The 288,358-nt window shown below is 45.0% G+C and overlaps 4 protein-coding genes and 2 pseudogenes across 5 annotated transcripts; 3 read left to right on the forward strand and 3 right to left on the reverse strand.

The window, feature by feature from the left end:
* Positions 1 to 23,920: 23,920 nt before the first annotated feature.
* On the reverse strand, positions 23,921 to 44,800 carry LOC144103460 (acetylcholinesterase-1-like; annotated as a pseudogene).
* Positions 44,801 to 49,746: 4,946 nt separating this feature from the next.
* Positions 49,747 to 101,958, forward strand: LOC144104930 (putative cytochrome P450 12a5, mitochondrial; annotated as a pseudogene). Its single transcript, XR_013308660.1, has 9 exons — positions 49,747 to 49,933; positions 56,261 to 56,501; positions 58,075 to 58,266; positions 62,785 to 62,986; positions 71,612 to 71,771; positions 94,786 to 94,943; positions 98,266 to 98,344; positions 99,107 to 99,322; positions 101,735 to 101,958. The product of XR_013308660.1 is annotated as a putative cytochrome P450 12a5, mitochondrial (transcript).
* A 6,422-nt stretch (positions 101,959 to 108,380) lies between these two features.
* LOC144103461 (uncharacterized) lies at positions 108,381 to 170,584 on the forward strand. Its single transcript, XM_077636171.1, is given in 15 exon segments — positions 108,381 to 108,920; positions 108,922 to 110,154; positions 110,276 to 110,422; positions 110,591 to 110,764; positions 110,885 to 111,073; positions 111,155 to 111,438; positions 126,091 to 126,188; positions 139,510 to 139,750; positions 141,928 to 142,118; positions 143,082 to 143,283; positions 147,561 to 147,720; positions 153,013 to 153,170; positions 156,144 to 156,222; positions 156,977 to 157,192; positions 170,432 to 170,584. Coding segments are annotated over 15 exon segments (4,065 nt in total).
* Positions 170,585 to 173,354: 2,770 nt separating this feature from the next.
* On the reverse strand, positions 173,355 to 174,077 carry LOC144103462 (uncharacterized). Its single transcript, XM_077636172.1, has one exon. The coding sequence runs from the start codon at positions 174,075 to 174,077 to the stop codon at positions 173,355 to 173,357; it is 723 nt and encodes a 240-aa protein (XP_077492298.1).
* A 28,564-nt stretch (positions 174,078 to 202,641) lies between these two features.
* On the reverse strand, positions 202,642 to 228,055 carry LOC144104931 (acetylcholinesterase-like). The gene is made up of 7 exons (XM_077638161.1): positions 227,995 to 228,055; positions 222,079 to 222,300; positions 217,722 to 218,068; positions 214,197 to 214,487; positions 212,933 to 213,200; positions 206,243 to 206,607; positions 202,642 to 203,085 (listed from the first exon to the last, which is right to left on the reverse strand). The coding sequence occupies exons 2-7, from the start codon at positions 222,277 to 222,279 to the stop codon at positions 202,944 to 202,946; spliced, it is 1,614 nt and encodes a 537-aa protein (XP_077494287.1). The 5' UTR covers positions 222,280 to 222,300; positions 227,995 to 228,055; the 3' UTR covers positions 202,642 to 202,943.
* A 10,271-nt stretch (positions 228,056 to 238,326) lies between these two features.
* LOC144103463 (uncharacterized) lies at positions 238,327 to 240,411 on the forward strand. Its single transcript, XM_077636173.1, has 2 exons — positions 238,327 to 238,391; positions 240,063 to 240,411. Exons 1-2 carry the CDS (start codon positions 238,327 to 238,329, stop codon positions 240,343 to 240,345), a joined length of 348 nt encoding a protein of 115 aa, XP_077492299.1. The 3' UTR covers positions 240,346 to 240,411.
* Positions 240,412 to 288,358: the final 47,947 nt, after the last annotated feature.

Below are 288,358 nucleotides of genomic sequence, written 5' to 3' on the forward strand. Positions count from 1 at the left end.
CAAATATTACGACATGCAGTATTAGGTAAGTAACCAGGCAAGTAATTAGTACTGGAACAACTCAGTCAGTGATCAGCAAGCATAATGTGATTGTATGTTCATGTACATTACAGATGCAGGAGAGACAACACTTGAAATTTTATTTATTGAAGTTAAAATTTCATTCTAGTTCATCATCACCACGAAGATACAGCTTTTCTGTACTCTTGATGGATACTGCTAAACTGCCATTGATGATCTGAGGCACCATGAAATATGCGCTCCACAAAATGATTATCCTTCTGATTCTTTCCCTCTCATGATCCAGATCATCCGTCACTACCTGCCTTAAGTATTCCTTTACAACTTCCAGCACCTCGCTGCCAATTGTGAATTTTTGTTTCTTTGCTCGACGGCGGAACATTAATTTGGTTTTCTGCATTTTATTATTAGACCTACCATTCTGCTCTGCCTGTCCAGCTCATTGACAATGATTTACAGTCCACCTCACGAGTGACTCAGCAAGACAATATCATCAGCTAATCGAGATTTACTTATGTATTCTCTATTAACACTTATCGCCAACTGTTCCGTATTAAGTCCTCGGAATACCTCCTGTAAACAGGCGGTCAACAGCATCGTCGAGACCGTGTTTCTTTGCCTGACGCCCTTCCTTACTCTACTTTTATTGCTGATTTTGTGGAGGACTGTGGTAGCTGTGCAGTTGCTATATATATCATCCAGTACTTTGACATATGTTCTTCTACACCAAACTTCCTCAATGCCTGTATGATTGCTGAGGTTTCCAGCGACTTCAATGTTTTCTAATAATCAAGCAAGGCTATATATTGAGGTTGGTTATATTCTGCGCACTTCTCTACCATCTGATTGATAGTGTGATAATGATCTTTTCAGGAAGATCCTTCACAAAAGCCTCCTGATCATTGGGTTAAATAAAATGTAAGGTTGCTCTGACTCTATTACCGATTACCTTAATAAATACTTTGCAGGCAACAGACACAAATCTGATCGGTCTGTAATATTTAATGTCCTTGGCGTCTCCTTTCTTATGAATTAAAATTATGTTTGCGTTCTTCCAAGCTTCTGGTATGGTCGAGGTCATATGGCATTGAGTATACAGGGCCGCTACTTTTTTAGCACAAACTTCCCTCTGTCCTTCTACAGACCTGCTGTTATCTGATGCTCACCTCCTGCTTTTCCCGTTTGCATTGCTTCTAAGGAATTCTTTACTTCCTATTTCGTTACTGGCGGAATGACAAGGTGCTGTGCGCTACTGTCCCACTCAATAACATTCAGATTACACTGGGCACTGTATATATTTGCGTATGACTCTTCAACTACTTAAACTCTTTTATCAATATTGTCAGCAAGAGGTCAATGTGATCCGGAGAGCAGAAAGACAACTAAAGTGGCGTCTAAACAAAACCATTTATTTGGGCTGACTTGCACTAACAATGGATTGAATCACTCGGCAGCTGCGTAGCAACACACGTGCTCGGCGGCCATCGAAATGAATCTGCGCTGCTCCCGGTGGTGCTTAATTTAAAGCTAATAGTGAACATTGCAGAAAAAGCGTGCAAAGTTACTGAAGCATTCATTCTGCAGCTAGGTATAATCGGTTCTGCCTGGATGCGATCAATCGAGATGCACCTGGTCGCGACTTGCATCCACAAAGTGATAAAGCCGCGTGGCGGCAGCTTTGATCAATGAACAAACACTACAGAGGTTCGCGGCATTTCTCACATGTCAAAGAAGCAGCGACCCGACGCTTTAAACATAGGGCGACTTGAAAGGAAACGGTTTGCACAAAATAAACACCAAAAGTTGAAACACAGCGTCCTTAATTCTTAGCTCGCATAATAGGACTTTAGACGGACGACACGGACACGGACAGCGTCATTGGGATGCAGTCATTTCGCCAGGGACGACTTCAGGTCTCCTTGCCGACAAATAAGCTTGTACGTTATGAAATAGCAGCTCGAAAGTTTTTCCCTCATTCCACGGGAACGAAAATGCGTCCAATCACCGAGTCTGTCTCCTGGCTTGTATTCCGCGTTGCATCTTCGTAGGTTGTAGCGTCTGGCGTCGGTCCGCTGCAGGTCACATGATCTATAATCGGGCAATTCTTCAGGCTTCTTCAGCGCATTGAAGGTAGGCGGCGACGTCGACTTTCTATTCGGTAACGTTAGGTAGCATGGCGTCTAGAGTGGTCGTGGCCTACCTGCCATTGGACGAGCTCAAAATCAGTCAATCAATCAATTTTATTTTTCCAGAAAAGAAGCTGGATGGTCTCCTGGTGTAAAAGCTGCTCAAGCAGCTTGACTGAGGCCCAAGCGGCCACTACAAGAGAGTAGACGTCAATTAGAAGGCAGAGCTATAGCATCAAAAGATAGCACCAATAATCATCAAATAATGAGCGAAAAACAATTGAAAATGTGAAATAAACATTAAGGAGCACAAAAGAAAATAACTAGAAAAAATATTGCATTACAACCTACAACAGTAAACACACGAGACAACTTAATGCGTATTATAGCTACGAAAAAAACTGATTAATATTGACCGTTATAAAATAAAAATTTGAAAATAAAATAAAGTAATTACATTACTAACAGTGAACACTGATAAGCCAACATAATGCTTCTTCAATGAAGAAGACAGTGCGCCACTTTCGACGACGGTGAAGAGGAGAGGCCGGCCTCGGCGGCCGGCTGCCGCCTGCGTTGGAGTCCTCGAGCTCGCTCTGGAAGTCCGTACTGGTGCCGCTACTACTGGGCCAGTTTGTGCAACGGTTACGCCGTCAGCCCTTTCAGCTCTACAACAAACCGCTCTTAATTTGGTGGAGGTTTGGTTCTCCGTCCTCGTGCCACCCTGGACATCCGCAACCGCACACTACCGACCCCCGTTATGCCCGCTCAGCACGAAGCCAACCACAAAGCCGTGCAGGTGGGCTCCCCCGTCATCTGCTCCGGTGCCGTCCGGCAGCGAGACCCCGTAGTTTTCAACGGGCTCTGCGATCAAGATGCTGAAAACTGGCTGGTCTCTTACGAGCGGGTGAGCCGCCATAACAACTGGTACGAGCGCATGAAACTCAACACGTCATATTTAACCTGAGTGACGTCGCCAACGTCTGGTTTCGGAACCACGAGGCTGATATTCCAACCTGGGCTAATTTCAAGACGACGTTTGCAGAAGTTTTTTGCCGTCCCGCAGTACGGAACCTTCGCTGAGCAATGTTTGCGCGTTCGGGCTGAAACTGCGGGTGATAGCTTCACCGCATACATCGATGTGGTCGATCTCTGCAAACGTGTCGACCCGTCTATGCCTGAGGCAGACAAGATCAAGCATATTATGAACGGAATTGACGACGACACTTTCCACATGCTGGTGGCGAACCAATTACCGTCGCTTTCGTATACACCTCTGCCAGGGCTGAGTTGCGCAAGCAACGCCTTGGCGCTCGTCGCTCACCCGTCGTGCCTGTCGAGTCCATATCCGGCCAGGCCTTCAAAAGTGACCTGTTGGGTCAAATCAAAGACCCTCCGGTGGCTTGTTTGGCTGTAATGCAGGATGGCTTGCGCCAGTGCCACCGTGACTGGTGTTCCGGTATCTCTGATGAGCACATCGGGGCACCCTTTCGCGGAATAAAGCAATCTGCTTAAAATTTGGCGACTTCTGCTGCTCTCCCGTTCGGTAGGGCTTTTGCCTCAGCGTAGCGCGTCAGGTAGTCGGTCGCTATGATGAGCCACTTAGGCCAAGAAAGTCCTCGCCGATCTGCTGAAACCGCTTTGAGGGGGTTCAATGGGATTCAGAAATCCTCCTGGTCGGGGTCGGGCGGGAGGGGTCTTTCGTCACCGACAATCTCGGCAGGTTTTCACATAATGTGTTACTTTTGCAGACAGTCGGGGCCATTATTACTTGTCTTGAATTCAGCGGAGCGTGCGAGAGAAACCGAGATGTCCTGCCGTCGGCTAGTCGTGTGAAGCCTGAAAAACTTCTTCGCGCAGACTTGCAGGTACAACGAGGAGGCAGCCTCGTTTGTTCGCTGCGAAGTTCGTTTTCACGAGAGCATTATTCTGTACACAAAAGGAACGCAATTCTCTCTTGAACGAAGCGGGGATGAAGAAAGCTTGCCTTCCAAGTACTCAATGAGGCGCTTTAAATCGGGATGCGAGCGTCGCTGCTGTGTAAAAGAGCTGGGGCTGATGGGTCCCAGGAATACGTCGTCATCGTCGCCCGGCAGCGGTGCAACTACAGAGGCTTGTGAAAGGGAGTCGGGGCACGAGTGCTTGCGTGTGGACTTGCAAATGACGCTAACGTCAAACTCCTGGAAGTGCACGCTCCATCGAGCGAAGCAGATTGAGGGGTCCTTCAAACTGGCTGGCCAGCACAGTGCATGGTAATCGATTACCACCTTGAATGGTCGACCATGCAGCTAGGCGAAGAATTTCGACGTTGACCAAATGATGGCAAGCCACCGCGGCGGCTGAGTGGTTATGGCGCTCAGCTGCTGGCCCCAAAGATGCGGGTTCGATCCCGGCCGCGGTGGTCGAATTTCGATGGAGGCGAAATTCTAGAGGCCTGTGTACTTTGCGATGTCAGTGCACGTTAAAGAACCCCAGGTGGTTGAAACTGCCGGAGCCCTTCACTACTGCGTCTCTCAAAGCCTGAGTCACTTTGGGACGTTAAACCCCCAAAAGCCAAGCCAAAAAATATGATGGCAAGGCACTACTTCTCAGTTCTCGAATAGTTAGCCTCGGCGTTGGACTGGGAACGGCTAGCGCATGGTATTACTTTCATGAGTCCCTGAGTTTTCTGAACGAGGACGGCACCTAGGACCCCGCTGCTTGCGTCGGTATGAAATTCAGTTTCGTCGTTTTCATGAAATTGCGCGAAGATCAGTGGGGACAGTAAATGACGATAAAGTTTATTCAAATCTTCCAGTTGTGACGCTTCCCATTTAAATGGCACGGCCTCCTTTGTGAGCTGGGTCAGAGGCTCGCCGATGCGTAAAAAGTTCTTGAAAAATCGTCGGTATTATGAGCGCTGTCATAGGAAGCTGTGCACAGCTTTCTTATCGGCCGGCGATGGAAAGTGTTCACTAGCAGCTGTTTTATGCGGCTTTACGCATACTCCTTCTTTGGTAAGTATGTTGCCTAGAAACGTCAGCTATTCATAGGCAAAATGGCACTATTCTGCTTTCAGAGTTATGCCAGACGACTTGATGACATATAGTACTGCTCGGCGCCTTTTAGGTGCTCTTCAAGGTTTGAGGCGAAGACAACGATATCATCTAAATATACCAGACAAATTTCCCCCCTCAAGCCTGCCAGCACTTTATCTATTACTCGCAAAAACGGCATTGGTGCGGAACAGAGACCAAATGGCATCACTTTGAACTTGACGAGGCAGTCCGGCGTGGTGGATGCGGTCTTCGAGCGATCTCTTTCATCGACGTCAATTTGCCGGTATCCACTCTAGGGTCCATTGATGAGAAATACTTGGCGTTGCAGAGCCGATCCAGTGTCTCATCGATGCGGGGGAAGGGGTAGACGTCGTTCTTTGTTATGTTGTTCAAGCGGCGGTGATCGACGCAGAATCGAAGTGCGCCGTCGTTCTTTCCCACTAGAAGCACTGGTGCCACCGATACCTTTCCACATGGTCCCGGATGGCCGCCGTTTTCACGGCGACACAAGGTAGGGGCTTTGGAGGACAGGACGAGCGTGCTGGTCGGTTAAAATGCGATTCTTGGCAATCGACGTTTGTCGGGCCTTCGGCGATAGCGAAAAACAGTCCCTGTAGGTTCGAAGGAGATTGCAGATCTGGTTCTTTTTTGCCCCGGGGCAAGGCTGGGCTGATGTCGAAAGGGGGAAAGTTCTCTTGGTAAGGCGAATCCTCTGTGGATGGATCGGAGAGGGTGAAGGAGTCTCGTACGTCGGATATTTCGTCGAAGAAAGCAGCGTCGTTTCTCTGTTAATGTGCTGGTTTTCTGCGCTCAAGTTAGTAGTACTGCTGCCTTGCCATTGCTGAAATGTGCGATTCCTGTTGCGATAATGATTCCTCGGTCTAGAAGCAACAATGTATTCCCCTCGACGATGGCTTCAGCGTTATTGCCTTTCGTGGCGTCTACGGTCACAGTGACGCTTGAACAGGGTGGGACGATCATTTCTTCCTCCAGAGCCCTCTGGACAACGTGGTTTTCCAGAGTTCTCCTCGAAGGAATGGCCTCGTCTGTCTAAAGCGTGATCAGCTTGCATCGCAGGCCAAGAATCGCCCTAACCTCATGAAGGAACTCCGTCCGAATATCGCCGTAGCAAAACAAAGGTCGCAGGATATGTATGTCCTTTAACTGGCACTCGCGCTGTGCGTCGTCTTGATAGTGTAATAAAGTGGCCCTGTGGGGTGCGAATTTGTGGGCCGCCCCAAGAGGTCGTGACTTTCCTCAGCTGAGAAGCGAATGTTCAATTCATAAATGAAAAATTGTGTCCTGTGTGTGCTAGGGCGATAACTTTTCAGCCGTGGATAGCCACTACTAACTCATATGTCCTGGCTCTTGCAATGCACGTCCTGGGCGTCGGGTCACAGCTTGGTCGTTTATCGGACTCGTGAGTAGGGCGTGTCGTCTAAGCCTTTCTCTGTGGCATCGTCGTTTTGAAAGTGGTTTGCGTCGTGGTCGAGGTTGTCATTTTATGCGGCGTCGGCGTGTCGGGGGCGGCGTCTTCATGCGGCATGGTCATTAAAGGATCTGCGGCGTTTCGCCCGTGAGCAACCTTAACTCCAGAGGTTGCTGTCTTTAGATTCCCGTACGTGGGCTAGGGAGACCTTCCTCGTACCACGGCTGCGTAGCTGCAGCGTGGCAATCAAAGCGCGAGGCTGGCGACGATGGTGAGCGCGAAAGGTGGTTCGGCGTGTACATCTCTCGACGCAGGTACTCGTCCATTTCCTGCGGACGTTGACCGGAACGTGGTCGTGGTGCGTTAATGGCAGATTCACGAAGACCGCTACGTCGGAAAGGCAGTGACGAATGGTATGGCCGACCTCATCGCAATGGATGAACAACGGCGGGTTGTCGGAATTCCTCCAGGTGTCGCATTTCCTGGGGCTTTATCGTCGCTCGTAGACTGGGCGGCCAAGGGCAGGAAGGCGGCGTCCTGGAACAAGTGGTTCATCTCGCAGAGGACGTAAGGACGTAGGGGGGTCGTTCGGGCTGAGGAGTGCATACTCCAGCAGCTTAGGTCATGGCCTGGGGTTCTGTGGCCTCCGGGGTGCCAAGTGCGTGTTGCATTTCTTCCCGCACCACATCCATTAAAGTAGCTGCTTGGGGCTATGTGGAGTATGACAGCAGTGGTCGTAGCTCCTCGCGGATGAGTTCGCGGATAACTTCCCGACGCTGCCACTGGTGTTGGTCATTGTGTCCGGACGAATTGAAGATACATACGCAGGGCGGCTGTACAGACGAGTCCGGACTTCGAGGGTTTCCTCAATAATGCAGGCTTCTTGCATGAATTCAGCTAGACCGTTTAAGAAAGAGTAATTCTTTGAAAATTGCACCAAGCCACACTCGGCAGAGAAAAGTGGCTGCACGCCGTAGTAGACCGGACAGAGGGCGGGGGGCTTTCCACCTGGGTCGAGGGATTTTGAACGGGAGTTCGAAGATTATACGAATTACACGCACAAGCGTGATGTCTCGCTCTAGTGCGCTAAGACTGCCACTGCGTCTGTTGTCGAAATTGGGGTCGACACACAATCGCCGGCGTGTTGAGCAATTCCCGCGACCTCGTCCGCGTGGTGATTGCCTGCTGTGCCGCTGCTTCCTGATAACCTTTGGTAGATAATATCATTCCGTTTATTAATAGCAGAGTTATGTGGTTGTCAGATATCTGCGACCAGGTACTTATGGGTTCCATGGCGAAGAGCAGCTTGTAAGCAATTGGAGAGCTGCTTTAAAAATGGTGAAAATAGACCATTGGTGAGGGCGTTGTTCACGGGATTCAAGGCGAATAGCAGCTTGTAAGCCTTTGAGAGCTGCTCTAGAATCGGTGAAGATAGTTCACTGCCGAGGGCGCTGCTGACAGATATGTTCGAAGGCGACAGGTAGAGCGTTGAGTTCTGCGCTCGTTGAAGGCTGCTCAACAACTCTAACCGTCACTCCTGCAGTCCTTGCGGGGATGACTACGGAGCCCGAAAAACGATGGGGTTCAGTGTGATGTAAGTGTAGACGTACACACGGTTTGCCTGGTGCCCCTGGAAATACCCAAGATGGATCTCTTGTAGTTCTATCGGCGAAAAATCGACGTTCTTCCTGGTGCCCGGTATTAAAAGAAGCACGCGGGATTTGTGCAGCCTCCAAAGGGGGGAAGATGATTTAGAGGCTGGTGTAAACTGGCACAGCAGAAGGACGTGATGTGCCTCAATGGTGCTTGTAAACGATGTGCGCGGCGTTGAAGTAGGAAAACTGGCAAAATGGTGAGAGGGAACCCGGGAGATATGCCGTAAATGTGTCCTCAGTGCGTCAACTGTTAGGTAGGTAGTGATTTAGTAGAGAATGACGTTGGGACAGTTGGTGTAGCGACATATTCAGGAAAACTCCGCAGGTTAACACAAGGCGGGAGGGAGAAACACGCACGCACACACGAGTGATAGAGTGCTCCTGGGCAATGAGTATGGCTGCGGCCGTATAGACTCATTTGAAGAATTTTAGGCAGGCCCGGAAAACTTGGGCTTGAACGCTTTTTACAATTCATTTGTTGGTTTTTGAATGTTTTCAAGTGCAGGAAGGCTGTACCGAAAGAATCCGTGGAATAATTCTTTGGACAACTGCATCATCGGCTCCACTACGCTGTCCATGACTTTTCCCCATGAAAGCCGAAAACATGCGCAATCGCTGTCAGTATTTTTTTCATGTAATACATGTGAGGAGTCCTCTTCTAACGGTGCTCCCAGAAACCGATGGCTCAATTTGTGGAGTATTACTGTGCCATTTATGCTTACAGTATAAGATATATTCTTGCATGTAAACTCAACAAGGGAACGCTTTCGCTTCCTCAGTCTACACAAAGAGAGATCTGTTGAATAAATAACTGCGTATCTGCAGAACACGCGAGCGCCAAATTGGGCAGCTTCCTGAGCGTTCAAAATAGCCTGGTGAGTCGCATTATCATATGCGCTTGACAATGCCGTGGCCAAGGGCTTCAAATATTTTAGTGCTCGACGAAAGACAATAGGTCTAGCACGTTGACAAATTTATTGCGCTCACGTGAAAACTCTGATAATGTAGCCGGATATATACCGCGGCGCTCTATGTACTACCCAATACATGTAAGCACCTTCATTTCCAGATCTTTACCCACGAAGCTAGCGAGTGCAATTGGGCGGTATCGTGTCAGGTCAAGAGCCGACTTGACTAGTTGCAGGAGCGGAAGTAGACGACTGGGCTTCCACTCGTAAGAATCTGCGCCGGCATTCCACGATATGTTGTAATACTCAGAAAGGACTCGCGTAGCTACTTGTCCAAGGTAGCATGTGCAGAGTATTGCAAACCCTGTAGTCCCGGTGATGATGACCGTCTGCAACAAGCCAGCGCGGCATCAAGTTTTCCAAGGAGAATAGGGGTTCATTCGTGAATCCCGAGAATCGGAAACATCGCTGCAATTCTGCGTTGCGGATGGAGTCGATGGTCCTGCTTCCCTGTCGTAGAAGTCTTCAGCTAACTTCAGCTCGCCGGTCGTTGGTAGAGTGGGAGAGACGAGTGGGTGCAGGTGTTGTGGGGATGTTTGAAGACCACGAACGACATTCCAGATGCTTGTCAAAGACTTCCGTGGACCAAGCGTTTCATAGAAGGACCTCGAAAATATTGCCGGGAGGGCTGGAATTCTGCGATAAATTTTATTTTGCACGTGCCTCGCATCTTAGAGGTCGAGGCGTGACTTTGTGCGTAGGTATCTTTGCTCAACTCTCCATAGCAGTGATCGCAGGCGCTGCAATTCCATGTCAAATTCCTCGTAATTTGTCTGTGGTGTGAAGAACCGCGCCATGTTTCTCATTGCCTCTTTAACTCTGCCTCCCAAACCATCGGCGAAGCCTTCTCTGCAAGCATCTTCCATTAGTGCTTGAAACACTGATCAGTTGTCGCGAATTGGTAGCGCGTCCCCAACTTGCCGAAGGAGAACGCTATCGCGTGCAGGTTCAAACCAGAGAACAAAGAAATCAAACAAAACTAAACGAAGCGGTATTTATAAATTAAAGGAAAATGGCCAATTAGAAACGGAAACGAAAACAAGCAAAACACACACTCAACACGCGTGCAACACTAATGAATAAATGAAAAAAGTTCACCTAATAATGAGCGTCCCACTTAAGCGGGGATGTCTTGCAAACGGACTGTACACGGGCCGATGTAATGCGATGCATCGCTGGCGATGCGCCGAACGAAGCGGCGGAAGGGAGCCAAGTGGTAGTAGGAGAGGAGAGGAACACAGAGAGACGCTGGTGGTCTTCCTTTAGCAGCCCGAAGAACTTGGCAGCAGCAGCAGAATCGTAGCCAAATCTTGTCGACGGCGGCCCGAAACGCCAGAGGCTAAAAACAGGCTATCCAAGGATGCCTTTAAACAGTGCGGACGCTCAATTCATCGGCTACATCCTCCACGCTTGAATGACCAGATCGTTGCAGCGCTGTCTTGCTTTACAACTCGATTTTCTGGCTCCTCAGCTCTCCGCTCCTCGTGCTGGCCACGCTCTTTGTCGCCGTCATCTCGCACAGACCCTTTGCACGCGCACACGCGCAAAGCTGGGCTGGAACGCGCAGCGCTCAACTGTCCGACGCACCACTGTGGACGCACTGCTTTAACAAATCGTCCGAGGACCTTTTGTGCACCTCACATCCCGTACAAGACTGTGTGGAATTTCTCAACAGCCCAGACTATCGCCAAACACTCGTGTTCAATCGCTGAGTAGCGATATTCGCGAGGTAACTACATTCGACTCTCATATGATAACAGGTGGAGTATTCTATCATGCTCCTGCAGGAGAACGGCTCCTAAGCTGACCTCGGAAGCATCCGTGCGAAGCACGAACTGCTCACTGAGAATCGAAGCTCTTAATACCAGCCTGGAAGTTAATGCGTTCTTGAGATCGTCAAAAGCGGCTTGCTGCCGTGTCCAAGAGACCAAGCTGCGTTACCTTTTGCGTGCTAACTCCGCGAGCGGTTGGACTTTGTCGGCATTTCCAGTGATGAGATCGCGATAGTATCCGCCAAGCCCTAAGAAGGAACGCACTTGATTCTTCGACTTTGAAAACGGTACTTAGAAAAGCTTCTCCACCACCTTTTGCAACGGTCGGATGGTCCCTTCTCCAAGCTGGTGTCCAAGAAAGGCGATGCTAGTGGCTCCCATTTCACTCGTCTGTGGCCTCATCGTGAGGCAGGCCTCGCGCACCCTGCTAAATAGCCTGTTAAAAGTCTAAAGATGTCCTTCCTAGGTAGAGGTCGCCACGAGAACATCGTCAATGTAATGAACGAGATTGTCTATGCTTTGTAACAGAATGCGCATCAGGCGCATAAAGATTGTCGATGCTGTCTTATTGCCGATGGGCATATAGACGAACTGATAGTGAGCGCATTGGGTAGAGAACGCTATTTTGGGTCTCGAAGCTGCCTCCAAGGGATCTTGGCAGCACCCTTTTGCACGGTCAAACTTTGAAAAGTACACCTTAAAACCTCGGTAAATATTACATTGGTTTTGAAATGGGCTTTCCGTCAGGCACAAAAACATCATTGATGCATCGAAAGTTGATGCAAGGCCTATAGGTGTTGTCTTTAATTTAGTCAGAACGAGGGGGAATTGTATAGAGCGTTTGACCGTTCAATGACCCCTAATTTGATCATCTCGTCTATCTCCCTTTCAAAGACGTCCTTATGTCAAAATGCAACGGGGACAGCGGGGTATTCAGGAGCTCAGAAGTCGAGATCCTGAGTTGACACTCCACTTGATTAGCCTTCACAGAATTCTCGGTGATGTCGGTATACGTGTCAAGTAAGCACTGAATCTTCAGCTGTTTTTCGTCATCGAGTTTGGTGGAGATCTGTACGGCTTCAATTCCTTTACCCTGGTCTGTGCTAAATGTAGGCAGTTCTTCTGAGTCACCTTCTTTGATTACGACGAAAGATGACGCCTGCACAGTCTCTTGCGGCGCGCGCTCTTCGTATCTTTTCAGTATATTGAATTGGAATAGCTTCTTAGCGTGGCCCAAGTCGATCCAATATTCCACGTCAATCTTTTTGCCAGAAACCATGAATGGATCTTTCCACTACATCAGGAGATTATTGTGGCTAGTCGGCAAAAGAATGAAGGCACGATCTCTAACCCTTAACTGCCGCTTCTTGCTGGTCCTGTCATAGTATCTGTTCTGAGACTGTTGGGCACGCAACAAATTTTGATGTGCCGATCTCACAGTTTGCTAGAGACGTTCTCTTAGATCGAGAACGTAACCACATGTCTTCTTCATGTCTTCTCCCAGCTCTTGCCTTGTCGAGAGCTCTCTGAGGACTGCGAGCGGTCTGCACACATGTCGTCCAAATGTGATCTCAAACGGCGAAAATCCCAGACTCGCCTGCGGTATCTCTCTGTAGCGAACAGAAGCTTAATAATATAATGATCCCAATTTTTGGGCTGCTCCTGATTGAGCTTGCGCAGCATCTGCTTGAGAGTGCCATTAAACTTCGTCATCTTCCAATTGCACACTGGATGTTATGTGGTCGTATTCAGATGTTTCACTGCCATGAGATCACTGAGCTCTCTCATCGTTTCGGAAGTAAAACAGGAGCCCTAGTCACAAAGGATCTCTCTCGAAAAACCTATTCACGAAAACGTCTTCACCAAACTCGCTGCCATAGTCGTTGAATCTGTTTTTGGGATAGCCACGGTGTTGGGATACCGTGTGGAAAAATTGACGAGGGTGAGAATACATCTATTCCCTTTAACCAATGTGGGCAACCGCGGACCGACAATATCGACAACGACCCGATCAAATGGAGTGTCGATAAGAGGAATGCGTCCCAATGGAGCTTTCCCTACATTGCCTTTCCCGAAAGTCCTTTGACAGGAGTCGCACGACCTGGCATACCTCTTAATCTCCTCCTGCACTCCTGGCCAGTAGAATTCTTCCACAACTCGATTTGTAGTCTTCTTAATGCCATGATGCCCCACAAACGGGCTATCGTGGGCAAGGCTTAACACCTGTGATCTAGAAGACTCTGGAAGTACTACCTGTCGAACCTCTCTGCCGGAAGTGCGATGTTAGAGGAGGTAGAGCAAACCTTTTTCAAGAGAATACGAGTGCGAAGTGCCGTGTTTGCCATCGAACACCTTTCCTACTTTCACCCAACACGCTTCCAATGATCACCGTCTCTTTCCTCTGCATATATCGTTTCCTTACTGAACCTCAATGGTACCAATGCTTGAAGCAGCCCTTTCTCACCTTCGTCCGGAAAATTCTTTTCCGGCCAATACCACTTTTGGGTCCTCGGCCTCACCATTTTCACTACCGACCTCGTCATTGATTATGACAAGACATAGCCTAGCAACACCCTTTAATTTCTTTCAATTCACACCTGGATTTGACGGCTCACGGGCCTCTGGCATATTTCCAATTGTGACATCGTGCAATAGTGTCTCCATGCACTTTACCATGGCCATGTCAGTGAAATAAGGGGTAGCGATATAGACTTCTTCTTTGGGTACTTTTTGGCTACTACCATTATCAACGAACACCGTAGATCTCGACCCGGTGAGGGCTCAGTTAGGAACTAGGACTCTGTGCACCACCACTGTATTGCTCCCCGTGTCGCGTAAAATGCATACGTGTAGGCCTCGGAGCTCGCACTCTAGTACAGGCATGTGTTTGGCGTCTGCTGGCTTTTCCGGGACAAGTTAGACCACCACCTATCCTCAGCTGGTTCACGCCTATCTGCTATTGTGAACGCAGTTTCAGGCCAGATATTCCCTTTCTTTGGCTGAACACAACAGGACGACTGCTTCTTGTTTTCGTGCTTTCTTGAGCAGGAGCTTACATCATGCCCTGGGTTTCGACAATAAATGCAATAAAGCTGTTTCGGCTTAGAGCAACAGTCGGCAGCCTTTTGTCCAGGTTGATTACAAATGAGACATCTTCCTAACGCTCAACTTGGTGGAACATCCTTTTCTGTCGGGGCGCCCACCTCGGACGATTCTTTGAACGAACACAAATTTCTTCTTGGCCGCTGGTCCTCTAGAAAGTTGTCTGCTGCCTCAGCCATTGTCCAAAGTCATGCACTCTGTTCCTCGAAGAAAAATCGCGAGAAGGCTATGACAGGTCCTCATGAACTGTTTGGCCGCCACCAAGTCACGGAGGTCATGGTATGCTGTGGCCGTTCTCGAAATTTCTACCTATCGATCAAAAAGACTGAGCAAGCGTGCTGCGTATTGCTTGCCTGTTTCTTTATCTAGCGGCTTACTTTCAAGAAATCTTTCGCGATCGCCCCCTGTTGTGAACCGAAGCTGTTGGAGGTGGGCTACTTATGCATTATCATGATCTATTGAGTATGCTGGAGACAACCGCCCAAACACAGGGAGAGCCTCACCAGTCAAAGACGTACCGAGTGCTGTAGCCCATTTTGCCTTGGACCAGCTGTGACGTTCTGCGATACGCTCAAAATGTTTATAGTATACATCTAAGTCATCCCTGCGATCGTCTAAAGGCCGGATCAATTTGTGCTAACCGCTACGGAGGGCTCCGTTGCGGGTTCTAGATTACCCCCACCAGCTTCTGCGAGCCTTGATTGGAACTGCAGTTTACGCTCTTCAGCTTCTGATAGCCACATTGCATGCTCAATTTCTGCTTGTGCTTTGCCCTCCTCCGCCTCTGCTAGCGGTTCTTCATGCTCCCGTTGAGCCGCACGTTCGGCTGCACGTGATGCGCGTTTCTTCTCTTGTTTAGCAGCCAGCAACGTGAGCAGCTCGGCGTGTGTCAATACCATGCGTTCACCCAACTCTGTCAAATCCTTTAGTGTTGCTATAGTTTCTTTTAACGAATCCTCACGAAAGGAACAAAAAAAAACAGATTTGACCTGTCCCCCGGACGCCAATTGTCGCGAATTGGTAGCGCGTCCTCCTCTTTCCAAAGGGAACGCTATCCCTTGCAGGTTCGAACACGAGAACAAAGAGATCCAACAAAACAAAACGAAGCCGTATTTAGAATTTAAAGTGAAAGGGACAATAACAAACGGAAACGAAAACAAGCAAAACTCACGCTCAACACGCCTACAACACTACATAGTAAAAAGGAAAGAGTTCATCCAAATACTGAGCGTCACAGCTAAAGCGGGGATGCTTTGCAAACAGGGTGGACGCGGTTCAATGTAGTGCAGCGTCGCTGGCGATACGCGAAGGAAGCGGAGGAAGGAAGCCAGGTGGTAGCAAGAGCGAAGAGGAACACAGGAATACGCTGGTAGCCTCGCGTTAGCAGCCAGATGAACTTGGTGGTAGAAGGAGAATCGTAGCCAGATCAAGTCGACGGCGGCGTGAAACGCCGGAGGCTTAAAACAGGCTATCCAAGGATGCCTTTAAGCAGTACGGACCATCAATCCATCGACTGCCACCTCGACGCTTCAATGCCCCGATCTCCGCTGCGCTGTGTTGCTTTGCACCTCGGTTTTCTGGCACGTTAGCTATCCGCTCCTCGTGTTCGCCACGCTCTTTGTCGCCGTCGCCTCGCACGCACCCTTTGCACGCGCACGCGAGCAACGCTGGGCTGGCACGCGCAGCGCTCCGCTTTCCGACGCACCAGTGTGGACGCACCGCGTTCAAAAATCTTCCGATGATCTTTTGTGCATCTTACACCAGTCATTGCGCTGCATACGTGGGGAAGAGGTTCGTGTAGATACGCCAGTAATTGCTAGATATGTGGGTATATGGTGACTGCCGTGGGTTTCTATAATCGAAAACCAGCGGACGTTGCTTGTAGGACATCGAAAAACGAAAGCCAAGCCAAGGCAGCTTCAGTAAGTTTCTCCTCGATTCTAGGTCGGGGAGCCGTCATTTAGCCACAGAAGGTCATGATGAGAGAGGAATGGCAGAAGCTTTCGTCCCCTAATGTAATTCTAACTCCTCCCTTTACGGTGTGGTAAGAGTTAAAGTTGCCCATAACGACCCAACTGTCGGGTGTAACCGCCATCAAGGCACTAAATTGAGCGAAGCCAAATCTACTTGATGGAGACTTATGCGCAGCCACAAGCGTAAACTGGCGGTTATGCATCTTCACTCTTAGGCAAACGTAGTGGTTTTCATTAATGGGGGCAGCTAGATAAAGCACATACTTGAGCTCACGCCAAATGTACACGATGACTTCACTTCACTTCGATGACTTCACTTCAGGGATGCAAACCCTTCGTAGCCTGACACTCACAAGGTGTTTGGTACATTAGTGCGCTATTGAAATGGATGGGGAAATGATTTAAGTAAAGATATTGCCAAATATCTGAGATTCAGGACTGTAGTCCGCATGAATTCCATCCAAAAATAGCGGCTCCCTTTAATTTCGATTCAAATGTTAATGCTAGGGGAGGTGTTTTTCAAGATAGTGTAGATCTGCGAGAACAGCAGTTAGCGGTTCCAGCACTTGTAGCGCATTCTGTGCTGCTGCCGTGCACAGGATTGCCAACGCAGTGTACATGGCGCTCAATATGGACTTTAGAAATAATACCACCTACAGTTCTTGGCCATGGTCCATATGTTGGCCTTCCTCCGCTTCGGCAGTAGGGGCGGAACTTTGGGATCCCAGTAACATTCCTGGCCAGTGGACGTGCAAAGTTTTGGTAGCAATGCACAGGCAACGTATGAAGCATCAATTCCGGCTTCACCCTCCGTCGGACTCCCTTGATTTCGTACGGCAGGTGGAGGCGGAGGACAAGATGCAGAAGGTCTCAAGGCCTACTTACCAAAAGTAACTCTTTTCTGAGATGGATTCGACGACACCAAAGACATCGTCTCCCCTTTGTAGCGCCCTCTCTTTAGGGAGAATGATCTTGCACCATTTGCTTCAGCACTCCCGTTCGTTGTTTAGGCGAGGGAGTCTTGCGAAAAGGAATCGTCAGGGCCTTGGCAGTTGGGGCATTTCAGGGCAGTCGCGCGGCAAACGTCGCCGTTATGTGCTTCGAAGCATCTAGGCAAACGTTGGTATTATAGCAGACTCTACCAACGTGCTCGACTCTCATGCTCTTTCTGCATTGAAGGGCTTGGGCACGAAAAGCCAAACCGACTTTCGAAACAGCGCAACTTACACATACGATGGTATGCCGTCGCCCTTGAAGGTCATCTCTATGCATTCCGATCTACCAAGGCTCCGAAGTTGCATTATTGAGATGCTGCTGGACGCTGGCTTGATTCGAATAAGCAAATCGGCATCAGCATCGACCTGTCGACGTTGTAAATGACTCCGGCTGTAGTGCTGCTGTCTTGGATGATATGGAAGCGTACGCTGATGTCGCCGAGTTTTTCAACGGCGGTCAAACTTTGCAGTCCAATCTGCTCCAAGGCATTAATGGCGCTTGTGTTTTTATAAGGGTTGTGTCAGTCGTCTCTAATCCCCCCAGGTAAGAGGCCTTCAAAGAACACAGGCGTGTCTTGCCTGTTCAGGTGGTCGATGTTGTCGGTTAGCGTCTCTGTCGTTAATAAGACGGTATGTGCCGGGCGACCTCGCGCCATGATGTTCGTAGACAAGCTTGACAAGGACGAGTCTTCAGATCGCCGCAGTCTTCACATGGCTTTCTTGCTGAGGACCCGACTGACCCCATCGTCGGCCGAGGAGTCATAACTGGCTGCTTAGCTCCTGGTTCCAGGGGAGGCCCATGAGCCTCCACTTCCATCGCCGTGTGCGGCACCTCCCTGATTGCGGCACAAATTACAAAAAAAAACTAGATATACGGGACGGCAGAGTTTGGTAAGAACAATTTCTTCGTTTTTCTGCCATCACTGACGGGGTACCTATCTAGTGGTTATAAGGGCGTGCCTCTTCAAGCCGCGACTTCCAGTGCATCAAAGTACGTATTGTGAGCCCTCCTTGCATCATCTTTTTTCAGATGTACATACCATCATCACCCCACGGTTCCGCCTGTGGCACGCGCCTCGGGTTCGCCATTAGAATGAACGCGTTGCTAAAGACGAAAGTGTTGCTACATACGTCTCTTCCTGCTTCCTGTGCCAACGTCGCCGACTTATGCACCCGCTAGCCTCCTACAACCCCTTCCCTCTCCCGCCACGCCGTTCGAAGTCATCGGCATCGACTTATATGGTCCCTTGCCTCTCTCTGATAGAGGTAACCATTGGGTCATCGCAGCTGTCGACCACCTTGCGCGATACGCCGAGACAGCACCCGTGCCAACTGGCTCGGGTCAAGAGGTTGTAAATGTGTTTAAAATCTATTGTATGGTAGCATGGTGCTCCCCAGGTTTATGGAGCTATAAGACGGCTTTTAAAAGTATCCTTGCCAGGAGTCTACAAGGCATAGCTTTCTTGGTCGCAACGCTGGTGATCGGTTGCACCCACAATTAAAAGAGGGGTAAACTGTAAGGACAGGTGCACGACCTTCCACTATAATTTATTCCTTGCCCGGTCATCACCATATTCAATGAACGAATCAAATTTATATTTTTTTTAATGTGACAGCGCGGCTCACTTTCATCTCATCTAGTATGAGGGTTCCATAGCACTGACCCCTTCTCGTTGCATGAATGTGCCGCTGCTAGCAAGATTGAGCTCATTAAATCAAACTCACAAGGCATACACTTGATAACTTAGTTAAACTGTGAAGAGGTAGGTAGTGCCATTGGTGCCAAACTTCCGCAATTTTTTTTAGTGTGCGTAGTAGGGTTTGAAATTCGAAGTATACATGTTCCATCAACATTGCTAATAAAAGATGCGGCAGATGATCTCATAACTTCACACCCCGACGCCGCACAGCGTCTCAAAGCGATTTACAAAAATTTATGCTTGAAATTTTGTCTCCATGTTTTAAATTCGAATCAAAATGCTGTCAAGAAGAGGGAAGAAACCACTGTCTGAGATATTGTGCTGCGAGTTAAAATTCGTGAGACATTTTAGGTCCGTTTTATAAGGAGGACGCAATGGCGTTAATGGGTCCGTTGAGCGGCATGGTGTCCTCTTTGAGCAGCACTTCCCAGGTACGATCATTGTTCTTTTTTGTTTGTCTTTATTTTGAGTTTGTATTGTTATCAGTTTCTTTCCTTTTTATTTTTATACGAGATGGCACGCAACGCCTCCCTTTAACCTGGTCGAACGAACGTCCCTCAGTGGTAGATGGGTAGCATCCGTTACGTTTTTTAAACATGGTATTATTACAGTGAAGCAATGCTCTACGTACTATCGCGATCATGAGTTTACGGTAATTAAGTGTGCAGAAAAAATATTTTTCGGCGCACTCACGTACTCTCTTCGCCCGACATTATTCCAGGTATAAGGGGTCAGGGATCCTGTATCCTCTGGGAACAATACCACAAGAATCTGTTACGACTTGGAGCTGCAATCAAGTTTGTTGAGAGAGCACCCGTCCCGTAAAATTTTAATCACGATAGCGCATGAACTATATACAAGCTATGAACAAAACAATCGCAAATGAACACAATGCATTATAAGACACACCTGAACTACCCCGGCTCACTTCTCAGGAGGCAGCGGTTCGAGTCTCACTAAGACCGTTTTTTTTCTTTTCGGCGCATAGTTTTTTCTTTTTTCACAGGCAATATGTCATTGTGAGAAGAATGTCGTCTTTACCTCGTAAACCAATAAGGCACGGTCCAGTGAACTTATCACTGTTGTAGAATGTGATCGTTGTTAGGATTTAAATTACTCGCCTGAGGTCACCTGCAGACCCGCTCGATCAATGAAAATTTTCTCGACACACCGCCGATGAGCACTGCAGCACAGTGTTCCCAGCATAACGGGGTCCTTGACACTGTCGTCTTAATGAACAGGATAATTTTATTGTCTTTAGTGTAAATAATAATGGAGAACAGCCACACAAGAGGCACATTTTCCGAGTATTCTAACGTACATCCTGGCATGAAATGACGGAGCGCCGATGCTGCCATGCAACTACGTAAATGAGAAATGATAGAGGGTAACGAAGGCACGGTAGTGAAGACAAGTGTCTGGTGTTTAATCAACTTTTTACGTTGTGGGTATTGTCGCTGCACGGAGCCAACAACATTTTCGGAAACCGCGTTTCCTCCGCATATTGTCTAAAATTTGGTCTCACTTCTGGGTCAATTTGTCTATGCACTGAAAGTGAAAACAGGAGTTCCCGGGTTCGAACCCGACCGCGGCGGCTGCGTTTTTATAAAGGAAAAACGCTAAGGCGCCCGCGTGCTCTGTGATGTCATTGCACGTTAAAGATCCCCAGGTGGTCGAAATTATTCCGGAGCCCTCCACTACGGCACCTATTCTTCCTTTCTTTCACTCCCTCTTTTATCCCTTCCCTTACGGCGCGGTTCAGGTGTCCGAATATATATGAGACAGTTACTGCGCCATTTCCTTTCCCCCCAAAACCTATTATTATTATTATTAACTGACACGCAGAAGCATAGTGCGTCAGCAGCGTCATGAGTAAGAAGACGGCAAGTAGGAAAGAAAAGAAAACTTTGCCAGGAAGCGCAGCTTCGCCTCTCTTAACAACATACCAACAATTGTGTTCCACAATGCTTATTTGCATTTAAGAGGATTTACGCACCATTGCGCTTCGTGAACACGTATAACAATCTTCAACTTTCATAACTTGAGAACATGTAGAAATATTTGTATACAGAGCTCCTGCAATTAACGCGGAAAATCAATGCCAATGTAAACCTTTTTGCTTGTTATCCACGTTGTTCTCACATAATTCTTTCTAGCTTCCAGATGGTTTCTATCAGTGACACTTTGATTACACTTGTGCATGTTGTAGTTCCTGGGGAATGACAGAGAACGCCGGCTAGTCGAGGAAACTGGTGACATGTATGCGCGGGTAATCCACCCGCAGTCCCGCTCAGGATGTTGACTGGTGTAGGTTTCACGGTACTCTAGTAACAGGGAAGGCGACACGAGCCAAAGAGCCAACGTGTTTGCGTGAGATTGTCTTTGCTCCGAAGTGTTCAAATATCCCCACAGGAGTTTGAAAGAAGCAGGCGCTTTTCACATGCGCGTATGCGGGCCACGTAGGCCCTCGATGCTTGATAGTTGAGAATCATGAACAGAGTGCCAGGAAGCAGAACGATGGTGTTATTATCTGTGGAGCTCGGTCAACTATCTGCACAAGAATAAGTGATGAAATATAGGAGTTTTCAGGATATTGGAATATCAGTGTATGAAAGGTTTACGTTCATTTTATACCACGAGAAACAGATGACGCCAGATGTAGGTCAAATAGGCATTTTATCGCACAAAGCTTTATTGATATTGTCACATGGTGATGACTCCACCGAAGATATCAGATGAGCAGGCAGAAGAGTCAGTCAAACGAATTTAGTATTGGGCTGACAATTTTCCAAACTTTCAAGATCTTCCTCCCATTGGCTGCAGCTTGCGCGGCACCCCTGCGAACTAACCCGAGCTTACGCGAGTAAGTCGATTAAGCTCCGATTAGTTCGGAGCACAAGACAAGAATCTCGCTCAGGTTTGGTACGTCCGGAATAGTGTTTTTGCATTAAAATAAACCTAATGGCGTCACGATACGTCATGCGGCCGCCCTCCGGAAGCACATCCCTCTTGGCACTGTTTAGTTTAGTCTTTCTTGGAGCACACCAAAGTAGGTCCACTTTAGGGCCATGACTTTTCAATGGCGAATAAACTACACTTTGGGCTGTCGCGCGAGGTTGACCTTCTACGCTCGCTTATAAGCTTTCTGCCTTGCGAGGTAATTGGGAGTCTTTTCCTAAGCAGCCCACTCCAGAGCTAGTTTGACGGGGCGTGAGTTAGTGTTTTTTTCTATCAGCAGACGAAACTTTGAAAGTTGCATACTCATCTCGAGGAGAGTACAGGACTTGACTTGAAATATGATGATTCTGCATGTCGACAGGCGAGGCGCAAGGATGGTCCACTACAAAATAGTGATCTCTGTCTTGAGGGCAGGTCACTACTCAACGTCGGGTTTAATTGGCAAGAGTTCATCTAAATAGACTTCTGACCCAGGTGGTGAATGGCGCACATCGATAATGCAGCGGTACACAGGACGAAAATGGGGAAAACACACAGCTTCTTAGCTGCGAATACCGGTGAACACAAAGTTCGCTTTCACGTCACATAAGTACACTCCAAAGCAGAAGATTGGACAGCCGTCGCCGTAGCTCAATAGATAGAGACCCGGACAAGAAATTAGGAGGTCGTGGGTTGGGATCCCATTGGCGGCATGTGCTAGTTTTTGTTCTGGTTTTTTAAGTCTTCTATTGATAAACCTACAGAAATAAAAAATAATAGACATCCCCTATAACCCTTGGTTTCGGTGAATGTTAGCCGTCGTCAGTTATGCCACAACGAGGACCTCTTTTCGTTACCTTTTCTGCTGAATAGCTTCAGAAAATGTAAATACCTTTTACTAGAAACATTCTTTGTATTTTTTCCCGCTATTTTGGCTTCTCACACGTGAAAACGTTTATTTTCTGCATTAAATGTGTTACAAATTTATTAATAAATAAATGTATTCAATTTTCTTATTAGATTCATTATCAGATAAAAAAGGCTTTTCTTCTCTTTCTATTACAGCATTCAGTGCATGGTTCGCCAGCTGCGTTTTTCCCACCGAAATTCCCACCGTTTTTCCCACCCTGATCTGGAGTTCTCGGGTTAGAACCCGACCGCGGCGGCTGCGTTTTTATGGAGGAAAAACGCTAAGGTGCCCGTGCGCTGTGCGATGTCAGTGCAAGTTAAAAATCCGCAGGTGGTCGAAATTATTCCGGAGCCCTCCACTACGGCATCTCTTCCTTCCATTCTGCTTTCACTCCCTCCTTTATCCCTTCCCTTACGGCGCGGTTCAGGTGTCCGACGATATACGAGACAGATACAGCGCCATTTCCTTTCCCCCAAAACCAATTATTATTATTATTTGAGGACAGGCGCGGCGCTGAGCAGCGGCGGAACACCTGTGGCTCGGTGCTACTTGTGGTGCATGCGCAGTAGTGACTAGGGAGCGAGAGAGAGAAACATGCGCGGCGAGGCGCGCGTTGTGTTGTCATGTGCCTCCTCGGAGCACCGCCAATACGAAATCGAAAGTTCGCGGCCTTCGAACCCAACCGCGGCGGCTGCGTTTTTATGGAGGAAAAACGCTAAGGCGCCCGAGTTCTGTGCGATGTCAGTGCACGTTAAAGATCCCCAGGTGGTCGAAATTATTCCGGAGCCCTCCACTACGGCACTTATTCTTCCTTTCTTTCACTCCCTCCTTTATCCCTTCCCTTACGGCGCGGTTCAGGTGTCCAAAGATATATGAGACAGATACTGCGCCATTTACTTTCCCAAAAACCAATTATTATTATTATTATTAAGTTCGCGGCCAGGAAAGCTTTCGCTTTAAAACGGCATAAACACAGACACTCGTGTTCGCGTCTTTTCATGTTACCGTTGTTCTATCCATTAAGCAGAATAAAATAAACAATTTGTTATACTATCCTCACTGGGCATTTTTTAAGCCTCACTGAGAGTGATCCATCCAGACATTGAATTCACATTTGCCTCCAGAGGAACGCGCACAGAGGGAGTTTTGTTTGTGGGCAGCAGAAAAAAGCTTTTCGCTCTCATTCTTAGGGTAGTCGTATAAAAATATTTGAGGTTTAACATATAAAGGATACCTCTAAAATATTCTTCGTGGTATCTACCCTCTTAAAGGCGTTTTTAACTGTTCAACCCATTCAATATAGCCCGAGATCTTTCAAAAGCTTGCAGCGTGTTCCAAGTTCAAAAGTTGAAGTATTCGAAACCATGCTTGTGATCTTCAGCAGGGACATGGAATCCGCAGTAAGCTTTGGCCACTCAGTTCCATCAGGTCCAGTGGGTGCTCTGAAAATTGCATATAATATCGTTTTTAATACAAGCTACAAAAATCATATGGGGGATGGAAGATGGAATAAACGGGAAAAGTTATTGTACAGCCTTTGTCAGAAGTTAAGAGCCCAGAAGCTTTTCTTCAAAGCCCTGTAGTGGGGCGCCTGTAGCACCCCACGACACTTTTCGTACTGCCCAGCCTTGTTGGCTAGGAAATACGAAAAATGATCTCTTACCTTCACGAGACCTTAACTGCTATAGCGGCATTACAAGCCACAAGGTGAGGCTCAGAAGGCAACCACTTGAGCTCTAAACTTCTGACCAAGTGTCTGAAACGCTCTATTGCTACCACGGATGCAGGCTGGATTTGTCACAGCTGTAGTAAAAGAGGCGTCACCAAGAGATGAGAAGTTGTGCACCAAAGCTTGAGCATACGCAGAATGCTAAGAAGCTTAGGACTCGATGCCACTCTTGCGAATGAGTAGAATGCAGACAGGCACTTAACGCGTTTTAGATCGGCCAATAAGAGCACGTTCACTTCATGTGTGTCAGTGAGCGCGCGTCTGTTTTTCCCTAAGATACATCGCTCAAATATTGCTCGTCGCTTAATTGCAGTTTTTAGAAGTCTCTAAGGTGTCTCAACGTGACGTGAACCAAGATCGGCTGCCAGAGTACGCAATTTATGTTGTATTGATGAGTTAAGGGGCTTTGGTCTCCTCATATCACAGTGCTGCGGTCGTATTCCATAGGCTGCCCATTTTCTGCAGTCTAATGAACGCCAATATCAAGGGCCGGCCGCCTGCTGTTGACAGAGCTCTTCAACATAGCCAGTGGTGAGATCCGCTCTCCAACCACCGAATGGTGGCGTCGTTTTACAAGGACACTTGTAATCCACGGGCCTATCTGAGCGACCAAGGACAAATGACCAAATTGACGCTAAATTCACAGCGCAAAAAGTACAACATATAGAAAGCGACCCCTGGTGTCAACATGAACCTCGGTTCCAATTCCAATGCCGAGACACAGCCGTATACACCGGGCAAGAAAAATGGTTGCTCTCACTGAACACTGTGCCAGAAACCAGATTGACATTGGCTGTCCTAATATTTTAAAACTTTGCCAATATAAGTGACTGTATACTAGTGACGGAATTCCACTACTAAAAATTAAGCGTTTAAAAATTTCTCGTTTGGCAAGCAGATTTCAGAAAGCGACAATAGTGCCAATCACAGGTGGTCTGTTTCTTAGCGTCTCGGGAGGAACCAATTAGCGATAACACAGACTGTCTCACGGACCACTAACACCTGGCAGGAAGAACACTACGTGTTTCTTTCGAAAGTACCGTGGAGCCTACACTAATAACACAACAGAGAGCTCTAATTAATACTTAAGTCAAAAAACCATTTTTACAGGCAATGGAAATTAAAATGTATTCTATCTATAACGAAAAACAAGTTTAGTTAGCTAAAGAATACAGTACACGGAAAAGTTTTTTCAGTTTCACAGCTTAAGTAAAACAGGACAAGATCTTCAAACCCTAAGTGAACTTGAGAAAACAATATAGAGGAGAAAACAAGTCACTCAGAGTTCAATCGTCACAAAATCATGTTATTAAATGATGGCAACGGCTGCTAGAGCACATCGCTGCAGCAATATGGCGTTTTCTCAAATTGGGCACTAAGAATATTGCACTTATATCTGTATTGCATATTTCGGCTGGTCGTTGGGCTCGAAGAAGCCTAATTTATCTGCGTTATTCTTTTCGACCGTGCTCACGTTATTAGATATTTTTGTACATATGCGTATCTCGCTTATTTCGTAAAGATATTTTAAAGCGCTACCCTACAACAACCTATAGGTCTGTAGTTAATATGAAAGATTCTAAAACACCCCTCACCTGCCTTTCGCAAAGTTGCTCCATATACTTATGATGTCCCTGCTGAATGGAATGTCTTCCATGCATCCGCCATGGCGGTCAAAGGCTCTTCCAAATATCAAAGGTACATCATCTCAATGGGTCATGCCAAACGAGGGCTTCCTTCTATTGCAACGCGACACATGGTTCATCTAGTACACGTGCACGCTGCGTTCAGACTTAGCTTCTGTGTTGGCACTGGCTATTTTTTTAGCGCTTTCAAAAGTCTCGAAAACTACAACGATGTCTCCATGAGCATCAACCAGAGCTTGCCTCAGTTTGCTGTAGTCGAAATCTGTTATTTCCGCCATATAGAGCTGATGAATCAGAATTAACTGCGGAAGCGGGACGCCTTTCCACAATGTTCCTAAAAAGTGAATCATTTCTGCTTTGTTGATATTTCTTGATGGCAGGACTTGGGAAAATGTATCTCTGAAAGCGTCGTAGACCATGATGCTACCTTCATTGGCAACATTTCCAATCATTACGTCTTTGTCAGAAGGAAACAAAGCGGTTCTCGGGTCAACAGGCAAAAAATGGTCTCCAAATATAGGTTTGAAGTTTCCACTGCCGGCGTCTGTAAATGTTTGTTCCACTGTCGCGATCAAAGTAGCGTTTAAGTTGCGTAGGCAGCTTATAGCGTCGTCTTTTACTTCACCGCGTTCATCGTCTTTATAGCACCCAAGAACCCGAGCAAATTCTCGCGTGCTGTTGAGCACTACACTTTTATCTTGGACACGGCCTTTGTTAATTATACCGGCGCTTTGAACGATAGCTCTGCGAAACAAATCCTTGCTTCCCGGGGACAAGAGGTGATACCCAGTGGAATAGCCGCCGGCGCTGAATCCATATAATGTGACTTCTCCTGGGTCACCGCCAAAGCCTATAATGTTTTCTTGGATTCATTTCAGGGCTAACACTTGGTCGTGAAGTCCTTGATTTCCGGGAGCTTCTTGGGTGCCGCTGTACAGAAAGCCGAACGACTGAAGTCTAATGTAAGTGTGGAAGTAGAGAGAGGGTAGGGAGAAGCAGAAGGGAAATAATTAGCTTTCGTGCGTGGACAACTCAATTTTCCAGTCAAGTGCAAGCGTTTTCGTAGATAACTGCGTTTGTGTAGACGAAAGGCAGTGGCTGCTCTCCGGGTGTACAAAACACAAGTCAACGAGTAAGTGCTATCAGGAGGATGTTTCACTTCAATGCACCTTTTTTGCAGCAGCAAAGTATAAGCGGCTGCTATAAGTCGAGACAGCTTTGTCAGAATATGTAAACAATTTGGAAAAAAACTTCGCCCAACCCACAGGATTTTTCGTCTTCTACCACAAAGGAGCGTGTTCACAGCTCCTAAGATTGGTGCCTGTTTTAAACTATAGCAAGTACCCGGAAAAACATGTTTGTTGCGCTGGTTTAGAAGTTAATGCGATTTACAAACAAAAATTTCTAATAATTACTCGATAATGCACAAATTAACTAAAGTCAGAACTTTTATAATTCACTTGTCATCTTATATGCAGGCATTCACTTGTTACTTTTCTATAAAGTAAAGATCATTGTTTACTAAATGGAAGGTTTAAATATTTTTATGATATCCATAAAATGGGCCTCTTGTTTGACACGTTCCAGACGAAGCAAGCACTATAGGGCGGTTTTAACAAAATATTTTGTTTATGCAATGTCAGCGCCAAAGTTCCAACCAAACCAAAGGAAAGCGGTGTTAATGTCGTTCAGGCATTTAAAGTCTCGAAGCAATACTTCGAAGATTACGTCCCACAATTTGAAAATACTGCTCGCCTATTCGAACAGAGGTTTTTCAAGGAGTGGAGTGCTGTCATAACTGGCCGAGGGTTCCTTTCAAGGTTATGTGGTTTCCTAGAGGTCTCTATTGTAACATACGACTGCTAATTTAGGCTAATAGCTGTAATAAAAAAAATACCAGAAATACATGACGTATGCGAAAACAGCGTCTTCCTGTGAACAATACCAGGGGATATTTCACAAATGTTTACCTCTTTGGAAGAAATATAAATGCAAGCAGACGGAAAGGAAAGGCAAACATTCGCAGTGAAACGAAAAAAACAGCGTTCAAGATTTTAATTCACATTGCATAGACCACTTTTCACATGTCGGCTTAAAGTGCACCTCATTGTTACTCTACTCCTGGATATCGATATCTCGCTACGAGCGCGAAGTATATCACTTGAAAATGTTCGAGTTTGAATACAGTCCGGCAGCACGTAAAAATAGAGCCCGCTGAACAGCAATCTTCAGAATGTTTTTACACATCGTTCCGCCTTAGCTGCTTTTGCGCATAAAAGTCAATGTGACATTGTTCTACAAGCATTGTCTAACAGAAAATGAACAAAAAGCGGCGCACAATAAGAGCGACCTTTAGTGGTCGGCTGTTAGTGGGCTTGCAGACCTTTTCTGCTTGCATTATTCAACGGCTGAAGCTTGACTCTCAGCCTCATATTATATGCTTGAGAACTATTCGCGAGTTATACAACTATGGTGTATTATCGTATGAGAAAATCAAATGCGTAGTGCTATAGAAGGGAGATTCTTTGGAACTACTTCTAGCATTCCTGTCAAAAATGCTGAGATTTGGGCGCAATTTATCTTCTCGCAAGGGATTTCAAACCATTATTAAGTTGCACGAATTTTTCAGCATGCGCACAAATAAACGAAGTCTACGTCTTCACATAGATCTTCATAGTCGCACGTAGCTACCTTCCGTCAGCACTTCATATGTTAGCTCGGTAGGAACAATCCATTTTCATTTTCATTCTTCTGTGGATGACCTTAGCCTAACCCGAAATAACTACACTAAAGGCGTTGTTTCATTGTTTAATTCAAACACTCGTAAACACAATTTAGGTAAGGTAAGGGCATTTATTCTATGCAAAACTGCTTCCCCGTAGTGTTCGTTTGTGCTGCGGCTGTGTGCTTAGTACTCTGAATGATAATGTGACAGGAATAAAAACCTCATCAAGAAAAAAACCCTGTGTTGCGGTCATCATTAACTTTATTGATTAGTCGAGCTGACGCTCTCGTCGGTTATAAAATTCACTGAGTGTTTGTGACTGTTTTTACGTGATATGCTCCCATGACGTGAGAATAGCCAAGCTGTCACCACCCTCCGCCGCCTCTCTTCTTTCAATTTATGCAGCCGAGAAAAAAACGGTGTTTAGTCTGCCATAACAGTCTCTGATTGGCCGATACATTTTTGGCGTCATCAAGTCATTTGACGTGGCACCGGTCACGCCTGCCCGCTCCCCCACCACCTCTCTACACCTTCAACGCCGCAAGCAGAAGCCTCAAATTGCAAAATAGTTGGCGTTGTGGTTTATCATTAAATTCACGTATTCGTCGAACCGGCGTAGTGTTCTGTCATAAAATTAGGTGACTGGTTTAGAGAATTACGAATTCTTCAGGTGAGCTGTAGTTTCACCTGCAGCCCGCCAACTGGAAACTTCCACACCCTACTCCCACGCCGCCCGCTGTCTCTATACAGCCCCGTGCATCATCGGAAACAGAAGCCTTATAGCGTAATAAAATCCAATGTTTCGATAGGCCATAAAATTCACTCATTTCAATGAGATCGCATTCTTAGCACGTAAATTAAATAAGCGTGCTTGTAGTTTTAAATCCAGAGTGTTAGGCACGCATATCGCAAAATACCTGACGTTGTCGGCAGCGTCCGTGTCGGCTAATTGCTCGTAAAATCACAAAATATTCCCAGAGGAGTAACCTGGGGCTACCGAGGTCACGGATCTTGTGACATAATCATAGCCTGCCCTTCGCATTATGAGGAAAGTGGCCAACGTTGCAGGTGGACGTTAATATGACTGGTCGCGGAAGTTTGCTCGAGATGAGCAACTTGGGCCTAACAAGCCCAACCGGTGGCAGAACCTGCCGTCGCAGGGCAGTGGTCCATCTCTTAATTGCTGCACCACCGCGCCATGAGTAGTACTTCAAGGCATAATAAATACTATGTTAAAATTGCAAATTCCGCAAAAAACGGCATTAACCCATGAAAGCTTTCGCGTAAGACCCCTAAAGCGGTGATTAAGCGTCCCCTCCAGATATCTTTTATAATTTTGAATCCTGCAGACTGTTTGAAACCAATATACTCTACCTGTAAGCAATGGTAACTACGACCACTTCTCCCAAAGCTGCCAAGTTGCTGCCGTCATCCAGCCTCATGGCTGCAGAACCGGTTTCAAAGGAACCTCCGTGTAACCAAGCCATAACAGGGAGCCGTGCCGAAGCTTTCAACGTTGGCGTCCATATGTTAAGGTAAAGACAATCCTCGCTTTTGGGTTGATCTGTAGCAGAGCGCAATAAAAAGACCGCAGCAAACACACCATTAAATTTTACGATATCAAATTCGCCTTCAGTAGATAACCTAAGACGTAGAAATAAATAACATCGGCCCATTGTTCAACTGTACCACCTGCCCCTCCATGCAGTTGCGGAACTGAGCTGCAAAACCTAATTTCTTCCGAGTATAATTTCGAACGCCCTTAATAGAAATTCTCAGCAGCCGAGACTACAAAATGTAGATATGTAAACGAATTTACGATTGGTTTCAATAACTTCGCAGTGTATACCATCACTACAGTTTTTGCAGTTGAAGTGTGTATACTGCAAACTTGCGTAGCTTTGCCTTTGACTACTATCCAGAATGAAGACGCACCTGCCCAAAAGAAAGACTCCTGGCCATAAATTAGAGTAAAGCAATTGGCAAAACACCTCAGAGAGATGAGCAGATTCCCTTAATAGCTGTTTTTTTAGCAGCCATCGAATAGCGCACTTCAAACTAATTGGTGAGATTCATAGAACTAGATTGGCGTATGAGTTAGAAGGAGGGTTGGGTCAATGACAATTACGGCAGTCCAGAATTCGGACATTGTGAACATTTTACTCGGTTGGTATGGTGCCATTGCTCTTTTCACCATAAAGGTTTTTATGCTGTGGCCCATGTCGGCAAGCTAAAATGAATGTTGGTTTTCACGCTCTTTTTATCCACAAGTAATCCTCGTACCTTGCAAAAACGCTCTTTGATTTTTTATAGTATGCAGGCATCGGGCTTGCAATTTTCTTCCTTATCCAGGCCAGTCAAAACAAACCATCATTATATCTCATTACTCTGCAGACCGGGAAAAAATAGTTATATCGTCGACTGGTTTTTCGCTGAAAGTGATGAAGATGTCTGTTCCGCGCTTGCTTGGTCGAAGGAAACTGCGAGTTTGCCTTCTCCACTATCACTGACCGCTTCTGAAGAATTTGCCGCTCAAGAAAATTATAGCGTTTCATTATCCCAGTCGACCTCCAAAACTTAGCTAGGATCCTGCTGAGGACTACAAGTAATCTCCCTTTCCTTTTCTTGCGCTAGCACTGAGTTTCTCACTAGAGAGAAAATAGTTATGTGTCCTAGTAAAGCCTGGTGGTGCCCTGGTGAACAAGGAAAGCCGCATTGGCGACAGCTCCAGCCATGTAAAGGGCGAAACTCGTGCAAGCTAGCAGCTCCCAGGTGGGTAGGAGGTTAACAGGTTTCGCGGCAGCTGCAGCCAAGCGCGACGGCTGAAACCACGTAACGCCATCTCCCGCTTATATTCTGTTTTTACACCGTCGTATGTAACCTGTGCGCAAGGTAATCAATAATCTATTGCGCACGTGCTTCGTATATGGTGCTATCAAATAAATCGAGGGGTAAACATTTTAACACATTTCAACTGTACATCGGGGGCCAAATTACATAACTCTCTCAATCTAAAGACAGTCTCAAAGTAATGCTCCTATTGGCTGACCTTGACCACTGTCAGGGCGTAGTCAGGGCTGACAAAAAGAGCAGATCTTTCAGACAATTTCCGGCAGTCACCAGATTAATAACTTCATACAATTTTGCTCCAGGCCGCGCTTACTAGATAATTGGCCCCGTGACTCTTATCGGCGAAGTACCTTCAAGGCGACATATGTTTTAAATTCTCAACCTTTTGCTTAGGGAGGTAGAGAACACGCGACATCTCACGCAGTATCAAGGGCCTGCTAATCCTCTTCGGCTGCCTTATTGCAGTACCGAAGCTGCAGTCTTGGTGAAAAGGTTTAATTCCAAAGGTTTTTTTCATTAAGCCGCTTAACAACAGCTATTATGGCACTATTAAAGGCCGAATGACTTTGTAATGCTAAAGAAGGTTTCTTTTTTCCTAGAGAAGTTTCCTGCCTGACTTATGTTTTGAATGATCTGCTACACGAAGCATTCTGGGAAAATTCATTGCGCGGAATCTGCACGTTGCGGCCTTACGACTTTTGACCCAAGATGTACCTGTTGACATCATGGAATTCACCCCAGAAAGTTGTCTTTTCTCCTGCTCCTCCAGGAGCTATGGCAGGCTGCTTAAAAAAATAACTGAATTGGAACTTTGGCACTCCTACCTTTATTTTCACGAAATAGTGTTTTCCTTTTTATGTGACGGATTCAAGAACCAATTTCTTTTGGCATCTACCTGCTTGAATATTTATCATAATCTCTCGTCCAAATTCGACGAGGCAGACAACTCAATTTATTCTCAAGTAATCCCATAATCTTCAGAGGAAGGTTTTTGGATTTTAGATGCTATACGGGCACCTGAATGGCATTTTGTTTTGCTCTGAGGTGAGTTCATGAAGCAGATGATTAATTTTAGTCCATTATACTGTAGCCAGCAAGAAACCACCTCTATAGCAAAAATCCTTTCTCCTGAACTCTTCGCGCTTGTTAGGCTTTGCGAAACAGTACAACGTGTGCGTTGTAAAACGATACCAATGAATTTCTCTGTTTGCCTCCACGCTTCCACGAGAGACGAAAATTTACGCACACTTGGTCACATAATCTCTTCTAGCTCAAGACTGTGGCCTCACAATGTCTGCAGTGCCATACAGCACACAGCTGGACAATACAGATGGAAAAATCCAGTATAACGATGGCAAGAACTTTTGATACGCACTACAATATTTATAACCTCTTCTTCACGAGCCCGCTTTGCAGTAGTATAGCTGCAAGCTGCAATTATAATGGCAATGACAAGCATCACTTCCTCGGCATCGTGACAGAACTATTAGAGTTCTGTACTGCACGTAGGCAAAATTGTTCGACCTTTTTCAAAGATCTTCAATCTAAAGACCAAAAAAAGTATAGTTCTACAAGCGTCTGAGACATAGGCAACGAAAAGGATAGTACTTTAGGTGACAATTTCTCGCGACAAGACTCAGTTTTTTTTAATTTACACATTCTATAAATGACTGCAGAAAACGTATTATATATATCGCGCCAGAAATTCAAACCATTTATGTGAAGTCCTTCGGGACCACATACTCGACTTCGAGATGTCAGGGAATTGCCCATTGTTTCGCTCGGTACTTGCATAAAAGCCAGGATAAAATATACTGCAGCTGCTCTGCTGACATCCGGGGCACGTGTACTGCTGCCCATCTGCGAGAAATTATGTATTTTTATATATTATAATTTTTATTCATTTAAAATAAAACCTGTATGCAAGTGCTAGAATAAAGTTTAAATTCCACTATAGCGAGCCATGGAAAGAAAAATGATAGGTGTAACGTTAAGAGATCGGAAGCGGGCAGAGTGGGTGAGGGAACAAACACGGGTTAATGACATCCTAGTCGAAATCAAGAGAAAGAAATGGGCTTGGGCAGGGCATGTAATGCGAAGGCAAGATAACCGCTGGTCTTTAAGGGTAACGGAGTGGGTTCCAAGAGAAAGTAAGCGTAGCAGGGGGCGGCAGAAGGTTAGATGGGCGGATGAGATTAAGAAGTTTGCAGGCAAAGGGTGGATGCAGCTGGCAAAGGATAGGGTTAATTGGAGAGACATGGGAGAGGCCTTTGCCCTGCAGTGGGTGTAGTAGGGCTGATGATGATGATGATGATGATGATAGCGAGAAAAAGTCATGATATATTTGATATCTGTCCCATATGCCCAATCATTTTGAGAGATACGCCAAGGAAGGCTTCCAAACGGCCAAGCAAGCGCATATCTTATTATGTGGCGATGTTTCGTAATCTTCATTTGGTTTGAAACCGAAAACAAATTGAACAAGAGGCATGCAAGGACCGTAAGTCTCCCCACAATCGCTTTGGGGAGCTTACGGAGAGTTTTGACGGAAAGAGCACCCTGGGCCTGACAATCCTCTTTGGCGGCAGCACCTGCCATAGGATTACAATGGCGCGCTGCTTAACGGCAGCACCATAGCGCCTGTAGTGGTATCAGGACTCCCAGTGATCTATCATTGTAAAGTAGATAATGGCCAATTGCGCAGAAATTTGCATTAAACCACCAATGCTTTTGTGTCACAGACTGGAGGCGAAGCTTAAGCTTCCGCTCGAATTGCAGCGCATCGGCACTAAGGCCACCACTCGCCGATTTCGCCTGTCTTTGTCTGAAGCCTGCTTGACCTTGAAACTTGAGCATCGAAACGAAACCGGAGTGAAAATAATAATGCTAGCCTACCTAATTCGCATTTCACCTAATCACGTTAAATAGGCTGTCATTTTTTTAAAAAAGACGGTTACATCGTAACTCGCAGCTGAGTATGCATCCCGCTCCCAGTAAAATATCTTGCAAGCGGAGCCGACATTCTGTCCAACAACCTTTTCTCGTCATCAGCCAGGCCAAGAACCAATCAACCCTCCTCGACGGTAAAAGGATTCAGATAATGAATTTCAAGTACGTTTTTTTTCATCGTATTATTATGTTTACCCTCAAAGCGCAACTCTGCTTGATATGCGAAACGGCTGTGTGCACTGTAATGCCAGTATATGCTAATGAACCCTAGATGGCTAAAACTAATTCAATGCCCTCCAATGTGAGCCTCTTACACTCCGTTTTTTTTTGGGGGGGGGGGGCACTGATTTTCAGAAACGAAAATGAAAAGGCGGCCCAACAGGAAAGGAAAAAAAATGCGCATAAGTTAGGCAATGGTGTGTAAGGTTCTTTGAATAAAGTGCAAAGGAAGTGTATTTGTTCGGTTTATGTAGTTTAACGTCCCAAAGCCACTCAGACTATGAGGGACGCTGCAGCAGAGGGCTGTAGATAATTTCGACCACCCGGAGTTCTTTTAACGTGTGCTGATAGCGGACAGTGCGTGGGCCTCAACCATTTTGCCCCAACCGAAATGCGACCACTGAGGCCGGGTTCGAAATCACGTCTTTCGGTTGAACAGCACAACACCATAACCACTGAGCCACCGCGGCGGCTACACGAAAGTGGATGATATAATGTGGTGCTTGAGCTGGACGTGAAGAGGTGCGACATCATGGCAATGCGCACAGAGCTTTTGCACGTGGCGATTAGATGACACACGTTGAGATGCCCTATCGTGAAGTCCCTCCTCCAGCGCTCAAAGCGTTCAAGTTGCTGTTGCACATATTTAGGCTCGAACCACAGACAGCCCCATAAAGAGCTTGAGTGCCCGAACAGACTGCCGCCAGGCAGCGCAGGTAATCGGCCCAATATTGCAAATGTATTGGCCAGTGCTTTCTGCCCTTCCCGGCCGACTCGGCAGCGCACTTGGAGGGTCTGGGCAGAGCTAAATCTTCCAGTAAAAGCTTCCGTAGCCGCTTTAGATGTTCACGTGAAGCGCAGGCTTCACCTGGCGGCGGCGATGCTCGATATGGGCGCTACGCCGATCAGTATTAAGCTGGATGCCTCGATGCTGAGCGCGCGAGGACCGACAGTCACCGCTGCTGTTTCAACTTTTTCCTCTGGCTGCAGCTGCTGCAGCTTCAACTCTGTGATGGCCATCTTCGAGAAACTATACCCCATATGAGTGCGCCTCGCTAATCCTAGGCTGATTTCGTGTGGAATGGTGGACCGCGTCCGCCGTAGTGGAAACCCGTAGCGATAATGCAGTAATAGTGGTGGAGCTATGAGTGGTTCCTTTCTGGAATGACTCCTGCAAAAGAGCTTTCGCTCTAAAAAGCCTGGAGCATCACGCCCTGTTTCTAGCACAGCTCTGCTGCAGTTCAGACGCCTCTTCCTCCGCTCTCAAATAAGAGCTTTTAAAGTTATAAAACATTTTAGCTGTTGATAAAGGCGCCTCTGATTGCAATGAATAACTGCACTGAATAAATGACCACTGTATCAGATTGTTGCAGTGATAGCACACGCACCGCTTTTTCACTTGCACTGCCTTAGTCCGGGGTACTGTCTTTAACAAGTATATAGTGCAGGTCATTAAAAACAGAAAAAAAATTTTACAGTTAATTTTTTCTCGAATATCAGCTCACTTCACATCCCGCGTCTTGGGCTTTTCTTTGTGTAAAATACCTCTCTTCATAGGAATAAAGTTGCTAATGAAATCAATTTTCTTTAAATTCTAACAGCACATGCGAGAAGATGACGCACTTGTGTCTTCCTGTTTCCTGAAAAACCGCATATGAGGGGTCTGTTGATGAAGGCAAAAAAAGCATTCTTTAAACTGAGTCTTGAGATGGCGAGGCGAGTGAGTTCAACATACAGACTGCATTCAGACCAAACAAAGGGTGTAAAATAAATAAGGGGATTAAAAATTCATTTGCGGATTCCTTTATTAGACCTAGCCATCTGAGCAGTAAAAGCGATTAGTGGTTGCGATATATTGTAACTCAGATTTTAGCCCTTAGGAATACCGTAAGCAATAAGCGTATTTGGATAGAAAACAGATGAGACCAATTAAAAAGAATACTATATAGACGATGCATCAAACGCTACAAGGGCTACTGTGATACTCACCGTATGGAACCCACAGTAAGTGTCTCGGTTGGAATACGGTGATCTGCATGCACGAAGGTGGCATCTGGGTTGCGTCGCGCCCATTGTTACCCCATGGCTTCACAGGAAGCGGCTTCTTGTAGCGCAAGTCTCCTATCGGTGGCTGGGCAAACGGGATTCCGGAGAAGATGTGGACATTGATGTCATCGGCGGCCGTAATTGTTGCGCCGCGTATCTTACCGGCAGCTACAGAAATCACGGGATCACTCTCAGCAGCGTGTTCAGCATTGCCCAGGATTTTTTGCAGGATTAAAGAAGGCAAGAAGAGTGAAGGCAGCGAGACACGAAACTAGGCCTGAAATTGCTGACATCGTTTAGAAAGAATATTGCGGTGGAACTGCTGAGGCGGAGTAAGAAGGCGAATCCAAATGTTTAAATGGGTTCAAAGCAGGAAAGACGGCACCTGCGTTAAGGGTGATTGACCAAGAAGAGTGATGTTTTACTATTGAGTTTGTTCTTTGCTCAGAATTTCCCGTTGAACTTTGTTCTGTCAAAAGCTTCATGCTTGTTTTAAAATTTACAGCGCTTTTTTTAACCACAACATGCCTGTAACAAAAGCTCCCACGCGCTCGTGACTGTGACCTTCACTGATCTGGCCTGCCAAAGAGGCCCCTGTTGTAAGCAGTCGAAAAATAAATCATATTGCTGTATTTCGTAAAGCACCAAAGGTTAAGAAAAAGGTGAACAGATGTTAAAACGAGTGAAATTTGAGTTACATATGCTCTGCAAAGAAGCTGAAAAGCTTTGTCCTGAAGACGATCAATGAATGGAGTTTACATATCTCTTACAAGCCTTCTTCTTTTTAGCTATTGTGCGGGATAAATCGAATCACGGTCTCCTCTAAACCGCTGCTGTTTATTCCGCTTAGCTGAGCTCAGTGCGCTTAGGGGCGGTGCAGCCTAATTAACGGCCGAAGTTCTCGCCCGGTTACCACCACCTACACCTCGTGAAGTAAGCCACCCGTTAGGCAGGTGAGCAGTGGCGCAGTGGCAAAAGGCAGGTGCTATGGCAGGTGTTGCCATCGGTGGCACTTGGGTTGCGACTCAGGTTGTTCTCCCCGAGCAGCCTCTCAAGATTAAATGGTCTGCAGCCTGACGCGGTGGCCAGGTTGCCCACCATCCGGTCGAAGCGTTAGCAGCCTGCCACCAAACCAGCTTCAAATAGACAGACAGACACAATGCTCCAATGCGAGGAATTGCCACTTTAAGGGCTAGCGCACTAAAACAATAGCGCGGTACCACAAAGTAGTACCTTTTCTCGTTTCCACTTTATATCTTGTGGTGCTGGTGTCTCTACGTAGTGGAAGTAATTTTCGGTAGCCGCGTTCTCCAGAATTCCAGCCCACAATTTGCTTACACTTCAGGCACGACTCGCTTAGGCACGTCAATTCAGACTTGCGCGGCAGGCGCACAAATATGGGCCGTCGACTGCGTCACGTGTAAAATACAGGTGTTAATGCAGTAGCAAAGAACCGAAAATGAAGAAAAAAAGATAAAAGTAACAACACTCGCAAAACAGTTACGTGACGAAAGGAGAAGAGAAAATTAGTCAGAGAGGAACTATAACAATTAAAGAAAAGGAAGAAGATGAGGAGCAAAAAATTGTGTGCATAAGTCTGCTTAGGTGCAGCAATGCGAAATAATTTCTCTTAGAGCGCGTCCGCAATCTGGCTTTTGAATTCTCGCCTACGCGCATGGATGGAAGGTTGGAAGGTAGGAGAGTCTCCTTTGAAACAGGGTGGTAGCATTTGCCACCGTTGTCGGCTTTCTTCTTTATATTTGTTTATCTGCGTTGTAAATTGTGTATAAAATTCGGCATTTTCTTTATATCGAGCATACGCGAGCGCCATCTGCTGGACCAGCGCCGTATATATTGAGAGGGTTTTCAGTGAGTGCCGCAACATGGCGCTAGGACTGAACCCCAAGTACGGAGGAAATTTTTGGAAAGGTACATCTGTTATATAGATGCTCATAATTGCTCGTGTACGCATTAGTACATATCTCAAAGATAATTTTTGGATACATTTGCGCCGTCACTAGACTTCATTATTTTTTATAGTTCGACCAGACACGCTTTGTCCACAACTTCCATCCACAGCGCCTTTCCACAGCGTCCGGTGACGCAAATCATTAGCCAAGAAATGCTTTCGATTCAAAATTGTAAATGATCAATGCAATTGATGGTGTACTTCATACTCTGCCATTAATACTCTCAAGACAGACCAACAGCTAATGGGATTCCGGTTTTCTAGCGGTTGGCGTGATCCAGCCCATCATTCAGCGTATGACAGGCCTACCGCCTCTTCAATGTCCCGATCTAATCCAGCGTAGCGCCTCTTCACTCTCCGCCCGCATCGACTCTGACTGGACCCGGTGGCCCTCTCGCCACCCGTCAAATCCCGCCCTGCCGTCCTTTTCTACCTCCGACTTTCTCCCTCCTCTCCGCTGAGAGTAAATGCAGATACTTCCTTTTCTTTTTTTGCCTCCTGCCAGCGGAAGTGACAAAGTCCCCGCCGCACACTTTATGCGATATTGGCGTTTTAAGGCCAACGCATTCCAGATATTTAGCAGGTACTCGCTGCACCGAAGCATCCTGATGTAAATATGTAGTGTGGAGGCAGCTTGAATGAGATTGACCACAAAAAAGAAGAATAGTTGGGTACGCTAACTCTATGCTGCACTAGTTGCTAATCTTAGAAGGGGAAATGTTAAGGGCGACTGGTTTTTATACTTAAAGCCTTTTTATTCGTCTTTTAATCGCTTACTTCAAAGGTAATGTCTATGCCTTACTAACCGTTACAAGGCATGCTATAAACACAAGAACCATTAGGAAAAAAAATCGCCTGCTTGGGACCTAGGTTCTCGCGTTTCCTCAGTTTTCCTCAGTAGAGTACAGAAGACTACAAATTTAGTGCGCACTGCAGTTCGCAAAACCTTGAATGAAAAACCTGAACAAAGAAAGCGAAGAAGTCACAGATGCTTATGGCATACCGTGGTAGGAGTTGTTAAATGCTCCAATAATACTTTGTCACCCGTGCACTAAACGCTTCAATAGCAATGCAACAGGGACATGCTATTCTTTTATCTTCATTGCCCCCTTGCTAACGATTTGAATAACTTAGAAAGGACTAAAGAAGAGAACAAAAAAATTTGCAGGTGGTTTAGATCTGGTTAACTCTGGTCGAAAGCAATAAGCTGCATCTCCCTGGCTACGTTTGTGGTCGAGCGACTGGCGTTTTCCATATATAGCTATACTGACACACACACAGTAGTATGCATTTGTTTTATTCGTTAAACATCTTGCTTTCTTAGAAACGACATTAAAGGCGCTTACACAAGATAGCATATATTTAATGTAGCCTCGATGATATTTACAATTATATTATTGCTCACTGTATGCGGAGATATTGAACCAAATCCGTTTCCAAACGCCGCGCAAACCCTGCAGGTTTTTTCAAAATGCCAAATTGAAAAAGAAAATGTTTTTTGGCGGGGAAAAGGAAATGGCGCAGAGTGAGACAGGCGTCATTTCTTTTTCTTAAAACCAACTTTCATTTTCTATCGCATAAGGCACAGTTCGGCTGTCCACCGAGATATATGAGACAGGCGTCATTTCCTTGTTTGACCTCTAGCTTCAATCAACGTCAAGCTCGCGGCCCCGCTGATGGCTCAAAAAGCTGGCCTAGTGAAGCTTTTCTTTTCAAAAAGGAAACTAGAAGCGTGCATTCGTCACCTTTTATAAGAATCCACTTCTTTTTTATGGTTTCACTATAAGTGCCAGCAATGCACACAAATTCTTTGATAGTTAATGCCAAACCGCTCTATGGAAGCACTAAATGACGAAGGTTTTATATAACACGAGGAGGCGAGACGACGAGTTTGTGAAAGAGGTATGCTGAAAAGGTTTGTAATAGATGAGGAGAAAGAGAAATACACTGCTGATCATACGATATCACGCGAGAAGTCTTCGTTAGCACTATATTGGATGCACATTTAGCATCACATTGACCACCTTCCAATTCGGCGACGCTTTTTTGTTCGGCTTTTGTGGGTGGCGGCTAGAGGATGGTGGGAATAGATGACTGTGCGGATGAAGGATGATAGTCCAGGGTGAAGGTGGATTATGTGCATGTGTACATACCGAAGGGTGTACCGAAGGGAACCTCCGTTCACACACCCACATACGTGCTCCCACACCCACACTTGCAGGCGTGCGAAGACAGACGCGTGTGCTCATGTACGCAAGAGCACACATACACGCACATTCTTGGCTTTTTCGCCGCGAGACCGCCACTCTGCTTAACTAACTAAAAATGCTTGAGACCACTTATCTGTTGCCCTGCTTAATTCCCGAACGTCCGTACATACACACTTTAGTCCTTAATGCAGCTGCAAAAATAAGGAATAATAGTGTGAATTCGTGTGCTTGAAAAGCCGAACTATTCAATAACCAGTAACATGAAGGCCATGCGTGTCATCATTATCATCAGCCTGACTACGCCCCTGCAGGGCCAAGGCCTCTCTGATGTCCCCCCTCCAATTAATCCTGTCATTTGCCAACGGTGGCCACTGTATGCCTGCAAACTTTTTAATCTCATCCGCCCATATAACTTACTGCCACCCCCTGCTTCGCCTGCCTTGTGTTGTATTAAACTCTGTTACCCTTAAGGACCAACGCTTATCTTTAACTCACATCACACGCCCTGCCCAAGCCCATTTCTCTCTGTTGATTTCGACTAGGGTGTCGTTAACCGGCGTTTGTTCCCTCAATTACTCTGCTCACTTCCGGTCCCTGATCGTTATGCCTATCATTTTTTTTACCATAGACCGGTGCCTTGTCCTTAACTTAAGCTCAACACATTTCGCTAGCCGCCGCATTTCTGCCCCGTAGGTGAGCACCAGTAAGATACGGTTGTAACTTTCCTCGTGAGGGATATTGATGAACTGCCATTCATGATCTGGGAGAACCTGCCTTATGCGCTTCACAACATTGTTATTTTTGTAGTTATTTCCCTCTCATCATCCGGATCAGCTGTCGCGACCTGCCCTAAGGAGACGTATCCTCTTACCACTTACAGCCCCTCGCTACCAATTGTGAACTGCTCTTCGCTTGCGAGACCATTGAATATTACTTTGGTGTTCTGCGTATTTATTTTCACACCCACCGTTCTGCTCTGCTAGTCTAACTGATTCATAGTGATTTGCAGTTCTTCTCCTGAGCGACTTAGAAAAATAATCTCGTCAGTGAATCGGAAATTACTTGGGTATTCTCCATTAACTCTTATCCCTAACTTTCCGCAATTTATGCCTCACTGCACCTCCGGTAACCAGGCGGTATATAGCATAGGCGACATCGTGTCTTTCTACATTAAAAACTTACTTATTTGTGTTTTATTGCTGAGTTCATGGTGGACTATAGCTGTTCTACAATAGTTATAGGTAGCTTCCAGTATGTCACGTAAGGCTTCTACAACGTGATTTTGCAATGCCTGCTTGACTCCTGATGTTTCCACTGAGTATAATGGTTTCTCGTAATAAATGAAAGCTGTATTTAGGGGTTACTTGTCTGCTAGTTTCGGTATAACCTTAGTGATAGCGTGATTGTGGTTTTATTCCAGCATCCTTTACGAAAGCCTGTCTGATTGTCAAGATATCGTGGGCGGCTGTGGTATTGGTTGGCGCCGAAGTTACAATTAATCGGGCCAACCTGCCCACCACTGCACTCTCCGAAAGTTCGGAGGGGGAAGAGCGACAAACTTCTCCACCTCGCGTGCGAAAGATTGTGATTCGACTGATGACCGGCGATAGGGGCTACGCCTGATTAGTCGTTGACTGGAGGCATGAGGCGCAGGCACGTTCCGTAGCGAATTAATTTAATTAGGCAAACAACAACCAAGTATTACAATATGCCCGACAAGGTAGCGCCGTACACTGACGTGACGCAAATAACACAAGCACCAATTGAGCACGTTAACTCAACTATTAACACAAAGAAAGAAACATCAGGGCGATTGCTATACAAAAAATGCTACGAGACGGAAATACAGTACAAAGGATTACATCGAGAAACACATAAAGCAAAAATACAGAAATAAAAGAGTTGAAGTGAGTGGTGAGAAACGATGGCTTAGCTGCGGAGTGGCAAGGTCCGGTCGCAGGGAGCGTCGGGCTGCGGTTGCTCATCGCGGGGCTGATGGGGGCTTGCGGATACGAGCGAACTTGAGCCTCGCGTCTTCGCGACCACTGTCGCCGCACTCTACGCTTCAGATCTCCGCCTAGGCTCCTTGCCGACCACTTCCCTGGCTGACCTCACTCACGACCGCACGCACCGAAATCTCCAGACCAACTGCCAGCGCGCGGCGTTCCCGTCGCCCCCTTCGCATGGCAAAGAATGAAAAAAAAAACACAGGAAAAAAAAAGACTCTTCATGAGCGACGCACAGAGGAATGCAGCTCCCAAAAAGGAAAAAGGAACACATGAAGGAATGTCGAAAGAATTCGGCACAATGCCTTAATCCCACGAGGAGTCATTGGTGCCCGCGAACAGTGCCGGGGTATTCAATCCGCTTCTGCTGTTCCCAACACGTGCAAGCGCTTGCCATCTGTATGGCAACAATGCTAGGAGGGGGGTGGGGGGGGGCAGTTTTGAGTGACCCCTCCAGCGCTATGGTGAGAATGCCGTTCCCCCGGGGTGAGGGGGAAAAAGTCGTCGACGCCGCTCCGCGACATGTTTCTGGGACACAAAGGTCAAAGCTGGAGAGGGCAGGCATGAACTTTGCGACACTGATCAACTGATCGATTTCATCCTAAGGTTCTCTTCATTCTATTAGCGATAAGCTAGCAAATACCTTGTAGGCAACGGAGAGTAAGCTTAGCGGTCTGTAATATTTCAAGTCCTTGGCATCTCCTTTCTTGTAAATAAGAAAAAGTTAGCGTTCCTCCAAGCTTCTTTTACGCTCGATTTCATAAGGCATTTTGTATACAGGACGGCTAGTTTTTCTAGCACAATCTTCCTTTTGTCCTTCAACAGATCTGCTGCTACCGAATGCTCACCAGCTGCTTTCCCCATTTGCATTGCTCCTAAGGCTTTCTTTACTTCCTATTTCGTTACTGGTGGTATGTTCCTTGTATTCGAGCTACTGGCTCTCTCATGAACTTCCCGATTGCATTGCTGCTGTATAGATTTGTGAAAAACAGTTAGGCTACTTGAACTATATTATTGATATTGCTAATGGCATTGCCCTTTTTGTCTCTTAATGCATTCGTGTCATTTTATCTATGCCTAGTTTCCTGTTCACCGCTTTTCGGCTTGATCCATTTTTTATTGCATACTAAATACTTTCTATACTGAACTCCCTAATGTCGACTACCTTGCGCTTACTTATATTCTTTCACTGCTCTGCCAGCTCTACTCTGTTCCTGGCAGAGTTCTAATCTCTCTGTAAGGTTAGGCGCGACTGCAAGCGCGTATTGCAAGAGTAATGTTCGCACGTCGCGGACGCACAGCTGATATGATCTCCCTAAAAATGCTTGTCACATTGCACGCAGATATCAACTGCTCCTGACTCAGCCGAGACAAATTCAGGGGTGGCCACAGTTGCTGGTAAAACACTGGGCAGAGACGTGTCAGCCCAGAACCATACCACATTGCTGACCACGCGCAGTAGCAGAGGCTGGTCTAAGCTGGGCAACTCTTATTGTAGCCTGATTCCTGTAATCATATATACGTCTACGGTGGTAGGTCTCCGCTTGCGAAATACTCTCTGATGTACACGCCATCACGATATTTCCTCGCCGAGACACATTCTGAAACGGTTTCAGCAGCCCCAAGGCCTGAAGTCGTTGGATGACAAGGTGCTGGACACAACCGAGACGCCGCTTCCAGAATGCGTATTAGCGCATTCTACGTATGAACACACATTTACTTGCGGTCTCATACGGCATTACAATATACTTTGCGACGTTTTGCGAGCAGGAAATTAGCCCTTCAGCACTGTGAAACCACTTACAGAAATTTGGACTTCAACCATGTTTGCTACAAGTATTAGAATCGAAACGACGACGAGAATGTGTCTGAGCAGCGCCTACTTTAATTAATTTTTTCCTTGCGGAAGGCAATGGACCTACTTTAGAATATATATATATATATATATATATATATATATATATATATATATATATATATATATATATATATATATATATATATATATATATATATATATATATATATAAGGTGCTGAGAACCAAATTTATAGGTTTATTAAGTGGGCTAACACAAGCTTAAAACACACCAAGGGTTTGCTGATGTTTTAACAGAGCACCAGTTTTCATTACAGTGCTACATGATTGTTCCAGGCCAGTGTTTATAGGGGTTGTGAAAAGGCTGTTGCATTGCTCAGTTCAACGCCGCAATGAGAGAAATCAACCTGGTACAAAAATGGCACATCCTTTTCCATGGATGTCCATGAATGTCCATGGATCCATGGATGTCTAGTGGCCGCAATCCGGGCGCAGCAAAGAAAGACCGGAACGCACAAGCGAGCCCAGAAACACATTTCATTCGAGTGGAGTTTCCAAAAAGTTCATTGGTCGCGGCACGTGATGGCTTTGTAAGGAGATGTTTTCTTGATCCGACAGAGGCTTACTTTGATGGAAGCAAGGACATGCGTCACACAGATAGGAACTCGGACCGGGAAATGTGAGTGTATTTGGCTGGTCTTTTGCCTGGGAACGAAATTTCAGTTGTGTAGCTAATTGGAAGGGGGATAGCGATCTATGAGCCTGAAGTAATTTTGGAGGCTGTTCATGAAGTTCATTTATCTCCCTTCATCTGATAATGGGTTTGAAATGATATTTTATTCCTTCCCACCATCATCATGATCACCTACGCCCCTGCACGGGAATGGCCTCTCCAATGCCTTTTCAATTAATACTGTTTCGTGCCAACTGCGGCCACCGTATACCCGCAAACGTTTTAATTTCATCCGCCTATTTTTCGGCCGCCCCCTGCTGCGCTTGCCTTCCCTCGGCAACCAATCCGTTACCCTTAAGGACCAGGTGTTGTCTTGCCTTCGCATTACATGCCCTGCCCAAGCCCATTTCTTCCTCTTGATTTCTACTAAGATGTCATTAACCCGCGTTTGTTCCCTCACCCACTTTGCCCACTTCCGGTCTCTTAATGTTAAACCAATTAATTTTCTTTCTATGGCTCGCTCTATTGTCCTTAACTTAAGCTGAATCCTTTTATTTAGCATCCGCGTTTCTGCCACGTAGGTGAGAACCGGTAATATACAGCTGTTGTACACTTTTCTCTTGAGGGATATTGCTAAACTACCATTCATCATCCGAGAGAACCTGCAATATGCGCTCCACTCTATTCTTATCCTTCTAGTTATTTCCCTCTCATAATCCGGATCAGCTGTCACTACCAGCCCTAAGGAATATTCCTTTAACGCTTCCAGCTGCTAGTTGTGAACTGCTTTTTCCTTGCTAGTCTCTTGGACATTACTTTGGTTTTCTGAATGTTAATGTCAAGTCCAACCATTCTGCACTCCCTGTCTAACTCATTGATCAAGATTTCCAGTTCGCCTCCTGAGTGACTTAGCAAGGTAATGTCATCGGCGAATCGCAGATTATTTGGGTATTCTCGTCACTGAAGTCACGGTTGGCACCGAAACTACCTGAAAGTTTAAACATGCCTTTTCCAATGCTGGAGACGTTTTAATTTAAAAGGAATATATTTTGGCTCTGCCCGGAAGAAATCGCTCAAGTTATCTGTGTTTCTCACGTACATATGCGTGTCTTCTTTCTGACTGCATCTTGCCTTGGCGGAACACTGACACATCAAAATTCTCTACCTGAAGCAAAGTTTCCTCGTATTGTTTTCTTCAACAAGAACAGGGGAAGAGAATTTTGACCTAGATAGAGGGGCGAAAAAAGATTAAGTGAAGGGAGCGATGTCAACCAGGTTAGCCTTTTTCTGAAACCTGGAGCGGCAAAATGTGGCTATCGTAAGGTGAGTCTGAACGAAGCCAGATGTCGAGTACATATCCCCCCCCTTGTCCATTACACATGCCCACACATATAAAAAACCTGAGCAGTTGTATAGCCCGCATACAGAGGCAATGACATTTTCCGAGACCGTTCCATACAGCTGAGCAACAGCTGCCCACAATTGTTGACGATCGCCGAACATCCAAACGTTAGCCGTCACTGCTCCACTTAAAAGTGCACTTTGCCTTTTTGGAGGGTTCTACTACATGACGGCGACTATTCCCTCATAAGACACCAGCTGGTATGCATGCCTTCGCTGCAAAAGAGTGAGCCAGTGCTGTTGTTTCACATCTACTGGTAAGCCTTTGACATCTCTGCACGACTGAGCCCGCTGCGGTGTTACAGTCAGATAATCAGCGGAAGAAGAATGTTCGGTGGAGCTGGGAGGGAGTTGATATAGAGCGTACAAGAGCGTACAAGTAAGCGATTTGTGAGATGGTTTTAGCATAGTGTCACTCCGATCCAATCCCACCATTGGCTTCGCAGCTAACCAGCTCCGGCCGCGAAGTGGCCTGTCTGCACCTCTCGGCGTCAGCTCATGCACAGGTAGCTCCCCACGGAAGCGAATCAGCTACGCTGAAGCTGTCTTTAATAGGGCGTCATGCAGACGCAGACTTCAGGTCGAATCCGCCGATTTTAGCAGAAGAGTTCAGACTGCTGCAGAGTGCTGCTACGGGTCGTCGACTGATGAGGAAATGGTATTTCAACAAAATGCTCGCGATCTCTATTTGCCTGTGGAATATCCTTCTGAAAGAGCAGAAAAATTGTCCTCTTCGTGCTGCCAATCTCAGATTGAAATTCACCAGTAAAAATAGAAGTGCCGAGCAGCAAAGCGACATTGTATTTTTTATTGACTATAGGCTTGCGTTACAATATTTCCCTCTCGCGAGAACGAACGGAGACAAGCCCATAATCCAGGCAGCATATTACCTTACAGAATCAAGGTTCTTGTTTATAACACCCTATTTTACTCTACACTTTATTACTGTCTGCTCGTGTGGGGTACCGCATCACGTACGAATCTAGAAAAGATACATTTACTTCAGAAAAATGTTTTGCTAGTACTATTTAACATGCCTTACAATGCCCACACATCAGACTTATTTCCGAAAGCAAATATAATACCCGTGTTTATCCTTTATCATTACAAGTTAAGTCAAGCTTTCAAACGGGAGGTAAAAGAGAATTTACAGTTCCTTCATGAGTTTTCTAATCTCACCAGGAACACACATTCTTACATCACAAGATGTACGGAACAGTGGAAGGTAGTCACTCCGCGTGCCAATTATTCTACACAAAAGATATCATACACTCTACCAACACTTTTAAATTTGTTTCTGAAATCAAGTCTTGATATTTATATAACTGATGTATGAGCTTTACGTCAACACTTTGTCACTCAATCTTTCTGAAATAATTGATGAGCGGTTTTCATGTAATTTGTGTTTTTGCGTTTATCTTTTGTGCAAATTTCACATGTGGTCAATTGCTATGTATATCTCCTGCTCAATCGCTTTTTGCCTTGTAAAGGAGGCTGCAGGCTCTAGTCAAGTCGCTTGCCTCTAAAGCGACTTTTACTCGCAGTCTCCTCCATCACTGATGGAAATAAAGTTATTATTATTATATTAGAATAATCGTGCACTAGTGGTAGTTTCGGTGGCTCTGGCCACCACTGCAATGCCCTTTGAGTCCATGTTGGGGTGATCATACAGCAGAAGTTACAGCATAGCAGTGGCGCCACATATATGTGCACATTGGAAAGCGCATTTACTACGCATGGAGTCACAAAAACCAGGCTGGTAAAGCAGAGCGCCAGAAACAGCCGCATATATCCTACGGCTAACTCGTGTGGTTAATCGTGACTGCGCCTGACGCCCTCTATATACTATGAAGGATTTAAAGAGACATCGACGAAAAAATGAATTATATCTTTAGCAGAAAATGACCATGTTAAAATGCCTAACACCAACTCCTAATTGGAGCATCGTCTTTCTGAGGTATAAAATGACCTAGAACTGAAATATAAATACAAACACTTTAACACGTTTTGACAAGGAAGCGTAGGTGGTGCCAAAAACGTCTCACAGCGTGCGGGTATTTATGTCCCAGCCTACACCACCATACGATTCAGGTAGCTTACACCGAGCCTCCTCCGGTGATGACGTCCCGTGTCTGAATCTGGTAGTACAAATGTTTCTATTTTAAATTCGATTGTCTCAGCACAAAAAAAAACTAAGTTCTTTCCCGAACAAACTACAACATATGCCGACAATCATAAAGTTGATCTTTAATACGAAGAAAAATCGTAAGAAAATGCCGTTAATGTCGCCTCAATGGATGCTGATGAAAGCACTACTCGTTTAAAAAAACGCCCCTACGATAATTTACATAAATTGGCGTACATATTTCACAGTTAAAGAACCTCTGTCTATAACTCCGAAAAACTGGCAAGTGTTTCCAGGTTAAAGGCGTTCGAAAAGAAGCTGGTGACCGCTTGTTATCCATGAGCCGCTTGGAGTACAGTCTTGCATTCGATTTTTAGTTTGCAGTTTTACTCAATATGTGTCGCGCTAGTTGCTTGACAAAAACATCTGTTTGGAACTCGCTCATCGCAGATCTCTTCTATTTTCCTTGTATGTCATTTCACGCATGGCGGAATTCATCTCGTCATTACGCTTCACAAATAAGTGCAACGTTAAAGCTTTTCAAATGTAACTGAAGGACAGGTCATCAACTTCTATTGTAGGTGTCTGATATAAAAAAAGAGAACATCAGCTTTAATCTTTGCCCTGCCTAACGAGTGGCGTACTCCACACGACAGCACGCGGACGTTTCAAAGGCATTGGTCGCATATTTCATTTGTATTACGTAGGTCACCTGGGAAACGCTGAGCGGCGGCAAAGCAGAGATGTGGCTAGACTTGAGCAGCTGCGCACTGCAGCACACAAATATGCTGCGTACGCTGAATATTCGCGCCGGACGAGTCTTAACAACCTGCAGGCTTTTGAGAGCGGAGTACGCATCATCAGCAAAGCCATTTCATGCGATTCCGAAGATTCCAGCTCTGCCTCTTATCGGAAGCTCGTGGATCTATTTCCCAATTGTAGGTGAGTAACCTGACCTTGGAGCAGGTTTATGGTAGCGCAAGAAATGAGCAAAAAGCTTATATTTTCGAATTGGGCGTCGTATGTAAAAGAAACAATTAACAGTGTTAACTTTTAAAAGTATAGAAAATAATCAAACAGTGCTGTTTACAGCGAGAGGCCTTAAAGCCCCGTTGGTGGGTTTCACAATGTCGTCGTAGTAATTGAAACAGTAACAGTGGTATGTCGTAGTCGTCGGCGTAACTACTGGTGCGTTGCCGTGAATACCACTCGGAGAGTGGTTACCTGGAATGGTGGGGGCATAGTGAGAACAAAGAAATGCATAACTGATGCGTGGTTACCACCATAGCTATCCAGGAAGTAGATGCTGTTGAAGGAAGAACGTGTAGCGAGAGCGTGGCGGTGCGCAACGGAAGGGTGGATACCACGGCAACCATCGAGGATTATTCGTGAGGAAGGAAAAAGTTATCGCGATAGCAGAAGGCGCGAGAGGAAGGTGGTTGCCAAGGAACCAGCAGCAGGCTATTTCTCTTGGAAGGGGAAGGAGCGTTATAATGGAAGGAATGTGTTTACCGTCGAGGGAAGACGAGATGGCGAGAATGCAATAATCTCCTGTCGGAGGAAGGTTGCCTTGTAAGGAGGTTATGGCGAGAGCATGGAAAGTCTTAAATGGAGGGTGGTTGCCTTAGAAGGATGAAGGTATGGCAGAAGACTAAAGCGCAAGCGGAGTATGCTCGTCACGGACACCGCCTCTAGGTTAGCTACCTGGGAAGTACGAGGAGGAGGGTTACTGTGGAAGGAACAAGGTAAGGTCAGAATATAGGAATGCGTAACCGGATTGAGGTTACCACGGAAATCATCCCAAGCGTGGTTACTTTCTAAAGAGGACGGAAGGTATGTTGAGAGAGGAGGAATATGGCACGATCTGTCTTCGCCAGCTGCTGTGAAATGCGCCATCCCAGGAAACGACCATCGGTTGCGCCGCGGGCCTACAGCGGCTGACTAAAAAGGAAAGCTAGTCGGAAAACAAGCATGCGTGGAAGCAAAAAAGAGAGCTGTGTAACTATAAAGATATTGTTACAGGTTCTATTTACAAATAATATTTACAAGGCAGGTCGAGAGGAGCCTGGTGCGCCGGCGGCAGGATCCTTGACTTCCTCTTCTACTTCCAGCCGCCGCACGTCTTCTTTATTCCTCAGAGCCCATGCGCAGCACGTGACATTTCCCCGTGCGCAGACGAAGCCCTCTGGGCCAGTCAATCAATCGGGGTCCCGAGAGTGGAGTGGCTTCAGCCGTGCGACATGCACGACCTGGGTTGTCCTTGAGCGGCGTCCTTGCGTTGATTGGGGAGAGATGACATAGTTGAGGTCATTGAGGCGAGCAACAACGATGAACGGGCCTGTGTAGTGGGATAGCAGCTTTTCTGATAAGCCACGCTTGCGTAGGGGCGTCCAAAACCATACAACGTCACCGGGCAGGTAGGAGACATCCTTGCGCCGGCGGTCATAACGCTGCTTAGAGCGATGCTGTGATGCCAAGGTGCGTATCCGGGCAATCCGACGGGCTTCTTCAGCGCGACATAGAGTGTTGGCAATAGAAGGCTCGGTGTCGAGAGAGAAAGGTAAGATGCTGTCGAGGGAGCTTCGAGGCGGACGGGCATAAAGAAGGAAGAATGGGCTGTAACCAGTTATTTCATGCCTCGACGTGTTATAGGCGTATGTAATAAAGGGAAGCACGTCGTCCCAGTTCTTATGGCGGGAATCGACATACATGGCCAGCATGGTCGTGAGTGTCCGATTGGTATGTTCAACCAGTCCATTAGTCTGTGGGTGGTACGGCGTCGAGTGGCGAAAATGGCATGAACTAAGACGCAGAAGCTCTTCCACAACGTCTGCCGTAAACTGGCGACCGCGGTCACTGATAACAACTCGAGGAGGTCCATGCCGGAGGATGACAGCACGAAGAAAGAAGAGCGAGACCTCAGCAGCGGTGGCGCAAGGTAGAGCGGCGGTCTCACAGTAACGGGTGTGGTGATCAACGCACACTATAATCCAGCGGTTACCGTTGGACGAGCGGGGAAACGGACCGAGCAGATCGAGTCCAACTTGTTCATATGGCGTGCTTGGAGGTGGCAAAGGATGCAGGCGTCCAGGCGGAGAAGTCGTGGGAAGCTTGAACCGCTGACACTGCAGGCAGGTGGCCACGTAGCGCTGAACCATGTGACGCATTTTTGGCCAGTAAAAACGTTCCTTGATGCGGTTAAGGGTCCTGGCAAACCCCAAGTGCCCAGCCGTGACGTCATCGTGCATTGCCTGCAGAACAGAGGAGTACAGAGTAGCCGGAACGACGAGGAGAAAGCGCGCACCTCCAGGCGAGTAATTCGTTCTGTAGAGTAAACCGTCGCGAACGCAGAAAGGGCTTGCGGATGTCGGGTCACGGGCTTCGGCAAAAAGCGGCGCCAAGTGCTGATCCTTGCGTTGTTCCATCTGGAAAGTGCCAAGATCTGGAAACTCTTGGGAAACGGCAGCGAGATAGTCATCGAAGTTGTCATCATCGGAAGTAGCAACCGTGAGCGGCAGCCGCGAGAGGCAATCTGCGTCGGCGTGTTGGCGGCCACTTTTGTAAGACACTTTGAAGTTAAACTCTTGGAGGCGTAACGCCCAGCGGGCCAACCGACCGCAGGGGTCGCGTAGATTGACCAGCCAGCACAGAGAGTGATGGTCTGTGACGACTGTAAAAGCACGTCCATAAAGGTACGAACGAAACCGTTGTACGCCGAAAACAACGGCGAGACACTCTTGCTCTGTTACAGTGTAATTGCGTTCCGACTTGCTGAGGGTGCGACTTGCATAAGCGACAACGTGTTGATTGCCCTCATGGCGTTGGTTAAGCACAGCACCCACGCCGATGCCGGTGGCGTCAGTGTGGAGTTCAGTCGGTGCTGTCGGGCAGAAATGACACAATATTGGCCGCGAGGTGAGGAGAAACTTGAGCTGCCGAAACGCGGAGTCGCATTCGGGAGTCCAGTGGAAAGGGGTGTCTTTCTGCAGGAGACTTGTAAGCGGGTAGGCTAAATCAGAGAACTTGGGAAGGAAACGCCGAAAATATGAGCAAAGTCCTAGGAAACTCCTGAGCTCTTTCACTGATTTGGGTTCTTTGACACTGCTTACAGCTTCAACCTTCTGCGGGTTGGGTCTGAGGCCATCCTTGTCAACGAGATGACCAAGCACAGTAATTTGGCGTTCACCGAAGCGACACTTCTTCGAGTTCAGCACGAGGCCCGCTCTCTATGCAGTCTAGGACAATGGCTAAGCGGCTGTTATGTTCGGCGAAGGTCCTACCAAAAATAACAACATCGTCCAGATAACACATGCAAACTTGCCACTTCAGGCCACGTAAAAGCGTATCCATAAATCGTTCAAAAGTGGCAGGAGCGTTGCAAAGGCCAAAAGGCATAACATTAAATTCATACAACCCGTCAGGTGTCACGAATGCTGTCTTCTCTTTGTCTTGCGGGTGCATCGGGATCTGCCAGTACCCGGACCGTAGATCCACCGAGGAAAAGTAGGAGGCTGAGTGGAGGCAGTCAATGGCATCATCAACGCGCGGGAGCGGGTAAACATCCTTCTTTGTGACAGTGTTCAGCCGGCGGTAGTCGACACAAAATCGCCAAGTGCCATCTTTCTTTTTGACAAGGATCACTGGAGCAGCCCACGGGCTTGAAGATTCCTGAATGATGCCGCGGTGCAACATGTCACGGACTTGTTCATCGATTATCTGACGTTCGGAAGGCGAGACGCGGTATGGCTTCTGGCGAATCGGCTGTGCAGATCCAGTATTGATCATGTGATGGGTACGGGAAGCTGGAATCGGCGGTGGTTGGTCGCGAGCAAAGTCAAACACGTCCGCATGCTTCATAAGAACGGCCACCAGTACCTGGCGGTCGCTAGTGGGTAGGGATTTGTTGACCATGGCTAGGAATTGAGAGTCGCTCAGATCGCGGCGTCTAGTTGGACGAGACACGTTGTCAGTGATCGCGGCAACTGACCCCGCACCTCCACCACACTGTTACAGGTTCTATTTACAAATAATATTTACAAGGCAGGTCGAGAGGAGCCTGGTGCGCCGGCGGCAGGATCCTTGACTTCCTCTTCTACTTCCAGCCGCCGCACGTCTTCTTTATTCCTCAGAGCCCATGCGCAGCACGGGACAATATAATGATGCTTCATGTTCTCTAGCTCAACGTACCGTATCTGTAGACGCTAAAAGCTGTCGCTGTTAATTGTTAGCAGTGACAACCGCCCTGTCATTTTGTAAATTTTTTTCGAAACGGTTCTTTTTTCAGCAGTCGCTTTTTAAGGGCGCTCCAAGTGTTTTGGTTTTGCAGTCGTCGGCGAAGGTATTACTCAGCATTGCAGAGCTCTCCAGGCCTTCCCTTTCTGCCATCCAAATTGGACAAGATGTTGGTTTTTGGTTGTTTTTTTTGGGGGGGGGGAAGGAAATGGCGCAGTATCTGTCTCATATATCGTTGGGCACCTGAACCGCGCAGTGACGGAAGGGTAAAGGAGGGAGTGAAAGGAGAAAGGAAGAGAGTGGTGCCGTAATGGAGGGCTCCGGAATAATTTCGACCACCTGGGGATCTTTAACGTGTACTGACATCGCACAGCACACGGGCGCCTAAGCGTTTTTCCTCCATAAAAACGCAGCCGCCGCGGACGGAGGACGATTTTGTATTTTTTCAAGGTTGAAGAGAGTTTAGACCGGTGAGGATCCTATATTGATGACGGGAATTCTAGTATAGGGCGGACAAAAGTTATGCATGTTAAATGATTTGATGGGTGCGGCGGCAAATTGTAGATTGCGCCGTATGAAACCAAGAGTATCATAAGCCTCGTTAGCGATGTTCATGATATGAGATGACCATGTTAGGTTTAGCGTTCCATTACTACGCAAGTACTTACAGGAAGAGATGGGCGACACTTCCGAACCAAAAATATCGTATTTAGGAGGAGTATGCATCTGCCGACGATGCAATAAAATCAAACCTGTTTTGGAAACATCTAGAGACATTAACCGACGTTTGCACCAAGTTTCCCTTCATCGGCAGTGCACTGTCAGTGGGGCGTCCCGTGCTTGCCTCTCCTAATACGCGCCGCAAACAGGGCGGCGGATGGCTGCGGTCTAGGGGAACTAACTATAACCTTGACTTGGAGGGTTATAACGATAAATTTGCGTCAAGCCCACACCAGAGTCACTCTGATTGCAGAAAAGTGCCGGAGAGAACTCTCGGGTGAGACAGCTTCGGTCAATTCACGTACACACTTCCTCTGTGAGCTGTCAAACAATCAGACTGAGCCGTCAAAGCAAGATAAGCGCACTGATATTGTCGTCCTGGAATTTGTAGGCATGGCAGATTGCCATCGTAAACTTTCCTCATGTAGCAGCCACCTAAACATGAAAGTGTCAGAAAATGTACTACGTACGCATAACCGTGTGCACAGGTAAGAGAAATATGAGAAAGCGAAAGAAACTACTGCATGCTTCCTCATGAAGCATATCAGAGTGATAGTTATCATGCGTTGACTGAAATACTATACAGAAAAAGAGCTAACTATATACTTGTTTTCCCTATGGTACATGGAGACTATAACAGTTGTTACATGCTAGTATACTTTTCTCTTAGTATTACGATGTTACGCTTACTTGGTTAGGGGAGCAGATTTCTATTTTCCGGGCAAACAAAAAAATGAAAATTTTGTTTTTACGTAGTAGGTTCACGGACACTGAGTGCGATTGACAAAATAAATTGTTACGATTGCATTTCACCTATAAGTGGGACGCAGCATGGTGAACTCGTATCACCTCGTTGGTATTTGCTTGGCATGGCTTCTTGAACGTACATAAAAAATTTTTAAAATACTTTGACAGCCTGGAGTCGCACCAGCAACTACTACATGTGTAATGAAGAAAAGACAAAAGCAAAAGCTTAAACATTTCGCTATGATTTATCTTTTTTTCAGAACGTAATAATGCTACACTGCAATTGTATTCTATTTATATCAACTGTATATAAAGCTCATCTTGCTTTACTTTCGGGCAAGGTGCATGTCATCGAGGGCTCAGGCTGAGAAATCTCTCGCACGTATCATCATCAGCCCTTACCTGGCTTCGCCCACCACTGGGCGAAGGCATGCCCTTTATCTCTCCACTTAACCAAAAGGATTATTAGATGAATGGTAGATGCGCCCAGGCCACGTTCTGGGCTCGCCTAAAATGCGTTTGCCGATTTCGAGTGATCACCGTTAAACCGTACGACAACTTTCCACGCAGGTAGGTACAACATTCGCGACAGCAGCCAGGCGGCCTGGGACATGCGACGCCGGCTGGGCCCCATCGTGGCGGAGCAGCTTCCTGGCCGAAGGGTTCTGGTGCATCTCTTCAGCGCCGACGACATCCGCACTCTGTACCGGGAGGAAGGGCGGATGCCACATCACGTGGGTTCGCTGCCACTCAAGCTCTACCACCTCAGTCGAACGCCCGAGTTATTTGCCAACGACGGCCTGCTCCACTCGTGCGTACCCGGAGGACTTTTAAGAGCTCCTTACTTCTATATATATTTTAATGCCACAACATTAGAAGCCTCAACGGCAAAGCAATGTGTCGTCCGAAGCTGATTTCGCTTCTTGGCTGGAGGGAGCTGACATCACTAGACAGAAGGATTTCTTCTGGTTTGAAAGGAATGACGTTACCAGACGTCACTTCCAGTAGAGGCATGGGTAGCTGCATGTGCTATCAGATTGCCGAGAAAAAACGCAATTATATCTTACCATTTTTTAGAGATTAAGCTGAAACGCTTGTTTTTTATTTGTGAAAAGGTTGCGCTGTTTCACCACTTTCATCGTGTATAGATCTATGTGTCGTGAGCCTCGTGCTGACATTTCAATGTGTTTTGCGTAGGTCTGACGGTGCTGCAGCAACGCACCGCCCTGAATATCGTCTGTTCCATATTAGCGAAGTGTTTTGTACATCAACACTTTTGAGCATTCTAAGAATTTTTTCTGCAGCTGCTCTTTTTCTAGCCCTAGTCACAATCTAAGTTCTTGCTGCACTTAGTTGTGCTAAACTTGATCTGGTTAATTTTTGAAACCTCTCCAAGATACAGATTTAGCGGCAAGCAGATGCCACCTGTATCTATTTCATTGTTTGAGTGCAGCTATGGTATGTGTATAGCCGGTTTGAGAAGAGAAAGCGCGGAATTTTACAGTTTTCTCAGTATTAACGCAATTTGGTCGCGTCTCGATGGCGAAAGCTTGTACATTTCTAGTTAATCGAGGGCAACGTGTTGGAGAGCGGTGTTTTCGGAAATTTCCTTAATCAAAAACTGGCGTAGAACAAAACTCTCGTGCTCTAATCTTAGACATGCAGAAGTAAATCAAAGAAATGCATAATTGCAAGCTTCGTGGACATACCGTCAAGAGGATCAGAAGTCCAGTATTGCCTGACACAGTCGTCTATGCGACGTAAGCGGTTTTCTTGACACACGGCGCAATTTCCATGTGTTTACATTGCGTACGTGGTAGACTGATGACGTCACACACATTGGCTTTTTGTCTTCGTAGTTAATGTTAAGCAAATTTATTCCAGGTCTCTAAAAGGTTGCGAAGCAGTAAGTACGTGAGCGACAAGGAAGCATTTTGCTGCTTCTCCAGGGCTGGTCTGCTCGCTGCTGCGTGACGCAAGAGCTTGTGTACAGAAGCTCGTTTGTGACGACATAATCCCTCCGCATGCTTTAGGAGCGTATCAGTAGGGTTTGAAGGTCGTTGTGTGGTGGCATCATTAAGAAATTTGTACTTCAGACAGTTTGTACCACACGAAGCGCCATTTTAAAAAAATTTGAAGTGAGATCTTCTGGCTTGACATACTCAGAGAATGAAGTTTTTTCAGTCGTTCTGTTCCTATTCATCTCATGAAGTACTAAGAATAGTGCGGTAGCAAGCAATATTAATCCAAGATGAGGGCACAGGGTAAAAAAAAGAACTTTAATCAGAACTGTTAAGCATTGTCTAATTGAAGCAATGCACCCGCAAACGTATTTTCCCCATTTCACGCCTTAATAACTGTCCGATTTCTCGCCTTAATAATAGCCAAGGCAAAGAGTGGCAACAACCTACGGACCCAGGTCCACGGCGGCGTCTCAGACCCCCGTACAATCCACGCCTATAGCGAGAACCTGGCGCACATTGCGGATGACGTCGTTCGCCTCATCGCCTCTTCGCGGGACAGCGCTGGGGAAGTGAAAGACTGCCACACCATTATGCGAAGATGGGCGTTTGAGTGTGAGTGAAGCACTCTCTTTCCCTATTGCTTTTTTGGATTTCGTTGAAGATTCCAATAGAAACTATCGGAGAAACTTCCGAAATGTAGCTTCTCTGGTATCTTAAATCTTTAGGTAACGAATGATTCTAGTAAACTCTAGGGTACGGTACTACAAGCAAATGTAAAACTACATTCCCTGCTTATATCTCCGCTTATGTTTGAAGTTCACCTGCAAGTATATATGGTGGTTTCTTTCCGCCCTTAACGTTTTTACTGTTCAGTTGATGTCAAGTGCGATCAGACTGGTCGACTTCTGTCCTGGGAGCACCCCACATAAGTGTCGAAATACCGTTCACGTGCAGCAGATTGGCATCGAATATTACTTGCTATTAATCGGACAAATCGGACAAACCAGACAACAGCTGTACTACCGTAGGTTCGAGAGGGTTGAGCGACAAGCGGCTCCACCCTGTGTGATGAAGGAAGTTGACAAAGCTTACCTGGAATAGGTAGCACATCTGATTGTCCACAGAGTGGCGACATGAGCCGTACGGCAGGCTCTGCAAAAAAAAAAAAAAGCTGCTTGAAACGGAGCTGCAGCAAACACAACGCTTGAACAAAGCCTAATACCAACAGCCTAATTACAAAAGGTAAGGTGTCAACGAGCACAGAACTAAACAAATGTTGTGTTGCAAATATATAGATAAGTTGTGTCCCCGGCACACTTGAGTTCCAGCGGGTGAGCTGAATGAACCTCGAGATGGAGCGAGTGAGCCCAAGAGCACGATGGGCTTCGTCAGAACACCTCGAAATTAGAACTTACTGTGCTTACTCGATTCGATTGTAGCGGGCGCCAGATTTTTTACGCTTCCTGAAAAAAACAGCGAGCGGCACGCGGCCAGCACGCAGTATCTGGGCGCTGGACGAACCACGTGAATGTAAGTGGGGGAAACGCGCAGAGGCGCGCGTGCTAAACAGCGCGCAAGTGTATTCGGTTGAGTGGCTAATGTGTGGCCAATAACAGCAAGGTCTTCGTGCTTACCACAATTTATAGTAAAGAATGAACACCCGCCTTCATTCAAGCCTCGCGCGTTAGCTCAGGAAAGCGAAACAAACTAGTTCACGGCCACTAGTTCACGGCGCACGATACGAGTCATTATGACGGTGTTAGAAGGCTGGCGTAAGGTCAGTACATCCTCGCACGAGGAGCTGGCAGCTGTGTTTGGTGAAAGGTCAAAACGGGGTGCAATTCTCCGGTGTTTGGCATGTTCAAATTGCCGTCACATCTGTAGGACGGAATCAGCTGTGGAGCAGTCCTTACAGGGGAGAAGGCTGAAGGCGTCGTCAGCAATGTTTTTTAATATGTGTCCCCCCCCCCCCCCTCCTTATCTTCCCCATATTTCTTGATCAACTTTTCGGCACGGGGCCAAGATATCCTCAATATAGGAAAGGTAATATTTCAAAGACGTTTGGGCACGAGCTGAAAGTTCCTTCTTAGCGGCGAGCTGCCATCGAACAGTCCTCCCAAACAAGTCTCAGAGCTTCTGTTTGCATATGTCCCAGGATGTAAGGTGTTCTTTGTGCTTTTCGAACCATATGCGTGCGGTTCCCGCAAGGTAAAATATGACATCCGCAAGCATAAGCTTAGCGTCCCACCTGTTATGCTTGCTGACACGCTCATAAAGCGAGAGCCAGTCCTCGATATCCACGTCGTCGGTGCCGCAGAAGGTGCCCTGTTCTCTGTGTTGGCCCACAACGACAGCCGGTGCTGTTGGCGTGTATGGAGCTGCTTTGGTAGTCATCGCGATGGTAGCAAGGTGACGACCGTTCTAGGTGGTGACGTTATCCCGCACCTCAGACCCAATGTTACGAGGAGGTCTCCATAAACAACTGATCATTTGATTGGTTGAAGTCAACGGTTGTCCTGATTCAATTAGTGATTTACTGAGTAAATTCCTTGCATCCACAGGACGGTAAGCTGATCGGTCTGTAAATTTCCAAGCCTACACCCCAATTCCACTAAGCCTAAATAACTGCAGAGAATTCCACTGAGTCAAACGCTTTCTCGTTATGGAAGACATCTACGTAGAGGGGTTGGTTATGTTCTGCGCATTTCTCTATTGCCTGATTGATATCACCTGATTAATTTATCGTTTGATTGATCCTTTACGGAAGCCTGACTGATCATTTGATTGGTTGAAGTCAACCTTTGTCCTGAATCAATTAGTGATTAACCGAGTAAATACCTTGCAGCCAGTTGACGGTAAGCTGATCGTCCTGTAAATTCCCAAGGCTTTGACGTTTCCGTTCTTATGAATTAAGATAATATTATCGCTCTTCCGAGCTTCTGGTACGCTCGAGTTCATAAGGCGTTGTGCATACAGGGCAGCTATTTCTTGCAGTTTCTCCGATCCACCATTCAACGGATCTGCTTTTACCTGATCCTCACCAGCTGATATTCACGAACTCACCGATAACGTACATGTTATTTTTAGATGAGTTATTCCGAAAAAGAAAAGCGCTCGCTCAAATCGAGTAAATAAGGTAATGGCCTTTTTCTTGTTTCTGAGGCCTAGCCATGAGTGGTCTAATTCCCAGTACCGAGTTCGTGTTAACTCGTGGTAGTCGACTTTGAATGACCTTGTTCAGAGTAACCACTGCTTCAGGCCGCTCATGTCGGGTTCATGCAATTTAGGCTTTAGAAACCATGATCTGCTTAAGGCGTTTCGCTGTGTTGAGTCAATCAAATACAGTGTGGCCAATGATGAAGCTGCTATTATTACGATTCCTCAATTGTAGTTGTGTGGGAATGGTACTTTTCTGAAATCGAATCAATACGAATTTTCTTGCTTCGGTACCAAATCGAATACCAAAAGTATAATTGGAAACATAATCGAGTACGAATCCAATATTTGTATGATTATTCGCTAACTGTGTGCTAATATTCGTGCAAAATGAATAATCATGCGAAGCAATGAATTGTTAGCACCGTTAGCAATGACGCTCTAATTCATGGATTTAAAGCTGTAGCTGTCGAAAGATGCAGTAATGTAGCTGTCACGCAACACGATGTCAGTTTATTAACTCGATGACCGTCATGACATACCCATCAGAAAATTACGCTTCGCTTCGCTACTTACAAAGATGGCGATCAAACTACAGCCACGATTTACTTGACGAAAGAACCGAAGGTTATCAGTCTTCGCGGCCGATATTAAGCACGCGTGCAGAATTTGTTGAACTTTGCTAAATCGTTCCTCGTCACCCTGTCTTGGAGGCCATATGTTTGAAAATCATGTACGCCAACACACGAATGGACCGCGTTGCGGGTCTGAACGCGCAGACTGATCGCGGTATCATGATGTGTGACATCGGAGTTAAAGAGCCGTCCAAGGAAACACCGGCATGCCCTATTCAAATTTCTCATATGTTATTCTAGAATTATTCGAAAATTTAAGATCGTTTCAGATTCGTTTCTATAATTTCAAATGTTAACTATTTGATTTGTACAGCGAATCGAATAGGAGGATATTCGATGGGATATTCGAAAGTTTCGAACATTCGCACACCTCTAGTCATTGAAGTAGACGCATAATGTATTGCTTTTTGCTTCCTGAGGAACTGACCATCTCATTTTTCTGAATTATTATTCCGCCTCCGCTTCTGACTTAAGTTTCTACCTTTTCAACATTACGTAACACAAACAAAACGAAGGTAGGGTGTAATAAGGGCAGGAATAGGCAAAATAATTCTGCACGCTGAACTACTGCGCTTTGGCACTGACTTCTGTAAATAAATATTTCTGCAACGTAATGTTGCAAACGGTGTGCTTTGTTACAGGATCCTTAGAGCGGTCTCCTGTCAGTCATTAAAACAGAGTAGAACAAACAATTACAAGCTCATGCCCTCAGAGAATTACACAGGCGACCTTGAGAATTACGGGAATGGCATGGTTTTCCAAGCTAGAGATCAGGAAAATCGAGCTCCCCACCACATCGCTTTCAAATTCACTTAAGTATGTTTCAAAACTCGGCTGCAAACAATAAATTCAGCTTCATGCAATCGCTATTGAAACAGGCATCACATGTGAACACGTGCATTCTTCGCGTCATTTTGGGACTTCGTAGTTCACGTAAGTAATACCCTCCTTGCCTTAGCTGTCATACAGTGAATTTGCAGGTAAAACAAGCAATTAAACGAGTTCTCAAAACTTGTGCCGGTTCGGCCGAATTTCTAATCTCCCGCCAAAATGTAACATACATATTGAAACTAGGGCAATAATTAGCATCCGAAATTTTATCTCTGAGCTCGATGTTTAGAGAAGTCCGCCGCGGTTATCGCAAACTCGGAGCCTTCGCCACCAGATTCTGCGTAGTGCCCGGAACTTAGAACAGTGCCCAGATTAGTCTATGTGCAGGCACGTGAACCAGCGCAAATCAAGGCCGTTGCTTTAATACAATGGCTGATGATGACCGTGCTGGTTTATGAGAACCCCTTCAGTGTAATCACATTTTTTCGTGTTTTTTCTTCTTTTACAGCGATTGTGTTCGTTACAATGAATAAGAGAATGGGCGTACTGGAAAGCGACCTGAATCCACGCTCTGAAGGAGCTTCCCTGATGGAAGCAATCGACGACTTCTTCTCAATGCTGAATATATTGACGACGAAGTTTCCCTTCTACCGATACTTCTCAACGCCTTACTACAGACGGTTCGTACGGAGTGCAGACAACGTCACCAGGTGAAGCTTTCTTCTTTTCCATTCTTCGTATTCCTTAACATGTACGCGTGAAAGCTGGGCACAGGCGAGAGGTATATTTCATTAAAAGAGGGGTCAACCAGACTAATAATTCTCAGAAAGTTCTTTTAATCACTGGGAATGTCGGATTAAATGCGGTTACTGAGGTGACATAGCCGAGTGTAGGCCGATCAACAGTAATTCAGAAATTCAGATTAGATACCGAAAAGAACAGCGCTAGGAACAAGACAAATGGCGCAGAGAGAGACGCAGGCGCTACTCCCTTCGTGATTCGTAGTGTTCATAGCACTGTTTTTTTAGTTAAGCCGTGCCAACTAGCCCTACACTTTGCACTTGCGAGATGACACGAGAGCCCTATTCTTGCTGTTTACATCTCTGTGTCTCGACCCTTGCACTTATATTTCACCATGCAGTACTGAAGCTCCATGTGGTCGATACATTTGAAAGGCTAGAACAGGTGACTGTGCCAAGAAATCGGCCTACCAAAAATGGCTGTGGCAAGGAAATGGCTCATATCCTTTTTTCAGTAATAATAGGGAACGCAGAAAATATTTAGTTACATCCTGCGAAACTGGCGTTCATGCTGCCAGGAGAAAGTTATTTTGGCTTTGCTAACCCGAAAGTAACTGCATAGAAAATCGGTGTAGAATTTCCCACATTCCGTTTCAACACACAAGTTATGCAAGGAATTCAATTCAGTACAACAGTAAACAGCACCGGTCAAGTTTGAAGCGTCTGCTGATATTTTTTTGTGTGATAGCACCCCCGGAGGTTGAGAACCTAGCAAACTCGTATCTTGTATGTGCACTTTGGCAGCATAGAAAAAAAGAGGCATAAAAAGTAATCAGATCAATATCTATGGCTGGTACTCGAACCCGCCACGGCATGAACAGATCACCTTCAAAAGCCGCTAAATGGCATTTATGATGAAAGGCACTTTCTGCAACGCTTGTTTCCGCTGTTGATGCGGCGTATATATTTGCAGCCCTTTTAGCTTTGTTGTTTTCTTCCAAGCTACAGTGCAGTGCAGTCGCTAGTTGCTTGGTTTGTAAATTATCTGTATATATCCCCTTTCTGTGCTGAAACTACAACGCACAGTAAAAAGCATGTTGGAAAAAATACCATGTCGGAAAAAAAAAACTGGTCTATCGCCGCAGGTGAACAAGCCCCGTGTTAAACTGCACCACACTCTCGCGCTGTACAGTGCAGAGCGCCGCCTTCATCAACTTACGTCTGCCCCGGCTGGAGGCACAGGCCGCAGATCGCCGTCTTTTAAGTAGAACAAATGCGTGCTTTCGCGCTCATTGAAATGTGGCAAACATCCTCTGTAGGGTTTTGTGTATATATTTAATGGAGCTTCGCAGCAGCTTCTTGATTTTTTTCGTAAACTGCAAGAAATAACAACCATCACTAATGCTTGCGCCTAATAAGGAGTATTGCTTGGAAAATGATTGCCGCATACGTCTGGCATCAACAAAAAAATTTTTTGTGGCTGCCCGCCAGACCTTTTTAAGAATTTTGTTTTGTTGTTTAGTAAGCGTATGAGTAGCAAAAATTTGAGTCCCAAATAGGGAACATACATTAAATGGACGAGTCAACATTCGTAATCAAGCTTTTCAGGCATAACGCAGTGACTGCTTTGTTCACGTGCGCAAAGGCATGTATAGAGCAACGTGCACCGACACAGAAAGTCCACGAAAAAGTTGTTTAGAAAACATTGGACCAGGACCGAATCTTTCTGCTGGTGTCAGATTGACTGACGGTTGCAGCTCTAAGTGGCCTTTCGTACACAAGGCACTCTCATACTTGCTCAGCGCCGAGGTTACTCATTTACCCGCTGTGAGTGAATGATCATTTGAGCTCGCCTAGGAAGATGTGCGCCAAAGCTCTGTGCCGTAAATTTTCTGTAAAATTTTGATGCATCCTAAATGGCTGGTGTCTTACAAAACACGCCGTGATAGTAATAACGATGCGGACTTTATGTGATTATCAGTAAAAACAAAAAATTACCAACTGTTTGCGCCTCCGCCTAACACTCTAAAGTTGGCGAAAATTATCCATGTACTGCTTTTTTTCTAGTGATTTAAATCTGCTGCCCAGTGCAACAACTATACAGTTTGTGGAGACATGGGCCACCGTAACACTCGCCACGTGATGAACTCAAGTCGCCACGTTAAGCTGCAGGACGGCATTTGGACGGTCTAACGGTCTATGCCCTGATTCCGCCCTGGAGCTGCTATACGGAGTCCGCCCTGGGCGGACTCCGTATAATAGCTTTCGATGTAATATTTATCTTCAAACAACCATCCATATTTCTGTGTCCTGTCTAAGGCTCAGAATCGCTAGTAATAGAGTGCCCAGAAGCTGGCAGCAGGACAACAAATTAAATGAACAAATAGGCAGCGCGACCAAGATAGGGACAGACAGAACACATAAACACAGCGCTAATTCAGAAAAGGGTTTATTCCGCATAAAAAATTTGGTTATCGTGGCAGAGTCGCAATGGGATAGTCAGTGTAGAAACGAGACTAGGAAAGAATTATTATCGCTGTGATACTCAAGCTCCTAAGAAAACAAACTAGCGCGTGAGACTGACTGCAAGCTCGCCTCGTTTCTGAACTGATAATCACACTGTGAGTATTTTACATATAAACTATTTTTCTTGTGTGCAGTTAAATATAGTGGGAATTTGGCGCTGTGTGCGTCCGTCTTGTATGTTTCCAGCTGTGTCCCGCTTATTATTTCTGCGCATCCTTCCTCAGCCAGCTTAAGTGTGTACTCAAGATAATAAATGCGATTCATAAACCCCGTATCAAATTATCTTGTAATATACATACAGGAGCAGTAGGAGTGCAATTATCTGAAAACACTAGCGTTTGTTACTTCCGCTTCTGAAGCACGAATATTCGTCAAGAAGTTAGTTAAGCACTAGTAATGTTAAATCTGTGTGTTCATGTTATACCTTTTTAAAATTCGTTGCAATAAAAGCCAATATTTCCTTACGAGCGCTCAGAAATATGTAAAAGCAATGTATTAGGCCATTTTGGAATTTTCGAAAGCCTTTTATTTATCCGCTTTAAAGGGAAGCTGAAGCACTTTTCGAAATAATTGAGTTCCAGGCGGCATTTTATAGTTTTTCGTCCGCTGAAAAAGAATATCGCATTCTAAAAGGGCGGAAATAAACACAAAAAGCTGCTTTTTGGAAGAAAACGGGCACCAGCGTCTCAGGGCGCCGAGCGAACACTGCGAATGGCCGGGATCACCGTGACGTCATCTACGGGGATCTCCGGCCAGCACCGACTGTGCTGCTGCGTAGCGTGTTGCTTCAGCTGAATTGAGAACTGCGTTTTGCAAATTATGGATCCGTCGTTCTCCGAAACGCGGGCCGAAAAGCAGCAAGCAAAGCAGGACGGCCGGCAGACTTCCCGTGAATGGCGTCACTTCCGCCAGTTCCTTCCCCGCATTCGGCGCTTCCGGAAGCGAAGAGGGCGTGTCGGCGGCGGGTTTTTAACAAGCGATTGCGGCTCATTATGCGAAAGGAATCGAGAAAAAATTTACACACATGATTTTCAAGGTCGCTTCTTCCCAACCACAGCGTTTCATGCGATTTGAAAACAGTTAAACTTCCCTTTAAGCGTAATGAATCTATGCCGACAGACATCCCTGACGAAAGAGAACCGTGCTGCGGCGAAAAGAATAAGTTGATTTTTTTTCTTGAGAATATTTGCTGCACTCTATGGCAAATCATTTTTTCCAACTTCTTGCAAAATCTGGCAAGTGCTAAATGAAAGCGAACACCCGCATTGTTAGAGTGGAACTAACAGAACTATTAAAATTAATCAAGAATGGTAAGCTATGTGAGATTAGGAAGTATAGTATGGAGAGAACTGAGCAGGCTATGCCCCGGAGATGTAGCTTCACGCAGCAAAGAAAAAATGGATGCAACAAAATATACTACGCAGAAAGACGTTCTGCGGCAAGGTCTAGTTGAGGCAGGCCAAACAAGGACGGCAAGGTCATTGAGAATATATATAAGATAATTATATTAACGCTCATATTTTAGTCAGATTTTAAGATTACCTAGATAAAAGGGGTTTTTACAACGCAGTAAATATTATTGCACTAATTATAAGAAGGAAGTAAAACACAACCTCCATACCAAAAAAAAAATGAAAGGCTCCAAAGGCGAACGCCAAGTAATTGCAGACCTCTTCAAGGAAGGTAGAAATCTTGCCATGTCTACTGTGATCTTCCTCAATAAATCAGCAATGATCTCGAGTGTACCGAAATCCTGGATAATGTCTGAGCTCGTAATAATCAACAAGAAACGAGAGGTTAAAAGTATAAATGTTTGCCCCTTACTTTTCCTTCTAAACGAGATATTCACTAGGTACCCTTTAATAGAATCAGTGCATAATTAAAGCCAAATCAGCGAAGGAAACACATTGGTTTTATAAACGATACTCCGAAGTGCATAATGCTTAATATAATAATACTAATAATATTCTTACAAAACTGCGATCTGGCTCCAGAACATTTCCTGTTTGGAGATAAGCATATAAAGCTGGCACGTCACTTGCACCAGCGTCCTTTCAAACATGGTGCGGTATGCTGCATTTGCCGCGCTGCCGTATCAAAACCAGCGCGAACCACGTCATCTGGGCCGGCGCAAACCTTTTAAAACACCGCGCCACAGATTTGGAAGCGCTCTAGGGCAATCTCGTCGGCACCAATCATGTTTGTTTAGAAACGTATAAATCTTGTATATAGACTACATAAACTACAAACACCATTTCTTTCTTTCTGTAGAAACATCAGGCGATATGTAGACATTGCGAACCACAGCACAGCAGTGTTAAGAAAAGTCACAAGGACATATATCTGAAGACCAAACAACACTGACGATCTTGTTTTAAAAGTTCAGTAGCGAAGGGTGTCAAGCAAGGCGACACTTTATTTGCTGAGCTACCAACAGCCTGTTTACGCAAGGTATTCAGAAGACTGGGCGTTAAAGAGCAGCGGATAAACTTGGAGTACGCCTTCGTTACTTCATATTTACTGCTGACCTTGCCATTCCAATTGCGCTTTGGAGGAAGTCCTAAACCTATGGGGCAGAAAGGTGGGGCAAAGATTATTTTTATGCCCTGAATTTTTCGCCTATAAAGCAGGTCGAGGATAGCGGCCAATGTAAAAGCAATGTACATGAACATTTCTCGGAAGACAGCAGGGTGAGAGTATAAAGCGGTTTTTTTGGGAAGCCAGCTAAGCAAACAGTCCTTGATCCTAACAGAAAGCGTTTCAGAGGGAACCCACACTAAGACACTTCACACGGAGGCGACCGGGTCAGCCTCCGTGTGGGTCGTGTCAAAAGGAAGGGTTAAATAGCAAATAGCAAGTGATTTCTTTCGCCAGCTGCTCCTTACGCATCTGAGTTCATTTTTTCCAGCTCAGAAATTGAATGCTCCGCTCTCTCACGGCGGCTGAAGAAAATTTTTCCGTACTTGCGCAAGCACCCTTTTATTGTAGGAAATAATAAATAACTTGCTCCCGAGGCAGGCGAATTCGGCAAGTGCTCGATTAAATTACAAGAAAACGGCACCACCATTGTATTTGCATCTATCAAGCCATTCCAAAACGCTGAGTTTCTGTCCCGTGGAACTGTTTTGTGTTGCCCAATGGAGCTCCAGGCTCGGTCAGCGCTTGCGTGCTTCTTTGAGTACAGAGCGAATTAAAATCTGGCTTGGACGTGAAATCATATCTGCCAGGGCGAGACAGCGCGAGAACATGTTCAAAAATAAGGAACTAAGCGGGTGCTGAACCTCCTAAAAATTTATTTAGAGAAGCATACTGCTTCGAACATTGTTAGCGATGAAGGAAGAAAAATCAACAAAACGGTCGAAAGAGAGGACCAAAACAAACAAATGCATGTTGTGAAAGTCTCCCTGCTCCCCCACCGCGGGCTTAAAAAAGTTCACCTGCACTCACGCTCACCACAAGGGCAGCTGTATTCGTGATATAACGGCAACCAACAAAACGCGAAAGGTTAAACACAGAGCTATAGCCTATGACACCAAGCGCTCTGCGAAAAAAAAAATCAAAGAAAAGATGACTTAGAGAAAAATGAGTTATGCAACAAACAAGAATAAAGCTTATCAACAGTACACATAGCAAGTCAGAAATAACGCAAAAGAAGTGTGAAATACGGAACAACAGCTTTCTCAAAACGGGAAAGAAGGAGCCGTTGCTTGTCAAGCGGAATAGAAACTCTATATATACAAGTATCCAGGACACATCGTAAATATGTGTCTACATATCACAATCAGCTGTTTACAAGCATTCTAGTGTACAGCAAGCACAGGCTGAATACGCCAGACCAGGACAAATACCGGCTCAGGGTTGCTACTGAGTTCAAACTTTCAGCAAGAACTTTCAGCAAGAAAATCAACAAAGCTTGTATGCTTAGAGCAACTCAAAAGGCACTGCCACATGCTATTAAGCACAAAAAGCTGCTTGCACCGCTGCTTACGCTTAGCCCTTTCTGAAACAGCGGTAACGACGCGTTCTGTGCCCCCTGAGAAATCAAAGCAACCGCTCTCTTCTTGAAGAGGCGATTTTATTTGAGTGGGTGAGCCCTTTGCAAAGAGTGAGTGAGTCCTTTGAAAAGTTCTCTATAGCGCGGAGTATTGTCTTCAACTTACCCTATAAAAATAACGAGCGCATCCAATTTCATGAAGCAAAAAGCAGGATATTGCACATTATCAAACAAAGATTAGGTACCTGTAAAAAACAAGTGGCACGACTTGTCTTTATGATTAGATGCATTGTGCGCTACACTATGCATTTTTAGAGAGGTAATGCATATACATCTTTTTGTGGCACGCATTATCTCTTTTATAAAAATGAAAAATCGAGCCTTTTCTGCGGATTCTGATGAGCTCGAATGGCGGACAGAAAAAGACTTGCCCATATGAAATAACGATTCCCAGGGAACGCGAACTTCACTCGGTTAACACAGCAACTATCACATAGATCAAAATAAAGACATATCAAGATTAATGGCCTTTTCGTCTATCAGGGAAGCAAAAGCTTCAGTGATCTCTTAGTTGAGTAGACTCGCGGCCACATATGCGCACACTACAATTAGTGCTGTTGCAATGTAAAATCCTTGAGAGTGAGGTTGCTTAGAATAGAATTCTGAAACAGGGTGGATGCAGGGCTCGATGCATGGCCAAACTGTAGAACAAAGGGCACAACGCAAAAGCCCAACCATGCGAGCGAATTCTGAACAGGAAATATTATTTCTGTTTTAAAACCATCAATCTCTTTCAGCGTGTTATTCAGTACTTTGCTTTTATCTCTCTCTGGAAACTGTCAGTTGTTTGCTTTCGTGTTTCCATACTGCCAGCTGCTCGTAGGTCAGCGCACACCTCTAGCTATATGCCTCTCTTGCTGCGTATCGCTTTACGCGCTGTGTACAGAAACTAGTCCGCCCGACAGGCAGTCTTGCCGATTTTTGCAGCAGGGTGGCATGCATCGTGTTTAGTCTTGTTTGTAGTTTTATGTCGATTGGATTTTTCGGAGTTCTTTTTTGTCTGCGAAAACATTAAACAGTACACAAAAGAATTAGTGTTTAAAATTATTCTGCCATGTGTGATTAAACGAGCACCGCCACGGTGACTCATTCATTTAGGGAGCTCTGCTGCTGATCCCGATGACTTGGCTCCAACCCTGGCTTCGGCAGCCGTGCTTCAGTGGAGGCGAAACGCAATGCGCCCGCGTACTAAGTCAGCTCAGAGGACGTTAAAAAAAACCAGTTGGTCTAAATTAATGCGAAGCCTTCAGCTACGGCGTCCGGAAGATCCTATGTCGCTTATGAACGTTAAACGCGATATACTATTCCGTAAATCAATAAAGCCCAACTTTGACGCATTAATAAATCGTTAAGTCGAACGTTCAGATGGGCAAGCTGGTACAGCAACACCTTTTGTAAAACAGCACGAACAACGTCGGAAGAGAACAAGAAGGACACGGGACGAGCGCTTAGTTGAGAGACCGCGCTCGTCCCGTGACCATCTTGTTCTTGTCCGACGTTGTTAGCGCCGATGGTATTTACTACGCAACACCCGACGTCGAAAGTTATCAGCAAATTTGACGCTATCGAGAGAAGAAGAGGAGGGGATTGTTAATGAAATTTAATGCCTTAAACCTGCATGCGGATAGCGACGAAGGCCCCAGTGGAGGTTTCTCGATTAATTTCGATCATCAGGACTGGCGGGATCAGCTTGCGGCCGCCGCAGTCGGGGTTTGATTGTACGTTTTTTGGTGGCTCTACCTGAGCACCTTTACATTTGGGCTCGCCTGGCGCAAACCGGCTATTCGTCTGTTTAAACCTCCCTACCTTTCCTCCTCCTCCTTCTCCTGCCGTTCGGCGTGCTGAATTTGAGGTGAGGCATGGCCAGGCTGCAGCGCGCAAGCGAAAACAGGGTCGCCGTTTACTTCTCTTGGTAACGATAATGATTGATAACATCTGTTGTATACTCCATTCATTTGTAATTTTTATGTTCTGTAGAAAAATGTATTTGCAAAAAAGCGCTTGTTACCTTGCAGATACTTTTTTCCACTCGTGATGGCGGCAGCACAGGAAGCGCTCAGGGAAGGCAGTCCGAAGAACAATACGCTTCTTGCGAACCTGCAGCGCTTGGGAGGCTTAAACCAAAAAGAAATATTTACAGTTACCGCGGACTCCATCTTCGCTGGAAGTGAAACGGTGAGTGCGCACTAGTAAAAAGCAGGAATGTGAGCATAGAGGCGATGACTAAAGATTACAAGAGCCTTTCATAGACGCACATTATTTTTCTATAACATGGCATATCACCTCAGGCTTGCCAATTTAGGATACGCCAGTCACCTGGAGTAGACGTCAGGCTTGATGATCAGCGTATCCGCCGCAAAGGCTCAGTTGTTGCGGTGCTCGGCTACAGAGCCGAAGTGCCCAGGTTCGAACCGGACAGCAGCGGCCGCGTTTCTATCAAGACGAAATGAAAAAGGTGCCTGTGTGCTGTGCGACGTCAGTTCACGTTAAACATCGCCAAGTTTTTGAAATTATCCCGGAGCCCTCCCCACCGGCAACCCTCTCCTTTTCTTGTCTCACTCCCACATTCATCTCTTACCTTACGGCGTAGTTGAGGTGTGCGCTGAGAAGTGAGAAAGTTACTGCACCTCTTATTTCCTTGTAACTAATCATTTACGCTTTTATTAGAGGCGGTTCGTTAAAACCAGATTGGTTTTAAAAATGCTGTACGGTGAATCAATTTGTGTCTTTGCCTTTATTCACGCAGATTTTCTAACGCTTCCTTTTTGATGATGCAGCCATTTCAACCTCGGGGATAGAATGAGAGGTTAAAGGTACGGGAAAAAGGTGGTAATTGCATTACTTTGTGAAAACACCTTAATTATGACATTGGCGGCTGATCAGAACGGTGAAAGACAGGCAGAAAATGAAGCGCGTGCAAAGAAGGTCTGGGCAGTTAGTCTACCGAAACGCACTCGTTCGCATTCGCTGTGGACGAATTCGGACTACAGCTGCAGACGGCATGTACTCCAGAAAGAGAGGTTCACATGGTTCAAGAACACCGAAAAGTCTGCTGGACCGTACACATGTCCTCAGTCGGACCTGCTGTTGCGTTAATATGTGCCGAGAGCTGAACAAAATCTGCAATAGCCTCGATGGCAAACTTTGGCTGCTTCTCCGCTTGGGTTCGCCCTATTATAGTGGTTTCGGTTACCTGGGTTTATGTTTTGTAATAGGAGCGACCGGAAGCACTTCATGGGGAGGGACGAAGAGGTCGACGAAGAGCAGTTGGGGATCTTGAATGGCTCAATGCAAGTAGTCACCGCCTGGTTATGGCCAATCCTCTTTGTGGGTGTGTGCCATTTTGTGAGGCAAACAACAACAAGAGCGTCTTATGGGAGTGTACTCGTTGTAACACCCTTCGGTCCTCGACCACCGACCTGCACTGCGGGTACACACCTTTACAGCTGGTGCAGGTGTCTCGGTTCCTGTCCCTGTCCTCATCTTGGAACTTCGAAGCCGAACGTTACTCGCCCCGGCCACCGCGCCAGAAGGTACCAGCGAATCATCCCCGCTTATCCGTACCACCGTCCTTTGTTCCGGGTTGCAGTGCCAGCGGGGTCCTGGTCATCTGTTTAGTGGCACCGATGACCAGGACGTCGACGATTGGCTGGCCTCCTACGAGAGCGTCAGGAGTTACAATCGGTGGAACGATTATGTTAAATTGATCAACGTCGCCTTCTACCTCGCGGACGTTGCTAACTTATGGTTTCGTAACCAAGAAGCCGACCATCCCACCTGGTCCTCATTTAAGCCATCTTCGCCGACGTTTTCGGCCATCCCGCCGTGCGGAAATTCAGAGCCGAGCTACGTTTTCCCTGCTCGAGCTCAGCTCCCGGCCAAAACCTTCATGAGCTATATTGAAGACATCGTTGGCTTATGCAAACGCATCAAACATTCTATGCCCAAGCCAGACAAATTTAACCACATCCTTAAGAGAATCATCGATGACTCTTTGCAAATGCTCCTGGTGAAGTACTTCACCACCGTCAGTACCGTCATCCAGCTGTGCTAAATCTTGACGAGCTACCAAAGCAATGCGCTTCTACAGGGCAGTCTGGCGCGTCTCCCGAGGGTCTTGCTGGCTTATCCCTGGGTCCCTCATCTACTGAGCAATCTCGGTTCATGCAGCGCGTCAAACACATTATCGACGAAGAAGTCGCCCGCCATATTTATCTTCTGCATCACGTTCAAGATCCTGTGTGCCCTCCTTCCTACCTAGCGCCCCCACCCACTCCCCAACCCAACCCGGGAGGACTGGGAGGCGACCCTGCTCGGCTGCCACGACTTACAGGCCCAACAAGCCTTAGTCGGGCGCGCCCGGGCGGCGGCAACCGCCACTGGGGTCCCATACTAGGGACCTCCACCTAGTGCTTGTACGGATCGGTCCCTTACGGGCTGATCCAAACATACCTCCTATTCATCTGTAATAAATGTTTTCTCCACCACCACCACCACCACGCCGCCTATTCAGAAGGAGCACATCGCTGCAGTTTTTCCATTCTTCCCCCCGCTTCCTCCTCATGCAGCACCGCTCAACTATGCTGAAACCGTCACCCAGTCTTCGTGCTCGCTCGCTCCTCCCGTGTATAGTAGCAGTCTTGCTTATTATGCTCCACACCCGTCTTTACTACATCCGCCTGCCTCGTTTCCTCGCATACGATGACACCCAAAGAACCCTTGGCGCATAGCCGACAATCGGCCCATTTGCTAGGCTTGTGGGCTTCTGCGCTACATGGAAATTATTTCCCGTCAGATTTTACCTCATTCTGGGCATGATCTGCTCCCGTACGGATACGACCAAGAGCCGCCATCTCCCAGTGGCTCTTCTGGCTCGTCTCTGCCTCGCCCACAGTATTCGACTCGCCGCTCGCCTTCCCCTCGCCAGCGTTCAATTTCCCCAGTCCTCTGGCGACCGGACCTGCTCTCAGAGGAAAACTGAATGCCGCAGTTACGGAGACAAAAACTGTGTCTTTTGCGAACTTGTTAAGTCTTCCGTTTCTCCCCCGCTGACGTGATTCGGCTGTTTGTCGGAGGCGTCCCTATTTTCGCGCTCGTTGACGAGGGCGCTGCCATCTGAGTGACCAATGACTCTCTTCGCCGCAAAATTCGCAAGGTGTCGACGCGACTGTGACTTTTCGCTCCGTACGGCGAGCTCGCAGTGAATCCAACACATCGCATCCTATACGGTACGCGTTTGTATCGATGAAGTAGCATATACCATCGAGTTTGCTGTGCTGCGTCGTGCTCTCACGATGTTATCCTCGGATGCGACTTTCTGTCGACCCACCTAGCAGCCATTGATTGTGCCCGCGTTGAGCTTGCACTTTCTTCCTTGTGCAACGTTTCGTTGTGCGACCAGCCTGTGCGCTCAGCTAAGCTTCCTGTTGCTGCCGACACCCACATACCTTCCTTTTCTTCTGCCCTCGTCTGTGCCCCCGATTTCTCGCCGTTTGACGTCCCTGCTATGCTCTCAGAACAACTGAAGGATCCTTGGATCACCTCGCTGCTCACCTTCCTTTCTAATCCCTCGCCGTATTTTATGCGTTGCATATTGCAATCACTCAGTTCAGCCCTTGGGCGCGGCCGGGCAGCCACCAAACCACGTGACGTGACGTCACGACAGCCGGAGGAAAAGCTGGGCCCCAACTCGCGCGGTCGCGCGCGGCCGCAGCCACCACCGGACTCCCGCTCCTCCCGCTAGTGGCGCTGCGCCGGCGCGTGACGTCACGGAGGAAAAGCTGGGCCCCAACTGGCGCGGTCGCGCGCGGCCGCAGCCACCACCTGACTCCCGCTCCTCCCGCTAGGGGCGCTGCGCTATGATTGACGTCACGGCATATGTATAAAAGAGCTGAGCTCCTTCGCCGGGACAGTCTTATACCCCTGTCACACGGGCATTTCGAGGGCCCTCGAACCGATAGTCTATCGACTCAAAGGCGATCGAGCGCTGCTACACGGGCAGTTTCAATGGCGATCGAGTCAATAGCCTATCGAGTCAACGGAGCAGCGCGGAACTGCATCGAGATATGCAACGCATTCTTGGCTTAACCAAGCTAAGCCTGGCCTTTTTTTCATCCCGGACCGTTCGTCGCCTAGCCCACCATTTTGCCATTCATGATGGCCTTTTATAATGATGTCGACCAATCTTTCAAACTACCTCTCCGACGTGCGGCAATGGCTCTTGGTAATCCCTTACCACCTCTGTTTTGCAATCTGGGCCTCTTTCCACGCAGATCCAAAATCGTATGCTCGCCTGCGTCTGCGATACTATAATGGCGCGGTGTGTGCCGCTTCATACATCCGTAAATTCGACTCTGTCAAGCCTGCCAACGCCGTTAGAACACTCTCCGCCTCGACACCGCTCTGTTACAGCCGCTACCCTGGCCTGGCCGCCCCTTTGACCCCGTCGGCATTGATTTTTGCGGCCCGCTTCCGACCACTTCCGCTCACAACCACTGGCTCACCGTGGAAGTTCACCATTTCACTCTTTACGTAGAAACGTCGGATCTTCCATCTGCCGCTGCACAGGATGCCGCTTCTTTCATCCTTCAGCATCTTGTTCTTCGTCACGGCACCCCGGCAGAACTACTCAGTGACCGCGACCGCGTTTTAGCTCGGACGCCGTCGAAGCGCAGCTAAAGCAATGCCAAATGGTCCATCGCTGTACCAGCGCCTATCATCTCCAGACCAACGGTATGACTGAGCAGTTCAACCGCGCACTCAGTGACATGCTCTCCATATACGTTGATACCGCCCACTCTAATTGGTATTAAGTACTCCCTTTCGTCACGTACGCGTATAATACGGCTCCGAAGGCAACGACGGGATTCTCCCCTTTCTATCCCTTATATTTTTATTTGTAACATTCTTTCAGACACAGACGGTCTAGGATGACAGAGCAAAAGGCAAATGATCTGTGCCTGACGAGGGCCCTGCCACCCGTACAGTGCACAGAAATATACAAAGGATTACAACATTATACAAGTGCTAATGCAATAACAAAAAAATAACATCCAAAATAAAGTTTAGTTGGTTTTCAAAACATGGACGTTTAAAGCTTTGAGTTAGACAGTATGTGCATTTTGAAGGCATTTTTGAACGTTTTCAGTGCTCTACACTGCTGTGATATGTCAAGAAGAGATGGGTGTGTATTTATAAATTTGGGGATTAAATACGACAGTGTTTGTGTATCATAGCTCGTTCTTATGGCGGGTAGTCTAAAGAAGTTTTTTCGAGAGTTATACCGTGTATTACTGGGCTGGCTAAAGTTAGTTAACACTGAAGGATTTCGCATGATTTCGTTCCTAATATGAGTAGCAAGATGCAGCTCATATAACTGGTTTATTTTTAAAACGTTATGTTTTAGGAACACCGGTGCTGTGTGTTCTAGCCGCTCAAGGTTTTCGATGCATCGCACAGCTCGTTTTTGAAGACGGAACAATTTGTCAAGGTTAGACTTGGTAGTAGAGCCCCAGATTAGTAAGCAGTAATTGAAATGTGATTGAACAAGGGCGTGGTATAACCGGCGCTTAAGCCAGGCAGGAAGCAGGTACCTAATTTTGTTCCGCACGCCAACAGATCTGCATGCACTAGCATGTATCTTGTATACTTGAGGCGTCCAGCTCAAGTGCCCTTCAAAGTAAACGCGCATGAATTTAAAACTGGAAACCCTGTCTATTACAGGGTCATTACATTTAACAATGATGTTTTCGTCATCAGATTTATTTCTTGTTTTGAATATAGCGTATTTTGTTTCACTAACATTTAATTGCAGTTGATTTACCCTCAGCCAAGTGTACAATTCATTTAGCCATGTGTTAGTTCGGCATGCAACATAGCCCAAGTTATTGTTATGGAAAAAGAAGGTAGTGTCATCAGCGTAGATAATTGTGTGAGGGGTATGTGGAATGCGTGTGAAGTCGTTAATGTAGATAATAAACAACCAGGGTCCCAGTATAGAACCCTGCGGAACACCATGTTATCTCTTAACTCAGAGCAAAAAACATTAAGGTGTCTGTATTGCAATTTTCCAGATAAAAACGTTCGAATCAATCTGAGTGCTTCTCCTCGGTGCAGTTTTCGGTACAGAATATTATGCTTAATTGATTCGAAAGCCTTCCTGATTTCTAAGAACAATCCAATAGTAAATAGTTTATTCTCAAAATTACTCAACAGCTTTTCTTTAGCATTCAGTGATGCCATTTCTGTAGAGTAATTTTCACGAAAACCGTATTGATCTTCGGCGAAGGCTTTCTTCTCTTCAAGAAAGCTCGTTAAACGAATTTTCAGGAGACGCTCTTACATTTTTGAGAACACAGGCAACATTGAAATAGGGCGATAATTATTTATATCATCATGCCGATTTCCTTTATGTATAACTACGACTTTGGCTATCTTCATGTGCACCCGCCGCGGTGGCTCAGTGGTTAGGGCGCTCGACTACTGATCCGGAGTTCCCGGGTTCGAACCCGACCGCGGTGGCTGCGTTTTTATGGAGGAAAAACGCTAAGGCGCCCGTGTGCTGTGCGATGTCAGTGCACGTTAAAGATCCCCAGGTGGTCGAAATTATTCTGGAGCCCTCCACTACGGCACCTCTCTCTTCCTTTCTTCTTTCAGTCCCTCCTTTATCCGCATCCCTTACGGCGCGGTTCAGGTGTCCAACGATATATGAGACAGATACTGCGCCATTTCCTTTCCCGCCCAAAAAACCAATTATTATTATTATCTTCATGTTAACAGGGAGAACACCACTAGTTAAAGATTCATTACAAATATGACGTAAAGGAGCACATAAAATATCGGCAACAGCTATGATCTCCTCGACTTTGATGTCGTCAACCGCAACTGTTGTGTTTCTTTTTAAGGACGCAAGGAAGGAGAAAATTTCAGTTTCCGTGTAGGGGCTCAAAAAAATCGAATTTCAGCTTTCAGCACACATATTTTTCTATTCCCTCTTCAGTGCCACTAGAGTGTGAGTATGCACCAGCGTTCAAAAAATGGTCATTAAATTTTTGCGCTAGCGAAGTATTGCTGTATTCAGTACCATTAAGCATTAGTGTGCTAGGGATCGTATTATTGTGGCTTCCCATAAGTCTTCTAACTTCTTCCAAATTTTGGTATATTAGATATTGAAGTGAATTTTCTTTTGTAATAATCAGTCTTGGCTTCCTTAAGGTCGGAGTTCAACTTGTTTCGACATTTCATGTACTCCAATAGTTTGTCTATGTCTCTCGAGCGAATAAACATGTTACACAATTTATCTCTATCTCTAATTTTCATGTATAACTAGGGAGTGACCCATGGCTTCTTGATATTGTTTTGTTTTCTGAGCTGTACTGATGGAAATTCTTCATCGTAGCAGTCTTTATTTCTGCGTAAAAAGATGTCGTAAAACAAACTGGGACTTTTTTCCTTCTACACGCAATTCCAATGCACTGCTTCTATCAAGGCCCGAAAATCAGCAATGGTGTCTGGATTAAATTTTCGGTAAACAACAGGAGGCGCACGGCTGCAGTTATTTCTCTTTTGTACACATGGCAAAAAACAGAATATTGGCAAATGATCGCTCAATTCAAAGGCAAGAATTCCCGAGAAAACATTGTCTTGGACATGGCTGGTGACACACAAGTCAATCAGTGTTTCACTATGTGGTGTTATTCTCGTTGGTAAATGGATAACATTAGTACACTGAAATGATTCGATCACAACAAGGAACCGTTCTGTTTGTGGACTTCGTACTGCCAGATTCATGTTAAAGTCTCCAACCAGGACAATTCGAAAACATAATACAGACGCGTATGCAAGATGACTGCTGATGAATGAATTCTTTAAGATTGCCCGAAGGTGGGCGATAAGCTGTGGCAATTATTGACCCCGAACATTTGACAGTCAACGACTCATGATGATCGGTTATTTGTGGGAATTTTGGTATAACATTATACTGCAGCTTGTTATTTAGATAAAATAAAATTCCGCCACCTCTCCGGTCATTTCGGAAAACACATTCAGACTATTAACTTTTGATGTTAACTGTATCATGTACACTACAGAACCACGTCTCCGTAAAAGCAATCATATCAAAACTATGATCCAGTGAATCTAGAGCTGTAGCAATGTCAAATTGTTTTTTCTTCAAACTTCTCATGTTGACATGAAAAATGGACACACTATCATTACGGTTAAAAGGAGGACTGCGAAGGACAGAGTTGAAGGACACGCTATCGTGAGATACACGTCGTCGCAATGGCTAGCCGTGAGAGTGCAAAGGGAAGATAAACAGATGGCAAGTTTGAAAAGGTGCTGCAGCTCATACTATCAGATCATGGTCCTCATCGTGCTGAAGCGGATGACCCGTGCGCCTGACACCTTGCGCGCAAACAGCGTGCCGCCCCTTTGCCAAGCGTACTGATAACCTTTATCTTTAGCTCTAACCTTAATAGTCCATACAGTCTCTTATTTTCAGCTTTAAGACTGTCCAGAAAGAACACTTCGAAATTTTTGTCCTGCAGAACACCCCTATTTGATATTCAGTAGTCTCGCATGACACGTGAGACGAAGCGAACAAGAACTACAGGTTTTTCACCTTTCTTTTCTGGAAGCCTATGCAGACCTTCACCATCAGTGTTTGTCAGTTCGTCAACACCCATTTCCTTAGCCAGATTATTGACTTTATGGAGCAAATTTTCATTATCACTTGAGGGCAAACCAAGAATTTCTAGCTTCTGACTTCTGCTGCACTGTTCCAAGCTGTTCGCTTGTTGCCGCAAGCTCTGGACTTCCTGTTTAGTATGGTAGCTCTCAATTTACTCGACTATATTCTTTAGGTCAGCAACCTCGCTTGTGTGTCTTTTCATTTCTGCGAGCACGTCATCGTAACAATCTGATAGATGCAGAACGGACTGCTCTATTTTGTCAACTGTGACCATCATCTACAGCAATGCCTCCACCTTGCCCTTAATATCTGAGAATTCTCATATCACGCGACTCATTTGTTCGAGCACTCCTTCAAGACCCTGTGTGTCCTCATGTTTCTGTTTCTGTGCACCACTGGCACTTCTAGCGGCCAGAATGACACAGGTTTGACACTTCCAGCGCTTTTTGTCAGCCTCATTCCAGCCTTTACACGCTGATTTTGTGTCTCCCGAACAGGACCCAAGGCGGTACCCATAGCAGCATTCTGAGCATGCAACACACATGCCATTGTCCGGAAGTGTCTCGCTGCAGGCAAGGCAGCCATCACTCTCTGACATCCTAGACGAAGTGCAAACGGTACTACCTCTAAAGATGAAGGCAAAAGCAGTGGTACTCACAAGTTCGCTGCACTTCAAGACGAGCCCGTCGTCTAGTAGCGGCTCATTTTAGGACTGACGTGGCAGCCACAACCAGCAGTCCAACAGATGCATATACTCGTCCACAACCCTTCGCTAGCACTCAGAACTTACAAATAAAATCACGGAACACAACAAAAGCACATCACACAAATACGGGGGCAACGGCGGTAGTACTAACGCAGCGTTAGAGACGGAAATATTATTTATTTATTTACAGAAGACTGCTGGCTTTATTGCAAAGCCTTAAGCAGGAGTGGGTGTAAAATACACTTTGACAAAAAGAAAACCTCCCTGAGGTACACGCAACTCAGCACACAATACCGAAAAAATGAACGACGAAAAGAAACAACATTATACAATATTAGACGACGCCTGGCGTCAAAATGAGCACTGGGAAAAAAAAGGGAAAATGTTGAATGCTGCAAAATTGTTACGAATTCCTAAGCGACTCCGTAAATGACTCCACAGTAGAAGCCTCTACAATATTCGCTTTGAGGACATTCCATTCCCGCACAGTACGGGGGAAGAAAGAATTCTTGTATGTTTCAGTGCGGCATGAGTATTCCTTCCCTTTTAAAGAATGGTAGGATCGTGTCGAACGACCCGGGACGAGCTCAATGTACTTGCTGCTGTTAATTCGTAATTTGTTGTGAACAATCATGAACATGTATTTAAGCCTCTCGCGGTATCTCCTGAGCTGCAAAGAATCCAAATTTGCTTTCTCAAGTAGCATGGTAGGGGACGTCTGCCAGCTGTATGAATTATAAATAAATCGCACTGACTTTCTTTGAATATTTTCGAGTGTTTTAATGTTTTCTTTAGTATAAGGGTCCCACACAACAGAGGCGTATTCTAAAACAGGTCGGATAAAAGTTTTGTAAGCTAGTAACCTAATTTCCTGCGTAGAGTACCGGAGAGATCTTCTTAAAAAGCCAAGTTTTTTCATAGCTTTATTTTTAATATTAGAAATGTGTTTGTTCCACCGTAGGTCAGAGCTAATCGTTAATCCCAAGTACTTGTAGCTGTCCACGGTAGACAGGGGATGGTTATTAATAGTATAGGCAAAACTTAATGGCTGCTTCTTCCGCGTAATAGACATTGAAACTGTTTTTTTAGTATTAATACTCATCTGCCACGTTGAGCACCAATCATGAATTTTAGCCAAGGCGTCATTAAGAAGAAGCTGGTCAGCAGGAGTTCGTATTTCATGATATAATACACAATCGTCGGCAAACAGCTTGATTTTGACAGGAATTTCTTTAACAATGTCATTTATAAAAATTAAAAAGAACAATGGCCCAAGTACTGAGCCTTTTGGGATACCGTAGCTTACCAAAGCTGGGCTCGAACATGCATTGCCGATTGATATGGACTGATATCGAGACGATAGATATGCTTGTACCCACGTCAACAGTAGATCGTTTTTAAAGATAGTATTTAGCTTTAGCAAGAACTTTCTGTGTGAGACGCGGTCAAATGCTTTTTTGAAATCTAAAAAAATGACATCAATTTGACACTGGTTATCAATGGCTGCGGCAAAATCCTGCATCGTCTCTATAAGTTGTGTCACTGTAGAGAAGCCTTTGCGAAAACCGTGTTGCCGGTCGTCAATTACGTGATTGGTTTCCAGGAAGGCTGATATATGCCCAAAAAGTATATGTTCAAGTATTTTTGAAGAAGTACACAGTAAAGATATTGGCCTATATGAGCTAAGTAGAGATGAACTTTCAGTTTTGGGAATAGGAATAATTTTTCCGTGCTTCCAGTCCTCCGGGAGCTCGGCGTTTAACAGAGACTTCTTAAATATGAGCGTTAAGTACTTGGAACACCATTCGGCATATCTCACAAGAAACGTATTTGGTATGTCATCAATTCCCGGCGTCTTTTTTGCGTCACAACTGAGAAGCAGAGAGAAAACATCTTCTTCAGTTACAGAAACATCAGTAATAGGCGGACAAGCTGAGTTAAAATGAGGCTTTCTACCATCATCGTGCGTAAACACAGTACAAAAGAAACGGTTGAAAGACGAAGCAATCTGTGTCGCATCAGTAATCAGTTCGCCGTCAACGACAACGCTGTACACAGGTTTCTTTTTCTTTGATAACTGCCGCCAGAACTTTGCAGGGGACGAAACAAGAAAGTTTTTCATAGATACGCTAAAGTGATACTCTTTTGCTTTTTTGATACTTTGTTTTAAGTTCAAGCGCATATCAGACAGTTTAGCAGCATCAACTGCCGACTGGCTTCGCCGAAGTTTTTTGCGAACTATCTTAATCTTTCGTCCCATGCGTACAAGTTCCCTCGTCATCCAAGGGCTGCTGGCGCGTAGGGTAATTACCCGAGTAGGCACAAAACGCGAAATGCAATTCAGAGCAAGGTTCTTAAAGAAAACCCAGAGATTTTCTACTGAGCAGTCGCAGGATTCGTAAAGAACCACAAAATCTGAGAATGAAATATCAAGTAAGTCTAAAACTGCAACATCATCAGCACGCGAGAAGTTTAGCACAACACGCACCTCTTTCTTTTTATTTTTCGGAAGAAGCAATGGAATGTTTAAAGATACCATAACATGGTCAGATATGCCTTCGAAATATTGAAGTAGAGGACCGCGACGAAAGACACTGTTACTAACGAAGAAAAGATCAAGAATGGATTTCTTATCCTTTTGTATACGCGTTGCTTGCTTTACTAATTGAGTTAAATCGTGATCAAGTACGATGTCTACAAGAAGTTCGGCTGATGTGCAGAGCGGCTCTGGAAACAGTTTGTCCCAATTGACGAGCGGCATGTTAAAGTATCCAGCCAATAGTACATTACTTGATTGTGCTTTCGTAGTACATAAAAATTCATTTAGTTTCTCAAAGAAAACACCGTCACCTCGTGGTGAGCGGTAAAACGCGCCAATAACAAGACTAAGTTCATTTAGAATTAGTTTACAAATGACGCATTCAATTCCTTGCACGTCAGGTAGCCTGATTACTTGGAAAGATTCTTGAAAAAGAATTGCAACACCACCACCGCGAGAAGTCCTGTCTTTGCGCATAATTCTGTATCCTGGTGGTGTAATTTCTTCATCAGTGATATCAGAGTGCAGCCAGGTTTCGGTGATTATAATGATATGCGGTTTATGCGCCACTACTATACTTTCCAAATCCTCAGACCTGTTCACAATGCACCGGGCGTTAAACTGAATACATTTTAGCGATTTAATTTGACTGTTCTCGATTCATTGGTCACTTTGTTTTCGATTCCGGCTGCCATGCTCTAGGACTCTTTCTTTGCCAGTGTCATCCCAAACAAACAGATCGTCACCAATTTTTATCTTGTTGTAGATTAGCTTAACCTTCTGACCGGCTTTTCGAATCTCTGCAATGCTTTCCCAGAGATTCTTCCGTATCTGCCGCGTGGTATACGAAAAGTCTTCTGAAATAGAGTAATCGGTGTCTTTTAGTTTCGAGCAGTTTTTCAGTATGTTAACTTTCTCACGATGATCCATCGACTTGATAATAACAGGTCGATGCTTGTTAGGTTGCTTGCGACCGATTCTATGAATTCTCTCGGCTGAAACAACTTTCGTGTCCATTTTGTCACAAAACACGCCTTTCAACACACTCTGTGACAGTTCTTCGTAACTTTCATTCAATTTTTCAGGAATTCCGAACACGATTACATTGTTTCGTCTGCCCCGGTCTTCTAGGTCGACAAGCTTCCTTTCTAAGCCTGCAACTCGTGATTCTAGCTCCCGGCTTAAATCTCTGAATTCATTTATAGCTGATGTGAATTCTTCCACTTTGTGCAATTTGGCCTCAATTTCGCCCAGTCTCCGCTGAATATCTTTCTGGCCTTCAAGGAGCTGGGTCAGTAGCTGTTCAGTGGGTGGCCCAGGGTTGGACTCAATGTCGCCACACAACATAAGTAGAGACAATACGAAGTCACGACCAATAAAATAAACTTCAAGCACTCTACGTGGGCATGTCAGCTGGATAAGGCACATATTATTGGATTTGATTGTAGAAACATTGCTACTAACCTGCATGAAAAACAGGAATGGATTTGACATGGTGTCGACTGGACGCCAGCTGACATGCCCACTGAAGAAGGACGATGGCGGGAGGGCTTTTATATCGTGGTTCGTCGATGACGTTGATGAGGTAGCACGTGGCGATCCCCAGCAGTCACTCAGATTCGGAAATTCTTTTTCTTTTGCGCATTCTCCGTGCTGGCGTAGGCGTTCAGCGAGGATGAATTCCGTGTTCACAGCGCCGGCTTCCGCAGTCGAGACGATTAGGGCAAACTGCATGAAAAACAGGAATGGATTTGACATGGTGTCGACTGGACGCCAGCTGACATGCCCACTGAAGAAGCACGATGGCAGGAGGGCTTTTATATCGTGGTTCGTCGATGACGTCGATGAGGTAGCACGTGGCGATCCCCAGCAGTCACTCAGATTCGGAAATTCTTTTTCTTTTGCGCAGTCTCCGTGCTGGCGTAGGCGTTCAGCGAGGATGAATTCCGTGTTCACAGCGCCGGCTTCCGCAGTCGAGACGATTAGGGCAAACTGCATAAAAAACAGGAATGGATTTGACATGGTGTCGACTGGACGCCAGCTGACATGCCCACTATAAAGAATTTTACAAACCTCCATATGGGAAAAGAGAAAAAAATTTCAAGATAAGGAGAGCGTCCTTCCACCACCGCCGCCACCGCCCGTGTGAGCCGTTTAAGTTCCTTCGCAAAGAGCGCGAACACGATTTTGCGTAGTCGGTGACGTCAAGCAGGGCGCATAGTTCCAGTGACACGGCAGCAGTTTGAAGGTCTAAGGTTGAAGAAAGAGGACGTTGAAGAACACTTTTCTGCAGAAGACAGTCGCAGGCCCAAGGACTGCAGCAAGACACCAAACAATGTATCACGGCCCTCCCAAAAGCCAGAAACCAACCTGCAGATGCGAAAAGAGAAAAAAAAAATCAAGATAAGGAGAGTGTCCTTCCCCCACCGCCGCCACCGCCCGTGTGAGCACTTTCAGTTCTTCCGCCAGAAGCGCGAACACTATTTTCCGTTGTCGGTGACGACAAGCAGGGCGCAAAGTTCCAGTGACACGGCAGCAGTTTGAAGGTCTGCAGATGCGAAGAGAAAAAAAATTCAAGATAAGGTGCGCGTCCTTCCACCACCGCCGCCACCGCCCTTGGCGGCTGTGGTGCCTACGTCCAGTACCGAGCCTATACATCCACTATGGACACCATCCTTCTCTATCGCCCTGAGACTTCCAAGACCAAAGCCTTTTCCGGAGCTCGCATGTATGCCGAAAAATGCAAGCAAATTGCGCGTTCTTACACCAGGCAGCTCCAGTGGCATCAGAAGCACTGTCGGGATCCCTCGGGCTCTCCCGCGAAATATCACTGCGGCGTGCTCGTTTGGATCAGGGTTCCTTCCTCCACTATGATAGGCTTCGTGATGATAAGCCTTGCCACGAAACTGCTTTCCCGCTATCACGCACATTATCGCGTTCTACAGTAAACGTCTCCCATGAATTACATTACTGAGTCCCTTGACTCTTATCCGGATCATCGTAACCCGGGCCGCGAAACGGTACATGTCGGGCTTCTTAAGCCCTACTATGATCCGCCCATTCTTTCCTTCCCGTAGGACGCAGGATGGCTCCTCTTTCGGCGTGGAGGTAACTGTAATGGTAACGGCCAGCGGCACTTCAAGCGGCGGGACGAAGATGTCGACGAAGTGCACTTTGGGACGAACCCGAACGCGGCGGCTGCGTTTTTATGGAGGAAAAACGCTAAGGCGCCCGTGTGCTGTGCGATATCAGTGCACGTTCAAGATCCCCAGCTGGTCGAAATTATTCCGGAGCCCTCCACTACGGCACCTCTCTCTTCCTTTCTTCTTTCACTCCCTCCTTTACCCTTCCCTTACGGTGCGGTTCAGGTGTCCAACGATATATGAGACAGATATTGCGCCATTTCCTTTTCCCCCAAAACCAATTATTATTATTACTATCCTGAGTGACACCTGGCAGTGTGCTCGTCGTGATGCTCCTTTATGGAAAAATCTGCAGAGGTTTGAATAGGTCAGCATATAGGATTATGGCACATTTGGTTTGGCTTTATAGGATTAACGTCCCAAAGCAACTCAGGCTTTGCGGGACGCCTTGGCGATAGACTCCTGATAGTTTCGACCAGTCGTGGTTAATTAACGTGCGCTTACGTCATACAGCATCGAAGGTCGCATTTTGATGAAAGAAAAATGTTAGGAAATCCGCGTCGTGTGCAGTGTCAGTGCACGTAAACAACCTCATGTGGTCGGAATTATCAAGAGCCTTTTGCCAAGCCGTCCCGCAAAGCCTGAGTCGCTTTGGAACGTTAATCCTATAGAGCCAAACTAAATGTGCCATAATCCTATATGCTGACCCTTTCAAACCTATATACACTTTTCTTCGGTTTACGACCACCGACCTGCACTGCGAACAAATACGTTTACAATTTATAAATTGCGATGTCTTCGAAGCAAGCTGACGATGTCTTCCGCATCGCTAAATTTAATCAAATCCCAGGGTTCGGCGAAAGGTTTTCAGGAAAGCATGCCATCATGCGTGAAAAAAACACTGCATGAAACATGCAATGAAAAACAAGCACGCATAAAAAAAATGTGCAGGAACTGATCAACTTTCAGGACTCGTTCCGTTCCTAAAAAGTAACGCCTATCAGCACAATATTTTTTGAGAAGTTTCTAATTTCTGCTCTAAGGTACTACTGGCAAAATACCTTTAAGGGTGTGCGAATGAAAGTTCATTTCACAAAACTCACATAAACCTGTAGCTGTAATCATTTTTTGTCCGTACTTGTACTTCTATTTCGAAACTCTCCCTATTCCGCGAAGATTCATGCGTCAGTTTGAATCGCATAATCGAAAATTAGTTCATTTTTCATTTTTAATTGCGACAGGTCGTTGGTGGCTTCGAATTTTCTTTTGAATCTTATATAGCCGTGACTGCTGGTGAAGCAGTTTCAAATTGTGTTAATAATAAAAAGTAATAAGATATATAAAATACACCACAAGCGATGTCATGTTGTCATGTCATGTTTTCTTTTATGTGTACCCTCTCCAAATGTAATGCCGTTTTTCACTGTGGGTGAAAAATAAACAAAAATATGTAACAAATAACATTAGAGGGGACGCGATAGCTCTATTACCTGGTGCAACACGACACGACTGCATGAAGAGGCAACGCCGCACTAAATTTTTTATATCAAAAGTAATGCGAGTGATCTCCCCCCCCCCCCCCCCCCTTGTTAATCTGATGTATAATGAAGTGAAGCGTTCATTCTCCAGACGCACCGGCAACATCGCTACAGCACCAACATAGCTGCGGGGCCATCAATATACACTCTGTCAATCCACTTTCTCTCTTTTATTGCCAGCCCTCCATTCGTTATTTCCTTTGTCTCTCCTGGGAGCTTTGATCGGTGAACGTGGACGAAAGTCATCCACCCGACGGCTTGAGTTGGGCTCAGTTATGGAGGAATCAAGTTCAGCGATGTGGCGGGAAAATGAGCTGCTCAATGCAAGCACCGCCTACTAGCCCACTCCCGTTAGCCAGGAAGCTGCCGCCCACTTATAGTCACTGTCTATCTACTCCAACAAACGTCCAAAGTCCAGGAAAATATTGCTACTTCTGTTAAGACTCGGCTTAGAGCAGAAGCATCAATTCAATCATCGAGTGTAAATCCAGTTGCCCTTCGAATAATTGTCGCATCCGATAACAGGCTGTACCCAAATTTTTTCTGCAACAAAAAAATAGGAGCTGTACCTTCTTCGCAAGTTTCGTGTTAATTGAAGTGGAACCTCCGGCTCAAGCGTGGGAGCTAACCTTCCAACTTCCACTCCTCAACCAGACTCTCTTCCACCACACCTTAGTAGATAGGCGGTTACCTAATCCCCATTGCCGCCTTCGATGTAGTGACTCAACCCACATCGCCCACATCATCATCATCATCATCATCATCATCATCATCATCATCATCATCATCATCATCATCATCATCAGCCTGACTTCACCCACTGCGGGGCAAAGGCCTTTCCCATGTCTCTCCAATTATTCCAGTTTTTTGCCAGCTGCGCCCATACTATCCCTGGAAACTCCTTAAACTCATCCGCCCACCTAAGCTTCTGCCGGCCCTGCTCCGCTTGCCTTCTCTTAGAATCCACTCCGTTACCCTTAAGGACCACCGGCTATCTTGCCCTCGCTTAAGTTGCCATGCCCAAGCCCATTTCTTTCTCTTGATTTCGGCTAAGATGTCATTAACCCGCGTTTGTTCCTTCACCCACTCTGCGCGCTTCAGATCTCTTAACGTTACACATATCATTTCTCTTTCCATGGCTCGCTGCGTTGTCCTCACTATAAGCTGAACCCTTTTCGTTACCCCTTATGTTTCTGCTCCGCAGCTGAGTACCGGCAAGATAAAACTGTTGTACACTGTTGTCTTGAGGGATATTGGTAAACTGCCATTCATAATCTGAGAGAATATACCGTATCCGCTCCACCCCATTTATCCTTCTAGATATTTCCCTCCCATGATCCGGATCAGCTGTTACTGCCTGCCCTCAGCAGACGTATTCCTTCACCACTTCAAGCATCTCGCTGCCAATTGTGAACTGCTGTTCCCTAGTTAACCAGTTGAAAATTACTTTGGTTTTCTGCATATCAACTTTTAGACCCAACTTTCTGCTCTACCTGTCTACCTCATTGATCATGATTTGCAGTTCAACTCCTGAGTGACTCAGCAAGGCAGTGTCTTCAGCGAATCTCAGATTATTTAGGTATTCTCCATTAACCCCTATCCCCATCTCTTCCTAATCCAGGCCTCCGTACACCTCCTGTAAACAAGCGGTGAATAGCATTGGTCAGATAGTGTCTCCTTGCCGGACGTCCTTCCTTGTTGTAATTTTATTGCTGATTTTATTGAGGACTATGGTAGCTGTGTAATTGCTACATATATCTTCTAGTATATTGATATAAGGCTCTTCTACACCCTGATTCCGCAATGCCTCTATGAAAGCTGAGGTTCCCACTTAGTCCAATGCTTTCTCGTAATCAATGAAGGCTTTATATGGAGGCTGGTTATATTCTACGCATTTCCCTATCACCTAATTGACAGTGTGCATAAGATATTTTCAGGAATATTCGTTACGAAAGCCTGCCTGATGATTTCTTTGATTAATGTCAAAGGTTGCCCTGACTGTATTAGCGATTACATAGTAAATACCTTGAAGGCAACGGAGAATAAGCTGTTCGATCTGTAATTTTTCAAGTCCTTGTCGTCTTCTTTCTTATAAATTAAGATATCATTTGTGTTGTTCTGAGCTTCTGGTACGGTCCAGGTCATAAGGCAATGCGTATACAGGGTGGCTAATTTTTCTAGCACAATCCCGCCTCCGTCCTTTAGCAGATCTGCTGTTGCTTGATCCGCACCACCTGCTAAGGGTTTCTTTACTTCCTCTTCCGTTACTTGCGGGATGACGCATTGCTGTTCGCTACTTTCTCTCTCATTAACGCTCTGATTGCACTGGCTATTGTATAGTTTTGTGTAAAAATAATCGGCTGCAATAACTAGCTTATCCATATTGCTAATGAGATTGCCCTCCTTGTCTCTTAACGCATACATCTGGTTTTTACCTGTGCCTAGTTTCCTCTTCGACGCGTTTAGGCTACCTCCGTTCTTTTGAGCATGCTCGATTCTCTCCATAATAAACTCCCTTTCTCTTATGTTGGCAACCCTGCGCTTATTTATTAGGTTCGATAGCACTGCTAGTTCTATTCTGTCTGGCGGGTTAGACGCCCTCATGCTTTGACGTTTGTTTGTCAGATATTTTGTCTCATGATATGGCTTGCCGCTATCTTGTCGAACCGTCCTACCGCCTACTTCTACTGCGCGCTCCGTGATGATAGCTTTCAGATTATCGTTCATTGTATGAGCATTGAGATTGCCTTCCTCAGTCAAAGCTGAATATCTGTTCTGCGGCGACAACCTGAACTTCTCTACTTTCCATATTACCGCTAGCTCGTTAATGGCCTTGCTGTTTACTAGCTTCTTCCGTTCTCTCTACATGTCTAAGCTTAATCGAGAGTTTACCATTCTGTGGTCGCTACAGCGCACCTTTCCGATAATTTCCACATCCTGAACGATGCCAGACCGAGCGCTTAGGATGAAGTCGATTTCATTTTAGTCTCACCATTGGGGCTCTTCCAGCTCTACTTCCTGTTCAATCGTTTGCGGAAGAAGGTATGCAAGACCCGTAAATTATATCGATCTGCGAACTCAACTAACAACTCTCCCCTGCTATTCCTAGAACCTATCCCATAGCTGTCTACCGCCTGGTCGCCAGCCTGCTTCTTGCCCACCTTCGCATTGAAGTCGCCTATCAGTACAATGTACTGTGATTTTACTTTGTTCATTACCGATTCCACGTCTTCATACAAGCTTTCAACGGTCTCGCCATCATGGCTGGATGTTGCCGCGTATGCCTGCACCACCTGCAGATTGTACCTCCTATTAAGCCTATTTACGATACCTGCCACCCTCTGGTTGATACTATAGAACTCATCTATGCTGTCAGCTATATCCTGAATTATGAGGAATCCCACACCTAGTTCTCGTCTATGCGCTAATTCGTGATTGCCCACATACGCACTGTAGAAGCAGCATTATGCGCCAACGCACTTAACTCTACCCTCCAGAATAGCGCCCACCACTAACCCCTTTTTATTAACTCTTCACAAGGCCTTGAACCCGTAGAAGCTAGCGTAGCAGCACACTGAAGAAATAATAAAGATATCTATAACACAACCTGTACCTGGCAACAGGGCGCCCGTAGTAAAAGCTGCCTCATGGACAGCTTGACGTGGTCATATACACCCAGCCTCCCACCCAGAAACCCAGACACCCCCATAGCCACCAAGGCTTTGACAGCAGAAGAGTTGGTCACACTTACAAATTACAATACATAAGTGGTAGATGATATTACACATAATCATGGCAGTTATTTATTGCAAAAAGAAATAAAAGGAGACATCAACTAATCAAGTTGTAGATATAGTTAGATAAAGAGAAGGGGGAAAGGCAGGGATGTTAACGAGCAAGGTTTCTGGTTTGCTACTTTGCACTGGGGAAGAGAATGAGGGGATTAAAAAAGAAAGAGAGAAGTAACGGGAAATACAGTCACAATCTGTCAATCTAGCAGTCGTTCGTAAAACACAAGACTGTGCCTTGTAAGCCTTGATGGCACTAGACTGTTGTGGCCAGGACAGAGGACTTTGTCCTCTGTGAACGAGCGAGGTCCAAGGCGGTTTGTTCTAAGTGCTTGCCAGCCAGATATGCATCTGTATAATTTAATATGCCCTTCATTGGCGTTTCTTGTGTTGTGTACTTCGTAGCTTAGCTAAGTGTTACACAGTTCATGAACAAAAGATGTATTATTTGTAATCTTGTTTTTAAAGTGTGGAATAAAAAAATTGTATCTTTTGGTGATCCCAACTGTTTCGTGGTTATGAAAAAGTGCGTGTGCAATGCTATACGAACGTTTTCAACTGCCGTTAAAAACTTTTCTGGAAGTTGTGCTACTTATTTATGTTTTCTTCTGACATTTTCCCTCATACTAATTTATTGTTATTGAGGCGAGAACTGAGCAACGAATGATGTACTGCAAGCATTGCTTTTGGTGGCAATAGCTGACAATATTCATAAATAAATTATTTTCCGAGAGTTTGATTGCTATTAAGTGGATATTTTAAAATGAAGAATTAGTCCATTTCGAAGATATGCATAACCCAACCATTGCCTTCAAATCACCTGTACTTCAGAGTGCCATTCTGCATTGGAGTTTTGTGACGTCATCCTATGCACTTAAAACACCATCAAGCAATCCAACCTTAGCTACCGTAGAATATTAAGCGTCTTGAGAAGAAAATTTTTAAGCCCTCGTCTTTGCCGAAATAGACTGCATATGCTCAGGGGCCTCGTCTAGCACGAACGATAATACGAAGCAGAAAGTAAAGCAAAATTTGTGAAAACCTTGTTTCCCCACTAAAGCCATCGCTACGCTACGAGCTTAGAAGCACTGTGATGGCCTTCGAAGCTGTCTAGGCGAAGTTTGGAAAGCTGGAAGCTGCATGCTTCACAACGATTCCATTTCTTGATTGCTCGCCAGCCACTCCAGCCACTGCCATAGAAGTGCTCAAAATATTAGGGTTCTATTAGTTGATGTCCAAGCTTGCGGCTAAACAACCATGCATGCAGACAGAAAATAGACGCAGTGCTTTTTAAGCAGATATGCGGCTGGAGGTAAGGTGATGAGTTCTGGCTCATGATCTCGCTCCCAACAGGGATCGCAGATGTTTTGGATTTGTTTTGGAGGAACAACGCCTTAAAATGAGACGCTGTTTCACTGTGGAGAAAGATTGAAGGCCTCCGTCTTTGTCTCGTGAGCGCATGATCGAGAGTGCATGCGTCTCTGTTATGATTTCTGCGTCAAAGATTTCAGTGACAGAAGTGCTTAGTGAGGTGGTGCAATTACTCACGCTACTTCTTTCGCAATTTCATAACAAGTAAGAGTAGAAAATTTCCTTTCGTCGCGGATGAATTCAGCTGTCTTGAAGATAGCGTTAAAACTCTCAATTTTTCTGGGTGTAACACCAATAAATTTTGATATCCATTTTTAAACATTTTCATGACATATGCATGCTGGAGTTTGACTTTTTTGTTCAGAGTTTTGGGTGTATAAAAATGACAAAAGCTTTCTTACATGGAGCAAGCCTTTGGGAATATATTCATATACAAACTCGCATACTTTCTTATTATTAACGCAATGATGGTGACTTGAGAAGAAATTTAGTTCTAATTACCCACTGTCTATAAAGATGCCTTAAAACAAAAAAAATTCCTTTTAATCTTATCAAAAATACATATTGAAGAAATTTTGGTTTTATTTCAAGAAGGAATAAAGCATTTCGTCGCGTCCCTCCATAAATTCTTGAGCAAGCGGCAGTGGACCATGGCTATGGTGCCGATTAGGTCATGTTCGAGGCCAGCTGAAATTTTCATAGATGTTTTAACCAATAATGGCTAACAAATAGAAAATCACTTTCGCAAGTGTATGAGAGTGTATCCTGGGGTTGGTAGTTGTGAGATTTTATTTAATGTTAGGTTGTTTTATGGTTACGATGAGGTTAAGTTTTAAAAAGAGCAGCTAATAAGTAATCGTTTTGTAACGGAACTGGGCACTTATGGCGCACAAACTTTCACAGAAAACTCAGCCCTTTCTATAACATGTATAGATACATATCACGATTCTTAGAGCACTTTTCTATGCATAGTATCTTTCTCAAGTAGAAATTAATACGGCTGGATTGTTTACGGGATAAATAGCAGTAGTTGGCATTTTGCATATTTGTTTAATACTTCAAAAGCATTAGAAAAGACCTATGGCTGCACACGGCAATCCAAGATACTACCAATTTCTACACCGCAGCGGTGGCCAAGTGGTTGAGCATCCGCCTCGCATGCGGGAGGTGCGGGGTTCGATCCCCAGTGCCGCCGGGTACCCACCGGTGATACAATGGGTACAAGCTTTCCCCTGGTCTGGTGCTCGGCTTATTTAGGGTGAAATGCTTGGGAAATGGGTCTCCGACCCCACCTTGAGCATTTGAAAAAATACCTTGTGCCATGGCGCTCTTTGGCCATAGATGCCCTTGCGCCATAAAAATCCATCATCATCCATCATCAACTACCAATTTCTCTATCTGCGTTTCGTTGCAGACAGCAGCGGCCGCTACTTATTGCTTTTACTGCCTTGCAATGAACTCAGAAGCTCAGGAAAGGGCAAGAAAAGAGGTATTCTTGGCTATGGCTGAACGGGGAAACAGGAGATACAGTCGATTACCTTACGTAAGAGCCTGTATAAAGGAAGCATTGAGGTAAGTTCATGTGCATTCTATTGATCTTTTACGAAAAAAATCTTTTTATCACGCCGCAATAAAGGGTTATTTTGTCTTTGAGATAGACAGCCCCCTTCCATTACAGGTATGGGAGAGGCATCCAGATCTTTCTGGTCTCGATATACCGCCTGTCCCCTTGAGAACAAAATTTTCTCCTGTTTTAATGGTAGTATGACCGAAGCTACCTCGAGGTTTTCCTTTAGTCTTTGTCTTAGTGATGAAGAGTAAATTTAGTCGCATTAGCGAACTTCTCATAAGATAACGCAGCTGTAAATTTTGGGCTTGGACATCCAGTCAGAGCAGTTATAATGGAGAGGCTCCGGTACATATATTGAGTTATATTGATTCTCCACCGGCCACTGTTCGTCAGTTAGGATCAATTCAGAGTATGTTCTGGCGTATTATAGCGTTAATTATTGTTATACTTGCCACTTTATTTAGTAACTTTTGTTGCAGAAATGAATTGAATTACATATTTAAATTTCTAAAATATTTACAAATTTTGCCCTGATTTCGTCTCGGGTATGAAAAGAGAATTGTTTTTAAAAGCACTAAAATAAATATAATTGTGTGATTGGCGATTGCCGCACACAAATATACGTCTGAGAAAAAATATAGGAGAAAAGATCTTATCGCCCTTCCCGCCGCTGTGCGTGCCTCAGATTTGACGCAGCCTCCGCGAGCAGTCCCACTGAGCATAGCTTAAATCCTTCATAAGATTTTACTAAAATTGTTTGTCTCGCTGCAAGCCTTGGAGCTTTTAAAGGTCGACTTGCACTCAGCAGCACCCTCACTGAGAACCCTCACCCGCACGACTATGTCTCTTTAAGAAAAATTTCCATCTCGAGGAACAAATGCGACCTTCAGTGAAAAACACCCTTTGAGTTGGCGCCCAATAATTGTGCGGTTCTTACCCGAATTTAGTGTGTGCGCAAAAATACTCTTCCTGTGTTGAAGAATTGCTAGTGTAACAGTGTGACAGGCTTGCTAGTTTTCATTTTTTATTTGTTGTGCCAGTGAGTAACTTTTCATGTACGTGACAAATCACTGCTAAAACAAGTCGTATAGAACGATTGACATAGATGAATAAACATTTAAATGATGTGCAGAGGATCTACTAAAAACGGAAACAGCAATTTCCACTAGTTTTCGCATCTTGACGCCCTCTTAGTAAAGACGAGCACGGGAGATGCGCATACAACGTGTACAGTGTTTATATGAACGCCCCACAGCCTTTTTATAGTGTGCGTATAAAGGAAGGTAGTGGACATACATACGGTTTATGGTTTATGGTTTATGGGGGTTTAATGTCCCAAAGTGACTCAGGCTACGAAAGACGCCGTAGTCAAGGGCTCCGGAAATTTCGACAAACTGGGGTTCTTCGACGTGCAATGACATCGTACAGTACTACGTCACCAATTTTCGCAGCTTGGAATACATACTTCGTGCACAAAATGGTTATGTATACCGAGTTTTCCAAAATTTTATTTTCAACGTAAAAATTTCTATTGCGCGGCATTGCATTGCCAGGGTTTTCGGACCAGAAAACACCTGTGAATCATCTCAAACAGTAAACTAGTTAATTACGTTTCAATAATTAACTTCTTATCTATTAGAGTGAGGCGCCTGATCGCCATCAGAGGCTTGGAGCCGGTCGTTAGTAACCGCCATACCAATTTTTAGAATTTCGAATACGCGATCACTGTCGGCGCTGCGCCTCGACAGAATTTGGCTGTAGAAGCTTGGGCAAGTTGGTGTGACATTGTTTTTCAGCAGCGCAGGGGACAAAAGCAAAACAAGTGCACAGACGATCAGCGCCGTGTCTGTGCACTTGTCTCATCTTTTGTCCCCTGCGCCGCTGAAAAACAAAAAAAAAATTGCTATTTAGGCCAGTTACGTGCACAGAAGGTGTTGCATTGCGTGCATGCTATTCGAATGGCCAGATATCTTGGAACGATGCAGCCAGCAACGACCCCGTTTTCAGGAATGACTCGTGCTTCAGGCAGGGAGGTGCCGTCAGATGCGCGTCCTACCTGGCGCATGTGCACTTGAATTTCTCAAAAAGTTTTGTGCCCATGTTTATTGTTTTGCGTCATGCATAAAGTACAAGACGCATGCCTCCAATCGAATCAACGTCATTTAAATTGCTCGTTTTGCACGCGTCTCCCAACATAATTTTTGCTTTTTTACAACTGCTCACCTGATCTTCCCGCAAAACAAATCTTCATAGTTCGAATTAGATACCTCGCCTCAATACCCTGCCTCAAAATGACAGCCAATTGTTATCGCTGCCCGTTTCTTCTCGACATGTTTCGAAAATTCATATTCAATGGTTGTAACGCGCAGAGGTGCGGACAGAAGTGAACGAAGCAGGCTGCTTTCGTCTAGGATTTTGCAGGCACTGTTTAACTTAAACGGTCTATTACGGTCCACTCATGCGTATAGTAGACGCTAACGCGCGCTTTGATGGACAAACTACGTTTCTTCATTTCCAGAAGGCAAAGCGTGATTACACTTAGAAAAATTTTTGCTTGCTTTTGATGTGGTTTAACGTCTCAAAACGACAGTTACAAAAATTTTCTTAGACAGTCTATAGACTGTCCATGAATTCCTGCCTATAAAGTCTAGAGGCTCTCTATTGACTGAGTCTGGAGAACAGTTCATAGGCAATACAAATCCTAGAGACAGTCTGTACACAGTGTATAGATTTATGGCCCTACAGTTTTATTAGACTTTTTCTTCAGATAGTCTATACACTATGAATAGACAAAAAGATATATATATATATATATATATATATATATATATACATATATATATAGGAAAGCAATAGTCTATAAGAAGTCTATAGACTGTCTTTAGACCATTATTGTAAAGGCACACAGGCTATGAGGGACAAAAAGACAAAAAGAGATATCTATAAGAAGGTTATAGAGTCTATAAGAAGTCTATAGACTGCCCTTAGACCATTTTTGTAAGGGGACACAGGCTATGAGGGACGCGGTAGGGGAGAGCTCCGAATAATTTCGACGACTCGGGTTCTTTAAACGTGTACTGACATCGCACAGTACACGTGCCGATAGCATTTCGCTTCCATCTAAAAAGCAACCAGCGCGGCCGGGACTGAAGCCGTATCTTTCGGATCAGTAGCCGAGCACTATAGCCACTGAGCTACCGCACCGGCCACTTAAAAATGTATAGCATTGTTCGTTTACAAATGACTTGCGTGTTCTAGAGGAAAAAACGAAAACAATCTTAGACTGCAAAGCCTATTAATAATAAATGCATTCATTTTTTTCAGGTTCTATCCTCCCGTATCGGCTGTCCACCGTAAACTCGACCACGATGTTGTGATGTCCGGCTACGTGATTCCAAAAAATGTATGCGCATATTCCTTATTCATCTGTTGACATGGGTGCATACACATGCTGAACCATATGAATCAATTCAAACAGAATCCGTGCTTCAATGATTGCGGTTCTCGCTGAAGACATTCGTTGTCGGAAAAAGATGCACGCGAAAGCGCTTTGTCGACCTTCTCTTGCATAATTTATAATGGCTAAAACGTATTTAGCGTTATAAGAATAAGAGAAAAAGAAAGCAAAGCATTGATACAGTGCGGAGCTGGGTTTTGAAATTTCGTGTTGCCAGATGTAGTTTGGATTAAGCCAAGCACTTATTTAAATTAGTTATGAATCTCCAACTAGCCCCTGTCTCTTCCGAGCGTCTTTCTACTTCAACAGCGTGTACTATCAGTTGTTTTAATTATCCAGACATCGCAACCGATTCCGTGACGTCAGATTGAGCGCTCGATTTATTTCGCGGTGACTGCACGCTGTCTCGCAGCGAGTGCTCTGTCTCCTTCTTGGCTCTCTCTATTTCCTACTTTGTTACCGGCGGGATGTTCAACTACTCTGCAAGATTGACTTCGTCGTTAGCATCCTTATAATATCGACTGCTCTGCAGCTAACAATGTGTACACAAGGTTTCGGTACTGCGCAGTTTGAAGTGCTGCACTATAAACGTTGCTTTTGAAGTGGCACTTAATATAGGCCGCTTTCCCGGTTAAGTCCACCGATGTGATTTTGCGCACCCTGTGTGACATGCTGTGCCCTTTTTTACGCTGTACTATTATTGCCCAGACCGTGCTTCGCAATGAGTTGTTCGTGTCCGGACGTCTAGAAGAGAACTTCACGAGGGCCTCCGAGTTCCTTCCGGAGCGTTGGATCCGGTCCGGACGACAGGACGCCGAGCCGTGGACCCTTCACCCGTTCGCCTCGCTGCCCTTCAGCACTGGACCGCGCATGTGCATCGGACGGAGGATCGCAGAGATGGAGCTTTGCACGCTCATCGCGCAGGTCACAAATCAAAACTATTGCGACTTTGACTAAATCTATTTTGACTAAACGGTGATGGTGGAATCCTAAATGTTTCTGCTTTTGTGCCGGCGTTTAGGAAGATTTCGACTCTTGAACACATCAGAACTAAAATAGCGATGAATTGAATATTATAAGGCTTAGAACCCGCCGTGGTGGCTCAGTAGTCGTGTCGAACGGCTTCTTTTTGAGAGGTGTGTGTTAAACCCCGGCAGTGATGGCCGCGTTTCTACGGTCTTGAACCGAAAGTAGCCCAAGTACTCAATGATGGTATAGCAGGTAAAGAATTCCAGGTGCCAAGAAATTAATCCCGAACTCTCGATTACGGCACCACTAAGCCCTTGCGTCGATTTTTTGATACATCAGAAATGCAACGTTTCAAGAAAAGTGAGCTCTCTATTCAGACTTTTTTTTCTGTGTTGGCAGCCATTATATATCACTCACTGCCATCATCGGCTGCAGTACTTCAGCGTCGCTGCTTGGAGTGCCTGCCTTTCTACAATGCGAAAATTTTCCATACGCAGTGGTCATTGAAACCCGTAGCTTATTAGATAGAGCATGCAGTCAGAGTGGGTATAAATTGGAAAGATGATGCCAGTAAAACGTTGTAACCGAGTCTCTACTGTGGGTTCGCGGTTCTAATATGTACATTACAAGCATATGCACGGAATACGCGGTGGCGTGGATGACAATAATTAAAAGATGTTTGAATTCAATGGCTAACGTAAAACATCACCTCAAAAAATTCAATATATCTGATAGTTTGCGTGCGCAGCCTTTAGGCTTTGAACAATGATATTGCACACCTTCAGATGCATATCCAGCTAGAAACATGGTTTAACTGGATTTTCAGAATATTGGTTGGTGGTGCAAAAATGAAGATAAATCTGGCTCAGCCACCTCTGCCTCTTAATCTTTATGGTGGTCAGCTGCTGACGTAAAAGACGTGGGTTCGATCCCAGCCTTGTGGTTGCAATGAAGGCGAAATGTTACAGACCGGAGTAGTGCGCGACGTCGCTGAGTGTTAAATAATCCCAGATGGTCGAAATTATGCTAACCCTTCAATACGCCATCTATCGAAGATGGGTCTCTTTGGGAAATTAAACACCAATAAATAGAAATCTCAATCGTGTTTCGCCGAAAAAAAGAGCCTCAAAAAGCATGCGATTCTTTTTAATCTCTACAGCTATTAAAAAATAACGCTGATTGTCACAAGAGGTGCTCCACCTAGAGTGTCTTGGGCGCAGCTGACAATTAATAACGAGATAGGAAACAAAACTTGAGAGAAGTCAGGTGAAGTGTTTATTCGCTTTTTAATCATTCAAGTTATGCTGCATTTCACAATCGCAATTTTGAATATTGTTGATTTGCGACTATTTCAAAGTACAGAACTTTGCGAACCCCAATAACTCTTAAAATAGTCACCTTTCTTCCTCCATTTTCGGAGCAAGCGCGATGTTCTGGGGCCAATTACACAAAGTTTTCTTAACGAGGTGCGGTCTACATCTGAAGACTTATTCACTTTGTAGAATTCTCTTACCTATTTTAGTCTCAAATCACTCGAAAGGAATTGCCGAAAAATTTAGCCTTAAATCAATACATTGTAAAATATTGCCATTATAAATAGCAGCATAGAGAGAATAAACAATGAATGCTCAATCTTTAACGACAAGAAAACTCGGGACAGCTATCATTAGCTTGCGGCAGTCGCCCTGCGCACACTAGGTGAAGGCAGCATCTGCGACATCATGCGCGTCCTAAATGTTGTATTTTGTTAGGCTCCACCGGTAGCGAATGAGTACAAACTGCGGGAACACGACGGGACGTTAGGCGCGCAAAAGGAGAGACAGAGCGCAGTCTGCCTCTTGTGTGCCGTACATTCCGTCTTGTTCGCGCAGTTTGCACTCATTCGCTTCATCATGAACCAACTAGCCCGCCAGTACGTCCTTCTCCGCCGCTAGCTTTAAATAAGGACTAACGGGAGAGGATTGGAGATAGCGGTAGGGACAGCAGAAAAGTATGAGATAAGTTATAATTGGGGACTATTAGGAAAAGAAACCAAGAGCTATTTCGGCCACAATAACGATGATGATGTTCGGCCGTGCCTCTCACCTCCACCCCCATGAAGCCCCTCATTTCTGCCGCAAGGCTAGGCCTATTTTATGCAGAAATAAAGACGTATAAAAAAACGATGATGATGATCGCGTGAATTGAAGTTTTATGTGCAACGCTGTGGTACTTCACAGGAGAACTTCCTAAACACTAAAAGGGTTGTAGGAAATGTCTTTATCACTGAAAAAAGGCTGGGAGATCATGCCGACTTGTATTAGAGAATAATGACCGAATTATGCGACAAGCGATATTAGGAGCTCATATTTCCTTTTTCTCCGGTAGGTGCTGGTAAACTACCGGGTTGAAAACTACCACGGAGACATTGGCTTCCAGTTGCAGCTTACTGGCCGGCCGAAAAGACCAGCTAGGTTCCGGTTTACGGAGCTCGAAGCTGCAGAGAGACCACAACGAAGCCACTCAAGCGATGATCACTGAATAGCTAAAATTAAAGATCAAAACAGGTTTCCCTGGTTTCATTGATTTCCGAAGATGAGTAATAAAAAATTACGGAGAGAACTTTAGGCTACGTGCGTAATTTGAAGGGGAAAGCTTTTATATATAATTGCCTTCCGTTCTTACGACCCACATCCTCATGAGCACACTGCCGTAAGGCGGCGTATGCATTATGTTTACCATTATTCGTCAAGAATCATCGCGTTTTCGGGCCAATGAAATGCGTGCTCGGTCTTAATGTTCTTAGTTGAACTGCCCGCACCTTTTCAGGATATTTTTTTTTTCCTAATGACGTCTTTTGATTTTTTGTGGACCAGTTTTCCTGAACGCCGTCGCCGCCGGGTTCTGTTGCTAATGGGAGATATAAGGCTTTAAAATTGAAATTGTAGCTCGCATGCACCGAGTTCTTTGGGTGTAAGGAATTCTCAGACACCTCAGAATGATGCAAGCCCTAAAAATAAATCCCACAAAGCTACCTGATGTTTCGGTTTTCGCAGATGCTAGGTGGTTTTCAGTGGCCTTTAAAGGATATTGGCAGTTATTTGGTCCTGAAGCGCTGTTGAAGTTAGTATCCTCACCTACTAGCCGACAATAAGCAAAGACCTTGAAAAGTCGCGTACAACACATTGAAAACTGAATGGTGCAGAAATCACCACAATGCAAACAGCAGCAAACTGCATGTGGGAGCCGTCTACAGTGCTGTATAGCCTACACAACAGTGACCTGCAATCTCATACAGTAAGATGTCTAATTTCTGCATTGTTGGCTTTCTATGCATTTAAATGTTTTCGCCAGAATGATAAACCTCAAGATTGTAAATGTTTTTTGTGTCTTTTTGGGTCCGCTTGTTTTCAAAGTGAGTATTTGTGCTGCTGTTAGACATCTTCCCCTAAAAAGAATCTCTCATTTGTTAGTTACCTTGAAGTCTAAAATTTATTGAAAATATAATCCACATTTTAGTCAAATTTAAGTGTGTTTTGCTCGGTTTGCTTTGATTTTGAGCACACCCGCCATACGATTTCACATCATCCTATAAAACTTTACAGTCACGTCATTATCTGCCTAACTATGCACAACGGGGGACGAGTGCCCCTCCCATATCCTTAAATTAATGTTGTCATCTGTCACTGCGTGCGACGTATCCCTGAAAGTCCTCTGATTTAATCCTCCAACCTGATTCTGTGGCGCTGCCTGCAACGCATGCCTTCTCTTGGAAACCACTCCATCCCTTTATGGAGCGTGGAATATCGCGCCTTATCATTACAAGCCCTGACCTGGCAGATTATTCTCTTCTTTAATGAAGAATATTGTTACTTCGCGGTTATTTCCTGACCAATGCAGCTCGTTTCCTGTCCTTTAACATTAGAACTGTCATTTTTGTTGCCTCATATCTCTGTTGGCCTCCACTTATACTCATATCTGTTCAGTAGCCTGTTCGTTTCGGCGCCATTGACAATTTCCGGTGAACTACAGCACTGATGTAAATTGTTTTGAGGAGTGCCGGTAAATTGCTGTTTATTAAGTGAGAGTGCCTGCCAAACGCAGTCAATCCCATTTTTATTTATCTTGCATTTCTGTGCCGTGGTATTGATCTGCGGTCACTGCGTCCATTAGGTAGCTGTATTCGCTTACCGCTTCCAATGCTTCGGTACATATCGTGTGCTGTCGTTCCCGTCCGAGGGTTTAAAATTTCTTCAGATTTTGCGATATCAATTTTTCTACAAGCCATTTGGCTTTGGGTGTCTAGTTGTTCAGCATGCTTTGCCTTTTGGCCCGTGAGGAATCCAATGCCATGAGCGGATCGGAGATTGCTAAGGCACTATTCACTAGATTTTATCCTTAACTATACAGATACCGTTTACCTGAATACCTTCTGTAAACTCACTAGGAAAAGCAGCACACAGATTTTCTCTGTTTAGCTGATTTCGGTCATCATTGGTTACGTAACACTTTGCCTGTAATGAACTATGGTCACTCGGTAGTCGCTACACATATATTCGGGATTCATAACAATGCTTCTGCTGCAGCCCGGTTATCAATTTTCCTGTCAAGAAATATGGTCACCCGGCAACCGATATATATTTTCTCGAGGCTTTAAATATGTTTTTTCTTTAGCCTGGATAGGTAATTTATGCACGACTCCTGGTGTTTCTAATCAACGAAATGTTTTTATGGTATCTATAAAGGCTATATATGCAGGTTGGGTACATTTGTTCTTCAGTATCACCTGCTCGATGCTGTGAATGTGTTCTATATTTGACTAGCCTTTCCTAAGGCCAGCATTGTTTTAAGGTTATTTAACCAAAAGATTGTTATAATTCAGTCAGCGATGAATATAGAAAATACCTTATAAGCAACGTGCTGTAAGCCAATCGGTACATAAATGTTCAGTCCCATGACATCCCCATTATTATGCATTCATAAGACGGTAGGGTTTCTCCAAATATGCCATGAAATCCGCAGTTAGCTTATCCTAACCACCCGCTATCCACCTTTGCAACGCTTTTAAGCATTTCTTGAGTTCTCTTTCCTTTACCTAAGTCATGTACAATACCTCCGTATCAACTTCTATATAAATAGTTTCCTCATTATATCAGCAACTGTAGAGATGTGCGCAGAATTCTTCGACTATTTTACATATCTTATCGAGATTAAAAGTGATATTGCCTTCTTTCTCAATGTAAACGACAGCTGATTTCTGCATCTAATTTCATCGCGAAAGCTTTTACGATTCCTCCACTGGTTAGCGCCCGCTGAAAACTCTCCATGTTAGCCTTCCTTATATCATTTACCTTACGCTTATTGGCTAACTTGGCCCTCTATTCTGCGCTCTCTAATAATAGTCGTGAGGCTTTCGTACTACCTTGAAGCGGATTATCAATTCTACAGCGGGATCTTAAAATTCCTATTCCAATCTTACCGGCAATACGCTGGTGTGCTTCTGGCTTACTGGTTTTGTCCATTCACCTTTCATATCTGGACACATCTTGAGGCCTCTGCCACAATGTATTCTATTCTCAACTCGTGGAGCTTCTCCCCATCTTGCATTATCCCAGGCTAAAGCGGAAAATTTCTTTTAGCTCTCGTTCCCGGCGCGCCGAGGGGAGCCTTGAATTTAGAAGGGCGGAAGAAAATACCCGCGTCTTTGCTGCCACAACAAAGGCACTGCACGGAGGCGAACCTAAAAGAACTTACGTGAAAATTTCTCAGCGCTTTAGCGTCTACTTACTATGCTGTTACCAGAGCATCGCAAGCTTCGACAAGAGCGTCTTCCTAATACCATACTAGTAGTAGGAAGACGCTGTTTCGTGCTTACATGTGCTATCAGGAACGAATGAAGCGCGCACAAGGCATTTCAAAGAAGAGGAGAAAAAATTATAAATGCTTTAGATCATGAAGCTCAATAGTATGGCAGGCTCTGATCACTTCGAGAGGGCGAAGGCTGCCCCTAATAAGTGTTAATCCACCTAACATTTTCTTCTCCAGGAACTGATATGTTTGTGTTTTTGTGTTGGCATTTCATTTCTCATGTTCGCGTTTCATTCGTTGTTGATAGTACCCTCTAATGCATGAAAAAGCTCCCTTTCTTCAATATGCCACCCATAGCGACTCAGGCAATGAGGAACGCCGTAGCGGAGGGCCCAGAATAACTTCAACCCCTTGGGGTTCTTTAACTTGCACGGGATTCCAGAATTCCACCTCCATTGAAATGCGACCGCCAAGCCAAAGATCAAACCAGCGTCGTTTGGGTCAGCAGCCGAGTGCCATAACCGCTCTGCCACGTCGACGGCGAAGCGATCTTCAAGACATGGGCGAAGGAGTCGCCACGCATAGGTGGCAGGTGGGTCGTCTAGGCCATGTAAGGCTTTGGCGCCGTCATAACCTAGCCAAATGATTGCGAGAAATCTGTCCACCGTGGCAAGTGGTAGCTCAGTTAATGATTAGCGGTGAGAGGTTGCTCTTGAAGTGCAGCGTGGGTCTCACAAGTCACACCACGGGCACCACTTGCCTTCGCAAGGTGGTGGCGCATCGCCTGCAGCAATGCATAAATACAAAGAAAAGAACGAACAATTCTGGAGACATGGCTATTAATCTGTCAACACCGTCGGGACATAACGCTAGCGGGGACCCTAAATATCCCATCCAGTTTTGGTGGGCTAGCCCGAAGGCCCCCAATCTGCAATATCGCCGATCATTGTCAAACACCTGCCTGACATTGAACACTAAGCCTAGACCATAAATTAAAATCGAAGCGACAGTGCTATCAAATGCCCATTCTTCTTTCCCGCAAATAATACCATGCTAGCGTTAAAGGCCCCACGTAGCAGAGCAGACGCCGTCGGCGTTAACCGACCGAGTGGCCGAAAAAGACGGAATCTACTGAGTCATGACGTCACAACCACATGCCCTTGCACGGGAAATTCAAACAGCCCAGTGCATTTACACAATTCCTTCTCGTAGATATATGCTGCTCTGACAACGAGCAAAACCGCCACGGTGAAGGACACAGATTGTTGCTAGCGTGCTCGTATTGTTTGCAAACGTCTTTAGGACGTTTATGTATGTAAAGTAATTGCGCATAATTTTTATTGGGGTCAATAATATGGGTATCGAACAGACAGCTCTTGGACTGCGAGACAGGCATGCTGCCCATTGGCCACGAGCGCTCCTCTCTTTAAGCGGTGTAGAGATTGAGCTGATGAATACGTGGTCGTTTTTGACTTCGCATGGTGTCTTACGGTAATGTGCTGGTGAGTGCATAGTTGATTATTACTGCGATAATTACTGATTCAGGTCTGAAACCAGATTAATTCGGTTTCTGGCGTTGTTCTTCCTTCTTGAATGGTATATTGTATGTGATGTATCGACGCGTAAGGTGCGATTCGGGCTTCCGTAATCGGGGAAAGAGAAAGATGTGTAAACCTAACACGGGGCCGCTGAGTGTGCCGATGTTACTTTCACATTAGATCTTATCTACCTGGAGGAAAGGTTTCATCTATCGCGGACTCCGCTGAGGGGCGCTGCGGTCGTTTTCCTGGGAAAAAAGCCTAGCACCCGCTCCTTCCGCGGTTTAAGTTAGCAGGTGCCGATTAGCGATGGGTACGATAATGATATCGCTTTCTACTCTTAAATGCAAAGCTTCAGCACCCATCAAAATTTTTAGTCTTGCCTTTAGGGCCCTTCCATGTCCACTTCCGGTGGTTGCTTTTGGGGAGAAAGGTATTCGTGATCAGTAAAGTATTTTGTACTGCGAATCAACTTACAAATTCTCCTGGCTGTTCTTAGAACCCATGCCGCAGTTGTACTGCCTGATCGCCTTCCTTTTCCTTGGCAACCGCGGCATTGAAGGCACCCATCAGACCGGTGTGCTGCGCTTCTTACTCTGCTCAACACCGATTCAAGGTCTTTGTTTGAGCATTCTAGTGTCTAGTATCACGAATTATTACGGGTGCGTAGTTTTTTAGAGTATTCCGCTAGTACCCCTTGTCAGTCTGTGTACGATAACTGCCACCTTTGCCATATGCGGCAAAATTCCTCAAAAGCGCCAGATATCCTGTCTCAAGGGTCGCCTGGGCCTAGTCAAGCTAATAGCTTTTAGCTCAGGAAACCTTTCCAATTTCTGGAACAAATAAAATATGTATGTATGTATGTATGTATATATGTATGTATGTATGTATGTATGTATGTATGTATGTATGTATGTATGTATGTATGTATGTATGTATGTATGTATGTATGTATGTATGTATGTATGCATGTATGTATGCATGTATGCATGCATGTATGTATGTATGTATGTATGTATGTATGTATGTATGTATGTATGTATGTATGTATGTATGTATGTATGTATGTATGTATGTATGTATGTATGTATGTATGTATGTATGTATGTATGTATGTATGTATGTATGTATGTATGTATGTATACATTCTGGTACAAATCTCTTTGCTACTTCTTCTCTGTCTGCTGAACAGCTAAGGCACAGTACGTGCACGTCTTTTATGATAGTATATTAAAGCGTAAGACTCTTATGGCTCATACTCGCAGCGTCTCACCGTCCGTACCAACGTTTATAAAGCTTTTTTAGTTTCGAAACTTCTCCTCCCGAAGCGGCCGCGTTTTGCGCCCGGCCACTGAGATGGCGCTGCAGTCGAAGTTTGCGCCACGCTCGACGCTAGCTAGCCACGCCGCAGTGCAGCAACGTTGCTGACGCTCCGTTTGTCGTGCGCATTTGCGTCGCGTTCTTTTGTTATCAAGTGATCCTGTCGTTATGAGTTGAGTGTTTGTGCACTACGCTTCAGCAGCTTTAGGTGTGTGGTCGAGTGCGGACGCTCATGGTGTGGACCCAACCTGCAAGTAGCGTGGGCTGCCGAATGTTCTCGAGCGCCAGGTTTTGGATTTTTTCGCTGTCAGAGGGTAGGTGTTGTGCGTCATTTATGGTCTTTAGAGTGTGCTAGGACTGTCAACCAAATGCCAACGTGTTTCGTGCCGGGATGTACCAGCGGAGACCGGCGCAACACGGAGAAAAGGCACTTCTTTTCTCCGCCAACCGATCCAAATCTCCTTGCAAAATGGTCGAGAGCGATACCCCGTGCAGACAAGGTGTTGGGGAAAACATGCAAAGTGTGCGACGCCCACTTCCAAGAAGGGGATATTCTGAAGTCATATAAGCATGTAATCAACGGAGAAGTGATTGAAATCGAGCGCGGTGTATGGTCTCTAAGGAGTGATGCAATTCCTACCATATTTCCTAATCTCCCGCTGTACTTCTCCTCGAATCGTAAACAGCGAAAATCTCCGAAAAAGAGAGCAACCGTCTCAAGAGACGCAGTGGCAACGCAGAGCGACGCTGCAGAAGATATCGATATCGAACGAGAGCAACCAGAGCCCGTGCAAGACAGCTGCTTGCATGTTAATGAGCTGGTGGAGAAGAGCGCTTCTTTGAGGTTACCTCGTCAGTGGAGATCGGCAGCTCTTGAAGATGAAAATGGGCGCCGATCACAGATTGTTTTTTTACAGGGCAGGATTGGAGGCAGATGTATATACAGTACTCAAGAGTGTCGTAGTTCGCGAAGACATGAGTTATGTTGTATCTGCCCGCGGAAAACTGGTGCCGACGCTGCCCATGGATTTGGCAATCACTTCGTTAGCAGACGTAGAGGCAATTGTGCAGGTTGTACAAACTATACAAGCCTGTCATGGTTGCACCTCTAGCAGGGGAGGAACTGTATACCACAAGCAGTGCAGAGTTCTTACTGAGGCAGAAAAAGGAGTCTGTATAAAGTGTGCGAAAATGACGAAGGACCTCAAAAGAAGAAGTGGGCTGAAACCCAAGAAAAAGGTGTGCCTTGCAGCACCTGTTTTGAGGAAGAGGCTCATTCGTGCCGCTGCAGCTCGGGAGCAAAAGAAGAAAGAAATTAGCCAACTCAGTGAAAAACTGAAGCAAGCGTTTTCAACAAGTCTAGGTGAAGTGACACAGGACCTGCCAGAAGCACAAAAGATGGTCATACAGGCAGCCATCATGCAACAAGCGGCTAAGTCGCCACGTGGGCACCGGTACACTACAGACTGGCTTATGATCTGTCTGCTTCTGAGGCTGACAAGCCCAAAGTGTTACAGAACTCTATCTGACATGAAGATTTTGCCCCTGCGAAGTGCCAACCGTCTTGTACAGCTACTGAAAGGTCTTCCATGTGGCTACGGCTTAAACAAATTTGCCCTTGGTAGCATAAAACTGCATGTGGCAGGCAAGCCAGAACATTACACATATGGTTGTCTAATCATCGATGAAGTGAAACTCAGGGAAGGAACCGAGTTTACCAGGTCGTCCTACAAATTTGATGGTTTTGTAGATTACGGGGATATTACTAAAGTTGGCACAGACCAGCTGGCAGACCATGGACTGGTTGTTATGTTCAACCCAATGTTTGCGTCATGGGTCCAACCCATAGCACCTTTTGCAGCTAAGGGTGCAGCGCCAGGATGGGTCTTGGCAAAGGTGGTAATGAGCTCAGTGCTACAATTGCATGAACATGGTGCTCGCGTACTGGCAGTGATAAGCGATGGTGCCGGAAATAACAAATCGATGTGGACACACCTCGGCATCAGCGGAAAGGTGGAGCACCCACAGTGCAAGATTGAACATCCCTGCCTTCCAAAGGGAACATTCCTCCACTTCATTTGTGACGTGCCACATATCGTGAAATGCATCCGGAATCATATGATGAAGCACAAATATGGTCAGGCAAGTTAAATAATTACTTGGATATGCATGCCTCTTGAGTGATGACGCTGTGTAACAGAGACTTGTTCACCTATGTTTAATTACTGCATATAACGAAATGGTGTACAATAATTTGTTGCAGGTAGGTGAATACCAAGCAAATTTCCAGCACTATGAACGTCTTTTTGAGGCGGAAAAAAAGGCCGCTATAAAAGTGGTTCCTAAGTTGACTGAGCACCATGTCAAGCCACAGAAGCTCCAGACCATGAACGTTCGTCTGGCGACTCAGGTAAAGTTGGCCATTCAGTCATTGTAAACGTTGTAAGCAGTTGGTGCCATAAAACTGCATGCTTATACATTACATCTGTGCTTGTCAGCGTCCAGGCATTTTCAAAACTAATTTGCCATCATGTTTTTCCAAACTTGACAAATTTCTTTTACTCATTTTCGCTTGCAGCTCTTCAGCCGAAGTGTGTCGATTGGCCTGAAGGTCTACAGACAAATGATGGTACCTGGTTTCGCCGACAGTTTTGGAACGGAACAGTTCACAATGCTACTAAATGACCTCTTTGACATTCTGAACTCCAAGGTTCCTGCAGCTGGAATACGAAAGGGATCTCCAAAAATTAAGGTGCCAGAATTGTTTTATGTCGCTTTTTTATTGTGGGGAAAGAACCGAGACTTAAAACTTTGCACTCATTCACCAATTTTCTCAAAACACTGTTTTCTGTTTTCATTTATATGTTTTCAGTTTTTGGACGACTTCTTGGCAATGTTGAACGAGACGGAATCTATTCCTAATGTCAAGCTGTTCGCATCTAGGCAGACTATTGAGTCCCTACGTGTAACACTGATGTCTGTGCTGTCACTTGTGGAGTTCCTGTTCAACCAAGGCGTGAGCTACATTCTGACAGCAAGCCTGAACCAGGATCCACTCGAGGTAACCATATCCCTTCCATCATGTTTCCTCTTTCAACTCCTCATAATCACAGTTGTTAAGCTCAAATTTCTTGCTTTGCAGCGATTCTTTGGGCTCGTGAGGTCCTTCGGAGGAGACGAAGACCATCCAACCGTCACCAAATTCAGCCAGCTTTTCAGACTACTTTCCCTTTACACACCTGTTAAGCTTGCCACAAAAGGGAACTGTGAAGCAGGGGATGAACGAGTTTTGCTGAGCACATTTGAGAGCCTTGGAGAGAAGCGGCGTGAAGCACTACTACAAAAGAGAAAAGTTAAAGATGAAGTCTTCCAGCGACTCACATCACTGCCTTCGAGGGGGCTGTCAGCCCCATTTGACGATGACGTGTACAGTATTTCAAGTCCAGAAAAAGCGGCATTGTACTATTTAGCGGGATACGTGGCCCATAAAATGTTGAAGGTGACCTCCTGCATGGAGTGCAAAAGCGATAAAATGGCTTCACAAGACTCTCTACCGCCTGAAGCTATGCTTGTGATTGAACGAGAGTTTGTGACTGGCAGCCTTGTTTGTCCTTCAAGGAAACTGTTTGCATGCGTGAAAAGCATAGAAGAGACCATTGTGCAAACATCAAAAAAAGAAGCCTTTGGGGACCTTTTCTGGAATGTTTTAGATGCCCTTGCGAAGAGAGGAACAAACTGTATCGGTTGCCCAGAGCATAGCTGTGATTTTTTCAGCACAGAGTGTACACTTCTATTTGGTCACACGAATGCACTTTTTTTCCCGGAAGAAGAGCCAAGAGAACGACAGTGCCAATAGAGCTCGGAGAGAACGTAAAAAAGCAAAGCTTGTGTAAATAATGTCCGAAGTGAAAAGGAAGATGCCTGAAAGTGTGTGAGGAGTATTAATAAACTGGAATTCGCTGATGCAACTCCACTAAAGACGTGTGTGTGATTTTTTTATTCTGTAAGTACTAAAGACGTGTGTGTGATTTTTTTTATTCTATAAGTATTTACCAGAGGCAGCAGAAAAATGTCAGCATGATATTTATCGGGCAGCTCTCTATATGTGCCTTGAAAACTAATAAGTCGCTTTATGGAACCTCTCGAGACTTGGAGGGTTCTTCTAATCTTTAATAAAATCGGGGCAGACGTTCAGGCTTTCTTGTCTTGCTCACTTTCGCATTTGGAAAGCAAGAGTAAAAATTACTCGCGACCAATGGGATTGATACAGAAGGGTAAGGTCACCGTTCAAACGCAATGCGATGGAAACGCCGCATTCTACAGACGCACGAAAGCAACTATTCTGCCCAAAGCGAAACGTAATCACCGATGCCCATCTTTTTCTAAAGCTTCTAAAGCACTGGTCGCTTCTACGCACGCGTAGTTTAACTATTTAAACTTACGAAGCGCAAATAATGACGCCACGAAGCGTGAGCAATGTCTTCGGTTAAGCGCCGTGCGGGAGGACAGCGGAACGGTACGCGTCTGTAGCAGACGACGCACTTCCTTGGCGCAAACTTCGACAGCAGCGCCGCGGTGGCGGGCGCGGCGGCGGGCCGCATGCTCCCTGTTGGCGCGGCGAGGAGATGCGAAACTGAAAAGGATCTATAAACGATGGTCCGTACGTCCGTGCCCTGGAACGGTGCCAGCTGTGGTCTCTCCCCCTCACACACTCTAAGCAATCACGTGATGGTACAGCGGCGCACACCAACAGTTGCACCGCCGCAGCTGTGGCCTCTCCCCCTTAAACTCCCACAGTAATCACGCGATGGCACAGCGGCACTCGCGGCAACGCTCCATCGTCAGACGTCTAGTTGCAGCAGTCAGGTTAGTCGGATGGCTCCCAAGCGGCCTGATGATTCCACGGCAAGCGGTTCGGAGAAGCGCCCCAAGAATGTGGATTCCCCCGATAGCAAACACTAGAAGAAGAATGAGACGAATGCGCATGCGGCGGGCTAACATGTCAAAGGACACCAAGGCCAGGGAACCGGAAAAGACATGGCATAGTCAGTCGAATGGGCACAGGATTTCGCCGAACACACTTCGGAATTTACAAAGTGTCCTTCAGTTTTTTTTCCGTGGTGGTGAGGGCAGTCCGGTGGTCATGAATGCAGCGAAAATGAATTTCAACGAAAATTTCTAGTATGACCCGTGCCCAAAAAGAGCCGATTTGCTTGGCGGTGGCGTTAGCAACAAGCGTGTTTGGCGGTCATCGAACAGAGGGCGTGCCGTTTTCGGCCATGCCAAATTTAAAACAGGCAATTAACCATAGATATACGACAACAAAGGAACTACAGTAATGAGGAGTAACGTGCAAGCAGCTCCTCGTGGTTGAGATCTCACGACTTAGGTCAGTTGGCAATTGGCGCTAAAAACCGAGTGATAAAGCCTAGCGTCGGCTGCTTTGAGCGTGCACAAACAAAGAGGAGAAAAATTCGCAGAATTCCCTGAAGATAGAGCAGACGCTTGGAAGCAAAAAGAAGCGTGCAACACACAGAAAAGGATAAATAAAACTGATAATGCAAACACTGACATTATAGCGCAAAACCAGGCTGCTGGCGCACATGTACAACTTCTGTGTGTGCGCGGCGCCGCTAAGACACTAGACAACTCTAGTATACCATGTACCGCATAACCGTTAGCGTTACCGAAGTACCGGGAGCCCGCACACTGCCACTGCGCATGTGCAAATCGACTTCACAGCGCCACCTGGCGCCAGGTGCCCGGGGGCTTCGCGTGCGCCTGCATCGGTACCAATCAGAGCGAGTTCACCGGTAGTGGGCGGGCTCCCGGTATTTCGATCACGGGAATGGTAGCACGGTACTCTAGTGGTGTCTACTGTCGCTTCATCGGGGCCTACTTCGTATTCAAGCTCTCCAATTTGGCGAACGATCCTGTACAGCTCAAAATATCGGTGCAGAAGCTTTTAATTCTGTCTGCAGTGGCGAATGGGTTTGCGCACCCAAGAGCGGTCGCCGAACTTATATGCCGTGTGCGGTTCGCGTGATGGTAACTACTGGAGGAGAAAAAACAAGTCGCGCTTTTTAATTTAAGCTGGCAAGGAGCCATCGAAATAATGTGCCAAAGAATAGAGCAGTCGGGAACAATGCGCAAGCTGTTCGTGGATGCGATCACTCGCGATATGTCTGGTCGCATCTCGCGTCACAAACAAAATGATGCAGCCCAGTGCCGGTGGATTCGAGCGTGAACCAACAATAGTACAAATATTAGCGGTAATATTCTTCATCTGCCCATTTAACCGCATTAATCTTTCTTGCATCCCTTTATATACTATCTCGGCCCTTGAGAGAACAGCTGGGATGGCTTCACTGAATGAATGAATGTTAGCATTTGGTGGAAACAATAGTGGCTTGTCCGGAGCCAGGCACTAAAGAATAGCATAGAGCGTAACGCCACTGCTGTCGTTTAGCATGCACAAGGCGCCAGCAGTGCTCACGTGCTTATCTGATCAAGAAGTATGAATATAGCTGGGCGAGTTAGTAAAATTTCATCAGTAAAAACCATCCACAATGTATAAGCCAGCCTTCGTTGTTGACGAAGAGATTCTGTTCCTAGGTAACTCATGATCTTAACTTGAGCTAAATTCGGGAGGGAAGGGAGGGCTGGTTTTGAAAGGACTTCACCGCGTGTCAATTGATTAGCTAAAAAGCCACACCTTGGAAGTTCCCGTGCAAGTGCTTTAGACCATGTTAACGTGACATGACTTTTAAGCATAAATTTTGTGTTCTATTCAATAAAACTTTTCTTGCGAGTCAGCGCTCGTCTTTGGTGTCTCTTTCGTGCTTTCGTCTGTTTTCGCGCTGTACCTCTCACAATGAACTAATCTGCTCAGAGGTGGGAGGCGTGCACGCAGCTTGCGGGATGTGTTGCCATCCGGCGCACTCACATTTATCTGCCCTTGATCTGCACGCTATGCTGAAAGTCTATTATTAATACCTCATATTTCAGCGCGTACAAAAAGAGAGTAAATTTGAAAGCCCATCTCGTATGCTCGGTGCAAGAAATTAAGCATCGAGAAGCAAAATTTGTTTTCAGTGCTTTGCCAGCTAGACTGAAAGACGGTCACGCTGTGCAATGAGTCTCCTAAGAAAATTTCCGAGCAATACATTCCAAAGACATTCCTATAACTTCAGCCTATCGAGACCGCCAGAAGGAACTCGTGTTCTCTAGTGCAGCAGTCAAAGTAAAGTCAAACACTTCAGGGGCCTCTATCAGGATGTGCTAATACCCTCGTGTAGGACAAATGGTTTTCGATTTGTTTATCGAGAGAACGTGCCCAGATTTTCCTCTGTGAAACGTTTCAATATTTTTACAACTTCATCGAAGGATTAAGTACACTAGGCTTAGCGCTAATGGATCATGTAAATTCGAGGATCGATATTAACTCATGTGAAGAAAATTATGCATTTTGACACAAGACCCATTTATTGCTGTTACTACTGGCTTTCATTATTTTGCAGGCCAAAGCGGTGGCGCAGCATAGATGAAATTTAAGCCGTAACTATCCAGCCAAACGATTTAAACATTAACATCAGCCAAAACTACTGCTTCGTGCCAGTTCTCAGAAACCTTGAAGTTATTATCATCATAATTAGTCGAAAATGTCGGCTGAAGAGAAAACGCCGGTCCCACTAACCTATAAGAGCAATTTGGCAATGGGAAGGTGGTGCAGAAGATGGTCAAAGCAGCTAAAAGGGCTTCCTTGCAAACTATAGAAATTGTATTGGTGCAAAACAAACTAAAACTTGCTCTAAGCTGTTAATCATTGCCTTCTCATGTCAAGAGTTTTTTGAAAGCCTATTGCCACATGGATAAACTAGAAAGGTGACCAGGATGAGAGACGTGTGCGTATTTGTAGCACCAGATAGGCCATGCTTTTCGCCACAGGAGGAAGAAGCATTCAGCAGTAATTTGGATGGAAATGGGGGTAGCTATAATGAATAAAGTAACAAGAGTGCACACTTCGTCCATGTGGAATTCGCTTACAGATCAGAGTATTCACAATTTTAATTTTTTTGTATACTTCAAAATACGTTTAAAAAACTGGATGTGGTTTAGCTCTGGTAAACCCAAGTTGAAGTGCGAAAGCTTTGTTTCGTCTCATTCTGACGCTCTCCTAAACTCAAAGCGGTCTCTTCCGCAGTTGGAGTCATTCCGGGACGTGGCACGACTTCTAGCCGCATCTTTGTTACAACGTTTCTCGAGTCGTGCGGAGCGTTCTTCTCGCGTCTCTTCAGCGCGTTGTCTCTTCCTCGCTTCGTTCTGTCGTTCTAGATCAGGTGTCGCCAAAGTCGCGGCAACATTGCGAGCATGCATGATACTTGTAGATGCACCCAGATCAAGAGATGTTGAACGCATTCGCCTGGCTGCATAATATGCACGCCGTTTAGCTAAACGTTGTTCCCGCTCTTCATCCGTTTATTCCGCACGCCGCCGCTTCTTAGCTGCAGCACATCGTTGCAGCTTCACCTTATACACATCATCCGACATACCGTGGAGGATTCGCTGGGACGACTGCGACGAGCCGAGTTGGGGGGCCGCTTTTCCGCAGCTGGCATGACGTCACGTAGAGCGAGCGCCCCTCGCAGCAGCGGCGCGCAGCTGCAGCATGGAGGATTCGCTGGGACGATCGCGACGAGCCGAGTTAGGGCCCCGCTTTTGCACAGCTGGTATGACGTCACACATAGGTCACGCTAAAGGTCAATGGTGGATTCTCCGGGACGACGGCCAAGAGCGGAAACCTCGAGCAGTATTGCTTTCGCAATAAAAACCTTTTTTGACGTCAAAAAACCAGCGTTCCTCGATGCTGGCGGAAGAGTGCCAGTAAAGAGCAGCGAACGAATTGGAGCGCTAGCTGTAGAAATCCGCTGAAATCGGGAACATGCGGCTCGCATTAGTGTACAAATTATTATTAAAAAGAAAAACATCATTAGTTTGCCTGGTGACGAAACCTAACAGATGAGCGTAGTCTTCCACGCTCATATGCGTATCCTCTTCTCGGGGCTTCTCACAGCCTTCGCTGAACGCTCAGCGATCCTGGTGTCATTCTTGGAGCAATGTTTTGGCGTACAGCACTCGTCAACACGAAATAAAGACTATATTTCTCACGAGGTTAGACTGAATGAAAAAGATAAAATGAAGGGAGTGATGTGAACGATCCAGTACCCGGGGCGGCGATATGTGGATATCATAAAGGGCTTCGAATAAAGCCATATGTGCCGCAAATGCACCCCCTCCCCCCGGGCGAAACCGCGAGCAGTGTTATCGTCCTCATACAGCCGCAATAACACGTTTCAGGGGCCGTTTTGCACAGAACAGAAACAGCTGCGTACTTGTGAGGATGTCGAGGAACATCCAGATGTTCGACGTAGCTGCTGCCCTGAACAGTGCGCTCAGCCCACTTCTCTAGTACAGTTGTACTGGACGAATGCGACTATTCGCACATAAGGCGCAAGCTGGTATGTCTACATACCGCTGTAAAGTCATGAGCCGTTGCAATGTTTTCGCATCTACCGCTATGCTGGCGCCACCTGTTTAGGACTGAGATTGCCGCCGCGTTTCGGCTATTTGCTTATAAGCGGAGGAGTGGGTATGACGGAAACATGGTGGGACTTGGTGTATAGTGAACAACAGCGTGAAGACAAGGGGCTTGTCAGCGGCTGCGTAAAGAACGCTGCGTTCCCAGCGTTATCCTGCATGCGCCGGAGAATAGATAGTTTAGAATAGCGCTACTTTATGTCCGCTACCGCGATGCGTTTACGCAGCAAACCCGCTGCGCCTGGGAAATTTCAATACTGCGCCTCTTGTGAACAACTAATGTACCAAGAGATCCCCGCGGAAGCCGATCGCGCTAAGATAAAGGCCTCTAATGACGTGCCGGCAGAACGCACGCCGCATAAGAAAAGGCGTCACGCAAGAGCAGACTTCCGGTAGACTACCGCCGATTTCGGGGGAGGAGTTCGGATTGCTTCACAGTCCTGATGTGGCTCGTCGACGCCTCATAATCTGGCATTATAGCAACCAGGTCGCGATCTCGGACTGCGAATAGAATTCGCCAGGAAAAATAGAAGTGGCGAGCAGTAATTCGAAAAGATCACCAGGGATGGGCCTGGTAGTAGTATTTTCCTGCGCCTATAAAAGACGGGCTGAAACTCCTGGCGGAAGAGCACTTTCTTCCAGCTCAGCTCTCCCTCCGCTGCGCTGGCTGGCGATCATAGTCGAGAATCAAGAGGAAGTATCTAGGCTGTTAAAGAACTAGAAAGCACCTCATAAGGGCTTACAGCTTTGTGAATATATTATTTCTGGATTTCAATATTTGGTTCTTCTGATATTTCGCACTTGCGAGAACTAAAGAAGGCGAAGGAGGAGGAAAAGAGGCAAAGGCAGTGAGGTTAACAGGCAGAATAACCTGTATGCTACCCTGCACGGTGGAAAGGGGTAAGGGAATAAAAAGGTGGAGAAAAGGAAGTAGCAGGAAATTGAAGTTACTATAGAAAGTCACAGAGTTCGATAAAGTCACATCCTATCGTGCAGGCCAGAAGATCTCAGCAAGAAGGAATGTGCTTTGGTGGCCTTGACAGCCGACGATAGCCGCGGCCAGTGGCCGAGAATGTTCATTTCCTTCAGTGGGCGTCGATCTAGACGCTCCAGCGCACGGCAGAGAGACAGCCTTTCGGCGCTGCAGGCAGGGAATTGACAAAGATTGTGGGCTATAGTGTCGTAACACCCGCAGATGGCACATGCAGGGCTATCAGCCATACCGATTTTGAACGAGTAATGTTTGATGAAAGCTACACAACGTAAGCCACAGGTGACACAGCAAAGTTGCTTCACTTCGTGGTAGGACGAATGGAAGCGGGTGCTTCAGATCTTGGTCCAAGGATTTTAAACGCGAATTCTAAAATTGGCCTGAATCCTACGGGTAGCGTGATATCCCGCGGCATTGGTCTTAGCCCGCCCGCTGTGTCCACTCTCGAGATAGTAATGGACACACAGTCGCCCTCATGGGGACAAGTTAGCGCGGCCTCGTCCGCGTAGTTGCCAGCGATGCCGCTATGTCCTGGAAGCCATTGGTAAAAAATATCGTGCCCTTTATTAATGACGTTTTGATGATGCTCTCAGATTTCCGCGACCAGTTTTTCATGAGAGCCATGACGAAGAGCAGGTTGTAAGGCTTGGAGGGCTGCCTTGGAATCAGTGAAAAGAGATCATTTCTGGGGTGTTTTTTCACTGGTATGATCAATGGCGACACTAATAGCAGTAAGTTCTGCACCAGTCGGTGATCTCCGGTGTGATGAGTTCACTTTATTAACCATGGTCCTTACGGGGATGACCATAGAGCCCGAGGAACTGGAAGGGGTCACTAAGCTATCGGTGTGTACTGTGCTGTCGGTGTCCATGCTTCTCATGCAAATATTATAGAGTGGCCTGTTTTAGTGCTGTAGACGATAAATCAGCCTTCTTTTTGATGCTCGATATGGAAAGAAGCAGACAAGATTGGTGCAGACTGCATAACGGAGAAGGTGGTCTAGGGCTGGTGTAAATTGAAATAGTAGAAAGTCGTGATGGGCATTAATACTTTGCACAAAGGATCTACGCGGCTGGTTAGCGGGAAGACTGGCAAGATGGTGAGCGGGAATCTAAGAGAGGCGACAAATATGCGCTACCCAGGCTTCGATTGTTACATAGACAGTCACTGGATTCTCCTGAGAGTTGAGAACTGTTGCGGCTGTAGACACGCATTTTGGCAGTCCTTAGGCACGTCCGGAGAGCTAGAGCTTGAACAATTTGTAGACACCGTATATTCCTTTTCCTAAGGTTTTCTAGTAAAGGGATACTGTACCGAAGGAATCCCATGATTAATGCGGTGTACAGCTGGATCATTGACTGCACTGATGCTCTGTACGACTTCCCCCCGTTAAATGAGAGAAAGTGAACGATCGATGTCAGTCGCGTCAGTCGCCTTTTCATGTACGAGAAATGCGGGCTCCATGTGGGGTTACGATCCTTGAATACTCCTAGGAAGCGATGCCTTCTTTCGTAGGATATTGTTGACCCATTTAGGCATACGGGGTAATGAGACATGCTGTGGCATGCAGCGGCAACAAGGAAACATTTTTCAGTAGAAATCTTCAGTCCTTGAAAGCGTAGGTACGCCTTAAGATTACTTGCCGCCTTTTCAAGCCTTGCTCTAACTTGTGGTAAAGGAACTCTTGATGTCGAGATAAAAATATCTTTAGTATAGACTGAGATTTGCTTCGACTGTGGTAATACGTCGATAAAGCCGACAAGCCCAACACTGAAAAGCGTTGGGCTAAGTACTACACCCGGTGGGACCGCGTGGGAAATGAAATGTGAAGATTTTGGTTCGTTCTCAGTCTGCAAGAATAGTGACCTGTTGGAAACATAACTGCGTATTAAGCAGAATATGCGACAAGTTTGCATGTTTCAGAGTCCAAAACAGCGTGATGTGTGACGTTATTATACACCACTTTAACATCCAGCAATAACACCGCGGTCAAGTGCTTCATATGCTTCTTATGTCGCACTGATGACACAAGGTCAATAACGCGATAAGTAGACGAACGAACACGCTGAAACCCGGACATATTATCTGGGTATATTTGGTAGCGCCCCAGATAACACTCAATTCATGTAAGTACCATGCTTTCCATGAGTTTGCGCACGCAACTAGACAATGCAATTGGGCGGTAGTATGCTAGAGGAAGCAGCGATTTTCTGAGTTTAAGGATTGGAACCAGACGACCAAATTTCCACGCGTCCGGTACTGCACCCGCACACCATGATGAGTTGAAATTGTCAAAAAGAGCACGTCGAACCTCCTGACCAAGGTTTGCAAGTGCAGAGTATGTTACCCCATCGGGCTCCGGTGATGAAGACAGTCTGTAACGAGTTCTGCAACCATTTCTTCCCTGGAGAACAGAACGTCGATTCGCGAATTACAGGATCTCGGCACTTCGTAGCAATTCAGAGTTCTGAATTGGTTCCTGGGGCCTGCTATTCTTGCGCAAAAGTCTTCTACAATCTTCGCTTCGCTACATCCTTGGTGAAGTGCGAACGACTTGAATATTTGGAGCTGCTAAGATGTTCGTATACCACGCACCACATTCCAGATGCGTGAGAAGGGCGTTCGAGGATCCATTGTTTCGCAGCCTGCCTTGCAACGATCAGACTGCAAGATTTCAATTCTGCGCTAGAATTTCTTCTGCGTGCGCTTTGCACCCGTTATACTTTGTGCGCCTGTATCTTCTCTGCTGCTCCATATCGAAGTCTGTGAACTTCGGCATTAAAGTGTAGAAGCATATCGCGTTTTCTATAGCCTCCTTGATGCGCTCTTCAATACCTGTTTTAATGTCTTTTCTGCAGGCATCTTCCATATGCTTTTAAACATAGACTAGTCTATGCGTTGCAAATGTTTGTGAGATCAGTATCCAGCGAGACCAGGTACGATAATATATGTGGGGATGTGGTCATGTCCATGCGTTTCGACATCGGCAAACCACCGGAAGCATCTCGCAAGACACCGAGACACAAATGCGAAGTCCAGACAGCTCCTGTAAGACAGCCCGCGAATGTACGTTGGAGAACCGTCGTAAAGGCATTGTATGTCGTGGTCAGAGCCGAAACAGACAAGACTTCTTCCCTTAGAATTCATCTGGATGCCTCCCCAGACGGCGTGATCAGCACTAAAGTCAGCAGTGACAACCCAAGGCTCATTTGTTACAGCCAGCAAGTATCTTAGTCTATCGGCGTCAAACCGTGTTGTTGGAGAAAAGTACGTGCCCACAAGCGTAAACGTCCGGTTGCGCCTTTTCACCGTTAGACAGACGTACTGGTTATGGTTGTGAGGGGGAGCTATACGGTGTACATAAGCAAGCCCCCCTTCGAATGTAGACGATGTCCTTGTCGCTTCCTCTGTGCGTGGAGAATGCAAACGCTTCGTAGTCAGCAATTGGGATAGGCTTTTGTAAATACTTCTCAAAAATCACAAGGATTAAATATCTGTATTTATAGACGTATTTGCGAAGGTCAGAAATGCTGCAATTGAGTCCATGGGAATTCCTCTAGAAGATGAATTCTTCTCTCACTTGACTTTCAAATGGAAATGCAAGGAAAGCCATTGTCTGGTCATTAAAAGCTGCAAGGAGTGGATTTAGCGCCTTCAGTACCTGCAATGCATTCCGCGCTGCTGGCCAGTGAGGGCTAAACAGCATCACATGCATGGCGTTCATAAGGAACCTCAAGGTGGCGAACACGTGCACTTCCTCTCCTAGGACTGGATCTCTGCCGTGCGTTCGCTAAGCCGTAGGCGTAGGACAGTGGGGGCGTGGTACCTGCTCACACACCGAGGTCGAGCGCGGCTGCGGCAGTGGTGGCCATGTCACCTCTGAAGCACTCGTCCCGGCTTCATCAGTCACCGGACTTACATTGCTTGGTGGAGGGGGAGGACAAGAAGCAGGAGCGATGGGGGATTCTCTGCCGCTGTCAGCCGCTTGTCTAGTAGATCGTCGGCGACGAGAACAGCGCCAACGCACCGTAGCTGCGGGCTCTCTGTGCGTTGAAGGCTCTCGCAACATTTGCTTCAAAACCGCGCGTTCTTTCTTCAGGCGGGAAGAGACTTTTGAAGACGCGTCATGAGGGCCACGGCAGTTGGCGCACTTCAAGACAGTAGTGCGACAAATGTCACCGCTATGTGGCTCAGAGCAACGTGGGCACGCTGTGGTGTTATTACAAACACCACTGACACGCCCAATTATCATGCACTGCCGACGCTGAAGAGGCTTCGGGAAGAATGGGCGAGCTGCATGTGGAAAGTGGCCAACCTTGACATGCTTGGAATACAGTCGCCCTTAAAAGTGAGCTTGACGCACTTTGACTTGCCGAGGCGTTGAAATTCGGTTATTTTGATGCTATTGGTCGCTCGTTTAATGAGTATCAGCAGGTCGGTGTCAGAGATGGTCGCGTCGACGTCGTAAATGATGTATGCGGTTGGGCCATTGTCTTCAAGTGCAAGAGAGCGGACGGAGATGTCTCCGGTCTTCTTGGTGGTGGCTGGACTTTCTAAGGCGCTCCGCTCCGTTACATCTATGGCAAGGAGGTTCCTTCGGCTGTTGATACTGATGTCCTTGATCACTCCCGGGGCGCGAGCCTCGAGGAACACCGATATAGCTTGTCTGTTCAGAAGGTTGAGTTTGTCTGGTTGCCTTTCTGGCGCCAAACAGGACTATATGTGCCGATGCACCATGCGTCGTAATGATGGTAGGTGTGCTCGATGAGAACAAGACCTCACTCTTACGCAGTCTCCTTTTGGCTTTCTTGCTTACCACTGGGACGAACCCTTCGTCCGCCGAGGACTATTCGCTTGTAGCCGAGTACACCATTGTGGCCGGACGGCTTGTTTCGCTCGATTGGTAGAAGCGCTTCTTCTGTGCTGCTCCCGCCGACACCAGCGGTTTCCAGAGGAGGCCTAACGTTCTCTTCTTCCATCGCCGTCACGAAGAGAAAGCGGCACCTCCCTTATTGTGCGAAAAAACGAAAAAAAAATTCAGAGGCAAAGAGAGCGTGCTGGTGTGGAACGACTTCCTCTTCGGCATTATAATGATCAAGGTAGCATAGTAGAATAATCCTGCGCCCGTCATTGTTCCGCTGCCACTGGGAAACAATGGAAATCCTCTTGAATCCATGTAGCAATAATCCTACAGCAGACACTACCCGAAGCAGTAGCCGCCCGCGTCGTCAAAGGCGCCAACGTAGTAACATGACCGACTAAAAATCAGTGAAATATATCCAATAGCTAAAGGGTGCATGTTACTCGCGGCTACGACGGACGTTCGGCATATATCACGAAGACATTAAAGGGACTTTAAAGAAAAAGCAAATTGGCTCTTCATGAATACATTAGCATCTTAAAATGGCAGCCACCTCTCACAATGAAAACAGAGGCTTTCTCAGGTCGGCGCCGAATAATTTCCGCCATGGATGTACCCGACCAGTCGGGTTTCCGTTAAACCCTGGATTTCATAAGTTTTAAAAAATGGGCGCACTGCTAACCCACCGCGGTGGCTCAGTGGTTACGGCACTCGGCTACTGATCAGGAGTTCCCGGGTTCGGACCCGACCGCGGCGGCTGCGTTTTTATGGAGGCTAAACGCTAAGGCGCCCGTGTGCTGTGCGATGTCAGTGCACGTTGAAGAACCCAAGTGGTCGCAATTATTCCGGAGCCCTCCACTACTGCATCTCTTTCTTCCTTCTTCTTCTTTCACTCCCTCATTTATCCCTTCCCTTACGGCGCGGTTCAGGTGTCCAACGATATATGAGACCGATACTGCGCCATTTCCTTCCCCCCGAAAATAATTATTAGTTATACAAAAAATGGACAGAAATGAAGCACAGTTACTTCAATTATAACTTGTTTTCGCAAGTAAATCTTAATTATGCTAGATGAGCGTCACGACACGCAGGTGTTTCTGTGGCCAGGCAAAGCAGCCATCCACTTCCTGTAAGTGATACGGAGACTCTTCTGGTTATGACGTCATCAGTTCGATTCGACTGTAGGTACATGTGTTCCTCTTTTAATGTTTGTTTTCTCAGCAAAAAAGACAGGGTAATCTTCTGAGCAAACCTCAACATATGCAGACAACCATATGTTTAATTTTAAAAAATTTGGAGTACACTTAAGCTTCGCCTTTAAGAGTGGAACGCGATAGCATGTTGCAGCACTGCCAGGGAGTCCAGGAAACGCCATCGGCTATTCGGCGCGACGCGTTGGTCTTTGGATAATTTAAGGAAAGTACGCCTGTCTCACATATCACGCTGAACACCCGAACCGGGTCGTAAGGGGACGAAAATGAAATGAAAATTGCTTTTAAGAAAAGAAAATAATAATAATAATAATTGGTTTTTTTGGGGAAAGGAAATGGCGCAGTATCTGTCTCATATATCGTTGGACACCTGAACCGCGCCGTAAGGGAAGGGTAAAGGAAGGAGTGAAAGAAGAAAGGAAGAGAGAGGTGCCGTAGTGGAGGGCTCCGGAATAATTTCGACCACTTGGGGATCTTTAACGTGCACTGACATCGCACAGCACACGGGCGCCTTAGCGTTTTTCCTCCATAAAAACGCAGCCGCCGCGGTCGGGTTCGAGCCCGGGAACTCCTGTCTCACATTTCTCGCTGAACACCCGGACCACGCCGTAAGGGAATAAAAAGACATTCCGAGGAGGAGGAAGAGAGATTTTTCCCTCACGGCCGACGCTAAAGACACCGGTTTTTCTGCGACACTAGCTCCTTAACGCTGTCGTCTTAATGCGAAATAAAGTTGCAAAGAATTTCCGTCCTTTCAAGGGACACTCATGCACAGACCACTTGTTTAAAAAATGCCTCTGTCATAATTAGGTACACTAGTGTATAGGATTAGAAAGAAAAGACCCTCTGCGAATTACCTTCAGAAAGTTTGGAAATCTTCCCCTTTAAGGGTCTTGGAACAGAGGTTGACACAGAAGCGTGTTGGTACAGAAGTTGAAAAACACTTCTTAACTTTGAGCCGCTTATAGTGCACCCTTGCAGTCGCTTTAATTAAATTTTGGACTACTAATAGCTTCACTAAAAACCTCTGTTTCAAACGTGCACACTACAGATAGGTGAGCTTTTTCCCGTACGTCATTTCTCATGCGGCGCCATTTTTTTAAAAATAAATTGAACAATAAAGCTTCGCAAAAGTAACGGAAGTGTAGGTCAAGAACCTGTTGGCCAGGTGTGCAATATAAAAAAACGCGAATAGCAGCTTGAATATCTACCCGGCCTCACGAGCTCTGTCATGTCTGCTTTCCAGCCACAGAGCGCCGGGAATGCACTCGTTGGGTATTTCATTCACATTAGGCATGTCACCTGGAAAACGCTGACCTGGGGCTGTATTTGAGTAGCTGTGCACAACAGCGCCCCAATATGCTGCGTAGGCTGAATATTCGTGCCGGGCGACTCTTATTCACCTGCAACCTTTTAAGAGCAGAGTACGCAGCATCTGCAAAACCATTTCATGAGATTCCGAAGATTCCAGCTCTGCCTCTGATCGGAAGTTCATGGATCTATTTTCCGCTTGTGGGTGAGTCACCTAGCTTTGGATTAAGTTTCTATTAGCGTATAAAATGAACAAAGCGTTTCATTATTCAGTCTGACATTGCATAGAAAACAAGTAAATTGACGGTTACCACTGGTTAAACGAGAGCCAGTGACAGCTGTCAAGGTCACAACATATATTTAACGATATGTTGAGGTACAGAATATATTAGAGACCTTATATCTAGCTTAGTTCTTCACACATACTTGTTTTTCGATTAGGTCTGCTCTCCAGTCTGCCGCTGTAGAACCGTAGCGCCGCTGATAATTTTCTCCTCGGCGGCTCGTTTTTCAGCTGCTGTTGCATATGGACTGTTCTAGATTCCTCAACTCTTGCCGTACACTTCCGCTTCAGGAATTCTACAGCAACTACGTTCCGGATGGTTACCGTAACACGCCTTCCTACACTCTCGCAATAACTTCCTCCTCCCACCGTACCCTTCTTCAGCGGCAAATGTCCTTCTCCTTCTAGGTAACTAACCTCCCGTTGAATTCCATTAGAACCATGTATCAGTTGCGCCTTAACACGTGTTTACCTCACCCTCCTCCTTCCACGGTAACGATCCTCCGGCTGGAGTTTTCAGCCGCTTTCGCCACTTCCACCTCCTTTAACGGTGGCCGCCTTCCGGGTGACTACCTTTCTAACCATGCCCTGTTTATGCCTGCCAACGCTCTTGCCACAAAGCCTGCTTCCATGGTAACTCTCTTAGACCTTCGAGGGTAATTACCCTAAGGGTGGTTTCTGTTATATGCACCAACCGGTTGCGCCTTCTTACACTCTCGCCATACTCTCCTTCCGGGATAGCCGCATTGCGGATGGCGATTCCTCAGCTCTGCCTATATCAGCTGCTTCCACGGCAACGACTCTCCGGATGGCTCGTGTTATAACCACCACCGGTTACGCACTTGTCTACACACGGGATACCCTTCTCATTGCAAGGCAACCACTCTCCAAGTGTTCTTTATAGAAACGCAACCACCGGCTACATCGACAATGACGGACAACGACACCGTACTCATACGCGAAACCTAGGAACGAGCACATAACAGCTGTCGCTGCTAAAAAAATCTGTTTAAAGGGACACTGAGAAACAGTCAGGCAGGTTCCTTCCTCCCTCCTCTATTTTGTTTTCCTCTCCTCCCGATTCAGCCAGAGCACACCAAACATTCCGATTACACAGTACCTAATTTATTCACATCTATTCTCGACTGTCGTGACACAACTCTGCCGTCGGGATGCCGTCTGTCCCGTCCTTCTTTGTCGTCTCTCCTCTCTTCCCGGTCCTCCTTTCCAGCTTGCCCTCTCTCGTCCTCGCTTCCCCGCTGCTCCCTTCGTTCGGCTCCTTGTGAAGGCATCTTCAGCTGGTTCCCGGCGTTACGGAGCCGGCGCGCAGACCTTGGTCTTATCGGCTGATGCCCTCGTAACGGGGGGGGGGGGAAGGGGGGGGGGTCGGGGGGGGGGGGGGGCTCTCGTCCGTCGCCGCTCAGCGGCAAGCACTCACATAGAAACACAAAGCGCGGGCTGTTTCTTGGGCGCGCCGAATCGCCCGCGCGTACACGCACATAACCCCGGCGGCCGTTTCTTCCGACTACGTTCGGCTGCGATAAGGTCGCGCGCCCGACACACACTATCATTTTTTGTTAGTAAAATCCAATGGTTTGGCGTTTTGTGGCTTTGTTGCCGCTTGTCCGGCAGCCAAAGGGGCTTTGATGGCTAAGAGATATGAATTTTAATTTGAAAACTTTTTCCCGCTGCTACGATTCCAACTCGGGAATCTGTTGCGATGGAATAAGAAAAAAGAGTGACGTAAAGCAGTGAAACTGAAACGAGGACTCGGTGATTGCTGGCGGGAGCTCTGCGTTACTGCCTAGAAGCAGCCGAAATGAAAATTACTGCAGGCCAGACGTTGAGGCCTCTATCAGCCGTCGTCCATTAGTTTAGGTTCGCACCAACGTTACGATGGATGCCGCTCACGATTCCGACAACGAAGTTCTCGCAAAGACCTGTGGCCTTCATTCAGCGACCTCATCGTCACACAGTGTGCAATTCTTTTGAGTGCTGAGTGGAAGGGCCTGGCAAAGGAAGTCCTAGCGCCGAGGAGTCAGCAGCGTCGTGGTTCCCGCCGAGCCATCGCCAAGACTGATGTGTACCGACTGGTACGTGGGGCATATCAAAACTGTGTAATAAAGTTCTCGTAGGACTGGTTATGCAGCCAAGCGTTCTTGGTAGGTAAACGAAGCGAACGCCCCTAGCGGTGCGTTTGGTAACGTGGTGATCCGGTGAACATTAAATATACACAGCTGTTTTTTCTTGTAGCAGTTGCGTGCCGTTGCACGAGCTTCGTCCGAGGAGCACTTAGACATTTGGAGGTCATCTGCTGTTCGCTCTTGTAAATCGAGGCGCATAACAGAACCATGCGGGCATGCAGAGCCCATAGCCGCGAAGCACCCCAAAATATACCGAAATTCAGCTGGCCGCTGTTGCGCTGCCAATTGCTGCTTTTCCCAGTATTTCAACATTCAGGTTGTCTTTTTTTCGTCTTCGTTGGGGGATAAAAGTACACTGGTGATTTGAAAACAAAACTTATGCACTGCAATATCGCTCAAACACGTGACCTTCATTAATGTTTGTAAGCCTTAGAGATCTGTAGAGACTTTTCTTTCATTTCATCATCACGCTTGTGCTTGCGAGATTGGCCCGTGGCGGCGATACCTGCAGTTTAGTTGTTGGTCTTTTCAACCTTACAAAAGCTTTGTTTTCCGAAAGAGTGAAAGAGTAATGTTTTTGTGCTTAGGAGCTGGTATTTGTTAATTGGAGAGGCATCGAAGAGGTCTTTGCCCTGCAGTGGGCGTAGTCAAGCTGATGATGATGGTCATGATTCTATCGATGCATGACAAATTCAATTCCTCCTCATTGTCCCTTTGATTTCCGCAGAAACGGAGTTGATGAAATGCATGTTTATAAGCGAAAACTGCCAAGGGCCTGTCCTGCAGTTTGTGCCGTAGCCGTAGTAATAGCTGTAATAGTATTCTGTTGTCTTCGCCATTTTTAATAATTCAGGGCGTTGCCATGAAGACATCTAGGAGGGTGGTTACCTTGAAGGATTAAAGTATGACAAGATCAGAGCAGTGCGCAACAGACAGGTGGCTACCACTGAAACTGTCCGGAAGGCGGTTACCGGGGAAGGAGGCGGTTGTGGTGAGAGCGCAGGAATACTCCACTGGAGGATGGTTACTGTGAAAAAAAAAACGCCGAAGTGGCTCAGTGCTTAGTGCTCGGTTACTCTCCCGAAAGTCACTGGTTTCATCCGAGCCTCACTGGTCGGATTCTGATGGAGATGGAATGCCTGAGTCCTGTGTACAGTGTGATGTACTTGCAAGTTAAAAAGCCTCAGGTGGCTTACATTTCCCGTAGTGCTCCACTACGGCGTGCCTCATAGCCTGATTCGCTTTGGGGCATTAAACCCGATAAATTAAACCTCGAAGGGAAACGAGTATGGCGACGGCACAAGAAGGCAGAACGGCTTCGTCGTTGCCATGACAACGACTTGGAGGATAGTTATCCAGGATGGAGGAGGGTATGGCGGAAGAGTAGGAAGGGGTAATTTATGGATGGTTGCCATGCGACCCATCCGGAATGTTTTACCGTGGAAGGAGAAAGCTATGTCAAGAACCTAAGAAGGCGCTACTGGTGGGTGGTTCTCACGGGAGCACTTGGGTATGGCACTTATCCCGAAAGGAAGAATAGGGTTACCGTGGAAGGAGAAAGGTTTGTCGAGACCGTAGAATTGCGTTAACACGGGGTGGTTACTTTAGAAGGAAGAAGGTATGGAGAGAACGCTAAACGCAAGCGGTGGGTGGTTGCTATGTGAGCCATATTGAGGGTCGGTATCCTGGTAGACGGAAGAGGAGGAATACTGTGGAACGAAGAAGGCGTGGAGAGAGCGTAGGAGTGCGTAACCAGAGGGTAGACACCATGGCAATCATTTGGTGGGTTGATAACGGGGACAGTATGCAAAAGCACAAGGCGCAAGAGTGCGGTGGTTGCCAGCTTGGGAACCACCAGTAGGGAGGGTAATAATCGTGAATGTAATAAGATGGTTATCATGAAACCACGCGGTTATGACGCGCGTGCGTGGGAAAGTGCAATAGATGAGTAGTTACCACTGGAACCGACCAGAAGGTAGCTACCGCTGAAGGAAGGCGACGTGGTGACAGCAGAACAATATCCAAACAGAAAGATGTTTGCCGTTCAAGGAGGAGGGCGTGAGAAGACCATAAAAAAGCTTAACCAGAGGATAGTTATCGTACAAGGAGGAAGGTAAGGAAAAAGGGTAAGGCACAAACGGAAGGTGCTGGCTACGGAAATTACCCGGAGGCTGGTCACCCTGGAAGGAGAAGGAGAGTTACCATTTAAGAAGTACATTGTGGCTAGTACGTAATAATGCGTTACCAGATTGTGGATACTGGGGACTGGTCACTTAAGAAGCAGGATGGAGAGTATGACGAGGGTGGAGGAATGAAGCAGTGTCCGTGTGCGGCAGCTGCTGAGGATTACGCCGCCGGATAAGTCGCTCATCGGTTGCGTCGCGTGCCTCAAGCGGCGGACCAGAAAGGAGAGCTAGTAGAAAAAAAGAAAGTGTGGAAACAATGAAGAGCGTCTCTAGCTATAAAGATTAGAAATTTTTCTCAAATTCTTCACCTCAACATACAGTAAAATAAAGTACATCGACATCTGTCGCTGAATCTTCTCTTACAATGTGGAAACCGTCCTGTAACTCTTTTTGCTGTTTTTCCAAAACGCGTCTTTCGTGAGTAGTCGTCCTTAAACAGTAGTTCAGATACTTTGCATATGTAGTCCTCGGCGAACATATTTCTGAGGGCCATAGGGCTATCCTGGACTTCACTTTCTTCCACCCAAATGCGTCATATGGCACTCAATTTTGGTACCTGAGCTTTTAATTGCATATTTTTCTTTATGTGCCAGTCTATGTAACATCGGCGCTACAAATATTTTTAAAATAAAATTTCTTCATTCTTGTATATTAGTAGACAGGCTATTGCCTCAATCGCTCAAGACATAAAACAACACCCCCCCCCCCCCCCGCACACCTCATTGTCTGATTCTTGTTTTGCGCAGTCTTCAGGGCTGGCACGCCTCGGGCGGTGGGCGCTTCAAAGTTGCTTTGTTCCGCAAAGTAACAGTTATTTTCCTTTATTTTTTGCTTGCCTCCAGTACACTTTGAGAGTTTATCGACCGTTGAGAAGTAGAAATAATCGTGTGTTTCTGCTTCAAGCTAACGAAGAACGAATCGCAGTCAAATGGAGTACGTCCATGTTATGGGTCAGATATTTTCATTATCCCTGTGTTATAAGATACACATTGTTTTGTACGAGTTTATTCAGTGGGAGTCAACGTTACTTGCACGTCCCGTGCTTGTCTCTCCTAATGTGTACCGCAAAGAGAGCGGCAGCGGGTTGTGTTCTATAGACATAGCCACTAAAACGTAGCCTCGGAGGTTTAAAACACAAAACGTTGCATCAGACCAGTACTGGAGTCACTCTGATGGCACCAAACAGGCGGAGAGGACTCTCGGGTGAGACAGCCTCGTCCCTTTATGTACACATTTCCTCTGTGAGCTGTCAAGCAATGTGACCGAGCCGTGACAGCAAGACAAGCGCACGGATATTATCGTCCTGGCATTTGTAAGCAAGGTATATTGTCATCATGAAATGAGAGAGGCTCGGCAAACGCATGCAGGTTCTCATGAAGCAGAGACCTAGGCATGGAGGTATCAGAAAATGTACTATGTACGGGTAACCGTGCGTAGAGATACGAGAAATACGAAAGTGAGAAAGAAAACTATGGGCGCTAATATGGCAAGCAAGCATCGTAATTAAAGTTCTCATGAGTGGACTGAAAAACTACGCAGAAAAAACAGGTAACCATTTTCCTCCTTCTTCCATGGTACACGTGCAGTAGCAAAAGTGGATGTGTGCCCGCATAGTGTCCTCTTTTGTGGTATGACGATGTAACGCTTACCGGGTCAGAGCAGCAGATTTTTTTTTTCCAGACACGCCAAAACACTAAATCGTGCTTTCCGCTATTGCCCTGGTACTGAGCGTTGTTGACAGAATAAGTTGATAGGATTGCATATTTGTCTTGCTGGTATTGTTGCCTTTGTCTTGCCTTCTCATTACATGTTCTGTCTGTGCCTAACTCTTGTTCTAATTCTGACTGGAACAAAGTTCGCGTTCTTTCCCTGAAGCACCCTGCTCTGTTGCTGTCTATTAATGTTGTACCTGTTATTTTTGTTTGCGTATCTCACTGCGGTGTCCTCAATATACTTTTAACCCTTTTTGTTAGTCTCCTCTGACCAGCCCCATAGATGAGTGCAGGCGAAATACAGCTGTTCATTTCCGGCGACTGCCACTTGTGATCTTTCAGTGTTTCGAGTGAAGCTTTTCTCTGCAGCCGGTATTGTAAATGATACGGCAGCCGACGATGGTTCTTGCCGTCACAAGAAACGTTTGAGTATCACGGTCGCTGCCGGCGGGAGGAGCACCACGCTCTCAGTTTAAATTTCATATTGAAGGATAAAGATATCACCCAGCGCTGTCAAACTTCGAAAATAAAATAATGGTTCTAAGTGTTATGTACCTCTGTATCAACATTGCAAGCAGTCAGATGACCATGTCATGTCCCTTTTAACTAACTACTGAGACCGATTGCGATATCCCACTAAGTGCAGAATTGTCTGGACCAGCTAGCGACACATATCAGAATCTCTGAAGTATCTTCTGTAGTACTCGCTCTTTCTTCGTCAATCTGCCTACGTTGCGGAGCTTGGCCTATGTATAATACATGATCAACATTTTCAAAGAGCGATCAGTGAACATTGTCTCTCTCTTTTCACGTGACCACATCGGACACCTTTACGGAGAAATCTGCGATTGGAACAGCAACCATTGCATAGCTTCTCTGTGCCCCCTATTCCAACCCCATTGACCTTAACCTTGATGAGGTCAAATGGGGCGCACGTTTCTCTACGCCTGTTGCGGTGGTTGTGGTAACGCAGGTATACGCGATCAACAGCCGTGCGCCCTAACTCTTGACTACCAGCAGAACACGAATTGGGGGCTGTATGACTGCAGGCGTGTACCCAATTCCTCGCAACATCCACTGTACCTTGAACTTCTAAGAACGCTAACATAGCCTCCAAAAAAAGCATTGTCAAATGTTTCAAAAATTTAGAAAGACACTTAAGCGAAGGTTAAGAGAATGACGCGATAACGTAATTTGTCTTGAAATGTCCATAAATGCGGTATTGGTCTTTCCCGACTTTGCATTTATAGATCCCTGGGAGTCGTTATACCACTCCTCGCGTAGTGGTGGAACGAATAAGTGATGCGTCACTTCCCTGCCATGGCAGATTCTGACACGTGTGGGATTTGGGCGACCTAGGTTGCTAGTCCTGAGTGACCATAATTTTACTCCCACCTGCCAGTCTCGTCAGTTTTCTCAAAATACGGTCAGTATGTGATGATGTCACAAGATTAGATGACCTAGGTGACCTCGCCGGCTGCTTCTTCAGGGATATTTCGGTCACAACGCCGGCGGATTTTCCGCACTTTCTCCAGAACGGGAGACTTCACGCTCTTGCGTTAAAACTACAGCTTAAAATTCTTTGCTACTAGGAATTTACTGTAGCAATCGTCAAAAGCTTAAGAGCAAATTTAACCTAAGTCAACCATAGGAGCAGAATGCCTTTCAGGAAGGCTAACCGACAGTAGGCCACATTCGCAGATCGAATCACGTGATGGAAAAGCCACAAGTAAAGCCAACCACTAATATTTAATTTCCTTCAAACTTTAGGGCAAAAAATTTCGCGCTCTTGAAACTTGAACAGTCTTGAAGGCATTGTGTAACCAGAGCATTAAAAAGTCACTTATAATAGCAGTAGACAGTATATATTGCCGTTTCACAGCGACCAGACAACTCAAGAAGGAAAGTGAGAAAAAATGGTAGCTGATACTTAAGCTCCGCCACAAATCTATGAAGCGATTGCGCTAATAGGTTAATCATTTTGTCCATTTTCAATACTGCTAGCCTCAAGAAGGGACCGTGGCAGGGTGCTCATGTATGCGTTCATATACGGAATGGGTCATTCTCCGCATTCATAGATCCCTGGGCGTCCTCGTACCAGTGCTAGGCCCAGTTGTATGACGTGGTCCAAGGGTTAAGCGATGGATCACTATCTTGCGATGGCAGGTGCTGCCATCGGTGGAGCTTGTTGGTCACCGGTTACTCTTCCCCAGCAACCTCTTGTGACCTATCGTTCATTTCATTTCAACCTGCAACGGGAGGAGCCTGCTCACACTCCGATGGAAAGGTTGTGATGACGCCGTAAAGGCTGCACTGGGTGGATAAGGTAGCCACTTGGGACACCCTACCCCGGTCAATATTTCTCTCTCAATGTCCACTACAACGACGACGCCGGATTTTGTGGAGAACAGGAGCCTTAATGCAATCGCCTTTATACTAGAAAATAAAAGTGTCAGGCACAACGACACAGTCTCTTTAAGGGGTCCAAGGCACAGGACCGCGTTGCTAAGTGCGGTGAGAGCAGTCGAACTGAACGTCTGAAGATACGAATGCAGCCACAGGCGGTGGTCACATTGCAGTACTCTAAAGTGTGAAGCGAGTGAACAGGATGGCATGTGCAGCGGTACGAGCGGCGAAGGGCCGGCGATCGGGCGGTGCGTCTAAGACAAGTGGCCAATGGTAGGCGTTAATGCACCCAAGAAATCAGCAACGTAGGTCAGCTCACTGTCTTGCTCGCAGAACCAACGCATATTAGATTGGAAAGAATGTGCGTGATCACAATTTGTCGGGATGTGGTAAAGGGTGAGAACACATCTGCCCATTTCATTGGACGCTGCAATCGTATCCGTATTTTGTCTCTTGTATCGGTAGCGGAGGCAAAGTAAACCTCCACGTCTACTCTAGGGACCCCAGCTGGGGCGTCTGTCATGTAATACCCTCGGCTGCCGCCAGCTAGGCTGATATCAACCTCTTCTGAGCAAATATTATCCGTGTCAAAGTATCTCTCTCGCATGTTTCAGTAGATAATTTAGTGCAGCGGCTTTCTCCATAATGATTGAACCGCGCGTTCAAAGTATGCAAGCAGAAAAAACAATCTTACACAGGGGAGCAGTGTAGCAACGCAATTTCTGGAGCTGATGGCTTTAGCAAATAGCGCAAGCATGTGACTGTGTTCTGCTAAAGGACAGCCGGCCGCTGGTGACCAAATATGCGTCTTCATAGTCATCGTAAATTATTTAAAACTGATAAGCGGTGATTTTAATTTAAGTTCTGTCTTAACGCACATGCCGTGACGAGATCTCTGCTATATGTAAAGATGGAGTTTCATCTAAGATATTACACAATTTTTAAAAATAAGCTATTTGATTTAGAAACACACTTTTTTCGGCAAAACATTGCCAGCGGCTTACTTCATGAGAATACAGCGAAGACGTGCTAAATTTCAGGCTGGTTAACTAATATTCGATAATTAACGTTCTAGATATTACTGCTAGGTTCCTTAATTTTCATAGGTGTGTTGTCCGAGCCAATTATTGTACATATTAGTTTTTGGAATTTGGAAAACGTGGTACACCCTCGGTTCTGTGGCCCTTCCAATTTTGGCTTTTTCAATAAGTTACCTATAACTCATAATTTTCCTATAAGCGGCTCGAAACGCATGTAATTTGGAGCGATGTAGCCAAAATTTCTGAGCCCATAGCGGCGATAATAGCAGCATTTTCGAAATTCTAAAAACTAGCACGGATATTAGTTACGGTAAGCTACATTCCTCTCAATAAGTAAAGACCCCAATAATAATAGTTAAAATGTTACCTATTCACTTTTAGTTAACCAGCCTACTAGTCAGCGACTCTTAGCTGCGGTGTGCTGTAGTACACTTCTGACAATGCTGTGCCGAAAAAGAGCTCTTCTAACCCGAAAAACCTAATTATGAAGTTTTAAGAGCGTTAGCTCTTACTCACCACGTTTCGAGATTTCATGGGGTCTGCTACCACCATGAGATCTCAGCGCCATCTGTAGCAGCAACTAGCAAACAGCGCATCTCTCATTGAGACTTGTAGCGCCATCTACAATAGCATTGTAGAAACAACCATCTGCCGCATGCCAATGATGACGTCATGGTCTATTATGGTGGATAGAGGTGGAACTATCTATGGCGTCAGGGGACGAAATGGCGGCATAGTTTCGCTTTCTCTAATTCCAAATGGCGGCCATTAAAATTGATTTAGCCCTCCCATTCCTCTTCACCTCTCTTACCAAAAGTATCCTAAAGCACGAAGGAGAACCGTCTCTTTACACAACCGCTCTACATGTATAAATTCTTTCCGCTATAATAATTCGACAAGGGGCACCCGTCTGGCGACAGTTGAATAACGAATTTTGTAGGCAAGTGAAACCCTATGGTTGGTGGTAGAGAAATAAAACTACAATCATATAATAGGTAAAGGTTGTACACATGCAATTACCAAATGAAGCGTTAGCATATCGCACCGCAAGCCGAATTATAAGCCCACCTTGACCCCCCCCCATTGAAGCAAGTTTCGTTTCGGACGTACCATGAGGTGGTACACCTCGACAACGGGTAGACGTGGATCGTAATCTCTCTGATAGATGGCGCTAGGCAGCGTGCGTGCACGCGTAGCCGAGCATGGTGGCAACCCACCTCGTTTCAAAGGGTGTTACATTCCGTTTCTCGACACCAGCGGTGCGTTCTTCTTCAGTTTCTTCATCTCATAAACCAAACAGCTAACGCTAGTTACTTCAAAGTTTTCCAGACGGTGGCGGCCTTTCTTTTTAAATCTTAGGTGAAAGACCCCTTGTATATCATACGTACATTGGGTAAGATGTGCTTCCGATCAAAGCGCTGATATAATTAAATTGAAGCCTCTGTCACCAGCTATGACAGAAAAATTTAAAACAATTATCGCAAGGCTTTATTTTCATCGTCCTTTTTATTGCCGACATTTTAAAATTTATTTTGTTCGTTTAAATCAGAACTAACAAAAGCGCATTAGGCCTAAACACTGTATGTCACGCGGAGGAACAATGCGCTTACACCCAACATCAGGAGAGCTCAGGTTGCACGCATTCTACCAGCGGCTCATATAGAAGGTGCTAATGCTGCAGAGTGGAAAAGCTCGCAGGTGCAGAGTCAGCTTGCAAGGTCACAACACCCTTCTACCTCGCTCTCTTTGTCAAACAGCCCAGCAAAGAAAATCCTAATAGGTGAATTAAATTTATTTTAGACGTTTTAGTCGCGTGGGTAATAAATGCGACAAAAGACCCTACGACCCAAGAAAGGCAAACGCATGGCTTTCTTATGGGCCAATATTACAAGACCATACTTTTGGAAAGGAAAGTAGAACTTGAGCCCTCGTTTATGCTAGAGCAGTCAGGCTACTATCTGTTGACCCTGGGCTGGCGTAATGTATATCTCTCTACAAAAAAGCTGGGACACGTCAGCTTCCCTTCAACGCCCTAACATGCGGTATTGGTCATTCGAAACTTTGCATTCAGTTATCCTTGGCTGTCATCATACCAGTCCTTGGGCAATGGTGCAGCGTTGAAGGGATGCGCCACTTCGCTGCGGTGGCAGGTGCTGCCAACGGTGATTCCTGTGCGACCCAAGTTGCTCTTATCGAACTACTTCTCGCGGTCAAACAGTAACTGCCACCTGCAAGTGTGGTGTGGTTTGCTCGCAGTCCGGCAGGTAGGTTTTGATGAGCCCACAAGATCATGTGATCTGGGTTACCCGCCTAGCTAGATTCGCCGGGTGTAACTGCCTGGGCCATCCTACGCACCTTTTTATCGCTCAGAACGCCGACAGCGATGATGCCGGATTTTCTGGGTAACAAGGATTTTAAAGCTGATGACAAAAATTTGAGGACTTAATCTGCCACTGAATACCCACAATAAGCATTCCATGGTTCCTTATGTGTTGCCAGACCGAGGTTTGAGGCGAAATTCTACGGACGATTACGATACTCTGTAGAGCGAAATTTCAGTGAAGCTCTACAGGCTCATTGTTACGCTCTGCTCTGTCTTCGGCACGTCTGGCAAGAATATTAGAGCGTTAATTAATAGTATTACTCGATGAAGAACATGTGCATTGCACATCGCGCGAGGATGAGTACATTATTCTGATATCAGTAGTAGTGGAAGAAGATGGCGATGCGCAACGCACAGAGCGCGAGGGTGTTGCAGTTTAACGCGAAGCGTGACCGGCTGCGGCTATAGCACAGTGTTTTCGTGCAGTGGCCAGCGAATCTGGTCTGTTCACAGCGTCGGGGCTTGAAATCAAAGTTTAGGCAATGTTTATTTTTGCGTATTCATTATTTATCAATGGTTTTGCCAGGCTCAGTGGACTGCTGTGACGCGGCTCAACCCAGGAACGAGCGCTTAAGCGCTGCGCTCTTAAATAAAACTATCTCAAGCCAGCTTCGCAAGGCGGAGACAGGAGAATATTTTTATCGGCCAAGTGTTTTCCTATTCTAAATTCTGTGTTCTCCAGAAAATGGCGGAGCAGAAATAGTTGGACGCAAGCTGGAAGTCGCAAATTTGATCAGTGTTTCTTTTATGCAGCTTACTTAGAGGAATTCCAGAGTTTTACTGAAAACCACTGGTTGTTGAGAACATGTTGATGTGAAATTTTGTTTTTTGAGCCGTGTTCTATGCAGTAATGAGTGCACGGTGTGCATAACGCATGTCGTGACTTCACGACACCGGGACGCAAAAGATTAGTTTAAAAGTAAATCCTTGAAAGCAGTGTCAATTAACAGATGGTATGGAAAAAAAGCGCGCTGCCGAAGAGGATAAAATATTCGCATCAGTACATTTCAGTACATACGACCACAGATACCGCAACCATTGGCATGGTTGCAAGACCAAATTGAAATAAGCCCTTAAGACCGCATCGACACGAACTCTGGCGAAAGCTCTTTCTTAATCCGAGCTAATGCAGACTTTTTACAAGAACCTTAATCCACAGTGTACTGGCTAGAGAAAACAGGCTTGTTTCTTTTACTTGGTTCGTTATAATAAATCCTAGACAATAGCTCAAAGCTGCAGTAATACTGGTTTTACACGATTGACACATAAGCTCACATGATTTGTCACCTCATGCAGATGGTGTCGCTGATTTTCCGCTAATGCGCATGCCACTTCATGAACAATGGATGCCAAGGAGCCATTTCCCACGCAGGAAGGTACGACATACGCGACAGTAGCCAGGCGGCGTTGGACATGCGACGCCGGCTGGGCCCCATCGTGGCCGAGAAACTGCCTGGCCGCAACGTGCTGGTGCGCCTCTTTAGCGCCGATGACATCCGCACTCTGTACCGGGAGGAAGGGCGGATGCCACGTCATGTTGGTTCGCATGCACTCAAGCTCTACCACCGTAGCAGAACGCCCGAGTTTTTTGCCAACGACGGCCTGCTCCACTCGTGCGTACCTGGAGCTCTTTTACATTCTCCTGATTTCAATAGTTCGTAGTGAATAAGTTCAAACCTGTGGCTTCCAGTTTTGATATGGTTACGCCCTTTCACCTGTTACGTGTTTTTCAGCTGTGTCACGCAGCTTGAGCTGACTTTCTCTTGTCTTTTGAGCGCTTGTCAGATATGCAAGAATTCAGCGCAAAAAATCTCGTCGATGCCCTGTTAAGAGGTGCTTTCTATAACGATGTTTTAGACCCATCCTGTCTGTCCCTTATTTTCGTTTGTGGTCCTTCGGCAGCTCTTTTAGTTATTTGAGCTCTTGATGCGATTGAATACTGTTTGGTAACCTTGTTATAGACAGTTTGTGAAACCTCTCCAATATAATGATTTCGCGACAAGAAGCCACCACCCGTCTCACTTGTTACGATTACTGCGCAATAACGCGTGTTACTGTGTTATTGCGGCAACGGTACAGTATAGCTTCCACGAAAATCGGCAGTTTGCAGTCTTGTCGGTAAAAACACGTTGTAGTCTCCTATTCAAGGCGACAGTTGGTATTTGACCAGTTAATACAGGAAAACATGTTGGAAGAGGCTGTGCTCGAAAGCTTCCTAAATCAAAGCTCTAATAGGATTAAACATTCGCGCTTTATTTTTTGCCCATGCACACTTAAATAAAAGGAATGCTTGCTTGCGTGCTTATATAACACCTCTTCAAGAGGATCAGAAATCTTGTATTGCGTGACAGACCCATCAACACGGCGGAACGGGTTTCCTTGTTGCATAGCGCATTGCTCGCTAGTTTTTATGGCGTGCGAGGTGGAATGTTGACGTCACTCGCTGACCTGCTTCTTAAGCTCTATAGTTTTGAATTGAGGGCATAATATAGTGCGTTTCACTCAATCCTCACAAACGTCCTGCAGCACTTTGAAATCGCGTAGCTGAATGGGATACACGATTTCAGGCTTCTTTTGCAGAAAAAAATGGCCTCTGGACTTTTATTAGCCATATCGTCATTGGCTTCATCAGCTAAGACAAGTTTCTAAATGGCCAAAGATTTTTTCAACGGCCTCCATTTACTCGTAATTTCAGATGCAGCCTAGATGTTGCTGCGCGTTTACCCTTTTAACGCCCCCAATCTCAGCCAGCAGTATTTAGGGTTTTGTTTCTTTCGCATCCCCTTTAGCTCATAGGGTGAACACAAAACGTGTCGTCTTCGTCCACTTCTTATAGTTGCCTCGGAATGAAAGCATTTTTTATTAAAAAGAATACTATCTTCCGCTTGCCTTTGCACTCTAATCTAAACCGTTGTCTCTCTTAATTTAGATCATTTTTGTTTTATTTCTCACTGCATTGCTCACAGTCTAAATTCAAACCATAACTTTTTCCCGCAACATCGCCAGCAAAATAAAGTAAACGAAACTAGACCTTCGTTAAAGAGCAAGACGGTATGTGCAGCTATCTAGGCGGTATTTTTCCACAGGGGTGACCTGACCGTGAAGACGATGTCGACAGCTTGTCCGGCTTGCCAGCACAGGAAAATAAGTATTAACTTGAAGAGCCGCTGACTTGCTTTAATTCATCCGAGTTCACCTATGACTAATTGATCAGGAGAGCTCGATATGAATGAGTGAATCACAAGAGCACAGATGTAAATTCTCAGTTTCCGTACCTAATCACAAGAAAACTTATTCCAGTTTTCTAAAATGTTCTATAGTCTCAAACATGCGGGCTACAAGGAAGCATTCTCTTCGGCACCAAGGCTGGCGCTTGCCTGGTGCTGCCTGATGCTGGAACTTGTGTGCAGGAGTTTGAGGGAGTTCGTGTGTGTCAACTTGATCTCTGTGTATGCTGTAAAACTGTACTAAGCAGTGTCACTAGATTGTTATGGTTATGTGACGGGAGGATTAGGTCATTTGTGGTTGAGCTAGTTTGTCTGAAAACATCAGTTACAGAAAAATTGAAATAAAAATCTTGCTTGACCTGTTGAGAGCGTGGCTTTGCCCAGACGCTTTATTTCTATTCGTTTTCGTAGATTGGACTCGTGCGGTATGCGCTAGTGTTAAAGCTCAATAAGGCGTTGTTATTGGAGTGGTTAAAAGAAAAACTTTTGAAAGAATTATTGAGCAGCGCATTATAAAATCAGTGCATCTGTTGCGCGCTTCTTTTTACTGGTCTTAATAACAGCCAAGGTGAAGAGTGGCAACGCCTACGGACCAAGACCCATAGCGGTTTCTCAGATGCCCGTACTATCCACGCCTACGCTGAGGACATGGCTCATATTGCGGATGACGTCGTTCGCCTCATTGCATCTTTGAGGGACAGCGCTGGGGAAGTGAAAGACTACCACTCGATTATGAAAAGATGGGCGTTTGAGTGTGAGTAAAACACCGTTGATATCTATTGTTTTATTTTTTTTTCCAGACTCGAAGATTCAGAGGGAAACTCTACGAGAAACTTAGCAGTGTACCTTCTCGGGTACATTAGTAGTTTGCATAACTTATTTCTTTACAATCCTGAGTAAGGCACCACAAGCTCAAAGAAATTATGTTCACCTTTTATACAAATGCTTGCGGATGTTCAGCAGGGAGTCTATTTGGTAGTTTCTTTACACCTGTTACGTTGTTACAGGCCAGGTCATGCGAAGTACGATGTGACTGATCGCATTCGATCAACTGAGCGTCCACTGTAAGTATGAAAGTATTGTTGACAGCCATTAGATTCCCCACCCCCCACCCCCACGTCTCTCTTAATTTCTTATAATTTATATTTGGACATCTCACCCGTCCCCAATAAATGTTTCCTAGATTACTCACTATGAAGCATCACTGTGACGAACAGCCAACACTTGTGAATACAAGCGTTATTCGCGTCCTTTCGGTGACTATGTCTTTTCAGATCCAAATACTCATTTATGTTAGTTTACTTGCCGCGAGGTATACGAAAAAATAAAGAAATAAAGCCTCTGCAGAAAATTGGTACGCGATCTGATGAACCATTCATCTCCCCCTGAATGTAGTACACTGAATGAAACGACGGTGGAAGTCATAATCGGTGGTTTTTTATGTGAGTTCCAACTTTGAGTGAATTTAGACATGGTTGTTTCGATATTGAAGCATAGCGACCGCATTAGTAACGATCTGACACCGGAAAATGTGACACCGGAAAATCATAACCAGCTTTTAAACTAACGCTGCCAAGATGTGGCTCTATACTGGCAGCTGGACTTGCGTGACTGAAGATCATTCATTTAGTGTAGTACATGCTCACGAGCGTGCTCGCTATGAGTGAAAAGCATAGAATTTGTTAATGATTTCTTGTTTTTGTGCCTTATTTTACAGCGATTGTATTCCTCACCACCAATCACAGAATGGGCGTACTGGACTGCAACCTCAATCCGAGGTCTGAGGCAGCTTCCTTGATGAATGATATTAATGACTCCTTCTCAATGCTTAATATACTGACAACAAAGTTTCCCTTCTACCGTTATTTTCCAACGCCTTCCTACAGGCGTTTGGTACGGCGCACAGACAATGCCATCAGGTAAGGCCTTGTTAATGTTTCTTGTCTGCATTCCTCAGCCATCAGGCATGCACTTTCGGCTTAGGCGAGAGGTCTCTTTGCATTAAAAGCGAGAGCGGTTCACCTGAACTATAAATTTCTGGCCTCCTATTTCTCACTGGCAAAAAAGAAAATAAAGACGGTTATGGATGTCAAATAAAGGATTGCAGGATGATCAACGGTGTAACAGAAACCCAAAAGGAAAAGCGTCTCTTCTGACTTCTCTTCTGACTTTTCTATGCATCGATCGTTGCTCTGTTGTTTCACCATGCGGTACCACCCTCCCGTTGTCCACTTAATGGGGAATATAAAATTTCTACAAATCGTGAATATACCAAACAGAGAGCGGTATGAACGAAAACACAGTGGAGGGAAATAAAAGGAATGAAAGCACCCAGAGAAAGAAAGCTCACTTCCCAGAAGTAAAGCGAGAAAATTGTGCGTTCTTCTGTTTCAACGAGGTATGCACACAAGGCATAATCCCGTTCAGCTTAGGATATAATCCATGCAACTCTCACGTTATCGGATAGGGGTGTAAGTATGCTCTGTCGGATGTGAAAGTAAAGGCAAAAGAAGGTGCGGTAGAGTTTGTCACAATTTGCATCAACATACCAGCTATGCAAGCAATTCGAATTAGTAGCACAGTACATAGTGCACGGAAGCTTTATTACTTGTGCTCGTCACTTCTAGTTTTGCGAGAAGGAGGCAGGGGAGGCGGCTGTATCGTCGAAAACCGGGCGTTGCGGGTGTTAGTAAATGTGCATCCGGCGTGTCTAAACGCGTCTCACGCATATGTGGTGTATAGTGATCGAAGAGTGTGGTGGTTTGTGTGTTTCCAGATAGATATGCAAGGCTCCTAGATGAATGAACCTTGCGTGTGTCATGTAATCGCGTTATGCCGAGGAATTCCTGTTGCTTCGAAGCATCAGTAGCCACATTCTTAGAGCGGATGCTCTACATCACAACAAAAGCTTCAAAACTCGGGCCGTTGCTGAAGCCTTGACATTCGCCATAAATAAATAAACAAAGAAAATAAATACTGCCACGACAGGGATTCGAACCTCTGGTGGCGAACAGATCAGCTTCGCTGGCTACTGCGTGAGAGCATTATGCTATGGCCGCAGCCAGTCACGCCTCATCTTATTCTGCAACGCAGTCTTGCACAGTGCATTGCACATTGTCGTCTTCACCAAATTCTTCCATCTGCGGCGCGAACAGATCATATAAACTGAACCTCGCTCAGAGCTTAACTTGAGTCTAATATCATCGCCAGATGTGCCAGTGACCCAGAGAAGAAAAGGCTAGAGCCAATCAGGCTAAACACATGCCCTCGCGCGTCTATTTCTCGGTCTAGCTACGTTGAAACCGTACCATTGTTTTTGCAACTCACGTTGTTCAGTAGAGCACGTTTAATAAAGGCGATGTCAAAGGCAGGGATTTGTTTTTTCAACGTTCTATGGGGGCTTACCGTCCCAAAGCGACTCAGGCTATGGGACACGACGTAGTGAAAGGGTCCACAAATTACGACCCCCTGGCGTTCTTTAACGTGCACTGCATGACATCGCACAGTACACGGGGCTCTCAGGGTTTCGGGTTTGGGATAGCAAGTCTGTTTTGTGCCCACTCCGCTCCTTATGAAACTGGTGTAACAACCATAAGTGAACTCTGTACCCGTGGAAATGTTCACCTGAAGACCTGATTTTATTGTTTGTACGTTCTTTGAAATTTTTGGCAATTTGCGGGTATTTTGCGCCGCTTACCGTTGAAAAATAAGGAGTGCATCTGATGTCATAAAGAAAATCGCATGATATGGCTGATAATAAAAGAGGCAATCTATAATAAAATATTGGCACGAAGATTTCAGAACAGTGCTGTTCTATATGATCTCTTTAGTTAGAGGTAATCAGTGGTGTCCCATATATTTTAGGACATTACAAAGCCAGATTTCACTCTGGCACGCGGTGTCAATTTCATAAAACTGAAAATTGCAACGTTTCGTGCCGATGCGTATTAAGTGAAGTGGCACACGAAAAAAAACTTCTGTCGATTCGAAAACTGCGGCTCCTGGGGAGGGCGCATAATATTTTCTTGCTTCATACAACACCGACCATAAGGATTGTACTAAAGGAATGTCATGACTGAAACTTTTTCGTCTATTGGGAAAAAAAAAGCTCGAAATAGCTGCTGATTCCGTAGGGTCGCAGACACCAAGACGCATACGAAAAGCCGTACTCTTTTAATGCCAGGAAAGGAGGACGAAGACGGTTGGAACAGAATTATGAAGCAGGTGTGGAAGTAGAGCTTGGTTCACGGTCATTCCGTCGAACTGGCGACAGGTAGCCCCCTGCCACTGCAGATGCTGGAGAACGTGCATTAAGCTAATACAACTGAGATCCAAAGGGAAATTCGCGCCCGAGTCTGACAATACTTAACACAAACCATCTTCGCTTTCAAAGCTACAGTGCTCTTTCACCTTATTGACGCATGCGTTAGTAGAAGAGAAGCACAAATAATAGACTTCCCGCTCTTCTCGCTCGTCCTTCTGGGGAAATTATTCGGTCTTTGATTCCCAGCTGTCCGTTGTCATGACAGCTGATTCCGATAGACGAGGCTGCGTCGCCCTGTAGCTGGCCAGATAGGGCTTTAACTCATGGGGCGCTCCATAAAGGTGGCGGCTGTGGCGTTGGGGCACCGGTGTGCGATTTGTGCTGATTGCTAGCCTACTCGGGAGGGGACGTCCAGCTGGCTACTATACCCAGAATTGAGCACTTTAATTTCCTTTTTCTCCGGCTTTACATGTTTATTAAAGCGACTGCGTGAAGGCCACTGTTCTCGGAAAATTAAGCGTCGTTGATTTTGTGGAGGCATCGCAACGTCCACACAGTGGAAGTAGGCTGTAAATTAACGATTAGCCGCGAGAAGTATCTAGATAACAGCAGACTGTGCCTCACAAACCCCACCGGTGGCAGCAATTCTCATCGCACCGCAGTGGCGCATCGCTTAACCGCTGCACCACTGCGCCAGTTGTAGTATGAGGGCTGCCAGGGATCTATAAATGCAAAGTAGAGAACGACCATTTCCGTATATATGAGCGTTAACCCATTGAAAATATCAAGTGATAACCTTAAGGCGGAGCTTAAGTGTCTGCATTTTTTGGTTTCTATTCTTGTCCGTAGTACAAGTTCCTCGCAGACCAGCGCCCTCTTTCAACGACGTGCAGCCGTGGTGGACAGAAACCAACTCGCCTGTTAGGTTGTATTGTCGATGTTTAGAGCAAGGTGGCAGACATCGCTCCTACGTTTGTTTGTATTTCTTCATTTTGAGTGTTATTGCTTAGGAGTTTGTTTTCTTTGCAAGAATATTAAACTCGGGCAACTGAAAATCGGATTTAAAATTATTCTGCCATGTTAACTTCAACAAACATTCCCCGGCGGCTGATTAGTGAGTGGACGCGGCTGCTGAGCCCAAGGCGACGGCTTCTATCCTGGCTGCTGCGGTCGTGTTTCGATGTAGTTGAAATGCAAGGTGCCCTTGTACAGTGTCATGTTAATGTACGTTAAAGAATCCCAGGTGGTCGTAATTATTACGAAAATATTCAGTCCGGTGCCCCTATGTGCCCTTTTAACTCTGGACATTAGGCTGCATATAACTTAAACGTTATGCGTAATCACACCGTATTGGAATGAAGTGTCAGCTTGTTGCAATGTAAATTTTATCCAATGTGCTGCCACTGATAATTAGTGCATCGTACCTCCTGCCGAAAGTAAACACCACTTTTCTATATTATTCAGATGGAGCGACCATAAGACTTTTAATGAAATTTAAAGCATCGCAGCTGCGGTTGGACTATAACAGGCCCTTGTGGAAGTTTCCCGGTTATTTTCGATTACCTCGCCTGGTCGGATCGGCATGCGGCCGCCGAGAATGCGGTTCTGCAACTATAATGCATCTTAGAGTGTCATTAGCAGATGGTATTTTCCTTTTAGCTGGCCTGGCGCGAAATAAACTAGCATTTCGAGGCCCATTCATAGGTCAGCTTTTTGGATCTTTGGCGTTTTCGATTTGGGTTGAGGGATCGCCATTCTGTAGCGCACAATGCGAAACAAGAAAATAACGCCAACAAAGCAAGCACGCAGTTGAATAACATTTGAAATGGTAATGCTCAATACAACATGTGGAATGTTGCGTGTGTTTGCAATTGGAAAGTAGCGCAAAAAGCTAGAAGAGAAGTAAAATATTTGTCCATGACTACCTTGCAGATACTTCCTTCAGGTAGTGTCAGCAGCTGCTGAAGAAGCGGTGAGAGAAAACAGTCCGAACAAGAACACGATCCTTGCGGACTTGCAGCGTTTGGGAGGCCTGAAGGAAAAGGAGCTATTTACGTTTATCGCTGACTGCATTGCTGCTGGAAGTGAAACGGTGAGTCAGCGCTACTCAACAGGAGAACTTAGAGTCCTTGACAAAAGTTGCAAATAGCCTTCAGTAGACGCATCATTCTTCCTGCAGCCTTGAGTACGCCTAAGGCTTTTTGAACTGCGTTATTTATTAGAGGCACTTGGTAAAGTTTGCAAACCGGGGATTTGATTTGTTCGTTTATTTTTTCACAAATATTTTCATTACTTCATATTTGATGATGCAGCCACTTCTACCGGCACGCAGGGGCGTCATGCGTGGGTCGATATGCACAAATTCTTTTCCACCGGTGGCAGCACCGGCCATCCCATGGTTGTGGCGCGCCGCTTAAGAGCTAGCTCCCGGTGGGTGCCAGTATTGCCTAAACATCTTGGAGGTGCGTCTTCGAGGGAAACCCGCCGTTTCTCTTAGATTTAGAACAGCGGATCACTAGAAACATCAGTCATTTTGGAAACGATCAAGCTGAGGTGCTGGTGACATACTTCACTGAATAATACGGACAGCTGAAGAAATGCGCCACATTTGCTTTCTTATAGCGCATTATCCGACGTTACTGACGCCTTCGCCCACTCCGTGCAATGCACAAGAGATTGGTCTCACTAAGAGAACTCGTCCACCTTAGACGTGAACCCAGCGCTACTTAGGAACAGACAGGAGCAGATCAGCACTCTTCAAAGTTAAGAGTGCTTTTCGTTTTCTCGAGCATCTCGGAAACACCCATTGGGAAACATCGCACTGTAAACGATAGAAACGCCTGACGCCACCGCCAAAGCCGCTACCCTGCATCACCGCGAGAACGAGAAGACATTAGGAAGCAAGGGGAAGAAAGTCATAGCGATGACGTCATCCAGCCGTTGAAGCCGTTGAAGCCTGGGCGGCATTGGCGGTTCTGATGAGAACATGTTGCGACACACTCCGGTTCTGAATCGACTACCGCTGCTAGAAAGTAATGAAAATGACATCTAACCCCTCCTCCGCTGTACCTCCTGAGCGGCTACTAGCGAATTGAAGTCGATAGTATATACCGAGGGAAGAGCGCATTCATCACGCCTGATGGCCTTATCGAATTCAAGGTGATGCCATTTGGACACAGCTCCGAGCCAGCAACGTTCTAGCTGGTAATGGATACAGTGCTGGCTGCTCTGCAGCTTGAGGTGGCGTCTTTGTCTTCGTGTCAAACTTTTCTGACCATCTAAAAAGGCTTCGCATAGTGATGGAAGCAACGAAGTCGTCTGAGCTAACCTTGAAAGCAAAGATGTGCCACTTCGCTTAAAGCGAGCTACTGCTTCTGGGACACGACGTAAGCAAGGATAGTGTATGCCCATACCCGCAGAAAACAGCAGTTTCCGCAAATATTTCACCGCCAACTGTTAAGAAAGCTGTGCACAGGTTCCTCAGAATTTGTTCAGGTTACCGACGATTTGTCAATAATTTTTAGTGCATCGCTAAACATCGTGCCCAAGTGGCAAATGCTGACGTGCTTTCAAGGCTCAGACGGAAGCCCTCAAGGATCTTCTGCGTTGTTTACACTCCTGACCCCGCCCCCCTTTCCTTGTTCTTGAAGACGCTGATGAAAGCACGAAGACAAATTCAAGCTGACGCTAGCAGCTTGGGCCAAAAATCTGGCCTCATTCAGATAAGCGACGGACAGAGAAAGTAATCGCGTACGGTAGTCGGTCCTTCTTGAAGGCAGAGGTTAACCATTGGACAGTCAGAAATGAGTTCCCCGCCATCGGAAAAGCCCTTGCTACTTTGCGCAACACAAACGCGCGGACTGCGACCTATAGTGTGTTGTCCAGGATCTGGAAGGCGTCTTCTTCACCACCAGCAGCGTTCAAGCGTGGTCTGTCTTCTTTCTGCAACGTGTCGTACTCGTCAAGAACTTCTCCCAAACATGAACACCTATCTTTTCGTCGTTCATAACAGAAAATTATGCAGGCTTCCCACAACTAATTAGCAGCCGGGCACCTTGGGTTTACCCACACCCTACGCTGCATTCAAGATAAATACTGCCGGCCACGGCGGCTCGCGGGCATCCCACGGTACAAAAAGACCTGCCGTGAGTGTATAAACTAAGGAAACCACCGATTAGGCTCTTTTGGCTAATGAAGCCCTTTGAACCACTGTACAAGGTCTTTCCACAGGTTGTAATGAATATCTCCGGTAATTTTCTTATTACCACAAGAAACGACGGCTTGACCCGCTTCGCCGAAGAAAAAGCGCTGCTGAGTGCTGCTGCGGCTGAAGTCGCCACTTTTTCCGTGGAGCAGGTCGTCTTGCGCCACAAGCCCCAAAAATTTCCATCGCACATAGTGGTACAGCGGTCAATCTTGCCCAGGCCGTTCTAATCTGGAGGAACCAAAGCTACCGGTGAGCTACGTCGTACCACGCTTTAGAGCACAGGACTTACGGACCGTCTGAACAAAACTATCCCTGACAAGCTCACCATGTATGTCGATGGCGCACTTATGACCTGGGCTACTCACAGAGTGATGAAGAGAATGCCTCAGGCTACTTGCCAATGGTTCGACAAGAGGAGTTGGACTCTTATGGGCAAAGCATTCATCGTTGGCGGTGTTTAAATATGACCTTTACTCCGGAGAGGCAGGACCGGCGAGGAGGAGATGGAGGCTGACGTGAATTGGGAAAGGTGTTAGGATGGCCTGCTGGCTACTAAACAGTATTAACCAGTTGACCTGAGAAACTATGAAAGGAAATAGTCCAGCTGAGCAGAAAGTAATCCGGGGTGCGGGGCGTAGAGAGATAGGATGCCATTCTCCCCAGCTTCGTCTTTGCGCACAACAGAGCTGATCCGGAAGCAGTCGATATCACACATTTTAAACTCGTCCATGGTAGTAATGCACCTACCAGGTTCCAAGCCATGCCCTGGAATGGCACCGATGAAGAAACCATCGACGCCGTCGCCTACCATCAGCGCGCGGAATCCAGACGATTTGCCGATTATGGATTTAAGACTGATAGTAGACCGACGCCACACGACACAAGCGACGAAGACGCGACCAGGAACACAGGCCAGGATATCGAGTCTCGCTTTGGATGACCATTTTTTGCCACTTATTAAGATGAAAACCTCTGCATCGCTCGCTCATTCTGTACAAGGTTCTTCGTCGATTACATGAACTAGAATATGAAGGCACTCCCGATGGAATAACAGCGCCTCAGCGACGCCGCGCACGACCAGAAGCTGTTCGTGTCATCCGCCTAAACCCACATTATACATGCCGAAGGACGTGTTTGCATTCTCAGCGCTTATTTGGAATTGGGCGTGTTTATTTCTTCTGGGCACCTTACTTGTTTTAAACAATCAGGTTGTTCCTTTTTTGACCGAGGGGTAATGCCGCGGATCATTCTCCGGCTTATTTGCTGCCGCTCAAAAGCGCCGGCACGCGGCTATATCACTTGGCTCCTGACGATAGATGGTACCAGGCTTATCTGGTGTGATTGCAGGCAGGCGCAGCTGCTTCCTCATTGTTCAAGATTGTTTCCGTTGGTCTTGGGGCCTTACTTCAAAGCTTCTTTGCTATCTTTAAATCGAGCAGCGGGGATTGTGTTCGATGACCTCCAAGTCTACTTGTTATCGTCGAGGCGAGTCATTAAGTCCTTTTTGTGGGTGCAGGTCAGTCCAACAAACAGTTTTTTTCTGGAAGCCCCTTTCGCCGTGTGCCGAACTGCCGGTCTGCTGTCACAAATACATGATATCTGGTGGAGATCTGGGCGACGAGGATTTCATAGATGCTTTAACCAATGGTGGCTAACAAATAACGTGTACATTCACGAGTGCATGAGAGTTTACATAGGTTTGCTGGCGGCGTGAATACCTCTAATATTAGATTCTCTTTAAGGCTAGGGTTAGACGCGGATTAAAAAATAGCAGTTAATAAGCAATACTTTTGTACCGAGACAGGCCAGATTCGGTATGTAGGCTTTCATCCAAGGTCATGAAAAACAGCGGGAAGCGTTCTATTTATTAATAACGGCTTACAGGAGGCCTGGGCCCTCAAAAGGGAGCCCAGACCTCCAGGTTCTTGTGATTTGCGCCCCCCCCCCCCCTGGCACAAGCCACAAAAGAGCTGTGTGCAGCACACATAAGTCGAACTAGGAAAAGCGATTCCACAGAAAACAAACGTAAGAAAAAATCGTTGAACATATGCATAAACAATTGCAAAAAAACTGCAGATCGATGAATCGAGAAGCATGTACTACGCACTTTGAATAAGCACAGAATATAAAAAAGAATCTATTGATTAGCTTGTAAATACAGTTGTGTCTAATATATGCTTCTATAAATACCATGTGCTGATACCTGTCACTGGGGAGGCCGTTCCAAACTGTTTCTGTGGCGATAAAGAATATTAAAAGGAATTAGTTGTAGCGGCAAAGTTTTAAAAGAAGAGAATGAGTCTGTCGAGTCAGGCTTGTATTGTTTTTCTTAAAAATAATGAAATGGGTAAAGCGATTTTTGCTTCAAAGATGTAGTGAAATTGTTGACGCAAGAACTTGCGCCTCTAATATAGGGCCGGATTTTTGTAGGATGCCATAGAAGGAGGCACGGAACCGCTGCAACAGTATTTTGAATATCAAAAATGGGACATCTAGCCGCTCAATTCTTTCTAATATGTTAATGTTGATTTAGTGAAAGGATCCAGATTATATGAACAAATTCTAGTTCGGAGCGTACCGTAGAAATATTCTGCTAGGTATTTAAGTGTACACTAGGTACTTTCCCAAGAGAATTGGAAATCTGTCAGCTTTTATCCGCCCAAATCATATTCACAATCATCCTGTGTGCTTTCAACAACGAGCCCTTCTGGTGTGATGAGGACGCCTCGGGCATTTTCTCGCTTCGCAGGATGCTGCCTGTTTTACCATCAGCGGAGTATAAATACAAAATGCCCCCCAAACAGCTCGCAGTGTAAGCGTCAACGGTACGCGTCTTCGACCAGGGTTTCACACAATAACGTAGATCTAAAGAGGGAGCAGAGAATAGTTATGTGAGCAGAAAAATAATTTGTTTCAATTTAATTCCTGTACACAAACATTATTTCTCTTAACTTTAATTTGAGAGCCTTCCATGGCTTGCCTGCATAGATTTTGAGACTCTGAGCGCTTTTCTTCCCATAGTGTTTGTCTCAAATACAACTGACTATGGCAAGATTGTCTTCGAGCAAAATAATACGCTAAAGCATTGAGTTTGTTTGGTGTTTGAGTACCAATAGAAAACATCGAGAGCTGAAATCAGGGTATCTAGGATAAATCTAATATCTCTGGTCTTTGCAGACAGCAGCGGTCGCTACTTATTGCTTTTACAACCTGGCCATGAACCCGGAAGCTCAAGAAAAGGCAAGGAAAGAGGTACTCTCGGCTATGTCTGATCATGGACCGAGCAGATACACTAAACTGCATTATGTAAGAGCCTGTATAAAGGAAACGCTGAGGTGAGTTCATTGGCATTTACGTGAATACTGTTGAACATTTGCGAAAACAATCTTTCTTGCCGAGAGGATTAAAAATCTTGTATTTTTTTAGATAGGCACAATAGACTAGTGATGCCGGAGAGGCCATTTTATTCTTTAAGGTATAGTCTACCCTTTGTGTCTTTGAAAATGACGTTTTCTATTTGTATCATTGCACTTTGACGGTAGGTACAGTAGGCTCTTCTTAGATAACTTGTTTAATAGACGAAGGGCTCGTATTTCTGTGTATGTGATTTCCTGAAAACGTCAGCAGCAGAAAATATTTAGTTTCTACAACGAAGCAAAAAGTTATATTAGACTTAAGCAAATACTAGTGCGGTATTCACGAGGGCTTGCTTAATGAAACCGCTTATTCGTGCAAATGTGGCAAAGTTAGCGATGTTCCGTTCCACATCTACAAACTGGCCCTTATCAACGATGACTGGAGTTGCTCTCTGGAGGAATGTCTTTCGTTTGCTGCATGCGTCTACTCCAAGAAGCATTATTGTAAATTGCCATAAGTTATTTACAGAAATATGAATTTTCACTGCGGCGTACTGTTGTCAAGGAATTGCGCACCGTAATTCATTGAATGCAATGTCCCTCACAGGCACAGGCAGTTGATGGTGCAGGAACATATAAAGATTGTTGAAATAGCATCGCTATGTGACCACTGTGTAAGTGCTGGCTTCATGCCGGAAATAAATGAGAAGTGCGGTACCTGTATATATATCTATACATTCACGGTTTCCACGAATAATATCAAGAATCCGCCCCCTCGCTAGAAACAAAAGCCGCTAAGCTCGCTTTGGCAGGCGTTCGGAATAACTCGTGGTGCGTTTCAATTAATTCTTGCAAGGCGAGTACTTGAACACGACGGTATTCGTCTCCATTTATTGGAAGCGAGGTGGACGGCTGGCATCTTTAAACAAATCTGAAACAACAATATGATTTAATGCGTTCGTGGACTGGCCATCCTACCTTTACACCATCCTTCACGACCATCGCGGGCAGGATTTCAAAGAAGGCTACTTAAAAAAATGGTGGTAAGCGGCAATACCGGCTATCCAGGGGCCTGTCTCGCCGTATTTTCGATGATGGTAGACGCGTGCGCCGTCTCGGCGTGGTTCATGACAGGCGAGTTTTTTGATGCACAATGAGAATATTGTTGCATGAGATTTGTGTTCTTCAACGTCCACTACACGCGAATGCACAGTGGGAAAGTGTAACATACGAAACCTTGTTCCTGACACGAACCCGCGCTAACAGAAAGCCATTCATTCATACTAGATAGAATCGATCTAATTGTGAAGGCCAGCTCTAACATTGACTCGTAAACACAAACCAGTGTTGTCTGTGTGCCTCGCCAATCCCCAAAGTTAATGCTGGCCCCGAAAAATGGAACCACGCTGTCAGCTAAATCCCGGCTCTAATATGCACGTGAAAAGACTGCGCATGCCCAGTGACGGAAAAGTAAAGACTTTAAAGCACTTCAAGAACGGTAAATACGATTAATATATATAGCTTAGAGCATATAAGACAGTGTATTTTCTTCATAGTAAGAGCAGTCGACTGCCCTCAAGGCATATAGAAGGCACTCTTTGCCTACTTGAGTGCGACTGGATTGAGTGACAAATGGTGACAGCGTTGTGCGTGTGTGTGTGTTATGCCTTTCCCCCCTTCTCTCCTCTTCCTTTTAGTCCCTAATTCCTCTTCTCCAGTGCAGGGTAGCCAACCGGAACCCCTTTTTGGTTAACATCCCTTCCTTTCCCTCCTTCTCTTTATCTATCTATCATAGTAATAGGGGTGAAGTTTACCTATGTACGTATTTGTTCAATATAACCTAAGGTGCTGTAATGAACAAACGTTTCTTTAATGCGGGGTTCGCGGAAAAATAATTATTCATGTATTTTCAGATAAATCAGGTAAGTTAAATCACTAGCCCAGGAAAGCGTACGCATGCTCTATCTCCTATAACGGATTCCACTGGATCGCAGAAAAGTGTGAGTAACCGAAGAAATTACCAGGTGGTGAGCTGTGCCTTCAGAAAAAGGCGCCAATGTGAGCGGCGAAGCTCGCTGTTCCCACGCAGTGTAATCTCGGATGCTGCTCTCCCCCGCAGCTGTCAGTGTAGCTGCTTCTCCTTGCTACCGCTTCTCCCACGCATATCGGAACATATTTACATTGCAATTTCCACCGAAGAAATGTAAGCAAAAAACTCGATGCACTATTAGATCTGTCGCAAAAAAAAAAGCTCATGGCTGTTCGTGGCCAGCTACGATTCTTTCTGGCAGAAAAAAAATCGTTTCTGTAGCACGTAAGTGGCGCAAGTGGTGCGTCTTTGACTGCTGATGTTTACAAATCTTCAATTCTGCCGCATGTTCCCGGTTTGCCGTAATGAGGAACGTACTAGACACCTGCTTCCTTTCAGAGAAGCGTTGCTGAAAGCGCTCGTTGTATGTGCGTCTCCCAAAGTCGCCTTTGCTTAGTGTGTCGCTTACCTGAAGTTCCCATAAAACGCAACTCCACTGTAGGAACTTGAAAAGTGCTACAAAAGGAACATGTGCTAGTCAATATAGCTGCCCACTTTTCTACAGCCCGCTATAGGTTGTATGCAATGTCTCAAACAAATACAGCTGCGGACAAAACCAAACACTGAACGCTTTTGCCTTGCAACATGTTTTACGCTTTGTCTAACTGTAATTGCCAGGTAGAATGTCTGCATGCTGACAGTGGACGCCAGTGAGCGTTTTCATGGACAAACAATAGTTCTTCGCTTCAAATCCGGAAGGAGTTTTTGAACTTGGAAAGGAATAGTATGGTTTGTTTTGTTATAGCGGCCCCTGTACATTAGAAATCCTATTTTACGGGCCTAAAATAACGAAAACAGATTGAAAATGCTAAGACGATGAACATTTAATTACTGCAATACTCTCGGTATATTTACTTTTTCAGGTTTTATCCTGTTGTATCTGCTGTCCACCGCAAACTTGACCACGATGTTGTGATGTCTGGCTACGTCATACCGAAAAATGTACGAGCACCATTTCTTATTCTTCTGTTGAGATTAATGAACGCACATGAAAGGCCACATGAATCATCTCTAAGTAGTCAGTGCTTCAGCTCTTGCAAACTTCGCACATTGGGAAGGTGGAGCAAAAGGGATGCACTAGAAGGTGTTGTGTCGACTTCATTTCCCATGAATTGAATTCGCTGAATTAGATTTAGCATTAACGTTTTACAAATAAGAAGAAAAGAAAGCAGCATAACGATACCAGCAAAATTCTGATGCCATTGTTCGTGTTCTTCGTTAGCAGTGTATAATAAACTAACCCATAAATTGTGTTTAGTTATTAGAAAAAAACTACCTCTATTCAGTTTCCAGTGAACTTAAAATACTACAGTGGATGCTCTAAAATAGTTAATATTCTTCAGTAAAGCAATTTTATGCATTTGACGATGTGAGATAGCATTTACGGCATTTTTTAAACGTCTTTATCGCTTTTTTTCTGCTTTTCTTTGCATCGCCTTATAAGGCTCTCCATTTCTTTACGTCCCACTCGTCCGCACCACTGTCTCTGTGAATAACATTCTGGTTACTTCGGCTCCTCAACAGCCAAGTAGCTCTACACTCGGTTCTGGTACTGGAAACCTACAAGTGCTGTCCTATAATAATGCTTTCGAGGTAGGCCTAGGAGCACACGTTTTACATTGTCAAGTCCGCCATTGTCACTTTACGCACCATGTCTGACATGTTACCTTTTTTACGCTGGACTCTTATTGCCCAGACCGTACTTCGTAGCGAGTTGTTCGTGTCCGGTAGACTAGAGGAGAACTTCACGGGGGCCTCCGAGTTCCTCCCGGAGCGTTGGATCCGGTCCGGACGACAGGATGCTGAGCCTTGGACCCTTCACCCCTTCGCCTCACTGCCCTTCAGCCTCGGGCCACGAATGTGCCTCGGGCGGAGGATCGCAGAGATGGAGCTGTGCACGCTCATCACACAGGTGACGAGTCAAAAGTGTTAAGAGGAAGAGTGATGCTCCTCAAGAGCAGTGGGGAGAACCCGAAATGCTTGATTGGGCTTTATGCATTCACTTAAGGTCAATTTCTTTTTTGGACGCATCAGAACAATATAGTGAAGAAATGAATATTCTAAGACTCAGAAGTTGCTGTGGTGACTCAGTGGATACGGCGGTTGGCAGCTCAACCCGAGGCGATGGTGTTTCTCCCAGCTCTGACGGCCTTGTTTGCATGGTGGCAAAATGCAAGGTGCTCGTTGTTGTCTGTGACGTTAGTGCCTGTTAAAGAACTCTTGATGGCACTTACACTGTCCGGATATCTCCACTACAGAGTGTGTGGTAGCCAACGTGTTACTTTTTGACGTTAAACCTAAGCCAGCAAGAACTGGGCTAAGAACCAAACATCCAAATAATATTGGTGATATAAAAACTACCAACGAAAAACTTCAAAGCGCACACCAAAAAATAACAGTAATTCTTCAGACACCTACCTACAGGCACTGCTTAGATCAATGTCACCTGCATGTCACCTGCAATGTCACCTACAATGTCACCGACATGTTAAATGCATATTTCCTTCTGGAGGACATAGAATGTTGAGGATATCACAACTCACCGTTCGCGGCAGACGAATTGGAAGCTTTACAGTGCAGCCTCCACTGGATGTAATTAATTTTGCCTTTCGTGCCTTAGGACGTGCCGCCTTGGGCATTAATAGACAGTGTTAGCGCGTCTGTGTCAAACTGGACAAAATTATCTGAACGCACACTGCTACTAATTCTTAAAGGAAAATACCTCGCGTTTTCGAGTTCCTTATGCGGATCGAATGCGGGTCATTTGATATTGGATCCTTTCTTGAACATTGAGACGGCCATCACACCTACGCCAATTTCTGAACAATGGCTTTGCTTCAAGTACAGCAAAGTTGCACGCCTGTTTCGCCGAGAGAAAATATATGTCGCTGCCATGTTCATCAGCAACTGCATGCTGTCATGGCGGGTAAAACCTAAAACATTGATTAGGAGCTGATTTATTATACGAATGCACCAGTGCTTTTCAAATGACAATCATATAAACCATCAAATCACTTTACTTCAAAGCATTTCTTGCGGACACAAAGCATAATGGCTAATTAAGCCTAATGTGGCAGAGCACTCGCTAAGATTCAGTACATACTTATGCTTCGCCCAAATTGTGGCTTTCGACATGAACAACGAGCGAAATTTGCTGGCGCAAAATAGGTTCAGCGCCTACATCTGACGTTGCCCGGCCCACCGTCGCAGCCACCTGGTTTCTAAATTCAGCAAGTATAGCAGTGATTCAGAGTATCTGACTGTCCCCAGAAACTTTAAAGGGTTAAAAGGCACGTATTCTTGGTGGCATCTGTGGAATTCCTCTAAACCTACTATTCGTGGCTGTTTAATTTGTTGTGAACGCTATGTTCATTGTTTTTCATACTAGCCTCGACCACTAGAATTGAGAAAATAAACATTAGCTTTTCCCCTGAGCTTCGCACTGGAAATTCTATCTTTCACACTAGAAGAAAAAGACCCTGGATTAAAAATACTGCAAGAAATAGCACAAAACAAGATTTAAAAGAAGAATGTCGCTATCGTTTGTTCTTTTACCCGCTTTGTGAGCTGTTTTATTCGCTGTTTTTTCTTTCATATTGATGAACCAAATAGATAGGATGAATTTCTTACCTGACGAGAGACCAAACTTCCTATTTTTCTTGCAACGCCTCGGGGATATCACATAGCTAACCTGCATCACTGTGAAGGCGGGTCACATAAATCGAACATGCACTGCAGGTTGACGCGGCAGCAATATTTACTTCCTGTATTTAAAGTACCTAATGACTAGGGAATAGTTTTCTCGCTGGCTGACATAAGTCCTAAACCAAGTGAAATTTGAGCCTCGGTGGCGGATTTCACTTGCTTTTGAAAGCCAGTGAGCTTGGTTAAATTTTACTTATTAATAAAGAACCAGTGCACAGTAAGCGGCCGTTGAAGCACACCCGGCGTGCCACTCAGAAATTATGATTAATATAAACTTCTATATACAGGAAGTTCACTGATAAAATTATATCTCAATGCTTTCAAGGCGTGCATCAAACATTAATATAGCCGTTAAGAAAAACTGGAGAGCACTAATGTGATTTTCAGATCACAAGAAGCTAACGTTCATAAAAAGTATACCCAGCAGACTAGAAAACATGTACTTAACTTGCAGGAGCCCCTATGGAAAAAATACAAATGCACAGATTTTATCGCTGGCGGATGACAAAGTGTGTCCTAAAATTACCATTTACAACGTCCACAAGTTGCATGCTGCAGGCTGAGCATGCTGAAGCGTCCGCCCAAGCTGCCGCTCGGTTTGCGTCTGTGTTGGCTGGAATGCAACATGAAGCACTGGGGAAAAATTTTCTACCTCATACTAATCAGACGCAAGTTTAGGTCTCGGAGGTCGGTGAGTTTTGGTTTCGATTGCACCGTGATATCGGGAAGCAGCTCGAGTCAGTTTGTCGCAGTGGCAGCTGTACCATTCGATGATTAGCTAGGATGGATCGTTTTGATTTCTTTTATTGAGTCAGAGAGTACCAACTTAAATTAGGAACGAATGGTGACCTGACGAAAAGGGGTGAAAGGCATGCGAAGAGGCCCACAGAAGCTGCTCCTTTCAAGGAAGCGCTAGCGTATATTTCCTCGCCTCGTGCGTGTAAAGTTTCACGACTTATTTTGAAGGTTCAATAAAATTATCTGTATTCATTTTCCGTTATTAGCAAAAAAATCAGTTCGATAGTTCTTTTTGTGTAGTTGGTTTCACTAGAGGAAAGCGCTCAATATTTCTTAACAAATTCGATTTATTTTTCTTTCGCTACCACTCCTTCTAAACACATCGTGTCTAGAGCTTAAATTACTCCGATGTGGCCTCATTGAAATAGCGAAGTAGTGCTATTGTCGACAAGAAAACAGTGTTAAAGCAATAGTTTTATTGCAAAATTGTCTCGTGGTGATTAAACCAGGTTTCTTTTTTGGTCCTTGCATAGGTAGTAAAATCTTCATTCTAAATGAAATCGAAGTCTTTATGGTTACAGTGCGGTAGTGTATCATTAACAGAGGACTTCAGTTTCTTTTAACATGTCTTTTAAAGTTTAAACATTCGTTCTTTTATACGAGGACATATGGAATACTATTGTGTTTCCTGTGTAACCAACTCATCCTGCAATTCACGTCTACCATTCGGAAGAAAAGATGCGGAAGTTAAAATGACGGTCATATTAGAGCATTACAAAATTATGGCATAGTTTCCTTCAGCACCATATCTACCTAATATTCATTAAGATAAGAGCATTAACGTAGCATTAATAAAGGCGCTGCTTTTTCAATTCGACATCCTAAAACCGAGTTGTTCATGGAAACAAATCTCAATATAGAAAAGTATGGAGAATAAGACCGGCCACTAGGCATTTCAACCTTTAAAATTAGTATTTCATTAACAATCTTTTAGCTGATTAAAAAAGAAGTATCTAAAAGAAAGCGCAATATTCGATCATGACGGATAAGAAAACAATAAAAAGAGCAGCGAGAAAACAAACAGCGAGTAAGGAAAACTATACCGGAACATATTAATAACATTGTTACGTGGCCTGAAGTCGAGCCAGGCGCAAGGATGACCAGAGCAAAGGAAACAGTCACAGCGAACTCCGAGCGTATAACACGCACACACCGGACACTTCCTCCACGTGGTCTTTACGGAGATAATTCGTTGCACGACGTTGCAAGGGACGGCGAGCCGTCAGATTTGAGTCGAGAAATGTGCACAACATCAGTCTGATGCTGAGAGGACGTGGCACCGGAGAAACCCGGAACGATCTCATATGTGATTGCGGTGACTTGGCGCAACACACTGTACGGGCCAATATAGGGGCAGAAGTTTTTAAGAGAGCCCCACGCGGCGAGATGGTGACCAAAGCAGGACGAGGGAGCAAAGGCAGCAGGAGACCATACGGGGATGGCCGTTGCAGAATTCCAGCTGAGAGGTCTGGGAAGCGAGTAGCCGGGAGCGTGCAAGTTGGCGGGCGTGGTCAGCACAAGGAATGGCGTCGTGGGAGTATGCAGATGGCGGAGCAGTAGAAGTGGAGGCAGCGTGTCCAGAGACAGCAGGGACTCGAGGCCGTGCAAAGATAAAAAAGGGGAGTAACCGGCAGTGACATGGCGGGAGGAGTTGTAGGCGAAGGTCACGTAGGGGAGAGCGATATCCCAGTTGCGGCGGTCCGGAGAAATGTAAATAGCCAGCATATCGATGAGTGTGCGGTTGAGTCGTTCTGTGAGGCCGTTTGTCTGCGGGTGGTAGGCGATGGTGACCTCATGTTTTGTAGAGCACGACCAAAGAATGTCAGCGACAACTCTGGACCGAAAGCATCGTACTTAGTCGGTATGAAGTTGATGAGGTGCACCATGATGTAGGATAAGGTCGGTCAACGAAAATTAACATCAGCAGCAGTACTGGTGGCGGGTGCCCGCGTGATTGCGTAACGAGTAGCGTAGTCGGTGGCAACAGCTACCCATCTGTTTCCCGAGCTGAATTCCGGAAACGGTCTTAAAAGGTCTAAACCTACGCGTTGGAATGGTTCGGGTGGAACATCAATGGGCTGAAGCAGACCGGCTGAAAGAGTAGTGGGGCGTTTCCGGCGCTGGCACTCCTCGCAGGCCGCAACATAGAAGCATACACAGCGGTAGAGGCGGGGCCAAAAGAATCGACGACGCACGCGGTCATAAATACGGGAGACACCCAAGTGACCAGCAGTAGGGATATTATGCAGCTCTTGGAGAACAGCAGTGCGGAGGTGCTTGGGCACAAAGAGGAGGAGGTCTGGGCCAGCTTAGTTAAGCGTCCTGCGGAATTAACCTCCATCACGGAGCAAAAAGCGGCACATTACAGAGTCGAATGAGGTGGTATGGAGGCGGTCAATAATTGAGGTTCTTCGGCCATGTTAGCTAGGGCAGAGAGAGCGCAGAGCGTCCTCGCTGTCAGTGCCGGGATTGTCACAGACGCCAAAGAGGTAACGGCAAAGGCAGTCGGAATCAGCGTGCAAGCGACCAGACGTAGAGTACAGAGTAATGGTAATGCTGCAGGCTCAGTTTCCAACGACCAAGCCGTCCTGTAGGGTCTTTCAAAGAACAGAGCCACCACAACGTAGGGTGGTCAGTAACAACTGCAAAGGGGCGGCCGTGTAAATATAGGCGGAATTTTACAACCGCCCACACAAGGGCTAAGCAATCACGTTCGGTAATTGAGTAATTCCGCTCCGGGGAAAAAAGGAGGCGGCTGGCGTAGACGATGAGACAGTCCTGCCCCAATTGCCTCCGAGAGAGGATGGCGCCGATCCCGTAGCCACTGGCGTCATTGCGTACTTCAGTGGGCGTGGCAACATTGAAGTGTGCCAGAACTAGCATGGTAGTAAGCTTCAATATCAGGGAGGAAAGCGCTTGTGCTTGGTCGTGTCCCCAAAAGAAGGTGGCGTCTTTTTTCACGAGGTCGGCGAGGGGGCGAGCGATGTCGGCGAAGGCTTCAACAAATCGACGAAAGTAGGAGCACATCGCCAAGAAGCTTCGAACGTCGTTACGGGAACATGGCTGGGGAAAGTTTTTGAGGGCTCGAATTTTATCAAGGTCAGGGTGTATCCCCGTGTTGTCGACGACATGACCCAAGATGGTGAGCTGATGGCGCGCGAAACGGCACTTAGACGAGTTGAGCTGCAGGCCGGCATGACAAAAGAGGGAAATGATCTGGGAAAGGTCCACAAGGTGAGAGAAAAACGTGATTTAAAAGAAAATGACGTCATCGCGATAGCACAGCCACGTGGACCACTTAAAACCTTGCAAACGTGCATCAATCATGCGTTCGAATGTTGCTTGCGTGTTGCATAATCCGAAAGACATAACTTTAAATTGATAAAGGCCTTCAAGGGTCACAAAGGCGGTTTTCTCACGCTTTTGGACATCTACAGCAGTTTGCCAGTAGCCGGAGCGATGATCTGGAGGCAATCAAGTGCGTCATCTATACGCGGTGTTGGGTACACGTCCTTTTAAGTGATTTTATTTAAGCGGCGGTAATCAATGCAAAAATGCCAGGAGCCATTCTTTTTTCTTGCCAAGTACTACGGGTGAGGCCCAGGGACTGTGTGAGGGCTCGATAATACTTTTCGAGAGCATTTTAGTAACTTCTGCATTGATTACTTGACGCTCGGCCTGAGATACTCGGTCGGGGTGGCGGCAGTTGGGAGGGCCATCGCCGGTTTCAGTGCGGTGCCTGAAAGCGAGTTTGACCCAGCGCGGTATTGTTCACATAAGAAATATCCTAAAACGATTCGAGATGTGCAAGAAGCTGGGCAGTTTGGTCGGGACAGAGGGCGGTGGCCATCAGGGTCATGAAGGCGTCTGTCGACAGTGGAGACTGCCAGCACGTGGCGGCGCTGTCTTGAACAGGGGTGGCGGCCGACTTAGCGACGTGGCAAGGAGCGATAGGGGATAGCGTAGCCACGCGGATGCCGGACGGGAGCCCTTGAAAGACACGCCGAAGTTGAGGAAAGGCAGAGAGAAGGCGTTGTTTTTACGGTGGCTATGGTATGCGGTAGGTCAACGTTACGGGCAAGCAGAAGGCCAAGATTTTGAGTATCAAGACAGTCGCCATAGGGAGCTCGTCGAGATGGGGTCAGTGGAACGAAAGAGGTTTTTCGAGATGACAGGCGAGCATATTTGGTACTGAACATTCGAAGTGATACCGCGACTGATTCTAAATCCATCAGTGGAAGTTTGGGGTGTAGAACACCCATTTAGCAGTCAATGACGGCGGAATGTTCAGTGAAAAATCCAAGCGGAGGATAAGGTCAAGGGTACAGGTGGTCAGAGGAGGGAACTGAACCGGTATACTGTAGCTGGCAGTAGTTACGCGAGAGATAAACATACCGTCCACAGCAGGCGTGCCACTATCCGCGACACGCACACCGGACATGGCAGGCGTGAGGACTATGCGGAAGCGACGGCGGAGGGCAGCACTCATCCCTGATATATGAGCACCGGTGTCAATCAGGGCGCGCACTGGAACACGGTCGATAGTTACATCCAGGTAATTAGGTCGACTGGTTGAGAGAAGACTGGTGGTCCTGGTCGTTGATGCGGCGTCACCTCCGGGAGTTGCATCATTTAGTTTTCCGAATTAAAGCGGGTGCTGGAAGGGGACTGGGGGAACGAGAGCGGCAGCCCTGCGGCGACGGAGAGCGGAAGAATCGGCGCGGAGGGAGAACAGCTGCTTCAAACGGCTCCAGCGGTGCTCGGGTCGAGAAGTTGCGGTACGAGATGGGACTGTAGAAAGAGGACAAGACGTTGCGGGGTGGTGAAGACCACAGGCTGCGGAAATTGCGGGCGATGTGGATTATGCGAGAGCACCGGAAGCAGATGGGACGGTCGTCCGCCGTGTGCCACTCAGTGAGATTGCGGTAACGCGGCGAAGAATAATAGGTGCGACGGAAAGCAGAGGGAAGTGGCTGGGGGGTGTCCGGGCTTCTGATGGCGCACACTGCCAAAGGTAGGTTCAGGTTAGCGAGTTCCTCCCGCACCACAGCCTGAATCAGCGACACGGCGGGTAGAAAGTTATCAGGTGCAAGCCGACGGGGCATGACATGCGCAAGGGCTTCCAGTTGTGGCGAACATTCCAGGTGGCAGTGATGGCGACGGGGACATCATCGGAGGACGCGCCGTAAGGTAATCGCTGTTACTCGCAGGAAAAGGTGGCGGCCGTATTAGGGAGCCGAGAGAACTGGTGTGGAATTCGGCGGCTGCTAACCTGCTCGAAGCGACGGCATTCTTTTTGGATTCAATCCACGATAGTACAGTTTTTGCAATCAATATTTAAAAGTATGATCAGCAATCCGTTAAAGAATATGGCCCACGTTGTCGGACTCGCTCATGGCGGCGCCAGATTTGTGGAAAACCGCCAAGACAAGTTGAATAAATGCAACGTAGCTTTTTGTCGACAGCCTGGCGCGCGACGCGAGCTGCTTTTTCGCTGAGAGCTTCCGATCTGAAGGTCTGTCAAACAAAGCACGGAGCTTTTCTTCAAAAGTGTCCCAACTCATCAGTTCGTCCGCGTGGGTTTTGTATCAGATCCTGGCCGTGGCACTAAGCAAGAACATAGCATTCGCCAGCATCAGGGTGAGATCCCACCGGATATAGGTGCACACTACTTCATATAGGCGGAGCCTGTCGTCGACATTGGTGCCGTCGTTCCCAGAAAAGGTACAAGGGTCGCAGGGAGGAGCCATGAGCACGAAGAGAGCAGCAGGAGTGGTTCGTGACTCGCCGGGTGGAGCCATGATGGTAGTACACTCGGCCTGACGACCGCTTCGGAGCTGCTTGGCATGGAGATCGTCTACCCGGCACGTCCACCAAGGATGTTAATTGGCCCGAAGTCTATGCTGGCACAAGGGCTACCAGAGCACAGGGAACAGATCGCAGGCAGGCAGGCAGGCAGGGCAGGCAGGGCAGGGCAGGGCAGGGCAGGGCAGGGCAGGGCAGGGCAGGCAGGCAGGCAGGCAGGCAGGCAGGCAGGCGGGCGAACGAGCGGGCGGGCGGGCGGGCGGGCGGGCGGGCGGGCGGGCGGGCAGGCAGGAATTTCCAGATCCTTACACTAGGGCACCCCTAATAGCCTGAAAAGCTTTGGGATGTTAAACCTCCATAAACGGAACCTGAAAATAGCTGTCCGTTTTTCTTAGTAACCTGCATAGAGAAAACAACATTTTAAATTGTATAGTAAAGCATCGTTAAATCGAAGTTCAAGTTATCTGGAAAAATGTGCAATTCGTCTGAAAGTGCAAAATAAAAGCCCTAAAAGAACTGAAAGAAACTGTTCGTATTATTGAAATTATTGAGGTGAGAAACAAAAAGATGCCCGTCTAGTCTAAAAATTTAAACTTTGTAGTAAAGACGATTGCTTCGCCCCTCCTTCAAGTTCGCCATCAGCTCTTCCAAAATGTGAAACAATCTTTGGCCCCTTTGATTGTGCAAAGCAGTGGCGGTGGAGCCTCCTCATAAGCGGCTTGTTCCCCTGAAAGGATGCTTCGCTGCACGAAAACTTGTGAGCGCGTTACAAGCGCTCAGTTCGGCACAAGAAACATTGCGAGAACCTTGAGGTAGAAGAAAGTGGACGGCACCGCAGCCGGAATGACGGAAACACGATAAAAACTATTGTCATGAGACAATCAGCACCGAAAATTTCGAAAAATTGAGCTACTTAGCAGACCAATGCCCGGATGCGCTGCCATCGCGCTGCCTAGAACAGAGCTGTGAAATTTTAAACCGAAATTATGCGGGCGCACAATTATTCGCGTCTCTACCTCTACTACTTCCGTCTGTTACGTCTTGTCCGTCCTTTTATATTAATCTGGAACACTGCCTTTTTTTTGTCCTGTTTCTGTTTAGTCCCCCAGCCGGGCACGCCCCAGTCTCTAGGCGTGTCTGGCTGGAGACTTAGGAACAAGAGAATCGACTGGCGCTCATATGCGCCAGCAACTGACGTGTATAAAGCCAGCTGAATTTTTCTGGCTGGAGGCTTCTGCACGAGAGGATCAATTGGCGCTTGCATGCGCCAGCAACTGACGGGTATAAAGCCAGCTATGCTTTACTGTCTGGACGCCTCTGCACCAGACGGTCAATTGGCGCTTGTATGCGCCAACAACTGACTGGTATAACGCCAGCTGTGTTTTTCTGGCTAGAGGCGTCTACACCAGAGGATCAACTGGCGCTTGTATGCGCCAACAACTGACGGGTATAAGGCCAGCTGAATTTTTCTGTCTGGAGGCATGTACACCGGAGGATCAACTGGGGCTTGTATGCGCCAAGAACCGATGGGTATAAGTCCAGCTGTGTTTTTCTGCCTGGGTGCTTCTGCACGAGAGGATCAATTGGCGCTTGCAGGCGCCAACAACTGACGGGTATTGACGGGTATAAGTCCAGCTGTGTTTTTCTGCCTGGATGCTTCTGCACCAGAGGATCAATTGGCGCTTGTAGGCGCCAACAACTGGCGGGAATAAGGCAAGCTGTGTTTTTCTGGCTGGACGCGTCTGCACCAGAGGATCAACTAGCGATTGTATGCGCCAAAAACGTACAGGAATAAGGCGAGCTAGGTTTTACTGCCTGCAGGCTTCTGCACCAGATTATCAATTGGCGCCTGCAGGCGCCAACAACTGACGGGTATAAGCCCAGCTGTTTTTTCTGGCTGGAGGCATCTGCATCAGAGAATCAACTGGCGTTTTTTGCGCCATTAACGGACAGGTATAAGGCTAGCTGTGTTTTCTGGCTGGAATATCAGCTGAATATCAACTGGCACTTGTTGGTTTCAACAACTGACGGGTATAAGGCCCGCAGTGTTTTTTTTTTTTTGGCTGGAGGTGTCTGCAGCAGAGGATCAACTGGCGTTTTTATGCGTCAATTTATGACTGGTATAAAGCCAGCTGTGTTTTTCTGGCTGGAGGCGTCTCCACCAGAGGATCAACTGGCGCTTGTACGCGCAATACAACTGACGAGTATAAGGCTGGCAGTGTTTTTCTGGCTGATGGCTTCTGCACCAGGATATCAACTGGCACTTGTTGGCTTCAACAACTGACGGGTATAAGGCCAGCTGAGTTTTTTTTTTTGGCTGGAGGTGTCTGCAGCAGAGAATCGACTGGCTTTTTTATGCGTCAATTTCTGACTGGTATAAAGCCAGCTGTGTTTTTCTGGCTGGAGGCGGCTGCTCCAGAGGATCAACTGGCGCTTGTATGCACCAACAACTGACGGATATAAGGCTATCTACGTTTTTCTGGCTGGAGGCTTCTGCACCAGAGGATCAACCGGTGCTGGTATGTGCGGACAACTGACCGGTTTGAGGTCAGCGGTGTTTTGAATTAATCTCTGTGTGATGCCATCGACTCAAAAATGCGCTGGGTGAGGAATGGCTTCGAAAACTAAATAGAGATTTTCATTTGAAATTGACTGAATTAACGTGTTTTGACTCGTACTGAATCGCAATGATCCAGGAAAGATAAATGGTCAAGTCGAGTAAACTGCCCGTTTCCAGTTGATAACAAACGGATTCCCAAGCAAGAATTTAAGCTTTTAAAGTAACTAGGTATTGTGTGCTTCATCAAACGACTTGGAACAATAAACCCATGCTAACAATTATTGCTTAAGAGGAGCATAGAAATTTCTGGAGAGCATACATGAAGACTTCTTTGTATTTGGGATCCTTTTTGTTCAGAATTGAGAAGGGGAAAAATCGGGTGGCATTACTATCCACAGATTCGTGTAGAAAGTGGTCAGCACAGGAAAGATTTTCAGAATTCTGATCTTGTAGTGTCATTGGTTTTCAGCAAAATCAAGTGCCTGTCAGTTCACGCTCTTCTTGTATGCATAGAATTGTCTATGAGCGCTCGTTACATTGATAAATATATATAATCTGACAGTTTCAAAGAACCCGCTGTATATTTTTTAACCTAAAACAGTTAAACAGTTATTATAACTAAAACATCACTATCACCGTGTGCAGAGCTTCAATGTCTCTGCTGGAAAGGTCTTCCTTTCTGCACTTCAACAACATTCAATGCTGAAGCGGCCATTCAAACCTCTAGAAAGTTTGAGCAGCATGTAGTTGGCATAAGTAGCAATTGCAACGATGATGCCAGTAAGACGTCGTATCAGAGCTATTTTTTTGGCTTCCCGCTTCTAAGAAGGATTGTTCGTACTTACGCAGAGAATGAGCCGTGCCGTGAATGGCAAGCAACAAAACATGTTTAATATCAGCGCATAACCAAAAACGAGGCTCCAGGATACAGCAAGATATCCGCTGGTTCGCGTGTGAGCCCTTCAGCTTCGAACACTGCCAAATTTCACCTTCATATACATGTCTACATAGCTATCGAACTTTAGTCGTTATGTTGCGTTGCTCGTCTCCTGACCCCAAAGAATCAGTTTGATCACGGTTTCGGCGGTCGCAATTCAATGCGTGCTGAACGCAACAGGCCGCGTACTACGTAGGTTAAATAAAGCGCACGTTTAAGAACCTCACATTCGAAAATCATCTACGGCACCCCTATGGAACCTTCAAAAGCCTGAATCCCGGTGGGACGTTAAGATCTGTTAAATAAAAATCCAAACCGGGTTTTACCGGAACATTAAGAGCCCTGAATACTGCGTGACTCTTTTCAGTCTACAGCTTAGAACAATGTCGCGTGGGGCAGCGTCCATGGTTGTGTCTTAAGCTCAGCAGACAATTGATAATGTGATAGCATTCACGGTCTTGCGAGTAATCAGTTGAAGCGTTTTATTTGCTTTCTAAATATTTCAGTTGTGCTGCGTGTAGCAAATACATTCTTGAAGGCTATTGATGCGCGCCTACTCGAATTTACAGAATTTACTGAAGTGAAATTGCTTTTACAGTAGTCACTAGCTAATTCCCTGCCTTATCTATGACATCACCCAGTTCAAGCACGCGATAAATACCAATTTACCAATGAGTTGCGATGGATATTTCAAGACTTATTGTGCTTTGACAAATGTACTGACTTAATTTAGTGCTGAAAATATAGTCTTTATTATTGCGGCCAGAAAATACAGCGTGAAATCAATATTTAAAAATCAATAATTGAATTTTAGCTAATAAGTCGCACAGCAATGACCGCTATCTCATTACCTTCTGCAGCAGACCCCAAAACACAATTAGCGAAGGTAGCTTTTACGACACGATCAGCTTTTTTTATAATCCTGCGAACATTTAAAAGGTCACTCCGTGTGCACAACGAGCTGTAACCAGCTGAACGGTTGATATTGTTATGCTCCAACATTTCCTCCCCATTCAGGCTAATGGGACAGCATTAGCTGTAGCGTTAGTGATGAATGGATAGCGTTAGGAAAATTATAATTCAGAACTATTAGACAAGTGAAGCCAAGAGTTAATTTTGACGACACCATCGGTGATGAGTGCAGCGTGACTTGCCCTTTTTGTGCAGATCAATGCTGCTGCATAACAAACGCCCCATAAACACGAAAATGCCAATAGAAATTGTCAGTTATCAGCGCGAAAACCGCTACTAGAACACCTTAACTTTCATAGAGAATAATAACCGAGTGACACGGCTAGTGTTAGTTAAAGCAAAGATCAGCTCATATTTCGCATTTTCTACGGCAGGTGCTGCTCAACTACCGGGTGGAAAACTACCACGGAGACATCGGCTTCCAGTTGCAGCTGACTGGTCGGCCGAAAAGACCAGCTAGGTTCCGGTTCACGGAGCTTGAAGCAGCACAGGCATCACAACTAAACCACTCTAGTGGCGATAATTGAAGTTATTCATAAAAATATTGATACAGGTTCCACTCGGATGACTGATTTCTGAGGATTTACAATAAAGAATTTTACTGACATGGGCCGAACTTTTTTGATGGTAGAAAATCGCAGGAACGTCTCAATAATGAAAGTCTGGAAGAAAAAAGCCGATGCAGCCAGTGAAGGAATGTTACCTGAGTGTACAGTTTAAACTGGGGCGGGGAAACTGACTGCTCATTCCAGTCTTTGGGCAGTTATCTGGTCCTGGGGTCTAAAGTTCAAGTTCAAGTTTATTGTTATTGCATGTACAAGAAACGGGCTTACATATATATACAGCATCAGGAGGTCCCAGAGTGAGAAACAGCCAGGGGGACGTCCTTGCATTAGTGGGTGCATAAGAGTATTAGAGCAGCAAGTAGAGTGCGAACAAAAAAACAAAACAAAAGAAAAAAAAACGCGTCAAGAAATACTATTTATAGGGAACAAGTGCAAATAAATAGAAGAGAATTAGATATATACTAAAAACAGCGTTATACAGTAATATCACATTAAATAATCATAAGCAGGAATATCTAGTAATCTGTAATAAAAATTTTGCTGTTTTATTGATGTTTTATTCGAGCATTACCTGCCTTTATCATAAAGTTTCGTCTTGAGTTCGACTATTGTATCATTTACAAGCGTTTCACCATGACCTATTCTGCTTTCTTCCTCCCTTTCATTGTTAGAACTGGAAGCCTTGTTTTGATAGACATTTGTACTTTCACCGGTACGATACAGTTCTTACTTAACTGTCTCTTGAGAGATATCAGTAATTCTATACCTAGGACTGCAGCCACTTAGAGTAACCTTAAATCTTATTCCCTTTTTTATTTCACTCCCGTGGCCTTGTTATGCGCGGCCTCGTCTACCCTAAGTATATGTACTGCCTTACCACTTCGGATGCTGCGCTGTTTATCCTGGACTGCCGGTACATTCTGAGACCGTTTAACTACATTTCTTAAAATTATTATGTGCACGTACTCTTCGGCTTTGCTTCTCTTTCCGCTCAATCATGATACACAATTCGGCCAGAGAGTTACGTAGAAAGAAGGTGCCACCATTAAATCGAAATTTAATAAGGCATTATTTATTATTTTTTTCAAAATTCTCTCCCGTCCAGTCCTCAATGCCCTGCAAAACAGCCGAGAATAGCACTACTGAGATGGTGTCTCCTTGGGGAACCGCTTTTCTGATTTTTGCTTTATTACGTTCACTCTAAACCGCAATGGTGGCCGCGCAACAGCTATATCTTCAGCAACCTTTACATGCGCTTCTTCTGTAGCATGGTTTTTCAATGCCTGCAGGGCGGCTGAGGTTTTGACTGCGTGAAATGCTTTCTAGTAATCAATGAATGCTGTTGATATAAAGAGGTTTGTTATATTCTCTCTATTTCTCTATCATCTGAGCGATGGTGCGATTATGGTCTATTGTCGGGTAGCCTGCTCGACACCCTGTCTGTTCTTTTGGTTGACTGCACTTGAAGTTTATCTAATCCGCCAAGCGACTAGCCTAGTAAATACCTCGTGTCTTCGTACAAATTAGCCGGGAAGGTCTTAGAGAAGCCGATTCCCTATTTAATATATGCGGTCGATATTTTACTTTTACCAGCTGGCCGAGAAGATTTGCAAAACTGGTAAATTCTTGTGAAGATGAAGGAGGCGATTTAGGGTTCGCTTTTTGTGTGATAAAAGCAGCTGTGATAATTTCCATCAACAGGTGCCTGCAATACAAAAACATGAATTTCCCACAGTGGCACAGCACAAATATCGTTGGGTATGGGTAAGCCAAGGTAAAATATGCATGGAAAATTACGAACAGACTGCTAGGACGAAAGGGCAAGAGAAGTCCGATATTGAAATATAGAACATAATAGGCGTGGAAGAAAAATGAAATACGCAGTAATATTTGGAAAGAAACAATAGTGCCAGAGATTATTTGTGCCAATGCGGTTCTGTGCTTAAGAACAGATGTTCAGTCGCGAGTAAAAATAAATGACAGAGCTTTTGCAAATTGGCATTTTGGCATTAGGTGCCAACGGCAAAACCACAAACCAGGCAGTACAGAGGGATATAGGCTGGACATCGTTTGAAGCACGGGAAGCTCAGAGTAGCATATTATATCAAGAATGGCTGGATAAACTGGATGATAACACGTTTGCAGTAAGGGTATTAAAATGCTTTCACAGAAAGGCTGTTGGCTCACTGTGGCGAAAAACAACTAGTCAGCTAACCAGTAAGCACGCAGAACACAAGAACCGAGAAATAAGAAGCATTAAACGACAGCTGAAAAAACAGCAGGTAAAAACTGGATGTAATCGATCGGAAAGAATCAGAATATAGAAATAGATTGAATTTTAAATGGGCCGATCAGGAAGGTATCTTTTCACGATAACTCAAAAGGCAGTGCCTTAATCTGTGACACACATTTGTAGTGCGTCATAAATATGTAGAAGTATTTGAACATCTTATACTCGAGTGTGGTGGTCTCCATCCTTATCTGAATGCCGGCGCAGTCACTCTCTCCGAGGCCCTAGGGTTTAGAGATATTGTTACGTGGTCCAGGCGGGAACGACATGAGAACGCCCGGGCACAGCACACAGGTCAAGAGCACAGGGCGGCCCGCACAGAGCACCAGGCACAGAGCACCGAATCCCAACGCACGCGCGCCTCCGAGAGACTTCATTCATCTCTTCTTCTATCCGTTGCATGGCCCCCGGTCGCAAAAAAAAACACCGTCTCGGTGGAAATTAGGGCGGGGCTATCACAGGTGCGAGGGCCTCCAGTTCACGTCGGACGATCCGGGTGACTGAATCGGTGACGGCAGGGGCGTCCGAGGGCGTGCGGGATGGTGATCGGTGGTCCTCACAGGAAGATGTCGCGGCCGTGTTGGGAAGGCGAGAAAACGACGGCGAAATGCGGCGGTCTTTGACTTGTTCAAATCGACGGCACTCGTTTATGATGGAGTCAATTGAGGTACAGTCTTTGCAAACAAGCAAGTGGAACGCATCGTCGGCAATGCCTTTGAGCACGTGGCCCACTTTATCGGTCTCACTCATTGCGGCGTCGACCTCGTGACAAAGCGCCAAGATGTCCTGAATGTAGGCCACGTAGCTCTCGGTAGAAGGTTGTGCTCGAGTAGCCAGCTGTTTCTTGGCGGCGAGCTGGAGGTCATCACGTCTACCGAATAGCGTCTTCACCTTTTCCTTAAAGGTGTCCCAACTTGTTAGCTCTTCCTCGTGGGTCTCGTACCATACGCGCGCCGTGCCATTGAGGTAAAAGGTGACGTTCGCGAGCATTAGCGTAGGGTCCCACCTGTTGTAGTTGCTGACACGCTTGTAGATGTTAATCCAGTCTTCGACGTCCGAGCCATCTGTTCCGGAAAACGTGCCGGGGTCGCGAGGAGGAGCAATGATGACGAAATGAATGGTAGTGGGGGTAGTGGGGCTCCTGGACCGGCCGGGTGGAGCCATGGTGGTAGTCCCGGCCTGACGAGTACTACGAAGCTGCGTGGTGGGCGCAGCGTAAAATCCGCACCTCCACCAAAGATGTTACGTGGTCCAGGCGGAAACGACGCGAGAACGCCCGGGCACAGCACACAGGTCAAGAGCACAGGGCGGCCCGCACAGAGCACCGAATCCCCGAGCACGCGTGCCTCCGAGAGACTTCATTCATCTCTTCTATCCGTTGCAATATCAATGGTCATTTGTATGAATCTCGGTGAAACTTCGTTAATAGATAAAATAGAACCAAGGCATCACATTTTCGCGGATTGTTTCAACACCCGATCGTTCCGGTCATTTCCACATCGGCGTCTCACAAGCTCTCATGCTGGTGATTACGTCTGCCATGCTTACAAGAGTGACTGACTGCGACTTGGGCATGTGCCGCCCTGGCAGGCAGCATTAAGAAACTCTTTCCCCACGAATACCTGTTCGACTACTCAACGTTCCCACGCTTGCCTGAAGGGAAAACTTCACTTGAGAACAAGAACTCTACATTTAGTCTGGCAACCGTGTCGGCCGTTTCGTGCTCTGCGGTGAAGAGGCGTTAAGAAACGACGACACTTGCAGCGTGAGAGCTTCATTTCTAAAATTCTTTCTCGCTTTAAACAAAAATTATCTCGATAAAAATTTGTGAAATGAAGGGCAATAAAGGGTTCTACGAAACCCGTTTTTGTTTGCATTTTTACTTGGAACACTTCCGGGTGAAATTAACGAGTGTTTTTGGCTCAAACAGGAATTTTTCTAACGTTAGTATTTTCATACCTTGATGTGCAGTCTTGTCACCTGTTATATTTGTGATAGATACTAGATATATAGAGAAACAATATGGCTTTTTGCGAATTTCTGAGAGCAAGTTTATATTAGATAAATATGACAAATATTTTACAATTGCATTATTTCTTAAAATAATTTTCTTGTATTTCTGCCGAATAAAGCTGCATGCGCCGAAAAATATCGAAAGCTGAAATCTGTGCAAATGTAAACCAAAGAATTTGTATTGTTTTTTGTAATTTGACTATTTTTTAATTATTCAGCAGTGCCTGGTTTGTCGCCTTTTCTAAATATTGAAACTGCCCTTACCTCCCGAATAAATTATTTACGGCAAAATATTTAAGGTTTATTACGCACATTAGCATAACTTCCGATAAATTTTTCCAAAAAAATTGGAGACGGTCAAGCTCAACGTCAGGGAAGTTTGGCGTAGAATGACCTTAATAGGATGGCAGCGACTAAACACAACAATCGCTTTAGCAGGCATGAAACTAGCACTCCAAAGATAGTAGTTCGTTGCCCTGAATTCTCTGCTATTTTACTTGCAGCACTTTGGACTTCGCCTGTTTTTTCGTACCATGTGCTTCTCTTCTTACTGTGTTTTCAAGCGTGTTTTCACAGCGATACGTAGTTTTTGGTTAAGGAGACACCCAGAGTAGCGGCAAGATCAAGGACAAAGTTCGGACCGCAGTGGTAACAGCCTACTCTATCACGCCCTCTGAATCTGCATCTCGGTGTCGTTCTGACCGAACAACACGCTTTCCTTCACGTAAGTAAATGTGCTGACGCATAGTGCCTTCGTCTATTTAAAGATTTCTATCTTACATACGGGCGTTAAAAAAGCTAAGCCATCATGTAAGCCTACAGGTCACCTCACGAACGGTTCTGAATTTCGCTTTTCATCTTATAAGACACTTTAAAGCGGGAGCAAATGATAATTCAGGAGAATTGGCGGGCTTCGCGACAGTAGGACAAATTCAGTGCAATGATTTCTTCGATAACATGTGTTGTTTCGGGCCATAAGGGTCTTTGATCTCAACTCGGGCTCGAGCTTCTTATGCCGACGTGGTTGGAGTTGTCGTGTGGAGTCCCATAAAAATTGTCGGATTTTCGGCGAGTTGGTGATCAGTTTGGTAGAGGAAATCACAGTGCTCGAAACGAAAGAGGGAAGAAACACGAGAGGACACCAGACAAGCCAGCTTTCGGCCCGATGTGCCGAATCAAGGAGTCCTCTAGCTGCTGTACAGACCTTCGTGCGAGAGGAAAGCGCTTCGAAAAGGAACGATGACTTGTATATTGAAAAACAAAAAAGAACTGCTAATCGAGGCGCTCAGCAACTCGCATTTGCTGAAGCGATGGTCACGATGACTTTTTTCTCTTTCTCATTGGGTAAGTCCTATAGGCGGTGCATATGGACACAAATAACGCCACGAGGTATAAACAAGCGTCGGCTGCGGTGGAACATATATCCGTGGTCGGTATATATCAGACCCAGTTCCCGCTGGCCTCTATTTTCTTGCAATTGTCTGAATAAAGCGGTATAGAAGGACAAAAAAAAGCGTGCAATTTAATTTTATTTATTTTTTCTGTTCTTTATTCGCTTTTCAGTGCTTGAACATAAGGTTGCCATTGCGCCACTGCACCACTTTTGCTAGCGCTTGGTGCGAAGATCACTGACCTCATCGAAGGTTCTGCCCCAAACTCCTCTGACCATCGTCATCCTGACTATGCCTACTGGAAGGTGAAGACCACTCCATTATTTCTATAATTAACTTGGTCTCTTGCCATCTGAGGCCACGTTATCCCCGCAGTATTCCGTATCTCAACCGCGCGTGTAACTTTCTGCCGCCCTAAGTTACGCTTGTCTTCTCTTGAAACCCAGCCCGTTAAGCTTAGCCACCGTCGATCATCTTGCCTGGGCATTAGATGCTCTGCACATGATCATTTCGTCTTGATTTCGACTATGATCTCATTAGGTCGCGTTGGTACCCTCAACTACTCTGCCCTCTTCCTGAGTCTCTTAACTGTGACGTACTGAGCATGAAGGAAAGAAGACATAAGACAGGAAGACACATGAGACGCACGTGTGCCCCACGAGTCTGCTCTAGCCACATTCCTTTGTGCGCTGCACAGCTCCATCATGAAAAACCATCAAGCCCAACAAGGCATGTTTAACACTTAACGTTACACCTATCATTTAACTTTCTGCACCTCGCTGCGTTGCCGTCACTTAGGTCCACGCTTTTCGTTTGCTTAGATTCAGGCGCCAGAGGTGGGTACCGGTATGTGACAGGTAGTATATACTTTTTTGTTTAGGAACACTGGTAAACTGCCATTGATTATCTAAAGGTACTTGCCAAGTGCGCTGCACCCCATTCATAAGCGACAATTTCACTGTCGCGGTTTCGGTCGGCAGTCCTAAATATGCATTCCTTAGTCATTTCTATCGCCTGCGTACCTATCGTACACTGCTGTTTTCTTCCGAGGCTATTGATTATAACTTCAGTTTTCTAGATATCAATTTTAACACAGCTGTTTTTGCGTGTTATCCACTTATCGGGAGCCGCCGCGGTGGCTCAGTGGTTATGGCGCTCGGCTGCTGACCAGAAAGACACAGGTTCAATACCGGCCGCGGCAGTTGAATTTCGATGAAGGCAAAATTTTAGAGGCTTGTGTACTGTGCGATATCAGTGCACGTTACAAAAACCCCAGGTGGTCGAAATTTCCGGAGCCCTTCACTACGGCGTCCCTCATAGCCTCAGTCGCTTTGGGACGTTAAACCCCCTAAAACCAAACCACTTATCTCTACATACCAACTCTCCCGAACAGCCACACTGATATATAGCAACTGGTAGTATTTTGCACATTTCTTTATCACTCGATCGATAGTGAAAATATGGTCCATTGACGCGTACCCTAAAGTGGGCCTAAACGAAACCCTGCCTGGTCCGTGGTCTCTTGGTGGTCTGGTAGCTTGGTTGACGTCTCTCCGTGTTGTTTTAGCGTTTTAAAACATTTTTTCTTAACTGATAACGGCATAGATGACAAACAGCAATTTCTTTTCCGCAAATGGCACCTATACTTGTCGACCGTGTTCTCCAAAGATTTTATTGTATCAAGTACGGTTGTGGCATACGTTGAGTGTGCGAATTGTTTTATCGGTTAATTCTAAGAATCACAACGATTCACTCGGAACGAGTGCTTCACAGTGAATAATGGGAATCGCATAGAAAAACGAGACTCTCTTGAGGTTTTAATCCATTCCGCAGCATGTTTATAACTCGCTCGAGTGACTCTGCAAAGAAATGTTGAAAGGCCGTAATCTTGAATATTCGCACTGACATGAACACAAAGTAGGGTAGGATGGTTTGATTCGATAATGAAACAACACGAGAAAAGGAGGCACGAGAAATGAAGGAGACACCACGAAAACCGCACTTTCGTCCCATTTTTCGCACGGTAATACGCACTCAAAGATTGCAACATTAAAACAATGGATATGTAACAGAAGAATGTGGCTCAGAGGAGCATAGGTCGCTTTGCAACGCCCAACATGAGAGGGAGAGAAAGATCAACGCAATGGCGGTGTGGTTGACTAAGGGACGCCCAATATGCGACCCTACACGTGGGAAGAGGAACGGAGGGAGAGATAGGAAGGGTGGAGAGGAAAGAGAGAGCACTTTTTCAGGTGTCCGTAGGTCATTACGAACAGGGTACACAGGGCAGAGACTTCAGGTTTATAACCTTGGACTCAGTCCTGAGTCCTCCAGAAAATTGAAAATTGCTTTCATAGCTGTCTTCTGCGATGAAGGTTTAGTTCAAAGACCGAGAATCTTGGATTTTCTTAGCGGCAGATAATCTAAGCGGCGGAGCGCTTCAAGCGGGAGAACACACTTAGGCTCAAATCGAGGACAGTCACAAAGCAGGTGCTCAATTCTCTCGTTGCCCCCACAGTTGTCACATGTAGGAGGGTCTGCCATTGCGATTAAGTGAGAGAAGGCACTTGTAAATGCCACTCCCAGCCACAGGCGACACAACAGCGTGGCATCGCAGTGGGAGTGGCGAAGTAAGGGGCCAAGGCGGTGCAGACAGCACGCATTGTGTCTAGGGGAAGATCATGACGCGAAAATCTCATTTCAGCTAAGCATTCGCAGATGTCTCGCTGCGTAGGCTCTTGTCAGTGGTATACAGACAATGTTCGTACTGCCGCAGTCCGATCTCCATGATTTTCCTCCAAGAAATTGGAGTAAGTGTGCGGTGCAGACTAGATTTTTTTTACAAAGATGTAATGGGGTTTAATTGTAGATTCCGAATTTTTGATAAACCCTAAAAAAGGACGAAAAGCACGATAGGCTATGGTGTGACCGACCAAAGTTAGCGGGCATTGAGTCATGTATTTGTGCGCAAATTCTACTTTAGCGCATTTTTCGCGTGAAACGCTCAGACCTTGCCTTTAGAAAAAGGTGGAAGTTACGAATGCATCCCGCTGGAGTCTGGCTCGCGCCTGGAGACGAGTCGCAGAGGAGGCTCAGATACAAATTTTGTCGGCATACAAAGAGGCGGCATTAGATAGGTTGTCTGGGAGTGCTACATGCGTCAGATTAAACAAAGTAGGGCTGAGAACTCCGCCCTGGGACACGCCCCCGTAGGTGTAATGCATGGGTGTCGATCCAACTACACACATGATGACAAATTCTCTTTCAAACAGGCAGCTTTGTGTCCCCATAAACATCTGTCTAGCGATTCTAACAACGTCTAGGGCATCAAGGATGACTTCTTGTAAGTTATCGTTAACACCTTTGACGTCAAGAAAAAGTGTCGCGCACACGTGCTCCTGGCATTTCTGTTGCTGAAATGAGGGTACAACATCATTGACGTGGTCCTTAGAAGAGCGGCCCCGCCGAAAACCCACCATGGCATTAGGGCACACTTTATGGTGCCCAAGGTGCCACTCAAGGCACGTCAGAATCATTCCGTTTTTCCCTCACAACTGGCCAGACTACGTGCCTATATGATGCCAGGTCGAGCGTGGATTTGCCTGGTATTAGTAGTGGCATCGTGGGACTGGATTTTCACTAGGGAGAAACAACGCCCTCTTGCCATGACCTGTTGTAAAGTTTGAGTAGCTCTCTACGCGCGTCGTTGGCAAGCGAGCGCCGCGCAGCATATGTAATGCCATCTGGAACTGGTGAAGATGAACGCTCACTTTGCCTGCCAACAAAGATTCAGGCAAAGGAATCGGAAGGAAGGAAGGCCTCAGACGTTGCTGGCACATACCCACTACGGGGGAGTGGCCAAGACACAGGCGGTTAATTACTGGATTCAGGAAAGTTTTGACGGGAAAAGGAGTGGTAATAGTATGTAGTCTGAGAGATTGGAAGAGGGAAGGAAAGCGGTCCAGTTAACTTGGAGATCAAAGACGGGACATTTGCTTAATGTGCATAATAGTACACAATGCCTGTAATGCTGCAATGTCGTACTGATTGAGGGCGGGAAAAAGAAATTAGAATGGGAGTCGCTGCGTTTCTTGAAGAAAAGTTTGCACAGCAGAGCGCACACTCCTGTCGCTTCATCCAAGCAAAGAAGCGCCAATGGAAAGAACAACCGCGGAAGACACAGGCAAGCCCAGTTGATGAAATGGAATGTGCAAAATACTCTTCCTCAAATAAGAAAAGCGGCGGCAGAACAGCAGGAAGTGATCTATTGTCTCAGGTTCGGCACAAAAAGGGCACAGTGGGGAAGCTGCTAGGCCAGAGGGTAGAAATTTAGAAGGGGAACCCGGCAACGCAAGCGCGTGAAAGAGACCTCTAGTCTGCGTGAGGCTGAGGGCGATCTCCACACCTCTGCATCGTCGTCCTCTTTTGTGCACACAGTTCCCCACATTGAGTGAGCGTGGCTGCCATGTTACAGATAAAACAAAGAAACAGCTATTCCCCATGGACGCTCTTTCAAACGACCATGTATTTAATATCTTCATTACACAAATAAGCACTCTCCTAAAAAGAAAATAGCGAATTCTTCAATGCAGGACTCGCTATTTGGCTCTGTACAATGTGTTTCAGATTAGAATTTACACACTTTTTAAAAATGGACTTTTTGAGAGAGACGAGCGCTTTTCCGTCATAGCATTGTCAACAATGAAGAACATCTGAATACCGTTAAGAGGTGCTATCGGGTTGGATAACTATAAATGGATAGTTAACATACTGTTAGTTACCTTGTTTGCTTAGAGGCGCACGGCGCACGGTGTATGTTATCCATACCATTTTTCAGAATATGCAATACGCGATTTCCCTTGGTGCTGTGGCACAAAAAGTTTGCATATTTTCACCAGGTACGTGCACTGTAGGGTTGCTTTGCCTGCAAGCTTCTCGAAACCGCATGTATATTGTTTCGACGTAGGCAAAAACTGTTCGGCCAAAAGCGCCAAGGGCAAGCGGTTTCTAAAGTTCTTAAAACTGACGTGGACATTACGGTGGTCTACACGCCTCTCAATAATTAAGATGCCCAAAACAAGTAATTGAGAAGTTAACTATTCAATATTTGTTAAGCAGCCTCCTAATTACCTTGCCTTAGCTTTATTTTGATATACTTCACCAGTGGCATTGCTATGCAGAAAAAAGATAAGTCAAAAAGCCTGTTTTTAAAGATTGTGTAAAAGTCTTATGGTAAACACCCTGTAAGCAATTTGTGACCGTAGGTACAGGTCTACGGCCATTCCATAATTTTCATCAAAATTTGGGGCGCTAATTAATTACGATAGGTATATCTTGCTCCCGGTGAGATTAGATCTACATATTTGCTGGAGATTAAGTGCGATGAAAAAATGGTGCTCCTCGGTGAGCAAAACGCATTCGGGTGATGCACGCAAAAAAGACTGCGTAGGAGTAGGGAGCGCTAGGTGGGCCTGTTAGAGGTCATCGGCATAATTATTGTGGCAGAGGGTAGAAACGGACGTCTTCCAAATTTATTTCCCGTTTTGTAGTGATAGCTACACTATGCCAGCCAATTCGCGAGGTCAGCGTGGCTGCGCGCTGAGCCGTGGCACCACCGCTCCGCCAGCTATGCGCATGCGCGGATATACGTCTTAGCCCGCAGCTGGTCTGCACGCCGCGCGCTTTGTCAGTTGTGCGCATGCGCCGAGTGACGTCAGAGCACGCAGCTGGTGCGCGCGCTGCGCGCCTACATTACGCTAGCTTGAAAGCTAGCATAACTGATGGGCGTGTTGGTAGCATTTCGAGCATCAGTGTGGCGGCGCCGGCGCACCAGCGAAATCGAGTGAGGGAGGAGCGAAGATAGGAGGAGAGAGTGAATCTACATTTAGAGACGAAGTTGAAGGAACGCCCAGCGAAACTCAGCGGTGAAAGACTGACTTTGCAGTTCGCCTGAGTGAGTTCCACTCGATCAGCTGTACCTATCCCGCCACTCCAGTTTTAACCAGAGCTAAACCACAGCCATTTTTTAGGCTCCCAGTTTCATGCTGGCCGCGGTAAAATCGAACGCGGGGCTGCGATTCTGTTACGAGTTTTCGCCGTGCGCACCTTCCCCGCTGGACGCACAAGAACGCTTCACACATCAGCGCCAGCATGTATTCTCGGTAATCCAGCTACAAGCAATGTTGACCTCTGTCAACACAGTAGGCGGTCATCCAGTTGGCAAGTGACAGTTGCGGCCAAGGTTGCGGATGGCTACGTTTAACAAATAACTCTAATTTTGAGCTGGCTTGGATTCGTTTTCATCAATGTAACAAGATTCAATTGTAATGCCTAATTGATTAGGCAATCAGTCGTATAGAGGACCGTAGCCTTTCGATGTGATTAGTCTACCACAAACCTTCTACTGGTCTATCGACGAGAAGTACTCTGCATAGAAGAGGTGGTCTTAGGTTTTTTCTACCTGGTGTGGAGAAGCAATATTCCTTTGTACTATTGTCTCGGCAAAAAATGAAGTATCATGTAGCACAGCATACGATCACGAAGAGTTAAGGAAGTAGCGGGTACACCTCGCGTTCAACTCAAGGTTAGTGCATCTCGATTCCTAAGGAAAAGCATACAGACTCTCAGCAATTTTTAGCTCGTCGTACCCTTATCTGAAGGCCATGTGAATTGTCCACTATAAGACACCACATCGAGGCAATGTAAAATGCGTCGGTGTCCTAGAGTATTGTAGTTGACTGATGAGACAAACTTTCCGAACTTAGGTTATCAAGCTATGGGAATCGCCGCCGCACACACAGGCACATGTTTGTGCGATGACTTATATTCGTTTATAGAATTTATAGCTTTAACTGTCGGCTTAAAAATTGCAGATCTTGTTTTGGAACCTACAGAAAGAATCTCCTCTCATGACATTCTTACGCGGCTACAAATCCTTCTCTTTGCATTCCGGGAATTCGCAAGCATTGAGCTGGCCTCGTTTGGAGAAAAAGCTATTTTTCTGTTATCAGATATATGCAAGGTCCTTTAAGACGCCCCAATGTGCCCCTCGTTTTTTTTTGGCCATAATTTAAAATGCACGCTTTTTAAAAATAATTTTATGCTGTCCGCAAGAAAAAGCCTCAAACTTTGCCTATATGAACCATCATTGACGAAAGCTCAAGCTGTTGAGCTCCTGACTTGAAGCCAGCCGGTGCCCAGATTAAGTCATTTATGACTATGTTCTCAGCTGCATCTAAAAGGATGAGCACATAGACAGTTCGCACATGTGTGTTTCCGCCGTTCTCTTATTTGTACGGAATTAGGCTCAAGCAAGTAAAAAACTAAGCATCGTGCACGTGTCGCCTGTCAAGAGGACCTTCAAGAGGATAATGTTGTGGTACTATGGCGACTACATCTGAAATGTCATCGATAATCGGATAATGCCTCAAGTCACGTCCCTAACTAAAGTCTAGGTGAATATCTCCATGGAAGTGTTGCACCTTTTGGTGATAGAGCGGCTGCTTTTGGAGCAAGAATTTCACCTCTGGTTGACAGTGAGAAAAGCTTAGCTCGCTGATGTAATCGCTTCAAAATATTACGTGTTCCTGAGAACAAAAGAAGAAGCGACCACGTACTCATCAATTGCATGAAAAAGTCGGCAGGGAATGTCTTCAGAAATACCTCGGGATGGCTTACACACAGAGTCTTTTAAAAATCATTTGATGAGAAAATTTGTAACCTATGATAGCATTAACCTGCTTCTGTCGGCTTTGCGATAATTTACTGCTGCCAATAATTTTATATAAATCTATCGACTTTTCCAGCCATTTAAGGAACATGTGTGTTTAGGTTCCGATAATATCCAATATTATTATTATATATTATAATAGTCCCCCAATGTCATCCTCTGCTGTGTATGCTGCTCGTAAGTAGAAAAGCAAGGCCCAAATTATGGTGCGAGCCAAGTAGACTAAGAACGTCCTGAAGAGACAGTCTGAACAAATCAGCCACGGCACAAACCCGAAGTGGGGGCTCTAGGAGCACAGCAGGAACAGTGTGCGCCGTGACAGGACCTCTTCACAAACCATAGCCGCACTGTGTATGCATTGCTTCATCTTTACGTTGGTTATTGCTCGCACCATCTGGCGCTGATCATGCGCGTATCGTTATTATAAGCGCTCGTAAATTTTGTCTGCATATTTTGTGCCGTAAGCCACGTTTAAAAAGTGAACGTCTTTAGCATGTGATAACTATTGTGCCTTGGAGGTAGAAAATAGCATTAAAAGATTTTAGTGGTGAGATTAAAATCGGGTAAAAAGCAAGATTAGAGACATTCTTGGATCTGGTCACAGAGCGGCGTACTTAGCAGCATGTAAGTAGAGAAATGATAGTCGTTATGGGGTCTTTTATAACCCCTGCTGACCATATTTACACAGTAACGTTCACTCCAAAGTCGCATCTCTTTGGAGCATAGTATCTGTAATGCAGAATCTGATGTCTTATGCGTAGTTAGTATCACGTACATTCAAACCAAGGGATACTGCGTTATGCAGTGAGATAGGGGAATTATAATTCTTAAAGCTACAGAAGCATCATCACGTGCTTGCATGCAGAAATGGACGCAAATTTTGTCTTTTAATTTCAGGTCTATGGTGGTAAGCGCTGTTTTATATTTTTCTTGTCTTCACTGTGCTTAAAATATGCAATCGACAAATGGTAGCTACTAGCAACAAGCAGTAACCTTTACCACTATTGTCTGCGATGCCCGAAATTCTGTAGATAGATCTCAGACAGAATTAAAATACACCATTGTCTTCAGTGCCGCATCTGGTTGTATTCAGAAGTGCATATGGATACTTGCGTAATGCGCTGTAGTGTTTTGAAAATTATTTATTTTTGAACATTTTTTGTTATAGTATGGTTATTATTTTAGAAGCAAAGAACTTAAGAAGGCAATGAAAAGGTAAGCCACAAGCCGTCCTTATTCCACTTGACAAAATCGCACGGCAAGACGAATTTTGAAAAAAAACTTGGAGGGCCTTTGAAGTTGTCTCTTGAGTTTGCCGAATTTGAATATACGAGAGAAGTGATCGAAGCGGTTTCTGAATTTTGTTTTAAGAGGGAGTTTAGAAAAAAATTCTTCATAACACACAGAAGATCTACCGTTCTAGTTTTGCGGTCTCATTAGAAGGAACTTTAGGTGTTAGACTACTGAATCCGCGCAGCGATTGCAAAGGCAGCACATCCGTTGTTCAGTAACCATAAAGAAAACAGCATAAGTTTCTAATATTTATTCTCAACAATAATCGTCATTATCAGCCTGTCTCGTCCACTGCAGGACAAAGGCCTGTACCATTGCACCTCCAATTAACCCACTCCTTTGCAAGCTATGGCCATCTAATCCCAGCAAACTTCTTAATCTCATCCATCCACCTAACCTTCTGCCGCCTTCTGCTACGCTTCTTTCTCTTGGGATCCACTCCGTTACCCTTAAGGACCAGCGGTTATCTTGCCTTCGCATTACATGCCCTGCTCAAGCCCATTTCTTTCTCTTGACCTCGACCAGGATGTCATTAGCACGCATTTGTTCCTTCACACATTACATCTATATCTTTTCTTTTCATAGCTCGCTACGTTTTCATTAACTTAAGCACAGAAGTTTTGTTAGCATCGACATTTCTTCATATAGATGAGTTCCGGTAAGTCAGAGGTATTGTATACCTTTATCTTGAGGGATATTGTTAAACTGACATTCATGATCTGAGAGCACCTTCTGTATGTGCTTCATCGCGTTCTTATTCGTCTAGTTATTTCTTTCTCATCATCCAGATCAGCGATAACTACCTCCTCTAAATATCATCATCATCATCATCATCAGCCTTACTACACCCACTGCAGGGCAAAGGCCTCTCCCATGTCTCTCCAATTAACCCTATCCTTTGCCAGCTGCATCCACCCTTTGCCTGCAAACTTCTTAATCTCATCCGCCCATCTAACCTTCTGCCGCCCCCTGCTACGCTTACTTTCTCTTGGAACCCACTCCGTTACCCTTAAAGACCAGCGGTTATCTTGCCTTCGGATCACATGCCCTGCCCAAGCCCATTTCTTTCTCTTGATTTCGACTAGGATGTCATTAACCCGTGTTTGTTCCCTCACCCACTCTGCCCGCTTCCGATCTCTTAACGTTACACCTATCATTTTTCTTTCCATGGCTCGCTGCGTTGTCCTTAACTTAAGCTGAACTCTTTTCGTTAGCCTCCACGTTTCTGCCCCGTAGGTGAGTACCGGTAAGATTATGCTGTTGTACACTTTCCTCTTGAGGGAAATTGGTAAACTGCCACTCATGATCTGCGAGAATTTGCCATATGCGCTCCACCCCATTCTTATCCTTCTAGTTATCTCCCTCTCATGATCCGGATCAGCTGTCACTACCTGCCCTAAGTAGACGTATTCCGGCACAATTTCTAGGCTCTCGCTGCCAATTGTGAACTGTTGTTCTCTTGCTAGACTGTTGAACATTACCTTGGTTTTCTGCATGTTAATTTTTAGACCCATCGATCTGCTCTGCCTGTCTAACTCGTTGATCATGATTTGCAGTTCACCTCCTGAGTGACTCAGCAAGGCAATGTCATCAGCAAATCTCAGATTATTTAGGTATTCTCCATTTATTCTTATTCCCAACTGTTCCCAATTCAGGTCTCGAAATACCTCCTGCAAACATGCGGTGAACAGCATTGGCGATATCGTGTCTCCTTGCCTGACGCCCTTCCTTATTGGAATTTTATTGCTGACTTTATGGAGGACTATAGTAGCTGTGCAGTTGCTATATATATCTTCCAGTATTTTGACATAAGGCTCTTCTACCCCCTGATTACGCAATGCCTGTATGACTGCTGAGGTTTCCACTGAGTCGAATGCTTTCTCGTAATCAATGAAAGCTATATATAGAGGTTGGTTATATTCTGCGCACTTCTCTATCACCTGATTGATAGTGTGAATATGATCTATTGTGGAATATCCTTTACGAAAGCCTGCCTGATCATTTGGTTGATTAAAGTCTAACGTTGCCCTGACTCTATTAGCGATTACCTTAGTAAATACTTTGTAGGCAACGGATAGTAAGCTGATCGGCCTGTAATTTTTCAAGTCCTTGGCGTCTCCCTTCTTATGAATTAAGACAATGTTTGCATTCTTCCAAGCTTCTGGTACAGTCGAGGTCATAAGGCATTGCGTATACAGGGTGGCTAGTTTTTCTAGCACGATGTCCCCTCCATCCTTCAACAGATCTGCTGTTACCTGATCCTCCCCAGCTGCTTTTCCCCTTTTCATTGCTTCTAAGGCTTTCTTTACTTCATCTTTCGTTACTGGCGGGATGACGCATTGCTGTGCACTGCTGTCTTTCTCATTGGCGCTCTGATTACATTGGCTACTGTACAGCTCAGTGTAGAACTCTTCGGCTACGTTAACTATCTTATCCATATTGCTAATGACATTGCCCTGCTTGTCTCTTAATGCATACATCTGGTTTTTACCTATGCCTAGTTTCCTCTTCACTGTTTTTAGGCTACCTCCGTTCTTTATAGTATGCTCGATTCTCTCCATATTAAACTTCCTTATGTCGGCTACCTTGCGCTTATTTATTAACTTTGATAGCTCCGTTAGTTCTATTCTATCGGTAGTGTTAGATGCCTTCATGTTTTGGCGCTTCTTAATCAGATCTTTCGTCACCTGAGATAGCTTCCCGGTATCTTTTCGAACTGTCCTACCGCCTACTTCTACTGCGCACTCCGTAATTATTGATGTCAGGTTATCGTGCATTGAATGAACATCAAGATCATCTTCCTCAGTTAAAGCCGAGTATCTGTTTTGCAGCGCTATCCTAAACTCCTGTCCTTTCCCTCTTACGGCTAACTCGTTAATGGTCTTCTTCTTCGCTAGCTTCTTCCGTTCCCTCTTCAAGTCTAAGCTAATTCTAGACCTTACCATTCTATGGTCGCTGCAACGCACCCTTCCGAGGACGGCCACATCCTGAATGATGCCAGGTTTAGCGCATAGTATGAAGTCGATTTCATTTTTAATCTCACCATTGGGGCTCTTCCAGGTCCACTTCCTGTTTTCTCGTTTGCGGAAGAAGGTATTCATGATCCGTAAATTATTTCTATCCGCGAATTCGACTAATAACTCTCCCCTGCTATTTCTAGAGCCTATCCCATAGTCACCTACCGCGTGGTCGTCAGCCTGCTTCTTGCCCACCTTCGCATTGAAGTCGCCCATCAGTACAGTGTACTGCGATTTTACTCTATTCATTGCTGATTCTACGTCCTCATAGAAGCTTTCAACGGTCTGGTCATCATGGCTGGATGTGGGCGCGTAGGCCTGCACCACTTTCAGCTTGTACCTCCTATTCAGCCTAATTACTATTGCTGCTACCCTCTCGTTAATACTGTAGAGCTCCTCTATGTTGCCAGCTATATCCTTATTAATGAGGAAGCCCACACCTAGTTCTCGTCTATCCTTTAACCCGCGATAGCACAGTATGTGTCCGTCCTTTAGTACTGTATACGCCTCACCTGTCCTCCTAACTTCGCTAAGCCCTATCACATCCCATTTAATTCCCGCTAGTTCCTCGAACAGCACTGCTAGGCTAGCCTCACTAGCTAAAGTTCTAGCGTTAAACGTTGCCAGGTTCAGATTCCAATGGCGGCCTGTCCGGAGCCAGAGATTCTTAGCACCCTCCGCTGCGTCACAGGTCTGACCGCCGCCGTGGTCAGTTGCTCTGCAGCCGCTGGGGACTGAGGGCCGAGGGTTAATTGGTTTGATCATAGAAGGTTGTGGCCAAGTACTACACCAGGGTGGCCAAATCCTGCTCTGGTGAGAGAGTGCGTTGTCGGTTCTGGTCACCGAGATAAGGCCGCACTCCAGGCCTGGTTATGCAATTCCATCGACACGCGGATTTTTCTTTTTTTTTTAAACCCGGTGGAGAATTGCGCGGCACCAGGATTTGAACCCCGGTCCTCTTGCACGCGAGGCGGATGTTCTACCTCTACGCCATCGCTGCCAGGGCGTACGTGTTCCCTTTGCACCGTCATCACCTCGCTAAAAGTTGTCAACTGGTCTTTCATAGCCAAACGTTTTAACATTGATTGTTTTTTATGCATGTTAATTTTTAGACCCACCGTTCCGCATTGCCTTTTTAACTCACTGATCACACTTTGCAGTTCATCTCATGAGTGACTTTGCTAGGAAATGTCATCAGCGAATCGCCGATTATAGGGGTACTTTTCATTAATTCTTTTCCCGAACTGTTCGCAATCTAGGCCTCGTAATATCTCCTGTAAACTGGCGGTGAATATCATTAGCGAGACCTTGTCTTTGTTCCTGACACTTAGTTTTTGAAATTTAACTGCTTTTTTTATGCAGGACAAAATTAGCGGTGCAGTCTTTAAAGATATCTTCCAGTATTTTCACATGACTTTTCTACACCCTGATCCACCTATGCCTTCATGACTGTTGAGGTATCCATTGAGTCAAATGTTTTCTTGTAATCAATGAAGGCTGCATATACGGGTTGGATATATTCCGCCGATTTCTCTATCACCTGATAGATGATGTGGATATAGTGTATTGTCGAGTATCCTGTACGAAAGCCTGCTTGATCATTTGATTGATTGAAGTCTAGTGTTGCCCTGACTCAACTAGCTATTACCTTAGTAAATGCCTTGTAGGCAAGTGGCAGTAATTTGGTCGATGTGCAATTTATCAAGACCTTGACGTCTCCTTTCTTATGAATTAAGATGATCCCAGCGTTCTTCTAAGAATCTAGTAGGCTAGAGGTCGTAAGGCGTTGTGGATAGAGGGTTGCTAGTTTTTCTATAACAATCTCAGCTCCGTCCTTCAACAGATCTGCTGTTGCCTGAACCTCACCAGACGCATTCCCTTGTTTCGCTGCTCCTAAGGCTTTGTTTACTTCTCTTTTTCATTACTGGCAGGATTTCTCACTGCTGCGTGCTACTGCCTCTCCCATCAATATTCTGATGACATTGGCTTCTGCTCAAATTAGAGTAGAACTCTTCTGCTATCTTAACTATCTAATCTATATATAATGTCATTGTCCTCCGTGTTCCTTAACGCATAAATCTAGTTTTTTTTTCCTATCCCTAGTTTCCTCCATTGCGCTTCTAGGCTACCTCCGCTCTAAGTACAGCATGCTTGATTTTAATATTACACTTCCTTATGTCGCGTGTATTGCGCTTATTTATTAACTTTAATAGCCCTGCCCGTTGTATTCTGTCTGTTCAGAATGTGAACAGTACCTGTAGGTGGTGGCAGTCATGAGGCCGTCGAAGTAGTGACCTGATTAAACACTATTGCGGCGCCTGAAAGCAAAGCAAAGCTGCATGCCCAGGACCTTTCCCATTTTTATGCTACATAGATACGAGAATTTATGTGTGCCAAGATAGGGTACTGTAAATATTTGCAAAACCGAGTGCTGTTATCCATAGACGAGATTAACCTTACAGTTGGCGACGTTGATGTGAAGGCTGCTGCGCAGTTACATCGAATTCAAACACGCGAATGGAACTATTATCTTGTTTTTTGCCCTAAGTTATTTGAGATGACTTTGTGAGATTAATTTTTCTGGCAAAAATAAGTTGCTATTTCAGGCTCTTTCACTGTTGTAAAGAAAGGCAAAGAAAAATAGAGGATTTCATGATGAAACAGTTACCGTTACAGTTCTTCGTTGGCTGAGATAACCACGTTGCCGTCATTACCTGGATTGGTCGGTTTGATAGGAGGCAGAGGGTAGTGTTTGACCATTATTGGAATGATACTAAACAACACTGTGGTTTCTTCAGTTGTGCGCGACCATCATGGCGCTGTGGCGAGATATATCCACAGAGTTGTGGAATATAAATACAGAATTTATCGTCCCGAAGAAAGTTTCTCTTCTAAGAAAAATCTGGTAATCAGGTAGAAACGAACAGGTTGAGTGTAACATAGAGGGTATGCCTTAACTTCTAGGCAGTAAGGCAGTGCCTTCAATTCCGACAGGTGCTTTGGTATGCAACCTAATTCCATTCTCTGTATTCGCAAGCACAGATATTTGTTCGCAATATTTCTATACTAAAAAAAAGGCAAGTGCCCCGCCCCTCCACCCTCGCCACCTCTGATATTTTATGACATTAAACAGAACGCATTAGAACCGGGCAAGGTTTCTTGAGACACGCGCGATCGCCACGCCACAGAGCTGACATTGCGATGATTTGCGGTACATCAAGTACCGTCCAGAGCGATTTCAATACTCCTTGACCTGGAAGAAAAATTGAGGAACTCAGTCAAACTTCATTCTTGTTCTTTATGATGCATCTATAACTAATGTATGTAAACTACAATACTTTTGTTAAAAGTAACAAACCATATGTTATAAGTGCAGCAAAATTTCAAACAGCGCCTCACAAAACGATTTGCGTTTTCCCGGTCACAAAGTAATGCTTCCTGAAACAAGGTGGCCTTAATATTTGGCAAAGTCAAGGTTGGTGCTTTTCAAAAAAAAATAAATCTTACATTGTTGAGTAAAAATGATTAGCTCTTATGCACGTTTACCGGAGCAGTGAATTGAAAAGCGCGGCGCTGCGTTTGACGAACATGAAGATGACGATATCGCCAGGTCGTTCTCGCTGCACAGGCTTAGGGAAGCTCAGAAGGAGCTCAGGCGGCCAACGCCTTAGGCCCGTTTCACATGTTGCGACTTTCTCCCTCCGGCACTACGAATTCGTTTCGTCTGCGGCTGGTGAGGGCCGCCGCTCTTGCAGCTGAGGGCTTGCGAACAATTTCCGTCCGGTTGGAATTCAATCGCACAGTCGGTGTGTTCGCCCTGCGACTGACCAATAGTAAGCATCTACTGCTTGGCTCACCGTCAGGCTTGGCTTTGGCCAGGTTTGGCCAGCCTTGATTTTGGCCATCATGTGTTTTAGAATAATTCGGAACTGTTTACTTTATTAAAAATATGCGAAACGTTACCTTGTATCTAAAAGTGCGCATGCGATTCCGCCGCTTCGGTTATCAGTCACTTGAGGTATTCTGTATCACCATGCCTTTCCAAAAGGCTAGTTTTTATATCGGGTTTATCAGCTATGAAATATTTTTATCTACAACCTGAAAAAAACAACCTCAACATTGGCATGTTGATTGAATGATTTGGGGAAGATTTTTACCACTTCAGTCTTAGGAAACGGTTACTCGACATATATGAAAATACTCTGCATGGTTTGTGCCATTCGCCACTTCGATTACATCTACTCAACAGTCAGTCAGCAGTGTGTATATATTGACGATATATGTTCATTTTTTCACAAAATTACATCTGGCAAACAATAAAAGTGTTATAAGCCCTTTTTGCTAATTATTTGTATCAATAATGTTGTCAAAAACGGTAATGCGGCATCCTTATCGCTTAATGTGGAAGATATGGGTGCGTTTGTTTCTGTCAAACATATGAGCGAACCCATAGTGGGAGCTCAATCTGGAAGCCTAAAAGTTTGCAACTACCCTAATGTCAATGGTCTAGAGATTAATGCAGCTTAAACTAGAGGCGTGCTGTTCAAGTGGAGAAAAAAAAAACAAGACACTTGCCCAGGTATGAAAAGACTGAAACTGTTGCTAAACAAAGTATTGTTCCCTAACATTTGCCATGATAGGACGATGACTAGTGAAAATAACAGTTATCAAAATATCTATCGCTGTCAGCAGATGCAATATAAGAATGCCGCCTCTGACTAGCAGTAAAAGCAATTTATCACGCCCTCCCTGCATCACACATTACATACTGCACCCTTGAGTGGGGCACAGCTGTTGTTTGAAATCCTCACATTATTAATAATGTGAAAATTACGACCATTGCGCTGCAGTGCTAATTTGCCACAACTACAAGGAATTGATCAAATATTTTTTTTATTTTTACATAACCAATGTAATGATTATTTCTAAGTTTTGTTTTATGTCTTCCTTGTTCTTGTCCGCTATAAATTTCAAAGCATTTTAACCTTTGGATTTAGTTGTACCACTGAGTGCCTCGATTTTCGAAACAGTGCGCCAGATCGCTTATTCATACCTCAACGGCTTACTTCATACGGCAATGACTTTCTGATCAAGTTGCCTTCGCGTTATATAAATGCGAAAATCTCTGTGTTGAATCTTCATAATTCAAGCTGCAACAATCGCCATTCTGTGCTTTGCTTCGTGCGCTTAGCGCTTCAAAAAGTTAACTTGGAAAAGTGTGTATAAAAATCTTCACAAGGGTGCTTTGTGCCTCATTGCAGAAAACATATGCAGTTTGAAAAAATGGCACAGACACTTCAATATAAATGATTTCTGATATTGAGCACAACATTAATCAATTTTTTTCAATCTTCACTATTGAAAAATAATTTGATATTCCCTCTGACTTCAGTTCGGCTCGCGTTACGCATGTGCCTATCAAATCTAGCTAGGCGCAGAAACCACAGCCGTGACTTTTGTTTCCTATTGCAGTTTTCAAAGTCCAACACGAGAGCACGCAGAAAAGATCACAGGCCGCAGGTTAACATTAATTGACACTTTGTTTGTAGAAATTATTTGCAAAATAAAAAAGCCGGCCGCCACTTGCATCGGCTTTCGGTGTCCTTCGCGAACGAGAACACGCTGGCTATGCGACCGTCGGGGTTATTAGCAGCAAGCGGAGCGGAACGCCGCTGTGCCAAGATTTGTCAGTCACCACCACTTCTCGCTCAACTTTCAGTGAAAAAATTATATCATCTGCGATTAACAGTTTCCAGGAATTTTCATTCCGCTTAACAAGCGGAAAACGTACGCCGCAGGATAATTAAAAACTGCAAAAGGCGGTAACCGCCCGTGGAACCGACATCTGCTTGTTCAGATCATGATCGAGCAGAGATGGCGAGATCACCCGTCAATGGCGCAGGGCGTAGACTCGCCGTCGCAGCCCCAGGGGCACCGCCAATTATCTCTGTGTGAATTTAGAGAGAGAGAAGGAAACGATAAAGTCTTGCATGAAGAAGGTGATACTAAAAGACACTTCATACAAAAACTGTGCGCCTTCGTGGTAAGGTAAAGACCGATAACGCATTATAACTTGGATTTTAGGATGAATGATCTGTAACAAAAGTTTGCAGGCATCGGGACAAAGAGAGTTACCCGTGTACCGGCTTTTATTAGACGATGTGATTTCAGAACAGACCAATATTATGCGCAAGCCTAGAGGACCACTTTTCAGCGCTGCAGTTTTGTAGATAATTTACCCACAGATGGCGGAACCAGCAAAACTCACGCAGGACAAGAACAATGAGGCCAACACAGAAGGAGCCTCCCTGTCGTCAGAATTTGACACCCTCCTCAAAATGAGTTCTACGCACTCCCTAGAGCCGCAATTTCACAAGCCTGAACTCCTGGCAGCGGTGCACAGAGTGGCTGATAAGGCCCACGGGAGAGGGAGTTAATTGTCCTGTGAGGACTTGGACTGACTGCCGTACAGTGGGTAAGGACCAGAGCCCCTTGGTCAAGCAGAAAAAGGAATGTGGGTTCGTTTGTCTTCCTTGTTCTCTTTCCTGTACAAAAGCGAGCGAAGCTATTGAGAAGAACTTCAAGAAGTGATCTTTAAAACCACGAAAGTCTAAGGCGCTAGCCTTGAGGCTTCACAATCGGCTGAATTTGAGGAGCCTAGAAAGTGAAGTTTGAAAATGCCATCACGACATCCGGCATGTGTTTTCACAGCAAAGACACGTTAGCCTGGTTGAACCTTTAGTGCGATTGTCACAGAAGAAGGTTGTTGGCAAAAAGTGTTCTCCACCTGTCTGAAACATTACTTCGAGGGCCTGGTGCCAACGAATTCTTTTCTTGTGCAGAGCTCAATGAGCCTGGCGGAGTGCCTCCGGATTGGGCTTACCGGCATTAATGCAGCTTCTTCTGTGGACATTGTGGACCTGTTAATTCTGTGCCTATAAAAATTTATTCATTGCAGTGCGCAAATGAACTGAAAGCACATGGACAATTTTCTTTCAGAATGAGTATAGCAACACTCTGTAATCCTTCTCCCAGCTTTTGAAGCTGTATTTAAATTCTGCGATTGTGGAAAATGACAACTTCGTTGTATAAAACCGAGGCATTTGTATTGGCTCCTGTGTGGCGCCAGTTCTTTGAAACATATTTTAGCGAAGTTTGACTCAATGCTACTGAGCCCACTTCGAGACATACGTGTGGTCAGGATCTTTAGGTATGTCGATTACTTTTTAGTGTTTTTAAATTTAACAGAAACCGAGTGTTTCAGCTTTGTGGCAGACAAGATTTTAAACGTTTTTAGCACCCGTTCTAAGAACTTGCTTTTACCAAAGATGTTCGGATAGACAAGACTATTAGGTTTCTAGATTTATAATTGACTTTTGTACCTGGTCGGCACGTGTATTGAAAATATGCACTCAGGTTTTCTTTTTTTAAAGGCGCTTTTGCCGTTCGAATCGGCACATTGGAAGCTGGTGAAGCGAAGCATCGCGAACTTGTCCTTTTGAAATGTTTGAAATAAAAGCTGTCCACTCGTGATGCAGCAGGAATCTGGCGCACCATATTGATCACTTGAAGGCGTCAAGGTTTCCCCCTTCGCTTTTGCTTGCGGTATGGGAATACTTGGGGAAAAATGAAAAAGCCTTCCGAAAAGCCCGCATGCCCAATGGAAGAGCAAAGGAGGAAGATGGAAGTGGTTCTCTACTGTCACCAGGCGTCACATGGTCTGAAAAAAGTGGCTCAGAAATTTGACGTCACTTTGCTCTTTTCTGCCCCGCGAATGCTCTCCGTTTTTTGCGCCCAAGTCTCTGGTGGCCATCAGCAGACTAGCGCTTCCATCACCAAGCACCAGACGAAGTTCACCACGTACGCAGTGGGGGCGATTTCCTCCATTTCATTTTCTTGCGGCAAATCATATATTTGGAAAACTGAAGTGTGCCGAGATGAAAGTTTAAAAAAGCACAGAACAACTTTGGGCTCGGCACGGGAAGCGATTTAGCCTTGCATGTCAAGGACTGCCACGTTTCCCCTCAGCTTTGCCTGGTCAGTATTGTCGGTCGGAGAAAGTCAATACGTGCAATCAGCAAAAATAAGCTGACATGCGTAAGCGATTCTTCAGTCATAATCACCGAAAAAGAGTTTGAGTTTCTATCTTCGTAAAGTTTTCTTTCACTTTGTTCAGAGTGCGCACTGGCGCAGGTATGATGTATAAATGTTCGTCAACTCATCGGAATAAATGAGCTGTAAGTTCAGCAGTGTTGTCTGCATGCCTCCTTGTTCTTGCCCTGCGTCAGTTTCGGTGGTTCCGTGATCTGTGCATTATAAATGAGCTAGTCCAGCGATTTAAAATAATGTACTAAGTGTGCCTCGAAGGTTAAGCAACATGTTGCGGCTAGTTGTTGCGGCCGCACGACTCAGACTGGAAAGAATCAGAAAGCACAAGGAGCAATTATACAGAATAGAGATCTGAGAATGAAACCGTCTGGTAGGGTTAGCGATACAGCATGGTCGCAGTAGGTTTGCACTAGGGTCTCTTCGTTTCCGTCATCCTTCGCGGCTCACTTTCCAGATAATTGTTGAGATGGCAGATGAGGTGAAAGTTAGCACTCACTTGCGACTGAGTTCGCAGAATTCTTTCGTGAGGTAGTAGTTTCCCGGCGACGTACCATTTGGCCACGGGTCATCCCTTGCTTGATAGCCAGAATTTTTGTATACAAAGTAACACTTGTGATAGGCCGGACAATCGTCAGCGGTTTCGCTTTAAAAGCATGTTGCCAATCTAAGCGACCAATCGGCGATAGAAGCTACTGGAGGGACTCCGCGCAATATAAATGAGAGGTAAAATTGTTTATTCAGTTAAGTGGAAGGAGAATAATAATTTATAGACGTAATTAAAGCACAGGAGTTCTAGCTTCTTTCCTGAAGAATACCGGGGATTTTGTACAGGCTGAAATAAAAAAGAAACCTGTCGTGCGCTTTTGATGTATCGAGTCGGAAAGCCTATGTACCTTCACTATTGCTGGTACAAAAACTTCGCCGCTTCAATATTGACACTAAACGCGTGATTTAAAAAAAATATGTGTTCTGAAACTATATAAGACTGTCGCGTGGTGAGCAGGCTGCGCTGCCGCAAGATTTCAGACGTGCGCATTTAAAGCGAAACTAATAGAACCTACCGCGTGACACGGGTTCCGGTCTGCCAGCGGGACGTGCACGTGTCATTAGTTATGTGCCTCACAATCTAGCCAATTACAATTGCGTATTCTTGATATGAAGCTCGAAAGCAACACGAAAAGCGGTTATTTGACCTTGATGCTCCTGCGCCAAGGTATCACAAAAGCACACCATGGGTCTCCTGACCTGTGAACCAAATGTTAGAGCAAATAAAACCGGAAGTCCTTCTTTTAAACAAAAGGACCGACACCCTAACATACACTTTTCAAAGCTTACTTCACGCAGAGTAGCGCTGACATAAATGCCGATATAACATTCGATGCACTTTCTTGGCGATGCCGCAAGGTGCCAAAAAATATTGCCCAATGGTACTTTCCGGTGACTACACGCCCGATGCAATAGATGTGATCACCGACCCTCGACGATAGAGGCAAAGGGCCCGTCGCAAAGTGTAAACTCTGTCGAGAGATGGGACGCTACAGAAGAATAATAAACACCGAAAGCAATATTGATGCTTCTCCCGCCCTTGGCCTTCAAATATCATGCAAGTTCGTCGATCGACATTTGGTTCAAAATATGGTTGCTCTGTAGACTGCTATTTCTAAAACTTTTGTGTGTTCGTGTCACCAAAATCGGTAATTATCATGTCACTTTAGGATACGGTTATTTTTATTCGCATGCTTCTCCGTCAAATTCACAAAATATTTTAACAAATAACGTTTCGTCTCAACTAACCTAGCGATGTTTCGCTAACTCAAGCTAGCCCGAATGTCATTCCACGGTGTTGCTCTGTTTGGTTATTTTTGCTAGCGACCGAAAGATACCAGAAGATTGTTTATCCTGTTGGCCTTTGGCACAGTCGCTACAGAATAAATGGTATCCGTCACATTTGTTCAGGACTCACACTTGAGCCTTTCTCTGCTCAACCTCTCCTATGTAACGCTAGTCTTCTCTTTGATCGTTTTCGAGCCAGAGTCCAGCCTAGCATATATCTGCCGCTCCCTGCTCTTTCCAGTACGACCAGTCGCGGTTGTTCGGATCCGTTAACAATGATTTGGATCATTCGGTTGATGGGGCAGCCCTCAATGAAACCGTTTTCTCCGTAACCGTTAGTGGCGACGATACTCATTCCAGCCTTTAGCCCCCCGAGAGGAGCCACGTAATTATTGTGAGAGGTGAAAACAAAATAAAGTTAAACTTGGAAGATGCAATTACTGCTTAGTTTCTCTGGTTAGCCATTTAAGACATTGCATTAACGCTAGAGAAAACTAACCCCTTAGATGCGGCCGCGGCATGTGGTGAAAACAGGGCAGTCCATTAATAAGTTTAACAATGTGGCAAAGAACATATGTCCTCTAAATTGAAGCATGCATTTCATATTAGGCGAGCCGTGGGCTTCTTGGAGAACGCGAAGCCGCTTGTGGAAGCGTTTTTCGGGTGGGTGCTTGTCCCAATGAAGACGTGCCGCAAAAAAAATGAGTCACGACGTGTATCGTCGCGTCAAATTCTCCCTCACTGAGGTCCCGCTCGACCGTGACCAGCTGCATACCGGGCTACAATTGAAATGGCTATCCTCTGAAGGCCTGCTGAAGAGGTTTTTAAATAGGACAGTTAAAAACGAATATAAGGTATGAAACTCTCAGGTGAACTACATTAGGTTTCTTTGGGATGCATTTGAAATAGTAGCTTATCTCCATATACAACCACAACCCCCTGCAGCCTTCGCAGCATCTCACAGCGCCAAGTAGGGAGCCACAGGAAGTCGTCATGATAGGTAGTGGTGTGCTTCCATCAGAAGAACGCCTACCCGAAAGAAAACAACAAACACTGGAAAGGGTAGGGCGCACAGACCACTGCTTATCGGCCTAAAACGATTAACGGCCAGTATTGGCAGGAAACTTTCTCTCTAGAGACTTGATGCACAGGCAAATAATAATGCGGCTAATTCGTGTTCCGTTGTTGCCGATCCTCCGTTTGCCGGAAACTTTCTCTCTAGAGACTTGATGCGCAGGCAAATAATAATGCGGCTAATTCATGTTCCGTTGTTGCCGATCCTCCGTTTGTCGCTTAATTTGCTAAGAAGGCACCCTGCCCTCACGGCCCCACCAAACTGGACCCTGCATATTCTTTATAAGGTGCGTCATCAATGGGTTTCCAGAGGCCCACCTCTCTTTTTGCAGCCACTTCACATTGAACCAGACAAACTCACAATCGCTTGTGCCGATTTTCAGTATAAGCTCGAGCTTGGCATTATTAGGCCGCCTTCTACTAGTTGGGTTTGTCTGTTTGATATGGTTTCCAAAAAGACCGGGAACTGCGGCCATGTGGCTTCCAGCATGCTCTCAATGCCCGCGCCATCCGTGATCACGCCACACATCCGAGACTTCACCGCAGCTCCTCAGGGCAAGACCATCTCCCCGAGTCTTGATCTCGTCCGCGCCTAGCACGAAATCCTAATAGCGCACTAAGATATTCCGAAGACAGCAATCACCACACTTTCTCGTCTGCTCGAATCCCTGCGGATGTTACTCGGCCTCCACGATTCTGCGCATCTATTCAACTTTCATAGCCGACGTTCTCTAGTATCTTCGCTTCGTTTTTGCTTGCGCAGGCGATCAATTTGTGACCGGCATGTCTATTGAAGAGCACTTGCGCTATCTACATCATTCGTTTGACCGATTTTACGCCCACTGCAGCGTCATCAACAGTACAGAGAGCGCGTTTGGTGCACCTTCTCTTCACTTCAATGGTTACCACTTCGACACAAGTGGCATTCAACCTCTCACGACCAAGGTGCAAGCGATTATTCCATGCTCCCTCGTAGCAGTTCCTCGGCACGTTGATAATATTGCCGTTTTATTCGAACCTGCGCATCCTTGCTCAAACGCTCTGATCACCTGTTTATGGCGAATATAAAGAGCCATGTGCCCCAAAGGGATGACGCTACACGTACTGCGTTTGTCGCCGCAAATCAAGCCGTGGCGAACGCAGATCTGGTTGCACACCCTACGGCAGACCGTTACTCAGCACTCATGACAGACTTTTGGAGTAGTGTAGTTGGAGCTATGCTTTACAAGCACTGTAATGGCGCCTGACAGTCTCTCTCTCTCTCTTTTCCAAGCGCATGAGCCTTACCCAGACTGGTTAAGGTGTGTTTATTTGAAAATACTGCAGCCCCATTCCAGGGGCTATAGCAGGAGTGGTTACATATATCATGCGGTACAGTTGCGGGCATAAAGGGGTACATGGCAAAATGTGAAACAAACGCTGCATACAACATCATATAATGCTACGTCTCAATTTCGGACGCAAAATCAGACACAGAAAAGGCACGTATATTTCCATTTAAAGAGTTCCAACTCTCCACGGTACGCGGAAAAAAAACTGTATTTGAAAGCGTTAGTACGGGCAAAAAAGGGTTGGATATTAAGATCGTGATGGCTCCTGGTTAGAGATGGTTTTGAAAACGTTATATGGTTACTCTCTGAGAGGCAATTAGCAGAATGCACTATTGAGTGAAGAAGTTTTAAGGACTCAGTTTTCCGGCGGGATGCGAGCGGACTTAAGTTTAAGGAAGATATCGCAGATGAGGGTGAAAAATGAAAGTCGTAGCGGCGAAAAATAAATCTTACAGGTTTTCGTTGTACAGATTCTATTTGATCAATTTCACATTGCTTATATGGATTCCAAACATTGGAAGCGTATTCAAGAATAGGGCGAATTAGAGTTTTACACATGACCAATTTCGTCTCTTTAGGAGCATCCCGTACTGTGCGCCTCAAGTAACCTACCTTTTTAAGAGCTTTAGCTGTGATATGATCGATGTGTTTTGACCATGACATATTGTGTGAAAAAACAACGCCAAGATATTTATATTCATGTACCCTTTGCAGGGATGAATAAGCGTAATTAGAAGGGCATGAATAATTGTAATTAGAAGGGCATAGGTGGTTGGTGAAAGACATGACAACTGTTTTGCTGAAGTTGATTTTCATCAGCCACGTATTGCAACAATCACAGAATATACCAAAGACTCATTCAGAAGGAAGTGATCACTGAAAGAGTTAATAGTTTGGTACAAAACACAATCATCGGCGTATAGACGAATCTTTGAGGTTATACTGTAAGGCAAATCATTAATATAAAGTAAAAACAACAAAGGGCCAAGGACAGAGCCTTGGGGAACACCTGAGGTTACGTCAGCTTTCGAAGAATCGACGGAATTGAAGCGAACAGACTGGGAGCGGTGCGAGAGGAAATCGGCAATCCAGTCAACGAGTTGAGAGTTATTGGGAATGACTTTTAGTTTGCATAACAGTTTAGAGTGAAGAACCGTGTGAAAAGCTTTTGAGAAATCGATGAATATGGCATCGATTTGGTTACCGGCATCTATGCTGAGAAAAATGTCATGCGCAAATTCTGTTAACTGAGTCACTGTACTAAATCCCTTGCAAAACCCGTGTTGAGCCCTTGACAGAAGTTTAGTTGCTTCAAGAAATTCTATGATGTGTTTATAAATAATGTGCTCTAGGATCTTACATGAATGTGCAGTTAAAGAGATCGGCCTATAGTTAGAAAGAAGTTGTTTGTTGCCGGATTTATAGAGCGGGAGTACATTGGCGAGTTTCCATGAGGAAGGGACAATGCCAGTAGAAAGAGATTGTTGAAAAATAATTGAGAGATATCGACACGACCAAAGAGAATAACGTGCAAGGAAGGTGTTTGGGATACTGTCCGGTCCTGCGCATTTTTTTGAGTCAAGGTGCAAGATAAGGTTTAAAACGCCCTGAGTGCTAACCGTGATATCAGAGATAGAACGGTCATGATTAGGAAGACTGAAAGATGGAATGATGTTATTATCACGTGCAAAGACAGAATGAAAGTAAGCATTAAATGCATCAGATATTTCAGCGGGGTCAGAGAATATTTCTCCATTAATAACGAATGAGGTAAATTTCTCGAAATATTTCGTGATTTAACAAGTCGCCAAAACTGAGTCTACTGTTAGGTTTATATAAAGGTGCGGCGGTTGCCAAAAGCATTGTCATATGTCATAAATGATGATATGAATCAGTGAGTCAGTAGGTATGGGAGTCAGTCAGTCGGTCCGTGAGTGAAGTAAATTGTATTTTATTTACAAATATGAGGAAGGTTAAGGTTGGAAACGCCAGAGGTGTGAGTGTCTCTAACATATAGCACCTTTTTACATAACGAAGGAAAATAGTAACAGCTCGATTAGTCCAAAACATTATTTACAAAACGGTAGCATATATATTAATTGGCATGCCAGAGTTAGACCAAACAACCCTCATCATTAAATTAAATATAAACAACCTTAAAGATTAGTGAGTATTGCTGAGTCGTTATCAACTTGTCACGCTACAAATGTAGTTTTTTGTCGGTGCCACACACACAACATCTACTGACGTCTGCTTAAGACCGCGCATTGCTCAGAGCGGAAGCCATCAATCTTAGTGGCGCTGTCGTGCTTCAGCAGGATCGAAGTGGGTGAACTGGCTGAATACTTCGGCCAGGTAGGCAGCCCTGGGTACTCGGGTACTCTGCAAGTTTTGATTAAGAAAACATCTCGTGAGAACATTGGAACTCAATTATAGCAGCCACAATCACTCTGCTTTCGATCATGTATCATCGGACTTGACTTATATTATTATTACCAATGCGTTGTTCACGCCCGTTTACCATAACAATTAGCACCCTCCGGCGCACTCTAAGCAGGGTCACTAGAAATCGGGACAACAATACACTTTTGATATGGTTACACAAACCTTCGTGCCAGGAATTACGTATTGAAGGAGGGATGTAGACAAACGCAACTGAAAACATGTTGCTGTGTTTGCTCTTAAAAAAATGCTTAAATTTCCCAATAACGCATCCACCAAGTAATGTGCTGATGTTAGAAGTAGAGCCCCTTTGAATGTATTGATAAACTGCGGCATTCAGCTATATAGGACGAAGATAAGTTAAGAAAAACAACATGCAGAGGTTTGCTTTTCTGATTGAGAACAAAGTGAAAATTAATAAGAAATTGTCATCGTTTCTGAAATTCGTTGGTAATACTGAGGAATATTATTCGTTCTAAATGTTTCTGTGTTTTACGACCTGATATGGTTCGTCAGCGCTCCATTGATGTTTTTTTTGCTTGCCGTACTGCTTAGTTTTGGAAGTAGGAGGCCTCCAAGCTGCTTTGCTCTTTATAGATACACTGCGAACACAGAAATGGCTCGCCTTTCTGCGAGTACGCGAAATAAGAGGAGGACATTTGTTGAGACCAGCATAATTAATATATCAGGTGTCTTTTCTCACGTGGCATTGAATCATAACGGAAAGACTCGGGTATAGCAAAGGACAAATTTTCATGCCTCTGCCGAGAAGATTATCATTATGATTAATCCGTCTTAAAAAAAACAAGGTCATAACACATATTCCTACGGAAGAGATGTCGATGACTATACACTACGTTCATTTTATAATTTATACGTTGGACAAAAATTGAAACTGCAGTTTCTCCAAATAAATATTTTCGCTGCTTGAGGATAATTTCCCGCACAACAAAGAACCCTTCCACTAGGACTCCTAATGAGGCATTGCTAGATTCATGCTACCTGTACTTCAATAAAATACTGCATTTGCGCTCTAAGATTTCCCTTCATGATTACCTTTATGTTGGTGGCTGGCCAGAGAATTCGACCACTGGGTTTTTTTTTATTGTATTATATTAGAATTATATTAGCGGTCACTGCTCTTTTAGCTCAGGAGGGAGCTCTTGTACTGCGAGAAATTGAAAACACTTCAGCTGTGTAAGGAGAATATATTTCTCAAATATGCGCCTTAAAAAAATTCTTCTCTAGAGTCTAGAGCATCTTTGTCTAATCTTGGAAAGGAAAAAAAATATCCCGATGATCACCAGGACCATCTATCATGTCAGCAGCACATCGTCTCTACCGCCACATTGACCACAACAAGACTGTGCACCCTCCCCCTGCAAGAACATCTCGTTCCCGATTTCTTATTGTCGAATCATCTCGAGGCTCGAACGATCTCCCGCATGAAGCCGTACTCCTTACTACCCCGATCAAACTGAAGAACAAGATCTAGATCATCAACTACTAATTTGTCATGCCCATCTCTCCTATGCTGCCACACACCAAGGGTGCTTGAGGTAATAAATAAAACGAATAAATAAATAGCCTCACAAACAAAATTTAGATCCAAGATATTCCTCAAGGCTCTATTTTAGGACTACTTTTATAGTATACAATGTTGACTTCCTAATTTTATTTATACTACTCACTGCATTTTATACGATTGTGATACTACCAGTTTTGTAACTGATTTAATAACGACCTCACTGTTAAATTGGACGCCGTTTCGAGCAATATAAGGAAATAGTGTCACGATGATCACATAGTTATTATTCCCACTAGAACAAAATTTGAAGTCTTCATAATTAGCCATAAAATTTTTTCGTGAGTTCCTGCTTTTACATTTTCTTGTTATTATTCCAGCTTGTGATAATACCAGCTTTCTCGGCGTTATTCCTTTTTCTGCTCTGACATTATCCATCCACATCGTCCAAGTGAAAAAATAAAGGTCAGCATTTGGCACTACAGCTCTATGTAAAGCGCGTCCACATATACCATGAAACGTACTCTTAGCTTTTTATTATGCTTTCGTACACAGTACCATCAATTACGGGATTGTTGCATGGGGAGCCACTGACCATTGCCATTTATCGTCTGCGCAAGAGTTACAAAAGCACGTCATCCGCCTCATCATTCGCAGCTCTTTTGATACTATTTCTTGTTCCACACTACATGAGTAAAACACTTTTTCAGTGCACCATTTTTTCAGTACCATCTAAGAATCATCTTTTTTAAACCACTGAGTGACACCCCAAATTTTCAGTTTATCAATCCAATTCTCTTGACTAAGCACAACTCCACCAGATTTGCAGCAAATAAGAATTTTCTACTTATCATTGTCCATACCAATTCTACAAACTGACGTCGTATTTTGCAGCCATTTCATTTTTCAACACATTGCCATTAACACTAAAACCTCATTTCCATGCCTGCGGTCAAGAATATGCTGATCGCATTTTAGTTAAAATGCGAATTTTTGACTATTGTTAAACGACTATTACCTGTTTTATTGTGCTGTTAAATATTGTTTTTGTGCCGAAGCATTGTAATGTTACTCCCTCCACCTCAAAATCATCCGCTAAATATGCTGTTATTTTTTTCTTCTTTGTAATGACCTACCACTGGTACCGGTGCAGTCATCGAAATATGGAAACTTCGCCTCTATACTTATGACCTTTGCGAAATGTTCGAGCTAGTAAAATTTGACTTTGAACCTCTCTCAGAAGAAGACAGGGAGGAGGAACAAGGTTCAGGGCAAGCGCTCACTGGCACTGCTGTCAGAAACAAGGCACGAATCGACAGTTCCTTCTCCTGCAGTGAACAATAGAGAAAGTTCTCGCATTCGCAGACGCGCTGGCGCTGATACGTAGCATGTCCTCTCCCCTCCTTGGCTCCCTCTTCTTTCAACCGTTGCCTTCTTTTTCCTTCTATTTTCTCGCTCGTTAGCCTGCTCGGACTTTTGGATGTAGTTGTGGCCTAGCTAAAATCTCTAGAAACGGAATGTAAACAATAAAAAAAACGCACCAGAGATTTCTGACGCTTGAACATAGCTCACCCCTTCTCGACGAACGTGGCGATCACCTTGAGTAGATTCTCTGACGCGGCGATGTCTTTGTCGGCAAAGTTTATGTGGTCACGGTCCAGCAAAGGAAGCCCGAAAGTGTAAGGGAGGTCCATGCCGTGGCCTACACCAGCCCAGGACAGTGGCGCCCTCTTGGCAGGCCAGTGGCCGAACACGTATGTGTACACGGAGCCACCGCGAGATGCATGGGCTGCGGCCGCGGAATGCATGGGACACACGAACACACGGTTGCCCAAGTAGTCGAAGAACTTGCGCCGAATAGAAGCCTTGCTTGTAGTCTCGTTCGCGTCGTTCTCCAACAGTGATGAAGGCACATCTTTCAACCACGAAGAGATGCCCTGGAGGATGCAATGGAGATGGTTTTAAGCTCTAACTTAGCGGGTGCTTCTTGGGGCATTTTTCTTAGTGACTATCTCGTTGTCTATTCGAATGCACCTTTAGAGTCTGAAGTAAGTACTTGATTTTCTTTAAGAAAATAGGAGGTCGACTTTGAAAGTGTTCACCAGTGGCGAACCCACCCCCACGTGCGGTGGTGGTATGTCCTATCATAACGTAGGTGTCATGTGGAACGCTATAGATAGTGGACAGCGTTATATTCGCGAGAAGCGCTTTTGGCTTTCTTTTTCATCAAGACTGCGAGAACGCAGCCCCTCGCAATGCCATGGGAAGAAAAGAATAGGGAAGCATAAGACAGAGGCTCGTTACAAGTTTTACAAGACACTGCTGGGTTGTCCTCCAAGAACGGGCGTAGCTGTTTTTTTGACGAAGCGTTCCAGAACTCGACCCATTATGCCTTCGAGAAACGGCGTTGTACGTGGTACAGAAAATTTTTAGGACGTTTAAGCTCCACCTAAAGCTATGACGCGGAAGCGTTTATGACTTTCTCCAAATGTTTGTTTTATTAGTACGCATTTTTAGTTACATAAACTGGTTATCATACTTAATTAGTGATATTAGACCAAGTGCGAGGCCACAAGACGCTCAAGAGCTCCCTTTACAAAACCGAGAAAACGCGCCTCAATGACCTAGGTGTAGCGTGCATGACTGGCAACCCAAGAGTCATGGGTTCGATTCCCAACTAATGGCTGCAATTTTCTTTCAAGCGCAATTAACTTACTGTACATCATCACATGTCATATTTAAATATGAGTCATTGCTACGAGCTCTTAGTCGCATTTCAACTTAAGATTTGATCATTTGCATTCCATAGCTAAATGTTTGTCTGCACAAGACTGTCCACCAATCCTGAATTAGTCCGACAATGCGCAAGGATTGTCCTCCTAATGTGCTCTTTGACGGTACCGCGCTAAATTAGACTGCGACCGAGATACAAGTGTGTGCATCTGCGTCAGCCCCTGTGCGTAATGGTTTGTTCGTGTAAGGTTTGAGGAGAGAGTGCAGCCAATGGATATGCATGTGCTGTGTGCTTTACATAAGCGTCTTGATGTACCTGCGCAAGAATAAAAAAGTGTTTTTACTTGTTTTGTGTTTCCTCTTTCATCTCGTCCCCACATCTGTGTCTTTCCTTTTTCTAGCATCCTGGCTGAAGAGCACGCATTGCCCTTTTACTGAGCGTATAAATAGTGCCATATAACGTTTATTCATTACTGTGATTATGATTGGTCCCCAAGAAGGAACATTAGTGGTCATGCCTGTGTTTTTTTCCACAGCGAGGTTGTCCACTTTTTAGCCGTACAGTTGAGCCCACGTCTAACAAACCTGACGGTCGTGCGTATTCTTCGTTTTATCCGTGGTTATCACTAAGTGGACTTTCCTGTTAAAGCGGAAAATAAAAAGTTTAACTGTCAAATTCCTTTACGTGCGTCAGCTTATTCTAACCCCAGCCTACTACGGCAGTTTTAAACCTAATAGGCGTCGGTAATACGATTGCTGAATTGGTTTTGGGACGTTTTATAACAGATCGCTGTCGAAGAGTTCACGATAGCTGGTGTTAGGTCCGCCTCCCCCCCCCATCGACCTGATGACATTCGTAGCAGTGCGAGACTTCTCCAATTCGCGAACTGTTATTTTCTCCAGTGTAGGGCTTTCCGATGTCGGCGTCCTCATCTGCACAAAATAAATCATCCCAGGCGGCATCTCGTCGAGCCAGAAGTGCCTCAGAACCTTCGCCAGGGGAATGGAAAGTGCGATCTGTTATCTTCAATAACTATATATGGGTGGGCCACTGAAATCCAGCTGACACGAACCCGATACTGAGTCGTCAAATAAACAAAAAAAGGATGGGAAAGCGGCGAAGTCACGTAGCCGAAGGCAGCCTTAGTTTCTTGATTTTATATTATTGCGCAGCTCATCAAACTAACGTGGTTGAGGACGCTAAAACATGTTTGCAAGAGAGTGATGACAATTGGCTTGCTTTTTATATATTGCGGGTTGTACCTGCTTCAAGGAAAACAGGACCACGATAGGGGTACACTGATGAAAAAAATGAATGGGATGTTTGCGAATCTTCTGTACAACGCATTTAAAGCTCTGCTTGCCCGCAAAATCAATATTTGAAAGTTCTCAACGTTTATGTTACATAATAAGTGTTTTGTTGGGATTTTAAAATTTATATTAAAATAGGTTTCTAGGAAATAAAGGCGCAATAACTACCTCACTTCTCATATGACATCCCAAACGCGCCGAGATGTAAGTGAGGAAGGTGCGAAAAAAAGAATAGAGAAAGCGTGGCTTTAGTGAAAGGTAGCTAAACAATTTTTACCACATCGAGATCTTTAACGTGCACATGACGAGTTGCGCCACAGGTCACCAATTATTTTGCAGTTGCATTTATCCATGAGCAGTGTGCTAACACCGCTCATTCATATATATATATATATATACCTATGAAGAAGTTAACAGTAACCGAAACAAAGGTGCATAGGGGAACGTTATTTTTTTTAATGTGTTGTGCTTATCAGTGGGATAATAATGCTAAGATTAATAAATCGCTTAAAGAAAATTACTTATAAAGCAGCAGAAAAAACAACCATGCCGCCGGTGGGATCCGAACCCACGACCTCCGAATATCGCGTCCGGTGCTCTTACCAACTGAGCTACGGCGACGGCTGTCCAATCTGCTGCTCTCGTGGGTATTTATGTTTATTGGGTGTAAGCGTACCTTGAGAGTGTTCACCAGCGCCGCCCTCGACCATAGCGGCGGACGTAGCACGTCCTGTAATACCGCAAGTGTGACGTGGACCGTCATCTAACGGCGAGGGCGGAAACTGTGCGAGAGCCCTCTTATGCTACCTATGGCATCAAGACTGCCAGAACCGAGACCATCGTTAAGCTATTAGCAGACAAGGTAAATGAAATTAGGGGCCCGTTTGACAAACCTATGAAGAAGTTAACAGTCACCGAAACAAAGGTGCATAGGGGAACGTTATTTTTTTTAATGTGTTGTGCTTATCAGTGGGATAATAATGCTGATTAATAAATCGCCTAAAGAAAATTACTTATAAAGCAGCAGAAAAAACAACCATGCCGCCGGTGGGATCCGAACCCACGACCTCCGAATATCGCGTCCGGTGCTCTTACCAACTGAGCTACGGCGACGGCTGTCCAATCTGCTGCTCTCGTGGGTATTTATGTTTATTGGGTGTAAGCGTACCTTGAGAGTGTTCACCAGCGCCGCCCTCGACCATAGCGGCGGACGTAGCACGTCCTGTAATACCGCAAGTGTGACGTGGACCGTCATCTAACGGCGAGGGCGGAAACTGTGCGAGAGCCCTCTTATGCTACCTATGGCATCAAGACTGCCAGAACCGAGACCCTCGTTAAGCTATTAGCAGACAAGGTAAATGAAATTAGGGGCCCGTTTGACAAACCTATGAAGAAGTTAACAGTCACCGAAACAAAGGTGCATAGGGGAACGTTATTTTTTTTTTAATGTGTTGTGCTTATCAGTGGGATAATAATGCTAAGATTAATAAATCGCTTAAAGAAAATTACTTATAAAGCAGCAGAAAAAAACAACCATGCCGTCGGTGGGATCCGAACCCACGACCTCCGAATATCGCGTCCGGTGCTCTTACCAACTGAGCTACGGCGACGGCTGTCCAATCTGCTGCTCTCGTGGGTATTTATGTTTATTGGGTGTAAGCGTACCTTGAGAGTGTTCACCAGCGCCGCCCTCGACCATAGCGGCGGACGTAGCACGTCCTGTAATACCGCAAGTGTGACGTGGACCGTCATCTAACGGCGAGGGCGGAAACTGTGCGAGAGCCCTCTTATGCTACCTATGGCATCAAGACTGCCAGAACCGAGACCCTCGTTAAGCTATTAGCAGACAAGGTAAATGAAATTAGGGGCCCGTTTGACAAACCTATGAAGAAGTTAACAGTCACCGAAACAAAGGTGCATATGGGAACGTTATTTTTTTTAATGTGTTGTGCTTATCAGTGGGATAATAATGCTAAGGTTATTAAATCGCTTAAAGAAAATTACTTATAAAGCAGCAGAAAAAACAACCATGCCGCCGGTGGGATCCGAACCCACGACCTCCGAATATCGCGTCCGGTGCTCTTACCAACTGAGCTACGGCGACGGCTGTCCAATCTGCTGCTCTCGTGGGTATTTATGTTTATTGGGTGTAAGCGTACCTTGAGAGTGTTCACCAGCGCCGCCCTCGACCATAGCGGCGGACGTAGCACGTCCTGTAATACCGCAAGTGTGACGTGGACCGTCATCTAACGGCGAGGGCGGAAACTGTGCGAGAGCCCTCTTATGCTACCTATGGCATCAAGACTGCCAGAACCGAGACCCTCGTTAAGCTATTAGCAGACAAGGTCAATGAAATTAGGGGCCCGTTTGACAAACCTATGAAGAAGTTAACAGTCACCGAAACAAAGGTGCATAGGGGAACGTTATTTTTTTTAATGTGTTGTGCTTATCAGTGGGATAATAATGCTAAGATTAATAAATCGCTTAAAGAAAATTACTTATAAAGCAGCAGAAAAAACAACCATGCCGCCGGTGGGATCCGAACCCACGACCTCCGAATACCGCTTCCGGTGCTCTTACCAACGGAGCTACGGCGACGGCTGTCCAATCTGCTGCTCTCGTGGGTATTTATGTTTATTGGGTGTAAGCGTACCTTGAGAGTGTTCACCAGCGCCGCCCTCGACCATAGCGGCGGACGTAGCACGTCCTGTAATACCGCAAGTGTGACGTGGACCGTCATCTAACGGCGAGGGCGGAAACTGTGCGAGAGCCCTCTTATGCTACCTATGGCATCAAGACTGCCAGAACCGAGACCCTCGTTAAGCTATTAGCAGACAAGGTAAATGAAATTAGGGGCCCGTTTGACAAACCTATGAAGAAGTTAACAGTCACCGAAACAAAGGTGCATAGGGGAACGTTATTTTTTTTAATGTGTTGTGCTTATCAGTGGGATAATAATGCTAAGATTAATAAATCGCTTAAAGAAAATTACTTATAAAGCAGCAGAAAAAACAACCATGCCACCGGTGGGATCCGAACCCACGACCTCCGAATATCGCGTCCGGTGCTCTTACCAACTGAGCTACGGCGACGGCTGTCCAATCTGCTGCTCTCGTGGGTATTTATGTTTATTGGGTGTAAGCGTACCTTGAGAGTGTTCACCAGCGCCGCCCTCGACCATAGCGGCGGACGTAGCACGTCCTGTAATACCGCAAGTGTGACGTGGACCGTCATCTAACGGCGAGGGCGGAAACTGTGCGAGAGCCCTCTTATGCTACCTATGGCATCAAGACTACCAGAACCGAGACCCTCGTTAAGCTATTAGCAGACAAGGTAAATGAAATTAGGGGCCCGTTTGACAAACCTATGAAGAAGTTAACAGTCACCGAAACAAAGGTGCATAGGGGAACGTTATTTTTTTAATGTGTTGTGCTTATCAGTGGGATAATAATGTTAAGATTAATAAATCGCTTAAAGAAAATTACTTATAAAGCAGCAGAAAAAACAACCATGCCGCCGGTGGGATCCGAACCCACGACCTCCGAATATCGCGTCCGGTGCTCTTACCAACTGAGCTACGGCGACGGCTGTCCAATCTGCTGCTCTCGTGGGTATTTATGTTTATTGGGCTCTCGCACAGTTTCCGCCCTCGCCGTTAGATGACGGTCCACGTCACACTTGCGGTATTACAGGACGTGCTACGTCCGCCGCTATGGTCGAGGGCGGCGCTGGTGAACACTCTCAAGGTACGCTTACACCCAATAAACATAAATACCCACGAGAGCAGCAGATTGGACAGCCGTCGCCGTAGCTCAGTTGGTAAGAGCACCGGACGCGATATTCGGAGGTCGTGGGTTCGGATCCCACCGGCGGCATGGTTGTTTTTTCTGCTGCTTTATAAGTAATTTTCTTTAAGCGATTTATTAATCTTAGCATTATTATCCCACTGATAAGCACAACACATTAAAAAAAATAACGTTCCCCTATGCACCTTTGTTTCGGTGACTGTTAACTTCTTCATAGGTTTGTCAAACGGGCCCCTAATTTCATTTACCTTATATATATATATATATATATATATATATATATATATATATATATATATATATATATATATATATATATATATATATATATATATATATATTTGTTTGCTGTTGTGCGTTTTCATTTTACCATGCACTTCATAAAAACCGAGAACGCACAACTGCAACTCACCTCGTGCAGTGCTCTCTTGAGCTTCTCTATTTCAACGTTGTCTAGATGTTCAGCAAAAAGCTCAGGTTGGGGTTCCTTCATGATGAACAGTGTGAGAGCCTCGTCTGAGGTGACTCCAGTGAGGAGGTCGACGCCCACTTCGAAAGATCCGTCACGGACTGCTACGGACGGCACTTCGGGCAAAAAGGCATCATGGTGCGTAGGCAGGAAGGGGAACAGCTTTCCGGGCACCGCTTGAAACGCTGCCAGCAGCAGCTCGTCGGCTGACCTGGCATGGTGACAGTATGGAGTGCAGCCGCTTTTTTTTGTCTACTCATCTATAGAGTTGTGAATGCAACCTTGACACTACGCTCGGTTTTTAGACGTTTTCTCAGTGCAATGGAAAATACATTAGATATCTATACGCTTTAGATTGTTCTGTGGTGCTTACCTGACTCCTGAGAAACAAAACTCCGAAACTAGGTAAAATGAGTCCCCATTGAAATTCAGTTGTCTTAGATTTGGCTAACAGTTTCGTCTGCGACATCACTCAATTTTCTAGTTCTTTGATTTCATCCTTATGAATGTTAGAAACAGAACGTAAATAACGATGCGGCTGGGGGTACTGGCATGGTCACAAAACCGACGCCACATTGCGGTGGCGCCGCGAACAAGCCTAAGAAGGACAGCCGACCGCGCAGCTACATTGTCTGCGGCGTTGTATATCAATTTTGCGGTAAAATCAGGCATTGTTGCTGAAATTAAGGAGAGAAATTATAACTTAGGAGGCTATTGCTAAAGGGTCGTAGAAGAAATACTGTATTAAAATTTTTTCATCACGTTTATTACTCTAATACAGGCATCAAGCTCGAAAAGTATATCAAGGCACCAAATTATATATCGAAGCGACTGGATCACGATTTGAGGGTCAGGGAAATTTCTTGTAGGGGTGACGTCTTGCGTTACTCTTTTTTGTTAGAACTGTGCGAGAATAGAACAGTTTACCATCAAGCACTCTGTATATTTCGATGAACAATGCTTTTTACCATGTGTTGAAATAATATGTAAAGTGAGAGTTAACGTTTGTAGCCCCCCTGATGTAATGTCCTATGGGCGATGCAGGTATCCAATAAATATATAAATAAATATTATATAAATGTTTCCCTTATACCGATATAGAATAATGAGATAGAAAGATAGAAGAGCAGTTTTTAGCCTGCGGTATGATTATTACGAAATCCTTTCCGGAAATCTACGGTATTTGAAAAGAGCCTGCGATACTGACCGCTTTCGTAGGCAACTGAGGACCTCATCGGGATGTGACGCAAGCGTTCTGTTGGATGAGCGGCAGCCGAGAATGGCTGCCATGGCGTCACCCTTGGCGGTGCTCTCTGCTGCAGACTCCGTTACATCCGGCGCGCTGACCACACCGCTCATCGCGATAGCCCTCTGGAACAGTCCCTTGCTAACAGGTGACAGCATGTGAGCGTGGACGCTAATGGCACCCGCACTCTCCCCGAACAGGGCGACGCGTGACGGGTCCCCGCCGAAATGCGCAATGTTGTTCTTGATCCACCTGCAGATATAGGAGCAAAAAATGCCATTCCGCCTTGGATTCAAATGTCTTTCTGTGTCAGATTGCGTGTGTAGTTTCATGTTCACAGAGCACGCGACAGAATATGGAAACCCAGTTACGCATCGCTAGGCATCTGTGCATCCTTATGTATCTGTGTTTGATGGCCATGTCCTGTCCTATATAAGATCGCAACTGTAAATGAACACGAAAAGAATGTTGTTGCCGCATGCATGCGCGAATGCCGTGACATTCGCGCACGGACAATAAAACAAACAAAATGCTGAAATGAGACAGCAGAACAAGGAAACCAGTTATCAAGCAAAAGGAGCGGGGCATCCTTATCCAAAGCTTACAATTATTTCCGGACATTGTATGCGTCGGTTCAGTAAAACGCGCTTCCTTTTTCTTAAAGGCAAAAAAACTGCCTGTTTTGCATTTTTTTAATCTGTGCGCTAAGAGGATGGTTTCTCTCGGAAGTAATGGGATCCAACAGCTGTCGGCTACCGCTCCGCGTCTCTTGCGTCGCAGGTTACCGGTGCCGACTCCTCAACCACGGCAACCGAAAGCATTATATAACACTCAACTCGCTGTTTTATCCACTTTTCTGTACGTGTGGTAGAAAAAACACAGTTATGCCTATTGAGAAGGGCGACTCACAGGATTTGGCCTTGGAGTACAAGACATGAAGACGAGCGGTTGAACCCTGGTCGCAACGGCCACGTTTCCACGCAGGCATCAGTTTGCTGTGCGATGTCAGTTCAAGTTTAGGAACCCCAAAAGTTCAGAATCAATCTGCAGCCCTACACAGCAGAATTTCTTTCTTCTCTTACGACCTCCTTCATTCCCTTACCTGACAGCGCGGTCAAGTTGCCTTCCAAATGTGAGATAGAATATGCCCTTATATTTTCCTTAGAGCTAAATTTTATTTTTCCTGCTCAGTTATGGATTTCCGCTCTACGTCTTTCCCGATAGATTATTTTGATAATTGTTTTTGATGAAATTAAAGAGTGAACACATTACGGACAGCTAACAAATTACAGCCGAAGCTTGGGCGAGTTGGTATGTCCTTTAAAAAAGGAACAGCCCGACTTTTGACAGAGACGAAAGGATAGACACACAAGGACAAACAAGGTCGGACACCGGCTTTAATAGTCATTACCACAGATCTCTGAAGTAAGCAGTATGCTATGAAACTGCTGTGGCCTAGTGGGGGTAACAGCGGTGGAGCGGCCATAGGATTGCAGGTAAACAAAAATTTTGAAATCTGTTGAATGGTTTCAAAGTACCTTCCGGAACAAAATACTGAGTTTACAAAACGTCATTTCAAAGCCAATTAACTTTTAACACACCGTAATATACGCACTTTGTAATTACCACTGGGGAAGAACGAGGGTGCACGAGGCGTGATCGTTGCCCTTAGATTATAAACGAAATTAGATGAAACTTGGCCAATTATTTCATCTTTTAACAGAGCACATATCACGGCAGGCATTTGTTAGCAACAGGCAAAGAGCATTAAAAGTGTTTGTGAAAAAAACTGACAGGACGATAAAGAAACATGACGCGAGAAACCTGCGAAAGCAATGTTGGTCTGCCCGCAGTGATTAATTTGGCTTAGTTTAGTTTAGTTTAAGAGGGTTTAACATCCTAAATCGACTCAGGCTATGAGAGACGCCGTGGTGAAGGGCTCCGGAAATTTCGACCACCTGGGGTTCTTTAACGATCACTGACATCGCACAGTACACGGGCCTCTAGAATTTCGCCTCCATCGAAATTCAATCGCCACGGCCGGGATCGAACCCGCGTCTTTCAGGCTAGCAGCCGAACGCCATAACCACCCATTAATTTGGTGCTTCTACCCTAACGAACGCTTTTACTGTCAGCCGAAGCCGGAAGGAGGAGACTGGCTTTTCTTGAGGGTGCAGGTGATATTAGTGAGTGGAGGTGCGCGCCGAGAGTGAGGGTGGACGAAGAGATCGTGCGTGCGGAAGGGTGGTTGCTGGTGTGCCGTGCTTCAGGAGCGGATTTCGCTTTGTCACTGCTTTTTTTTTAAATGCCGCCCTTTTTTAAATTCCCGCCCATTTTTATTCCGCTGTCTCATAGCGTCATCTCGTATCGCGACAAAGGTTATCGCGAAGTTTGCTCGTGGCTTCTTGCGTTCGGCGTGAATTGCTGCGCATGCGCCGGCAGTTCACGAAATGAATTGTTGGTTGCCAGTCTGCCAGTGAAAACATCGTAATAAAGCTTCCTGTTGCTTGTCTGGCGTCTTGATAAAACAAGCTCCTGCCCGTGTTTTGAAGAGGGTAGAAGCCCTTGGGAGAGGGGGTGCTTCTGGCTGATGCAGGCTTTATTCGCAGATGGTTCCCGCGGACGACACCGGCAAGCCCTGATCCAGACGTTCAGAGCCTCGCAAAATCATTGCTTGCCTGGATGCGTTGAGTATATGCCTAGCACGAGAATTCCGTCTCGCTGCAATACCGGCTCATCGTTTATTCTGCGTAGCACCAACCCGTTGTCTAATACTGTTGTCTTTCTGCGCAAGACAACAGTGTATGTAAATCAAATAAAGTTCTGGCACGACCGAAACCTTCTTTCGCGTGTCCGCTAAAACAACACAGAAAACTGAATCAGCCATCATGCCTCAGTTCAGTTATTCTTGTTTGTAAAAATAAATAAAAACAGTCTTAGGCAAGAACAAGCCTGTGCTTTCGCACTGAATCGAATGCTGCAAACATTCTAATTAATTTTTGCCAACATATACTGGTTTTATTCCAGCGGTAAAGATATAGCGGTAGATAGTGGGCAAATATAATGTGCTGTGATCCCGGAGATGCTTTGCATAGCGTCTAGACGCTCGGTCTGGCGTGTGTTTAGCCGAATCGCATAAGCACCACAAGCACCGCGCCTGGCTGGTGCGTGTGGTGCGTTTGCTTGAAAATACAGACCTTCTATCCTCAGAAGTGTAGACAGTCTTAAACCGGCAAGATGTGCGAACTGCGTACAGTAGCATTCGATGACGCAAACTGCACCCCTCGCCACCACCGATGACCCCGAGAGCCCCCTACCTTTGTAAATACAGTGTGGGTATGTAGATGATATGGCTGAGAGGGAAAAGAGGCCTAATAACTGTATGAAACATTTATTCCACAAAACTGCCCAATCCTTCGTCGTGAATTTGTCCCATATTAAGGGAAGTAAAAAAAAAACAACACGCATGGCTTCTGGTCTACTTACTTCAGCGCTAAGTATTGGTCCAGCAGTCCCATGTTTCCGGGCGCCTCCGGGCTGCCGGCGTTGAGGAAGCCTAGCACTCCGACCCTGTAGTTCATGGAGGCCACAACGAAGCCTGTCTTGGCGGCGATCACGACACCCGTGTAGTTGTCGTACGAGGCCGAGCCATAGGTGAAGCCGCCTCCGTAGATCCAGACCAGCACCGGCGCGTTCCTGTTTCCTTTCCTCGTCCACACGTTCAGGTGGAGGCAGTCCTCGCCGTATTTGACGTCGCCGGTAAAAGGCAGCCCCTCCAAGGGCTGCGGACAGCCGCTTCGGCGGCTAGTCGCATCCAGCGTCCCCTTCCATTCCTTGTAGGAGCGAACATTTTTTTAAAGCTCTAGACAAGTATTTATTTTGTTTCGAGATTTTTGTTTTAATAGATAGGGGTCCTGAATTGTGAATAATTGACCTGAAAAGCTCGAGCACGACGCAATGAACTAATTACCAGGCCATTCATTACAGTAAGTTTCGGTTTCGATCTCTGAGAGCTTGAGCATAGCGTGACATCAAGTCGGTGTAGGAGCGTAACACAAGTGCCCCCTAACGCCTTGGCTGTGCTCATGTGTGCACACAATTCAATGGCGCACACACGGATTTTGCAGTGCACTGAACAAGAAGGTTGCGACTTGCGAGATTGGCGAGCGAGATCCAGCCGTTTGCGTCACGGTGCTCCATTGCGCGTCATAGGTATCAATAAGACATCAAGTATGTGACATCGAATGCTCTTCGTGGAAATGTCGCTTCAGGCGGGTTTTGAATGGTGAGGCCTGTGTATAGTCTGTGATTAAAACCAAACTGAAATATCTTCTCGGTGAAAGGAAGTGTTGATATTGCCTGGGCTGCATCGCTGTAAAACCATGAAGGCTGCCGTATTTGTATCTGAGCTTCATAATCTCGTGTCTATCGCGCTTTAAACAAAAAACGTGTTTTTTTAACGTAATATTTTTTCCATTTAATTTGCAGAAAAAAACTGTGCGTATGTTTTTGATCAGACACTTCGAAACTAGTTCCCGACGAGAAAGTGCCCTTAGCTGAGTAACTAGGGCTTTTCGAGTGATATCAGCCACAGGCACTCGTCCATTATCCTCCTCGAAGCCACCATGTGACAAGTACTCAGTGGCTTTCGATGACTTTCTCGAGCAGGAAGACGATTATAATGCGTTATTTCAGGAGCATAATTAGTTCTGCAGGTTGTATACTTTTGTTGCAGTTTTTTTTAGCATCCACATGTTTCACTCTGTGCACCTCAATAGGTATTAAACAATTGGTAATAAGTTAGCATGAGAAGGATCTCTGTGGCTGCAAAGGTCGTCCATCGTCTGTCAGTACCAAGTGGAAGGGCTAAAGGTGGGTTCACACTGGCAAGTCGCAGTGGTCGCGCAACAGGTTGACATTGATTCGCTACGCTCCCCCCCCCCCTCCCCCTTTCCGCTTTTCTGGGACTTCGGTAAACCGTAACTAATTGCCCGAAATCGGTCGCGCGACGGTTGCGCCTCGCCAATGTGAATCTTCCTTACGAGTGATGTTAGCATACTACGTATATGAAATAGGTAAATTGGCTCGGATATAGGGAACGTTAATACGCCACCTTGGATATAACGCCCTTTCATGGTGTATCTTCGCCTATAAGGAACCTCAATATGGCATCAATGTATTAACCTCGGGTATAACGAGCTTTTGTGTGTTGTATCCCATATATAAAAAGCCTAAGTATGCCACCTCGGACATAATGCACTTTCTAGTCGGGACCTAGGGTGTAACGAACCTAAGTTTGCCACCTAAGATATAACGCACTTAAGTGAGCAAATCTCAAATGCAACGAATGATTGGCCAGTAACACTTTTAAACGGTCTTCTGAAGACCGCCTATATTGTTTCTTTTTGTAGTAGGCAGTCGCTTTTCATTCCGGACTGAATTCGGCTATAAGGGCCAGGTGGTTTTATAAGGCAGGCTTTTTTGCAAGGCGATAGACTACTTAGTGCACATGTGCGCTGCTAGCATCCCGAAAGTGAGAAAAAAATGTGCATTTCCTTTGGATTTTAATTTTTCTGCCTTAAGGGAATTAGCTGTTGAAGTGTGGGGCACATTTTATCCGCGAAGTGCTTCGTTGCCTCCATGAATATTGAGTAAGGATTTGCAATCTAAATAGTTTTATAGAGCGCATAAAATGTAGACATTCTGAATTACACAAACAAAATAGGGCGCGTTAATAATGGTTAAACAGAGAAGTACCGTTTTCAGTCTGCGCTGTAAACAGATGAAAAATAGAACATGCGATGCTCTAAGAAATTTCATTAATAAAAGTAATTTTTACTAGAGGAACATGCGCTATTGAAAATGTTGGTGCCCGTTGGGTATCTATGCTTTATTTTGGATAACCTTTACTATTTTTCATATGCAATATTTGCAGTTTCGCTCATTTCAGTTCTTACTTTCAGGTAGGAAGCTTGCGCAGAAACAATAAAATTCTCGGCGACATGTAGAATGCCGGAACCTGGGACACCTTGAATGAATGACTGCAATAGATCTTCTCAATTCCACATGAGCACGTTCAGCAGCGTTAAAGCATGTGCGCACGTAAACTCATAAATAGACATTCTGCATGCGATGATGCTGGGATATCAATTTCAGAGTTCGAAATACCTTATCTGCCGTGAGTCGAATATTTTTAATGGTTTGCGATTTTTTTTCTTTTCGTGCAATATTCAGTGCGATGACGGATATTCAGTATTAGTCTCGTTTTGTGCGGAAAGAATTTATGGTACAAGGTTTTGAGAGAGAAACGAATTTATGCCTGTGCTAAAATGACCGAAGAAAAATTGGCGCTTTTTAGTGAGCAGACAAAATTGTTCCTGAAAGCATTACAACACTAATGCCCCACGTTGGGTGAAAAAAGAAGCAATCATGACAAGCTTTTCTCCTTCCCCCGCACCGCATCAGCGGAAAGGGGGGGGGGGCGCAGCAACTTTTTCCAAGCTGTGGAAACTCATCTGCGTAGCCTTGTTTATTAGAAAAAGAATGTACATAATTCATAATCTGCGGGCCACGTCTCCTGAATAGCCTAAGACCGTTTTAGTAAGCCGCTCTGCTGCCACCGCATACAAAACCGGTCATGCCACATGAAAGATGCTCAGCAAATTTGTAGCACAACCATGGCATAGTTACTTCTGCCAGAAACTAGAGCCGAAACGTTCTTCATCCATATGAAACGCGCTCTCTTGCTACGCCATTTATTGGCACCAGTCCGCTGTTGTGACTGGGGCTTGAGGTGTGCTTGTGCAAGTGACAAAATGCAAGTGTGCCTGCCAAGAACAGCGCGATATCATCCCCTACGGCCTCCGTAACAGAGACCAGGGAGCGAGGGCAGGGTACCAAGTGTAAAGAAAACAAATTTGAACATTGCAAAATTCAGCTGCAGGGTGATCTACGTAATTTTTAAGTTTTTATGGAAGTGAATTTTACAGTTTGTATTAGAGACACGGCCTAGAAAACGAGGCGTCGTTTATCTCAAAAGAATCGTGTGCCCAGTAGCGACCGCTTTGAAACCGTTTCACAAGCCTTTTAAGGATTTGTTCAAATGAAACTAAATGGCGTTTAGTGCATCATGTTCAAGTTAGTTGCTTAGACTGCATACAGAAGGAGGTTCTAGAGAAAACGACTTTATCGGGACCTCCTAGTGACATGTTTTACATATACGTCCCGATATCCTAAGGGTGTTGCATGCAATTTGGCTATTTTTTTTTGCTTCCTCCTTCTGAGTACAGAAAATTTCATTTTTTAGTAATATTGGTTCAGATCTTCTCCAGCTGATTTATTTGCGCTGAAATTGAGGGCAAAGATTAAGCAATACAAATGTCAGAGATCCTCATACCACTGCTGAGAAAAGCGCTGCTTATGCAGGTAACAATGTACGATAATGCCCATACAAAAACGTCCTATGGGCGTCTGTGGAAAAAGCTATGTCCGCCTATGGCCTTTTATGAACGTCTATAAGCACCGACAGAGGTGCTTATTGCCAGCTATTGAAAAATCTATGCCACTGAAGCTATAGCTTTGGAACCATACAACTGTCTTAAGCTCTATATAGAAAAATATATCAGCCTGTATATACAGCTATAGACAGAAATAGGAAAGGTCTATAGCTATTGGGGCCAAAATCCTATAGCCGGCCATGGGACATTTTTGTATGGGTGCAAAAGCCGTTAGGCAGTGTGTTTTTTAAATGGAACGCTTCGCCCAAAATATTGAGTAAAATAAACTAGCCACTTTCGAAGAGGTGTCAACCAATCTTAAGTGATATGAACTTTTAGGTGTTTACCTTGGCAGGAACAGGAGGCTTAAAGCGTAGTTTTCCGACTGGGGGCTGCGCGTAGGGTATACCGCGATACTCTTCTATGGTGCTACCCAAGATCTCAATTTTGCGGCCTCTCAATGGTCCAAGGTTGGTGGTACGCTGAACGTCGTAAGCAGAGCAAAATAGCGCCTTGAAGGCAAGCGCCAGAAACACAGGGCTGATCATGCTGATGGTCTTTTTAGCCTCCTGAAAAGCAACAACAATAACACTTTTTAAAAAGGACATTCCAAAGGTTTTCTCGCGATTTGGAGCACGCATCCGTTAATCTGCCTCCATTCCTTTCATTTCACCTACTTATCCACTTCTATGAGCTAAGAACGGATTTATTGGCCATACGATATTGAGAAGTTCACTTTGCTGGCACACCTTCAAACATACGCGAGAAGAGATGATCGGAATAGCCACGCCAACAGTCGTGAATCAGCCCTCATTGCAAAAATAAGGAAAAATAGTTGATTTCTGAATCTATCAGCGATAACCTTGTAAATACCTTGTGGGCAACGGACAGTAAGCTGATTTGTTTGCAATATTTCAAGTCATTGAAATCTAGTTTGCTAGGAGTTAAGACAATGTTAGCGTTCTTCCAATCACCTGGTATCCTCAATGTCATTAGGCAATACGTATACATAGGGGTTGGAATTTTAGAGCTTTATTATATGAAAATTCGGCGGAGGTTTTATTCGGTTTTAATGTCAGGACGCCATTTGCGGTTTTATTCGGCGATTATTATTTTCGACCAATGAAACACTGAATTTTTCCGATGATTTATTGCAGCATTTTTGCGTGGACAAAAGTCATTTAAAGTTATAAGTATTTTGCCATTCTGAACAACCAGTTTAACAGTAATTAGGGTGCAAATGGCAATGCTTGGAGCTGCGCTTGTCGAAAAAATTTCTACTCTCAATAAATGAGTTAGTCAAGTTGAATACAATAGTCACCAAAAGAAGACAAAAACGGAAGTGTAAGTTTACTTCTAAGACCTAGGTTGACAAGTTACATTTGGGGTGTCACGCTGCGTTGAGCGTGAGGGTCGGGCATCACGTGGTGTGCGTGTTGATGGCAGCGATGGAACTGCCGCTCAATCGTCATGGTAGCCAAAACAATTTTGTGGCGCCCATTCGCGGTCTCGTGTCAATGTCCCCCATGCATTTGATTAGCCTAATTAACTGAATAACTGCTCTGAACTGGTGATGATAGTGAACAAACAGTGCCTACCTAGAATACGGTGTGGAGATGCTGCTTCCCGTTCGGCAGGAGCGTGTAAGCCAGCGCAGAAATAGGTGAATACACAATGCTCTGCTTATCCTATAATACCATCGTTGCGTCTTGCCCTTGGGTTCTCTACTTAGATCATTTTCAAGTTTAACTAAGTGTAAATCTCATTAAGCAGGCAGCTTGCTATGCTTTTCAAGCCAAAAATTCTGAGCTTTTTCTGTTAACACCGAATTTAGAAATTTGAATTCGGCGTACTTTTATCTTTTTTTTTCGGTTTAAACCAAAAAAGTCCAACTCCTACGTATATAGGATGGCTCGTTTTTCTACCACAATCTCCCCTCCGTCTTTCAACAGATCTGCTGTTACCCGATCCTCACCAGCTGCTTTCCCCCTTTGCATTGCTCCAAAGGCTGTCTTCACTTCCTGCGCTACTGGCTTTCTCCTTAACGTTCTGATTACAATGGCTACTGTGTCTTGTTCTGTACAACTCTTGGGCTATTTTAACTATCTTATCCATATTGCCCTCTTTCAATCATGACGCATACATCAGGCTTTTTTTTAAGCATAGTGTCCCCTACATCGCCTTTAGGCGACCTCCGTTCTTTAGGCTATGCTATTGTCTCCACATTAGGCTACCTTGTGTCGGCTACATTGCGCTTAGTTTTGAGCCTTGATAGCTCTGACAATTCTATTCGGTCTGCAGGGTTACACACTTTCATGTTTTTTGCATTTTTTCATCAGATTTTTCGTCTTTTTAGAAAGCTTGCCAGTATCCTGTAGAACCATCCTACCACCTACTTCAACTCCGTACTCTGTCATGATAGCTATGGGATTATCCTTAAGTATTTTGAACTTTAAGATCGTCTTCCTCGCTTAAAGTGAAATAACTGTTCTGTACCGATAACCTGAATTCCTCTACCTTCCCTTTTACTGCTAACTCTTTAATGGACTCCCAGTTCACTAGTTTCTTCCTTTGCATCTTCAAGTGTAAGCAGTGATCGCTGAAACGAACTTTACATGAACGTCCGCATCCTGAACGATGCCAGGGTGGACGCATAGTGTAAAGTATATTTCATGTTTAGTCTCGCTATTGGGGTTCTTTACACCTTCACTTCATGTTCTCTCGTTTGCGGAAGAATCTATACATAATATATGTGAATTATTTATCGTTGCGAACTCAACTAATAACTGCCCCCTCCTATTCCCAGATAACATGCATAAGTCGCTCACTGCCTGCTCTCTGGCCTGCTTCATGCCCACCTTCGCATTGAAATGTAGTGTAGTTTTGGTTTCTTCAATGACGATTCAACGTCTACTTAGAAGCTTTTAACGATCTCGTCATCATGGCTAAGTGTAGGCGCATCGGCACGCACCCCTTTCGGCTTGTACCTCTTATTATTCCTCATTACGATAGCTGCCAGCCTCTCGTGAATACCCCAGAATTCCTCTATGTTGCCAGTTATACCCTGATTAATGAGGAATACACTCCTACTTTTATACTGTCCAATAGCCCACGAGGGCTGCGTGCCCACTCCTTAATACTATATACACCTAATCTGTCCTCCAAACCTCACTGATTTCTAATAAATCACATTTAGTACCAGGTAGTATCTCGAACAGCACTACTAGCCAAGACGGACTGGATAAAGTTCTAGCATTAAACATTGCCAGGTTCAGCTTCCATCCACAGCCTGTCCGAAGAAGTGATTCTTAGCACGTTCCGCGCGTCACAGGTCTGACCGCGGCCTTTGTCAGCTGTTTCGTAGCCGCTAGTGACTGAGGACCCAGACCCAGGGTTAATTGGCTTGTTCATAGACGATTGTGGCCAAGTACTACACCAGGTTGGACAAATAGTGCTCTGGTGAGGAAGTGCGCTGGCAATTCTTTTAACGGAGATCAGACCGCACCACAGACGTGGTTGTGCAATGCCATCAGTAGGCGGAGCTCCTATTTTTCAAACTTGAAGGGCAATTTCGCGTCACCGGGATTTGAACCCTTGTCTTATTGCACGGAAGGCGTATCCTCCACCTCTACGCCATCGCTGCGACATCTCGTCTATTGGGTGCCTGCATTGCGATTCGCCCGCTATTTTGACGACGCTGCTTGGTAGCTTAACTTTCACGATTTTTCTTTGCTGCATGGTCAATCATGCGCACATTCGAGAGCAACGTCAATCATTATCTTTAGAATATATCAGTGCAATGAGGCTTGGAGTCTGTCGTGTCAGATTCGTGCCGCGTTAGTGATGAATGAGTGTCGCAGCGACTCAGAGAATATTTTTATATTTCTAAAAATTTTCGGTTTTGTTTGCGTCCACGTAGAATAAAACGAAAACACATTTAAAGACTAGGACTCAGGGTGACTAACACAAAAGGATTAGGTGAGGAATGTGATTTGTTATAAATATAAATGAAATTGAACGCTGGGCTCCACAAGGTCCTCACGGAGCTTTAAAGCTCTTCCTTGTCCTCGTTCACATTAAGCATAAGCGAAGGCTGTGAAAAAGAGGCTGCGCCGCCTTTTCACATTTTTCACATTTATATGTGAGGTTAAAAGGATCACATTGGCACGTACTAAAAGACGACAAAGTGGCCAGTAGGACGCCACCAAGCGCTCGCGCTAGTCCCACCGCTATTAAAATCATGCAATCGCCATCAGTTATCTAGTCCAGTCTTCATCGGCTTGCCGTCACGTAACATATGGTGTGAGGTGCGGGGCAACCATCACCATGCTGGTCTTGGAGCTGTGTCTGCCTTGGTCGTAAGCTTTGCGTTCCGGTTCTGCACCGCCCTGTTGTGCCCCAGCCCGCCTGACTAGAACCGACCTCGCCGTTCACCCTAGCCCCACCCTCGCTCCGACCAAAAGACACGACGAACTGATCCTCCTGAACAGCCCCTAAGCGGCCCGACCGATCCGAGACACGTGAGAACACAACCCCCCCTCCCCGTGCCGTTTGGTGCGCTCTCGGTCCTCGGGTGCAAGCTCAAGGAGACCTGTGTGCCGCCAGCTTTGTGGACCAGCGCTTATCCGATCATCTCCTTATCTCTTTCATCGTAGCTGTCAAGGCCTACCTGTTTCTTCTCTTCTGTGTTCATCCCTCCTTTCACGCCCATCATCATGTTCTACGCTTCATCGCCAGTGGCATTTTTTCTAGTTCGCGACATCGCCACGATCGCCCGCTGGCCCCGCGCAGTTTCACGGACTAGAAGACGACACAGTGGCAGTGGCGCGACACGCTGCACTCGCGCTAGGCCCACCGCAATGAAATTTGTCATCACCATCAATCATGATCTGTCTTCATCGGCTTGCCGTCACGTGAAAATATACTTTGAAATTTTATGAGTGCAACAAGGAGTGAGAAATCGCTGGTGATTTAGCATTGCTAAGCACAAAATATTTTCTGAAAGTGGAGTTTTAGAGCGAAAGTTCTACTCCACCCGTTCTTCAAGGTCATGTCGGTACGAAAAAAGGCCTTGAGAAGCAGTGGAGCTCAAAATAAAATTAATAAAGTAAAGATCACTGCAATTTTAAAATAAATAAAACAAGGACAAGAAATAAAAAATCAGATATCAAGTATCTAAAAACAAGAAAAATTAAAAAAATTAGATAGCTCTTGCTCTGCATTAAGCTTCGGCAGATTTAGGATACACCTGCGGCAATTTTTAGAGGTGGAATACACCGTTATCTACCTGAAAACCCGAGTGAGGTGTCCAGTGACCCAAGGATCCAGGCATGTGCGTATTCAACCTTTCAATTGTCAATGCCAGTTCACCCATTGTGCTAGGGTGGCCCATGCTCCAATGCCGCGTTTGTGCAGGAATTTGGTCAACGTCAACGCATATTGCTCTAGTGCCGTGTTACCGCTACAACGATCTATACGCCACCGCATGCAGTGCATATCTCCCTATCACTACCGCTACTTAGCTCGAACTGCGAATATCAATTTGATATTAGTATTAGTTGATGAAGACGATTTGCAGTGGCCAGCGCGAAACTATGTCGTAGCTTAACACGAGCCGTGTCCGATTGCTGCGGTAGCCTAGTGCTCTTGCGCAGTTGCCAATAAAGCTGCTCTTCTCGCGCGGCCGTAGGTTTGAATCCCTGTCGCAAACATTTATTTAACTTAGTTTTGCTTATTTGTTTCACTTGGCAGAAAATTACAAACATCTCAAGATTTCGATAGGGGTTTCTACTCGGAATAGTGAACTTGCACTAGCATTTCAGGGTGAGATGAAGCTGTACTTACACTCGCCAGGATGGTCAGCGGTTATGATGCACGGCTGTTGACTCAAAAGGAGATGGTTCGATCCCCGCCACGGTGATCGCAAATCGATGGGGGCGGAATGCTCGAGACCCGGTTATTTTGCAATGTCAGCGATCTTTAAAAAAGCCCAGTAGAGTCGACATTATCCGGAGCTCTTCACTACGGCGTCCACCATAGCTTGAGTTGCTTTGGGACACTAAACCCTATGAGCCAAACCATTCTCTGCATAAGCAGTTTTCGCTGTTGCATTCCCTCTGACCACGAAATATTTCTCTTAGCTAGTGCCATTAGGCTGTGTAATGTCTCTACTTGCTTACCAAAGGTAGTGCCGTTAGGTATGTCATGCTACGTAATAAATGTCAGCGGGGGGGGGGGGGGGGGGGCATAAAATATCCACTTACCACAGAGACGAGGCGCGCAGAGCGAGCACAGCCGTGCACAACCTTCGGTCTTGACACGATGAGCTGGGCACACGAGGAAAACCATATGCGCCGCAACGAAGAGAGAAGAAATACATGAGGGGTATAGAGGTAGACGACCAGTTTCCTCTTCGGTATGATTACACTTGGCAAGTGTCCAAGGCAACGTTGCAAGCGGGAGAGAAAATCAAACATGCAAAGTGATGACTGGTCTTGATGGGGTAGTAGAACTTGTCGGGGTAGTTAGTTCATTATAGATGCGAAGAAAACGCTCCGCGAACAGGACACGAATAGCGAAGAAGCGTTTGTGTGCGTCTTTCCCTCTTTGCTGTCCGTGTCTCATTCGCACAGTTCTTTCTTCGCATCCTTGAGGGGGACAACACTCCTAAAATGAGCTGCATAACATCGGTGGTTCTTGGAAGAAAGAAGCGCACGAATTATGGTAAATTACGCGTGAGCTCGAATGCGCGGGTTGGCAGGACAAGGCGGAAATGAAAATTGGCTAGCCAGCCTTGTTCTTCTTGCTCGCAGATACTGTGGATTTGTTGATAATAAAACACGCATTTTGCATATCACTTCATAGTTGTAAACCACATAATAAAAACGAAGTCTTAGTATTGTTTTTCGGTGAGCACATCAAAATATATTTCAGTTCGCATTCCAACAAGCACACGTTTTGAATAATCGTTTAGGTTAACTGGGGCTATGTCTTCGAAAGAGAAATTTCATTTTCCAATTCCTTCTTTCACTGTCATGATACCTCCGTCCAGTGGGGTTACCTCTGAGAGAGGACGTCACGCTGATCCAAGATGCCACTCATTTGGACAAACACGTCCAGCGCTCCTATCGCACTGTTCTGCCGACACGAAGCCGCGTTCAACTCGCCTGACGAGTTTTATCGACGCTAATCAACTTGGGCCAAAGCAAATGGGCTCCGGTACTAATCATTTGTGGAGTACGGTCCTACTGATTTGGCCTTTTGCTTCCACAACCTTCCATCGTTTGCGTCACGATTGATAGTAAACGTTAACTGAAGACAAAAGCAGCAAATATTGTTTTTAGCGAAGTTCTATATTTAGGCATTTCGTGGCTTTGTCGACGCTTGCCTGTCAGCTAAAGATGCTTTTATTGTTGCCATACTTGCATTGGAAATTACAAAACTGACGAAATAACCGAAAAGTTACACAGACCGACGTAAACAATGATTCCGTGATTGCTGGTGCGAGTGCTGAAGGATAGCAGGAGCCGGAATGAAGATTGCCGCTGGCTGGACGTTGAAGATCTCTATCAACTGTCTCGAGCTTCGATCGTTTACGTTTGCTTGCGATCCCCGCAGTAAATTTCTCGCAAAGAATGGCGGCCAGCAGTGCTGCAAACTTAACCGCAAACATTATGTGAGATGCATTTGATGTCTGAGGCTCCAAGACTGGCACGATAGTTTGAGCGCCCAGGAGTCGGTAGAGCTGGAAGCAAGCCAAGGTTCTGGTGCGGAACCGTCACCACCGAGCGGCTGTCACAACTGCTGAGTTAGAGACCCGCATGTGCGGACATACTAAGATATAGATAGATAAAGAGGAGGAGAGAAAGACAGGGATGTTAAAAAGATTCCGATATAATAGACTTGGTAGGGCTGGTTATGCACCGCGGCGTCTTGGTACGTTGACGAAGCAAAGACGCCGAGTAGCACGTTTGCTAACGTGGTGGCTCGTGCAACATTAGTTAGCCACAGATGTTTTCCTCGTTGAAGGTGAGTGCCGTGGAATGAGCTTCGTACGAGGAGCATTTTCAAGGACACTTGGAGTTGCTCTCCTGCTCCGAACTTGTAAACTGAGGCACGACAAAACCGAAACCACGCGGGCATGAAAAGCACAGAGCCGCGAAACATCAACACATACTGAAACATAGCTGACCGCCTGTTTCCTCGCCAAGTATAGGTTTTCTTTAACTTTCAACATCCACATTGTCTTTTTCTCCGCCTTCTTTCTGCCATAAAATTTCACTAGCAATTTGGAAACAAAAACTTCTATATTTCAAAATCGATCAATCGTGTGAACTTCTAGCACGTTTTTTCAGCCTCAGATATCTATTGCGTTTTTCTCCTATTCCGTCATCAGATTTTCCTCGGCGGCGATGCCGGTATTTTACTTCTTGCTCTTTTCTACCTTATAAGAACTTTCTTTCCAGTAGGAGTGCTTTTTTTTTTGTTTAGGAGCTCATATTCTATACTTGCAAGCCAACTTCAATTTCTTTTTAGTTTCCCTGTGAGGTGAAATGAAATGGGATCGAAATAAATGGTAAAAGATAGCAGGCTTATATTCCTTTCCATGCCGTTGGTACAGGTTTTTTTATCCTCTCGCGCAGATAGCCATATCCTAAATGATTACATACCAACAATTTTTGACGGCACCATCATGCAAGGTATCAATGTTTTCCGAAACATTTATTGCATGAAATGTGCCTAACTTTTTTACTTCATCCTTTGTGTCGACGGGACCTTGATGGTATAGCTGAACTTCACCAAAAAAGCGTCCTTTCCGCACAAAAAGTATGATTAGATAATGCTTTCGCGGATCATTCGCTACGATGGAGCATTCTTATTCGCCGTTAGGGGAATACTGAATCCAGCGCTTGCGGCAATGTACTCCGGTTATAGTGCTTTGCACAAGGTGACCGGGTAATTAGAAGCAATTTCTGAAAACTCCAAATTGACTTTTGAAATAGGGGAAATGTTTAGAAGAGGCATATGTCATCTTTTGTCTCAATCTTTTCCGACAGCTGAATAATTCCAGCTTATGATTATGTCACTGGGACCAAGCGGGAAGAGCGGCAGCCATTGAGTGATTTAGGTGTAGCAGTGGTCTAAGTAGCATGATTACTAAGAATGTAGTGTTTGCACCTGTCAAAGTAGGTGGAGGTAGTAAAAGTAGCAAAAGTAGTAAAGTAGTACCAGTGGTACGGGCAATATGGTTAAATGGAGTAGAAGAAAATTATGGGATAATACGACAAAAACCTTTCTCCTGACTGTTTGCAACCACCTTATCGATACATCAAATTGAAGCTAAAACGAAAGAACTGCTATCATACTCTCTAAGACTATCTGGTTCTCTTCTTAACTTTGAAAACTATTTCAATCGTGTTTACAATTCATCGATCACATAATAGATACTGCATTGAATTCTAGGAAGTACTGCTATCGGAAACATCTCCCCTCATTACAGCGCTAATTAAGCGTATTTTTTGCCCAGTGAAGAATAGTTTTTGCGTGGCAATTCTGGAAGATGAAGTATATTGTAATGTAGTTAAGTGCTGGGGCATGCCAGCTCTCTGCCAGTACAGTCGTCCTGCAGACTCCGACACATCGCGTTTTCACTTGCTATTATTCACAGCCTCCGTATGCATCACTCCACACCAGCAAGAAAGTTATAAGCACTGTCAAAACTTGCGACGCACGAAGCATAATAAATAGAAAATTAAGAGGGTCCCTTCTGGAGCCGATAGTTTTAACCCCTTGAGGTACAAAGCACGTATATTTCCCTGATGTTCAGAGAGAGGGAAAGAAACTAAAGACGGAGAGGCAGAGGTTAACCTGGCGATGCCCCGTAGGCTATCCTACACGTGAGGAGGGGAACAGAAGAGAAAAAAGAAAGAGCGGCAACGAAACGAGTTATTAACGAGTCCATCGACCACTACGACAAGACGACAGCGCACGCACACTTAAAACTCAAACTTTATAGTCGGCAACTGAACCCAGAATTGTTTAAAAAGTGAAGGAGCGCCTTCACCGCTTTCCTTTGTGATGAAGGCTTAGACCAGTTCCCCGGAATCTTGGTTTCTCTAAGAGGACGAGAGTCTAGGCGGCGAAATGTGGCAGCCAGGAATGCACGCTCTCGCTCAAAATGGGGGCAGACACAGAGTAGGTTCCCGATCGTTTCATGGCATCCGCACTGCTCACAAGCTGGAGAGCCTACCAATGCGATGAGATGAGAATAGGCATTAGTAAACGCCACTGCAAGCCACAGGCGGTACAAGAGTGTAGTATCACAGCGGGGGAGGCCTTATGGTATTTCATGTTGAACTAAGGGGTCGAAGTAGTGCGAGGGGGGTGTCCAGCCTCCAGGGGTAGACCACGACTGGACAGTCACGTTTCGGGTGAGCAGTTGAAGGTGCCTTCCTTTCTCAGCTCTTGTTAGAGCTATTAGGACAATGCTGGTTGTTTCGTGAGCCGATGGAGCGGCATCGTTACCTATATCGTTTCCAACAATGAGAAAATGGCTTGGTACCCATAGGAAGATGGTTTCGTGACCGTCTTCTGTCGCCTGGCGGTGCAGATGTCGGACTTCCGCTGCAAGTTGCTCATGGTCGCTATGGCCCAAGGCAGATTGAAGACATTGTCCCATTTTTCAAAGTGTAGCATGGACAGTGTCAGTTGCTTAAGAACTGGCGTTGATAAATTTGATTTCTTCGCTATCCCCGGAAAAGCAAGGCTCACACATGGGAGCCGCAGACACAACATGGAGAGGGAGGTCGTACTGTCGGAGTGAACTGTTGGACAACTGTTGCATTTCTATTACCTTTGCAAATGCAGAATGTGGTCTCTGTATAGGCACAGGCAGAAGGCGAGGCTTTGGAATCCTTGAAATATGACGTATGTGCATTCGCAAGAAGCCTAGGGCAATTATACGCCGAAATCGGGTAGGCTTGGTGAGGGCAGTGCTTCCCAGTGTTTATGCAGACCAAGGGAGACCAAGACATGTGCGAAGGGTCTTACCCAGGACTGTCCGGAGAGTATGCAAATTAATCTTACACGTGTTTAAAAGTACAGGTACACTGTAGCGCAAAATTACTATAAATAGTGCTCTGTGCAATTCCATCATTGACTGGATTGACGAGCCCCATAATTTTCCGCCTCAGAGTATTCCTATATCAGGGTATTCATTCCTTGGAGTTATTCTGATAATTAGCTGCCAAACGCTCCCTATAATCATGATTTAGGGGTCTCCTCAACCAGTAACCGTGCAAATAAGGGCAGAATATCCCACAGAGTACTAATAAACTAACTGCGAACGCCAGGTGTTTCACAACGCGGATAAATTGTTGCACTGCTTTCAACTGCGGGGAACAGGTACCAGCCGCAGTGAGGCTGTGGATCCGTTTGTGTGCAACGGTAAATTCATGTGCAAAGCATATATTTTCGTCTGTGCAAAAAAAAGTTTTTCTTTGTCTCAGCCTTCGCTGCGGCACAAGAATAAAAAGCAAAAGCAAAAGTTGCTGAAAAAGTTCTCTCACTGACCGATTTATTATATAAATGGAGGGAGCAAAGTCGGCGACGAAGATTAGAATACATTGTTCGCACTTTTATTTTAGTTCCACCTACTTTGCATGGAAAGTAAGCGTACTTGGAATTTTTTATTAAAAATTTCTATTAAGGACGTATCACTCGGTAATAAGGCGAACACGCAATTATTTCTTTTTATATTTCAAGTTCTTATGTTGAACAAGTTGTCGACAACACTTAATGTGGAACACGAGTACTTCTGAATTTATTTTGATCCGCTCACTTCTCAGCCCGGTCAACCTAAAAATTTTATGTGATGCTGCATTGCAGGTAAACTCTCCCCCTTCCCGCTAACCTCAACATCACGCTCTCTTTCGAAGACTCTTCATTTCCGACTCTCTCCATACGGCCACGTCGCCATTACCTTTTTGTCAGTGAGACCACTTGTGATCTTTTAGCTTGTTGTTGTGCACTGTGTGCTGAGACATTTAAAATAGCCTCTGCTCATTTTGGAGCCCAGCCATACAGAGTACGAAGCATCTCAGTGCGTTAAGAGCTGCAATTAAGCGACAATTACAAGTAATATAATCATTTGACTCTTCTATAGAGTGAAATGGGAAACACTGCATACATATTGGCTGTCATAGCTTGAAAACACGACATATCACAGGTAGGTAGCAGCAGCAAACACAGGGCAGCTGAGCATTGCGATAATGGCCGCAGAATGCGCTTCACCGTGTAATATAACTCTGTTGGACTATACATCGCAAGCAGGCAAAAATCATCGCGCTTGAGACAAGGAGCTCCATTGAGGAAACTGACCAGCACAACTTAGGATAGGTAACTTATGCATGCCTGGTGCTGCATCGGGCCCAGATCCACTAGCAGCTCCGCCGCTGTTACATCCGAGACACCTCTTAAGTAGTTTCTGTCGAATAACTACCCTGCCACGTGATAAGGCCAGTTGAATCTAAATTTAGAGATACCAGCGGTAAAGCTAACAAGTCGGAAGCAATTAACAAGAGCTGAACTTACGGTACAGATCAAGCATACAAGCAGCACCCTAAAAGGAAACACCTTGTTCAGCACAAACGAATAAGCAATGCGTGTCTGACCCCCTTTTGATGTCCAAATCCACGAATGGTATAAGGGCTCTATAGGCAGCGACACGGCAGATATCTGTGCCAATTTTTTTTTTGCGCCCACTGTTTCGTAACAGAAGCGTTGCATTGTACTCGATGAAGCTGGGAAGTACGTGCTGCGAGAATCAACCCATTAATATTCGATTTCTGTAAACAAGCTTTCACTGGTGTACGTGTCACTAAATTATCGCCCCTTTTATCTTGAACATTGCCATTCTGCTTTGGTGGCTTCGTTTAAACCGGTTAAAAAGGAGAACTTTTTGTCAAATGTGGGCCTGGTATAACGTAAATTCGTGAAGGAACTTTCGGGAAAAGAAACCCAATGAACACAGGAAATTTTTAAATGAACCATTGTATATTAGCAGTAACCGCTTGGTCGGTCGGCCGATCATATGCTTGATAGAACCCGCTTTTCACGCTGGTCATAGTCTCACGGGAAATCATTATGTAATCAAATCAAAATTTGAAGTCCTTTGTCTGATCTACACAAGACTTTGCTAACAGTAAACGATGCATTTTTGCTTCTAGTAACTCGGGGCGCTAAAATCAATATTTGAGCTTATTAGTATTGTATTTGAACACACAGTATTAGGAGACTGAAAAAGGACTTCAAAACACTTTTACATCATTTCTCTTTCTCCTCACTAATAAAAAATTATTTGCACCAACGTTGCTGATTCATCCGTCTATAAGAATGATGATAATTTTTTGTGTGGTGTTTTGTTGGATCAAAATATTCGCCTGGCTTTAAATTTCTCTGTGTAGAAAATTGTGTCAAGTAGAACGTTTACCCAGAAACAAGAATTAGGATAGTTGTTTATTGCATCTGTTAGTAAACATGTAAACTGTTTTGCTCTGCTCACGGGCGTTGTTCGCGTTTCATTCAGGCCTGACTGTACCTCCTGGAAGCGCTTGCTTTAAGTAGCAGGCCTGCACCTTACGCAGGAGAGTTCAGCATATGTCAAGTGGTTTTAGGACTGGCCACGAAGCTGAAAGGCCGCCTGCTCAGTATCGTTGTTTAAACTCTACTTCAAAACGTGTACTTCAACCGAGAAGGAGAGAATTAAAAATTATTCATGTCGTTGAGAAAATATTGGCAGTTATATTCGTGCAAGCATGCGTAATATGACATGCGTATTTCGTGCGTTGATTCGGGAATTGCAAATCTGTTAAAGAAACCTGTGAACTGCTAGGCAAAAAAAATTATCGTAACTAAAAATTCCTAATTATGAATGTGTGTCGTGCAGCAGCACTTGCAGGTTATGTAGCCTTTAACAGTGATGTTTGGTTCTGCTGCTTGACATTTTTATAGGTCGCATGTAAGAAGTACACTTTTTATTTTTTCACAGGTGAATGTTTTTGATATCATGGCTGTATGTTTTCTGTCCGCATCTAATTTAGAGCACTAAATACCAGTGCTCTGTTCTGTACAGACAAATGTTGTAAACCTCGTTCCTTTAAAACTGCAGCTCCAAATGTAACACTTTTTTTTTCACAGCCTATCTGTATAAACAAAAAAAAATTTTCTGGCGCACAAGAGGTGTGGTACTGGGACCGCTTGCGTAAAAGGCCTCGAAACCACTCATATGTACCTCTTCAGCGGACCAAATACCCATTACACGTCAACGTAAACGACGACAGAGACATCATCATCATCATCCTTATAAGCCTTTTACGCCCACTGTAGGGCAAAGGCGTCTCTCATGTCTCTCCAATTAAACCAGTCCTTTCCCAGCTGCACCCACAGTATTCCAGGAAATTTGCTTATCTCATCCGCTTACTTAACTTTCTAGCACCCCCTGCAACGCTTGCCTTCTCTAGGAATCCACTCCGTTATCCTGAAGGACCAGCGGTCATCTTGCCTTCTCATTACATGCCCTGCCCAAGTCCACCTCTTCATCTTGAGTTTGACTAGGATGTAATAAACTGGCATTTGTTGCCTCACCCACTCTGCCCGCTTCTGTTTCTCTTAACGTAACATCTATCATTTTCTTTTGAAAGCAGGATATCACCTCCGATTTCGTTTCCGCCTTCCGGTTTCCTTTCGAAGACTTTTCCAGTGCAAGAAATCTTTGTAGTGTACGCTGCGTAAAATGTGTTGTGCCCAAATAGTTCTTTTTCGAAACTTATACAGGATTTCTTTCCGAAGTCGTGAAGTCCAAACGCATTGAAGAGTTAGAAAGAAGCCACATTTCTCCATAGATGGCTTTGGAGCGTCACGAGCGCCGTAAGGTGCCCACTACAGTGCTTAAAGAAAGACCTATACATCCGGTAAAGTTTTTAAGGTAGAATAAAAAGTGTTCTGAAATACGTTGTTTTCATTTTTATTTTGTTTTCTCAGTTTCCGTGAATCAATACTTTGAGTCAAAGACTACTTAGCCGTAAAAACTCACGGAAATAAAAACACACCTCGAGGACTTGTTTTTGCGAGACTCAGCATCATCACTCTGTAATGGCCTACGAAATAAATACAGTCCTTGGAGGCGCCCAACGTATTTTCGTTGCTCATTTCGGCGTCGATAATAGCTTGATAAAACCGGTACATAATTATGCTTCAGAGAAAATGTCACTGAAATAACAAGACCGAAGGAAGAGGACTATGTTCTCCTCATCTGCAGCCACTGGTTTGATGCGCCTGACCGTCTTTTCCAGCTGAACATGGCCGGAATATCAACCAACATATTTTCGCAGAGCACTTCGCATACTACTCCTACAATGGCAGAGCGGCGAGCCTTATCCACTTGCTCCTTTCACTCCAGTCAGCTGAAAAAAAAAGACACGTTTTAGCGCGGTTAAGTCAGGTTGGAATTAGGTGGACTCGCACGTAAGTTTTCACTTTGATTTCGGTACAAGGCTCGGTCTAAGACCCGCGTTCTGAAATGGCGGGGTGTTCTGAATCCAATGCGCCCGGATGGAAATTGCTGAATGCAACGACATACAGAGCATAGCGTGAGAGATACGCTATGCTTCAGAGTTTTCAACAAGCCAGACGTTTGGCTGAGGTGATGATGTAGTAGTCTAAAGCAGTGGCCAGAGAAACTGATCTGTTCGCGCGCCGCCGCTGTTTCGAAGCCCACTTGCGGCCATAGTGTTTTGGCGCAAAGAGTTTTGCATGGTTAGCCACAGTTGGCCTAGTTGGCCTTTAGCCAAAACGTTTTTGAAGGCAAATTATTCTGGTAGCACTTATGAATTTTTGTTTGGCAGAGGAAAGAATTAAAGATAATGAAAAAGAGGATTTCAGCCTGTGCCCAAGGGAAGGAAGAACTGGACTCACGCTCTAGAGCCATTATTTAAAAAAAGAGAGGAAAGAATCCGAGTTCTAAAAGTAGTAAATAAAACGCGCATACTACCAGCTGGAGTCTGACAGTGGCAAAAAAATTGTCCCATTTTGCTTTTTATGGTTGCATATTTTCAGGAAGCTCAAAAGCAGATTAGACACGCGTAGGAAACTCCCCGCTGCATTCAGCGAACATTCATCAAGTTTACGTCAGGGCTTGAAACGCTGTTCACGGTGTTTCTGTCTCCTCTCATAACCAGCTAAACAAAATTTACTTTTAAAAGAAGAATTCATATACTAGGTTATTACTGTTTTCTTCAGTGGCTCTCATGTTCCCTCCTAAGCAACCAGATTTGTTCCAGCAGCAAAAAGCCAGGAAGAACCTTCTTAACATACACACGCTTTACGAAAGTGCTTTTTTTCTCGGAGCAACCCTCTTGCCCTATTTTATTTTTCCAAAGAAATCCGCCTTTTTTTTGGTATTAACTAGAATTCACGCCGCCAACGTGGAGGCGCATAATAAAAAAAATTTTGACAAACGCGATTACGCGCACATCTTCATGTTATTTTTTTCTTGTTTGCAACATATACGGCTATAAAACTACGGGAATGTTCGCTGCATGCCAACGCAAAGAAGAGGCACGCTGCCTGATAAAGTCTTTCGGAGGAGACGCCAAGAAACTCTGTAAGTAAACAAGGATTAATCGTCAGAAGTTGCAGTTGAAGGGAAAATGAGTAGAGAAAAATTGTTGCCTATCTCATCGTGCAGAATAAGCGAAAAAAATTATTTTGTAGAAGAGAACGCGCACAACATTTTACTACTGCTGCCTTGCAAATGCATTGCCTTCAAGTGGCGCGAGTTCGACAGGTCAACGTGATCAGTGGAAATGGTGTTGACCCGAGAGCAATGATATGAATTTCGTTCAAAAACATTGGACAGAGATGTGTGGTACGGACGGCAGAGGGGCTTCATAACGCACCGTGCCTGTTCATTGTTCAGCCTCCAGCTAAGGCTCGTTTTCTCGCCCTCCCGTCGACAGGCGGCTCAACCTTGCGTCGCTCTTCGTTAGCGATGACGTCACTTGTGGCGCATGCCGCATCGGTAATCGAAGCAATTCTCGCTTTGCCTTTATTTAAGCTAGAATGGCAAATTCCACTCAAGGTGCACCTATTCCTAGAGCGAGCGCAAGAAAATGTTGCCAACGTTCGCATTATTTTTGGATCAAGTTTTCCTTGCGGTTATGTGCCGCGTTATTCCTTCGGTTCTACTCATGGGCGATTTGCGCTTTGGAAAACTAAGAGCAACCGCATTTAAAGCTTGCAATGCCTAAGAGATCTGCGATTAAAATTTCTTTGCGTTAGCAAACAGACCTCGCGCATGAAGTAGAACACACCAGAGAAATGGTGTGACTTTGCTCATTGCGCACGCCACTTGCTTTATTTAACAGCGTTGAACAGTTTACCTCACATCAGCATAATTTGTCGCGTCTAGCCACAGTCGCACAGACCTCCGTTAATGCTGTATCTAAACCATGTCTGCCCCATGATTGCGACAAGGTAAAAACCAACATTTTACGTCTGCTCTATCAACTGTTTAAATACGTTGAAATGGCAGACACATGTTAGCAGTTTGGCCAATGTAACCTGGATGCGACAGAACTATTCGGCGCGTTGCTTCAATTATTTCACTTGGCACTGCAATTTATTTAGTTTGCCCCCTTTCGACTGCTTTCAATTTTTCAATTACCGGGTTTTCAATAACCGAACCCCAACACCGGCATTAGAGATGAGGGAAAAAAAAGGCTTTCACTGATAGAAGTCCGAGATAATTATTAGCTTATTAGGGTAGAACGCTGGGCCAGTTGGTGTAGCGGCATATTTAAAAACTTTGCGCAGAATAACTCAGGATGGGAGGGAGAAACACGAACACGCACACATGCGCTCGTGTGCGTGCCCTTCCCTTCCGTCCTGTGTTATTCTGCAAAAAAAGATTTTAAATAGTTATTATCGTGGATTATTACCGTGGGCTTGTTATCTAGACTTCTTGCTGAGCACATGGATTACCAATAATTACTAGTAGACCTAAGTTTTTATGCATGCTATATCTATTGCAGCTATTTACTACACAAGCAGTCACTCCGCTTACTAATTTTAATGGGCATTTTTACAACACCTCTAATTTTATATTCCTACAGTCGTTCCTTCGCCTATTTTTATTTTTTTTAATTCATAGCAAATGTAAACGTGATAATCAGTTTATGGCTGAGTTATTCTGGCGATTGTAATCTAGCGGACATGTTTCGTTGATATGTGTAATGATATGTCAGAACGCTTTTCTTATTTCTTTTATTTTCAGTATAAGAAACAGACACCGCTCATCACCCATTCAAAACAGGGACGAGGCGCTGTCTGAATCCTGTGCGGTCATGTTCCCGAAGAAGATCCTACGAGCGAACGGTGCCCTCTTGGTTAGCCTCCTTCTGCTGGTAGGCTGTGGAGTGGCCATTGCCTGCAACTTGATGGAGTGCCGCAACCGATGCCGCAGTGTGGATGCCATCTGGGCCGAATGCGTTCGAGGAGTGTGCACCTGCAGTGATGAAATCGAAGGAATGCTTGACAATCATTACTATGGTCCTTGAACTACAGTGCACTTTCTTCGTCGTGATGCGTTATACAACACGGAAATAAAATTTTAAAAAAACTTGCATTATAACCCTTTCCACAACGCTAGGAATTGGTCCTCAAAACTGAACAACACTGGGCGCAATCGCTCTTTTGAATCACTTGCTCAAATGTGCACCATAATGACCGGGCCCGAGAGGGGAAATTTCTTATCTTCTACGATATTGCACCAACTTAAGACAACGAATGAGATGCGCTGGTGGAGAAGATAAAGGTGAAGCTCAGCGCATCGGTAAGAAACTGCACCATGTCTGAACTGTACCAGTAGCCGATTGCAATAGGTCCGGAGTTTGGCTAGTATATACCCACCAATTCTGGACACAATCGGTTTCCAACATTGAACAGGAAAGAGTTCATTAACGCATTTTTTTATATATTGTAATAATTCATTATATCAATCATTATATTCGCAGATCTGTAGCCATGATTGAATTCAATTGCTTTTTACATTCTTTCCATCGTCAAAATCGTTCCCAATTGGTTTTTTATAGCAGGCTTAACTGCTCGGTGCATGCGACAGAAAAACTGTAATAGAAAAGTTATGCAAGGTATTATAAAAATTAAGCATTACTTTAGATATCCCAAGACCAGTACCGTACATTCTTTAAAAATTCAAAATTTTCTTCCAAGAATGTTGGACATATCACATTCTCAAGCTTGCCCGGGGTTCACCAATGGTATTATCGGTTAAAATGTGGCCGGTATCTTAAAGGACGGCGGAAAAAGCAAAGAAAAACACTGCACATTTTGATCTTCTGGCAACGACGGGATCGCCTAAAATTTTCAGGCCGATACCATTGCTCTACCTTATGCTAGCCGAGCGTGGTCAGAGACCGGAAAGACGGAGGTGGTGACCCGTACCTATGAGACATTTTGGAGCCCTTTCGGGGAACCATAAGCCGGTATCCCTCGCCCCACAAGATATTAAACATGGAGCAGACAGTGTCACGGCGGCAGCTACAAACTAATTTATATTCATTTCTCCTTCTATACAACAAGATACACACGATGGTATACAAGGCCACATGTCCCTGGTGCAAAGAGGAACTCACAATTGACTATACAGCATTCGCCTGTCATAAAATAGATGCAGCATTCATAGACCACAATACCACGCCGGAGCAGTAGGAGACTTCGCTGCCACGCTGAGAACCGGAAGACCAGCTTTGGCTAGCTGAACGGGCGAACTGCGCAGAAAATGCCGCGGGAGTCCTGGAATGAGGATCCAACTACGGGTTCTCTGCAATACTTTTTCGAGCAGATATAGTTTAATCTCGTTCTACAAAGCACTCGCCCCTTTGAAATTCAGACTGCTGATTACTCCCGCCCGCCTTGCAATGCCGAAATCGTACCCACGGGAGACGAGATACATTTTGGCAGCCTCAGTGCGAACCAAAAACGATGTGCCAACATCTCTCGCTATGAAAGGTTTTACGGCTTCGCAGTGTCCAGTACAAAGATAACTAAAGTGGCCTCTGCAAGAATATGCATCTGAATTATTTCCTAGGATGAAATATCTAGCACTGAACCAGAAAAAAATTTCTCCTACAGGGGCGTCCCAGGACATCACGTCCCATGACCTTCGCACCCTGATTTGTGTCCAATCAGTTTCACTGGCCATAATGGAATGTCTTTGCACTGCTCATTGGCAACGTAATGCGAGACGTTGGGAGCGTTTGTAGTACATACTGGCTCATGCGAGGACAAAGCACACTAATGAACCTGGTACCGCGACGAAATACGCGCAGATACGCACATGAAAGCGCGTCACAGCAACGAGTGCGATTTCATAATGCTTTCGCAAACAGTAACAGAGCATGACATGAGGGAGAAGATAAAGTATACAGCTTGCTCTTTTATTGGACTCGGCCCCCCCCCCTCCCCCTTCAACGCATTTTTTGCTGCGAACACCCCCACATGCCACAATTTTGCAGAAAGGGATATCATGACATGCTTCTCAGAACGAGCACAATAATTACGCTGCTGGCTGCTGTTATGCTGTGACACCCGCTACTCACTCCCAGACAGTTCATCAGAAGCCTGCCTTGCTCAAGCGTCGTCTTGGCTTTAGGCGTGACGGGTTTCAACGACGTCTAGCACATATTCATCCTCATGGCTGAATAAATTACTGTGGTGCCCAGACATGAAGTTGATTTGCTGGCGTTTATTCTTGCAGTTTTTCGTTTGGCCCACGCGTGTAAAGGCCGCCAGTTAATGGCATGCGATTCAGAGGGCCAGCATTTAGGTGGACGTTCTGTAGGCTGTAACGGACACCGCATTCATTCCGAGTTGTATAATTTCTTCTTGTGTTTTTTCTGTCATTCCTGTTCGTTTCCTGCTATGTTTTTTTCATTTGTGAATGTTTACGAGTTTTATTTAAGTGGAAAAGAATTCATTGTCAATTTTCTGAGGTACTTCCTACTATCTGCGCGAAAGCCTGTGAACGTATGACACTGTCGTGCTCTTCTACAGCTTTATTCTTTGAAGAAGCCTGCTGGACGCGGACTCCAGCAGACGTTCAGTGTATCCTGGAACTTTGATCCTGGGCCATTAGCGGGGCGCTCGTACCTACTTCGTATGCACAAGATTTCTTAATTGCTGCACCAAACAGAGCCATTGGATGGCGTTTTCCACAGGAATCTCAAGGATCACGTCACATTTAGGCCACGATTGCTCTCATTAAGGTTTTTAATGCCCAAGCAATTGGATACCTGTGCGTCCACCCCAAAACAATATTTATTGCGTGGTCCTAAGTGTATGATGGTGTGTTTTCATCATGAGTTATATTTTTGCATTGGTTGTGTGATGTGCTGTGTGCATAAGGTCCAGTATTCATTCCTACTGTACAATTTGTTTTTTCTCGTCATTTGCTCTCATGCCGTGTCTTGGAAATAAAAAACAAACATAATTGCCTGTGACACACGTTTTTACTTGAAAACTGTATTTGCGTGCAAATAAATAAATACAAATACAGCGCAACGTGCACTTCTCGACCCCAAGCAATAGCTTTAGCACCTGGGTAGTTCGAAAGATAACCTGGATCGCCTTGCCAGAAAACAGTTTCATGGCGCTCAAAAATAAGACAGCACTTCAGTCGCTGGCAGCATAATATATAAATCCGCACACCTGATGTTGTACACTGTACGGTTCTTCATGTGTGATTCGAAGGGCGGATCCAAGCTTCTCAATAAATTCTGCTCAGTATTGGATGACTCATGAACGCCGCGACGTTACGAAGACGTGGTGGCGCTGATGTCAGTTTTGACTTTCGTAAGGTAGACAAAACGCGTTTGCTGCTGCTGCTGCTGCAGCCACCGGCACCGCTGCCCGGCGATATCGTGCCGGTGAACTGCAGAAGCATGTGTATTGATCAGCAGCATCAAGCATAAAAAGAGACGCAATTAAGTACAACCTGACAGGTTCTTTGCAGATTAATGCCGTGAGTATGCAATGGGTCGCCGTGATTAAGCGCGGTGTATAATTCTGGACGCCCTCAATTAATGTAAGTGGCGAAAATATTGCATTTTGGAAACTCTAACTGCTTTCTCTGACAGATATCAGCACAGCATGATTAGAGGCGTGCAAGACAATAAAAATAAGCTGGTTTAAGCGCCGCCAGTAATTATCGCCCGAAGCTATTTAGGCACGCACGGGGCTCCGGCTGCCTGAACTTGACTCCAAGGAATGAATTCTTTTTTTTTTTTAGACTCGAGTATGTTTTTACACGCGTCGCAGCTGTACGAAGAAATAAGGAAGCGTTCCCACGATTTCTCATATACGATAATTTAGCACTATTCTGATCCTAATATGGCACGCACAATTAGATCTGGTAGAAAAGAATTGTGCTAAATCGTATCAGTATTGCGAGGTGTCGTTTCTTTCAATACAAGAATGCACCTTATGGAGCAACTCCCTCGTTTCTCGTACAGCCACGGATTTAAAAGAAACTGTCGGCGTAAGTTCTTTCCCGTTGCGCGGTGATTTGTGCCATCACTCTCAGCTGTGCGACGTCTTGTTACAGCGAAAATAAATTTAAATTTTTTCTAATTCGTTGTCTCAGTTGCGAAGATTCCTACGGAGAATCTTGTGTGTGTGACGTCACAATTTGGCAAACTCGTTGATATTTGTTCTGCGTTTGCGGAAGGCCAAAATTTTGCGCTTGTTTTTGGTCCCTTAAGAAATAAGGACTGATGCTTTCGCCTAAAGTCGTCAGTTAGCCAATAAGTGCGCATACAATAACTTTCGGGACTGTGCGAGCGACGTCATAGGTTGTTGTTTTGTAGCGTGATAGTTTGGCGAAAACCCCATTTCGGTTTTGATTTCATGGTTTATGCTACTTTAAACTGCTTGTCATCTTCTGATCGGTACTTTGAAATCCGTTTTTAATGCCAAAGGTAGGGGACTCTAAGAATGCGATTTGACCACACACTCCAAGTATTCAAAAAACCTACGGAGTTGCCCTTTAAGAGTTGCGAAAATGAACCTAAGTACGTTTAGTCTTTTTGAGTGGATGACATGTCATAAGTTATTTTATGAAGCGATGAGGGATCACTAACTTCTTTACAAGGAAACAGCCGCGTGAGGGCAGTAGCCCATATGCAGTGAGCTTTTCTCTTCAATGTTTACATCGCATGGCAGGACTGCACGAAGGATATCATAAAAGACGCGGAAACAAAGGTGGGCACGTCTAGTGCGTCGGGCACAAGTAGCTTCAAAGTGATCGGTATTTTACGGCCAGCCATGTGGCGTCTTTAATGCTATGGTGTTGCTCAGGGGCAGATTCGTTCAGGCGGTCACGAAGCACTGTGACGAGATATGAAAAATAAGCTTATCTACGGCACAGCTAAGTGGCAGCACACTGAGTGGCTCCGAGACGGTACCAGCGCTTCTGGTAATCATTTTTCCGACGTAGTATCACGGCGGCTAGTACAGAGTGCCACAGACCGGTGATTTGATTCTATGCATAGCCTAGAAATCAGAAGCAGCAAAACTTTCTGCTCACAGTGAACCGGATGCAACATTGGACATTGACACAGTATTTTGCTTAATGCGCCGTGTTTCTTCAACGCAATGCTGTGTATTTCGGTGGAAAATACAGATTTCTAACCACCACCTCTCATTCGACGTAACTAAGAACAGCAGTCTGGCCTAAAAAATCCGAACATCACCGCCAATCTCCTCTCTGGCGTCTTGCCTAGCGGAAGCCAGGTCCTGACTGCAGCGCCACCTCGTTTGTTTTTAAACGTGCAGGTGAATTCTACGTCAAGCCAACCGTCGCCATCGTACGCTTAACGCTAAGCGTCGGCCGCATATAAGAAGGAGTTAATCGTGCACCATATTACTTGGCGACTAGAAACAGTACTGTGCATGATTTAGAATTAGGAGTTATCTACATGGCTTACATCTCCTTCAATATGGTCGTCTTCACTGCCGACCCAGTTCGCTTGTTTTGTTGTAGGTACAAGGTGCCTCAGAAACAGTTTGGCTGTGGAGGAATTTGTGGCTCTTTTTTATCCGCACTTGCACCTAGTCACGTCAACGATGAGCCCCGATAGTAACGTTAACATTTATTCAAGCAGTCCGTGGCATTTTCTTATAATTATTTAACACTTGTGGTAGTTTTGCATTTCTTACGCACAGAATATTAGTGAAGCGTTGCGTTCAGGCTACAGCGGTTGTTAGAGAGGTTTTGGTTTTGACTATGTTCCAAAATAATTGTATGCACACGCACTCAAGTTAATCGAACACAATCTGTTTCTTTTTATATGGAACTTGATTTATTAGAGCGTTCGCCTATTTTCATGTAATAAACCATGGTTTTATATTAATGTGTTTGAATCAGATCGCCTATTATAGCAGAAAGTGTCCAGTGTTGGCATTGAGGCTTTCGTCTGAAGCCTTGCTCGGCAGGTGACAAAGAGGGAATACAAAATCTCTCTCCACTTTCTGCAGAGAGGGTAGAAAAAGAAGATAAAAAAATGTCAGGATTTTATTTTGGTTCAGCCTATAATAGTGCAAAACGATTCACAAATCAACAAGCCAAAATTTTTCTAAAGGCCCGAGCCAAACTAGGAGGTCGCAATCTTGTCGGGCGCGCTCAATTTTCTTTGCGCATCGTCTTTGGTCCAAAGCTCCTAATGCAAAATTTTTGTGCGTGGGCGGGCCAAATTTTGGGAGTATCCCGAGGTAAAGGTCAAAGGCCAAGGTCATATGTCAAAGCCCATGCCACCATGGCGCTCAAGGTGGTTATGGCGAACCTTTATTGTAGAAATGGTACACTTTATTTAGCTTACAGGCAGTTTTTTCAGAACTATTCACCTTTGCGTAGTCAAGATATTTTGTGAATTTCACTGGTTCTTAAATTTTCTTTCTTTTTCAATTCAAGCCTGTAATAGCAAGTTTTCTTCAGTTGTCCTCTAAAAGCATTAATTTTCAAAACATTGATTAATAATAACACATCGAAGACTTTAACTAACCACATAATGTTAAAAGGTATGTTTCACTGATTCATTTTAACGCAATGCAATAAATTTTGAACCTGATAGTTCTTGCACTAAAATTAACGAGCACTTACAACTAAAGCCACTTTTCCCAGTAAAAGGAACGAGTCAAGAGCGAATAAATATCCTACTATGCTGTGCTTGCTGCAGACAAATACTAGGTGGATGAATTCCCAAAAATAATGTTGCGAGAAAAGCAACTTAATTAGCTGGCATATTAATTATCTTAAGATTTCTGTTGAGGCAATATGAGGCATGCTGGAGCTTGGCTACAGTGGCGCCGATAATCCCAGTACCGAGGATGTGTAGGATCAACGTCATACACGACATATTTTTCCACAAGGACGCGCCTTTAGTGCTACGGTCTACACAGAGAAAAAAATGCCCTAAAAAGCAAAAAAGGATATTTGATATAAGTTTACGGGCTTACGGCAATCAGTTTGATCGCGTTCCAAGCAGTTATTACGGACTCCAGAGCCCACTTAGACGAAGCGAATTGTCTAGTTCCAAGTGTTGTGATATTCGCAGCATAAATCCTCCGATGGTTTTGAGGAAAGTGGCATAACTGGCTTCCTTTGTCAATGGACTTCTCGATCGGGCTTTGAAGTACATGGCGGTAATTTTAACCTATAAAAACACGTTATTCGTGTCGAGTTACGTCTTCCGTTGTACCGCTAAAAATTGCTGCTACAAAGTGGCTTGCCACAAGGAAGACACTAACCTTGTCGTCTTCGGGGTCGTAGTAAAATTGGCCAAGTACTCAGGATCAAATGCTATTGTGGCTGAACCGAGGCCGAATTGGATACATAGTCACCGTTAGTGACGTAATTATCAAACAAGTCTATTAAGCCTAGTGGGTAGACATCCTCCTCGCAGCGGTTTAGGGCGGGGCAGGAGAAGTATTGTGTGAAAGCCGAATTCACAGGGATAAATATCAACATCGGTAACGAAAACATGGGGGCCGTAGGGCCAACGGTTCTGTAGATACTCACCTAGGCTAGGTCAAGAAGTGCGGCAAAGTCCTAGTTTATGATGAAGAGATGGCAAAGACGGCGGTCCCTGTCCTGACTCGTCTACACAGACCCCTCTTTTAACGCGAAAGGGTTGAGGATATCGTGAGGCGGGAAAGCCGCTGTCACCGACTTCGCCACAGCCTAAGGCTACCGCCGCTGACCTTGAGCTGCCGGTGCTCGGTCGCGGTGTTCGTGCTAATAATATCCAGGAGCACCCACTGCAAAGGTCTTACGCAGCTGCTCGGTCGACACAAAGAACCGGCACCCCCCCCTCCCCCCTCTCGCTGGGCGTGGCTGCTGATAAGGGGCGAACCGGTACTCCCTCCCGCCGTCACCACGCGCAGCTGCTGATAGCGGCTGATAAGTGGCGGCTGCCGGATAACGCCATAATTTATATTCGTCCAAGTTTTGCAGTGCACAAGCACTACTTCATTTAAAAGCTGAAAAACACGAACACTATGAGAAAGGTCAAAATTTGACCTCTGACGGAGAGCCAGCAGCGGAGACCTTGCGCAGCTGCTCTGCCAACGCCCACACAATCTCCACGCACACTTGCGTATAGCGGTTGCTTATAATGGGCAAACCAGCATTTCCCCTCCACGCGCGTTGCTGCTGATAGCGACTGAAGGCAAGATCTTCCATGCGTTGGCCTTTGAGGCAGTGTTGCCTCATACTCGGTTAATGAACATTAAAAACGTACAGTTATGATCCATCTTCCTTCTCTCTTGATGTTCCTGAGAAGGAAATAATGTTGATGATATTAATAGGATACAAAAGGTCTTCCAGGTACTAATTTGCTCGGTCATTTTACTCCAAGTGAACTTCGGAATAGTTAACTGCTTAATTGCGCCAACAAACAGGGAACAATAAGAATACTTTACGCAGATGACTCCTTCACAGGTCGACTATGGCCTGACCAGCCCCCGGTTCCCACAAAACAGCCTCTTTTAATCACTCTGTCCCCGTCCTCAGTGCGGACAACAACTAGTTGGCCGAATTCCCGTATAATACATCAATCAACTGGTTGCGGAATGGACGAAACAACAAATCGGAGATATGGGACAGAAGACGTCTTCCCCATCAATATTGCAAAAGTAAATCACTATCCACTAGCTTAACAAAACACTTTCGGTATACCGCGCTTCGGCATATTTACACTCATAAGAGACAAACTGTGTGCACAGCGTCGCCGAAAAACCGTCCCCGAGGCAGGCTGATTAAATTGTCATTAATGGAAACCTCAGGGAATCTCGAATGCACAGTCGGCGGGAGAACACAGCCTGTCTGACAAACCGCGTTCCTGTACTGGCACTGCCTGTGCGCCTGCCTTAAGAACTATGTGCTCCAACGAGTGGTCATTATCACTTGCGAAGTTATCGTAGGAACAGACTCGTTGACGATAAGCCATCACGGAACGCCGCAACTTGAAGAGGGCTCCAGATGGATTACTCGTCGCTTCCCGCGCTATGTAGCGTTATTAACAAACAAGGGATATTAACAGGAGATATTAACAAAGGATGCCTCCTTTCATGTTTTGTGGAATACTGCGCACCTTTTAGTGGTCTCCACACACCGCTAAGCTCGCTAAACAGCCGTGAACTCAGTAGCGGCTTGGAGTCGTCTTTTTGTTCTTCTGTCAAACTGAGCTCAACCACGCCGCCAAAACACAAACACGCAAACACTCAGAGACGCAAAAAATTGTGAAGCTCGGTCCGTTACTATTCGGGGTTTGGTGAAAACCTGCCGCGCATATAAAACACATGCTTTCCAAGTGTGCTGCACAAAAAATATTGGAATGTAGCACCCGTAGAGCGCTCACCACAAGCCAGAATCCTCTACTGACGCGCGCTACACTTGATGTTTTTTATTCACCCCTAAGGCGTTGCAAGTAAAAATACAAAGAGAAGCGTCTACAAGGAAAGTAATTGCAGATTCAAGATGAATATCTAGTTTACCTCCGGATGAAAGCTGAGAGCGCGAACAACTGCGGACGTGATCAGTATACCGCCGCCACCACCGCTGCTGCTGCTGTTCACACTACTGTACGGCTTATGTAGCAGTCGTACTAGGTCCCCCCTTTGTAGAGAATATATATATATATATATATATATATATATATATATATATATATATATATATATATATATATATATATATATATATATATATATATATATATATATATATATATATATATATATATATATATATATATATATATATATATATATAATTTACAGCTATTCGATTCAGAAGAATATCGACTGCAACGGCATTCCTCCAACTGTTTTACTTTTGTGCAGCCATGCGGAGATTTGTATGCAAGGACGAGGAAGCCCTTTTCTGCTGCTGGCGCTGATGCTCTTACCTCCATTGCTCAAAGACGAAAGTCCACCATCTGAGTACGAAATTAATATTTTATTGCAGAGGGTACTGTGATTGATGTTGTCGTCATGCGCTTCGAGCTGCTTGCAGCCGCAGGTTTATTTTGTTCTGCGGCGATGGTAGCAAACGCTTTCTCGCGTTCGATAACCTCTTCTGCTCTTCAGTACAGCCGTGTGAAGCGCCCGCCGCGCGTCACGCTGTTTGTGCCGCCTTTGGTCTTTGCGTTTGTGCGCCGCAGGCAATCATCTTCGTTTGAGGGAGGCATGACGCGGTGTGCGTCTACGCTGTCAATGTCGCTGTGAATTAGGGCAGTCTCCACTTGGGAAGATGCTACTACAAGCTGAAATTTGGCCGTGCTACCTCAGGCGCCTTAATTTGATTTTGGTACCACTAGTACGCCGAAGCGCAAGCCGAACCGGATTTTACCTGTTGCCATAGGCCGAGTCCCTGGCGGAAGCAATCGTCCTGTAATGTTTTCAGGTACTTGAAGCGTGGAACTGGAGTCCCAAAGTTCAGATACAACATGAAATATTGATTCTTCGAGATCACACTAGAGCACTAAATGCCTGCGTTATATATATTTTTTTCACTGTTTTCAAGCAATGTCTTCGGGAGAGTAAGTGAAAGGCAGTTTGGGAAAAATTTGGTATCCAATTTACCTCGTTAAACTAAATTTTTCCTAGATACGCAAGCATTTTTCCTTTGTTTATTACTCCTAATATTCGTTTAGCCTTTTATAAGCTTGAAAATTCGAGTTGCACCCAAAAGTTCTTGCCTTCGTTCCTTTGTTCTTTTTTTCTTTGCGATAAGCCGCCTGAGCTGCAGGCTGTGATTAGAGTCGCTGTTCCTTCTCCTTGGCGGTCTCTGAAGCTATTTTTACACACCTCTCTACTGCACGTTGTTGCTGTTGTTGTTGCTTCAAGTGATCTTAGTAGACACGCATTGTGCAGGAAAGTTGAAGGAGTACATCACTTTACCTAATCAAATCTTTCCCATATCCTGCACCATCACTTTATTTAAAAAAAAAGTGATAGCTGTGCAAGAAAAACACGGAGTGGCCCTGCTTGATCGAAATTAGGGCAATAACTTCAAATCGCTTCTGAGAAGACTTTGCAGAAACTATAAGTTCATTGTCTTTACTGACATTGTCTTTCTGCCGTGAAAACACTGGAATTTCATTAGTCTTTTCACGTGAAGAAATACAGTTTAAATTTCACACAATATTGTTAAATCAGCAGATAGGTCATTACTCACTAGAATGAAATGTTTCGGACACTTGGGGAAAGGCTCGCTTGCACATCTTACTTCTGCTGCAAATATCTTCAGGAAGTTTTTTCAATTTTTTTTCATTTTTCTCTCAGTGTTCAGGGCCAGCAGGCACTTCCGTTTAGGAGTCCTGCGTATCTCAACCATCCGGCTTGTTCATATCTCCTTGTGGTCAAGCAGCTCTATTATTCATTTTATAATCGTTCTAGCCAGCCTGTCTTCTTCTGTACGGTCTGAATCAGCCCCTTAAGATATAGAAACCTAAGAAAATACGTCTTCAGTGACTTGTACTTTAAGTTCAACAGCAGACTAGAAGCGTTTTATATTCAATGGGTTGGAACAAGATTGCAGCATTGGCGAAACTATTTGACTGTGGAATAATTCATCCAGTGGCGAAAACACGACACAAAAATAAAAATATCGTCATTACTTCATTCAATAATTTTAGAAAACACAATACAATCAAATTATTTCATACCGTTCTGGCATCGAGATTTCTAAGTGCGAGAAGTTCCGCTGAAGAGCGCCGCAGCACAATTTGATGAAATTTAAATCTTCAAAAATTCGTCTTTTAACCCACCCAATGGCAAAAAATAAGAGTGCACGTGCCAAAAGGAGACCCATTTCAATATCACCGTATTAGTCATCCGCGCCATTCTTGCACATGAAGTTGCCGGCACGGATATCTAGAAAACATTTGCGATTCCAGACAGTGTATTAAGACCGAATCCGGCAGTCTGTTCTATGGCTTACCAAGGTTTCCGCAGTTCTAACGACGGGATAAGCGTGTAACTGGCCAGGGGTAAGGCACTCCGGTTATTTTCGGCTGCAGCTACTGCCTGGCTACGCGGTGTTATTGAATACTACTGCTCCATAGCAATTTTCTTTCTGCTTTAGTGCTACACCTTTACTCATCCGCGTTGAATGCTCGAGCAATTTACTTCGATTCGTAGCGGGTGAACACGAGGCTTCTAAAGTTATTGTAGTCCAGCGACGAACAAAGCTTGCCCTAGTCTCAGAATGAGTTGTAGAAATAGCTTTCCCTGCGCAGCGGACAGAGTCTTACGTTGAGGTTGGAAGAAATTTTCATATAGTACCCACTTGCCATATTCTCTGATTTTCTTTTTTTTACTGCTCTGTGGTAGCCGCCTTAGGAAGCACCAAAACACTTGATGGCACAGGCGCTGCCTGCGTCTCTCCAGAGCTTTAGGAATGCATTTTCCTTTCTAGTCAGCATTTATTTTTTCTTTGTGCCCTCAAACAACCCGCAGAGGTGAGAAAATACTGGTAGAGTTTTGGATCAAGACTCCAAACCGTTACATTTTCATTAGTTCAGTCAGAACATCATAACTTGGCGATTTGCCCCACATGTGAGCAGCTGCAAAACTTACTCGAGGCGCGAAAACTCTTAGAATTTGTATGTGTTATTTCTCATAACCAGGTGCCATCACTAAACACATGCGTTAGTCTAGGGCGCCGGGTTGATTGAGCTGCGGTTTCGAATAATCTGCCGCGCAGAATTTCGCACATTTTCGACCACTATCTTGTTTGAGAAGGTTCACTTTGAAATTGTCTTTTTTTGGTCGGGAAACGCTAATCGCGCCAACCTTCCGCTTGGTTGTACTGTGACTATGGCAGTTCATAGCATACATTTATAAGGTTATTACCTTGGCTTGACTAAAAATTAGATGGTGCCAAGAAAGAAAATGCCACATTTCGCCCACCTCTCTTTTGTATCAGTGCATGGTAATGTAAGGCGTTTGAGAACTACGGAGCTGCGCCAACCTAGGCATAATATTTCGCTTCTCCGGTGGCATCGCTTGCGCTAATGTTATTTTGATCACGGATTTACGTCATGTCCGTGCTGACGCTGCTCGAGCAGTAGGGCGTTTTAGAAACCAGAGGAGTTGTTTTCTTCTACAAGCACCAATATGAGTTTCTGAAATGTTTTATCGATCATTCAACCGAAACAGCTGTCCAACGAAGTTGGTGTACATTATACAGGTTGAATAATTTTGTACTGGTCTTTGCGACTTCCTGGGAAACTTTTTTTTTACAAATAAAGCTAGCGATGACACAACAACTTTTGTAAGCACAGGCACACAAGGTACGCAAGGGAACACTTTTCGAATATCTCCGTTTTTCCATAAGTCCTGTCGCCCATGGAGAATGGTGCGAATGCTTTCATGAGCATCAAAGAACCCTGGTGAACTTAGCACGTTATATAGAACGAATGCCTTGCCAGGCTCCGAATCCTTCCTGTCGGTTCATGCGAAAATTGGAAAGCTGGAATGAAAACAAATCAACGTCGTGCAGGCAATAGGCAAAGCTGGAATTGAAAATCGAATTGAATCTGCACCCTTTTGCTGAGAAAGAGCCTCCCATGACAATGTTGTTTTGGCATAATGGTTATGAAAGAAAATCGGTGGCGGTGGTTTCGTAGCTGCCGCAATTTTTTCACACAGCTTTGTGCCTCTTTTGCTTCGGACCACTACTTCTTTCATATTATTCAAACGTTCTTCTTGCCAACATTATGGAGTTGAGTTGAGTTGAGTGGTTGTAAACTACCGGTGGGATTAGCCTTGCAGTTTCTGCCGGCAATTGCTCCACCGTAGCGACACTTACATAGAAATCACAAAAACACTGTCCACAAAAACCCAAATAGACACTCCTGAGGTCACCATGTGGAGGCCAAATCCGCGTCCTGCAGGTAAAGTAGAAGGCGAGAAGCATCCCTTCTACTCGACTGGCTCCCGTGCGGGAAAACAATGCCCTGAAGAGAACTGTGAGGAACTCCTGCCTTCTTGAGGGATCCGAATAACACAGCCCGTTCGGCGTGTGGTGTGTGTGGTGACATAGAACATTACCTCTTGTGCTGTACTTTGTACAACGCGGAACAGTATGGAGACAACACTGACTAATAGTGTGCATGCAATTGAGTAAACCGCTTTTTTTAACTTCATTTCTTTTCCTAACCGCAAAGATAATTGTAGAGTAAATTGTCGTAACACAAGCACAGGTGGGGTTTGCGGTTTCTGTCACAACATTGAAGTTTCGCCTACATGACCAACTGTGTGATCATGTTGTTGCAACACTTGGAAAATTTCATGCTTCGTCGGTCATGTTTCCCGTAGCTCATAATAAAGGAGTCGTTCCACGGGCAACCAACGGAGAACTTTCCGAAAGTCGAGCCATCGTGGGGGCAGCCAAGAGCAGAAGGCGTAAAAAACAAAAATAAATTGTGTGGTTAAATTCGTGCTGTGCGTGGATTTCCTCGTTGCAGAAGTGCGTGCATTTCCTGCCCTACACGTAATTATATAAACAACTGGCTTTTTTGCACAGTCAGAAAACAGCGCCTCAGGCATCTTGATTTCTCCGCAACGCTGCGAAAACAACAGAAGGCCCGTAGCCAACCATGCTAGCTACGAAGCTCTTACGTAAAGTTAGACGCTATTCTTAATTGTTGAAAGACTACAGTGTAGTTATCCTGAAAATCGGTTTGTGCGCCTGCGTTCCGTCTACGGTAACCTTTTATTCGATGAAGAGTACAAAGACAAAGAGGCTACCGGATTATTTCGCCAACTCTGGTAGGGATTAATAAAAGCAACAGTTGCACCTTGGCGTGATGCAACAACTTTCTTCAGTTTTAACTTTTTAAGAAAAAAAACTTTCAGTTTAGCTACCGTTTCTTCTTTCACTTGTATTAATTAAAAACCTGGTAGAGCTCCCTATAAAATGAGAAGTGATGCTGTATTTGGCTTTCTTGTTTGGTTTGTGAGCATTGCAAATGTGCTCTATTTTCGATCAGATTCATTAAAGTTCTCGAAAAGGCCTTATCAAGGAGTTTGATGGAGGCGGACGATAAAATTTCGGCACTGCTTCGAGTCAAGCTGTTACATTTTTAGTTTTTCGTTGCATGCGTGATGGTATGACGGGAATTAAACATTGTTTTAAGCGCCAAGAACGCTAATTACAATTTTACGGCCGTCAACACGTTGGGACAAATTTTAGGGCTTTTTTTGAAGCTATGTTCTTCCTTTTATTGCGGCATGTGTGTGGATACATTTTTTCGCGTTCAATAAAGACAGGGAAGAATATAAAATTTTTTTTCACACGTCACTTTCCTCCGCTCATTACGATACTTAAAGTAGCACCATAGGCTATGTGTACAGTAAAGTAGAAATGGAAAATAGAGCCAGCTTTTGTGGGTGTGGTCTTGATTACCATTGTTGAAACGTGGGAGCTTTTATTTTTATTTTGGCAGGATTTGCTCTTCACCTTGCAGTTTATTCACCGTTAAGCAAATAAATAATTTCGTTGAGAGCATTAGATTTCACAAGTGCGCTTAATTGGCAGTAGTGTGCTAATCAATGAAAACGATACGAAACCACAGAGGACACAAGATATAGTCCGGTGACAACACAGTGAGACAGCACATCCCTGTGTCGTCTCCTTACTCTGTCCTTTTCTGTGTTATGTTGTTTTAACGTCTCACCAACTGGTCTACCACTATATTCTCCTAATTATTTGCGCTTTGTTTGTAGTTAATTTGCAATATTCAAGCTTTGGAACGCAAAACTTAGATCTCGAAAGGCATGAACAGTCTGCCGTCCATGCGTAAGTTTAACGCTATGGCTACGATATAGCTGCTAACCTGTAGTACTGCCGACGCAAGCGAGAAGTTTTGCTGCCAAATTTGAAGCCTTTCTTTTAGTATTGCGTGCAGTAAAGATGTTCTTCAAAATATACCGTTATAAATAGTAGCATTTGCGCTAATATAAGATTAGTTTTAAATAACACAATGTGATTTTGACTAGAGCGAACCCGTGAACGTTTTTGCCGGGATGCTCATTTTTGCCTGTGTTTGCTCACGCGCTTTGCAATTTTACGAGCAAATTTCTCCAAGCACACTTAAGCTAGACCGGAATGGCAGCCAGCGTTTTTTCAGCTACAGAAAATTGCAGTGGGACGGTTAAATATGCTGTCGTGTAGAAATAGCGGTGTTGTTGCATGCTGGGCAAAAGAGAGCTGAATAAAAATAAAACAAAAATGAAATCCTAAGTAGGAACGTAAGAAAGAAAAGCGAACAAGGTTGTTGGCAGATTTTCTGAACCAAAAACACCTACATCTTATTTTAATTTCCTGTATTTCCTCACAGTCTAACAAATAAACCTACTTACTACCCTTCTTCCCTGGCACTAATTTCAATATTAAAGTTGTCTCAAAACACATAATGCATGGATTCTCGCGACCGGACAAAACAAAACATGTAAAAAGTAGAAAACCAACTGTGGCTAAAACCTCATACATTTAAACTTCCCCTCTAGCCACACAAGCTCGGGAACCGCACTAGCTGATTAGCTGGGCTTCCGAGCACTCCGAGGAAGGTTTTACCAGAAGGTTAAATAACAGAAAATTACCAACAGGAGATTGTGATAAATGCGATAAGCTTTGTCTAGTGTTTTTTTTTCCTTAGCAAAAAATAACCGTATTATGCGAGAAAAATATTTCGTAATTCTTGTTTAACTTGCTTGGATTGAAAGCAGAAATACCTGGGTGTTTTCTGAGCAGTACTACAATAAATAGGTAAGCATGGTATCGCCATGTATGCTTTAAACTTTTGGTGGGATGCTCGATCTCAGATAGGGTTCCCACACTTGGAGAAACAGACTGCGTTAAAATTTCAAAAGTCTCCTGCTTCCAAACGAAATTTCTCGCATAAAACGAACAGTTTATCTCATACATTTCTTCCTAAAAGATTAGCGGCGTAATGCGTCACAGTTATTCTCTTACAAACAACACATATCAAATATACTTTAGAAGCGTTGACTGCTGGGCTAGCTGGGGATCATACATACAAGATTTTTTGCGCCAAAACAACACACACAGGAAAGACGACGATGTAGTAACGTAGAAGACCTTCTTTATTCAGTGCCCTATCCGGACCTATTTGCCTCTGTTGAAGATCGCGTACACAAGTGTGGCCCGGTGGCTTTCCAAAATGCCGCTGGTATCACTGCTGATCATTTTTTGCCCTTTTAGAATTTTATCTCCGTAGTACTTTTATGTCACTTGACAGGGTAACCTTACTTGCAGAATAAAGGCATTTGCCTAGGCTCTTGCATGACCCTTATACTTTGGAATATCTTTTTATCATCCATCGATCGCTCTCTACACGATCATTTTAATCATTTTATTAATGACAAAGTCCTTAAAGTGTTTCGTTACATGGACGAATTTTTACTGGTTTTAAACAAGCAGCGCTCCGTTTCGAATGAGGCTACAGTGAGCAGTGTTTTAGATGATTTTATAAACCGGAAGAAAGGCCTAAGTTTTGCTAATGAGTTACGGGATAATGGTATGCTTCAGTTTTACTTTTACGGTTAAAGTTTTCAGATGGGCACATTTTCTGGGCTTACTCCCCTCGTGTGCTAAAAGGCCTCATGCCGTACAATTCGGCCAATCAAAGATAGTCAAAAGAACTATCGCGAACCTCTGCCAGGAGACCTCGCTCCGAAAGTCCTGTGTGCATGAAATGCAAGCCAGCTTTTACAACCAATTGGGCAGGCTCGTCACGGCTGGCTTCCCTGAGTCGGCCTTGGTCCCTGTGGAAAAACCCTTTGGAGAAGACCATGGCTAGGGTAAGCAGGGAAGTGTCGAAGGGAAAAGAGTGGGCTATAGTTGTCCTCTACATCCATAAAATCTTGTACAGCCTGAAAAAGTGGCTAACCAGTATAATGTGCCGGTGGTGTTCTGCACTCCCCAAAAGCTTGCCCAGCAAAGCCGTTGCATATCTTGCTAAAGCCAAATGCTTGGCTGTCAGAAGAAGCATGACCAGCGTTTCATAAAGTGTGGCACAAACGTCGTATACGAAATTCCCCTGTCCAGCGGGAAATCCTATATTGGACAAACGGGGCGTTGTGTGATCGACCGGCTTGGGAAGCATGTCAAAATATATTGAAACTAATGAAAATGAGCAACTTGTGGATCACTGCTGGGCTTGCACCGATTGTATTCCACGGTTCCGCCATACGAGGACTCTGGGTATAGGCAGACACTAGACATAGCGTGAACCATTAAATGTCTTCTACGTCATGAAAACGGATCATAACGGATCATAAGACACATCGGTTTTCGGTTTTCCTGCAGGAGGCTTAGCTGAAGTTTCTTCCGCGCCTACTCTAAGACTTTACTTCCACGTTGCTTGTACGCGTGAGCATGCGCGGGGGTTTTGGAGGGCAATATATGTCGAGTGCTTTCACCCTCATTAAATCAGTTGAAGTGAGCGCCCATGTGTCGTCGTATTTTGTGTGTGTGTTGTTTTCGCGCAAAAAATCTTTTTAGTGTGTAAATAGCAGATAATCTGATAGAGGGCAAATTTAAAATCACGCAATGAAAGACTCACTAAAAATTTGTCCTATTTTTTGTAGCCGAGCTTTTCAAATTATCTAGTACGTTGCTGTTCAACTGCCACCACAGAAGTCTTTTCTTTTGTTGATTGCTGGGACAGACATAAGAGCAATGAGAGAAAATTGTGCTTCCAATGCACACGATATTGCTTTTCATCCATAACGAGATTTTCCTCTCTTGGAACAGAAATATAAGCTTCACAAAAGTGTACTTAAAGACGCCCAATTCCAAGGGCCGTAATCCGCACACCTTTGTACGTACCTGCCTTTTCTTCGCCAATGCCAACCTTGTTATATCAGAAAGCTCCCCTAATGTAGGCGAGACTCGAGTAAAAATAAAACCTTTCATTATATTTAGTTTAAGAGTTAGAAGTTAGAAGTTAGAACTTAGGCTAGAAAAAAAACAGCCTTTTATACCCCTACGCTCTTCCTTCAATTCCACTTTCGGAGGTAACTGAATATAAATATCTTGGCGTGAGGATAACAAATAATCTAAGCTGGAACAAATATATAATTAGCGTATGTGCATCAAATTTCCGTAAATTTTGTGTCCTCAAGAACAAACTGAAGAATGCTCCTGCAGACTTGAAATATTTAGCCCATTCCTTATTGATCAGACCCAAGTTAGAATATTCTTTCATTGTGTGGGACCAATTTACTAAAACTAATATTCGAGCACTTGTAATGATCCAGCGCATAGCCATTCGAAACATCTGTTCAAAATACCGTTCAACCGACTCACATACTCCCATAATGCGATCACACCGAATTCAAACATTGCAAGTAAGACATAAAATTCTCATATTAAACTTTCTATTCCTTCTAAAACAGAAGTTATCAATGTACCCGGATCCCTACCTCAAGCCATTTTCCGCTCAACGACCAACAAGGCATCGCCACTCTGATTCAGTAATTCCATTAACCGCCAGAACTAGCCTATGTAAATACTCCTTCTTAGTTCGCATCATTACTGAATGGAATGCTTTACCTTGAACAGCACTTCGTGACATAGAATCAATTGAAGAAATAGAAGACTGACGCCATCACACTTATTTGGCTTTGGGTTTGGAAGTTTCTTTAGTGTTTTTGTGCATATTCATGCTGCATTCTATTGCCCATCCAGCTAGGCACCAGAAGGGCCTGAAGTATCGTGTAAATAACTAAATAAATTAAAAACCGAAACCGTCGCACAGCGAAGACCACCTCAAAACATTCTTGGTCCGTAACGGTATGAATGGCCTGCGGTTTACTGAGGGAGTGGCAAGTGCAAGCAATTGCATGCTCACCGCCGGCAAAACGTTGGAGAAGCACAGCATTTACGCGAAAACCACTCACGTCAATGTAGACTTCCGTCGGCGCGGAGCGGTTCTGGCGAATCGCTTGTGAAGCAAGCAGGAGCCTGAGCTTGTGGATGTACGAATCCCAGTCGGTGGTCTATTATAAAGTGTCCTTTTTGGGGAAGGGATGCTAGAGGAAGAGCGCCGTAAGAAAATATTGGGATGAAACGGCGGAACTATGAGCACGATCCCAAAACACTTCGGATTTCCTTTTACTTTCGAGGCCGCTGGAACAAGGCTTCTGCCATAGTTAATTGTGGATCAGGCCGAACTCCTTTACGGTTGAAAAGATGATCGAGTATCAGTGGTTGACGTTCTAAGAAGCAGCACTTCTTTAAATTGCGGACAGGACCAGCTTTTTGCAGTAAGTCTAAAACAACAGTAAACCACCGGTTATGTCCACTGAAGGCCTGCTCGAAAATAACTGAGCCATCTGAGGACACATAAAGATTTACGACTTGATTACGCGACGTATGGCATCCATAAATCGTTTGAATGTTGCCGGCGCAGTACCGCGGCCGAAAGGCATCCGGTTGAATTTGAATAGGCAGCGCGGCATAACAAGTGATTGTTTTTAGTATTCGAAGTCCACTGCAATTTTCCAGTACCCTGAGCGCAAATCGACAGCAGAGAAGTACGATGCGGTGAAAAGACAGTCGAGAACATCGTCGATGCGAGGCAGCCCATACACATCTTTTTAGTGACAGAATTGAAACGGCGGTAGTCGAAGGAAACTCGCCATGCTCCATCTTTATTTTTCAGCAGAATCACGGCAGCAGCCCAGACACTCGAGTACTCCTGAGTTACTCTCCAGTTCAGCATACCATCGAGTGGCTCGGTGATGATTTTGCACTCGGACGGTGACACGCGGTACGCCTTTGGCAAATCGCATGGGCAGATGCAGTGTCGATCTCATGACGGGTGCGGGACCGAGGAAAGCGCAGCGAGCAGTGAGACTGCGTGAAATAGATTACGGAGGCATGCTTGGACAATAGGTTTTTCAACGCACGGCACTGTGACGTGCTAAGCGCAGTGCTGATCATCTGAGGAAACTTCGGGTCAACATGAGAGTCAGAGACTGGGTCGCCAGTGGCAGCCGTGACTGCCGCAACTAGAGCCACATGGGTGGGCATAGTTGCGCTAGATAAAGCAAGATTGTAGACCGTCGGAAAAATGACTGATTCCACTGAACAATTCAGCATCCAAAATCCGGTTCTGCCACGTATCACCGAAACCAAGAAATGCGGCACAAACACATTTTCCTTCGCAGACTGCGAATAGAGAGGCGCTGCGGCATCGTCAACTGACTCGGGAATGGGTCGGTAGCCGGACATGGACGTAGGCTGCGAATTGTGGTGGTACTGCGGCATCAGCACACACACAAAGAACGTATTCACGGATCACCGACGCTTCAAAACGTCCGGCGGAAGACAACTGCTAACAATCAGCGCTCTCGTGGCACATAAACAGTAACAATCAACTTGTTAGAAATGAACTGTAAAAGAGAAGCATGCATGTAATATTTCAATTTTTATTACTCCTTCTTTGGATATTTTATAAGGGAATACAGCAGTCTCCAGTATGAGATTACAAATATGTACAAGTGGGCCTGCCACAAATTGAAATAGGGCCTTGATAGGGCGAGTTAAAAACATCATTTCCGGGTGAGCGCATATCCTTAATCGCGTTTACAAAACTTACAGTTCTTCCTCAAATATAGGCTCTAAAAGCACTTAAGTGCTACAGGTGGAAAGAGCGGATGAGCGGGCTGGCGTTTGTGCTTTCGTCATTTGTAGGCAGTTTGGAGAGCCGGCGCTAAGATAATGTTCGTTGAATTTGTTTGCAAGTGACACGCCAGGAAACATTTTTTCATTGAAGTCAACCTAGTTTAGGATTGCGTTGTTTACCGCCTTTTATGATGCTGTTAGTTGCCTCCAAGAGTAGTTTAAAATCGTGCATACCTTGCGAAGATGTGTTTCATAACAAGCAGATTTTGCCTTGTTCAGATATGTGTTTATTTCTTGCGGATTTTCCAATCTCCTAAGATGAGTCTGGTCTCTTTCCTAACAAAAAATTTCATATGAAATCATATGCGTGTTGTCCGAGTTCCGATGTGTTCCATGCGAGCTATGTGTGCTACAAATGTGTTTCGTGAAGACCCGTATGCAGCCCGGGTGAGTTGTATGCGTGCAGATATGTGCCTCGTATGACCACATATACGCTTCCTAGAGGTCATATATGTCCCAAATGTGTCTTGTACGAATACAGAGGGGAAAGTATGAGCTATATGTGTCAACAGTTGTGCATCAAATGAACACATATGCTTCATACTAGTTCATACGTATCTCAAAAGTGTATCGTATGAACAAGTATGGGCTGCATACGAGACCATGCGCGTCACAAATGTCTCGGGAAGAAAACTTACGCTGCATAGTACATCACGCACTCCGAAAATATGCCTTCCATGAAGTTATTAGATATGCCGCATACCTCAACTTACACACGACACTTCTGCGCACAGAAGAGCTCCGATGTGCATCGTATCAGCTTACGTCACCCTCCTGTGAATCAAACAACCGCTCATGACTTCCACATATAAAGTCTACGCGCTTCTGAAACACACGGAGAGAAGCGACGAACAAGCGGTTAACAAGTGCCGAACCAACGCACAATAAAACGGCAGTTCGCCTGTTTCGTATAGTTTTCACCTTGTTTCTCTGTCGGTACCCTCTCTCTTGATGTAAACAGCGGCTACCCGAACTTTCTGCCGTTCGGCGTTTCCAGTGAACTTGGATGAATGTTTATCTGGGAGGTGACTATTTCGTCCACTCCTTTGTTGAGCCGTTTTAAAGCTTCATAGCGAATAAGAGCAGATATTTGCGTGGCAGATATTTTCGGATGTATAAAACAGTACGTGCGCAGTTAGAGCACTGCTAAAGAAGGTATAGGCGCTGTGGGAATTATATATACAAAGGTGTTTCAGTGCTTATAAAAGAACAATTCGAGATTCAGAATATCAGAGGAAGCCCAGTCGGCAGGAGTTCCGCTCGCAAAGCCATACAAATAAACAAATGATCTCGCATCCAAACTTCGAAATTCACAGTAGTGAAAAACAACGCGTAACTCTTGTCTTGCAAAAATATTGCCCGTTTTCTCTGTGGCAGTATGCGTGCAGAGGTTGGTGTAATGAGCTGTGGATCTCCGCAATTGTGCTTCGAACGGAGTTGCTGTGTTTTTTTTGTCGCCCTTCTTCTTAGTTCTTACTCTTTTCATCTTGTAACCTGTATAGCAGCTGTTCTATTGTTTAGTATTAAAATTAGTGTTAAAAATTGAAATTTATCCGGATGTTGTCTAATTTGGTTGTAGATTAGTTAATTTGAGGTCTCTTAGCGTTTCTTCATGTAGGCCATTGTTTGTCGGTATATCTGCAAATCTTTTACACCAATATGATAACATCACCATGAGGAGCTGTATGTGAATACAATTATTTCTTAGCACATAAATCTACATGTCAATAATGTTATGGAATTTTGTTTAGTCAGGTTAGAATATTGAAGTAAGGACTCCCTGTATAGGAGAATCGCATACACTATTCCGCGGGATGTCTGCATGTCAAATGGATATTTCTATTATGATGCGTTACACAATCTGTTTCCAAATAGCCGTATTGATTGCAGTATTTCGGAGGTTTTTCATAGTATATACCTTTTTATATACAGAGATGCTAGACATCATGTCATGAGCATCGCTGTTTGCTGTGTACCAGGTTTCTTTGTTTCTAATACTGTCGAATCGACTTTTTGTGACCTCCAGGTCAACCTAAATTTTTTCAAGCTGTTGTATGATACTGTGTCTTTTTTGTAGGTAGAAGTAAAGAGATTTAGAATACCTGTTTTCTTTGAGGACTGTAATAGGAGCATCGCTGGTGTAATACGTTTTAAATGTTAAAAAGAACTGCAGCAAACACAAAAAACAATAAATGAAGCAACTTAGTGAAGCAATCTTCACAAGGCCTCTTTTGGAGGAAATACCTTATTGTTCTTTCCTTAGAACGAACCATACATTTGAAGACCACCTGCAGCGGAAGCTTAGTTGACGTGGTCTTGACATGGAAAGCGATAATAGCTTTCAGTTTATTGGCGTCAGGATATCAAAAAACGAAAAATTGATACGAGGTGGCAAGCCAAGGAACAGGAGGACATGACATCAGATGAAAATATGATTTATAGGTAACGGGCCTAGCGCCAGCAGTCAATCCCGCGTCCCTGCCCTTTTCTTCTTCTTCGTAACATTACCCTGGTCCTCCGATCGATCGTACCGATCGATTGCGTAAATGCTGAATGGTGAGGTTACGATGAGCGTGGCCAGAAAGGTAAGAATGAGGTAAAAGGCTTGCCACTAAGATGAAAGAGATGATCTCATGAACGTTTGCGCCGGAGCTTCAAGTTCAGCGGTCGGTCGTCCACAGCCGATGTTCAAGGGTTAACGAATGGCCGGACAGCTTGGGCGGTGGTGCCGTCTTGTTTCGGGTCGTCGTCGGGTCATAGTACGTCTGGTCCCGGTCGTCATGTCTTGTGGTCCTGGCTGGGGAGAGGGCGGGGAAAAGCGGCTGGCCGGTTCTGGTCAGGTCGAGCTGGGATTGAGCCGGGCGGCGGACTCCAGGCCCCTCTAGGCCGACGACAAAGGCGAGCAGATAGTGGCGATGCTCGAGAGACCAAGATGATGATGAGGACCTCGCACCTCATACCAAATGATTCGAGATGACAAGCCAAGGAAAGGGACTACATGATAACAGGTGAAAATATGGTTTAAAGGCTGGGGCCTAGCGTGAGCGCTGCGTGCCGTGCCTTGGCTCGTTTCTTCTTCGTAACAATAACTTCATTACATTCCTTCACGTCTTTATGCTTTCCAAGCCAAGTGACATTCGTAAATCACTGAGAAAATCATATTAGAATGATTGGCGCTTTGTTGATGTGCGCTGGCGGGCTGTGCGAACCGCCCACATCACATTCATCCAGATGGGGCAGATCGAGTTCTTGTGTAAGGTGATTATATTTTACTTTTCTTTCGTGAAGGGTATTCCACGAAATTCGATGTTGCGACGCCTGCTGTACGGCTGGAAGTTCGTTAGTTGTTTATTTAACTTCACAGCAATGTTTCACAGTCGGCCTCTAACGTTGGCACTCTCTTGCAGAGACTCTCGATCTGCCTTCTTGTCTGCTAAAAGTTTCTATGCAATAAACATACTTATTTAGTTATCAATCATAACCATTAGGTTCGGCAAGTCTTCTACGTTTTTATTAAGAGTAGCCAGTCTCTTACTTATCTCAGCAAGTTGATTAGTTGTTTAGACAGGTCGCTGCTACATTGGATCATCATGTGAGACAGTAGTAAGACGATTTATTGCTAAAATCCAACATCCCGCAAGAAGCAAGTTGCAAGGCTGTGCATGGGGTGCCGAAGGGACATGCGGCGCATATCGCTGTTCAAAAAATAGTCAGAAGAGTGCTCAGTCCTTTATCAGGTTACTTTTGCTAAGGGTACAGTGGTGTCAGGCTACACCCGTCGCCACTCGTAACGAGGAAAACGGCGCCGATGCACACTGAGTGAACTTTACCACGCGCAGGTTGTCCTGTCGAGGTCGATTCTTGGGACTGTTGAGGCAATAAGTAGCCAGCTTTTGATGCTTGTAGTGATGAACAAAGCACCGGGCAGCAGGGTGTTTGGTTGACAGCTCTTCTCAGTGTTGACCGTTGTGTAAGCGTCACGTATTCGGCCATACTGCTGCTTTTTTGTTGTGTTTTCCAGGTTGTTTGTATTGCCTGTTTTTTACGTAACGGCCGTCGCTGAAGGAAATCGAGGAATTTAGAATGAGTTGCAAGGACGGAATTTGGTAGCAAGACCGAAGAATGTTTGCGTGCAGGAATTTGGTGTTCGGTTATTTATATATCTATTCACAAAAAAGTCCTCCCGAGGGCCAAGCAGAGCAGACAATGTTACAAGAAGTGCCAAAGAGAAAACAGTTGCCAGTACATCAAACCCTTCACACACAATCTGTATGCTCAAGAAGAGTATGAATGCAGTAAGGGGCAACAGAGATGGATATATAAAAAGCACTTCCCTAGTATTAAAGATACAAAAGGATAAAAAAGAAGAAAAAACATAATGTGCAAAGAGCGAAGTGCCAAGAAAATCATTTTGGTGAAACAGCCTAGATTCAGAACAACCAAAGCTCGAGAAATTACTGTTAAATCAATAAATATACAAACCGAGGAAAAACAAAAACAAAAGGAATCTAGCTCAGATTAGGAACCGAAAACACGCGCTGTTCAAAATTGTCAACATCGCACGTGGCAAGGAATGAGCTGGGATATGTTCCACGGAGCGATAGTGCGGGCAAGGAGATATGTTTTTAAGATGTTCGTGCACGCGAAGTATGGCGTAAGGCTGTGGTCATTAATGTGCCTAGTATGTCTGGTTAAGTATGGCCGAAGGTAGTCGCTGGAGTTGAAATTGAAGTGATAAGGATATATTGAGGAAAGACATGTTATCGTGGCGAGTGATCTACTTTTTTTCAAGGGTGTAATATTGTTTGCGGCCTAGAGATCGCACGGTGAAGTTTTCCTCAGCTGATGGTTGAAAATGTTGCAGATTGCTTGTCTTTTTACTAGATCTTGGGAATCTTCAACTTTTTTTCGAAATGGATCCCATGAATCACTCACATATTCAAGCTTCGTTCGCATATATATACGTTGTCAGCTAAAGCGTAATTGTTTGTGAGGAAGACTTTAATCTGTGACTGAGAAAGGCAAGTTTCTTTGAAGTGGTAGCGCATATTGTTTCAATGTGACTAATTCAGCTGAGAAGCTTATTTAAAGTTACGCTTAGGTACTTGTATTACCAACCTTCATTAATTTCTCGCGGTTCCATCTATAAGCTGTAACATTTTTTTCCTTCGTTTTCGTGTCCCGCAGAGGAAAAGTTTTATTAGCATTGATTTCCATCAACCATTCCGCTCAGCATTCTGAAACTGCATTAAGTCTTGTTTTCACGCATTCATGATCATGGTGACTAGATATTGAATTGAAAAGAACGCAGTCATCTGAGAATAACCAAATATTTATAACAGTAGTGTCACTTTCAATGAGGATATAAATCATGAATATGAGGAAAAGAACACGGCCAAGGACACTGCCTTGGGGCACACTCGAGGATATGGACAGAATGCGAGAGGGAAAACTCTTTTCTTCAAATAACTGTCGTCGATTTGAAAGATATTGACTAGTGCAGCTGATGAAGTTATAAAAAATGCGGATGCTTTGGAGCTTAAATAAGAGTTTGCTGAGACAAGCTTGTTTGGAGGCTTTACTTTGATCTAATAAAGTGGACTATCTTACCGCCCTTATCTGCGGATGAAGCAAATTTATGAATGGCACTCATGGCTAAGGAGCGCAAAAAAAAAGACGAAGATGTAGAGAAGACAACATGACACATGCGCTTTCTCGCAACTGAACGTTTGTTCGGGTAAAAACAGCAATATATGCACTAAGAAGGCGAAGATACAAAGAAAACAAAAACTAAAATTCAATGACGCCAAACATGGTTTTCTATTTAGGAACGGGTTAGCCTCGCTTCAAGAGGACGTCTCGATAAAAAGCAGTGAACTTCGGAACAAAAACATCGCCTTAGGTCGTGTTGTCGTCTTCTATGAGTATTGCTCTTTTTTTGCACTCGTTAATTACGAATACGTAGCAACTAGCCCAACTTCTCATATTAGCGTCCTAATTAGTCGAAGCTGCGTGGTGGTTGGGAAAATATTTCTCCAGCCGTTTTGCAACAAACAAATGGGTTTTCTTTCATGACACTATATGTTGTAGTCAGATATGATGTGTTGAATAATTTGTCGGGATAGGTCTATATTTCTCTACATTCAGATGGTCACCTTTTTTATACAGATGACAACTAGAGCTGCAGGCGAGTCGTTTAGAAAACATTCAGAGAATGCCGAGGAAAAAAAGTGGTAAAATATCAGCGAGAGGTTCTGAATAGTGGTATAGAAACGCATTATGTATAGTGTCCATCAGACTGAAGATTAATTCTTAGTTACCAAACTAAAAACATCTTCATAATGTTCTTTAACGCGCACAGACATCACACAGTACGCGAGCCTCTAGAATTTCGCCTCGATCGAAATTCGACTGCCATGGCTGGGATCGAACCCGCGTCTTTCATGCCAGCAGCCGAGCGCCATAACCACTCAGCCACTGCGGCGGCCATCATTCATAAGTATTCAATTCTTCTATGTCAGAGGACGGCGTGTGATGAAGTACACCAAGAAGCGCAGAGTAACAGAGATTCGGAATAGGAGTTGATAAAGATGGCCATTTTGGATGCGTCGTCAACAACATACCCATTCATTGACATCTTTCTTAAATCAATAATTGAATAATTTAGGTAGCGCTAAAATTTATCACGGCTAATTTTTGCGAAGTACTAGCTAAAATTTCTTGCCGTAGCAACCGACAATATAGATGCAACTTCTTTCTAAGGTGTGTTAGGATTGAGGGCTATTTAGCACATTTAATTTTCCAATGAATGTGTATGATCTTCCTGGGTAACCATGGCTTGTTTTGCTGGCCCTGATGCGATTGTTAGGAACAAGATTGAGAGTACAGTAAATAGTGGTCGATTTGCTTCAATTTGAGTTTGTGGTTGTCCGTAGGTTATCGCAAACGGACTAAAGACAGTCAAGATTGGACTGGTTATCAGCCTTTGAAGATTCCTTCACCAGCTGTTCAGTTGTGCGTTGTGGGTTTGGGCATTTCAGAGAGAAAAAGACTGATGAACACTCTGGTGATCAGAAATGCTTTCATCAACGGTAACAAAATAATTAGCTATAACAGAACTAAGAATAAAATGTTCAAGTACAGAACGAGTACTGCCATGACACTGCTGAATTCTCTGAAACAATGAGCTTAACCGCAATAAAAATAATAACATCAAGAGGATTATAAAGGTCTTTGGCAGAACTGGGATCCCTCCAATCAACAGCAGAATGAATAAAATCATCAGCAATAATAAGGGTACCGTCGCTACCTGAAAATAAGTAATCGTATAATTTCAACAAAAAATCAGGGTAGATGATGCAGGCCTTTAGACAGTATATACCGTGAACAAGGGGCCCCAGTATTTGATCTTAACAAGCAAGCTTTGGTGAGCTCATCGAAAGAAGACCACTTAAGAATTATTTTAGAATGACAGCCTAGCCACCACCTCGGGAAGGACGGTCACGGATAAATACGTGATAACTCGGAGGAACAAGAACTCGCTTGCTAATGCCACTGTGAAGACATGCTTCAGTAATAACAGCAATGTGAGGATCATAAGCTAGGAGGAGGCATTCGAGCTTATCAGTTTGATTTTGTAGTTTCGGTGCGTTCAATACTGTACTCTTAGTTCATTTGGTGCAATACCTTACTAGGGATTGCCACACGATCGTTCTTTGCGTTATCGCATATAAGCAACGAATGGCTAACTTTTGGTTTGTCGTGAATATAAGACACAGGCTGCATAATATCCCTACCGGGCTTCGCAGTTTCCCAGAGCGATGCTTAATTTATCTTGGTTTTTCTATAAAAGAAAAGGCAGAGTAATTAAACAGTAATTGGATTACTTTTCGAAACTAATTATTAGAGGTCTCCGAATATCCTATGTATGGCTTAGGTATCAAATTCTGCGAAGTTACACACTTGAGGCAAAGTTTGATGTCTTGGGATTTGTAAGATACGATGCGACTGACTATACGGGCATGCTCGACCGTTGCTGCTGCTTTTTTCATCTCAATACCAAATTCTCATCGCGTAGCCCACGTACGCTTCTTCCGCTTCGCATCATCGAGTCCCGGCCCCCACAGCCAGGATAGAACCTGGGTCCTCCGCGCCAGAAATCGAATGATGTTATCACAAGTACACCCTGTGGTGCCGCACAGAGAATATGTAGGTTGCTCATTATGGAATCTGGAGAGACACGAGTCGCATTGGAAGGCGGCAGCCACCTCGTTAAGGATATTGCAGTGAAAGGACAACCTGAAAAGACAGCCGCGGTGAAACAACAGAAACAATGACACCAAGAATGCAGGCAGGCTGTGTGGAAAAACTGAAAACATTGTTGGCCCCCTGGAGCCATTCAACTTGCTCTGATATTGCAAAGCAGATAGCCGCCTTTTGTCTTCCAGCTGTACCCAAGCGCCGGTACTGCTGCCTAAAAGCTTTCGATCCTCTTTCTGGTCGTAGAAATACTGCTGCAAGGCATAGAAGGCCTAATTTCATCTCACGCTCTTGTCCTTAACAGTTCACTGTAGCACAAAGTTCTGCAGTGAGGAGCTTGGTGTTGACGTGCATAAACACACGAAACCAAAATTTATCGACAGTCCATTGCAGCAGCAGCTATTTAAAATCGACTATAAGTGTCGAGAGTTGACATTTTGCGCCACAGTTCGGTAAAAAGTCTTAGAATAACTTTTGCTTATTCCCGCAGTATGAGTATGATGTCGTATTGGATGCGACTGTGCTTTATGTGTGCAGCAGGACGTTCAGTGTCAAGGTTTTTGTCAGAATTCTTTTTCAGCATACAGCAGGAAATCAGACAATTCTGGCCTGATATTATTACCCGAATACAGCGCGACTCTAAATGTAATGAGTGGGGTTTAGCCCAATTGATAAATTTTCCTCTCCATCTACAGTTTTCTAGTCCAGCACACTATTTCGAAATTCAAATATATCCCAGCGATTTTCGCGCTTCAGACACACACTAGTAGAGGCGCAATAGTTTCCGGCGGTCCAGGTTTTTTCTACACCCAAAGCAGAGTTTTGGGGACAACTAGAATTGCTTGCGCATGCCTATTTATATTGTTAAATGAAAACAAGCCCAATATGAAAACACACAATTCGGTGGTTTTGCTTTGCGCTACTTTTATTTAAAGTAGTTTGCGCAGCTACAGTTGAAATATAATGGGACCTTTAAACAACAAGTGCAGCTCAAACTGTATCTGAAATATCAGTATGTAATGACAGCGGGTGTTATGCACAACCTATCTGAATTTGAAACCACCACTGTCAAAGGCTATGCCTGGAAACGTTCTTGATTTTGTTATAGTATAAAGAAACCGCACTATTATTTCTAGCAGCTTCTAGGATTATTATCTAAAGGAGTATGCCACTTTGTCACCAGGCTAAGATGTCTTGACCTGAGTGTATAAGACCACATTGATTGCACAATAGGTTGCTTATTTCGAGTGACGCACAGGTGACGCAGTTCACAGGCTCGTTGTAATACATATTTATATTCTTTCGTGAACAGCTGCATTGAATTAAAGATTATGAAATATGATTTCCTTGGAAACTGACACTTTTTGCCCTACGCAAGACTTCTCTAGGTGGCAATAAATACCCCACTGTAATTCATATCTAAGTACAAGTGTGATCATGGACATCGCCAAGGTGCTAATGCTCTTTGCTCTCATAGCAATCGGCACTGCCAACGAGAAGGAAAAGCCTGTGCCATACGGTAAGCTTTCTTGTGCGGCAGCACGTCTTAACACGGCCACACCCCACCAGTAATCTTGTGTGAAGCTTCGGAGTAACTCGGGTAAGCTCGGGTTAGTTCGAAAGAGAGTCGTCGCACAACCTGCAGCCAATGAGAGGAAGCTCGAGTTAACTCGGAGCAGCCTACTGCTGAAAATAAGAGGGGGTTCACGAAGAGGGGGTGTGAAGACCGAGTGTGAGAAACGCGGTTGGATGCTGAGTGTCCAAATATTGTCGAAGAAAAATTGTGCAAATTAGAATATTGGCATGATGCTTTTGTAGAAATATTGAAGGTAATTTTTCATTCATGTTATAAGTAGCAGAATTTTGCTTTTAAAGTGTTTTCAACTATTGTATCGAAGATTTATGAGTGCCGTTCGAAACCAATGATGAACGCTTTTTATTATAGCTAAAACTTCGTTGAAACTTGGGAGACTGCCTTGGGCTGATCTGAGCACATGTTTTCTGCTGTTGTGAAATTCTACATTATATGACAAAATTCTGTTCAACAATGGTTTCGCGCTCTTAAATGTTTTTGTCCAGAAGTGTTGAGTACGTTAGAGGTGCTGGAAAGAACAGCCGAAGAATGCACACATGTTTCCTCAACTATACTTGGTTTAATTATGTTGAAGTCATACCCACTTTTTTGTTTCCTATCGTAAGCAGCGCGGCCAATAAAAACTATTATATGATATATCAGCAGAAAAAAAAACACATCATTAGATTTATAGATTAACCAAGCTTAACTTGTCAAACCCTTTAGGTGTTTGTAATGAGCGGTGCGCAAACAGTGACAACAAATGTTTTACGCGATTGCGGCAGAGAAACTGTGTTCTAAGTCTGTAATTGGCTCCAGTTTTTTTTTTCTAGTTATAATACCTATGCTACCGACAATTTAGGAGTGCTCCATATTTCTGTCGTAAATTTTGCTCCTGTTCAGTTTCGGCAGTTCGCAATAGCGCAACGGTATTGTGAGAGCCGCTGGCGCTGCTTGAGGTCCTACGCTAAAAAGAAAATTAACGTGGTTTATGTGCTTCTTATACGTTTTGTCCGCACAGAGGCTCTCTCTATTTCGAATCGTCGGTGGGGAGCGCTAAGCGCATTAAGTAAGCGATATGACTGAAAGAAATCAGGCATCGTATCTCAAATAACAAAGCTCGTACCTGCTGCTATGTGTATGACATCTTCTTACAATATGCGCACCCCTACCTGTAGGAGTTAATGGCCCTGCGTGTACTAGATCAGGAGCAGGCCCGTTTCGTATGCGTTCGCCAGAGACTGTAATTTAAAAAAAATATATGGCTTTGACTTAAGAATGTGAACAGCGCAAGAAAATTCATATTGATCAAATTTGAGGTATGCAATGGTAATCTACAAATAAGGAAGGCGTCCAAATTTACCATGATCAGCATAGTTGTAATTTAGAGAATGAAGCGTTTTTCTTTTGCATATGGCCAACAAGTGGCAACCAAAAACGTAGTTTTGAACACTTACTGCCGGGAGGAAACAGGCATAATGCGCATTTCTTTTTGCGATTCGTGACCTGCTCCAGTACTTTGGTAAGAACTAAGCAAAACTGAATAAACATAGAAGGAAGAAGGATATATTCACAGGATTGCGAGCCGTAATTTCGAGTGCATCGGGTGAATGTTCAAGGAAAATTGCTTTACTCGTTGAACAATTTTCGTGCTATTCTGGCCTACGATATGCACCGTCCTGTATAGCTTCTTTTCGCGTGTTTGTGGCACTAATAAAACAGGTCTTAAAGTTGAAACAAAAGAAAAACAAGAAACCAATGAAATAAACCTGACAATAACGTCACTCAACCGCACCGATTCAATGAAATTCCTACAGAAGCAAGAGGCCTTTCTATTTGCGGAAACCACCACTGAGACAAAAACAGTTTCTGAAGACATCTATTTCAGTTTTTGAAGAAAACAGTTCTGAGCAAGGGTTTAAAATTGAGATAATTGATTATATTTCACTGCTGAAAAAAAGCTTTCTTTGAGCGAATTTTCTTGACACATTCAAATACATTATATTTAAAAGATCAACTACTCATCACGATCTGTATTTGGCCAAATAAAATAGTAATCCAGCAAAAAAAAAATATGGTATTTTGCAAAATGTGGCTGCAAAACAAAAATTCCTTCGCTTTGTCTTTAACACAGGGATTTGTTTGGGTGACCTTTGCGCAAAAAGTTAATTACTATCTTTTAAAAGTTGCAGTTTTTCGAAACTGAGACGCTTATTAGCTTAGTTTGATGAAACTGACTTTGTGATGCTCTCGATACAGTAGTAATTTTTTTTTAATTCGTGCGACATGTTTCTTCAATCGCTGTGAAAAAACAAATAGAAAGAGGGACTGCGGCTGCATCGGATTCGCGTAAGAATATCTGTGTTTGCACCCTAAATGGAAGTATTGATTTCAATGAATGTTTAAGCATAACATCCTGAAGGTATTCCGAAGTATAAGGAATAAAAACTGCGGGCGATGTGCTTCTCAGGCAATGAATGCAGAGATGCCTGCATGGTGAGGAGCTAAATTAGCTAATCAGCGTGACAGTAAATGATTTATGCCAAGATTTGGAGGTAAAACTATGCAGTCTTTTTAAAGAAGTAGTTTCCTAACCTTCTGAAAACAACGCTGAGGTGTTGCCCTTAGTTTGTTCTTGTCTGCATTGTTTTTCTCGTTCTTTCAAGTTGTTTATTAGTAAAGAGTAAATAGCTAAGGTTTTATTTATCTGCTTCAGAAACAGATCGCCAATTCAAAGGTTGTCGTTTCTTTTGACGAACATCTTTTTCAGATGGTTTCACCAAGGTGCCATTTAGCGGTATAAGATTCATTTACCGGTGTAAGAAAAAGCTGCCGCATGAGCGCTGATGGCACCGGTCGGAAGTTTAGAGAAAAGCAGATTTTGTTCTCTGAGACAGGTCTCAGGACGCTAAGCACTATGGTTGTCGCGTGGAAGTATTCGCTTTTGGTGAGCTTTCATTTAAGGTTGTGAAAGGAAATCTTTGAGACGAATTGTAGCTTGACGAAATTATTTCGGCCGGTAGTTTCTACAACATTTAAAGTACCACGTACAATATTTAAAGTGCCACCTTATTGCTGGCATAAATTTTTGAAAACCTAGGTAATTTGATTGCACGTACAATCTGGTTTGCAGACAAAAAAAATGAGATGGGATGCAAAGGCTCTGTTTTGAGGGTATGTGCAATAGCATTAAGGGGTAAGTGCTCATCTTTAATAAAACATAGGAGTCCGCGCACCATTCCTGGCACAGTGGTGCAGCGGTTAAGAGATGCGCCTCTGACTTGAGCTGGTAGGTGCTGCCACCGGTGGAGCTTTTGCGACCCAGGTTGCTCCTTCCAAGCAACCTGAAACTCTCGCGTCTAATCAGTAATTTACAGCGACATGCCAAGGCCGGCAGTTTGCTCACAGTCTGTCCACTTTGGTAGCAGTTCAGTGTGCAGGTTGTGATTAATCGTCAAGGTCGCGACCTATAGGTGGCACATCGACCGCCTCGGTTGCTTCTCTGTTGTTCCTTGGATGTTTCGCTGACTGTAAAAAACGCCGGCGCTGACAACTGACGCTGACGCCTGTTTACTGTGATGCGAGCTACATAAGGCTACTGCTGTGTAGGACATGCAAAAGCAAACAGCGTACCAATTGGTTCTAATAGGCTTGTCTACTCTGAATAATAAAGAAATTTTTTACTATGTTTTGCTGCGACAGGCGGTTTTGATCAGATATAATAATAAATAATAATAATTGGTTTTGGGGGGAAAGGAAATGGCGCAGTATCTGTGTCATATATCGCTGGACACCTGAACCGCACCGTAAGGGAAGGGTAAAGGAGGGAGTGAAAGAAGAAAGGAAGAGAGAGGTGCCGTAGTGGAGGGCTCCGGAATAATTTCGACCACCTGGGGATCTTTAACGTGCACTGACATCGCACAGCACACGGGCGCCTTAGCGTTTTTCCTCCATAAAAACGCAGCCGCCGCGGCCGGGTTCGAACCCGGGAACTCCGGATCAGTAGTCGAGCGCCCTAACCACTGAGCCACCGCGGAGGGGCTCAGATATGCTTGCGCTCCACGATTTCTAGGAGTTCGTCGCAATTTTGAAAAAACAAAATCAGGCTGTTATTTTTCATTAAGTACAGCACAAGTGGTGTCTACACCTCCCGGGATGCCTTTTGCAGGAGTGGACAGTGAGAAGAACGTTTAGTATTTACGTTGTAGTTTACTTGGTAGCGTTTTTATTTTCGGCCGTTCAGATTGCGTACCACCGACACAATAAAGAATCACTAAATTCATAATATGCAGAGCGGGACGTGGCGAAGTAATTTATTTTGTTGTGTTGTATTCCTCCTAATTTTCTATGCAACATTTTTGTGTTTATAATTATGCTCTGCTATTCAAGCCAGAACATCACTATAGTCTTTGATTTCATTAAGACCATAGGAAAATGTTACTGGTAATAGGAATTTTGTTGAGAAGGAGGGTTTAACTAAGGGACTCGTTTTAGATCCGAGATAATTTAGAAAAAAATTAGCAGTCTTAACATGGCTAACTTTGGAATTCAGCGAAAAACAAGCAGCTTGCTAGGCATCTGAGGCTCTTTCACGGCAACTCCCCTGCATACATTCATAACAAGCACGGCTTAGCTAACGAGTTTCCGCACGCACAGTTTCCGAGTGGTTGATGAATTGACTGTGGCAGCTTTTACGTGACGGAGGGTGTGTCGTTGCGAAAGCAATGGCACATGCCTAAAGTTCTCAGCGTCATGTCGTCGTCATTCCTTAGTTTAGCGCCAGAGCAAAGGTGGATCTCACGAGTTCGCAGTCCGTGGAGCAAACATATAGGAGGCCAATCAAACAGCTTCCACTTGTGCAGAGCTACCAGTTGTGCTGAGAAAGTATTCCCCACAATGACAGACGTACACACGTGGCAATCGGAAGACCAAAGAAACCATCCCACTGAGGCTTGAGGAGCAGACAGCTGGTGCGGTGGAAATCCAGCGAGATGCCTGAATAATGCGGGGTAACGTGTGCAGTGTTGTAAGAATATCTCGTTAGATGTTAAAAATATTGCTCAAGTGGGATGATTTTCACCTGCTGGTTACACAGTACTAGTAGTCTGTCTTTCAATTTTATACTTGAAAGCATAGCTCTAATAAGCCTGCATTTCCTGCATAAAAGTCGCCTTGTTGTGAGCACGTTCTAAACAGACAGCGGGAGCGATTTCAAACACTCTTAACTGTATTTTTACATTTTGTTGCGTTTGTAGTCCCGATGTTTCTGAACTAATGAAAGTGCAAACCCAAAATAATATTTCGTGGCACCCAGATAGTTCATGGAAGGCACTACAACACAACTCTACACGTCCTTTATCATTCTAGCACAGAGCGAAATCATTTGGCAGTTTATCATCACGAAACAAGGTCGCATCACGGAGAGCACTGAACATCGTCCCCGCTACCATTAACGCTCGGGGCGAATGGGTGGCATCAAGAAAAAATTTTGGTGCAGTCACGAAGAACGACAAGGTAAAGAAGACAACACAACAGAGGAGCTTAGTCGCATGTGGGCGTTATTTACAAAAACAATTACAATGGGTGGCAGCTTAATTGGCTAATATCGATCGAAGCTTCTCCGTTGATGCTGGGCGGAAGACGCTAATTTTAGCCAAGGAATGTGGGTCATTGTAAGAAAAGTGGCTCGCCGTAGAGGTCAGGTGCCGGGATGAACATTGCCAATAGGACCAGTGACGATAGCTGGTGGAACGGTGCAGGTAAAATCAGCGACACGAAGAAAAGCAGGAAAGCAGGTATGCCTGAAGAGCTCTGCAAATATTTTTGCATTCTAATGTTCATGTGTGGAACGTAAAGCTGCAGTTGCAATGGCTGTTTTAAACTACAATTTTACGTTTGTTTTGTGACTGTATACTGGATAATGCTGTGAAGGTAATTTCATAAAAGCCTGGTGGTGAATTGTTCACTAGAAGATGTCTCGGACAAAAATCTGTGAAAATCTCTGTCGCTACATTGGGCATTGTGCAAAGAATTCAGGACCCAATTATCTAGAGAACAATTCTCTCCTCTTAAAATCCCATTGCATTCGGTAAGACCAATAGGAAAGCCGACTGAATTTTTCCGGAAGTCCACAAGTGGCATTCATGAGCATAGACCCGGAATGGCCCTTCATTTCTAGCGTTTTACGAGTATGAAGAGTTTGACTGATGAAGTGGTAGCTAGAATATCCTATCCGTGACTCTTGACAGACAAAGGCCGAGCTCAACGGACGGAAAGTTGACCCTCAGGGCGACCGACCACGGGAGTAACACGCGTTAGAGTTGAGTAGAGACCACTGGCGGAGAAGACGCCAGGGCCCGCGTCGCGGCGCCATTTAGTCACGGTGTCGTTCTGCAGGCGACTAAATAAAGTGGTTTCTTTCTCTCTCACTATATCCGGGATTGCTCATCGGGAGAACTTTGACGCTTGCAAAGACAGCATAAAATCACCCATTCTCTACAGATCAGCATATGATTTCCACTTATTTTTCCTGTAGACCCGAGGTGCAAATCAAACCGGCCACCGCTACAAACTAGACCTTGCCCTCATAAGAGTTTCGTATATGTCAGTTCTAAAAGGAAATGCGCATGGACATGCGGGAAAGGCTCATTTGAGACCAGAGAAAAATGTGACGGAACCTGTCCCACTCGTGAGTATTAATGTTATTTTGCTATTCTTCCCTGTGTTTCATGATTTCTCTTCTGGCTGTCTTTAAAATTCGTGGTTGAGTTCATCAAGGTTTCTTAAATTGATTCAAAAGAGAATCCTTCCCAAGCGGCAATCTTGTGAGCCTTTGCGCGGTATAAATGAAAGAAACAATTTATAAAAATGCGCGTCAACAGGTTCTAAACCATACGTAACAACGATTTCAATCGGGGGTTTAAAAACAACTTTATTTCACATTATTTTATTATGACACAGTAATACCAGCCATTCTAATGCTTCCTAGCCAGCCATTCTTCATGAGATGCAGATAATTACACTTCCTTTAAAAAATCATTTCCCTTTGGCGAAGTGTTGCTTATTTATGGTGTCTTTTCTATTGGCGGCTGTCACTTTTTGATGTCTTTCTAAAGGTTTATTTTCCGCTATTGCCATAATATTATTTACAAATCTATACAATCGCTCGCAGATTTTTTTAAAAGCGTGTTTAATGTCGGTTATCTATAATATTTCATTGACATCAGTATCAAGGAATAATATTATTGGAAAGGAGGTGAGCACATGCCACCGTTACTGTACACGGTGGATGTTTTTTTGAGTAGTTATCCTAAATATGTTGTTTATTCCCTTTCGCACGCTCTAGTTTTAACTTACAGCTCTATATAAAAGGAAAAAGCCGAGTAGCGGGCTGGGAACGAAAATGCAAACTCTAAGTTCACAAACCTCAGAAGCTTCTCTCAACTGCCAAATAGATACCGAAAGCCTTGCAAACAGGTCTTTCGATTCTGTAAGTTATTGTAAATCTTAGGAATATATTACGCAATTTGGCAACGCAATATGTATTAATTACTTCACGGCAAGCAAAACTGAAAACTTCTGCGCCACCCGCGGGTGTAGCATAATGCTTGTAGACACCCCTAACTGTTTTGCCATTGCGCCGCACATTTACAAAAAAGTGCCCACACAGCATGAATTCTTTATTCCTACCAAAGAAATTTACAACCTCTAACTCTAGCTGGTTTTATTAGTAAGACGCTTAAACGTATGTTATTGTGACACCAACAGTATACTCCTATCAAACATAAGGGTTTCGTAAAGGCGTGTATCCTATATGCATCCGAAATGGTCGGGCGTAGACGGCAGGCCAGTAGAAACGCCGCTCGAGGCTGCCAGCTCATCTCTTTCTCTAAAATGTTCAGCACTACTAAAAGTAAGGTGCCATGGCATAATTCGCAAATCGTGACGTGTGCTTGAATGAAATTCAAGTCATTTGAGGAGAAATCCAGTCCATACGGCGACTCGGCAAGGTGACACCTCATGTCATCCTGTTTCTCCAGGTGTCCTTAAGAAGGGAGTGCTCAGTTCAAAGTTGTTTAATGTTGTGCTTCCCATATTTTCAAACAACTACTGAGCACGTTTGATATTCTGGTGCAAAGACGACATCTGCAGATGGAAATGATGTGTGCAAGTTGCAGAAGTTCACGCAAATTTGCTGCATTTGCAGTTAATTACGTCTGCGTACATCCATGTTCGCTCTTACGGTCGACGATGAGATATCCGCCCATTTTAATTGCAGAATTTGCACCTTTGGGCGGCAAGTACACTTGATGTCCCAGTTTTTAGACCCTGGCAAAGATATTGACGGATTTTTTTTTGCCTGATCTGAGGCGTAAGCGAATACTTCGTCATGCTTCACTCGAACACAGAATCCCTGGACGTGTCTTGCGTTGTGTAGAAATGCAAGCACACGCTTGTCTACCGAGATCAGGCACTTTGCTACCTTTGGTGTCTCGCATCTTATGCCCTTTACCTCCTTTGTTTATAACTAGGTAATGTAAGAGAAAATTTCAGCGCAGATGACGACATATAAAACATGAAACAAAAATATCACTATGAAAACTCAAGCAAAGTATTTAGGACAATGAATTTTTGCTTACAGAGGCGGCAAGTGTTCACGCATGTGATTTTCTAGAATGAGAGATTCTCATGGGTGTTGAAGCCGCCTTCAAAATCTTCCATTAATGGAAACTGAATATGTTGCGTACAAGTTGAAAATATTTTCACAAAATTGAAAAAATATTCTCATCATGACCTGCACACATATTTATTATTTTGGAACCGAACAAGAAAGATTCAGTTGGCAGGTACACAACTAAAACCGGTGCATATAGATGATGTTTTGTTTTTATAATTTCAGCGGTGGTCTGCAATTGGCCGTATGCGCCTGAGCACTGCGCCGATTCCTTCCCGATATACTTTTTTACAAATTCAACTGGAAGGTATGAACTGGATAACAGAGGCTTTAGATACTATGGCAACCGCTTTCCCATCGAAACAGAGTGTCAATTCACGTGCAAAGCTGGTAAGGTACTTTTGCTTTATGTACTGAGTATTCTCACCTTCTTCACCTCCTTTGCTGGTTACCTGTTCTCAGAAGAACTGACGCAAAAAGAACAACGAAGAAACAAGGAGGCCGACGCGAACAGAAGCGCTTCTGTCCGCGTCGGACTCCTTGTTTCTTCTCCGTTGTTCTTTTTGCGCTGGTTCTTCTGAGATCATGGCTTACCAATTAGCATGACAACATGTCTTGCTCGTCACCTGTAATGAAACAACGTATCCATGCAGCATAAGATCTCTCCTACTTCAGCCACGACCTGTACACTGTCATACACGTTAACCCCATTGCAGCAACAGGTGGTGCGCGGCCCTTTTATAGTTCGCTATTTTTTTTAATGACAGTGACACAGCCGTGGACAATTGGTGTTCGATTTAACAAAATTATTCTTTGAATCTACATGTCATGAGAGATTTCGAGTATCAGGAGCATTGTTAGTGATGTAGAAATTTCAGAGTGATTCATGAGGCTCTTAATGTCCTTCTTCCACGCGTTAATTGCATTTTCTCTGTTTTTGTAGGATTTGTTTATCTCAATGCAAGGTTTTTGTTGGCCACATAAGTATTACTTTCAAAATGCGTAGCAGGACATATGTATTTTTTTTTATTAACTAGTGACTTACATACCTTCCTGCAATCTTTCTGGGTATTGCATAAAAAAGGCGCCTGAAAACATTGCTTCAGAAACACATTAGGGCAGGCAGTTGGAAGTATAAAAAAATTCGTTTCAACAACCTACTCTCAGCTTAGTGAGACGCCGTTTACTGTAAAAATGATTCTTATTTGTGAGATGAGAGCTAAGATTAACTAATAACATTTTCAAAAAAGCAGCGCGACTTTTTAGTGCTTACAAAAAGCTGGAATTCAAGGTCAGTACAATGTGATATAAATTCTCAAACAAGACATCGTCTTGAAAGCGCCACAGCGCGAGGATACCCGGAGCGTTCATTCACATAACATTGGGCATAACCAATATCAGACGCGATAAAGGCAAACGCGGACAAATTTCAATTAAGAAAGGCTCCTAATACAAAACTCGTTGTTAAATTGCACCAATAAACGTTATTTAATTTGCTTTGTCCCAGTCAAAAATGCAGGCGACATGGTTGTCATTAACTGCCTTTTTCGTGCCTCCAAGGGACGAAGAAAAACAGAAACGATCACGTGGTGCAAAAGCGCCGGCAGTTCCAAATAGGCACCATATTGCACCGTTTTACGTCTCCAGCAGAAATTTCCTTTGCATCGAGCATTTGGGCACATTCATGCTAACGTTCGTTTCTGTCCCTGAGAAAGGACACAATTATTTTCGTCGTGTTTTTTGGCTTCAAATGTGAACTGGCCATCTGGTTTTTCATACATTCGAGCTTTCAAAGGGCATTAGGCTGTAAGCTTTGTTAATTAACTAGCTATTATTGAAATGTGTTTGAATTATTGCAGAATATATTTTCTCATTTAGAGTAATTGTTCCCGCCGCAGAAGACTTTTGTTCGCGAATAGGATTTTTCAGTTTTCATCTCGCTGTCTTATTCTAAATTTAGTTGCATATTTGATATCAATGTCTGGCATTCTGGGCTCTGCTAGGAAGAGGTGTAATTGCAACATGCAAAAGTTAAATTATCGCAAGAGAGAAATAAGAATTATACACGGTAGACATTTGATAGCAGTGCCTGTGCATCATGAATTCTCACATATTTTGGCTTTACATTGCTGGTTTTCTTGTGCAGAAACACTTCCGGCAGATTTCTCGGGAAAAAAATGAGGGCTTTGCGACATTTTCTAAGTTCGCCGCTAGCTGCGGCGTTTTGAACTGCTGCTGGTTTCACTTCATCAGTGTGAGATCCGGTACAATAATCCAAAAATTACTTGTGTAGGTTCAGGCTAGTGTAACCAGTGCAGATGGACACAAGAAAATTAGTGCTTAGTTGTAACGTTGCAATATATTGCAGGTAATTTTACACAACATTGATTTTTGAGTAGGTAAATATAATGCTATCTAACGGCATGGAATACGTATTGATTTTTGAGTAGGTAAATAATGCTATCTAACGGCATGGAATACGTTTTCGTTACGAAGCAAAGGGATATTTACCACTGAGAACTAAGCGCGGTTCTGGCCACAGTTTAAGAACGTATTTCTAAGGCCAAGAATTCACGCTATGAGGAAGGGCGCGTTTTCAAAGAGCTACATAACGAATAATGGTGAAATCTTTCCACTTACCGTTCACGCGTACATTCACTGATGGAGTACTAGGAAAAGTTTTTATTTGGCAAAATAACACCAAATCACTGCGTTGTATTAATAAAAACAGAGTCGTCAATAAGAAACATAAAATTTATGCAGCATTTGCAATATCGGTTTCAAAATTTCAGCCCACTGCTTCTGTTTCCGCGCGCAGGACATTATCATTTACAGGTGCATGAATCTCCCCACAGATGCAGCAGCAAATATGAATTTTTTTTCTGAGCAACCACGCGTTGCTTTCAGGAAGTTAGCATTGCCGGGAAGATTTGAAATCCCTGATGGACAGATATCGAGGCCGTAAGGGAAGGGATAAAGGAAGGAGTGAAAGAAGAAAGGAAGAAGAGGTGCAGTAATGGAGGGCTCCGGAATAATTTTGACCGCCAGGGGATCTTTAACGTGCGTTGGCATCGCACAGCACATCGGCGCCTTAGCGTTTTTTCTCCATAAAAACGCAGCCGCCGCGGTCTGTTTTTAAGGCCCCAAAACCGTTTTTAGAGGCACCGTTGTTGAACAAAATAGGTCGCTAGAGCACGCTCCCACTACTTTTTAATTTACTTCAATAATACACCCCTCATTTCCTTTCATATGAAAATACACAAGTAAAAGAAATGACTGAGGTATATTCGTTGGTAAGGGCATATTTTGCTTCTTTCGTTAATACTATTAGTTCTGTTTGTCCATGCTATAATCCTTTGCGCCAGTAGAGCCTGGCTGCCGAACAATTACCTGTTTCACAGTCATTTTGCTGGCACAAATTTTCTCTGTTCTGTGTTACATTTTGTTGATTTAAAGTTTCTCTTCATAGAATTTGGATAAATTTTATTCATCTTTGACTTTCTTTTCGTTTCCTGTACTCGCGTCTCGGGGTTTTATGTTTGTATTAGTTACAGCGGAGGATTTTGCTCCTTGCCAGGCACTGCCGGTCAAGGCATCAATGGCTTTTGCGGGTATTAATATGTGTGCCATTTTTCGACAGCAATATTTATTAAAAAAATTGCTATTTAACATAGCATAAACCTTATCAAAATTAATCAAGTCTTCTCTGAGCCCGCATTTTCCGAATTTCTCTCCCAAAGAGAAGACGACTGTTCAGGACCACACTTGCAAACATTGTTGAAAAACTACACCACCCGCGAAAGAGATGCACAGCCTGTCGGTTTTTTTTAACTAGGCCGACGTTCTTTGACCTAGCGAGAAACTCACGGACTAGTATTTTTGCAACAGTCTCGATTTTCTCCACCATTCTCATTACACACTTGCAATATATTATATAATTGAAAATTATAGCTTCCGGACCACTACGTGTAAAGTGAAGTTAAGTTTGTTGATTAGTTTTCTGCAAAATAAACAAGACACATTTTTTTGTTACAGGTTAAGGATGCATGGTGGTTTTCAACTGGAACTTTCATTTGAAGTGAGCTGTATACAGCCATACAAAAAGCAACAAAGCTGAAATAAATGATTAGATGCACCGAATATATTTTTCTGCTCGAAAAGCTTCAATAAATTAGTGGCAAGGAATTCCTGTCGTATTTTGGTCCCAATAAGGGATACGCCATTACAGTTGGTGGCATGTCTGAGAGAGAGAGAATGAAAAGGAAACGCAGAGAGGTTAACCAGATGTGAGTTTCCGGTTTGCTACCCTACACTGGGGATGGGGGATAGGGGTTAGAAAGATGACAGAGAGGAAAACACAAAAAAAAGGAACGTGCACACATGGAGACACACACACACAAGGCGTTCCAGTTAAAGTCTTTCACACATGCCGGTAGATTGCAAGAAGCGCAAAAGCGCTTGCACGGCCTTCTTCTGCGATGGTAGGTCCTTTCGATGTTGTAGAATTCTTTTTTGGATAGTGGTTGGTCGTCCAGTTGGTCAAGTTCGTGGCTAAGGCATGCCATCTGTGGACTCTACTGCGGGCAGGAGCACAATATATGGCCAATTGATTCTTCATGGCCGCAGTGGTCACAGGTTGCGGGGCCGGTCATCCCTATGCGGAAGGCATAGGCTTTAGTAAAGGCAACACCCAACCAAAGTCGATATAAAAGCTTGGCGTCTCTAAGGCGAAGCTGTGATGGCGCTCGAAGACTTAATGTTGGAATGTCTGAAGTGGCAACGCTGAAACAGGACCTGAAACACCAGACACTTTAAAACAACAGTGGCGCTTTGAACATCCTGCACGTTTATTATAATGCATCAGTGTTAGGCGTTAAGACAACAGTGAATTATACGCAGATCAGTAAGGTACCCTGACACAATAAATTTATCAAACTAATTGGTGTCTCCTGAAAGCACCCTCAAAGAAGTAACTATGATACATGAGCTCATTTTGTGCTGTCGTAAATCCTAAAGTGGATGGTGCATCGCAGCTCTTGTAAGAAGCCACTCAAAATTGGAGGCCACGAAGTAACACAGGAAAAGTTGCCATGCTCATGCGAAATGCATGGAAGGCACGCTACATGTATTATATTAAATTTAAAAAGAAAATATTTTCCTACAATCATTGCTGAAATATCATTAAGTAAATAGCACAAACTTATTAGTGATTTCCTGCGTAATTTCCAGCCAGTTGTTTCTTGAGGTTTAGGTGGAAAATTCTCTCTATAACTCGATTGGATTCGTTTCTTCCCAATCCTGAATGACCAGCGCATAAAAGTAAGTTTCTTAAGAACTGTAGGATCCTTTTCATATAATTGATACGTGTCAGCGGGTCCTTAAGGTGGGGCATATCTTTCGATGGGCCGTGGATCAAAAGAAGGCTGGGCCCTTTGGTCTCCGCACTTTGATGACGAGGACGATGGTGGTTCTGGAAGCTCACTTAAGTTGCCATGAGGATTTCCTTTAACGAGTGGCAGTAGCAGAAATCCTATATTTTCGAGCTTCCCTCACGAAGCTTGGTTCGTCACTGCGGAACATAAAGGATAGTCTCATACGCATAACTTAACAATCTTCGTACCTAAAATATTTCCGAAACACTAAGCACTTATCTATATTTGAAGGTGATCAGCCACACTCTTATTCGTGCAAGTAACTAGTAAGATGAATCCAGGGAGGTTGCTGCTGTGCGCCGCAAGCACTTGCATAACTGAAGCAAGTGATGATGCTCACCTGAAGCATCATCATGTGCTCCACTTGCGCTCGAACGTAAGGCGGAAAAGTTCAATCAACATCGTTGGACTGCGTTTGGGCACTGCGCCGTATAAAACCCACGACTTGCCTCGTATTGTTGCACGCATCAAAACCTGCGACAATCGCTCGGCTACAACACCAAACGCGCACTAAAATTCATCCGTAGAATACCAGTAGGCAAAGCTATATTTTCGCAATCAGCTCCATGGTCGACGCGTGAACTTTCACTTCCACAACGGTGTCAGTGGCTATCACTAGATGTTGTACAAAAAATATCGGCCGACCAATTTGCCCAGCAAGCGAACAAACAGCGATGGATTGAATAGCCGTCTTACTAACAGACTGGTGGTTTTTCTGACTGACTCTACCTGATTACAAATTTTGCGCCGATGTGGTCGGATCTGTTTTGTTTTCAATAATCAATCGCAATTATTATTTAACGCGTTATCCTCACTGACCTATCGAGTCTTTACTACGGCATCTGTACATCGCACTTCATTTCATTTGCCACAATCCACCCTGTAGAATCCGGCCACCATGCCCCATGTCACCATCTATTCACCATACATCTGCCACTACCATTACCGCCCCCCCCCCCCCCCCCCTCTGAGAGCTACAGTATTCTACCTAGATGGTTGTTTAACCAAAACCACCATTAGCAAAATATCAGGCAGTGTAGGCATGTGCTTTATCCTCTGTACAAAACATATGGTAGTACCCTACATGCATAGTGTAGGGCACAACTTGGAGAAATTGGCCAATATGTATGGTGTAACCATGGTGTTGTCGGCAACTGTGAAACTTAGCCAGCTCTCCTGTGTCACAATAAACAGTAGAGCCAGCAAGAGCGATTGCGAGAATGAAGTGGTTTATAAAATTGCGCTAACATGTAGAAATTCCTGCGAGGGTAAGAGGGTGCGCTTCTTAGATACTCATGCGGGAGAGCATAAAAGAGATAGCATGAAAACCAAGATTTTGACTGAGCATTGGAGATAATAAGTCCCTTAAGACTAGCCGTAAGACACAACACAGGTTGAACAGAGGTGCACCTAATATATTTTCATCGCGTGAAACTTCATACATGTTGTCCAAATAAGACTTCTGTGGAAAGACTGATATTAAAAAATGTTTACTTGTTATGCTGAGAGCGCTGGACGAACAAGAAAATCCACGTAGCTATTTTCGTGTGCGGAAGTCGAAGCGAGGAAGAAAACGTGGACGTGTCGTATTGCGACGAGGTCTAGACGAAGTTGGAGACGCCGGAGCAAAGTGAGAGGAAAGGCTCTGGAGGCAGCGAGCAGAATGTGGAGATAAAGTCGGCCCAAAAAATGAAGCAGAAGAATTTGCCACTCAGTTCATTTTTTGGTTCTTTTACGAAACCTTTTTTCCAAAAAGTGTTCTGTGCATTTGTGCGTTCACCCAAACAAAATCAAGTGCTGCGAGCATTAACACACTTTTTAAGCTTTCACGGGATTCTTTCCCTTTAATCCTAGCTGCAACCTTCGAGACACAATTAAAAAGCTTATAAAATGCAGAGGTGTCATGCAATGATTCTTCATGGTTGTTTCGAAACTAATCACTGCCGAAAATATCAATTTCTTAATCTTTATCACTTGTGACGGATGTGGAGTAAAAAGGGTTCACATCACAACGACCATTTAAACCGCTCGATAGGTTTTGTAGAGTAACGTCAATGACGTGCATAGACCAAGTTGTGATGTTGCACGTTATACTTTTGTCAGTAATATTGTTTTTGCTTCTCAGGTACGAATACACTGTTTTCAATCTCTCCTTGAAATTTCTCGTTGCCATTACTAACTAAAGGTGAAACAGGTTTAAAGTTGTTGACAGAAAACGCCTCTCTAGAATTAGCAGAAGACATCCTGTCACTAATTTGAGGTCCCTGCTGCTGTGCTCATTGGGCATACCAGCATTAGGGAACCTGTCCTTCTTTAGGCTACTTCGCTAGACTCG

This window comes from Amblyomma americanum, chromosome 9 (assembly GCF_052857255.1).
Source record: "Amblyomma americanum isolate KBUSLIRL-KWMA chromosome 9, ASM5285725v1, whole genome shotgun sequence".
NCBI classification, from domain to species: Eukaryota; Metazoa; Arthropoda; class Arachnida; order Ixodida; family Ixodidae; genus Amblyomma; species Amblyomma americanum.

Coding starts and splice junctions, on each gene's coding strand:
- LOC144104931 (XM_077638161.1), bottom strand. CDS start 222,279: ATGATCAGCCCTGTGTTTCTGGCGCTTGCCTTCAAGGCGCTATTTTGC. Junction 214,488..217,721: donor GACCAATACTTAGCGCTGAA/GTAAGTAGACCA, acceptor CTATATCTGCAG/GTGGATCAAGAACAACATTG. Junction 203,086..206,242: donor GCCACGTTCGTCGAGAAGGG/GTGAGCTATGTT, acceptor CAAAACTTGCAG/AGTACCCGAGTACCCAGGGC.
- LOC144103463 (XM_077636173.1), top strand. CDS start 238,327: ATGCCAACGCAAAGAAGAGGCACGCTGCCTGATAAAGTCTTTCGGAGG. Junction 238,392..240,062: donor AGGAGACGCCAAGAAACTCT/GTAAGTAAACAA, acceptor TTTTATTTTCAG/TATAAGAAACAGACACCGCT.
- LOC144103462 (XM_077636172.1), bottom strand. CDS start 174,077: ATGGCTCCACCCGGCCGGTCCAGGAGCCCCACTACCCCCACTACCATT.